The following is a 288358-nucleotide window of genomic DNA, read 5'->3' as shown; positions in this document are numbered from 1 at the left end:
GGCTCTTTTGGTAAACAGTTTGCTTTTAAAAGCACTCAGACTTTTTCCATCTATTTACATCTCCAGTGGCAATTTTATTCAATAGCTGAATACAGGTATTGCACATCTGGTATCCATAATCTGATGTTATTATCCATCTGGTACTTGCCCTTTTTTGTCACTGCATGGAACTCAATAAAAGAGTGAAAATCTGCAGGCAAGACTAAGCTGGTAGAGTGTGGGTTACACATCTTATTCCACATGAAAACAAGCCTCAGGAAGGATGGTACATTACGCATTCATTACTCAAAGAATTTTTTTAATGTGCAAAGACTTTGGAGTGGTAAAAGAGATCTCCATCTATCTGCAAACTTAACCTTTATATTTGTTAGTGCACATATTAATATAAATGTTTTATAAAGTATTTTAGTTAGAAAGGTCTCATGTAAAGATACAGTCTGTCCTAATTCAGACCAAAAATTTATTTTTAATCAGCTTCATTTGTCAAGTCTGTTGATAAGGCAAGCAAAAATTTAGAGTATGAAAAAAATCTGACTCATTCTGTAAATAGAAATATACTCACCATAATACAGTAATGGGGTGGGGGGAGAAGGAGTACAGAATCATTTTTCAAAACCTGCTATAAGTGAATGCAATTTGACTTTGGAAAACTGGGATTACTGATATGGCTGCAGAGTGCATTCTCTGCTACTTTCTTATTTCTACTTCCCAGTGAAGCTATATGATAATTTTGGGAAAAGATGAGCAATAATACGCAGGTTTCTATGCCTTTCACTTACAATTAATCCTGCACAAGTTTCTGTTAGTTCATTTGTCAAGCAAATAAAATTGTGTTCTTCTACAGCTCGTGTATATTACTGTCAGTGTATATGGAGGAAAATGAAAGGCTTTGACTGTTCCTTTCTACTCCACAAAGATTTAAAGATATTGCAGCTATTCAGAAAATGTCTCATCTGAGGGCTGTGTTTTATCTAAGCATTTGAATGTGATGCTGCAATCAGTGTGGGAAAACTGAATGCTACTTTCCTCAAAACTTTAAACAATAGCACTTGGAGCATAACTTTGTTAGGAGCCAGGAAGTATTCCATGCAAAATCAATCTTCCATCTAATCAAAATGTTATCTATAAAGCAAGAAGGATAATCTGAGACTAATTAAATTCCAAGTGAAAACAATTACATTTTAATATGTATTCCCCTTAGGATATTGTCACTTTTTACCACCCTGTTACAATCATAAACCAGAGAGATGCATTTGTACTGCTAACCTTATCCACCTCAACCCAGGCCCAAAGGATAATTCAAGTACAATGCACATCCACACAGAACAGAGCTATCCAAACAACTTGGGCAGCTTAATCACCATCTGGCCCAATCTGGCTTTAACAGAGATTAATTCTAGGTCATCCAACTCCTTTACTGTTCTCTTTTGATACATTTCCAGTATCAGTACAGGTCCAGTATGAAAAATTGCACTTCAAATTATGGAATTTGAAAGAATGAGCCTTTTGCAACAGAAAAAAATAAAATTATTCTCCCACAGAAAATACAGCATGAAAGTTTCTGAGATCTAACAAATTCAAATGATGTGACAGACATCTACCTCCCATTGTGCCGTCTGTCATGGCTGGCTGTACCCACAGGCAGAGGAAATCTGACAAACCTCAGGTCCAGAGAAGGGACTAATTTTTTGAATGCAGGACTCATCTGAAGGACAGATGAGATCTAAATAAAAACAGTTCTCTGAAGGATTGGTTCTAAAAAATGGGATGGCAGAAAGAGACTAAAGAGAGTTTTCATATTTGCAAGCTGCAAAGGGAACCAGACTATCCCAATGGCAAAAATGGGACAGCAACACCCCTGCAGTGGGACTCTGCACCCTTACCAGGGACTTGCCATCCACAAGGGAGTCATCTCAGCTGCTTCTCAGAGATTTTTCACTTCCTTGACAAGCATTAAAGTGAGCAGGATCAACACTGTAGCAAAATAGACACCACCACTGCCAGTGTCTGGCTTCCCGTTCCACTCCTCTCCAGCAAATTACAGGCTGAGGTCGACATTTCCTTTCATCTACCTGATCTTCATTTACGTGAGCTTCTGGTTTTAATTTTTTTAAAAAAACATTCTATATGTCAATGTGTCATAATTATTTGACAAACATCTAAAACAATGGGTAACTGTTGAAATACATGCATCCAAGACACAAATAACTCATTTGGCAGAACTTACTCATTTCAGAGTCTGTCTATTACTATTCTCTTTTAAATGGTAATTTTATCCAAAGCAATATCAGTTTCATCACTGGACTTCAAAGATTACTTTAAATTTGGCTTTTTTTTTTTTTTTGTAGGCAGAACTCCAACATTAGAAGCAACGTGTCCAGACTTTGCATCAGCAGAAGGCAAGGGGCTTTGCTGAAAGGTCTGGACTGAGACAACAATTCAGATGTTTTAAAAGCTTATTATCTTTCTAAAAATGAAAATAATTTATCATTTCCTTAGAATTTAACCATAGTAGCTGCAGAGGAAAGATTTCAGGGTTTTTTTAATTACCTTCAGTATCCAAATAGCTAGTTTTCAGATTCTATTAATCTTTTTGATTAAAGCAGGTCTGCTGCTGAACAAAACTGTAAACATACCCATTGATTGCAAGATGAGTTAGTGCTAGGTGGTTTTACAGCAAGTCTGTATGATCACAAATTCCTTGTAAAGTGCATTGGTTTTTCTCATGTCTACACTTCCTTCAGCAGTCTTTATGAAAAGTTTACAGTCTTATGACTCCATAGATTTAACTCAGTCATCTAATAAGGTACTTCACAAGACACCCATATTTGCATATCCCTGTTCACTAATCTCTGTTCTTATTCTAAAGCTCAGCAGCACAATCTATACATGGGAAATAACAGCAGCAAAGAGAACTTGGTGTCTGTTGGTATTTTCTTGTGGCATCCGCACAGTTTTGTGTTTTATTTCATCAAGTCTCATGGGACACGCAATCAGGCTGAGGCAATATTTCAGCTCAATGTCTTTAAAAGCAGGTTTGCTTAAAACAGTGCAAAGGCAGTAAGGAAAGAGACAAGGAAGAATTGAATCAAGAACTTTGCACTGTTATTAACTATATCCTCAACAATTTCAAAGTATACAACCTCATTCTGCATGTCCTAAATGATTTCAGAAATTACCTTGGATGTAGTTTTTAGAGCCAAATTATTGGGTACCACCTCAGGGTCTGAAGTGTTCTCAGAGTCCAAAACCATCTGCCTGCTTTCCCCTGCTATTGGAAAGGATTCTGTGCAATCAGATGGAGTGGAACAATCTCCATTAAACTGCTATTCATTAAAAGCTATTAAGGAACTTTTTGATCTGAATGAGAACCCACTACCAATAAAGCATTTTGGCTGTTGACAATGGAAAGTATTCTTTAGAGAGATGATCAGATTCTCTACATGCTGTGAGAAAATATTTAGATGTCTTATTTGAAAGCAGACATAAGAATCAAATTAGCTCAGGTTACTGCATTAAAGTTGGCAGACTTCTATATTAGGCAGCAAATAAGATAAATCTAGATTTGAATAAGACAAGGATGTAAATGGCAGACATTTATGGATGTATCAAAGATTTACGAGCTGCTGCTAGAAAATTTTTCAATTCCCTTACTTGTCTTTCAAATTCCACCAAATACGCAGTTTTATTGGTATCTGAAATATGTGTTTTTATTAAAACAGGTCTGCTACTGAATAAAACTATAAACATGTCCATTGATTGCATGAGTTAGGGCTAGACAGGTATTGCTGCTTATCCCTTTTTTATGCTCATGTTATTGAGGATACCATTTGACAGGTTTAATTGACTCTGCAGAGAGGGCAAGATCATAACTTGAAGGTATAAAAGTTTATGGCATTTTATCAAAGCACAAAGAAAACCTAAACATGTCTAAATGAGATTTAGTAAAGCAGCCTACTATTACCCAAAAGGTATTTTTTCTTTGATCATTTAGCAGACAGTCTTGAAGAATCAACTTCTACAGTTATGCTGCTTCACAAAATGTGTTTTCCATGTAGAAATGGATGCATCAAACCCATAACAATTTATTTAAATATTCTTTTATGTATCCCAGAACCAGAAGGTCACAGAACGTAATACAAACTCTTGTGACAGAATCCCAAACACGCACAATCTTACTAGGAGCAGAATAAGAAGTCATAAGTGAAACTTTTCCCACATTGAAAACCACTGTTATATATGAAAAAAATATCCCCCCTCAGCATGAGTGTGAAAACAAGGCACTTCCATTCACAACATAGCAAAAGATCTGCTCTGGGCTTAAAACAGCAAACATCTCATTTCTGAAATGAAATCTTTGTGCTGCTATTATTGCCTATCTGAAACAAGGATGCCTTTGGTTTTCCACATATAAATAATTCCCACTGCAATTGTTTTGCTGCAAATAAACAAGAAAAGCATGTGGTGAACGTTGGTTCAGCATGTCCTGTGACCACTGGCTGTGGAGTCAGGCTTTGTGCTGGGTGACAATCAAATCCCCTCAATGGAAAAGCACAACTGATCACATTCATGAATCTGAGGGATGGCAGCTTAACATAAAGGTGTGCACTCAAAGACTTTGCAGTACCAGACACCGTCTCCTCAACACAAGTTTAATCAAGAAAGACACCACCCTGAATTAAACCACAACTCCATCATGGAGGTTGGACTAAAACAAAAAGCTTTGGAATTATATGCTCCTGTGCAAAGCTTCTGTTTCAGCAGTGAACATTATCCCGCAAAAATATATTTTTAACCAGAATATTTTCAGAATAGTTCCAGTTTAGGTATCTTGATAGTCTAGATGAGAAACCAAACAGTTTCTTGCATCAAGTGCCACTTTTCATGATACATAACTCCTTTCAACATATGAGCTAAAGGAAAAAGAAAGTGCAGTTTTTAGGGTCTCACAGCACTTGAACCATGAGAAAAAGAGTTTGGCAGGATTTTGGAGCAGCCAAGCTACCCTCAATGTAGGGAGGGAAGATCAATACTGAAGAGAGATCCTTCTGCTTTCAGGATCAGAAAGAGTACAAAAGATAGTCACTGCTCTTCAAAATTGCTGGTTCAGTATGCCCCCACTTCTCAATAATTTTACCACTAAATTTATGAGCCATATGACAGTACTTTAAATTAATTTTACAACAACCCATAGATGATATATGGGTGATGGGGTAGCCCTACCTTGTCTCAAATGATTAATTGCTATACTTATTTTGCTACAAGAAGCACTGTTATTACTCTGAAATAATAAACAAGGTCAATCCATATCCATTCTATATTGAAAACCATGCACATGATCATCACAGATGGATACTCTCCCAAACTGGAAAACTAAGTAATTGCTTACAATTTCATGTTTTGTTATATAGGTCCTTTTTCTCATCTCTCTTTTAAAATAAGCAGACAAGTAGATGACAAACTAAACAACTGATTTAAAAATTCACTGCCACACAAAAGGTATCAGACAAAGAAACAGTTGAAAACTTTGCCTTCATTTGAAGAAAAAGCTTTTTGAGATAGTTATTCAAATAAAGCCACCTTTTGTCAATTCCAACATATTTTGAATGAAAAAAATGCTAGACTGCATTTAAAATGAAGTTTCATCTATTCCAAAAACTTCATACCTGAACAGTCAAGTGTAAAAGTTTCTGGCTTGAACTGCCAGAAACGAAAAACCTGGCCAATTAAAAGATTTTCACACAGACCTCAGAATTTCGTTTGAGCACAAGCCTTTGGAAAAGGACACATTTCACTCTGCTGGGGTTGTGTGTAAAAGAGCAGCATCTACCTAAGGAGCAGCAGAAATTTCTCTTCATGCTGCAACATGACAACATGCTGCTTCTTACAGATCTGATTATAAAAATACTAGGAAATTCATTGTTCTCTTTAAAGCCTCCATAGCTATGCCATCATCTGGTATATGCTTCCAACTGGTGTCGTCAGCATGAGCCTAGGAAAGCCTGCTGGCTTGTTTGAACTCTGCTGTGGCCCTTCTGTTTTCTTTTGGGTGGCTTTCAAAAGCTCCCATCTCCTTTGGTGAAGTGCTCAGCATTTGCAGGGCAGAAAATCCTTTTCATGTATCCACCACAGGCAGCAGCTGAGGGAGCCCCACCAGGTGAGGAAAGCTGGATGATGGACCAGTGAAACACAGGGGTTTGTACAACTACATCATACGTATTCTGCTCATGGAATATTTTAAGTTGGCTTATCAAGAACTTTGGAATACATTCCAAAGTACAGCTCTGCTCCCAATCTGGAATTGCAGAGTTTCACATCCTGCTCATTTCCACTGATGCGCTGTAGTACACTCAGGGGAAAGACAGGGCAAGAGATACTCTATGTCTGTCTCCTCATCCTTCTGAATCCAGCCACTGTGCCTCTCAAGAGGCTCATAAACAAACAAACAAGCAAGCTGATGCCCTCAGAAGCTGTTAAAGAAAATGTGTCTCCAATATTTTGATGTATTTTTCACTCTAAGCATGGAGTTGTTTCAACACAATCCCAAATAATCTGAATCTTTTTGTTCCCAAAGCAGAGGTCAAAATCATGACTAAGCAGAAATGATAACAGATGTTGACATTTTAGCATTTGGCTGTGGAAAAATCTATATAAATAGGAACTGCAGAAGACTTAACTGTCTGTGGTGGCTCAGACAGCACAAGGAGCCAGTGCTCCTGAAGCCAAATCCTTTGAGAGGAAAGGTCTGTCCCCCAACAAACTGAACAAAGGCTGCAGATTGAGTTGCTGGAGATAGAGCCCCAGGCCTTCATGTTCTGGACCTGTATTAACAGTCTCATCATACTGTGGATGTCACTGAATTTAATTAAAAGGGGTATCAGAAGTCCAGTCTATTTTTTATATTTTAAGAGCTCAGGCAATAGTGTCAAAACCCCAGAGAAGCCAAATTAGACATAAAACCCTCTTAGGTCAATGAAATCACCCAAAAGTAAATCTTGCACTTAGACTAGATTTTAATGGATATGTTAATTCATTCAATCTGCAGCTTAGCCAACTTACATTAAACATCATTTTCACAAGTAACAGTTTTTTTCCCTGTTAAAGAAATTATATGCACCCCATTTAAAATAAAACTGATATGACAGGCCTTTATAGAATTAATTAATGTCACATCTTGAGAGAAAGGTGAATGAGGGAGCATTTTAAGCCAGGAATAATAAAAATGTATCAGTTTATTTCACCTCCTCAGAGATGTTGTTCTATGGATCACATAACACATACACGCAAATAGAAATTCCTAATAAGCACACAAAAAAAGCAAGTGTCTTAGCCATAACTGGACAATAACCTACTTTTGGAAAATACATTTAAGATAATTTGGGCAAGAAAGATACTTTAATTGCCCTGCTATAAGCATTTATCTAGACTGTGAGATATTTCAAGAGACCTTGAGGTTCTCAAAAATGCTAGAAAACCATTCCTACTGGAATTATTTGTATTCATACACACTTAACTCGCTCGGATTGTGGGCTGCACAAGTCTTTTAAACTTGAGATCTTTGTTAGTGCATGCACATTCTGAGAGCTATTCCCTGACAAGGCACTGACTCCTCATATGGCCAAATTTTTGGGTTGGATTAGAAAACCTACTGTGCAGACAGAGCACTGAACTGGGTTCTTTGAAATAGCATTTATTACAGCAGTCTCTGCAAGAGTGAAAGCTCTTTACCCACACTTGCTCTGGGTTTTGGTAAAGCCACCCCTGTTATGACATGCTCCATACACAGCAGCTTTGCAGATCTTTGTCATGGCCATGGTGCCCTGAGGGTATGTGCCTCAAGAAGGTAAACTTTGGGGGCAGAGGTTTAATCTCCATCAGGCTGATAGATGTCTTGCAGGGGAAGAAACACCTTCTAGGAACCAAAACCTTTCTAAAACAGAATTAGTCAACTTCTAAGCTGAATGTGAGCGGTAAGACATGGGACTGAACTCACCACTTTGGACACCTGAAAGGAAAGCCATCAGATATCCAGGGCAACGTAAACAGTGTTAGGAAATTCTGATGCTTTCATTGATTTTTGAACCAAGCTCAAGGCACAAAAATACAGCATCCTTCCACAGTGTGGAACGATTTTTAAGTGAGGTTCATGTACAGACATCTTTGTTCTCCCTCTTTTACCCAACAGCTGGAAGTGCAGAGCCATGATTGCAGACTTGGGGCCCAAACTGTTTTGCAAGCTGGGATGTGTGCAGCCCTGGCTGGACCTAGTAAATTCTTTAGGGGAAGCATCCAAATAGGAGGCTTTAAGACCACAGTTAGCAGTTGAACATGCCTCCTGAGGGTGCAAGTTTTGGATCTAGGAAATAATGGATTTTCTGTTATAATTTCACCAGGGTGTTCTCTTTCTCTATTAAAATCGAAGCACAGATATTGTATAGTCTGAAACCTCTGTGGTTAAAAAAAAAAAAAAAAATCCTGAAACTTCATCTCGTTGGCTGCCTTTCAGTATAAGTTTATAGTGGAATGAACTCCCCACAATTCCAAAGTTACAAACCCTATTTGCTGAAGACCAGGCATCAGGTTTTTTTTCTCCTCATAAAAAGAGAAAAATTAACTTCAGATAACTATAATAAAGCAGCCAGAGCTTCCCCACACATTTCTTTCTAGGATATGGTACGCAGTACTAACTTTTTAAAATGTACCAGAAATGAGACATAAGAAACTCAGAAAATTGGCACATTTGTCTTTACAGACATAAAAACTGTGCTATGATTAATCCAAACTGCTTATAGTTCTTTTTTAGCTGTTTTCTTTCGCACAGAAATATTGTGAAGCTATACCTAATCATACCTAAACAGTGTGTTACTGTTTGTTTGGGGCTGTTGGAGAGAGAATTATGCTTGTTTTTCCAAAGGCACTAAAGATCTTCCGTATTCAACTCATATCTTATATTCTGCTTTTGTAGCTCTGTGGAGGCATCACCAGAGGGAAATAATAATGGAAATTAGAAATGAAGCAGACTGCTAAAAACAAAATTAAAGACCTCCGAGAAATTACAGTCTTCAAATTTGATTTTTTTTTAAACTGACAGCCTGCTGAAACTCAGAGAAAGATAAACACATTATGTTCAACTTCTGGGTATCTGCCTTACAGTGACAAGAAAATATCCTTACTTCAAGAAAATGCACTTTAGAAAAAGGGAATAAGAAACCGAATGTAAGGATGGCTGGAAATAAAACAATTTCAAAGGCTTTGACATCAAACAGTTTATTATCATCTGCTTTATAATTGCATCTGCTAGATTTCTAATCTATCAGAAATAGAGAGATTCTGAGCTTCTCATGGGAACAGTCAGGTCTTAATGAGAAATGCAGATGTGAAAGTTAAGCTCTTGCTTATCAGGAAAGAGTGAAGGAGTCGGGAAGGAGATGGTGATCTTGCAAGATTGAAAAGAATTCTACTACAAAGAGTTCTCTTTCCAAGTGCAAAAAAAAAAACAAACAACCAAACTTCTGTTGTGAATCAGTTCATTAAAAAAAAAAAAAAAAAAAAGGAGATCTGGTTTAAACAGCGTTCAGTCCAATTTTAAGAAAAACTTTATTAGAAAACACAAAGACAAAAACTGGTGAGTGACAAGAAGTAGTTTTGGCACACTTCTGCATTTAACACTGTCAAAACTGTTTTAACCAGGACAGTAAAAACATGTAGCTTTACAGCAATATCTGAAAGGAATTAATGACGGATTTTGCATATTAATTTTCCAATAATATGCAGAAGCGTGGCAAGAAAAAAAATATGTGTTTGTGGGTTTTAACAAGGAATAACCTAGGCTAACAAAACAAGAGTTGATAGTTCAAAAGCAGCTGAGAAGGCACATGGGTACACTGTGGAAAATCAGGTTGCTTGGGAGGAAATGTTTACACAGAGAGCGGCTAACAGGAACTGGCTGGAACAAGACAGGAGAAAAATCTTTGTAGAGGAAAGTGGCACCAAAAGCAAATACAAGCAAAGAATTTGGCAAATTCACATCCATGGATAGATGCAGTGAATTGGTTTCTGCAGCAGAAATGGAACATGTGCAGGGCCTGGATATCGCAAGTCAGAGGTGAGGGGTGATACGCACAATGTGGCCTAAAGAGCCAAAACAAGGCAGAGGTTTTTGCACATCCAAAAGGGAAATCATGTAAATGAGAACCTGATGGTGAGGAAGAAAGGTCCTGGGTGACTGTACTGAACAAACACTGGCTGTGCGTGGGCAGGTGGAGACAAGGACAGACAGCTGTGGCTCTGCCAACAGCCCAGGTAGGGACAGCAGGTGACCTTGTGCTCTGGGACAGCTCTGCCAGATGTGATCTGTGTAAGGAGAAGTGGTTCAATCTGCATGAATGAAGCTTCATAAGTAGTTCTTCTCTTTAGGGGTTTCAGTGAAATCAAGACACAGGAACTGACTTCACTATCTCCAGATAAATGCTAATGGCAATGATGGAGAAGCTTAGAAACAAAAGATGAATTTTGGATACTCGCGTGGCCCATGAGGTTTTATTGAGCAGCATCCTCACTGCACTGATGGTGGCAATAAAAAAAATAGCAGAGAGCTTCAGGAGAATGATAAGGGAGGGAAAATCAGGGACACAGGAGAGATCTTCAGATGAATTAAGTGAAGGTCACTGGGGTATTGGTGAGGATAAGATCAGACACTGTGCAGGCAAGAAAGTTCTACATCCAGTGCCAAGAGATAAAAGGCAGAGTTGTGAGAGGGGAAGACAAGCCAAGGGCTGGGGTAAAGTCAGATCATTTATAGTCAGTTTTCTCAGAAAGAGCACATGAAAAGGGAGAAATGGAAAATGGATGTGATTAGAATTGAAAGGCTGTGAGAAGGAATTGTCTAATCTGCTTGAAAGAAAAGTGAGCTGTAAGACAAAGACAGAGGACTGCATTGTTTTCCTCAACAAAGGCTGGTGGCTTCGATCTGGTAAATCAGCCTTTGTTTCAATTCTCTGGTGGTAGTGTTTAATCTCAAGTAATTATCATTGCTTTGCAGTATTCTCTGCATCTCCCCTAACTAAAACAATATAACAGCGAATAGGAGGACATTTTAAGGAATTCATCAATTCAAATATTCATAATTTAAACAGAATCTCTTAGTTTCTGTTTTTCTTTGAAACAAATGCCCATGACTTTTGTTTTTCCCTAGCTGTATTTTACTTAACCTTGCACAAGCTATTTAATCTATATTAAACATAATTTTTTAAGTTTACCAGGAATCACACCAAGATGTCACATCATTACAGAGTTAATGCAGAACCAGTATCTTCTACAGCTCCTGACCAGTTCAACAGAAACTGATTTGTTTTTAATGGTGAGAGATTTTTTTTTTAATATAAAAATGAAGCAAGGAAAAGATTAAAATGCAGTGCAATGCTCAACACATGATGCCAAGAAATTTTTAAGCAATTAAGAATAACAACTAAGATAAACTGAAATGGGTACCTTAAGAAAGGTTCATTCTCTCTAGCAAATACCCTAGGGTTTCTTCCTGCCGTTATTATGTATAGTTTTTCAGATTCAAAGCTAATACACTTGAATTTTTTTATTTACATCTATTTATCTACCTGAAGAGATGGAATTGCACAGAAAAAAAAAAATCACCCATATCAGAAAGTCCTTAACCTCTAAAATAAAGCCACAAAAAGTTCTTCAGGAAAAATCTTATTGCCCTAGACATCTGGTGCCCTCTCCTCTCACACTGGCACAGAACTGCCAGCTCAGCCAGGACAATGGCACCCAATACTGCAGGTGGTGCCAGAACCAGGGACTGTCCCCACCAGCCCTCACAAGGACAGCTAAGCTGTGCCCTGGGCAGCCCCAGGAGGGCTGGGACCCAGCCAGCCCCAAGCCCCTGGGGCTGCACTGCCCTGCCCACACAGGGGCTCAGCTGCCTCTGCCCAGGACACTCAGACAGTGACACAGGGAGCCACAGCACGGGGCACAGGGACAGCAAGGGACACTTCAGTGTGCTGCCATAGAAGGAAATATGAAATAGAAAGTAGCTTACATAAGAACTCCTGCAGCAAGAATATACGCACAGGTATGGAGCTCTTTCAATTATTTTTAGCTCTTCCATTTCTGAGCATACACCAAACTGGTTTTTTCTAAAGAAAATACAAGCGCATTGACCAGCTGATTGAACAAGATTATTTTCGGAGTATGTTTATCCTATTAGAGGAGAATTTTGTTGCAATGCATATAACATTTTGATTTCATGCACATTAGCACAAGCTTGTTCTTCAAGCTGTTCTTCGACCATTTCTTTTTTATGTTAACTTATTGTACCCATTTTCATATAGGGATCCTTTGGAATTTTCGACTCCTCATTAAGATTAATTTTCTAATTTGAGCAAAAAGTAAGTCTTTTTTATTATAGTAGAATTTGTTGTTTAACTGTTTGGATGAATTTATATTTTCATCCATAATATAAAACTCACGTAGCAAATTTAATTCTTTTGCTGCTTATTTAACTGTCTTTTAAATTCCATTTGTCAAAAATTGGTCTGCTGTAATTACTTCCTCCTTACTAAAGCTAGGCAAAAAATAATGGTTAGATACTAGCTTATATCAAAAGTCTAAACACCAATACATCATGATGGAAAACAATGGAATAACTTGAAAACACATCTGCAATTCTTTATCCTTTATCCATCAATTACAGGAAATAATGGCAAATATTCCATTAGTGTGTTTTCTCTATGAAATCTAGGAGTATAATATAAAAAGCAAGTGTAGAACCTAGAAAAGTATTATCAGCCTGATTTCTTGTCTGTGGTTTGGTAACTACATTTCTTTCATCCTTCTAAAGTGCAAACTCGGAATTCATGCTAAATGTAATGTTTATTAAACTTTTTTTCCCCCACAAGTATGAGAATTTCAATTACATGAGTGAATTTATTTATGTTTGGTTTTTATATAGGTAGGACTTAAAAATCACAGGTTAACACAGGCTGGAAGGATCCTTATGAGGTCTCCAGGATTATCAGCAGTGTGGAATTTCATCTTAAATGCCTATGAGGCGAGGAAGAGAAATTCCATCAAAAATACAGAATACAGGATTTGTCCAATGAAAACCTCTTAAAATATAATCAAGTTGCTGCAATTAGGACTAAGAACAATATTGCTAGCTCTAAAGCTCATCTTTCCTTATTGCGGGAGAAAAAGTGAGCAGAACATATCAATAGTGATGCTGGGAAAAAAAAACCACCTCTAGACAGAACTGGATGGAATATTTCCACAACCTCTATAAAAAGTCATTTCTGTTTCACACACGGAGAAAAGTAGATTGGAGTGGAGAAAATCCAGTTTTACTTCCTAAACTGTTTCACATTTGCTGCACTGATTCAGCTGGAGTCAATGCAGGCTGTTAGCACAAACAAAATGCTTTTTTGGTGTTTCTTCTGTGGTAAAAGTTAAGCACACTGGATTACAAATCCTATTTTCACTGCTTGTAGTTCTTTGCAGGGATAATAAACCTTGCAAATCAACTCCAGTACATGAAGGTTACCTACACTCATGATTCACATACTATTTTTAGCTATAAAATATAAGAATATAAATTAGAAGTATCAAAAGTGTCCAGTGGTGATTTAGCTCTGCTGCCTTTAAAGTCAGTCTTCTAATTCCCACCGGACAAAATGAAGTTAGTTAAATCCAAAGCAATTGCAAAAATCCACTCAAGCGTTATAAAGTGCATGGTTACTCACTAGATCAAAGGAGGTTTTGAAAACAATCCTTAGGAGGAAGGGGTCAGCTTATTCTTTCATGAAAAATGATGGAAAATACACACTGGTCCCCACTGCAGTGGAGAGATACCAGGTTCATGTGTGTATTTGTACATTCTGGGGAAATGGGCCTTGTTTGACTAAATTTAGCAGCTTTTTCCTGTGTGCTACTCTTGTAAATGAAAACACAAACCCTGTAGACAGTCTCACAATATCCCTTTGTCTTAAAGATCTTTCTACAATTCCTATTAAAGCCCAAACACCAATATTCCCTATTTATAGTCACTGATGTCTGATGAGTGAGGCTTTTCCACCCTCTAGGAGACCAAACTACCACAACCCTACTGTACATGTATGTAAGGGACATGATGGCCAATTGCCAGCAAATGCATTATCATGAACAGCTTTTTAAATTATTGCCACTGGTGGTTTCAACCAGAATTGGAACTCCTTCTTCTGGAATGTACCTGTACACGAGAAAAGGAAAGCTTGGCTTCGTACCAGTCATCATGGATTCTCTCTCTTCCCGTTTCTAACTTGTAGAATTAACACTTCAGACAGAGATTTTCTCCAATGATATTCACTTGATTTACATTACTTTAACTATCTTTCAGGCCTGTGTAACTATCAGAAAAAGTGCAAGATCAAAATTTAAATTTTGCAGTAGTTAAAAGTTCCAGAGGAAATATATTTTTTTGCTGTTACTCTGAGGGCTAAGGAAAATCAGAATCCAGAACTGACATATCCACATAGCACAAGCTATTCCACCCTGAATGCTCCTAAATTTTGCCTAAAGGCCCTGAAATCTCTGCAGACAGCAATAGGGTTCCCTCTGCAGACAGACTACCCTGGCCAGCAGTGCTGGGTGCCCCACCACACAGCCCAGGCAGGGATTAAACTGGAATTCAATCATAAAACCTGTATAAAACACACTGCAAAAGTCGCAGGGTGAGAAAGTTTCCCTGGTGCACGAAGCTGTCCCTATCCTCTGTTGGCAGCTGGAGCAGCAGAGCAGAGGTGTCACCTCTGTCCCCCCACACCTCAGGGCTCCTGATCCTCCCCTGACAGCAGCACCTCAGGAGAGAATGTGCCACCAGGAGCTGGAAGTGAGTGACTGACCTCGTGGAGATGGCTGCAGGGCTTGACAAGGTGATGACATCCTGCATCTTTATTTTTATTGCATCAGCTGACTGGAAGGATCATATCTCAAGCATTTAAACTGACTAAAGTTCAAAGACATGGAAATGTCAAAAGTAAAATGTGTTAAAGTGGAGCCAGCAATGTCTCAGTGAATAACTCAGTGGACTCTCCTGGATTAACTGAATTATTTTTTCAATATATCAGTTTTAGTTAAGAAACAATGCCTAATCCACTTATTTGCATTTTTAATTATCTACATTGGACAAATAGATTTCACTGTCATCATGTTTTAAATAAATGAAATATTCTTGTTCTGTGATTTACTTGAAAAATACTGCAGATGTTTACTGAATCCCACTTGAATATCACCCCAGAAGTTGAAAATTTTCATCTCTCCTGTTCAATACCTAGCAATAACTGTTAATTTTTCTGTGCTTGTCTGTATATAGAGAATTTAAAAGAAATGTTTCACTGCATTCACAAAAGAACTGATGAATATCATCTTGAATATAAAGAAAATGAAAAGTTGAAAGAGGTAATAGCAAAGAGTACTACAAATGAATGAATTTAAAATTTATTTTATGCATTTACTGCAATACCACAAAAAATTCCCACTTCCTTGTAGATATTTTTTATTCTCTCCCTTCCTCTTTTTAAAAAGATTGTTCTCCAGCTGTGATGCTTTGACTGTGAAAATACTAACAAAAAGCAATTCCACCCAAACAAAACCTTTGCAAAGGTACTGACATCTCCTCAACCATTAAAAAATGCAAGAAAAAGAATCTTCTTTTCAAGGAAAGGTATTCAGAAAAAGAAAAGAATCCAGAAGTGCTATTTTCCTTCTTTCTGTTCCTTTTCTTTCTGTAATAATAATGTTTCATAGTTTTGACCTTCTGTACTTGTAAGTTCTTTCATTTTCCTTTTTTTTTTTTTGAAAACCCTCCAATGTGGCTGCACTTACAGCATCATCAAGTTTCTTTATTTAACACACCTATTTCATTTGTCATTAAAAAGCAAACTGAAAACATAGTCAAACCTCTTGTTCTTGATGAAAAGGGCTTAGAGTTATCAACTAATTTGGAAAGTTTCTTGCATCTGGGCTTTTCAGTTCCTTCAGTATAAACTAAGCATTCTCAGCTGTGCAAAACCAAAACATTTCCTGGATTACTGTGAACAAACCAAGGTTTCCAGGCTGGTTCACGCATGCCAAATGTCCTCAGGACCCATGGCTAGATCCAGATGTGCAGTGAAATGAAGCTTCCTTTCATTAATCATCTTATTTTTTATATCTTTATCAGCTTACAGAATATACAAATAACTAACAATAAAAATATAATAGGACACCTAATTAGAATTATAAAAATTTATGGGCTAAACAGATAATGTACTTTGAAAGGTATATGAATGAGAAACAAAGCCATCTTCAGAAGATTTTTTGTCCCATTTAGTCATGTATAGCTACTTTGGGAAAAAACTTTGAAGTGTCTATTCTGCCAGCAGAAGGAAAAAATATTTTGTTTCATCGTTTATTTATACTTTTAGATGGGGAGCTGGAATTATTTTTCAGTAAGCATTGGCAGAGGAAACAAACTTGATAACATAACTGTTCTTGCCATCTGCACATACTTCACACATTGTCATAGAGAGTCACTTGGATAGGAAAACAAACAGAAAATTGCCGAGTTCTGTGTGTTATGTAAAACGCTCTGCTTGTCAGTACAATTTGGGAGTGCCCTCACCTACACTGAAGGAAAGATGTTAATCTAAATTTGACAGAAGTGTCTGCAAGAGGTTGGGGGGATTATCTGTGAAGTTTAATAGTAGCAGCAGTTTAGGACATATTTAGACCTTCTCACTTGCACGAGGCAAACTTCAGGAGTGGAACGAGCCATCTGCTTCTGCACAGAATGGCCTTGAAAAAGGAATCTTTCTGTCAGGCAGTGCTTGACTCATTCTCAGAATCTTTTCTGATGGGAAACCATCAGTTTATGCCACCTGAGGGCATTGTCTTCTGTGGCTGTCAGAGAAGTAGGCTCACTGTTTTCTCCTCTGCAAGCACCTTGGCAGCAGCACCTTTGGGCAGTCTGCTACCTTTTGCTGGCTTTTCCTGAAATCCACACCTTTCCTTTCCACTACCAGCAGCCTGAGGGCTGTCTTAGCTTGATTCTGGTCCTGCAAAGAGACCAAAATCAAGCTCAAGCTCACCCTTGAATCTGAATGGTTACATCCATTTTACCAGACTCTGGATCAGTCTGGATGCACTCTGTGGCCAAATCTTTCCTATAACAATGAAAGCTCTCCGGAATAAGACTTCTTTTTTCCCTGTTTCCCTCCACACTCATGAGCAGGCACTGATACCACACCAGGCCCTCCTTGGAGAGAAAATTCAGGTTGGGCAGCAGCCCATGGTCATTTGCAGCAGTATTTCCCATCTGAACAAATGGGGCACAGCACCCATCCAGCAGGACAGGAGACACACCTGCCCTGCAGTTCAGGTGCTAGAACCAATGCTGTCAAGGACAGCACATCCCAGAATGTATTAACTGTGTCCCTGCTACAGTGATACATCATTCTTATAGGGGGAAAAAAACCAACAAAACACAAAACACCAGCAAAAACAACATAACACCTAAAATTTTACAGAAACTTTTAACAAAAGATTATTTTTTGAGAAAAAAATAACCATCTTATCCCACACAAAGGATGTGTCTTATCACTCCCTGCTGTGGTTGTAAAACTGTCAATCAAATCAGATTAAGCCTTATAACATAATAGTTACATATCATTGTTTGATAACAGGCTGGAAGTCATCTGGGCTAGTAGTAAAATGCAAAAATAAAAACACCAAAAACCCAAAAAAATCCAAAACCACCTCTCAAACATAATCCTTCACAGTGCCATGAAATAGACAAATAGACATTTGAGAGGAGGTCATGCAACTGAGATTCTTCTTACTCAACAACACAGTTTTTGTCCTTTCTTTCTGTCTTGAAGTTAAGCAAGCTAGCATAACAGGTATTGTATACAGCACTTAAAATGAACTGCCTCTGCATGACGTATTCTGGGGGAAAAACCAGAAAAGATGAGGAATACATTTGAATACCAAGGTAGAGTCACTTCCACCCCAAACTCTCTTCCCTACAGAAAGATCTGGCATCTTTAATAAAATACATTCCTAGTGGTTAATTGAACACACCTTCCTGCAGCTTGCTTAAGGAAAAAATAATTCAGAAAGTATATCAAGATGATAAAGGAGATATATTTAGAAATCCTGTGATGTGGAAATGCAATCACAACATCCTTCAAACAGTACAGGGGATATCTTCCAAAGGAGACACTTGGAAGCTTAGGTTCCCACAGGAAGATTGCTGGTGTCTGTATTATCACCATTCCAAGCCAGGGGGATTTCCAGGTGCTGACATTCCTCTGACAAGTTTGGTTATGGCCAAGTAAGGTGGAACTGTAAAAGGCTTTGGGAGGGACACATTGGATAATAATTTTGTTGGGATTGCACTCAGAGGATGGAATACAGAAGAAATAGGAAAAATATCAAGAGACAACAGTTGCCATCCTGTGCTTAATGCAGGAATTCCATAGATTTTACAGGATCTTCCTTGTGTTTCTACACATATTGGTCAATGTCCTCTCCTCTGCTGCAGGGGCCAGCAAGAGATGTCAAGACAGCTGTAGGTATGAGAACCTCCACAAAGTTGCTTGCTGGAGTACCAGCCATGCTCGTGGGGGTTCTCTTCTGCCCTGTGAGTGCAGAGAGGAGGAACCCAGTGCTCTCACTGATAGCTGGGCTCCAGCTCAACAGGGAGAGTGCAGGAGGGAGCCTCAGGCTGAGGCCAAAGCTGCTGAGCACAGGGACAGCAGCTCACACAAAGACAGGGAGGCTGCACAGCACCTGGCCATGAGGGGGAAACTGGGTAGTTCTCAAAAGTTCATCTCACCTGTAATGGGAGACTGAAAGTGTGTAGAAGCTGAGAAAGGCAATGAGAAGGTGGCCCTTGCACAAAGTTTTCGCCAAATTGCTTCTGCCCACGTGAATGGAAGAGGAATGTGAAGCCAGGCCTGACCACTTGACTGGTTTTAAAACGTCAGACTACTCAGAAAAGCAGCAAGGAATACCTGACATACAAAATTAAGTAATCCAACTATTTGGCCTTGGAGCATGTGTTACAAATTTTTGTACTTGGAGACAGCCACAAAGAATGTCCAGGTTTTGCAACAGACTCATGGCATTTCTGTGGATTGCAGCCATAGCCTTACAAGGTGAAGTGGTGATGGAAATGTTGCAGACACACACAAAGAAAAGAAAGGGAAATGGACAGCCCTGGAACAAAACCCCTATGTTTTAAAGCTCATGCTAGATACTGCAAATTTGTAGCTTTTTCAGAGTGAAACTATGGAATTCACAGATAACATTCCATCGTTTTAATCATCAACAGTGTAAAATGAAGTAGAAGCAGGAAAGGTACGACATCTAAATACAGAGGTGATACCTTCCTTTCTTTTGATTTTGTACACTGAAAGGCACTCACATACTAAAAAGTATGTCAGTCCTCTCTGCAGTTAAATAAAAACCTTAGAAGTCTAAGAAAATGTATTAAATACAAGCTGGGGCCCCAAAAACGAAAATAATTCACTTTTGAACACTCAATTCACCTCAATGTCAGCAACAACAAGAAGAAAACATCTCTATGTTCTTAAACTTTCTTATTAATTCAAGACTCCACAGGGATCAGCATCCTGCACTTACAGTAGGTAACAGAAAATAAATGCTTCCCACTTAATAGGGAGATACTTTGCAATGCAGCAAATTACTGCTGGAATATTAGTTTATTACTTGCATCTACCACACAAGATGAGTGAATGGTGTGATCAGGAGGCAAAGACTTCTCAGGAGAAAAAAAATTATCAGTGTACCTCAGTCTTTAGCCTGTCTCTTGTTTCTGGGATAACTCATGCTTTGATGCACTTAGTTGGCTGATCTAATGCAAAACATCTTGAGGAACATGGACCATATGGCTTGGGAGGTTGAACATGTGTAAGGAAGGAGAAATGAATTCTTCAAAAGTTCAGCTGCAATGAAACTGTCACAAATGATGCACTTCTTATCTATTAAATATGTCACTATTAATGTCAAAACAACTCAAAGATACGCTTAAACACAGTGAAAATGCTACATCCCTTGAACAAAAATCCATGATGAATTTCATACATTCATCATAAAGATTTGTATTATATACATAAATGCATTTTGCTTGGAAAATTAATTTATACACCATTTTTAATATGAGATGGATACGATAATATGGATATGATCTTCATATGTCATAAAACTTGTTACTGAATTCCAGCTGCCTTTGCCTCTGTCTTCCCCCACTAGAAAAGAACTCAAACCATATTCATACTTCAAACTGGATACCAATGTTGCACTGTTTCACAAATATAATTTAAACCTCTTACTGAAAAAAACAAAGTTATCAAAATATGTTTCAATCCTAAGTCCTTAAATTCTGAATTTCAAAGAAAGGGTATAAAAGATTGTAAGCAAAGGCAGGAATGGCTACAAAGAACACCTTCAGTTATAGCTACAAATATGGCTTGGAATGACAGAAAAAAAAACCTGATTGTGAGCACTAATTCCATTAGCTCTCCTTGCCCATGGTGCCTCAGTTTCTGAAGCAGAAACATATTTTTCCTGGTTTGGCAACAACTGATATGAGGAGTAAGGTATTAAGATGAGGTTGGACTTGCTGTAAAAGCAGGGTTAACACAGTCATGCCTTCTGTTGCCTGTGATACCAGAGGAAGTGCAGAGAGCCTTTCAGAATCTCTTCAAAGCACTGCTGGAGTGGAGAGCTCTGCTGGTACTGCTGTAGAGTTTGTGAGCAGGGAATTTATACATAAAACTTTGAAATGGCAAAATCTTAACATTTGTGGTAAAGAATAAAGGAAAGCTATGGGCCCACAAGACTGCCATAAAAGTTATGTATTTAATGCTTTTGTGTGGAAAGAAAAAAAAAAAAAAGACCATGTGTGTTTCTGAAAGTACTAATTATTTTGCCAGGTTGAATCACAGCTGAGATGTATCACTGTCATTAACCTCATTGTTAATAGTCTCTTCAATAAATTATCACTGGGTGTTCCTTACAGCCCTTTCAACTTAACATAAAAGAAAATTATCTATCAAATTTAAAGGCTTACGAATGTGAATCTTAACACAGAGATGAGTGAAGCAGCCCTTGGGGGCTACAGTGAGTTGTGGACTAAAATGTAATGGAATCAAAGAGCTCTACTGCAAGACAGAGAGAAGCACAGCCTGGCATCTCCTCCTGGGTATGGCCACCACCAGCATCTGTGACCCACCCTGGGCTGCACAGGAGCAGCAGGATGTGCACCACAGAATTTGAGTTTTCAATAGCAACAGACGTATTGCACAGCTGCCAGACTCCTGCTAAATCCATGGTTCAGCCACCTCGCCCTTCTGCAATCTCACTCACCTTCAGCCTGGAGCTGCTGCCACACAGCCCCTCCTGCCCCCAGTCCCAGCTCCTCCAGAGCTCCCTTGCTGGCTCCCCCAGGGCTTTCAGCCACCAGCCACATAGAAGAGCCCTACAAACAAGGCTTTGGCATCTGCATGGAAGTAGGAGGAGGAGAATCACTGCTCACAGAGGATCACACCCCTCTCCTAATCCCGTGGGACTCAGCCTGTGAAGGGTATGCAGGCTTTGCTAGCAGGGGCAAAGGCTGTGAGAGGCTGTGACAGAACCTGGACAGCTCTCAGGTTCTCATAACCATTCTAAGATTCTCAATAATGCCCAATATAATTTTCTCTTTAAGCACCTCAGCTTTAAAAGCTGTTCCTCAAAGCAGATTTAGATACTTGCTGATGGCAGGTGACCACAGGGAATGGGGGAAGATTTTGTCAAAGTCTCAAACTTATCGTTGTTTTTTTCTCATAAATGCAGCTATACCAGACACCTTGTTGCTAAAACTATCATTTGAAAAAATAGTCTCCTATCCATTTCATAAGTGCATTTATTCACATGGAAGAAAAAAAGAATGACCTTACTTGGGAGGATGGGGGAGGAAATCAATGTTTTAAGGGAAGATCAAAAAGGATTCATGTTTTAATTAGTCTCTTAAGTTCTAATGATAAACTAGTTTTGGGATGATTGAGGATTCTGCTTTCCTACTCCCTGCATATTAAGATCTCCTTTCAAATATATTCCCTTTTATTCTCTGTTTATTTTGGGGCAATACATCTATACAGTTTGATAAGCTCTGTCTTTTCTAAGTTTGTTATTTCCTTAATCCAAAAAGAGTTAAAATACAAAAGCCAAGAATTATTTTATGTGTGCAGACCTGCTGAATTCTGACATTTTGCAGAGGATAAGTACAAAATGAGAAATATGAAAAAGAAAAAAAAAAACAAAACCAAAACCAAAGACCCCCAACTTTTAAGGCAAACACTGAGTCCTCCCTTAATCTAAAATTGTTTCCCAAATCTGAAACTCTTGCAAACTGCGCAATAAAGTGTGCATTGTTGAGCAATGTCCTGCTCACCAGATTGGGAGGAGAGTTTGTTCTGCCACAGTCCCTATGAGATGCTCACCACGTCACAGGGATGGGGTTTGGGCTCTGACCTCCTGAGGATTCCCGGGCAGAGCAGCCTTGGGTCTGGCACCAAGGGTTTTCACCAGGGAAGGACACCAAGGAAATGCACTCCTTTGCAAAAAAGAGAAATGCAAGTTTCCAGCTATAATTAGACAAGTCATGGAACTTTTAATGAACTGTATTCATTAGTGATACAGCTAACCAAGGCAATTAAACCCTCTTACTATTCTGGTAGCTATAAGACTGATTATGGTGCTCTCTTCTCTTCCCTTTTTTATAATTTTGCCTTTAACAATTAGAGCAGCTGCAGCAACCCAAACTAAAAGAAACTGAGTTTTGTTGTGAGCTAATAAATTCTACTTTGTATTGCACACAGATCTTAATTATGCAAGATATTTTAATTTTTCACAAGGACATAGCAGTTAAAAAAGAAAAGAAATAAATTATTTCCAGAACATAAAGCAGACAGACTCTAGGTGGCAAAAACAGATAGCAATAAAAATGAGGAATATTTTGAAATTGGCTTAAGAAAGATAATTTTTGAACCTGTAATAAGTAAAAACAGGAAAAGAGTGTCTAACAATGATTTAACTTCTTTCTGGCAATAGACTAAACAAAGTCTGCTTATTTTCATTTCATTCATGAAGTATAAAGTTGTAGTAGTGCCTGCTAAGCAGAAAAAAACCCCAAACCAACTCTAAATTTATTAAGGTAAAATCATTACTGTTATTTGCAATTTGGCAGTCCACAGAACTCTGGAATGACATTCGGTCTGTTTCTGCCCTAATATATGGTAACAACCTTCATCAAGAATTTATAATCTGAGGGCAGGAGAAAACAAGGGTATTCATTGTCATTGCTTTACAAAATAACAGTCGAAAATTCAAGACATTAAAGCAAATACTCTGCAAGTTAGGTAGGCACTTAATTCCCCTTGAATAAATTAAATTCTTTAACTTAAGACTACATATGTTGCATCTCTGACATGACTCCTCACTCCTAAAGAGGAAGAGAATTAAGATCTTCTTGTTACATATTTCTTTTTTCATCTACCATTCTAGAGCTAGAAGAATTCAGAGATGGAAATTCTCAGACATTTTATGCAAAAAAAAAAAAAAAATTAAAACATAGTATTTTCTAAAAAGAATTCTCTATAAATGTGTGTTGATGTTATTTCACTGGATACTTTTCTATATTCAGCAACTTTGGACAGAAAAATATTCAAAAACTGCACCCAGATAATGAAATTTATAGAAAATACTGATTGAAAGATATGTGAAGCTCTTGCATTTTTTGAGAAATACAAGGCAGAGGTACCCCACATGTGGAACATGTGGAAATAGAGAGTTTCCCAAGTATAAATTCATATTTATTATCATTTATGATCATTATCAAATATCTCAGCTTGCACACTGCCTTAGTATTCAATATACTCTCAGTAAGATAGAAAAGTATTTTAAATTTAGATTAAAAATGAGGAGTATATTTCAATTTACAAAACCCCAGAGAATACCCACAGACAGGTATATAACAAAGCTAATTCTAAATCTCCTCTTAAGATGTAGTGCAGTTTGTTCCCTTCCTGAGGCTCCTGTGTACAGAGATGCACAGAGAGCAGGATGCCTCCTTAGATATTGTCATCACACTCAAGAAGTTCACAGCAATTAAGAGAGGAAGGCACCGGTTTCAGGCAGAGAACAAAAGCTCAGCAGCAGAGTCCTGCATTCACAGGACAAGCAGCCTGGAACATTCAGAGGCTTGTGCTAAACACAGATTATTATCTGCAAGAGGAACAGGAGCCTTTTGAGACTTATTTTCTCGTTACTATGAAGCAAAATGATGAGGTAAGGACTCACCAGACCGTTGGTCTTTTAACCCACTCATAAAGGGGCTGAGATACCAAAAAAGTTGAGATAAAAGTTTAGCAATAATATGTAATAATATTTAAACAATATTGTGTTATTATTTATCCAGCTGGCAGGGGATCTCAGTTTGTTCATGAGCCAAGTCACTGAAGCACCACTGGACATCCAAGGGCACATCTGAGGCAACAAAATCTGAGCATTTTCTCAACCAGAAAGGGGAAAAACCATGTCTCCCTTGACTGGAGATGCACTGGAGCATCAGTGCCATGCAGGGCTGCCTGCTGCAGTGCTGCACGAGAGTCTGGTGTCTACAGATACTGGGACAAGTTCAAACTACATGTCTGCTTCACTAGGGAAACACTATCTTCTCTCTTGGCATTAAAAAATAAGTTTTTAGGGTTTTTTTTCCAGCCATTCTATTAATATTCTATGTTAGTTTAACAATGAATTCAGATTCTTTGTTAGTTAAACATACGTTTAGTGCTCACTTTACATCTCTGTAAACAAAAACAGTGTTTGGGGACATTTTTAAAATAGCATTCTTTTTCGCAAAAGAAAAATGATCCTTTTTTATAAAAGAAAAAAGAGATTCAGTAATTTTACCACAGTTCTGAAATATTTTTTATTCTAAAATTTAGAATTGTAATGTATTATTCAATATTTTTCTTGCTAGCACTGCACAGAACAGGCAAGTTTCCTGAAACCAACAGAGAGGTTCCATTTCAAGCATTTTGCTGAACATGTTAGTTATAGCTTTATGTAAATTAATCAACAGGACAGCTATTCTTTTTCGTTTTGGCCACATGTGTATTTTGACTAAATTTTTTTAGAGATAACAATAGAAAGCATATCATGTGAGATATGAGGATTTTTTAAATAGCTTATATCAGAACCAAAGCATTTGCTAATCCACATACAGACAAGCAAATTCGTTCACACAAACACATTTGTATTTTTTTTTCCCCAAAGGGCCCTCACAATATGTGAATATTTCATATGTGAAGAATATGGATACTGAGTGTTTAAAAGCATAAGCAGGGTACTATAAAGTGCCTGAATCTGAGCTGAATGCACAGGGATGATTCACACAATCAGCCCTGCTATTGTGCAGTAGATTAATTCCCCTGAAACTCCTGGTACCTCCCAACCACTGCACATCCCTTATGAAAAACACATAAGCCTGACACCTCTAAATTTATACTTTATAATCTAAATAATGCTCAGACTAGGGCTCAAATAGTAATCCCCCAGAAAATACACAGCTGTGCACTTGTCTAAGGAAGAGAGGCCTGAAATACCTTGGGGTAATTAAGAACCAGTGGGTTACCAGGGAATACACATGACAGACAAGAAAATCCAGATCACAAACTGCATCCTTAATGAAAACCCAACAAAATGGTAATGGCACCTGAACTGCCTTTTTTCCTCAGCTTAGAGAGGAGCTAATACTGAGAGAGAATAGGCAAACACAAATCACCCTCTTTTTTGCTGTGAATAAATGAAAAACCTGATTCTGCCCTATAAATCCATTTAAGAAGGTAAAAAAGAAAACCAAAACCAAAAATAAAATGTCAAATACCATGCCATATATTCAAATAAATAGCCCAACACCTCCCCAGCGGGTGTCTGAGATACCAAAAGCCAAAAGGGAGCAGAGCAGGGCTCAGCAGCCCAGGGATCCACAGCCTGGGACTGTGGCAGTGCCTGGACAAGGACAGAATTCACAGCCCAGGGGAAAGGAGTGGCTGAAACCATTTTGCACTCAGCTGAGATCAAGGCAGGTCTGGCAGCTATTCTGTTTTAGGAAGCTTTTGAGGTGTTAATCCCCAGGACAGGTACCATGGCAGAGTGGTGTGCATGGTACAGAGCTATTCCTACCTTTGTAGCAGTGCCCAGACTCACTCTTGCAATTCCTCATCCCTCTGCCCCATCAAGATTTGCCTGAACCTACACCCACATAGTGTTACCTACAGCCACCTACCTCTGATGCGACACAAACTTCCCAATGAGAAATTTTCCTGGATATCTCTGCAATACTGCCACAAGAGAAAATCCCAGAAAACACACCAGCCTTGCCCCTGAATGATTTCTTCAAGTTGAATACTTCTCATGTTGTAGTGTAAAATCAGAGACAGAAGTGTTCATTCATCTGTCATGCAACATAATTGTAAACTTAGAATAAATATATGCAACATACCATCTTTAATCGTATCTAATTGACACAGAGTAGTCTGAAAAGGCAGAGCAATCACATGTGAAGTTTTCAGCAGTCATTTTCTCTAGACTGCCCCTTTTATTTTCTAAAAATAAGTAGGAAAGGAAATTGTATCCCATTGTCTAGACATTTTAGAAAAACCTTCATTATTCTGAAGGTCAGAGATCAACTCACCATTCTTTTAGAGGGGTAGAGTGCTAAATAAGAAGAGAAGGGTAGATGGAAGTATGTGCTTCAGTTCTCCCAGAGTTCCGAGTGACAAAAATTACATTAGAAATATTTCTTCATGCAATATTAAGCTGCTGTTGTACACTGAATTGTCATCTGCAGCAGACAGAATTATCTATTGGCTATGATTTTATTACAGAAATTACTTATTACTACAATGTTAGCTCAAACAGATCCAACAATGAACTGCAGTCTGTCATCTAATACCATGGATTTTGAAGCCTTTGGATTACAGCCTTTGAATGATAGCTTGGTGCCATGCTATGATGTGCCTGGATTTGTTACTGCTCTTTGGCTTTCATTGAGTGCACATGGCTATACTGAGTTTACTTTTTAATCATAAAAATCAAGATGACATCTTGAAAACAAAGAGTTTCATCCTTCTCTTCCTATCTGATGCTAATGATACCTAGTAATGAAAATCTGGTCTTTAGTAGCCTCTAAGTATAAGCAAGTTGTATTTATTATAAATAAGAACAGCGTAAAAGACATGGCAAAAGAATGGATCACAGTGTTCAAGTCTAGGTGGGTATTGAAGAAGGTTAGCATGGATCTTGTGGAAGATAAAACAGTCTAATGGCAGCTTCAACTTTGGCATCTAAAATCAGACAAATGCACATGCAGACCATGACACAACATGGACTCCAGGAAAGCAAATGCCTCAGCAGCGAAGGAGATCAATCACTTCCTCAAAGAACTTCCTCAACAGAAACTGATGTTCCCCCAGAGTGCTTGGCTCCCTTTGGTCCCATGTCACTCCTGGCACCTGCCACTGTCCTGCAGAAATCTCCTGACACCAACGTCTGCAAAACCAACAAACAACTACAAACAGCACTCTGAACTCCTGACTGAAGAAGATTCATTAAGTTTTGCAGGATAGCAAGAGACATCTAGCTCAGGAAGTGATGATGCACACAACATCTCATAGCAATAAAAAGCCTTTGATTCTCAGTGTTGTCAAAACAGATCTTCCTGAGCAAATGGACGGCAAAGGACTCTCAAAATGGGCCCCACTCGTTGTCAGGAATATTATAGACTGATAGACATCACATTTGCAGCATTAATACTGCAAGCAGTTTGAGTTTAAATTATGGATTCATTTGTAATCTAAAAGTATTTTAATCTGTAAATTTATGGCAAATTATCAATAGTTTATTTTCATTAACATGATAAGTAACTGATGTAAATTCACTTTACTGTAGAACTATTCATACATAAATGCTTTATTTTAGGCTGAAGTCTAGGTGGCTTAAAGAGATTTAGGTCAGTTAATAATTTGAGCCAGCATATTAGAGAAATTTTACTGTACAATTACCAAGTGACTGAAAGTTATTTCTTTTCTTATTATAGCCTGAAAGTTCCTACCTATCATTGCTTTTCCTGTTGCCCTAAATTCTGATAATTTTAATTTCTCTTCAGTTTAATTAAGCTACCCTAGGGCTTAAAAACTCTGAAAGTTTTTCCATTTCATTTTTTTAAATAATTAAAACTGATTCAATCTGTTTCAAAGGTCTGATGTTTAAACAGGCAACATTCTCATAAACCCTCAGCTCTGATTGTAATAAGAAATATATTTGTCATCCTTAACTTTGTAATGTATTTGGAATGAACTGTTCATTGCACCACTCTTTCAATTGCTTCAAAGTAAATTAATGTGCGTTCACAGCTTGAAAAGTGCTGTACTGCAAGGCATACTCATATTAATATGTGTTAAGCTTTCTGGAAGCTAACACAAAACTGTGGTCCTGATCTGGTGTCTTCACACTTGAGAAATGTGAAGTTAAAATAGGCAACTTCTCTAACCATACATCATATCAACACATATTGCATAAGAGGGCTTGCAGAACTTATAAAGCTGTTTTAGGGAAAAGTTTCAGATGAAAAATGGAAGCTTCCAGCCTTAACAGAGGAAGTCAGAAGAAACTGACTTGTTACCTCTTATTCTTAGAAAATAAACTTTGAAAAGTTTTAGCCTACCCTTTCACACTCCTGAATAATTTTTTTTCTGTTCACAGAAAAATGGTTGTTCTGGAAATTCCATGTTTCACCAGTTGCTGATTTTTTCACACTGATCCACCCTAAACAGGCATCAAGCACTGAGAAAAGGGAAGTACAAAAGGAAAGCAAGAAACATAAAAAATTATAAAGCATAAAGTTCACTGTCATTCTATTAATAAGATGTAAAATATAACATTTCATTTAAACTCCTGACTTGTCAAATAGCTTGCTTTTTGAACAGAGTATGAGAATTCTATATAACCCTGAAATCTTTGCATTGCAGGTGCTGCAGCACAAAATGGTGGCCACATTCTTTTCAGGCAAATCTATATGTATAAGATCATTATCAATCTTACCACTGGATCCATATATCTTTTCATTTTGTGTGTAGCCACTTTAGAAGAATGAGAAAATAGTTTCAAAAATACCTTGCAAGACATGTTGACATTTCTTCAGTATTGCAGAAATTCTTTATAAAATATTAACTATTTCCACTGGAAATCTCACTGCTCTCAAATATATTTTAATATTGACAAGAGCTTTCAAGCAGGGGATGTAATCTCGACATGCTCTCCTTAGCTGGTTTCTTCTGTTCATGTACATCTATAATTCCAATGTATTGGCAGATCCAAATGCCAAGTAGATTACAAGAGATGGTAAACACATAAGTAGACAGAAATGACCTTGCTATCAGTGAGAGGCGGGAAGAATGAAATAGGGTGGCAAGTTTTCAGTTTGGTGGCTGAAATAAAGAACTAATTATATCAGCTCTGTCCATCTTAAAAGAAATTACCTTTTTTGTTTGAAATCTTTCTTTTAAGGAAATTGAAATAAATATAACTTCAGTTGAAATAAAATATTTTGACTCAAAAAGTGCAATTAAAACAAGATTCAGGCAGCACAATTCTGACCAGACAGAACCCAGGACAGGTTACCTGGTGTTCTAGGTCTTGCCTCTTCAGCTGCCAAACTATTTAAATTTCTCTTTTTCATACTCTTAGTTAAGGTCTGTGCAGTGTTTGTGACCAGCATCTGCATCGCTTTGCACATCAATGGCCCCAGTATTGCTTTTGGTTTTAATTTGCAGGCAACAGCATTTCTGAAACATTTTCCCAAAGGCTGTGTGAATAAAAAATAAACAGGATTCTTCGTATTCCCCTTTTTTGACAAGTTGAGAACTACTTTAACAACTTGTCCATATGCCAAATCTAAAAATGCATAGGAAAGAAGGAAACAAATATTAGATAAGAAATATGCAGAAAAAGAACCTTATTAATGTTCTGGAGGGAATTTAGAATTTCTTTCTCTCTCTCTACCCACTGCACACATGATTAATTAAACAAGGTCACTTTATGAGATAAAATACATTACAGAGTTAAGGATGGTAAAAAAAAAGGGAAAGGTTTCACTGGCTCACACAATAGGCCAGGCTCTCAGTTACCAGAGATTAATCCTGCACCTAACCACCTCTCTGAAATACCAACTCCTTGCTTTGGAAAAGCTTCTATGCCTTTTTTTCCATCCTCCTTACCTAAGAGGAGAAAGAAGGGGATATGACAGCCATAAATGCTCAAGATGTAACCCTCATCTAAGATTCACCATGAGATGATGGAGCATAGCAACTGCACAGAATCTAGCTCTGGCTTTGCCTTGTTCACGGCACTCAGGCTCAGCATTCACTCTTCTGTCCTCCCCCACAGCCACAGAACCTGCCCTGGCATCTCACTGTGGATGACCAGGACGTTTACTCAAAAAGACAAAGAGAAACACTTTCCTCTTCATCCCCTCACCACACCAGCAGCAGCTTTCTATAAAGAATAAAGCAAAAAGAGGAAAAGCATATATCTTAGTGACATGAGTGATTTATAGCCCCAAGGAGTGATAAAATGATCCATGACTAGAAGTCAGTGTTTTTATTAGAAATGATGATTCCCAGTCATGGTGCTTTTTCGTTGTGTGCATAATTAATGTTAGCTTGTGAAAGCTGCCAATGACGCTCATCACCAGCGGATGTTCTTATAATATATGTGTGGATTTGAATGCATGATGAAGCTTTTCGTCTTTTGGGATTCAAAACAGAAGTTTGTGAATAATGCAAGTCTGAAAACCAAAAATAACAAAGAAACTGCTACTCGCCCAGTGAGCAGTAGAGAAGAGAGCATAGAATACAAAGTAAAGTAACCAAAACAGGCCCAGACTTTCCTCTAAAAAACAAAATTGTGAGAAGATCTGTTTGGTCTTAGCTTAGAAAATATCTGCAAATGAGAAATTCAAAACTATTTTACTGACAGCTTTGGAAGCAGCAAATTCTCTGTTTACTAAACCATCAAAATGGAGTGAGGCAACACTGGAAGTCTCCACCACGATGTCTGTCCGAACCCTGGCCTTGAGAGTGCACCTCTACTGCTGGCAAAGGAGCCACCCGTGGGCAGCAGGGACCTCCTTTCCTGAGCCCAGCGTGCCCCACGTTTGACTCCTGGGCTGTGGTTGGGATCCAGTAGCTGTCAGTGTGCTCACACAAGGTGTGCCCAGAGTGCCCCACGTTTGACTCCTGGTGCTGTGGTTGGGATCCAGCAGCTGTCAGTGTGCTCACACAAGGTGTGCCCAGCGTGCCCCACGTTTGACTCCTGGGCTGTGGTTGGGATCCAGCAGCTGCTGGTGTGCTCACACAAGGTGTGCCCAGAGTGCCCCACGTTTGACTCCTGGGCTGTGGTTGGGATCCAGCAGCTGTCAGTGTGCTCACACAAGGTGCGCCCAGCGTGCCCCACATTTGACTCCTGGGCTGTGGTTGGGATCCAGCAGCTGCTGGTGTGCTCACACAAGGTGCGCCCAGCGTGCCCCACATTTGACTCCTGGGCTGTGGTTGGGATCCAGCAGCTGCTGGTGTGCTCCCATGAGGCATGCCCAGCCCTGGAGAGGCGCGAGCGAACGGAGCCCTGCGCGCTGCCCAAGCCCAGCCGGCATGAGCTCTGTGCTCACCAACAGGGCTGGGAACCTCAGAGCACGTGTGCACACAGAATGGAAAGGCTGAAGGTTACACCCTCAACTACAAGTTGCAACACAGAATATTTATTACAATATTTATACTGGGAACGCTTCCCAATTTATATTACTGCAGCACCACTACCCTGTTTTAATTACTTCCTCAATCCCATTGCTATACTCTAAACCACACATTTTTTTTTTTTTTGCCTTTGTCTTCCTCTCAAAAATCACTTCTACGTGCAAAGTAGTCTTTTCCTGACTACTTCAGTTTATTTGGAATTATTTTCACTATTTCAAATACCACAAAAAACCAAACAATATTGACACTCCAAGAGGAGAAATACTGTCAATAGTTATGTTTCCAAGTAGCATGTCTTTTTATTCTGCATAGAGTTTTAGATTTATCAAAATATTTACTTATGGGAACAGCTTTACTCAGTGCCTAGTGGATCACCAATTACACATTAAAGAACAAGTCATAAAATATTGATAAAATCATTAACTACAGTTTTATCCATTTACCATGGCTAAAACCACAAGCTGCTACAATCTTAATTTGATTCCCAAGGAAACAAATTATTTCAAGAGCAGTATTTGATTGCTAGAACACTTCCAAAAAAAAAAAAAAAAAAAAAAAAAAGAGAAAAAGTACCTTTCCCCAATTCCAATTTTGTGTTCATGTGTTTGCCTCACCATTACATTCTGGTGATCTGAACTAAATGTCCCAGACCCAGAGTTGTTATGCATGCTGTATTCCTGAAATAGCACTGAGACTAGAGTTGCAGCTCCTCAGAACTATCAGTAATCAGGCTTGTCACCAGATTAGGAAGCACCCTAATGGTGGAATTTTTCTCTTGATGTTCTCGAATGTTACCTCTCTATTCCTTTTATGAGACAATTGGAAGAATAATGAGATGAGGCCAGATATGAAATAATAATTTGGTTCTTCAGATAAAGATTGTACCTTGTTTTCAGAAAGCTGCTCTGGTACCTTTTCTTTTTGGAAGTGTTTTTTTCACTCTCCTAGTGATCAGTCTAAATCTCCAACAACTTTTACTTCAGAAGAGAAGCCAGTGGATTTGGAAGTAGAACTGGCCACTGGCTCTGCTGTCATTATGGGGCACCACTTTTCCAACTTCCACAAGAAGACTTCCCCAAGCCTAGCACTTAATTAAAGAGAAAAAAAATAGTTATCCTGTAGCTCAAATATACAGCTAAGACCAATAGTGTTAACTAATTTGTCAAAACTTGGAGTAAAATCCAAGAAAAGGCATAGCAAAGTTTTAAAGCAAAGCGTCTGTGTCTTTGCCCTGCCTTGGCAGGGTCAGGCCAGAAGGACCACAGAACTCCCAGCACAGACATCCATGGAGTCACAAGCATCCTGACACTTCAAATGAGCTGCCCCACACAACCTGGTGAAAGCTTTCAGGAGCTGTCTATGCAAGCATAATCTTCCTGTATAGTTTATACCAGTTTTCCAACCTTATTTTAATTTCTGATTGGAGACTATCAGCACAACTGAGAAGCAGACACTTTGCTCCTCCTGTTGTACTCAAGTTGTTTTTTCTCAGTTGTTTTCCAGAGTTCCTACCAAGTCGTTAATGAGCTGTCAATTATTTGTGCAAATTAAGAGGCAAGCACTGGGAATTAGCCACCGAAACAGAAACATTTCTTCCAGTCTTGTGAAATGCAAGGCTACTTTTAAGGATTCTCGTAAAATTGGTGAATCTTCATCTATATTAGAACAAAAAGCTACTTTATATAAGGCAGGGGACCCTGTGAAATGTGTCTGCTGTAGTAAAAAAAAAACAAACCAAAAACAACTAAATACTAAATACAGAGATACAGTTCAGCAGCTACATGGATAGTAATATTTTGAGGGGGAAAAATGAAAATGTCACTATTGTCATGGAGAGAGCACCATAACCTAGCTGCAGTTTACATCAATACTGATGATAACCTGTTTACTGAGGTTGTTTTTCATAAACAATTATCAGTTTAGGTCTTTGTTCTTAAAGGAGCTTCCTGGTTTAGCCTCTTGTTCTTGACCCTGCACGTACCACATGTCATTTCCAAGTTGCTGCTGAGCCACACAAAAGCTTCTCAACCTTAAGCACAACTCATAGGAAGAGATTGTTGGTGGCAAAGGTAGCAGGAATATGGCCAGGAAATCTCAGCACCAAAAATTTGCTTCATCTCTGCTGGAAAAACCATTGAGTTCTTCTCTCTCCCCCTGCCACTTTACCTCCTGCTACTCATTCCCACCCTGCAGTTGTGTGTGGCTACATTCTGAGAGCCTGGAAACCACTAATGTGAAAAATGAGAACAATAATAATATTCTAACCATCTTTTTTCATCTCAATCACCAGCTGCCCTCACAAGACAAAATTAGCAATTTTAATCACAGTGACACAGCTTTTAAATCATCCTCTCCAAGAAAAAATAATGATGTTTTTCTAAGTTTTAATTATGCAAAGGGTTACTCTAAAGAGGCTACAGCAGGATATTTCATATGCTCAAGTTTAATCACATGCATAAGTCATTACAGAATCAGAAACTGGTGTTTTTGCTGGGAGACCCAGCATTTTCCCATTAAGGGAGGACTGCTTCCCTTCGTCAGTCCTGACTCTCATGTTCTGAGAAAGCTGGATTCACACTGAGCAGATATCTATGGATATCTAAAAAGCTGTATTGATCTCCAGTGAAATATCAGAGTTTTTGTAGCAGGAGGGGAAGTTGGGTGGCTTTCACCTGGTGCTTCCTCTACCAGAGGGTACAGACCAAAGGTGAAACATAGATGCCAAAAAGAAAAGGCCTGAGAACTATAAAAACTGCTACATCCTTATTCTGCTTGAGAGACCAGTACTGACTGAAAAAATTCTATTTTTCATGAAAATTTTGTAAAAATTTTTAAACTTATGGATTAAACTTTGCTGGTCTTTTAATGATGAAAATAAGGACCATCCAGCATAAATGCATTGAGAGCAGGGAAGTTTACATTTAAATTCAGATTGCACAGAGACTAAAAGGGCTTTCTGAGCCTGCCCCACTGAAGTGAACAGGCAGACAAAAGATTATTGCCCAGCATCATTTTATCTGCTCATCTTTTGCCCAGCTCCATGTGTGTGAGCTACAGAGTAATGTACAAGCCACACTCAACACCATCTGCTTGACTGGAGCCCAGAGCCCCACAGCAGATGCCAGTCTCTGTTAGGTCAGAAGGCAGTGACAGAGGTTGTTGCCAGGAGCTCTTCGGGCTTTACATCAGCCCTGTTGTAATGTCTGTTCTGAAAGCTCCAGCTCTCCTGCTGCTAACCCGTGTCCTTGCTGAGCAGAGGTGTCCCTGAGAGGAGCTGCAGACCCCCACTGCCCTGCCAGGTGCTGCAGCTTAGTGCTGGAGGAGAGGCTGCCTATCAGTCTGAGCAGCCACTCCCTGTTTCACCAGCCCAAATTGCAAAGAATTTCAGCCTCCAGTTCCAGCTCCTTTCCACTACCTTTCACAAACAAGTCCATTTAAGGAGGAGACTCAAAATGAATGTCTTTTTACCTCAGAAAGATTTATTTCTCTGGCATCTGCTGAAATCATCTGTTTAGGAACGCAGACTCTCCAAAGGAGTGATTAAAGCTTTCAGGTTGCTGGCGTGGGGCCAACTCTGAGAGCCTATGGTCTGCTACAGAAACTCAAGTGCAAAACCCCACAACCACACAACAAAACCCCATCAAACTAAGTAGCGTAGGGAGTGGTGGATTTTCTATTCAGAAGCGTAATGCTTTTAATTTCCATTAGCAGTGAAGCTTAGGCATGCACCCAGAAGATTGTCACAGGACCAGGAATGGATGCACAATGGATGAGGGAGCTGATGGACCAGCCTGGGTTTGTTATTGCTGTTAAATCCACACAGCAGCTATGACTGAATTATCTGTATCACAGTCAGACCCAGAGGTCTCAGGTGACATAACTGGAGGCAAAGTAACTTGCCTATGGCAAACAGACGATGAACAGAATTAAAATCCAGGTCTCCTGAGATCTCAGGGCAGATCTTTATAATTTTTTTTTTTCTACTGATACCATCTGTGATACTGAAGAAGCCAATTACAGTGGGAAAACCATTTCAAAAAACAAAGGGAAATTATTATAAGTTGATTTCAGAGATTTTATCTTCTTCCTAGGTTTGGTAAATTTTCCTGAAACTTGGATGTCTAGAGGGAACATGACACTTTTGCTTTGTGTTATAGAAACATCATCTGGCAATGGAACATTTACCTAAAAGAAACCACAGACACTAAGCAGCATTACCTCAGAAGACTGCACATTTAAACTACTTATCAACTAAATTCCCCATTTTAGAAAAAGGAAGGAAAAAATAAAAGAAAGAGCTTCTATATTCCTAAATAATAGGTTGCACAAAGCCTGTATTTGAAATTTAAATATGACAAGAAATTTGCCTGTAAAGAGAATTCCACACATAAGATGGAAACATGAAAAATAAACCCACATAACTTTTCCTGCAACCCAAAAATCAGCAGTGATGGAAAAAATTGCTGCCATTTTTGCTGCATGTTAAATGAGTTTACTAATTCTATTTTCCATGATAAAGGACATAGATGCCTATTTAAGCAGAATTAAGACACACAAATAGTCTCTAAAAGATTTGTATCTTTTTTTCTTTGAAAAATGACTAAAATCAAATAACTCACCCCTTGTGTTTATCCTCATTCAGCAAAATATCTGTCACAAACCTGTGCCATACAGACCACAGACTAAAGAGACTACAAAAACTGAGGAGTCAGGAGTGTGTGCAGCATCCTCCAAGACACTGACTCACTTTTATTCCCCATTCCTAATATTAATAGTAATTTACATATTTAGCTTTAGCACTTATATAGCATTTCATTTCTCACAGCAAAGAAGATGGTGGTTTCTCAGGAACTGTTAACACTGAAAAGTGTCTTCTGATCCCAAGATAGAAAAGGTCAGAACACACTGATGTGTTCTGTTGTACAGACTTTCCTCATTCATAATGTTGACAGGGATGGACAGATTTTAAGGCAGTATAAACACGTGGCTTTAAAGGCAAAACATTTGAAATAAAGGCAAACAAACATTCTCTTTACTTGCCATCTTTCAATTAGGAGTAAATTCTTGGCCTCACTGAACCGAGGATTTCCTCCAAAGTATTAACAAATACATCTGCAATTTTTCTACTGGTAGGGATCAAAATAAGGAAATCAAGAGCAAAGACAAAAAAACATAACTCATAGCAGTTGGCATCTTTCCCTCAACTGACTGGATGCCAGTGCAACAAATTCCACTGTCAGTTATCATTGTGTAAGAGAAGGCAAAATTCTGCTTAATATTTTTCTGAGCTTACAGCATTGTCTACCCAGGAATGGAGCCTGAAATGCCATTCCCTCAAAAATGCCTCATTATGAAAAGGTTTCTACGACAGGAGGCCTTCAGTTCAGTGTAGTACTTTCAGGTGAATTACACTGCACACACACAGAAGTGAGCTTGATGACTTCCCGTGGAAAAAGAATTCAGAATGAATTTCAGTAGGAAGTTAATCAACTTCCCAGGGTGCCTTTAATGCCATTTAAGAAAAACACACACAGGCTATTCAATGACCTCTAAAGGGAAGTGCATGCCTACAATTCTAGCAAATGCAAATCAAATGAAAAGGACAAATGTCATGGAGATATATTTTGTAAACATTAAGTATTATGAGCCTTCTTTTGTACCACAAATAAACTTTATTATGCTACTACACTGCAATCAACTACAACTGCTTTTATGCTGTGAGTAATGGGCAGAATTAAAGAAAGCAGCTGGTGTAGTAGAATTGACCTCTGAAAACAGCTCTGCATTTTTCCTCCCACTATTTATATTATTTTATTTCTGTAGCCTTTGGAAAGAAGCAAACTTAGGACCCAGCCTATTGTACAGTTGTCTCTGGTGTGATCAAGTGTCCCCCTGCTTTTGCTTAATGAGCCTCTATCCCCTGCAGCCCTTCCTGTGCACCAAGATTTAACCTGGCCACCCTCACAGCAGCGTGTCACCTAATGTGTGCTCCCGCCTTTACACACCCACATGGCAATAAAGCCTCAGAAGCCACACACAGGACATGAGTTTGTGGAAGTGAACCGAAAAAAAGAAAATGAATACCAAGTCAAAAATTCCCGTCTAAAATGAAACAAGATATTCCTGTTACATTCCATTCAACACAATATCATTAGATTAATAATAAAGATTTAATATATATTTGTATTAAAATGATACCCTGCCTGTTATATTTGCTTGACTTTCTGTAAAATAATTATGTAAAATCTATATGCCATGGTCCTCCTGATTAAGCCTGGAGAGGCGTATGAGAATCCAAAGAACAGGCATTCCTCTCATGGGCAGTATAGTATTTTAATTTTAAATTGCACTGTGCCCATCAGAGCTGGTGAAAAGCCTCTGACTTCCAGTTCTCCCAGTGCTGCAGGATGCTCAGTTACACTGGTGCCAGCACCCCTCTGTATCCTCCACAAAGATGCAGAGCATGATCAGCACAGAGCCAGCCCAAGGCTCCTGACCACTATAAGCTAAGGCTGGGGGCCAGGATTGCTCCAGCCCAGCTGTGGGAATGAAGGGTGCCATCCCATCCTGGGATAATTAGCCGGGAAGCAGCCCCAGAGCTTCGGGCTCTGTGGTGCCCAGCCAAGAGTGAGAGAGGCAGTGGCTGTGCAGAGAAAGCTGTGCAGAGAAAACTCCTCCTACCCTCAGGGAGCTCTCCAGCAGCGGCACAGGAGTCAGGGAGCTGCATCCCCAGACGGATCACACGTGTTGGTGCCCCAAACAGCCATTGCAGGCAGCTGCCTCCTTTGTTAGCCCTGACTGCAGAAATACCACAAGCCCTTGGAATCACAACAGGATCCCTTATTCCTCATTGCAAAACTTGCTGGCTCTTATGTTTGTCATAAACATGGCTGCCTAAACAGAGGATTTACCTTATCTGCCAATCAGCAGGCAAACCTCGTGCCCAAGCAAAGGCAGTGTCTACTCCAGAGTAGCATTTAAAAATACATGGAAACAATATTCTTATTATTACCTTTATCATTTATGACAGGAAGATCTTTAATATATGGGTGAATTTCCATTTGGAGAAATCAATAGTCTTAAATAATAACTAAGATTTCAGGTCTTTCAATCACAATACAAAATAACCTACTATTAACTTTACAAATGAGAACCAAGTTAAAAGGCTTCTAGCAAATTACCAGTGAATCACCAGAATTTGCTTCAGGCAGAGATATTATTCCTAAATTGTTGCCAGTGATCTATACCTTTAGTGTTTTTTATTGCTAATTTGCACTGGTTTCTCATACTCTTCTTCTAATGGATCATTACAGCAGCCAGATAATTTGTACTGCTGCCAATAACTGTCTCAAGGTAAGACAGTTTAGGTAGAGCAAGAATAATGCACAGCAAGAGCGAGCTTTCAAAAAGAATTCCAAATTAAAGCATTGCTATGGAAAAAATAGGAATCACTTAAGACAATAGAAAGATACATTTTTAAGTATCTCACCTTCAAAACCAAGGCCATCACAGCTGAAATACTACCTTAATAATATACTGTTAAGGGCTTCCTTTTTTAGTTTTTAAAATTCTGTTCACTTTCTTGTATGCCACAAAAACATACTGGGTCAAGCTGTACTTGAAAGCATTGCAAAGTGACACAGGGATCCGTAGAATTAAATGATAGTAACTATGGAAAACAAAACAGAAAGAAATAATTACATATACTCTAAGATTTCTCAAAATGTTCCAAACTTTGATCATACATAAACCACCTCAAACCTTAAATCTTGATATAAATCTGGTCAGTTATTTGAAGGATAATGATGACAATAATTTATAGATCAATCAAAGTAATTTAAACCAAACCTAATAAAACTAAGTTAAGAAGCATCAGTCACAAGCAGTACTCAATTCATCTTTGGTGTGGCATGTTCTTTCATATCTTTCTTTGACTACACTATGGATTTTTCCTTACAACAAACCTTCTCAGTCTATTCCTGGAGGGCAGCTGAGCAGCACTGCAGTGTGTTGATGTTAATACAGCCCATGGAGCTGAAGCAAAGGGCACTGGAGAGGATCCTCCAGGGAGCCAAGCTCAGACTCTAAATCCCCTCACAAGCAGACAGTCTGCAACACCTCTGTGCACACACTCTTGGAGTGTCACAGGCATCCCAGAAGTGGAGCCCAATCCAGCTCTCTGCTGAGCACCCACATGTGGATGTACAAGTACTGGAAGCCTCTTGCCTCATCCTTGGGGCTTACTTTCCCATCTTCCAGCTGGATTTGCACACAGGTAGTATGATCTTTACAAAAGGCAGACAGCCTCTATTCTTATGATTGTTCTTATAAATGGTTGCTAATTGCTTTATCTGCCCTCTTAGTATCTGATAATTTTTAAATTCAAAAGCTTGGTTACATTCTTTAAGGACATACACAAGTACTTTGACCTTTCCTTGTGATTAATGAGCTGGAATACTACATAAAGCATAATCTTACAGTATTAATTGTGCATTTAATACACAGTGTGACTCTCACCTCACTTTCCCTAACTGGTTTTGGGCAGCAGGGAACACAGGACACTGAATTTGGGTCACACTCAGGCTGTAGGAATCTGGCCTTCTCTGGGCATATTCATAAGCAAGCATACTGACATGCAGCTGTCAAGGATTCCAAACTCCTTCCTGAAAGATGACACTTCTACAGTGTATTTATGAGCTCACTGTTGGTGTTTCAGGCAGTTTTGAATACACTCTCTTTTCAGGAGTCTGGCATGTTTCTGCGGAGCTCGGTGACAATGTGCTAGCTTGTCTGGGGTGATGTGATCAGAGAAGAGATCAGATCCAAGGAGCAGGCCTGGCCAACAGTCCAGCTTCTGTGCTGCCATCCTTAAGGGTGCAGAGAAGAGCTGGCTGCTGCCACAGAGCTACAATGGGCTGAAAACAGACCTCTGTCAGGATAGCTGCCTGGTGACTTGACAGCAACAATTCTTACCTCCTTTCAGTGAAGGAGGCTGAAAACACCAGGAATGTCAGGCTCCAATTTTCCCTGCCCAGTCAGATGCCATAAAAGAAGCAGTAGTGGGTTGAACCTCCCAAAGCAGTATATGCCATAGTAGTGACATGCATTTTCCAGGATCCTGCTCAATTTAGTGCCATTACTTTAATAACATTTCTACCAACTATACCTTTATTTTATGTTACTTAACTCCTTAATCCAGGGGTTATATTGTGTTGCTGAACACTAATTTCCCCTAATATGCAGAATTTTGATGAATACTGAGTTTTCTCAGTATTCCTTTTGTGATTTCTTTCTCTAATTCTGTTTCTAGGAGAACACTCCCACCAAACTGCAGAATATTTCACCCTCTGTCCCTGTGCAGAACCAGCATTTAAAGCCATTCCCTATAACAAACTAGTAGAGAATAACCAGCTAAGATCCCCAGCCCCACCAGAGGGAGAGCAGAGAGTTTGCTTTGTTATTTTAAACACAAAGGAAAACACGAGTGGAAAAGCATTGGAATCACAGTTTTGGCCCTTACCAACTACAGTTTGTTCATGGAAATAAATTTGAGAGGGAACCCAGTACAGTCGCCTGGATGGACACACAATTTACCTTTTCAATGAAGCAGTGTCTTGAAGAGGTGTGATGGAAGAGTTTGACTTAAAATCTCACTGACATTGCAAGTGTTTCCACAAGCTTTCCACATAAGTTAAATGAAGATATGACAGGGAGATTAAAAATAATTAACAAAATGGCTGAAACACAACAAAAATAATGGAAGGTTACCTGAAAAAAAAAAAGGGAAGTGTTTGGTTTGAAATTGTCTTTGAAGATATGATCAGTGTATTTGTAAGTATTTTCCAAAGGGCCACCCTTTGTCTTCATTCCTATCTATTTTGGTTGATATATTGTGCTATCATGGAGCATTCTTCTGAACTTATATCAAATAAGCCCATCCACTGCTTACTTTCCATGCTGCAAGTATCAGCTCTGCAGCAAGGGCCAAACTCGAATGAATGATTTGATAAATGTGCTGGCACTGCAATGCTTTCCACTTTGTGTGCAAAGACAACAAAACCTTTTCCTTATTTAACTCTACTTATTTTAAAATTCCTTTTCACTTTTAATTATACAGAAAGTAGTTTCATTTTCCTCTCATCTAATATTCTTCATAAGGGTAGAAGAAGCCCTAATTTAGGAATACAGACACTTTTTCACTTTTTGAGAATAATTAACCAACTTAACAGACATTATTTTTGAGTCTATGAACATAAGTCTTCAAAATTATCAAAGCTTATTCAACCCTAAAATACATACATACATACATACATATATATATATATATATATATAATTACTATACAGGAATTCAAAAGCATGGGTATGAATTTATTTATAAGTATTAAGTGGAAAATCATAACCACGTGGATTTTTATCTATTTTGACTCAATTTGCTGGCAAATCCATATCCAAAACATATATTTCTATTTACCTATTCCTTGAAATCCAGGAATAGTTTACCACTAAAAAAAACTCTTCACTTTGCATTTAACTACAGAAAATTGTGTTGTACCCATTTTTATGTCCTAAACAAGTAGCCTATAAAAAGAAAGAGATAGAAGGATCAATATTCCACTCAAGTGATACATAAATCTGAGTATCACCAAATACTGGAAGTCCATATGTATAAATTACTCACCACAATAACAAGATATAAATTAAAAGGTGCAAACAGCACTAATGGAGGGTTCAGAAGAACCTTGTGAGGAAAAATTAAAAAAGCAGATCAGGATACAAAAATAACAAGTAATCAATTCAGCTTATTGCCTTAGTTAACAAATCTTCTCTTAGAAATAAAGTGTTATGACGTTCCATTTAGTAATGAAAAGCATTAGAAAAATGAAACTTCAGCCCTGATAGCAAATGACCAAGACCATTCAAGTTTTAATGTGTTGTTCTGTCATAAATAAACTTTCTCAATGGTTTGTATTTGCTGTTTTTTCCTTAACTACTGGATTTTAATCTAATTATTTCAAGCTGTCTCAGGCAAAACTAATGGCAACAATATGGAGGTGAAGTTGTAACCACTTTACTGGCACTAATACATGCAACTGCTGTCATTTGGAAGGCTTCTAGATCAGTACCTGAGTAACATCTCAGATCTTAAACATCTAATTGCGTGGGATTTGCTGACTGTAAAGAAATCAGGTATGGAGGTTGTTTTCATTTGAGGTGCAGGTGTGTCAAATGCAGTCTTTAGATAATGTCAGTGAAATTGCAGAGGTAAAAAAAAAAAATAAAATAAATATACCAATACACCAGCATGTAGTCTGCAGCTAGCTCACCATTTCCAGCCTAGGCTATTTTTCCCTTGTCTCCCTGCTTGGGAGACAGTTACTTGACGTAAAGAATTCAATATATTGATGGAGGGACTATTTATAAAAGGTTCAACACAAAGAAGATGTGCTGCTAAAAGCAGTGAGAGAGCTGGCTGCCATCATTCCCAGCATATTCTGATTTGATTTATGAAGCCATGCAAACGAGTCACAGTCTTGGCACAGCTTCTTTCTCTGGCTATACATGTTGGAGGAATTGCCCATCCACAGCTAGAAGCAGAAAACCTGCCAAGGGATGGTTTAATCCTCCTCTTTCTTGCACATTCCCTCTGCTCTGTTCACAGGAATTCCTCATGCACAGCAGCTACTCTGTCCTTTGGCACTACCTCAGCTAAAGGGTAACCTTCTTCCACATGTCCTTGGGAGTCACAAGGCTCACCAAAATCAGAGAACAGCAGGGAGTGAGGAGGGTGAGAGGTGATGACTATCCCTTTGTGATAAACTACTGCAGATACGACTGGATTTGAATTTAGGCATGTCCCAAAAGTGTATGGAAAAAAAAAAAAAAAAGGCTGAGACAGGCCTTTGAGGAGCTAACCTTGAAAGAAATCTCTACATTGGTAATTAATTTATACCAACAAGCTGATTGACTGACTGCCAACACACCACAAACCCAAGGTTAATTGCAGCCAGAGAAGGAGAATTTGGCAGTGAACGCTGCAGAGAGCAAAAATGTGCTGACAGAACTGTACCATCACTCCAGCACTGCAACCACTCCTCAAAAACTGAACTGAAGGACTGGCTGGGCAGGCAAGGAATGGGAACACATGTGGACACTACTTAAAGCAAGTTAGAAAAGGAGTTATTATTAGGTAAAAGTTAGGAAGTGAACAGAAGAAATAAGACTGTGATTTTGTTGTTTGTTTGGGTTTTTTTCCTGTTCAGAATCTAGGAAATGAAGCAAGGACAAGTAAACTGTTTTGCCACTTTGGAAATAAATCTAAAAGGGAAAGCATCCAAAACTCAACCCACTACTGCAGATTACTCAGAAAGTGCAACTTCTAACTTTGACCATCCCTTACTCCATTTACACCCTGGGGCCAAGCCACAAACATCCTGTGTAGGGGCAGGAGCACTCACAGAACAACTTTTGCAGTGAAATCTTCTCTCCACAATGGCATTGACAGCAAATTGATTCAAGTTTATAAAGAGTTCTGGCTTCTTTAACTGGGAAATACTGTGTTCTGGGTCACTGTCTCATCTCTGGAAATAGGATACAGACACTCAATAGCAAGTTTAGCTTTTATTAAAGTGTTGCTGTGTTCTGCCCTCAAGAACTGCTCTCCAATTAGTGCCAGTTAACCCATGACTAACCAAATCCACTGCTGCCCTTTTCATGATCTGTGAGAACATTTTAAAAGCAGTTTTAAAATTCAAACTGTTTTTATTTTATTCTGTGTCTTGGACTTGATTCCATTTTCCACATGAAATTTTACCAGCAAGTTATGTGAAGAACTTCTTGTTACATACTTATTTTTAAACACTGTATTCAGAAAAAAATTACATCAAAGTTTCCATCTAAGGGCACTTCATTGTAGCAGGATGTAATCTGTACTATTTTTTAAATTTAAATGTAATTAGTTCATAGAAAATGTCAACATGACACAGATACATTTTTTCCACTGTGGAGTGAAGAACGGTTTGGAGAAATGTCACTAGAGTGACTCAGATCATGTTCTTGGTAGGTGTTTCACAGCACCATCATCAACACCTTTTTTTCTCTTCTTTTTTTTGTTTGTTTTTTTAAAGATGGATCTCTTGCTTTTCTCTATAATGCTAAAGGAGGGATGAAGAAAAAATATTTCATCTAGCTCTGTTGATTTCCCACATTTGGAAAAGCCTATAGAAAAGTAAAAACTGGAGATTTTAAGACAAATATTCAGCTGTGCCTTGAGCATGACTGAACAAAATTATGGCTAATTTGAAGTCTAAAGAATCTTGATGCCTGAAGTACTATTACAAGACTCCAACAGGGCATGTTGAAGGGAGACTTTCATTTTATAAAGGCTCAGAACAACACAGGTAAACTTTAATGCCCAAACTACAGATAATGGAAATACTTTCTCTAAATTTTTTAAAGTTGAGTCTTATTTCTTTAACCAGAGATGAAGTTCAGAAGAACACAAAAATACCAGTAGAAAGAATCATCTCCCAGCATGCAGAATGAAGATTATTTTCACCAAGTAGCACAGCAGACACACCAGGCACAGTAATGCTCCCTCACAGAGAGCCTGTGTTTGTCTTTATTTGCAACATCCACTGGACTTTAAGCTAGAGTGTTCAAAAGCCAATAAAGGGAAAAGCAATCTAAGACATCCACCCACCAGTTAATGTGCAAATTAACAATTCCTGTGTTTCAAACATAAATTTTCACCCTTTAGGAATCTGCTCAAGTGGTCTGGACTGGCTACATCAAGAAGGAAATGTTAATTAAACATCCCTGTCCTTATACAGCAGGGGCATAAGGCATATATAAATTAAATACCTGAAAAATTAGTTGGCATGGTTAGATTAGCAGTGGATGAACTAGATAAATATAGATAAATATAAAAGTGATAGTTTATAGGATGGGATCCAAGTATGCACCCTTGAACATCAGCCATCCAATGATTTTCTTGTCACAAACAACAGATCCATTACCACTGCCTGAGTTCTGAACAGGCAGGATTTCTACTTGCAGAAGTTGTACTGGGCAAGGAGAGCCTGATAGTTACACACCGTAAGTATGGAAGGAAGAAGCCCAGCCTTCCTGAAATTGGGATCTTTTTTCATTCAATTCAGTAAGATAGAGTTACCTTCTGGCCAGTGAAGGAATCAAGCTAGTAACCACTCCAAATTATGTTAAACACTGCCTTTTAACAGTAACATTTTAAGCCACAGTGATCCTTGAACATGTTAAACTTTCAGTATTCCATGTTTCTACCTTCTGTTTATATAAGAAGGTTCCTACTAGAATTTGGTATGTAAAGTTTCCTTCATTTGCAGATATATTTTCACACCTAAATTTACCTGTATAATTTAAGCAAACTCAAAAAACACTGATACTGTAATACCACTGAATACTCCTTTCTTATATATAAATTGATAACGCAGCCATATGATTTAATTATCTTGCCTAATTTCACTCACAACAACACACAGATCTCCATGGGAAGCTATAATACTTCATATTATTCTCCTAGCTTAAATCATGAACAACTTTACATTTGTGTTTCTGAAGCAGAAACAAAGAAAAGTTACTAAAGAAAAAAAGTTAAAATTTAGTTCTTAGATAGACTGGCTGAATTTTTAATACTACATGGTGTAGTATTGCAAGAATGTTCAAAGCATATGGATCCCTTCTATATAATATAGGATTAGAATTAAACATGGGGATGATTTCACATTTTTCTTTTAAGGTAGTATCCAAATACCTTTCCCCGAACATTTAATTTAAAAATAAAACATGTCACAAGTTTTTCCAAAGAAAGGATATTGCAGTAATGAACATATTCAGTGACAAGCACACACATGCTTTTCAGCAAATTGGAATGAGAAATCCCAAAATGTGAATATAAATCATTCAGCTTCACTATATGCATAGAAACTTTATTTTGATTTCTTTCCAGCTTTCCTTGCACTGTACTTTAATAGAATTTTGCCAGACCATTTACATTTAAAAATGAAAATCCAGTTAAAAGGGTTCCTCTCAACAGAGCTGTATTTTCAGCCAATGCAAACCTTACCAGTGGGAATCAGAATATGCTCTCCTACAAAAACCATTTTTCTTAATAATATTAAAACTCTTTAATATTGCCATGCAATTGAAAAAAGCAAATTATAATGTTTTTCTCTTTCCTTTAAGGACTAAGAAATAATTTTTTGTTTGCTATTAATCCACACCTGATCTGGCTTCTGACATTATCACAACACTAAACTCCTGTATGACTCTAGAAAAGGTGACCAAAACAGTCTGACCACAAGAAAATATCAGCATTTCAGATGTCATCTGTACTATGAGTCCCTCACCAGCTCCTGACTTTTACATTTTATATGTGTTTAACCAACGGGTACAACAGACATTTTTGTTTGTACCTGTTAAAGCATCCCCTTTTGGTTTAAAACAATTTCCTCTCCACACTGTCTCTGTTTTTATACCACAAATTACAAGCTCAAAATAGTGTACATCATACTGGAAAGTTGAATAAAAGTTCAGACATTCTCTCCACAGGGAGGAGTGTGTTATTCTATAGTGATTTCTATGTTTATTTTATGACTCCAACATAAAATTTCCATTAGGCAAGGAAAAAAAAATTCTCAAAAGGCACATATTTAAGATTTTGCTTCTATCCAATCCCCAAGAAGTAGAATTTTACCAGCCAAGGAATCTTAATTACATCAGAATAACTGTGAAATTAAATTTTTCATCTTTCCAGATGCAATAATGTGCAAACACCAAGATGTTAACTGATGTTTCCAAATCAGGGAGGAATTTTAGATGAGGAAGGGAAACGTTTGAATGATTTTACTAAAAATGGGAGTGGAGAAGGTAGAGGGTGGTAGTACTGTGGACATGTAGCACTGGTCTGAAAAATGAGTGGGAAAACAGTACCTCCAGAAGAGATATCCCTGAGGGAATGAAACAGGAATGTTCAGGAATGGACAGCTGGAGCCTGTGGATTACACTGGCCATGGGCTGTAAGCACCACTTCATGCACATTTGAAACACTGTCAGTCCTGAACACCTGGAAAGTGAAAATTACCATCCATCACTCAAATTAATGTCTTTCTTCAAATAAGAGCCTTTGTTTTCAAAACACGTGGGGGTGTTTGCAGTTATTATAAAGCCTATTACAGCTAACATGTAAAATCTTACATCCACAAGTTATGTTCTTGTGCAATGTAAATAAGTGCAGCTACCCCAGAAGTTCCTAGACTGAAAAAATAATCCTGCTGTAACTATTCTTGATATCAGCTAATTATATATTTCTTGCTAAAGCTTTTAAGTCACTATAGAATAGATCAGACTTCATAGCAACAAAGATGATGTCCCTTGGGACTGACTTTCCATTTAATTTATTTATAGAGCACTTTATACTGCAAATGACACTGGGAACCTAGATAAGCTGCTTGGAAGAACTGCTCTGCCCTATTAAATTAGCTGCTACCTTTAACTGATTAAAATCTCATTGCAAAAATAAAAGGCTCAAACAAGTTTGGCTTGTAACAAGGAATTGAAATGCATTCTGTGCTAGGAACTAGTGAGGAAATAATGACTGCAGCAAAGACTTCTTTTACAGTTTCTGAATGCCTTTTATGCCAAAAGAAATAAAGAAATCTTTACAATGAGTAAGAGAGCTTTCCAAGAAAGCTTTTCATGTTTTGAAAGATATAGAGCTGTTCTGGAGATGTTTTGAGCAGACAGTGAATGCAGGTCAGAAGTAGTGCAAAATGCCTTTGTCTGCTCAGTCCTAGGTTTGCTCAGTGGAGCTTTTGTTTTAGAAAAAAATTGGGTTAAAAATTGTAGAAAATATTGTACAGAAGTATAATTATGATTGTTTTTTAAACACTACCCCTATTTGTGATAGCAGCAATTGCAAAGCAAGATTAGCTCGGGCTCTTCATAGAAAACATCTCTGCATTGTCTTGAGAATTTCCAAATAGCAAGAAAATGACCATTCTCTCAACTGGCAACCTAAAGCCTGAATCTTGGAGGTAAATGGAGTTAAAATGAAAATCTATTACAGAAAGTTTATACTTTTCTTTTGTGACTTTTGCTTTAATGGGGAGACAATGAGTTCATTAACCTTGTCACTATTTTTTGCACAGTATCCAGTGAAAAGGTTTTTAGATCTTTGCACTAGTATTCACTGTTTCTCTAGCACGAATTTTTCACCTTCCTTTTACTGGATAATCAGTAATTAAACATTTTTGGGAGAGCTGGGACTATCCTGCTCTGTAACCTCAGACAGCTTCCACATAAATGGCGAATCTAACAACAAAAGGCTGTAAAAAAGAAACTCATTGGCTGCAAGAAACCTGGGCAAAACTTAAACTTATGTGACATCCACCTTGGCTTTCCAAGAACAACCAGTGCTGCTTGAGACTGGTTTCAACACCTTTTGTCTAAGGCAGGAGCTCAGTGTTGCTCATGCAAGCTTCATGTTTTCAGGCCTCTCAGAAACTTATCAGTCAAGTGGAAGAACCACCATCAGAGACAGTAACAACAGAGACTAACCAACAGAGACAGTGGGTATCAAACTGGTACTCTGCCTTTCAGACACAGCCAAATGCCTCCCCCAATCCACACTGATGAGCAGACTCGGATGATCACCTAATTAGTCAGGTTAGGATTTTGTGTCTATCTCTCATCTTTCAGGTGACAGGCAGGGACCTGGGGCAGTCACTCGCTCTCAGCTTCAAGGTTTGTCTGCAGCATTTACCAGCCATGTGTCTTCTGAAGCTGTTAACAAACTTGCAGCCAAAGAAAATGCAAGTGAGGCTGGAAAGTGATTTGCAAAAGTTTTGTTTATTTAGTAAGCTATTAGGCTCCATATGCTCTGGTAAGGATAGAGGTCTGTTTGGTGCTTTAACTACAAACACCTTCCCCATGCACAACACAGAAATGTCTCATCCAAAGGTTGGAATTAACAGGACTTTATTTACTTATTAGTTCAGCAGTTTATTACACTGAAATTTAAATGTACTAATCAAATATTTATTTTGTAATCATGTTACATTAATGCTAATTAGCAGTGTATTTATTGCTTCATGGATTACAGTTAAATTTAAATGCTGCAGTTAAAATTTTGACATTAAATTGCACCTACTTACTTAAACAGTCTCTAATATATTGGTTACTTTAAAATACCATTTGAAAAATTCAATTTTCTTTTCACTGTAAGGATGAATTTTCTTAAAACATCACCCAGATAACTTTCTAATTTTTATCCCATGGATTAAGTATTTCTTTCATAACTACAAACACGTAGGTGTCAACCAAACATATTTTAAATCTCTTTTTTTCTTCTTCTTCTTCTTCTCTTGCTAGTATAACTTAGAGAAGCAATTTCAGAAAAAAAAACCCCAGCATTTTAGGCCAGACCATTAGAATGTACCAACTCACTACAAGCTTCCAAGGAAAATGAATAGATTTAGATGTAATTCACAAGGGATTATACCTGAGATTTAATTATCAACTATTCATCTTGTTATAAAGCAAGGAAGGAATAGCCTGCACCTCAAGACACCAACAAAAAAGAGCCCCACATATCAAGGAAACTCCCAGCCCAGTTCCTGCTGAGCCATACATGATTGTGGCCAGGTTTCTGCATGTCTATAATTCTGGGAAAGATTCAGGCAGTTTTAGGAAAACACAGGGGGAACGATAGAAGAAAAAACTGTAAAAGCAAGCATTCATCAGTGGAATATTTAGTGTATGACAACTTGAGTGTACATAGGAAAAAAATCTAATATATTTCACAATTCCAACTTTTCAAACATTAACACACTTTGTTGTTATCAACTTCCATAAACTCCTATTTAGGATGAAAAAAACTCATGAACAGAGTTTACAGGCAGGACAGAGACAAATGGAGCTCAAGATGCAAAGATTCATCATCTTCACAAAGCTGGTTATAAACGACACAGGTCAGAATCTCCTTTTCTCAGCCAGATATGAACCTTCAGTTTCATTAACTTCCCAAAGGCAGAGGCACAGTACATCTCTCCTAAGATATGTGAGATGTTTAGAGGGAAAATGGAAATCTTCAAACTCCAAAGTCTGGATGATTTATTTCATGACCTATTGTCCTTCCCTTAGATGCCAGCATTGAGTCACAAGGTTTGCTTTTTGCCTCTTGAATAACTGGCAAAGCTTTAAATTCATATACAAGATTTCAAGGGGTTTTTTTTTTTGCTGTGTTAAAGATTCTCAGTTTCAGTTACAAAATTATCAGAAGCATATTACAAAAGCATTCTGATGTTAGTGCTCTGTTGAAACATTTCTATTTTTTAGAAAAACAGTAATAATGTCAGGCTAATGTTAAATTCCCCTTCCCTTAAGAACTTATTCAAGTACTTTATCAAAAAGAAATAAAGTCTTGTTGCTTTCATAAACTAAAATATGAAAAAAAATCAAACCAGCTGTCATTTGCTTTACATTTGCTGGTTTATATTTTCACTTGGTTCTTCCAATGTCATTTAGTCTCAACTGAGCTTTCTAAAAGCTCTTCAAGTTTGTCTTGATTGACATTGCTGAAAAATTTTGCAGTTCCACAATGCCTAAAATGGTCTATGCAAGGTCATTCATTTTCTAGTGGCAGTGTCAGAGCAGAGACTAGACACTCAGAATCCTATCCCACTGTTCTCATCTAGAAACATCTCCTGAAAGACAAAGCTCAGTTTAAAGGAACTTGATGTCGACAGGCCTGAAGATTTGTGCAGATGTATTCTGTTACTGGCTATTCAAAACACAGTTTTGGATTCAAATTTAATATAAAATTCAAATTTCATTAACAAAACAATAAGAGTAGTTTGGATGGGATAGGACCTACAGTTGGCAGTTTTTCTAATAAATAATATTCAGAAATGTAGTGCATTTATAGATGATGGTGTTGGGACTGCATCTATAGTGCCTCTGCCAGTGCATTTACTGAAGGAAGAGAATGAACAGGAAGAATATTTCCTGAAAGGGAAATTATGAGAATTTAGAGATAGAACTGAGAAGGAAAAAAAAAGCCAAATTGTAAAATAAACTATAAAAAGAAATCTTAATTACAAAGAAGAAAATCTTGGAGTCAGCCATGTAGCAGAAGACTCTCAGCATCACAGTAGTCATTCCAGGGATCAGAAGAGAATATATAACACTCAAAATTTATATTGCCCTGGTAGTGAAAAAATGTTGGAGTTCGATAACCAGGATGTAGGAATATCAAAGCTCATAGGAATGTTCACTGTTGCACAGAAAGACATTGCAGTAGAAGAGCAAGAAATTTGCACTCCCAAGTCTACTTAGAATTTCTCATTACTGTGCCCATTGGTTTGTTAAGAGAAGAGCTCCTTCAAGCAGCAGCTCCCTTGGAGAAGGGCAGCAGCAGCGAGGGTGACACTGACCCAACACAGAGCCAGATGTGCTCACCCACCCAGCCCAACCACACTGCCTGTCCCTGTGCTCACCTTGCCCTGCTGTGAGACACGTCCCCAGCCCTTCACCAACACTCCTGAACCCTCGGCATGGATCAGGCATTGAGACAATGCAGGAGATTCTCCCCCTCAATCTCAGTGGCTGAAGGCCATAACCCCAGGTGCACTGTCAGGGACAGTGTCAGGGACAGGGGAGGCTGAGGCAGCAGGGCTGGGGCTGGAAGGAGCAGCAGGACTCAGCATGAGCTGACTATACCAAAAAGCAGAAGGGAAATAATTAAGTCCAGTGCAAGTCTGATTTTGTGAGCTATTCTTTCTTACTGCTCTTCTGAAAATTCTGCCAGAGCTAATTTATGTCATCTGTGACAAGATGGCCCTTTTTAATGAACTTGCTTTTTTTCACCTGCAACTGAACTGTGCCCTTCACACTTGGAATGCAGTGTCACATACAGATGCTATCACATTTGCCAGAAATATTGCAAGTTTTCTATGTCATTGCAATGCTTATTTATTCCATCCAAAATTTATTTAGCTACTGACTGAATAAAGTAGGATATTTTTGTCTGACAATTGATTAAAAAGTAATTTACCACCTCCTTTCTTTAGACCTTTTTTTTTGTATGTCACATTCTGATATTTTCTCATTCTGAACACTAGCAAAAGGCCTTTCTGTTCAAATGGATATTTTCTTGCTTTTGCAAGTATTAATGTGGATTTCAGTATTTATCAGAAATTACAAAATCTTAAATCTTCCTTAGATAAAAGTTATTTTTCATTTACTTTCATAACATAGTCAGTTTTAGAACTTAATGAAAATACCATTTTTTTTTAAATTAAAAAGTAGGTCAGATTTTCATTTCACTGAGAAAGGGGTAGTAGTACACTTTTACCTGCTAATTTACTAAAGTCTACACAAGTAATAATATATGAAGAGGTCAGTTCCCACTAGAACTGTATTTTAATTATATACAGCTATCCCCCAAATTAAATTTTGCCTGCCAGCTGATTATCATAATTTAAGTTCTTCAAGCGATCCCAATTATTTTTAACATACTGTCTTTCAGAGGTTTCACATTTCATGTCAATATTCTTACAAATGACTCCAAGGAGAAGAAAAATCCCGCTACTAAATCAAACACAAAGAAAAAATACTTGCTTCATGATCCAGTAAACCATGAATAAAAAGGAATTTAGCTCAGAGCTGAGAATACACTATACTGAAGAAACCTCAAATCTTGCCAGATTATGGTCCAGTTGGTTTCTTTACTACATGAAAGACATTATTGATGTCATTGATTCCTAAAAGCAAAGCAGATTCCTCAGCAGCTGAGTACAGCACAGTGTCCAGGCTGAAGCTCTCCTGGAGAAAGGAGGATGCACACCCAAAACCCCAAGGCAAGCTCAGGGTCTGCTCTGCTCCTCAGACCCACCACTGGCTGCTCCTGTCCCTGCACATCTCCTGTTCCAAAGGCAGCTCCACAGACTGGGTCAGGCACAGGGCACACACAGATATCATTCCCCAGGCTGCACAACCCACGTGCCAGGTCAGTGATGATTCAGTCCTTTATTATATTACTGATATCTCTGGGTTTTATTTTATTTTCTTGTGCTTCATTTGCTTTTTTTGTTTCATTTGTTAGCCAAGGACTGCATACAAACACTACAAATCACAGGGCACTATGTCACATAACTAAACAGACCACATTCACTAAAAATATGTCCTTACACCTACCACTTTTTTGTTTGTGTTTAATCCTCTTTAATTTCTTTCTGCATCATAAAACTGCAGCAACACTGATGGAGGTCAGTTTAATTTCAGACACTGCAATTTCACACACAGATAATGGGAGTGAAAGTGCACAGAGGAGTGTCCACTGCTCCTTTCCTATGTGTACAGGGCAAACCCCTCTCAGCTCAAATAGAGCAAGGTACTTGAACAGGTAAAGGGAATAGTTAAAATAAGAAGATTTTAACTATTTTACAAGATCAGATGCTTTGCTACATGTTTATATTTATAATGAGATCCACAGGCACCAGTGCAATGCAACCTCAGTATGAAACTGAGGCAGGTAAAAAAGAAAATGATATCTGATTTTGGAGAATATGACACATTGGATATTGGAAGCCTTTACCCACTTTCTAAAATAGGGAGGCTATAATGCAAATTGCATTAATATGATGAAATATTAAACTCAAGAAAAAATTACAGATATTTAAGATTTTTATTATCAACTCATTAAGAAACAAAATTTTAAGTCAGTTATGCAGTGATCTGAGTTGTGTTTATAAGCAGAACATTTTGCACTAACTTTTAACTGGTGGTTCCTGGCTGCACAGGGTGTTGGTCTGTTTGTATTTAATTTCTTTTTACTTGCAATCAATATGTACGAGATTTGCTATTGTGGGCTGCCTCCATTTTCCAGATGGCTTCCCAGAAATATTGGTCCACCTCCTGGTTCCACCTCCCTACAAGATGTTTTAGGAGTTTTGTAGACTATATCAAGCGATGTCTCCAGATAGTTACCCAGTGCTATTTGAAAGCTCAGAAGCTGCAGCCCACCCAGCCACAGAAATGCAGCCAGAGAGCACCAGAGGATAAATGGGGCTCTGCAGGCAAAGAGGTGATTTAGGAAGTCTGCTGAAAAACTGAAGCTGAAATTTATGTGCTTTTAGAGAACACAGTTTGAAGCTCACAAGAGCTGGGGTTCTAAAAACCTCAGAGCAGAAGAAAGGAGATGTTGGCTCACTGCAAACGTTTTGCTCAGCTGGGGCTCTGGCTAGAGCTTACTTTCTTTGCAGTCTGAACATATTAGAGAAAACAAACTGAGACTGGGATAAAACTTAAGACTGGGATTTAGCTTCTGTATCCAGAACTTGATACTGCACAGTGTGTGCACTACAACAGGGCTCACTCATCTCCCTCCACAAAAGTCCAGCATACACTGTATAGAAATAAAAAAAATAACCTTCTAACCCCTCTTATTTCTGTCTTCAAAGGGAATCCAAAGATTCTTAACAGTTATCGACTTCCAAAAAACCCCCAAAACAAAAACAAAAGTATTTAAGTATTTTTTCCACAACCTGTCAAGCTCATATGGGAACTAGAGCATATCATTCCAGAGCAGCTACAGTCCACTAGCCCAAGTCAGCGCAGTCACCATCTGACAGAGTAAATCTCAAAGATCTCTCCTGATTTGGGTTCGTTTTTCAGCTGTCAAAACACAGGCTATCACTATTGCTGTCAGAATTATCATCTGAGTTTGAAGAAAAATTTCTCAACTTTTACTGTTCACACCAGTCTGAGCTCTTCCAACACAAGAACTTTAGAAAAGTCAAGTAGTCTCTTTGGTAGAAGAAGGAAATTACATAAAAATAAACATGGAAACAGTTGGAAACCTTGCAAAGTTTACTTTTGAAATCTCGTTCCACTTGTCACTCAGGAAACACAAGTTCTAAGTCCTCTTTCCCCAAATGACAATATTTCATGCTCACTGAAGCAGCACAATTTCTGCCACAGTATTTAAGGTTGAGAGAAATGAGATTTCAAAAGCTTATTAATTGCTAAAAATATGTATCCAAAGGGGAAAAAATGCAACACAATGCATCAACGCCATTCCAAGCTTTCTGACAGCCTGAAATGCAAGCTTTGACTTAGCTGAAATATAATCATACAAATGTCAACTAATTGTTCCCCTTGCGATCAAACTTCCAGCCTTTGCATCTGCTGTAAATCCCTGCTAACTCCCAGACCTAACACAGGACCTGAAACCTGAGCTGTCATTTGGCCCTAAAAAATGACAGGCTTTTCTTGAGAGAGTGCTTAATATTTTTCCTCTTCAAATTCTATTACACATTGAATCTTAAAACTAAATAAAGCCGTAAAATAATCAGCTGTAAAAATAGGTACAAGGGGGGTGTTGCTTTATTTGTAAAATATTTGCATGTTTGAATTGCTACTAATGTTTGAAAGTTATCTATTTCCAAGAGCTGTTTTCCCTACAGGGAAGATCCCAGGAGAATTGTAAAGACAGAGTAATTTTTTGCAAGGATTTAGTCAATATAATTGTGCCGTGCAAAATAACCTGGTTTTCACCCTCAGTTTGTGTGTGCTTCTTTTTGCTTCTAATTCAGGACTTCCTGCAGGAGGTTATTTTCTCCCTTGCTTTTTTCCCAAAACGTTTCTCCTGTATTCTTAAAAAAAATTATGTGTCCTGGAATTCAATACTCATTCAGCAGCACTCACAATTTGACTCCAGAATAGTCATATAAAACCATATTTCTCTTATTTATTCATCTATGGCTATGACTTTTCCTCCAAAGCCCTGGTAATTGCTAAAAGTTTTAGATCCAGTTTTTATTTAATGGAAGCTGAATATAATCTGTTCTGGTGTGACCCAAAGTACGGCAACTTTAATCAGACTTAACGTCTTTATTAAAGTGATTTAATAACCACTTTATTGATTTAATTTATATCAGAAAGCATCTAAAGTTGGCAGACTTAAACCTCTCAGAACGTTACCTTTTTAATTCCAGGAAGAGAACTGACTCCTGGCAAGAAAAGCTCCACTTCACATATACACATGCAGGCTCTGAACCTTTACCCACCATAGTCTGCATTTTTCCATATGCAGTGAGCCAAATCATAGTCATCCATAATACTGGGGGAAAACTTGGTAACAGAAAGGCAGTTTTGAGCTTCAGAGATGCACAGATGAAACCATTAAATACAGAACTGGCCTGGGTGTAAATTCATCCTGCCCAGAAACCTAATGCCATAGTCAGCACACACGGGCTTCCAGGCTCCCAGACACCAGCTCAAGATTTATACTTTGCTGGGTCCAAATCCCAAGAAGATTAGTAATTTTGGGCTGTTATTCAGTGCATGAGTGAATTAAGTACCGTGGTCCCAATTTCAATGAAGATGGTGCAAATTAAAGAAAAAATAGGACAGCAAAGAAAAGAAACTCAGATCTTATCACCTCATTCACTTTTACAATATGTATGTAACTGGACAGATTTGAAACGAAAGAAGCATCCTAACTAAAAATAACTAAGTTTATATTAATTAGTGAATTTTTCCCTCAGTGAGACCGGTGTGAAAGTAGATGTCAGGTGTCTCTGCTCAACCTTCTTTCAAGTAGTGATTGATAAGAATGGTTATGGCTCAACCTGAAGGAATAATTTCAGTAATACTTCTTTACCTATCCTCTTCCATATCCAAACACCAATGGTTTTATGACTATTAAACCTGTAACATATGAGCACCTTATCATTTGCCTAAAGTAACTATAACCTTTAAAACCAGTGTACATGTAGGTTCTCTGTTCCAGGTACTCTCATTTTGGGAAAAACAGAGAAGAAAGAAAGAGAGAAACTACATCTTGCCTGAGCAAATTATTTTGCATTATCTTATTGAGAATGCTGCATGTCTCAAAAATCTCAAAATGGTTACCAAAAGGATGCAGAATGGGAAGCAGGAAAATCATTTCAACCTTCTATAGAAAGGAAAAGCAAAGGAGACCTTGCTCTTATCTGGATCTACTCTGTGTTTCTGACTGGTGTAAACTCTGAAGTGATGTGTATTCAGTGCAGAATAAGAGTTGCAGGATGAGTCCTTCCTGCTGGAACTGTTCTTCAGGGACAAGATTTTACAGCCTGAGACACGGGATGGGCTCCCACCTCAGCATCCCAGGAGGTGCAGCAGGTTGCCTAGGTTGTCTCCCATCTGGAGGCTGGACATACTCAAACAGGAACCTTTCACTTCCTTTCCCTATAATGCTATTCCTGAACTTTATCATACAAGACTAACAGCTACAAACTCAGAAATTGCAATTCTAGGAATCATTACACAAACCCAACATGGTGACTTGCATATACTATATTTCTCTAGAGGAAAATATAACAATAAACTTAACAATCAAACAAACAAACCACCAAAAAAAACCCCTTACTCTTTCACAGTTGGGACAGGATTAATAAAACCCATGTGGATTCTGTGGATCTGGGAAGAGCTTATTCTTATGAAAAATTGATCGAGATAAAATTTATGCTCTGCTGTACCTCAGTAAATCTACAGACTTTAAGCCATGTCAGTGGAACTGCTGTGGAATATCAGCAGAATAATTAATATGGTAGTTTAACTGAGGAGTTTGCTTCAATATAGATCAATTTCCAGACTTAAACATATAGCCTTTCTCACATTGTCATTCATAGATTCTGAAATCAAAATGAAAGATGACACCAGCTAACAAAGAAGCTCCCAATATATGTAGATATCTTACATCAGTATCAATGACTTTTTCTTCCAAGGAAGATTATCCTTATCTCCCCTTAATCCTAAAAACATCAATGTTTCATCCAGTTTTGGTATGTGTCCATCTGTTTGTCTTCAGTGAATTAATGTATTTTTCAAATAAACCTGTTATTTATTATGACAATTGGAAATGGACCTGATAAAGTCATCTATGTTCCTTCCGTGTCCTATTTTACCCTTTAATTCCTGTCCAAAACACAGTTGGAAATTAAAAGAAAAATATGCCTTCAACAAATTTTGATTTATAAGATATTCAGTGCACTTTTAAATGCTAAATTTTTCTACAGGTGGAAGTAAACTGCAATAAGCAGCAAAACAGAGTTATGGTACACCAAACAGAAATAAAAATGCAAGTGATTGAATACATATTCACAGAAGTTTAAGCTGAGTAACATTCAGCAACTGAAAAACACCCAGTTTTAGGCACACCCTTGTTATCCTGTCAGTTGATGCACACTTGTTTGAAATAAGGCAAGGAGTTATAAAACAATCTTTATTCTGAAGGTCTCCAAAAGCATTTCTCGGGGTCAGGGTGGTGCATGTAGACACATACAGCAAATGGAGACCTACAGCTTGGAAATCTCACTAAAATGAGAAAAATCCCTCATCGATGTTGCCTTGAACTCAAGGCAGCAGATAAATATTTCCCGTGGGTTTCGGGGCCCTCAGGAGATGCAGAGGAGGTGATGGCCTGGTTAGAGCCACCCTCGCCTCCCTTTCCTCCCCAAGCAGTGCCAGCACAGCAGCAGCAGGTTCTGCCCTGGGCTGGCTCCCCCTGTGCCACTCACACAAGGCACAAATAGGACATAATTCATACTAAAGTGACACAAACAGCAGGACAACGTTGATCAGAGGCTTTTGTGTCTCCTGCTCCAAGATGAGGCCCAGGAACACCTGAGCAGGCTTGATACACTGACACACATGGAATTCATGGCTTGGTTTTGGGTTGGATTTTTCCCCCATGAAGTAAGCATATGCTTTGCCAGGTTCCCTCTAAAGTCAGTATTCTAACAGAAATGTAACAATATTTGAGATTAAATCCTGGGCTGGTAACAAGTCCTCCTCAGATTCGGATTTGCAGCACAAGAGGCTGCCTGGGCCTTGGTGTACCCTCAGACACAAACACTAAAACCACAGTATGGGAACTGCTGCAGCCCTGATCAGGAAAACTATCAGCACAACTTAAAAAAGAATAGAAACAGAGCTCTATTAACCATAAACTTGGATTTATTTTTTTTTTTTGAAAGACCAAAAGATTATAAGCGGACCTGTCAAAGGGATAGTAGCTGCCCACTTTTTTCAATCATTTTAATTCCCGGCTAGCATCTATCTTCTTATCCAGCTGTGTAAACTTCATCACTTTGAATCTTAGCATATAATTAATCCCACCACAATAGACTTGATTTTTGCTACTTATCTTGTTTGTAGGAAGCCAGCCTTTTATTTGCATTATGTTATTTACCTCTCATCCACAAAGTGACCCAAGGGAGTGTCTTTCTGCTCACCAAATCCCTGTCTCATAAGTTTTTCATATTGTCATGATTAAACCTACATGAACCAGAGACAAGTAAAAGAAAATAAATAAACAGAAAAAAAAAAAGAAATAAAAAAGCAAACCTCACACACACAAAAAAACCCCATACAGAAAAAACTTCAAGACAACCCCCTAAGGCCTTCTGTAGTTCTCACAAGATGTAGCAGCATAAAATGTAGCTAATCTTAGAACCATTTTGACACATTACCTCACCATTCTGTGAGGACTCAAATGGTGGATAATAGACAGGACACCTTATTCAGTCTGGAAATCTTGTTATAGGTTGAGCACCTGAGTGAGGAACTGTAGTGCCCAAACCACTCATCAGGTCAACACTTTTTTAAGGGTGCACAGCAAATTCTGCACACGATGGAAACCATATTTACACTTGCAATCCATGATAGTCTAGATCATTACATACAGAAAATTAATTTCCACTTGTTGATGAAAAGAAGTCTGCTGTGAATCTTTAATACTTTTCTATTAATTTCTGAGTGAATATTACCATAAATAGGTTTGGGTTTTTTAATGTATTACTTTAACATTGGTTTGTCAGAAAGATGCTTATTAATACTTATGTAACAGGGAGGCAAACTGATACAGATCACTTTAAATTTCTCTCTTACAGGCTGTTCCATGAGATTTAGCAATAATCAGGGTATAAATTGTGATGATTTTCTGAATGGGTTTTTTAAATGCATTTTTAAACTTATTAAGGAGTATGTCCTGTATTCCACTATTGTTCCCAATATTGTTCCACAAGGCTTGTGCTAACCTATGTCATATGTGTTGTAGGACTGGTAACAGAAAGCAATAGAACACATGAAAATTAATTACATCACATAGAGCCGAAATCAAATATCTCAGCTTGAACCATGCAGAGAAGATTAGCTACAAGAGAGAAAATGCATTTTTTAGTATTAATCCTTCCCAAGAAATTGTTTAGAGAGGAAATTTATTTCAACACATATGTGAGTTTCACATGCACAGCAGCCAACCCAAACAGCCCTTGATATTAGGCTAAGCAGAAAACAAGAGTGATTTTCTGTGAAAACTTATAAAGATTTCCTTCAACCTCAGAAGCTCCCAGCTGGAACAATGACAGAAGTTACAAAAGGTAGAACAAGGCCCAAATGAGCTTCCTGGATCTAAGGTTTGTGAGAAGGGACTTCAGCTTAAGTTCCTTGCAATGAAAGGGGGTCACTGTAATGATTAAAGTATTTGCTATGCAGATGTGCCTTGCTCTCTTGAGGAACTTTACTAATCTTTTTAATTTCCCATGAGCTGTGCCCATTTAGAACGACCAAACAAAAAGCCCTGCTAACAGATGAAGTTTTGTAAAGACAACTCTTACCATTTCTAACTTCTCTCTGTATGCCAGAGGCATCAATCATCCTTTCAATACTATCAGGTCTCTGCAGAGATGAGATATATTTACAATATGAAACTGCACTGAACACTTGACACATGCATTGGTATCCTGGCTCTCAGTGCACAAGCCTAATGAGCAAAAACCAGCAACAACAAATCAAACTGAGGTTTCAGGACACATCAGGCATTCCAAAGATGCTTGGACAATTAATCACACACTTCCACCCATTTATGTTCCTCATGGATTGCTTTAGATTGGCCCAGGCAACGAGGGACGATGTTTCTCTTGTCACTGAGCAACTGGTAACCTACAGCCTGGAAGCCAGGCAATGTCTGTACTGTACCTTCTCCCCCTCCCCACCATGCCCTCTGACAGTCCATGCTTACATGTCAGACTATAAGAAGAAATTAAGGATTCCAATTCACCCAGAAAAATATTTTCTACTCTAACCAGCCCAGAGAAACTAGCACAGGATCTCTCCCTAAGTATTTCCTTTTCTTTCCTTGACTTCTTCCCTCTTCGTTTCCCCTGTCACTCAAAACCTACTCAAAACAGAACTGTATAAGAAAAAAAGGATTAAAAATAAAGAAAATACCCACCAAAGTAAAGCTCTCATCAAACCTTTTTCATTTGTTAATTAGGGAACCTGAAATGTTCTGTTTTTGAGGTTGCACAAAACTTCCTCAAGTGATCGATCAGATGAGTGTGTTTCCCATTTGTAAATGTGGCTGACCAAACAGGTGGGCACCAATGCTTTTCAAACATGAGAAGTGACTCAAGCAACACGCACTAAGCATCATTCCCTGGATGAAACTTACCCTATTTTATAGACAAGTGGGAAAATTTTGAGACCTATTTTAAAATTAGACTCTAATACTAATATTAGTTTTTATAGCCCAATATAAATTTATATAAACAATTTGGTTTTCTTCTCACATATATTTTAAGCAATTTCTGTCACCTAACCTTTAAAGAAAGATTTTGCCCAGTGGAGAAGTGGCTGTGCAGTTACAATTTATCTCTTTACTCCATCCTTTTGATGATTTTTTTTAAAACATTCAAAGCACTTGAAATAATGCCCATCTTCAGCCTTTGTTTTCGGGTTATAGATGTGGTTTAGTATCTCTTTATGTTCCTGCTTTTAAGACATGTATATTTTAAAGAGTAATCACAGGCAGCAGAGTTTGCCTGATCTAGTGTCACTAATGGAACTGAAATTACTCCTTTTTTTGCAATTTAGAGTTAGTTCCTCCTTTTTTCTTTCTTTTTTTTTTTTTTTAATCCAATACATTGTGTGGCTGACAAGTGTAAACAAGAAACCATAGGCAATAAGAGAGCAGACTTGAGCATGGACAAAAATCAAATTATCTCTGCTTAACTCTTATCTGGCAACTCCCAGCTCCACCAAACTTTTAAATAGTTTACAGAAAAGTATGAGAAAAAAACAGGAAATCAAATATTCATGTCTTTCATGCCTCTATGCAATTCTTCCAGTTCCTAGGGTATTTCAAACATTTCCAAGGAAATGTAGTTTTCTCACTCTAGTATCATGAGGTGCTGGCATTATACTTGAAGGCACATCAGGTGAAGTTTCATATTGCAGCAGAACTTGGAAAATCCATTATATTTTTGACCCATCAGCCTTGAACAGAAACCATTTTTAGCCAGAACAGTGAGTCAAAAATAACCTTGTACTGCCAAAATAAAGTTGACTGCCATGAGTCAGATAAATATCATAAAAGGTACCAGAGTCTCTTGATAAAGTAGTTGCTTTTCTACTGCTTCTAGAAGCACCCTCTCATAAATTGCTTACCTAGGTACACAGAAGAGTGGCAAAGCCACAAGGCAGGGGAACAGACCAGTGGCTACCCTGTAAGGACAACAGGAAAGGTCAGGAGGCTGCTCATCCATGGCTAAAGCTACATCCAGGACAAAGGAGGTAGCGTCAGAGGAGAAGGAGAGAACTGATTTTTCTGCATGGACAAATGAGGATTCTCTTCCTCAAAGCAAGGAAACACAGGCTACTGTGAATTTTCGGGGGATATAGATGAGCAAATTAAAACCCTTCATGGAAAAGGTTTGTGTTGCCCCTCTGGGTTCAGTGAAGAGGATTTCTGATCCATGCCTTGGCTAAGCACAGCTGTTAGCCGGGGGCAGTACAACATCACAAGAGAAAGCAGACTTACAAGCAGAACTATCTCAAGTTATTAAAGGTACAGGGTTAATACTGACAATATGCTTGAGGGCTAAGACACTTTAGCAATCAGCACCATGTTTAACTCCAGAGGATGAATCTGAGTTACAAAGTGAAATTATGGGAGGAGGGGAAAAAATTCTGTATTTAATGTAATCCTGAAGGGAGCCCAGAAAGCAGTATTTCAGTCTGCGGGCTTTTGCTGTCATCATCGCCTTTCACTCACCCTCATGCACCCCTTTGAAAAGCACTTAAATACACAAGAACACATTAGGATGCCTGTGTTTGCAGAAATGCTCTAACTACAAACCTCTAAAATTTTAGTAATTTAGGTCTGAACATAGGGAATGAGGATAATACTTTACATAAACCACAACTGTAATTTTCATTCCTCAAAGTGTTTGATATCAGGGGTAGTGTTCAGTTCTAAAAAAAAGGCACAGACAATAAGGTGCAGCCAAAAAAGAAAGAAATTAGTTTGCTAATATTGCAATTGAATTTCTTTTTGTGTTAGCAGTATATTAACAAGTATGGCCCTCAGCACAACTGAAGAGAAGAAATGATGCAGAGCCGAACTTAAAGAATGTAACCAGGACTTTATGTCTACAAAACCTTTCAGATCACTCATAACATGATTTAAAATATCTTCACAGTTTGCCAAGACATTTGCAAGGAGTGGTTGCAATCACAACAAAGGCTACCACGTCTGAAACATTCCTGCACAATCAAAAATCTTTGCTTTTTCTTTGTTCAAATTACTGAGACTTGACACCACAGCCTCAACTAGGATCTCAACAATGGGTTAGAGAAAGAAGGGCCTGAAAACTCCCCTGATCCCTTCAGTTACAGGAACTTTGCTTTCAGAGCTATGTAAGGGTGATCAAAATCAGCTTGAGAGGAAATGGAATTCATCCTACAGCTACACTCAGGGCTTTTTCTTCACATTATCTGTGTTGCTCAGAAGCATGAAGAAATAGATACATATATATGCAAAATTATACCAAACAGAATAACTATGAGTTTAATTTTGGTTGGGTTATTTTTTTTGGCAAAATTTAACGGAACATATTCTTCTAAAAAAGGGAACTACTCATGCAAGAAAAAGGCACAAACACAAAGGCTATATAAAATTCTCAATATTAGTATTCAATGGTAATTTACACAATATTTTCAGCACCATATTTTCCTGTTAGCCAGTTTTTAAGAAAAAATAACAATTCCATTACTGATGCATATCAAGGTAGTACAATATTTTCCTGATTAATTATACATCCCTATTGGTATACTAGTCATGCAGCTTTAATGGGAAATATTTAAAACCTTTCCATGAGAATGTAGCACATTCTACTGTTCTCATTAATATTCCAAGCAATTTTCTGCTTGTTGATCAACTTTCTGGTTTAATGAATACCAGAAAATGAGGATGATTATGTGGATCTTGACAGGTACACATCTCCTGTTAAGATAGCATTTCCCACAAAGAATTCAATGATCTACAATACTGTGCAATTCATTACAGCACTAAAAATTTCAGTAAAGCACTGAAAGAAAAACATTTTTTAGTGAAAGAGATCTTATACAGTATCTTATCCTCCCTCCTAAAGAAGGGAAAATAAGAAATTAAAGATAGACTAGATAACTGGAGACCTAAACTTCCTCTCATCACAGTTGAAAATAATAGTTGGATAATTTAAGTCTCATGTTAAGTGGCAAGAGATAAAATTTTCCCTACCTGAGGCAGACAATGGGGTATTGTTTTCTTCCCCTTTTAAATACTTCTACTGCAGAAAACCTGTACTAAATGGAAGACCACTGCCACAGCAATGAAATGGCCACTGAGCACACAGAGCAGGCAAAAACTTAATGAAGGTTATACATTAGTCTGACTGTAGCCAGTGTCCATAACCTTGGGAGGCAGGGCTGGAGGAGAGGCAGCAGGCACTGCCCTGCTTGTCCCCCTCAGAGCCCAGCTATGTCCCCAGGTCAGTGCCAGCAGGGCCAGGCTGTGCCAGCACAGCCACACCCAGCTGTGACACACCCTTGCAGGCAGGTGACATTTGGGGGGCACCAGAGTCTAAAACCATAATGGCACGTTCTGAGCCCTCCAGCAGCAGACAGCGACACACTGGGTCAGCACAGGTATTTTACTTTACAGGTTAAAACAGAGATGCCAAAGGGGCCCCAGACCTTTCACTGCTCTGCAGAAATCTCTAGTTTTGTCTTGTTTAATAATCCTTCAGAAACAGTTCTGAGACCCTTGACAAACCAATCCAAGCATGCAAAGAAGACATATGATGACCAGATGGTCCATACTCTCATCCTTCAACATCCATATGTTTCAAATATATTCTCAGATTGCTGCTAAAGAGTGGGGCTTTGGAGTTGTAAAGATCCTACTTGGCAGGAAGAATCCTTACAGATGTTGGGAAAAACACTTTCACCAAGACAGTTCTCAACTAAGCACACATTGCATTAAGAATTAAGCTGATTTGCTGCATATCCCTGAGCCAGCAAAAAATTGCAGTTCTCTCTGATGCCCTACTGAAAACGCTGATTTGTTTTTTTTTTTTTTAACTTGCTTTTGGGGGAGCAAGTCTAGAGTTTAAACAGTGTTGTTGTGATTGGATTCTTCTGGTTGACAATACTGGACACAATTGATAATATTGAAAAATACTAATAAAGTAAATCCCATCAATTTTGGTGATGCCATTATCTGTATGTTAAAAGCCAAGACAAAATCTTCAAACTCCTACCACTGCTTCCAATTTTCTACAAATCACTAAAAACTTTTGAGGCATAGTAAAACAGCACATTTTATTAAGTATTAAACATTATGTAAGATTACAAGAATGTAAAAATTTCAGTAAGAATAATTAAAAATATTGTATACATTTCATAGAATCAAAAGTTCATCTTAACAAAAGCTTAAAAACAGTTTATATTTTTGTATTTCAAATAAGCTCTTCTGAACTCACAGATCACAAGACTGGTAATAGAGGATAGCTGAGGCACTGGTGTTCAGAAGTCTGCAAGACTCTTAGGCCAGCTGAGATAGCCGAGCAAAAAAAATGCCTCCTGTACCTTTTCCTGTACTAGTCGTTTTTCTTGGGTGAACTGTATTTATTCCTCATCATCACATTAAGAAATCTCTCATATACTATAGGATCATTAAAGGCTTAAAGATCGCTTGTTCCAAACCCTCTGCCATGGGCAGGACATTTTCCACAGGACCAGGCTGCTGAAATCCTCATCCAGCCTGGCCTGACCCTGAGGAACATTTGGCATTTGTTGCAGAACAGCTTCCCCAGAGTCCCTTCACATACCAACACACAAACACACAGGGACTGAATTCCCGACTTCATCCCCACCAACAGAAGCTTTTGTTGTTAAAGCTATAAGTACAAGGCGAGATACATGCAGCAGCTATTCCCAATTATTTTATCCCTTTTTTGGTGAACTAAGAAAATGAATGAATTAGTTCACTGAACCACTATGGCTGCACCTAGCTCTGTTTGTAGTTGATGAAGAAAACCAGGCAATTTTAGAACATTATGTAGCTGATCACATGGAAACATCTCCTTGAGGGTAATGCTAATTAAATCCTAGTTTTCACTGAGTTTATAGACTAGATCTCCAGCAAGTCCAAAGGGAGCAAAACATGACTAACTCAGCAACTCATCACATCTTGTTTATTTATAAAATCATGTGGCTTAAACTGAAACATTTCCATTTTAGCAAGCTGAAAATCCAAAAGTAGAAACATATGCCCAAGGGTCTGGAAGAGTAAAAGTCTTTGAAAAATCCCATCTTCTAAAGCAGTGCATTTATAAGCCTCTAAATATCTGTCAGATAGGTCAAAAGCTTGAAATAAAACATGATATGGTAATAGTGGTACAGTTTGCCCTGTCTACTCATGGTGGGCCTATCATGAATAAAAAAGCACCAAACCCCCCCCCCCCCCCCCCCCCCCCCAAATCATCTATTTCAGTCTCTAACAATCAGAAAAATAATGTGGCACTGAAGAAGAAAGAAGCCCAGGAAATACTTGGACAATGCAGCCTCTGCCCCAAATGACACAAGAGGGACTCACCTGGGGCATAGAACCTAAGCCATAGCAAACTCCTCTTCCTTTTCCAAAGCAGAATATGCTTGGACATGTGTTAAATTTCTGGAAGACTTTCCCTTTCCCCTTGTCATTGCCCCTCCTCTGGTCATGCACCACATTCACTAACCCCAAAGTGTCATGACTGGCAAGGTGCAAAATTCAATTATTCCAGAAAGTTATCTATGACAAAGCTTGAGGAACCATGAGTGAGGTCAACATTGGCTTGAGCCACTGTGACTGATATGGAATGATGATCTATTTAGACTTGTCAACATTCAACTCTATACAAACCAAAATGTTGGTATATACCAACAAGCAAACTCAATCTGGATCCCTCCCATTAAAATGTGCAGTTATTTCTATTTGCAGTCTGCAGTGTATTTCCATAACACTCAAATAACACAGCAGATGTTAGTGTCCATAAATCCTCTTGTGACTATTCCACTGCTTAATGCTCCAGTTTTCAATATCTAAAAATAATACATTTTGAAAACTATGGTTTTAGTTACAATTAATATATTTATACCTTTCTAAGATAACCAAAATACAAAGACATATTCTTGCATTCCTAATGAGCTCTTTTAGCCCATTTTAAAATAAAAGCAAAGCTATATATAATGTTATGGAAATACACATAATGACAATTATCTAAAATATTAAAACTAATATTTGTGAGATATCAGCCTCAAAGACAAAGGAATAAAGTATATTTATCAACCATTAGACAAAGAATAGACTAATTATTCTTAAGTATGAAATTTCAGAAGTGACATGATTTAAAATTTTATACTTTGATTTATAGATTCTGAAGTCATGAAATGTTAAGTGATTTTTCAGCAAGAAAAATAATTAAAGAATGCATCAAAAACAGTTCATCCCAGTGTCAAAGCACTCCAGGTCACCTCTATTTCTCATGTAAGTATTCTAGGGATTTAACTATATTACTGCCATAAGAGCACCTAATATGATACTTAATATAAAAGAAAAAACCCTGCAAATGCTAGGATACAAAATTTCCAAAATCAGCATCAAATTCAGTCTTTATCTATAATAATGCCAGATTCCTACACAGGAATATACAAGTCCCTACAGAGTGTATATAATCCCCTACAGAGTAACAGGATTTTTCATGGGAGTCTGACACTCCGGTAATTTTACTGGGAAGATCTTGAATTCTGCAATCTGCCACTGAATTTTCCTTCTTCCCCTCAGCTGCATCACACTGGCAACCCACAGTCCTGCAGAATCGCAGACTGGGTCGGGCTGGGAGGGACCACACTGGATCACCTGGTCCAGTGAGGGAGCCTCCACACCCTCTCTGGCCAATCTATTCCAGTGCACAGGGTCCTGCACAGTAAAGCTCTTCCTCGTGTTCACGTGGAACTTCCTGGGTATCAGTTTCTGCCCATTGCCTCTTGTGCTATGGCTCAGCACCACCGAGCAGAGCCTGGTGCTTCCTCTGAGCCCTCCCTGCAGAGACTTGTGTACATGGGTGAGGTCCCCTCTGAGTCATCTCTTCTTGAGGCTGAGCAGGCCCAGCTCCCTCTGCCTTGCCCAGAAGAGAGATGCTCCAATCCCTTCATCATCTTTGCAGCCTCTGCAAAGGACCTGCTCCAGGAGCTCCATGTCTCTCTTGTGCTGAGGAGCCCAGAAGTGGACACAGCACTCCAGATGTGCCTCACCAGGGCACATCTGGATCAATTTATAGTCTATCCTGTTTACCCCCCTGAAGGGATGGGCAGTTAGTATAATGTGGAATTTTTGTTGTTGTTGTTGTTGTTCCCCAAGTGCTTTACTTTATGATTTTTACCGTGGAATTTAATCTCACTTTTAAGAGCAAGTGAGAGATCATAAAACAAAAAGAAATAAAAAATTCCACCTTCAATGTCATTCCACACTTTCTGCCCAGCAATTCAATTTGTCCTGTCTGTTGACAATGCCACCCAACTTTGAATCTTTAGTAAATTTCAACAGAATGTTACGCTTTTTGTGCCAAAGCCATTACTAAAAACATTAAACAAAATTGGTTCCAGGACTGATGTTCAGGAACTCTATTAAATAATCTTTCAATACATTCTACTTCCTCGTTTTAACATGATTTATTCTGAGTCAGGTTTATCACTCCATTTAATGCTTATTTTCTGGAAAGTGTACAGAAATATAAAATAATTCAATTCAACACCCTGGCTCGAAAAGCACTTGCTTGTGTGTGTAGCCTACAGTTGATGCATTAAATGACAATAAAATGGATAAAACAACCTTACTGCACTAAAAGTTACTGCCAATATACGACATTGTTAAATTAAAAATTAATTGCCTGAAGAAACACACAGAAATGCATACATGCGTACTTCAAATTTTTTATTTAGGGTTGCTTAATAATTTATGGCTTGAGTAAGAACATGCCTCCTTCAGCAGAAAAATGCTAATTGCATTAAAGAAGAAACAATCCCTGGAGCACAGAAGCGAGCATTACAACTTGTTAGTCAAAAATTAATACTCAGCACTGTAAGTCATTTTTATTAACTTACTCTACAGCTGCAATGGCTGCACAATTACATACAACAGTGAACTATTCCCCAAGACTTGAGATAAATTATGAAATTAATTTTTAGTTTAGTAAAATTTTTTGTTACTTCAGTCTCTGTACCAGAGCCCAGGATTTTAATCCTGAAGCCCAGGATTAAAAATCACATTTTTCCATATTTTTTGCAGTGTTTTTATAATTTCTGCTTTACATGCTACCTACTGTTGTGCTTTCAGTACTGATATCAGTCACAATAACCATTACAGCACAAAACTAATGAAACTGCTTTTGGTTTTTTTCCCTCTCTAGCTGAAAAAAAAAAAAGACAGCTTCAGCAAAATATTTCCTTAATTTTGAGTGCATCAGGACTCCTTTTCCAAACTCATACACTTTCAAGTGCTACTTTTCTTTAGATGTTTTGGGGAATTTGCCCATGTTCCTCTTTTCTAAATAAAGCAACCTGTCAAAAGTTTGAAGGAAAATTGCATAAATCACACTGAATTTCTGGCAAAAACTTTCACCTTTGTCACAATTGAGTGATGCAGCACATAAAAAACCCAACCAAATCCAAACAAAAAAACTAAAAACCACTAACAACTGCCATATTGCAGCAGAAAAGTCTTCTCTTCCTCTATGCCCAAAACCCACATTTATATCTTGCTTTACCTCTTGATTTTTGCCACCACAGCAAAACTGGATTTTGTATCCAATATGCAGGGTGTGCATAAAGTTCACAGAGCTCATGCCACATCAGACATGATGTTTGGGAGTCTGACCCTCTGCTAGGACTCCAAAGTCTCCTATAAAACTGCACTACAGCGAAATCATCTCAAGGCAAAAGGGTTCTTTTCACCATGAAAAGAGTTGTGGGGGACAAGACAAAGGATGGGACACTGAGACAGGACAAAGGATGCAATTGGAAAAAAAATAGGTAGAAGTTGGAAAAATACCTCAAGAGGAATAACACATAAGCTACATCTGGCTCAAAATACCTTTCACAGAACTAAATTTCTGAAGGCTGCAGGTGTTTCCTGCAGGGAAAATATTACTGAATTCTTTTTGTTCTCGGAATTCTTTATTATTCTGCTGCCTATGTATTTGCTGCTGCAGGGGATGAGGTGCCATGAGGATACCAATCCAATGTGGATCACACCTTTTGATGGTAAAGAGGTCAGCAAACAAAGATCTAGAAAAAGCTCTGGCTCTGGGGATATGTATTGGCATCTTGTGGTCTCTCCCCACGAAGTGCTCTGCAGTTCCACCACAGAGCAATGGCACAGCTCTCTGCAAAAAGCTCCCAGCCCTGTGGATACCCTGAGCTGCCCAGCCTGTCCCTGTGGGATTTTGGCTGGGACACTGCAGCTCGCTGTGTCCACCATTAGGGCAGACTGCAGAGCTGTGAACACCTTGCTTACCCAAGAGTTTATATTACAGGATGCTATACACAGCTAAGTAAATAACCGGGCAGCCTCTCCAGGGATCAAGTTCTCAGTTTTCAAACAGAAAAACATAGCTTGAGAAGGAGTGCATCCAATTGCTGTCAAGAAGAGTTGCTCTTTACAGGCAGATTTGAATTTTTTAAAATAGGTAAGGTTTTGCTCAAAGCTTCCATAAAATGTCACAGTTACAAAGTTGAACTTCGCCAAAGGCTATGAACAGTGTAAAACATTGTTTTGATTACTTGGTCAGCATAGAGATTTTATTTCCCATCAGAACACATTACTGTAGAGAATGTTGACCAAATGAACTCTCTCCTTGTTTGTGTCTCACCTAATTAAGCATTATAATTATAAACAGCTTCAGTCTGTCTTGATTAGACTCCTGTTGATTTTACCACTGTTGTATCACACAGCTCTCTGCTCTTTGTCCAGTCACACAGAGGCTGCACACAGTCTGTCCTTTAAAACTCCCGGCAACTGGGTAGCAGTGGAAGTTTTCAAAACCAGCATCAAACTGTGCACATTTAGAACTAATTTCAAATCAGTCTTATCTTTAAAGAAGGCCTAAACTTGGTACTCATCTGCTTTTTCTTGAGAGCAGAATTTATAGACAACCAAAACATTGCTTTTTGAATGTTTGTATTTTTTTCAATTGAAAGCAGCTCAAAGCAATTGCTTCCTGGTCAAATGTCATCTTGTTATGAAGTTAGTAAAATATTTATCAAAATCAATATTAAATTTTTTGCATGCATGTCCTTTCTAATTACATTTGCATTTTCACTGCTCTAATTAGCCCAGTGGCTTTAAAATGAATCAGACATTGATACTGTGCATGTTCTCAGGAGGTTTAAATTACAGAAAGTGCCATGATGGCTCTGAAATGGCTCTGAAGTGGCCCAGTAGGTTTGGTTTGCACAGCCCATCTCAAGCAGGGATGTTCTTTCTCTGCAGTGACATGGTGACCAGTGCAGAGAGGAGTCAATGAAAACTGCTCATGACCTGCCAAAAGGTAAAGAGCCAGCAAGGACGGGTCACACCATGGGGCTGCAACTGAGGCTTATTGTAAAGCAGTTGATACTGTGTTAATCTGAAGGGTAATGCAGCGGGTTTTCCTTTGACTTTGTATCATTTGAAACCCCTTTCCATGGGCTGCTCTGGACTCTGCCAGGCATCTCAAATTTATCGCTGCAATTACTCCCTCTCCTTTCTCTTACTGTATCACTGTGCATCAATGACCCTTTTTCAGTGCTTCCATTTCTTTGCTCACTTTTTGCCAGCTACTAGGTTGGGGGAAATAAAAACCAGAAAACAAAAACCCCAAAACCAAAACCAACACACGCTGGAGCTTAAGACATGAGGCAGTTTAAAATTATTCCCACTGCAGTAATTCCCAAACATATGCCAGCAAATGAGTCAGGAATGCACCAAACACACTCAGTTTTCCCTTCATAGAATGTGACCACATTGTGAAGGTGTTAAATGTGCTTGGATTTTCTGGTAGACCTTACTCAATACAATTCCGTGTGGATTGGGAGGACTCCCAGCAGAGAGGATGCGACAGCATTGTAGAGGGGTGGTAAAAAGCAAGAAAATACCAGTCTACCTTTCCTCTAATACAGTAGCATGCTACAGAAATACCTTGAGGATGTCTCAGCATAGATTGCTCTGAACACAGAGTTCTGAATTTTTTACAAAAAGAAGTCCTTTGGGAGAAGAGTTGGTAGGCAGAGTTAGTTCAAACTCTAGATTCAAAAAACCACCAAACCTGAAAATGGTGCTGGGTTTTTCCCCCCGTCTCTCCTGGTATCTCTTTATTCTTTCCAACATGATGTTCAACAGGGAATATTTCTGTTCTAAACTTTAGATCCTTTCAAGACACATGGTGCATGTGGGAAAGTCAGTGTAAATTCCTGTTATCCTAAAGATATAGTTTAGTTTAAGAGACTTCTCTCAGCAAGTTAACTACAGAAATTCTTTTGTTTGCATTTTTGTAGTGTACATAAAACTTTAATAATATCTTGACCAAATGTTGCTCTTTTTGTTTAGTCCTGAAAGCACAGAATTCCCCAATAAATGAACAAATTCAGGCCTCCCAAAATGGTATAGCTTTTCAGAGTAGAGCAAAGCTTCAGGAAAGCATACACTTATCAATCCAGAGAGGGAATAATCTGCCAGTCCTACTTTCAGATTTGAAAGCCAAACCCTTTGCCTCATTTCCTGACATCTAGCCTGGCCAAAGGGGTGGCTTGCAGGGATTGCCAGTGAGCAAGGTGAAAACAGCACGTCAGGAGAAACAGTGATGTTGCCATGTGGTGGGAAAGAGAAGTACCTATAACCTTTAACTGTTTAGAACCATTATTAAAAGTTTATATGTGCAAAGAGCATGTAAAAAAATCCTGATGGCATGACACAATATAATTCTTATAGGTATGGGTTAGAATGACAGCATTATTACTAAGTGTCTGTATATCATTTATATAACCATGGCACCGAGACTCCTACACATGCTACATATTTTATAGAAAAATGATTTTTTGGGAGTTAATTTTTTACTATGGAGTTTTGAATTTTATTGGTACTATTTTTCATGCATCGTGGCCTGCAAAGTAAGTTCCTGTTGGACTATGATTCTTGTAGCACACATTTTGCAGAAATAAAAAAAAGGAGAAAAAATTCATATGTAATAAAACTTTAGAACCTTTTAAAAGTTATCTAATCTAGCTCTACCTTCTATAACTGTGTTATTGCAGTTTTTATGTCTGCTCCTGTGTGATCAGCCTGGGTTAGCAAAAAGTAGTATTTTTTAAAAACTATTTTTACCAAATCCTATTGGCTCTGTCTACTGGCATAAATGCAGTTTTGTTCTTCCTTTAGTCAGTATTTATTGAGGAAAAGAGCAACTTAACCTTATCCTGTTCCTGCCATATCTACTTTTACTTGTGGTGGAAGTCAGTGATGCCTAGAAGTTGGCACCCGGACAACTCCTAAAATCTCAGCACATTCTGATGCTGTCCTTAGTGCTTGACTGATCATCACCTGGCCCAAGGTTCATACTCAAATAATAAATGCATTGAGAGAAAGGAGAGAAGAAACTCAGTCCTCAAACTTTTTTTCACTTAAAAGGAACAATCAGAACACAGGAGAAGTTTGAGAAGTCTGCATCACAAGCTCCATGTAGTACAGGTACTCCCAGTCCCTAAACGGCTGAGCAGATCCAAAGAGCTGTAATTCACATGCAAGAGCCAAACACTTTGAGAAAGAATGAGCCCATAGTGAATACAATGCCATGAGCAAGAGCTAAGGCAGATCTCACAGTTTTGGGGTGTAGTGTCAGGATTCCAACCTCTGACACACATAATTGGGAAGCAGGAGGTATGAGAAGCTGATAAAAATACGCATTGTCTAAAGTCAACATTCAAGGCTGAAACTGTGCTACTGAACCAAAAATAGATTAAAGATATAAACTAGAGTGTGTAGGCTGAGTATCAAAGGGCTACCAGCAAAAATAATTACAAATACTGCAGAGACAACAGGATGAGAGAAGTTACTTTTCTAATTTAGGGGAATCTCATTTACTTCTGATCATGCTAGAAAACAGAATCCTTTACAACCATATGACCCAGAATTAAAAGGACATAAATACATACATACATATAAATAAATATCTAAATATAAATATATAACCCATTTATATAAACATGAAATATATACTTATAAATATAAACATATGCCCATGTAAGCCACTCCTTGCCACAGCCTCTCCTAAAAAGAACTCATATCATCTCAACTCTCATGAGTTCAGATAATTTATGCAATAATTTCATGCAGTGGAATTCCCAGAGCAGAGCTCCCAACATGAACATGGAGCAATCCTTCTTCAAGTGCTGTAATATCCTTTGTGAGTCTCATCATTAAAAATGGCCATATTGGGCTGGCTTCCCTTTATGGCAGCTCCCTGAAAGCACAAAAAGCTGCACTCTGAAGTTGATATCATCGCCTTGAAAACCAACATGGACATAAGGACTGCTTGTGCCTGGAGCACATTATTGCTTATGTTAATATTTTATGTTTATTGACTCTCTTTTGCAAATCACACCATGGAGTGTGTTCTCACTATTGCTTCAGTTTGGGGGGATGAAAAAGAACCATTCTATGGGGGGTATTCTCTGTTTGTTTTACAAGGGATGGGAGGAATTGGATGCTGTACTCACTGCTCAGTGCTCCAGATGCTTCAGCTGTGAGTGGGTAGGAACAAGACCTCACTGTCACAGCAGGGAATCCCAGAAGCATCAGAGCTCCCCAGCAGCTGGCACATTCAGAGCAAATGGATCAGATCACAGTGTAATTGAACACCAAGGCAGTAAAAAGACAAAATGGTTTAGATGAGACTGTTAATTTCAGGATCACAAATCCTGCTTGTAAATATTGAAAGCGCAGTAAAATAGAATTCCCAAACCCTGATTAAGGAAAGGAGTTGTTGAAATTGACTTAAAATAAGTAAGTCAAGGGTGTTTTGATGCAAAAACATCATGTGGTGCCTGAACTACAGACCATAAAGCTGGGCTGGAAGCATCTTTTTATGCTTGCAAAGTGGAGTTTTAAAATACACTGCAAAAAATGGCTCTTCACAGAGCCCAGGGATAAGCTGTGGAACTCCTTGCTCCAGACAGAGATGGTAAAGGAAGAAACTGACATGCTCATGAGTGAAAAAATTGTAAAACAATACTAAACTTGGAGGTCACCTTTGGCTCAGGAAATCTCTCAGCAATAAATTGTTTACTGAGTATTACAGTAAAGTATTACTACAGATGTGTTCTGCTCCTATGCCTTCCCCTAGATACACACTTCAAGCCACTTTGTACTTAGATCTGAGCCTATAAAGATTTTATGTTCTCATGAAAAATAACACAATCAGATTATAGATTTTATAGGTGAAAAATTTCAGTCAGCAAACAGTAAATTCTAACTGAAAATATTTTCCAGAGGCAAGAGTATTCCAAGGGGAGATGTGACAACAGAAAAAGAAAATCTCTTTCTAAAATTGATGTAAAAATTGAAATCATAATAAAAGCTGTCTCAAAGATTATTTACATCTCATCTTGGGATCAGTAGAATCATAGTGCTCTTGAAAAATAAACCTGTACTATATGTTGTCCTCCTTGTAGAAACTAGAAATAATTCAAAATACCAAAACAAAGGTAGAGTGAAATCCAGTTGAATAATGTTTGCACATTTGACTGTAACTGCCAGTTATGGGATATATTATTGCTATGTTCTAGGCATTATTTGGGGACTTAACTCTATGTCCAATATGCATATTCACAACTCAGACAAGCAGGTAACAAGCTACACTGCTTTCTTCAGGTTTTTCATTTGGTTGTTTTTGCTATTCAGCTAAACCAAGCTGAGACATCAAAGCTTGGAGCTCTGGTGATGGCTTTATCAATATATACAACAAAAAAAAAAAACATATCAAAATAGTAGACTTACACCATCTATTTAGTGAATATGTCTAGACTTTTTCATCATCTGCTTCTCAGTAGTTACATTGAGGAGGCACTGTTACGTTTTTAAAAAATTTTAAAACTTAGCATTTTTTTGCTTCCATGTGAACAAGCAGTGTAATAGTACTCCACTAATGAAATACTGACAAGATCCAATTGTTTAACAAAATACTGCAGTAATTTCCATATTTCATATTTAAAATCCCTTTTCCCACAGAACATAGAAGGCTTAGAACAGCTCGTGCCTTGGACTTATATTCTGTTACATTTCACACACTAGAAAAATGTCTGGTTAATGTTTTGGTAGAATTCTAGCTGAGGCAAATTTCTCCATTGTTTACACTGCATATGGATTTTACTACAGTAAGGAATTTCTTATCCTTTCTACTTACACTGTTTATTTACTTTCATGAAAACCTGAAAATAGTTATGTACTCCAACAGAGCAAATTGAAATATTATTATGTAACATAGTAAAATAAAATGTAAACAGATGCATTTTAATATTATACAATGCAGTATTCTATGGCTCATTAAACCATATTCATTACTAAGCTGGATCCACAGAAACAATTTTGTAGCTTTAACAATGTACCAGATGTCAGATGTTTGCTGTGTCAGATGGTTTTATTCTTTAGCCACTAGGAATTTACAGTCAAGCTTGCCTCAAATAAACACATAAATCTGGTAACATCTATCAAATTTGCCAGTATTAGTTAGAATTAAATTGTGAGACAGTAGTCAGGCCCCATATAATTTTATGCAGAATTTTTTCTAGATGAAGTTCCAAAGGGGAAAATCCTGGGGAGTGGGAATTTATTTTGGTCCAATCAAAACAAAAATTTTCAAATCACTCTCTCGACCTACAAACAAACCTTGTCACCTTGGATGAAAAAAAGGTTCCATTGAAAAGCACTCAACTGGAATGTTCTGCCACTTTTAAGGTATTTCTTCTTTCCACTTCCCCCCATTCCTCCACGCCACAAATCAGAGGGGAAAAGACCCCAAACAACAAACCACAGACATTTATCTCTGAGTTACAGCAACCAGAAAGGACTGCTGGAACCCAGGCTACCAAGTCACAGTAACTGCACCTATTGCAACTTCCACCAGGCCAATTCTGTGCTTTTTTAAAGAACTGGAAAGACACTGATCTAGAGGATCTCTTACTGAGATAAAAGATCAGTTTGTCTTTGCCATTACTCACATTCAAGCACCTGCTATAGAACCAAATGATCACATGCTGCTAATGAACACAACCATCACCCCTCAGAGGTGGATTCCAAGAGCTATTGAAGTTGTCTGTAGAAACAATTGACCACAGTCAGTTCTAGTCTGTTATTTATGACCACCCTAATGGTTTCAGGCTTTCTCCAGTCTCCACTGAACAGAGCTGTGCTGTGCTGCCATGTTATCAATCTTAATAAAAGCATTGGAGCTGATAATCTAGAACCTAAATGATTTAGCTTAGCTGCCAGATCTAATATTAGTCCCATTTTCCACCTGTAAAATTTGGATCTTGCCCCTAACAAACCACTTTTAATCCAGCATCCTGAAATCTCCTGGCTCCACACACTGAAAATGGTAACAGCAGCCTACAATGATGTTAACCTGAAGCCAGCTACACCTGATTTCACTTCTACTTGAATTTTCTGCTTTCCAAGTAAAAATGCCATGTAGCTTTATGGGAGGTTTTATCAGCACAGTATGGTTTTAGGACTATCCCACTCATTTATGTTGTCTTTTAACTGATTTCAAAGGCATGGATGTATGCCAAGGAACTAATGTCAAATCACAGCTGAAAAACATCCCAGATTATCAGAAGCATCTTTAAATAATAGTCTAAAAGTCAAAGCAAAAGATTCAGTTGTACATCTGGAAATCAAGCATAGATCCAAACACATGCCCAACTACTACTCTGCCTTTACTCTCAGTTCAGTGTGAGCTGACTTGAATTTAAATCACTATTTCAGGAAGACAATCAGGGGTTTGGTAGTTTATTTTTTAAGCATATACAGAGAACTTCAACATCTGCTCTTCTTACCAGACTTTTACATTTTTAAATTAAACTAATTCCAAAGATTTCATAATTCCTCTCTTGATCATCATGACAAGGCATCCTCCTGAGCTCCAGCAGCCTTGATAATCAGCAGCTTTGTCAGCACTGACCACTGGAAAATATTTTCTCCACCCATACACCTGCAAAACAAATTCCTGAGCAGTCTGCACAGCTCAGTGAAGGCAGCTACTGGCAATCCCTGGAGACAAATATAAGGACCAACAGCAAGGGTCGATTTCCCATCTTAGCCAGTTACATTGAAACTGGCTTGAACTCAGGCCAGACTGAAATAAACATTTTTTTACAGATATGCAAATCAGACATAGAAAGGGTGACTAGACCAGAACCATTTATAACTTTTCTCATAATTGAATCTTTAGATCTCTCTATCTTTCTAAATCTAACCACAAATCTCACAGACACTGCTGGCAGTTCTGCAACCCTCTGCCCTCACACTGCATTTACAGAAGAGGATCTGAATCTGGAAACCTTTGCTCCCCATGGGCCTCTAAACCACATCAAAAAAATGACCCTTTCCAGGGATGTACAACCTCTTTTGTTGTTGATCTTTCATCTGGTGGCAGTTTTCAAGCTGTCTGTTGCATAAGTTAATAGCTGCCTCCTCCAGCTTCAGGGTGTCTCGTGAGCACAGCCTGTTGAAATGGTCATCTGCCACAGACCCAGACCGTGCTCTCAGTGTGTAGATCATTAGCAAGAGATCATTCATAAAAGCTTAAAATAAATGTCTGCCATACCACAAGAAAATAGTCAGATATCAGTGTTAAAATACTTCAGTCACCATGCCAGATTGTGAACTGGGGGGCAGAAAATAGCTCTGAAATGGTGCCTTGTTAAGTGCCACTGCTAGACTCAGCACTCCACTTTTGGAATCAGGCCAAATTTAATTTTAAGAAAATTTTACTTCTCAGATATTCATCTGCTATGATGCTATGTGTGGATCAGGAAAAACAAAATCCTCCCAAAGCATCACAAAACTGAGAAAAGGCAGTTTGTCTTAAGTAACTCCAGCCAGAAAAAAATCTCCTCTGGACTTGCTGCAACTGCACAAACAAAAACTGAGATACGGTCTCTGCTCAGGTGAGACGATCTCCATTCAGGGCTGTCCTTCCTGATAGTTTTATGAAGCAAATCGACTTGCTTTAAAGAAATCATACTGATTTTTTATCCCTCCCCTGCTGCTTTCTTTGTGTTATCTTATAGTAGACCATTGAGTCAATTCAGGGATACTAGCAGATGTGCTGGTCTCTTTTTAGAACCTGTTCAATGCTCTGTATTGATGCAACACTTGATGATTACAGTGGTAAAATGCTGTCAAACCATTGATATTCACTATGGAGATGAAGCACCCCACACAGAAAGGATATTTTCCAGATGAGCTTTCAAAATACTAAAATTTCAGCTTAGTTTCTATGTTATCCATAATTAGAGTATCTGATTTATTGACTCATGTTACTATATTTTATTTCCACTTTTAGTCAGACCAGCCTTTCTGTTTCTATAGTTACTGATCTGATTTTCTTCTTTACAAAGGACAAAAGAAAGAAAATTTACACCTTTTTTTTTTTTTTTTGGAGGGAAGAGAGGCTGCTCCTTCCCAGAGGCAGAGGGCAGCAGCTTCTTGTAGAAGAGAAGTCGGCAGACAGTGGGTCTTGGGCAGCACAAAGCTCCCATCCCAGGGCTCTGAGACATGGCCAAGAATTACTGTGCCTGCATGGGAATTCAGAAGTTCAGTAGGAAAGGCTGCTTAGTGCCATATCTCTTGGCCAAGAGCCACAGCCCAATTCTCTCTAACTTTCCAACTTCTGCCTGTGTTTTCTGCCCTGCACTGATGTAGCCTCAAGGAAGATTCACTTTCACTGAGTCTTCTCAGAGACATACACCTTTCCAGTCTGGAGAAATACCTCCTAAAATTAACTCTTCCAAATCCTTCAAAGAAAGCATTGATTCACTCCGAGCCTCCATCCTCATGCACTCACTAACTCTGTCCTGACAGTAAAATAGGCACTAGGTGATAAGAGTATTTCATAGCCTTCATCTGAAAAGACTTGCACATTTTAATCAGTGCATATTTTGCAGTGCTTGAGTCACAGATTTTACCCAGAGAATGCATCTGATCTATTGCAGCTCTTTGCACTGATTTCTGTGACCTGCATGAAAAAAGTTTTATGTGCTAATTCCTGTGTCAAACCTAATCAAGTGGAAGCTAATCTAGTCAGGATGAAATCTGTAGAAGAAAACTTTTCAGAAGTGACAGAGAATCCATTGTAATTTTTTATCCACGCACACTTTATGCTTTCCTCAAACTGTGAGGAGGGGAAAAAGAACCAATACAAACAAACAAAAAAAGTGAAAAAACTCCCAACAAACCAAAGCACATCAAAATGGAAGGACCATAAGTCCTAAAAGCCCTAATACAACATTTAGAGAGGTACATGACATTTTGTCAGCATGACAGAGATTATGTAGCACAATGGAATAACATCATCAGTTGTCATATCCTTTTTGTCAGTATTCAGTGTTTTAAAAATACTTCCTTGTAGAAACAGACTACCTTCAGATAAGACATGAAATAATTCTCCTACAGTTACCCACAGAATAATAAATTAATCACATCAATAAAATACTGGTTTCTTTGAGTATGACTATGAAAACTCCATATATTTGTGTCTGACAAATTCTTCTCCAGATATATCCTTGCTGAATTTTCTCAGGTTCTATTGTACTAAGATATTTTCCAGAGTACAAAAAATATCAAGCAGCAGCAGCCCACAAAACAATGGTCTGGAATACTCCAAGGTAGTACTGATTTTTTTACTGATTTTAAGTAACAAACAACAAATCTGTATTGCAATTCAGATAATGTGCACTGAAAATAGCATGTGACATTCATTACATACAAAACCTTGATAAAATAAAAATACTTACAATAGATGTAAAATTATTTTTACTTAAATGATTATGTATAAATTGTTGCACAAAACAGGTAAGGAGAATACTTTAGGTAACAACCCTGCTGTCACAACCTGTGCTGTTGCATGTGAAGAGACAACAGGATGAGGTTCCAGCACCCTATTTCTGACACTGCCTTTTTTGCTTGCTGAATTTTGTGCTCTGAGTATTAGCTATTGGAAGGGCATTAATGCTGTCCAGTTTGTCCCAACATCCCTCTCCCATCACACCACAGAAGATGCTTGAAGAATGAAGAGTTTCATTTCAGTTGTGGATGCTTAAGGTCATAAGTCTCAAATGCTTTCCACATGCTCAAGAGTCTTTGGGTTTCCCAAGGCCATCCACCTGTGATTTCAGCAAAAAATTCTACCAGCACTGTGTTTCACCAAAGTACTAATTACTAATTTAAGTGCTTAAACCTCCAGGAACCATTTCTCCTACAATTAAATGAATGCTTCTCTTTGGGACATTGAGAATCGAAGGGTCTTGATTTTACTGGCTGTTAGACCTACCTATGTTGCTCATTCAAGATCTTTTTTGTACTTTAGCAGATATTACACAAAAAAATTAAAATTACCTAAGCAGACATCAAAGAAAGGGACTTGCATTCAGAAGTCCTAGTTGACTGAAATAATATATAACTCCTAAGCATGAATTTCTGATAAAACAAAAAATTGTTTCAGCTGCACATTGCCCTTGACATTGTGCTTGTTGCTAATAGATTAACATGCAGTTTGTGTGACCCTGGGTGAAATTTAATTTTCATAATTCACAAATGATGAAAGCCTTGTAAACCACTAGAGAGGAGAAAACTAATTTGCATCCTATTGTGACTTTATGTCATTTAACATTCCATATATTTCTGGGAGAGCTGCTTCAAACAGTTCGTAGATCCCACTGGTTATGTTTGCATTATAATGTGTCCCAGGGGGAACTGAAATATTTTTTACAGATCAGTGATCAATAATATTAAAGATATCAAGAAGACCGTGAAAGCAAAAACTGACATGAACTGCATTTTTCCAAACACTTATGGCCCAGTTCTGACCTTTGTTACTCAGTTAGCCCAGGAATATACCACCACTCCAGAAATATCTGTGGTTCAACTTCTAATGAAGAGCTTACCCAATAAATTCTGAATGCTTGCTTTGTATGCAGAATGCCAACCTAAATTTCTTACAGTGTTACCTGCTTCTTGTGTGCCATCCAAAAAGGTATCCCATAATTCTCATTTGTGCTTCCCCCATTAGTTTTTATGATGAACCCCTTTCTTTTACATACTGAAAAAAATGAGAGATCCTGAATTATAATTCTGATGTGTTGAAAAGGCCACAAACACTCCACAGTAGTTTGGAACATGCTCTCTCCAATCCAAAGGAAAAGTGATGTTCAATCAAGGCTCAGTGATGGCACATGCATAGTGGGACACACACAATGGCAAAAGCAAAAGTTCTCATTTTACTTTTATGAGGGGGAAAAGTGTGTGTAAGAATTTACAGTAATTATTGAGTTTGAGTAAGTCTCATTCATGTGGATGAGAGAAATTAGGAGTACCTGGTCCTGGCTAGTCTCACTACTTCAAATTTCTCTGACAACACGATGAAGATAAGAAACACAATGGAGATTTATGGATTCTTTTGCAAGGAATTTTTTTTTTAACCATGATGTGAACATCAGCTTAATATTCTGGGGAAAACAAAACCAATGCAAAATCATACCAAAAAGTAAATGTTCCATTTAGGCACTTAAAACTAGTTCAATTTCAAATTCCATATCGTAGAAGCAACTTTAGTGTTTCCTGTTCCATATTTGTTTGGCTGACATGAGAGAGAGCAGAGGAGACTCACAGCTTTTATGACACACTGCTGCTTGCTGGCCAGTCCATCTTCCCCCAGTGATGGGAAGCCAGAGTGACAGGAGGGAAGGTGAAGATCCTCTCAACACCACTACGCAGCGGCGCAATGCAGGGCACAGCCCTAAGGGTCTGCCACACCCTCTTGTGCTACCAGAACCCAGAGCTGGTTAGCAACAGCTCTACGTAAAAACTTAACCCAGTGAGTTCCTATGTCACCTTGGAGTATCTGAGCTAAATTATCTACAAAGCCCCTCACAACACTGGGATAAATGCAGAGAACAAACCACAGCCTCTTGTTTGAAAACAGCAGCTTACATTATTTCTGGGCATGTAAAAGACAGTTTCAAAGTACGATAGAAAAGTTTAGACTAGCTGAATATTAGCCACAAACTTCGTCCTGGTGACTCTCCAGGTTTATAAACACTCCCTACAGGCTTTCAGAGATGCTTTTCCTTCTCCATTTCCCATTTATCTGACTATTCCTCATTCATTTTAATACTGTGACACTTACTGAAATAATTCTATGCTACATCATTTCTGTTGCAAGCTATTTACTTATTAGTGCACACACATATCCCCGAAGGACAAAGTACTCAAACTGTACAACAAAATGCATAACTCTCTGAAACAAATCAGATCTATGCATGCACTGCAGATAAAGCATCTGTTCAAGAAAATAACAGGTGAAAAAGTGTTACATACAATTTGTTCTCATCAGAGGGGATTAGAAATAGATTGCTAAACATCCATGAGACACATGAATGGTGAATGCTAGAAAGCAGGGAAGCAGAGAAAGGTGCCAACAACTTAAGCTCTCCTTTGTTCTTTTCCATTTACAAACTAGCAGGTACACATAAAAACCAGTCATGAATGTTTGATTACTTTTGATTTGCACAAAAGTATCTGTTATATTTCTTTGAAGGGTGCTTGTTTATTTAGTGTTTTTACAATGGCAAAGCTAACAAAGACTGCATTAGCTCAGCCTCATGCTAGACAGGGCTCTAACAAATACTGTAATTTGCAGGGGTGAAAACTCACCAGGTTTCCTCATGGTAGCTTTGTGTTTTTCTGTCTTGGCTCTCCAATACAGTGGATAACAATATTTCCTGTTTCTTTCTAGCATAGGCTACAGATATCCATTAGAATTTTTAGAAATGTTTCGATTGAACTAGGTTTAAAATAAAAAACATTTGCCTTGTTTTATTTTACTTCATAACTATTTTTCCCAATTAAAATACTGCAAAGTGTTTTATTCACTTCCATGAGTACTTTGAAATCATTTTTCTATTTCTGGAATCACTAATCTCAAATGAGAGGTCATAGAACACTAGTTGACATAAAAATGCAGGTGACAGTGCCTTTGTCAAAGGCAGAATTAGGACTTCACTAATAAGATTAAGTAAAGGAATAGTGTGTCAGAAAGGTATGAAGAAATGAGTGTAATTACATTTGAGGAAAATCCATGTGTAGTATGAAAAATCAAAGAAAAATGTAGATAGTCAACCCGAGCAGATAATTTTAACAATGAATAAAAAAGTTCAGGATTTTTGAAGGGATATAAATACAATACTCTCATATCTTACTTAAGGAATACTTATGGAATTAATGCCATATGGGGATGTTATGTATAATGATAGTAGTTTTTAGACTTCTAACAGAAAGAAAGGGAAAAAATCTAACGCTATATCAACTTTTTCATAAATATCATTTCAGCGTTTGGAAGCAGAATTATTCCATCCAGATAAAAGGTTAGTACAGTAGGTTAAAAGCCTTTGCTTTTATGTCTAGCACTGCTGATTTAAGTCCAGAATTGTAACACAGGTGAGCAAGTTTCAAGATTTCAAATCTCCAGGCAGACAGCAAGATCAATTTTCTCTGCTACTAAAATCAGTGAATTAGAAAATATAATAGCTGCATATATAAATAGTTGGGTGTCATTAGTTGTCATCAGCACCTGCTACACCATAAATTCAGAAGGACCTGCATGGATTTTTGGACATCTGCAGTATTGCAGGATCCCTCTACCACCTGCAGAGGATATAAACCCTGAAGAATAGAACCCAAACAGGTGGAATCACACATGGCATTAGTTGGCAAAGAAAACCTGCTTCAGAAAACATTATTCTGTCAAGAATTTGAGATTTGTAACTCTAAATAATGTACAGCAGATGGAATTAGACCATGGAAAGTCTTGAATTGGTGTAATTTCCTGCTACTTTATGTGCCAGCCCATCTGGGTGAACACCAGGTCCCTATCCAAGTGAGTGCCCCTACATTTAAATCTCCAATTCAGTTTATCATAAGGATGGTAATTGCCACTCACAAAACACACCCAACGAGAGAGAACAAACCTTTTTCCTTTACAAGGTGTGAGCTCTTCAGAAGTTCAAGTATTCCATTTTAATACTAACACTTGATATAGGCATTGATCATTGGAAAGTAAAGGTTTCTGTCCCCTCTTTCTAAACATCAAGAACAATCTACTTGAACTGGCCTTTGCCACACAAGAAATAAATTAATCTACTGCATACCTCTCTGGACTAAGAATCATTATTGCCACTCCTAAAGTAGCCCCAGTCATTTATTTTGGTTTTTTTGCTTATACTTTGATGTACAAAAGTTTAGGTTGTTGCCTGGTTTATTCTTTGTGTAATTTCAGGGGAAAACCTGCTAATCCTAGCCCTAAAGCTAGAGTACTCTTCATTGCTGTACATGTCACTCCTAAAGAACATACAAGGTGAAAATACAACCAGGCATTTGCCTTGCACCTTCAAAAGATGGATGGAAAGCTGAGATATTAGCTTAGAGAAATGTCCCATAACAATTTCATATTTTTAACTTCTCGTCTGGCCACAATACAGACAGCAAGGCTGTTTAATATTAATGTACCACAAGGAATTGTTTTACTCACTGTTGGGTTTCTTCCCTACCAAAGTTCTACAATAGCAGCAATAGATAGTGAAAATTATATTAAATATCAACTCATTAGTCATTAGGATATAACAGTAGAATTCTTTCTGACACATGGTCGCTTACATAAGTCCAAAGTACATCAAATGCCTGGTTTTTCCTGACATTAAAAAAAAGAAAGAAAATAGAGATTCAAAATCTTCCACTTAATAAAGCACACAAGAGTCATTACAGAGATAGTCTAAGTAGGCCTTTTGTGAGTAAATTACTGACATGGAGTTTGCCATTTTTATGAGCAAACTTGAAAGAAAACTATCTTGCTAGTGAATGACTTTACAGGTTACATCTGTACCTAACATCAAAGCCACACAAATCCTGTGTGACTGACGGTACTGGAACAAATGAATTGTAGATGTAATTCCACTGGAATGAGGATAAAACCTCTAAAACCTCAATATTTCATAGGCATGTATTTTGATCTTTTCCCCTCTTTTTTACTATTCAAAGTTCTTTTTCAATTATTTCCTTTTTTCAAATTCTTTATGCAGAAAAAACTCCCTTTCAAAATACAAGAGAGCAGTCCATGGTTAGCTCACAACTATTAATATTTGAAAAGTCAGCATCATATTATGGGCTTGAGTTTCTGTATGCATGGAAATATCCAAGTGCTTTAATATCAACGTGAATAGGTGAGCAATTCCAAGCCCTTTTTGGATAAGGGACATGTAAGGAATTAAAAATAATGACAAGACAGCAGTGAAATTAAATTATTTTTTGGCATAAGCCTGTACCATAAGGGATAATGAAGAAATTTCTATTCCAAGGGCATTTCTTACAGGAATTCATGGTGTGGACTTAAGAGAGATTGAACACTTGACAAAGGAAATAACAGAGCAACCTAAGAAATTCAAGTGCAGTGAATCGCCACCATATGGTTCTTGTTCAAATGCTCTGGAAGAAATGAACTATGGAACAGCAAAGTTACTGAAGAGTAATTTAATGAACTTAGAAGTATCACCACTTCTTGAGTTTAGAGGCCCTCTTATTTAACCTGAGTCTTCCATTAGACACAAAAGAGATCTCAAAATACAGAGCCAGGGGAATAACTTTAGCCTGAAGAAGCTACTTGAGAGTCTAATTAAGCATAAAATAATGTAATTATATTTTAATTGGTTCAAATTAGAGCAACTTGTGCAAGAAACAATAATGCCTTTGCAACCAATTACTTGTGTTTGAGTAAAGTTAAGAACAGTGGAGAGATGTGACCAACCAGCTCAATAAAAAGCCTGTGGCTTGTTATTCATCATGTGCACCAGCACAAGTACCTGCAGAGCCACAAAGAAAAGTGCTACAGGTTTGTTAGTTGTATTTTGTTTTACAAAGTGACAGATAATTCATCTTGAGAAATTAGTTAAACAATAAAAAATGTAAGAGACAATTTTATGTGGTTAATTTTCATATTTAAATATTTTCAGATCCATTTCAATTACATCCACATTTATCTCACTTTGTACAGCAAACATTTACCTAGGTAGAAGTGGAATGCATGGTCAGAAACCAAACTTGTGATACGCTGCAGGAGCATCCCAGTTCACTGTTTCCATGTATCAGCACCAATCCATGGGATTTCCCACAGGTCATGGAATGTTTCCTCCAGGCCTCTTACCCTTTTATCCCTTTTCTCTAAATCTGAAGGTGCAAAGCTTCAGCTCACCCTCACTATGCATCCCTGTATCTTCTTGTGTAGATGAATTTAGCCTCTAACTCCCTGGCAGAAACCCATTTTATTCAGAGAAACCCTCAGCTACTCACAGCTCTCACTGCACGCTCTGGTTGGGGTTTTTCCCTTTACAATGTAATCAGCTTATGCTGTTGACATACTCCATAATTCCATAGACCTTGTGTGCTTTGATATCAACTTATCAATAAAATACTTTAATCACAGAAGAAGTCTCAGAAATCGCTCTCTTAAATGTTTATTCTGCTACATTAAACTATGCGGAGGGAGGGAGAAAATTACTTTGCAGCCAAAAAATTCATGAGGAGTTGAGTGATTGCAGTCTTCCAGAGGCTGCATGAAACAGGCAATTCAGCCTTTGCTTTCAAAGGGAATGCATTAACTTACAAAGCTGGCCAGGTACATCTGTGATGTTGACAGGACCAACCTTCCAATTCCAGATTGTAGCTACTTGAAAACTCATCTGACAAAGTGATCTGGGTTGAGATCTCCCTCATCAATTATCAGCAAGGTATTTAATATCCCCTGGAGGATGGATAAATGACTTCTCATCCTTCTTCTTTCCCCAAAAATTTCAAAGATGATATTTTGAGCTTGATGCTGGAATAGCACACTTTAAAATATTTGAAAATTGTGTATTAGAGAGAGAGAAGAAAAAAAGCATCCTGAACCACGAGTTAATTTCCAGGGCTGATGAAATTATAAAGGATGAAATTAATCTAAAGGAGACCAATCTGCTGCTGCTTGTTTTTATTGAAGACCCCAGAAAATAAATAGCCTTATGACTACCATATGAAAAGTGTACTAAAATACCAGAAGCCAGGGAAAGGAGACCCTATTAAAAAGTGCATGAAAAAGTTAAAGAAGGGAGAAAGTGAAAACAAACCATTAAAAATATAAAATAGCAGAGATTTTTACGACAACAGTAGTAAAGGACTAGGGCAGGTGTAGGATTCAGGCTGCATAAAGCAAAAGTACTTAAATCAATGAAAAAGTCTTGTACACTGTCTTTGTACCTGCACAGGTTCAGTTACAAAATTGTTTGCAATGGAAGGTTACTTAATTGCCCGAGAGCAATTCTAAGGTGCTTTTAATAATGCTCTTTAATAGCACTAAACCTGCAGCAGAAAAACAGCCCGGCTAATTTGGACCTACACCTTTCTAATAGTATTTTACCTATTTTGTGTGAACATAACTCATATTAACCTGAAAGACAAAAACCTAGTGCACTACACACTGTTAGGGACTGAGTAGAAGTGAGAGCTGTAACTTCCAAACATCTGGTTTCTATATAGCCACTAAAAGCTTATATTGATCCACTTTGGGTGTGTTGGAGTATGCTTCCTGATCTTAAAGGGCTGTTTAAAATGCATGTTGGCATGTCTGCCAGCAGCATAATAAAATGAAGTAAGAGGAGAAACAAACTTTTTTAACACTCCAAGATAAAAGAATAAAACCACTACAACAGTCCACAAGAGGAATTTGACAATTTTTATCTTTTGTACAATTTATAGATGTACCTGAAATACCCTCTAGAATTTCAATAACTTCACTGGCAGAATTGCCCTTAGGAAGGAAATCAGAGAAGAACAAATATTCTTGAAGGACTGGTGACACTAGCTGGGGCAAAATTACAATGCCAGGAGAGAAACCCTAGCCCTACTGCAAATATATAGTCAACTCCTACTCTCTTGGTAATTTAACATAAAAACTTCATTCCAAAAGAATGAATGGCAGCAGCAGCATAGCACACCCTTGTCATAAAGAAGCCAACTTCCCTGTAAAGGTAGTCATTAGGGGAAAATACTCAGCATAGAAAAACATTGCCTTTCACTGCATTTTTGCATTGAAGGTTATGCAACGTAATTCAAATGTAACATTTAAATCCTCTCAAAAGAGTGCAATGATCACTCAACTGTCTGTAGCCAACAGCAGCAAAGAGAAAGATCACTGTGTTATAAATGTTACAAGAGGTTTTTACGTTACTGAGCATTTGACCTATTGAACTTGCTTCTGGAAAACAAATGGCTATTTAAAACAGAAAATATTTTAAGGTTTAGTAGTAATTTCCAAAAATCAATAATCAAATTTATGCCCAAGACTGTGTGTAATCTCATTAAAACTCCTTTTCTGCCCACCACCACTTTCCTGTACTTGGCTACAAATTAGCAAACCACAAAAACCATTACATCCAAATGAAGATCTGCAATCAAACTGTCGAAGCGAGAAGGTCCCAGGGCCTGCCAGGGAATCATCCCAGGTCTGGAACTTGCATGGCTGTCCTTCCATCACCCCTGACCCTTTGTCATCTGAGCTGAGCCATGAGAGCACAGACCCCTTCCCCAAAGCACACAGAGCTGGGGGCTTGTCCAGTCCCCCCCTCTCCAAGCCAAGGCTCACAAGCCACCGGTCACAAACTTCAAAATCCAGTCCAGTATTCCCCTTTCCATAAGGAGGCAGAGAGAAGGAGCACATGGTGAGCAGAAGAACATTGTTTCTTCAGCCATCAATTATTCTGCCAGATGCTTCCTATAGTCCCTGTGCTTTTTCCCTCCAAAAATGCAGGGCATCAGAGAGCAGCAGTGCCTGGCCACATTCTCTTTCTCTTAATTATGGGCAACAGGATTAAGAGAAAAATCTGATTGAATTCTTCCTCAGCTTAGCTCCTCTGTATCCTTCTGTGCAGTACCACCTACCCTATGACTTCACCTGGGAACTAACATTGTAACCAGGAGCTAAAGTATTGTAGTATGAAAACAGAAATAACACCTTTAACAAAGATTCTGTACAACGAATGCTATTTATTGACATCCATCTGCAGCTTTTGTAATACCTGGTCTGGAGATTTTTCACAGGACGTGAAAAACAGAATTTACAATAGCTTTACAAAATTTACAATACAATTCAAAAACAGCACAGCTGCTGTTGGGACCTAGCACTGACTGCCCCAGCGGTCTGCACTGCTGCAACCCAAACACTCGTGCATTTATTATTGTTCACCTTCAGCTAACACAATGGCTGGCTTTTTTCTGGTTTGTTTTGGGTTGATGAACCTTGATGATGAAACATCATAAATCAATGTCCCACCCTCGATGATGAAACATCATAAATCAATGTCCCATAAGGATCGTTCCACCCACTAAATGGCCAGCATAGAAGCTTTAGCTGGAAGCAAGACTCACCTTAAAAAGCACCCGCGTGAACCTCAGCTGAGAACTTGGCAGCTTTTTCCTATTAATATTACTCATTAAAACAATCAATTTTTTGAAACAAACACTCATGAAGTTTATAAAAAATAGATCTTTTTGATTTTCAGAATGCTTCATAAAAGTTGTAATATTTTTGATGGGTTTGAGCTCAGAGTTTAGAAATGAAAATTTTCAATGTTTTAGTTTGACTCTATAATAAAATATAAAGTATACTGCCCTGCCAACCCCCCCCCCCAAAAAAAAAAAGAAAAAAAAAAAGAAAAAAAATAACCCAGTAAAAAAGACCAAATTTAAGTTCTTGTTTTGACAGAGATCAATAATCTTTTTCAGTTTTCTTACATAATGGAGGGGGTTTATTTTAAACTTAAGCGTCTCCATTGTCAAAAGAAGTTTTATTAAGAGTGAAAGTGCAGAGATGAAAGAAACAAAAAAAAAACTGACTACCAATTTAAACCTCAAACTTCAAATTACTGACTGCAATACATAATAAAGTTTAAGAATTTGACTTCCCTTCAAAAAATAGACATCTTAAGAAAAAAAAAAAGAAATCAGAAAAAAAAATCAGAATCCTGAGCTGCTTCCAAGTGGGAAATGAGAATTAAGAAAACTGTGGTAATATTTTACCAAAAATTAGATAGTCTGGGGAGGGAAGGGTTTGCTAACAGAGTAACTTTGCATCATTTGGGGATCATACGTCAGTTAGGAATTTTTTGCAATTAAATGTAATATACCACACAATGTGACCCATATAACATTAACTAATCATCTTAGTTATTAAAATGAATAATTACAAATGTTAAACCAGTGGCCCTTGTCACTCATAAAGAGATAATTGGCTTTTTTCAATCCTGACTGATGCTTACAGAGCTAGATCCAATGCTGATTATACCAGAATTCTGGTCATCATTTCCCCTCCACAGAAAAGAAGCTACTGATGAAACTGGACAGAAAAGAGGTGCCTGCACCAAACTGGGGGCACTGACAGACCAGATGCAGGAATGTCTGTCCACAGAAAGTGACCTTGGCAAAAACTACAAAGAGGAGCACTGGCAGCTGCTGGTTGTGTGAGTTGTGACAAAAAGCAGCAGCAGTAGGTGACCAGGAAGGAAGATGTCAATTAGGGTGAGAAGCGCTGCACAGATGGGTTAGCAAAGTGCAGACACATCAAAATCTGAGACACTTCCAGAACAATGTCTTTGTTTCGAGTACAAGTTCAAGGCTTAGGAGCAAACTTTTCGAGTGTGACTGTGAAGTGTTCCCTGTCCCAGACCCTCAGCAGCCTGCCTGCCCACTGGTGTGGGACTGCTTCCACTGCTAAAGGGGCCCTGGCCCTGGGAAACACAAGAAGGAAACCTCTGGCACTTAAGAGCCAGAGCAATGGGTGGGAGCATCTGTGGGACAGAGTTTGACCAGGACTGAGAATTCAGGAATCAGAAAAGGTAACAGCAAGGTCAGAGCAGGTGCAGTGAGATTTAAAAATATGTCATACTTGGAATGAAAAAGGAAGCTTGGCTGTAAATATGCTATATTCTTAAAAAATAACTTGTTGCAGTGAAGGACAATTGCCTGAGGAAGCCCAGGCAGCGAGTGTGTATGTGGGCATGGTCTCAGCAGGAATCAGTCTGAGTGTCTTTACCCTTCCTCTTTGGGTTTCATATGTTGCTCAAAGAACTGCTGAACAGAAAGTATGGCAAGAACTTTAAAAAGCAGACTAGGAAGAAAGAAGACAGGGCCAAACTTTAAGGACAGAAATATCTGATATTTAATGACAGAGCTTCATGTGATTTTTGGATTATCCTCATCTCTCAAACAGATGTCTCATGACATGGCAGAAGGAATTAATACTTTGACTTGGAGCTTACAACAAAAAAAACCAGAATCACATACAATTCTAGAGGATCAAAATTTAGGTTGGAAGGCAGCATTTATCTTGAAAGTCTATATAAAATTGTAAAGCAAGATTTGGGAATCATTCATGGAGCTTTTTAGCAGGCTAAGTGCAATCCTTCTGCAAGGTAAACTTATATAACCTGTAATGTAGCGATTTATTCTATGCCATTTATAAGAAAGTTAACATTTAATTTTGAAAACATCTGAAATTCCTTTTCCTGATCTACCTTCTATTATTAAAAACTGTTTTTCTAAATACATCGCTTGAAGTACAAGTACAAAGACTTAATGACTTGTGCAATTAAGAATTTGCTTCTGCATCCTGAGCATTCTGTTCATTAGAGCTTGAGTTGGAATTTTTTTCTAAAAACATGAAACAGAACATGGAAAGAGTTTTAAAACTAGGCAGCCACATTTTCAGCATTGACATAAACAACACTGTTTTACAGGTCTGATGACTGACCTCATGGATTGGCTTCATCCAGACCAGCACACATCTCCCCCTTGGGGAAGCAGCTTTCACTGCCTGTGCTCATCTGGTGTTGAACACACATTCACAGATTACCAGCAGATGATCCTGCAGACTCAACACAGCCTGAACTACTGAATTCTTGTGGTTTTAAACTCCCACTGAATCTTACATACACGGATTTATGTGGATTGGATATACCTTAAAGCCATAATTATCTTCTACACATAGTGATCATTAGAAAATTATGATATAGATTTTTAAAGGTGTCTAACATGATTTGGCAAAAAAATTGCACCAAAACCCATCAAGAGTTACTCTAATTGTTAATGATTATAAGAATATGATTTTTAATGGAATAGGTTATCAAAGATAAGTTTTAAATTCCAATATTTCATTTAAGAGCAAAACCAAAACCATACTTTTCTGCTCAAGGGGAAAAAATAGTGCAGCCCTTTTTATAATAAACTACTGAGAAATTACACATAATGAAAAAAGCAAAATCATTCTTGTTGCCAGATATAAACTGACATTGGCCAAAGGCTGTTTTGCATTTGACAAAATGGGGGAGTGGGAAAAGAGAAAAGCCTAGTTTCAGATTTGTGGGTCAATTCCAATCAGTCTCAATTCCTTTTTTCAGCTTTTAAAAGGTTCTCTGTAATGATGGACAAAACCACTACAGGCTCATTATTTTTACTGTAGTGGAGTATGGATATTAAAATTTATGAGTAAAATAAAATTGTCCCCAGGCCATAGATCTCACATATAATAGGCACTCATTCACTGGGTTCTTTTCATATTAATGAATGCAGAAAATACAAGTTAGGCTAAATTACAGGCATATAAATACAGTGAGATGGTTCAGATGGCACATAAAATGCAATGTTACACTCAAAATTATTTTTATTACTAGCACAGATATCCATTTATTCATGTAATTGTTTCCTCTTGCTTTTGTCTTTGTGTTTGTACTAATTAATCTATATTTAAAATTTCATCAGATGGCACTACAGTCAGGAAAATGCTATTAAAACTTTTAAAAAGAAAATTAATTCCCATAATTCTCTGTCTGTATTGCATTCATAGCTGTTTTGTGACAGTGGAGCACTTTAAATGCAAGTCCAGGTATTTTGGACATATTCACATAATATATTCGACCTTACAAAGAGAGTCACTCAAGACTTAATTGTACTTCACAACTCCAAGATTTAGACTGCTATAATTTAGCTTTGATATTCTCAGAGAAATAAAAAAGATTTTTAAAATTTCTTTCTCAAAATAAGTCTTTATTCACATAGCTAGTGGCTAAGGAGATAAGGCAAACTTTATACATCTAAAGAAAGGTTAAAATCTCATTCCTCTCCGAGGAAATGTAGGTAGTTAATTCAGTTCAGCTTCTTTTCTAAACTTCCTCTTAATACCTGCATTTACAACCCCTTTGGAGCTCCTGTCAAATGCCTCATTACAGGAGAGACTTTAACAGGGCAAGATAACTTCTGTGCACTGTTTTAACTGGGTGTATGTCAGCTGTGTCAAATTTTAGCTTTAAATACACTTGTAGGCAAATAAAGCTGCTGCAGAAGCAGTTGCAAGCTATTAGCTTTATGAAGACCTATAATTAAGAGAAAAATTTCAAGGTGGCAATGGGTAAGACTGACATTAGAGCAGTAAATCACAACTCTTTCAACTGCTTGACTCACTTTAGCTGCTCTCCAAGAAATTTTTTCCCTTTTCTTGCAAATGACTGAAGAATTAAGGAACATTCTAGCTGAGGAAAGAAGGCATTTCACCCATCAGAAGCTTGTAAAGAAAAACTGCTTTGGAATTCAAAGGCTCACATGTTAGCACAAAAGTCTGCTTCATTCATGAAAAATATATTACTGTAAGTAACACAGCCCTAGGAGCCATCCAACCTGGGAAAAGTTACATGGACTAGTAGTGTGTGAAGAGAAATATACTAATTTCATCAATCAATGGAGAAAATTAGGAAAAATATTAATTACTGAAGAAAATAATTACAACTCCTAAAAATTTCTGTTTGCTTTAAAAATCAAAGCAGAATCAACACTATTACAAAAACATGTGCATGTCTGGAACCACCTCCAACTATTTCAGTACAATTTCAGGGAAGGGATTACGGCTTAGTACGGTTTGGGGGGTATTGCCTTTTTTTTTTTTTAGTAAGAAAGAGAACACAATTGGTTTCAAATCAAGATCCAGCAGCTGAAAGTGAGACTTAGCTCTTCCAGCTGTGTGCAAAAGCCAGAGCCCCTTTACACCCCAGCTTCAGAGACAGGGTATGCTCCCAACAGATGTATTATTTTAAAACACACATACCAAGTTCTGCACACACCTCATTGGAACAATGCACTTTTGAGATCCCACTGGTGGATGTGGCCTAAGAGAAAACAGATGTGGGCCACCATGGAATAAAATGAGAAGAAAAAGACTAAAATTTTTTCTCATTTTTGTTTATCCAGTTGTTATGAGAATTGTGGAAAAGAGAGGAGAAATTACCAAGATAAAGCCACAGAAGAAAGCAACAGAGGTAATAGTAATACTGTATAAAATAATCAGTATATTCCTGTATGACTGGTACTGTATTATTAAATTGCAATATAGTTACACATCATAATGTCAGTAATGCTGACATAATAAAGGCAATGGGGGGAAATATCTCTGAATTTTGTGTTTTGCTTCCAAGAATAACATTTTCTGAAAGACCACTCTTAGAGCTGTGCTCTCCTGTCGAGCAGATGGCAGTCCCAGCAAGACGTCACCAATGTACACAAGAGCTGTAAGAACTGCCCTCTGAGTGAGCTACAGCCCTTAGATTCCTTTTATATCTTGTTTACACTTGCAATTGTGTCAAAACTATTCAGACTGAAGTGATTGCTCACAAATTTAAATATTAATGGCACAGTGTAGGAATAAAATTTTGCTGCTTCACTGTAAGGACTTTGCTTGTGTAAAGGGATGGGGTTGGGTTTCATTTGGTTAGTTGTCCAAAGCTGTTTGAAGAGAATTAAAAGTTCCTTCAGATTCTAAATTATCAGGCTGCAAGATTTAACTTCTGCAACTGCAAAACCGTAACTACTGAACTTATTACAAGAATTGTAATGCATCATTTCAGAAGAGCAAGGAAAACAGATTTTTGCATAGGTAGTGGCTCATTCAATCAAAATCCACCAAGAATATAAGAAAAAATTAACTGTCCCACCCCAAAAACCACACAACCCAACCTGTCTAGGGCAGACAGAAGGGGGACTGCACCAGAAAAGAAATTCACCTCTGTACACCCCCTAAACAGTTAACCAGAGAGATCAGCACACCAACCTGGACCTCAGGATGTGTTATCCCAGCTGACCGGTCCCAGAGGAAAGCACGCCCCATAACCACACATGGGGGAAGAGGTCTCCTGACCATGCAGGTAGAATCTAGCTAGTGCAGGAATCTCCTCAACCATGGGGAGATGGGATTCAAGAGAGATTTCTGGGGCAAATCTTCAGATTCTGCCTTCTCCACCAGCACAGCCAATCCATCCCCACTGTTTTCCATGGAACAAGGGCTAGCAAAGAGCTTCACACCCCAGAAGGCAAAACAGTTATGTACCTTCTCAGGGGGACTGGAAGATTTCTGTACATTTGTACATTTCTGTACTCTTTAGATAGAAGTGCAGGGACTCTATGAGAGGTGCACTTTTTTATTTAAAAGCCTATATTGCTTCTCTGTCACCATATGAAAAGAATGGAAGGGTGTGGAATCCACCAAGGATTACAGACTGCATCTCCCCTGTTTGATTATGTGCCTGTATTTGTTCTCTGCCCTTTTTCACATTTCTTCTGAGTGCCTTTACTTTTACTAGATGGGCAATTACTCTTTTTCAAATCACAACTGCACGATCTCTTTTACTTTTATCTTACCTTTCTTTACCTCCTCTTTGGTTATCTTTTCACTTTATTCTATTTCTCCTAATTAGTGGGAAAAAACCAACCTGCCAAGCTAAGAGGCAAGTACAAAGAAGAAAGAGCAAAGAAGAATGCTACTAATGTTTTTTGCAAAGAGATGAAAAAAATGCATCATTAAAAATAAATCCCAGAAATTTTGATGTAATCACTCTGAAATACATAAAAATCCATCAACAGATCTATAAGCACCACTCCAAATACTGGATTGGTTTTTTTCATATTCTTCCTTTCTGTAGGCTTACTCTATTTTCTTTTAAACCACCACTGGCAGTCACTACGTTTCTCATGGAGATTATTTTGAGACAGAAAATCTGAACCATAGTCCATGAGAGAAAATAGAAAACAGCTATACCAAGACCAACAACACTGCTGTAAATATGAACAACATTAGGCTTAAAGGACTCTGAAAAAATATCTAGCACTTATAAAAAATAGAAAAGCTACACAGCATCCTGAGAAATCATCTGGTCCATCTCACATCTCAAAACACATCAGAAATTGACATATTTGACACATGCTTTTCTACCTGCTTTGTTAAACCACGTGTGATGGATAACCCAGACTTTCCTGACTGATAGATTATCCCTGAAGACAGAAAATTCCATTCATGTCTGGGATGGGCAGTCCAAACTACACTATGGATAACACAAGTGGCACAGCAAGCCCTTCTAAACTACAGCGCAGCCTAGCCCTGAGACCAAAAGCTTCACAGCCATGGTACTAATTGCTATGACCTGTGCAAGTGCATGGACCCTCGGCCAGACTAGCTGCTGTAACATCATGGATCCGTGTCCCAGCCAACATTTTGAAGGTTCTTGACCTTCTTTGTTAGGTTAAGTATTCTTTTTTTTAAATTTTCAAATTAGATTTTTAAACCTGACATTTTTTGGCATTTCCCCTTCTGTCTCTGGCCCCTGGTCTTTCTGGAAGTGCAGCACCAGAATTAGCAGTCCCATAGCTGAAAGTCTTACCAGCACTGAGATGAAAGAAGTCCCTTTGCTCCTATCACAGCTTTCCTATCTCTAACACGCAGGAAGAATGTATGGTTGCTTTTCTGCTACTAACATGAAGACACAATTAATCATCAGAAAATTAATTCTCCCTACCCCAAGATACCTTACAGAGATAAGGAAAAAAAAATGAAAAAGGAGAGACACCCACATCAAATACTACTTTTCTTTTCATTGAACAACTGTTCCATTGCAGACCCATTCATGCATTATGAATGTCCAGATAAGCAGAAGGCTTTTCCTCTCCAATTTAAGATAGAAGAAACAAGCTTAAGGCAGGTTGGGGCACTCAACTGCTAAGCTATGCTTAGTTCCCAAACATTTTAGCAATTCAAAGCTCTCACCTTTTATAAAGGGCTATGACTTCCAAGGTAACTGAGGGCTGAATGGAGACTGGTAGATTTATATATGCTGGTTTTCAACTCTAGTCCTAAGGAAGAAACATCTACCAGAAACTCACAAATTCAAAGAGGAAAAAGCCTTGGAAAAATTATTTGCCTTCAACTTTACATATCCTGCATATAGACACAACCACAATCTCAGAGAGAACACTAGAAATTTACATGAATTGCAAATATCTCACTTTTTAATAAATAAAAGATCAATACATCCTTTGAAATCATCCTTGCATCTTGTCTTTTGCTAACCCTTTACCCTTAGAAGCTGACATTACAAAACAGGGTAACTTCTATTTCATCATCTTGCATGCAGAAAGGAAGCAGAATCTCTCTCTATTACAGACCATGCGACTCAGTGCAGCTTCCTAAGTATTTAATAAAGTGTGCTTTTTCTTTCAGACACAGTAAAAATATTTCATCCTTTCTTTTGTTTCCTCCTGCTTTTCCTAACACTTTGGAAAGATTAATGAACACTGCTGTTTCTGTACCTTATCCCTGAAGAAGCATGACCTCCCAGGCAGTTATGAAATGGAAGTCAGGGACTCCTCTGTACTCATTAGTTTTATTTTAAGTTAATCTGTTGTGGCTTTCATTGGTAGTGGTTTGGGGTTCTTCTCTAATTATAGTTAACCATCTGAATACAACTGTTAAGGGGGTTTACTTCCATTACCTTTTACCATGAAGTTGTCCTTTCGTAAGCAAACAGAAATCATTCCTCATTTCTCAGAGCACATAGAGACTTTTCCCATTTCCTGAGTGAGTGCACAGCTGGTGCATCATCCACCCACATCACAGACAGCAACACTGTAGTAAATTGGTATTAAATTATTCACCAAGCTCTGCGTAAAAGGAAGTTTAAATATCTTTCTGGAAAATGCTATTAATACCTAAAGAACCAGGCATGCGAAGCAAAACCTGCTGAACACATCTCTGTGTACATACCCAATAGATCTAACCAAAATGATTGCTATGTTTCAGCAAATGAAGCCCCAAGGCAGCCTAAAACTGAAAATAAACATTTTGGATACTGACTTTTTCTTTGGTTTTACGGGAAAGTTGTTAAACATACATATAGAGATACATCTATTAAAGTGTTCAAATTTATATTCTCTGATTTTATGTAAAAATTAAAATGACTCCACTGCTTTTACTACTGCAGTACTAAAGCACTGCGAACTAGTTTTTTTCTCTCTTCTGCAGTATCAGAAAAACCCCCTGAACTTTCAGTCACATATCCGCATCATAGGCCAACTTTCAAAATTGCATCTCACAAAAGAAGTGAGCTGTTAAAAGTTCTGAAATATTTTTAAAATCTACAAACATACATACACGTCTATGTTGCCTGAAATAACTACAGTAATAACCACAAAATTAGGATATTATAAAAGATCACATAAATAATATTGCATTTCAGAACATAATTTTAACAACATAGTTTCAAATTGCAACAGGCTATTTTAATTTCTCTAGACACAATTTTTCCTTTTTAGTACTCCTTCATTGCACAAGCATAAAGTCAACAGGAGAGGTATTACTGCCTCATCCCCTTAGTCCTCCATTCCTCTCATTTTGTTTCATAAGTAGAAGGCATCAGGGCCCCTCTCAGCCAAAATTTCACATGAAACAATAGGAGATACAAGGAAAGAGCTTCATGCAGCCACTTTCCCCCTCACTGTCCCCTCATGTGAGGGGAATATTTATTCAGTCTGTTATTCCTGGGCTTTCTGGGTAACAAGGACTTCATTGCTTTCCTTTGCCATGAGAGATGAGAGGATGAGAGCTAATTTTCTGAGAAACTAATTTTGAAATGACTTGTAGCTGCAGTAATTTAAAGCAGGGAAAAAAAAAACAAAACAAGGCAAAGTTATGAATAGGCATTTGGTAATTTCCATTTTCTTTTCAAGATAAATTCCTTTCTTATGCAATGTGAAAGACAGAAACCAGAGCTCATTGCCACTGTGCAATACCAGCTCAGACTGAGAGCATCACGACTTTGCCCCGGCATTGACAGGAAAGAGAATACTGCTTATTAGCACGAGTGAGATTCATTACTATAACCAAAGCAGCAACATCCTCTACTCATAAATCCACAGGTAATCTTACATTGTTATAGCTGCAGTGCCTGTGCTTCCTTTTTGTCACTTATAAAAATAGTTTTTATTACAGTCTATTCTGGGTGAAGGTCAAGCCAGAGAGGCAGGATTGCAAAGTGAAGTCTTTTAAATGGAGACAGCACACAGTGCAGATCCCTTTAATACAAATTCTCCTGCCTGCAGCATAAACCTTGACCTAGAAGGCCCCTGCATCTTGAGCATTTCAGGGCCTGAAATAATTTACCTTGCATGCAAGAATTTACAAAAGATGTTTCTGACCACCACTGCACAACCATTTGTTCTAATAGATGGAGGTGGAGTTACAGGCTGGCTTGGATCAGAAGATTCCAACCCTCTGCCATGGGCAGGGACACCTTCCATTTGTCCACGTTGCTCAGAGCCCCATGTGGCCGTGAACCAACCTGGCCTTGAACACTTCCAGGGATGGGGCACCCACAGCTTCTCTGAAAAACCTGTACCGGGACCTCAGCACTCTCACTGGGAAGAATTTCTTCCTAATAGAGAATTGATATCTACCCTCCTTTGGTTCAAAGCCATTACCACTTGGATAGCTCTCTTTTAAAGAACACTTTACACTAGGGCTTGCTCTGTGATTGCCAGACTTTGTCTATTAAAGAATGGAACAATGACTTGACAGGCTATGAAAGACAAAACCTTTCTCTATTGCAGTTCTATTGTTCACTTCTCTAATTTACAGATCACAGTAGTAGAAAAGGTAATTCTATTCAAACACAAAGAAATGTGTTAAATTGTCTGAAAAAAATATTAAGTATTCTACAGAGAAAGGGAAAGAGGTGTCTGCTTGTCTTCTGAAATGGTACCTGCTTTTGAAATAGCCACAGAGGGATATTAAGTGAATCAATACAACCAGTACATTTATCTGAAAGAGTGGGGACAGCCAGGGTCACCATTATTACTGATGTGTTGCTAATACACGAAAAACAGCAAAAGAAAAATGTTGATTGATTGCTATGAATTTCTGGCAGCTGTAGCTTTTGAAGCATGAAATACATTAGCATTGTATTCTAATGTCTTTGATAATTTTTCAGAACTGATGCTTGGCTTCTGAGCAAGGCATATTATTTATTTACAAAGAAGTCACTGGCTGTAAAAAATTAAACATGTAGAAAATAAGCTGACCTCCATTTTTTCTGCAGAACGACATTTCTTTGAAGGACAAAGGAAGAAATAACTTACACTGTTAGTGAATGATACAGGTCTAATTTCATGTTCATTGTCCAAATACCTTTGCCCTTTACAGGTTATTAACTGTAACAAGCTCCTGGGTGAATTTATTGCATCGTTACACAGCAACTATAGAATATTTCTAATAAAAAAACTTACAGTGAAATAGCAGCTCTGTTAAAAGGAACATTTTTGAAATACAACGCCTGGTTTGTCAGAGTCATTAAATAAGTTTCTTCAGACCAAGTCTTCACATGTACCAACGAGGTTCTCAAGTGCCATCCATAGCTTTGACTGTGCTTACACATTTATGTCTCAACATTTTTTTGCCTACCCCTATCATTCTCTATGTATAACTGACACTGAAAAAAGTAAACCAAATTATTTTATTCTTCGCTGAGGATTTAATATTTGTTTCTGCTTGAACACAGAGATTATATTGGATACAAAATGTATAACAGAAACACTATTACAAGGATTTAAGCATTCAGAGCTGAACTGATGGCTCTTTTCAAAAATTTCTGCAAGCATCTCAAAAGAAAGAAAAAGAACTACAAGGGAGCATGACAGGGCCAGATGACCAGCAAGAGCAGGTGCTGCAGTCATTGTCATACCTTAAGCAACAAAGATATCAAGAAATAGCAGTAACTCCAGTTCCTTACACTCTGCAGGGTTAAATGCAGTGGTATTAATTTCAAATCAGCAGAGCAAGCCCCAGTTAGAGACTTTTTTTCACATTGATGAGGACTCTGCATTTGTTTCTGAAATTTGCAACACAAATGCATGATTAGTGTAACAGAACTTTTGAATTATGAATCAATACAAATTTTATCCCCGTACAACACTAGCAATGTCTCTGTCAGGTTGTTAGCCTTACTGGCACTTAAAGCACCTGTCTGCCCTTATGGCATTGCTGACTAATATTTGTATTCACATTATAGGTAATCCAGGCTCTTACACAGCCATTGCTCCTGACCTCTCCTGTGCCAAAGCTCAGAATTATCTGACCTGAAATTAATGGGGCTTTTAACTGCTCTGGTTGGAGTGCTTGCGCATTCTGTCTGCGAGAAGGGAAAATGCTTGTAGACCCTCATTGTCTGCCCGTAGTTCTTCCACTATTGATAAAAGGATGGACAACTCCCACAATTTATGGTGAGGAAATCTGTATGGCTCATCTTTTTTGAGAAGAAAGCAAAATGCCTCTGCAAGGCATTCACATAAATCCTGCACAGGCAGAAAAAGGCAAAACTGGGGATAGCACTGCTCACAAGGGCACAGCTGCCCTGTGTGACTGCCAGTACAGAGACCCTGGAAGCACTCAGGCCTGGAAAACCATCACCACAGCAAAGACACATCCATGAGGGTGAAAAAAAACAATTCTTAGGTGAAGTAACAAGGCAAAGGCTCCAGCTACTACATAAAAATATAATCTCAACATAAAAAACTGCCATTCTTCAAGCTCACCTTTAAGGGCTCTGGAGGGACAATGCCAAAGCCAGATATCTCAGATGTACCTCTTGAACCCTCGCTCTGTAAGCTGGAAATAAATCTTTGCTGATTATGTGGTCTCTGATGCTGGCACAATAAAGCACAGCAGCACTCATCTGAGTGTGACTAATTCACATGCCTTAGCACCCTTACAGCAGTGTAAGAGAGAGCCTGGGTGGGATCCAATGCGTAGTTCCAATTCATGAACTCACATTAATATATTTTAACCTCATTGGTACATTCTGAATCTTGTTTAAACATATGAGATTAGACTGTGAGGCTAAAGAAACAGGCACAAAAGAGACAGAAAAATATTAATGTAAAACAGGTTTATTACAAAGGAAGAAGCACACACTTTGGCTTGTAGCACAGATTCAGGATAGCTAACACTAAGCTCATGGTTTTTTTCTGTTTCTTTTAGAGTTCTGCACACACATCTTCTGTGCTGCCTTTCTTCAGGAGACCTGATGTGTGCATAGGCGAAACAAATTCTATAAATTCAATGCTTCAATTCTATAAATTGCAGGCTTCATTGTACTTAGTATTATAGTGTGATTTTCCATTCTAGCTTGACTAAGGCATTGCTCAGCCAGGATGGCTCCCTTGCAATAGAAAAACTTGGCTGTCATGGCACGACACCAAACAGTGAGGGCACCCAGCTGCTGACACTGGCATACTGGGACTCCTGGGACAGCACTTACCCAGCCTCATCACACCTTGAAAGTGTTTCAGGAGACACTGAAAATCCCCACCATAGCAGATTTCAGTGGCCTGTAGGACACAGAGCAGCAAGGCTCGACATGTACAGCCAGAGGAAGGAAACCATACGCTTTGCAACAGTTCTGAGGCCTGTCAAATAGATTCCTCTGGCATTAATGAAGATTTGCAAGGTATTTGCCTTCAGCACAGTCCCAGCCAGAGCCCCACAGGAAGCCAGGGCTGGTATCTGCAAATCTATTTCTGCTCCTTCAGAAATTGCAATATCAAAACACATACCCAACATGTGAAAAGGATTTTACCTTCCACAGCTTAAAGGACCCTTAAACAAATTAAGCTAGCTGTTAAGAAGGTAATTTGTACTGAAAAGTCTATAAGAAACAGCAGGCAATCACAAGGAACAACTCTCATTTTCTACTAGACTCCTGCCTTCCCCTCTTCAGAGGACAGATTGGAAAAAGCCTCACATCTAAATCACATCCTACCCTGGTTCTTGCTGGGCATTCTGGCAAAACCCTCTGGCACTAGAAAGATCTTGCAGGATTTAGACAGATTTGAGGCTGCCCTTAGTGCCTTGGTAGTGTGCTGCACAATAATATTCAGAAATTTGAATTCACAGCTAATTGAACTATTCAGGTGTAAATGACAAAACACAAGATAAAAAATAGGGCTCACCTAATTTCTCACACTGACTACAAGAGGAGGATTAGAGTTTCATAAATAGTCCCCTATTTCCCTGTTCTGATGTTCATGGGAAAACATGTCTAAAATGCTGCCTGCAGGATCACAAGGTTTATGACATTTGAAGCCAGAATGATCAGTTAAAGAATTGAAAATTTTGGAAGCCAGCCTTCTCCAGGCACCGACCCCCCTACTTCAATACCAGCAGTGGATCCTTTAGATACAAACAGCCTAAAGCAAAAGTTATATTAGCTTTTATTCAGAAGATATTTTTGTTATTTCAGGCTGTAAGAGTATAGGAGAAATAAAAGCATCATGTGTAGAATTTTATTTGGCTGTTGTTTTGTTTTGCCTTTTAAATGCTTAGTTGCTGAGTTTTTTAAAATAATAGAAGAAAGTTATAATTTCCAGCAAAGGTTTGATGCTTATTTCATTTGCTCTAATTTTACATCTCTGCACTGCCTCAAGGCATATCTACAATCTGCAAATTGTTCTATAAGTGTGGAATAACTTCACCAAAGACAGCAAACTGTAATTTACATTGGTGTAACTAAGAGTTAGGTATATCTGCTAGTTTTTAATGGCCTATCCAGCTTATTCTAAATGCTATTAAAATGACAAAGTAAAATAAACCAAAATGAAATGGAGAATTTCTCTGTCTCCATCTGCACATTACAAGCAGATATTCCATAAAATATATTTATCAGCACTGTGACCAGCTATAAAACGTCGTCAGTGCAGAATGTTTATGTACTGTAGCATAGTAAAATTGTCCCCCTGTTAACTCTAAATCAGCTTCTGAACAGGTATTGGTGCTCCTTCATCTGCAGGCTCGCTCAAAGAGAAATGTCATTTATGATGTCTGGAATATCATTTTTGCTATGAAAGATGTCACAGTTGAATTGCAACTTCTCATAAAGGTAGAAATTGCTGGATTTGGTGTTAATAAATCTTAGAGACAGATCACAGTGTTATTTACCTTCTTCTTTTTAAAAAACTGGTTAAAGTGAACAGCTCAAGACCTGTAAACTTCAGTTTGATTAATATAGTGTGTCATCTGCATAGTGCAGCTAAAGGAATTCATGCTGTTACCTCATCAGATCTCATAAACAAGAGAGTGCCAGGACCTGTCACCATCAGTGTGTCCTCACCACACAGTCTGTGTGACTGTCAACCGCATCCAAACATCTGAATTAGCTTAGGCAAAACACAAGGAAAAAGCAAAAGCATAACCTATTTTCTGAGTCAAAGTTTAGGATACATCCAGTACTGATCAGAAGGAAAAAAAATACTTTATAGGGTTCACTCCCTCCCTCCCCAAAGCAAAAATTAAAGTATCAGAGATCAAAAAAAAAAACCTCTTCTACATAACAAAATACTCTTTGTGATCCTGAACTGGTTTTTGGCAGCACTGTGCTTTCTCTGGCATTCTCTATGCTCTCATTGGGAAAACTAAAATTCAGCAGCAAAGAAAGCAATCTGTGTCATACAGTTGCATAAACACCAGCTTCAGAAAACTAACAAGTTAAAATGCTCTTTAATGCCACACTGACAATGGAAAAAACTTCCAGTAGCAGATCCAGATGCAAGCTGACTCCTCAGTTTTCACAGTACATTGAACCCTTGAGGCTTTGCATCAATAATTCTTTGGGAAAGAAGAGTCAAGTTTTTTAATTGAATAATTTTTTTCCCTTTTTTGGTATCAATTTGAACTAGCAATTGTAAACAAATACTTTAACTATCATAACTATATCAAAACAATAACAGTACCTAAATTCTTAAAAGTCTTGCCTTTTTAAGTCATCTCATGCTTTTAAGTACTAATTTTCAGTCTTAGTAACCTTTCCTTCCTTCCCCCCTACTTTTTAGTTATGAATAAGATCTTGTTATTCTTTCTTCCTCAGAGCCCTAGGATAGAAATTATTTTAACCTATATAATCTCAAGTATTTCCCTAGTGTGGTATAATGAAGCTAGCTTCTCTTTCTATAGGAGTAACAGAAAGTTCTCTAACAGAGAATAATTCTGTGCTAGTAGTATAAAGAGCCAGACACCTTTGATTTAAAGTGAAATCTAGCATTTCAGAATTAACATCTTCCTTGAAAATTAAGTTTATCATTGACAATACATCCGTTTATTTCTGTGTAGGGGGTTTTTTTGTTTGATCATAAAGTAATTTCAATTACAAAAAAATGTATCCATAATTGAAATAATTTCAAAAATAAAAAAGTCAGAATTAGTCATATCACGTTTCCCTTTCTTTCCCAAAGCTTTGTTATGTATATATAAATAAACACACCCCAATGCCTTGTATCACAGTTGCACAAGACAGTTCTATTTTAGCTAGGAGCACAAGCTGTGACACAAAACTGCATAAACTAAGAGTAACAGAGTAGTAGGTTTAGAAAACATAGGTTTTTAAGGAAGATAAACTAAGGCAGAGCTCTGAATTTTCAAAACCTTTCATCACCTTTATCACTTTAGGTAAGAGCAGATACATGACCACTACTGCTCCCCATACAGACTCAAGACACAGTCCTGGGGTATCAGCAATAGTTTGTAAAAAATGAGCCTCCAGAACTTTCAAAAAAAAAAAACCACAAACCAAACAACTTAAATCCATCCCCCCCCCTGCCAAAACCCCAATCAAACTAACTAAATATTTGGGGTATAGATACAAAACAGATACTTCAGAACTACCATAATTACTTTTTTTTTTTGCAAATTTTTATTGACTGGCCAAGTGGAAAGATATCTTTTCTAGATGAACACAGCTCTTTTTACTCCACTTTAAAGAAATTGCTTCATTTCTTTTTCAGTCTCACAAAGTAATCAGAAGGCACCAGTCTAGCATTTTTTACTAAATTAAGATTGTTTCCCACTTTTTTAGCACAGGAAATAGCATTTCTGTGAACTGAACACTTCTACAGGACAGTGGCAATAATATTCCTCTCCTTCCTCCAGCAGTGGTCCTGGAGGACATCTCCTCCCATCAAGAGGCTGCTCCTCCTGGCTCCCAGGAGCTCTGAGGGATGGAGATGTCCCTGCTAAAGCAGCACTTGTTCCAGAGGGGCGCAAGGGAAAGCGTGGCAGGTTCCCTGTCAGGCTGCACGGCGTTCCCCATGCCTTTCCTTCTGTCCTGATTAAAATTTTATGTGACCTTTTCACAGCAAACACCACTCACTAGGCCCAAGCAGGCAGAAATAACCAGCTGGTGTTTCAAGCCATGATCTTCTCCCAAGAGCCTGACGTGGAGCACTCCCAGTTCTGCAGCAGCATTTCAAGCAGCTGGATGTTACCAATGCAAGCGTGGGCACCACTTTCCCCCTTCACAGTTTTAGCTCACCTCATGTAAGTTTTCATATCATTCTTCTTTCTCTGGTCACTTGGATTTTTTAAGTGCTAATGAATTTTTCTTGGCCTTCAGGAAATTCCCTGTGAAAGCCTCAGGCAGATTCCCTCAAAGGCTGAACAAATTATGCCAGAACACTTCACAGTGTCACCAAATTGACTGTACCAGATGTGACACAGCACAAAATGAGCATTGCAAGGTTGCACCAACCAATTAGACAGTTAATACAAATTTTTAAAAATATATCTTCCTCTGGCTACAGAAATATACTCTCTTCTGTAACTAATGAATGGACTGTCATAATCACCTATTTTATAGCAAAGGAATTAGTAGCTATTCACAGGTAGACTGGTGCCTAATTTCTAGCTTGAATGTGGTTCATTTATTAATAAACTAATTCAAGTTAAGACACAAATGCTAATTTTGAGAACAGGAAGAACTATATAGGGAGAAGGAGAGCTGGATGCTGGTCAAAATTCTCAAGTAAATGTTAGCAGACTGAAAGCAATTACATTGTCAAGGCCTGTCATAAGTGTTTGTGCTGGAAAAACTACTTTGTTTCTTATTTTCATTTGGAAAAGTCTCATCTGTCACATTTTCTGTCTTTCTTTTCTTACAAGTACTCATAAACTACAAGCAGTGATGCAGCTTAGACCTTCAGCACTCTTCTGTGACCTTTTCAGTCACACCATTACACTGATTAATTAATCCAGAGCACAACAATGCAAAGTATTAAGGCAGGCATATAAGGTCATAAAATAATTGGCATGCAAAGTGTTACATTTATCACTTGGATTATTTAATCTGATATCAGGATTCTTCAGATCTGCAAAGCACTGAGTTACATAGCTGACTTATATCCACATACACACAAATGACCATTGTCTGGGGGGGTTTTAATTAAAAATCCCATTACCTGCAGTGCCAGTCCAATGCCAAAATGCTTTATACTCATTCTAGATAGAATCAAACATCCAGACATGAGCTAGCTTCCCTAACTCCATCCACGACCAGCAATGAAGATATAATGTTTCAGCAGCAACAAAGTCCCTAGCAATATATTAAAATAGATTTTAAAAGAGCTTAATTAATAAATAAAACGCATTGCGAAGAGTGAAAATTGGCTTCCTATTTATTCCAGGCCCTAGGTAGATGTGATAGATCTAAGCCTTTGCTGTATTTCAGCAGCAGATTCAGAGCATGCCCACAATTTCTCAGGCAAAGCAAAACATGTAGCTCTCTGAAGATTTCTTATGAGGTGTATCATAAGTCAGTTGCATTTACTTAACTAGCACATTTTCAGGAATGTTGAGCTTATGATCTCCATGATTAATAGCGATATGCTTATGAAATGCAAAGAAAGGAAATTAACTGCTCTGTCCCTGAAGAATCGCTGGCTTTACCAGATAATTAACAAGTTCTGCATTTTTAGCTTATGATTAGCAGCAATCAAAAAGATGATCTTTATTATGCTGCTTTTTTTTCCATCAAGACTTCTGCAGCAGATAATGAAGACAGCAAAGGAAAGAGCAGAGCAATCCAAGGAAATGAGTACATACAATGCAACAGAGCGGCATCCTTGTCTATTCCAGAAAGAAGGTTTAAATATTGGAGTTTTCTAACTACATTTAACTGCACACAGAACTCTAAGCAAAGACTGTACTTCAAAATCAATCCTCCAGGAATCAATTTTCTGGCCTATTTTATAATACACATAAAATCTAAACGCAACAGTTCATTGGGAGATGAGGTAGAAATGGAAATGAGGTCAATAAAACAAACTTGAAACATAAAATACTGTATGAAAAATTACTATTTAGACTGTACATGTTGTGTAGCAATCCAATGCTTAGATCTTTGCATTTTTTCTGTACCAAAGGACATCCTTCACTTCCAGATTTCAGCAATTCAGGTTGTTGAAGGTTAGTTCTTTTCAAAAAGCTATTGCTGCAAAATGCAGCTCACAGAGTACAATAGGGAATAAGCCTTTGTTGTTGTTAATGTGTTTCTTGCTTCAGGGAAGACACTTAAAATTCTCAGTTCTCAAGCATTACTTAAATTGGTGACAAAAAGACATTTTAATTGTTTTCAAGACTGGAACATAAGATTTTAGAATCTCTAAATGTGACATCTCTGTAGCTGGAGGTATGCATTATTTAACCAGAACAATAGTTCTCATTAAAACTTAACTTAATTTTTCAGCTTTCTCAAAACATCTGCTACTCATGGGATCTGGTTTTGTAATTATAATAAACTAAATTTCTCTAGTTATGCTCCTTCGGTAGCAAAACCAAGAGGTTTCTAGGACTTCTTCATAGCTTTGATAAACTAAACATCACTGCAACAGAAATAATTAGTAGATATTGTTGTTGTTATTTTAAATCTATTACTTTAAAAGCTGATGGCACAGCTCATGACTTAGTTATCATCATTTAAACAAAGCTCTGGCAATCATGTCTTTACAGAGGTTTAATGAAAACAACTTCTTTTCTAAGGCATATTTTGAAATTAATACATGACAAGTCACAAGCATAATCTGAAAGCTGTACATGTGCCAGGGATGCAGAGGATAGAGATGTCAAAGGCATTGAAAGATTTGGGGCAGTTTGTAATACGTGATAGCAAAACTATTTGAAAGGGATTAAATACTTTGGAAAGAGGCATCATAAGCATTTTTATAGGTTTTTATACTGATTTTCTGGATTAGCAGGTTTGTCAGCTTGCCAAAAATATTAAATACAAAACATAGTGCTGACCTCATGACTGAAAGTTGTTGTGATCCCAACATAAAAGTTTCCAGAAGATACAAGCCAGGCCTGCTTTTTTACCCCAAAAAAGATTTGCAGGAAAACGATAGAAACTTTTATTTTTGAGTTCTGGATAATGCTCTCTTTCTTTTTGCTGAGAATAAAAAGCTAAAACCATCATCCATGCTAGGGAAATGATAGCATAAGTGTGTAAATGTTGATTCTCAACAACACATTTTCCACTGACAGTGTAATGTCCCAGTTTCAATCAAGGTAACATTAAAAACCATCTAGACAACATCTCACCAACATTGTACCTGTACAGCCTAGGTTAGCTGGCTGTAGAAAGGGACAGGAGTAAGCAGATATTTCTGATAGGAAACACATCCACATGGCTACTGGCATATTCCAGTGCCTCTAGACTGAATCTTCAAGAGCCACAAACCAGCTGACAGACTCTCATCTATATTGGATGGAAATTTCCTATCATTACCTTGTAGTGAGAAATGAGTTTTCATGAAACAGGATAAAGTGTTTTGCTAAAAACCTTCAAATACAAAGTTGATTAAACTTTTCCAAATGAAAGGAGTTTTACCATACTTCCATTTCTTTTTGTTTCAACAGCATTTGAAACTGACTGCACATCTTTTAATCTTCTCAAATTGAGCTCCATCAACTCCTTCAGCTGTACTTTTCACTGGTAAATAAGGAACCATCTGGGTTGTGGAAGCAGATGAGGAGGGCACAATGAGACTGAAAGCTTCCAGCAACCAACTGCCCTGAAATGTGCTCTGGTCTCTGAACACTCTGGACCCAAGCAGAAAAGAAACCAGCTGAGGCAATAATCACCTTCTTTTTATTATTTCCTCCTATTATGCCTTCTATTGCCATCCTGGGTCTCATCCCCAAGCCACAAATTAATTCTATTTATTTTCTATTTCATTTTATAGACAAACATGCTATTCAGATCCAAATAGTCCATCTTCTGAAGGTGTCTTGGTAAATATCACATATGTCATACAGCAGTGTTAAACCTAATGAACAGATTATATATGAGCTTTTAAAGTGGATTAACAGCTAAAAACTATGACAAAAAGATAGCACTATTTGCACTGTGCTGGTTAAAGAGGCACAGGTTTGTAGTTCTAGAACTATCTGGGCCACAGAGGCTGTATCCATATAGTCTAAAACTTAGACATGCTGTAGTCACATTAAGGGATAGGGTTGGAAAAAAATCATAAGTTTCATTAACAGATTCAGAGGACAAGAATAAGATGTATGTGCTGCCTGTGCAGCAGATGTGATGAACAGAAATCCTGCAGAAAGTGTCATGTTTTGCACTGAGTGAAACAGAGCACTACTAGGAGACTGCTTCTGCTTGGCCCCTCTCACTCCTCCCACCAGGATCAGCCACCCCACCAGGAGAACTGAAAAGAAAAAGGTTAGGTGGTCACTTTGGGTGATATTTAATCATTGCCTACTTAATATCTCCAGTTCCTCTCTTCCTTCCAGCAAAATCTCCATTAGCATAGCTGAATTGAAAACTCTCAAGTCTTTAGACCCTCCCCAAGGTCTAAACAAGACGAAACACAGCACAAAGAAATGCACAGGAGTTGCTTCTGGACCAGATGCATCACAGTGGGAGTTAAGGCAGGGAGCCATCAAGAGCTGAGTAAGAACACCACCTTTGTTACCCAGGTTGGTACTGTCTATTTCTCTGCCTCAAAGCCTCCTGCTCCACATATATTTCATAATTTGAAGATTTCCTAATCCTGTGATACTTTTCTCTAGTTGTCAAGTGAACAAACCCTTAAAGCTTGCCTGGTCTGTGAAGTGCAAAAAGAGTTGCATGTCACATTTAAAATCTTCAGTCTATTTTTTTTTTCAGGTTTTCAGTTATTTATTTAAAAAGCTTAAATCACTTGGAAATTAAGCCAGGACTCATTCTCCTGCCCCCAAACACAAGTCTTTTTCTCCAACAGCAGTCACAAATTTCCTCAGGACTCCCTATGCAGAGCTATCAGAAAGCTGATTTTACCTGTGCAGACATGAAACCTGCTGCTGCCCTGGCAACAGAGGCCATCAGGAGTACAGGGACTGCCAGTGCCCAGGGGAGAGAGAGCCTGTCCTCTCCCAGCCACGGCTGCCACTGCTGCACACCCAGTGGCCAGTGCTCAGAGGGTTTGGCTGCCAGTGGCCAATGCTCAGAGGGTTTGGCTGCCAGTGGCCAGTGCTCAGAGGGTTTGGCTGCCAGTGGCCAGTGCTCAGAGGGTTTGGCTGCCAGTGGCCAGTGCTCAGAGGGTTTGGCTGCCAGGATGCCCCTGGTGGGCTGAGGCCAAACCTCACACAGAGACTACAACCAGGTTTTTGGGAAGGCTGCCTAGAGGTTAATGAACAACCATCTTTTCATGCAAGCCAACACATTAAAGATAAGGATTGTGTTTGTTTGTTCTTTTTTCCATTTACTGAAAGCTGAGTAGATGATAAATTATGTTTGTACCAAATTGCTATTAGCTGTTGAAAACTACTGCTTGGGGTTTTTTTTCTTTAACAGCTTAAACCAATATTAAGGACAAAAACAGATGAAAAAATGGTTATGCATCCTTTCACATTCAAGTGAAGAAAATTATTTTGCACAGCAAGTATTGAGATCAATTAAAATCCTTTACTTCAGATATAATTAACAAGCCTCACAAGCATAAAGTGATTTAATTTCCTGTATCAAACCAAATGCTGTTTTCTGTCAGTAAATGACTATTCTCTTACAGCAATACACATTAATAATTCATCATTGCTGTATATTCAAACAGACGGGACTCAATGAAAATTTCTAATGAAAATTGCATTAACTTACATCCAGCATGTAGAATCTTTAAAGGAATAGTATTTTCTTAAATGCTAAGGTTTTTCATTGCACAATTTCCTAATTAGAGTTAAATTGTTACATTACCAAAATAAACCAGTCCTTACACTGGGTGAAAAACAAAAAGCAATCTAATAGAGTTGTATAAAATAAAAACAAATAAACCCAAGGCCTACTCCTTCAATAAATAACCACTAAATAATTTTATGAGAGTTTATGCTTACTAATATTCATCTTTGCATTTAACTTTGATAAGGTTCAATTAGTCCGGCAAGTGACATGCACTCTGTAGGGTTTCACTCTCTGGGATGGGAGAGTAGAAAATTAGCACAAAAACCTCAGAGAGCCACGGGATTGAGAGCTCAGTCAGTCACCACCCCTCAGTGCAGAACAAGGCTGCAAGACCAGAGTTACTGCAGCTCACTCACTGCCAGAGAGAAGAGCCTTTCTTCTTCCCACAACCTCCTTTTTTAGTTCCCCATTTCATTTTATGATCTCAAAGGATAGAAATAAAATGGGGGGAGTGAATGTGTGTGTGTGAGATTACTCCAGTTCAATAAGGCTGAAAAAGACAGTGAGAAAGAAGGAATTTGTTGTCTGATCTTAGGCATACTGAAGTCAGTCGCAATTAATTGACCATAAATTATTTTAATTTCAATGCTCCCTATAAAAACAGCACTACTAGCTTCTAATACTATAGTTTTAAACTTTTACTTGGGAAATCTTTGAAGACCTGCCAATGTAAGCAGCAAATAAGCATAACAATTCTACAACAAAAAACCAAAACCTAAATCTGTAATATGCCTATATTAACAATCCCATTGCGATAAGAGCCCCCTCCTTTAGTTTTACAAGGGATATTCACCACAATGACATGACATGGAAACACTTTTCTCTCCTGAACATTTTGCCATTGTAGCTGGTACCATTTGTCCTTATTAAGCACATTCATGCAAAGAATGAATTCTGCTGTTGTTTTCTCTGTGCTTTCAAGACCGAGGGGTTGGTGCTGCAAAGTGCTGAATACACTGACTGCTCCAAGGACACCCACAGCTCTGAATGCATGCACAGCCACAGCCACGATTAAAGGAATTTCTCATGTAAATGCTTTCATCCACATTGTGATCCCTTGCTGGCGAGACAGCACATATTAACTACATGATTAGAGCAAGTACATAAGGCAGAAAATCTTATTTATGCAAATAGGATGAAAATATCACAATAGGATCCCTTTCTCTCTGAGCAGTCAACAGAGATATCAGTAGCAAAAATATTAATGTTTTTCTCTCCATTACCTAGGATACTTGAATTTTAGACATTTTCATTCCACATCAAGTTCTTAAACTGCATAAAGAAAAAAAAACCTTAAGGTAAATACTCAGCACTTGCAGCAGACCACAGGGCAATTATTTATTCATGTCTCCATTACACCTTCCTTTGAAAGGACAAGTTTTAGAACTCTGAAGGAAATTAGGTGAAATAAGTTATTTGAAACTGAGGGGAAATGAGTGAAGAAGGAATAAATAGAGCTTTTAAGGACATGGTGAAAGTACCAGCTGATTCCACACAGCACTGTCTTTAAATAATATCCACACTGAATTCCGAAAAAATACCTACATTTTGTTCAGTTCTTGACACATGTAATAACTCAAAAGCTTATTGTATTGCACTATGAGAACAAAGTGCCCTAAGAAATTACAAAAATATATTATAAATGCACTTTTAGAAACTAAAAGAAAAGACATTGTGAATTTTGTATCAAAAATAGATTTTTCTAAATAAAATAACAGTGTCTTTATTGGCATTTTGCACCATGGCGCCAGAATTCCCTAACTGCTAACCGAGAAATAAGTCTCAAAGATTTTAATATCCCATCTTAAATAAATGTTTGGTTCCTGGATTTGAGAAATATGATACTCAATCTGTGCTTTTAAAGAAAAAGCTGTAGAGAATGTGTTGACATAAGTCTTCTGGATAAATTTTTCCTCTTCTAACAAGATTACCCATGTGTATTTTTCTGACAGGGACCAGAAACAGAAAACAACTCCCTTTACATTGCTCCATCATAATACAACCCCAGAAAGAACAATAAATTTAAAAATCTGTTGCCAAAAATTGAGTTGTTTGTTTCTTGGCTCTCCCAGATGGAAAACACTTTTGTTAAATCATTGCAAGTGAAATTAGGCAGCTTTTTACTGAAGCCTAGGCATTCATTAGCATTTTAAATTCCTGCAAAGGGACAAAATACTTGAGTATCTGGCTGTCTGAATATTAACAGATAATGTTTTCTGTTTATATGTAAATACATAAAATCTGTATCAGAAGTTAAAGAACAGTGGGCAAAATTTCTGCTTTTTCAAAAGGTCTTAGAGATCACAATGTTCCCTTAATTATTACTTTTTTCCCCTCATCCTTTTTACAATTTCCACGTCATACCACTCTTATTACTCTGCCCCAAAGAAGATCTTTTTGCTTTCATTTGCCATAAGTCTTGGTATTGCTATAAATTAATATATTTCTTCCAACATCCTGATCCAAAATGGACAGACTTAACTGAATTTCTACTGTAGAGACTCAGCACATTAGTTCAACATTACACTACAAATATATACACAAAGATATGTGGAGAAGACAGAATTATGGATGAAGGTATCAACTCTCAATTAATAAAGTAGAAGAACCTATTGTCCTGGTCTAATAGCAGGAAATGAATGAAGTTCAATCAACAGAATCTAATGCTAGATTTTATCTGCCTAAACGAAGAATCCCACCATAAGTGGGCAAGCATCCTAATGGTTAATCTAAGGAAGACAGCCCAATAACTAGTCTGTTCTCTGTGCAACTATTGCAACTTAGGCAAAAGCTAATAGAAAGATTTCAAGAAAACTTTCAGAAGTTTTCCTTTCAAAAAGCTTTTCAACATCTTTGCCAGATCATCTAAGTTCCAGGTTTCAGTGCCTTTGGCTTCTGACACCTGAGGACAAGCTAAGCGCTTATTTGGTATTACTCTCTATACTGCTAACTGAGGAAAGGAAAAAGCTTTCCACATCACAGCCACGTGTGGCTTTTGCTGATGGGGTACAAGCCAATATGCTGTTACCAAGTCAATTTTGTGCTGTTTTTTGCTGCTTTTACTATAGGAGAGGGTGTCCTACAAGAGAGAGGCCAAACATATCTCCAACCATTTCAGGCCTGCAAGGCAGGAACTGGCAGACAGAGCCTTTTGCCCTGTGTCCACTGCACCATTAAGTTTTACAGGAATGGTTGGTCACTGATCAGTCTCAAAATGTACCAGAAGTTGATAAGTAAACACTCCAGCTTCTACAAATTGCCTGAGATTTCTAGGATTGGAAGTGTGAATTGCAACAAGGAGGGCACTCCTAATTAAACAAATATAATCCTTTCTTTGCTTTAACTTCCCAACTTCTCAGGCTTTTGCTTGTAGTCTTGAAGGTATGCATGCTGTAAAATATATCACAGCAACAGCATAAACTGGTATCACTTTGCTAGCAGTCTCCTGGAAGTATGAAATTGCAGCAAAATGTATAGACAATAACAGCACGTATCACCTTCCTGCTCTGTGGGCAATCTTCATTTCAAGAACATTTTCAAAGCACCAATACCACAGTGCTAAGTACTAATAGCCTAGGCAGGCAGGCTCCCACCATGCTAATTAACTCACCTAGGGGTTCTAGTTACAGCCCACATGCACAATTTCAAAGCTTTTCTCTTTCCTCCTACTCCTTTGTCTAATATTTTTCACTATAATCACACTCAGGAAGAAAATTATAAAGCCAAGAATGACAAGTGTGTCTTGCCTCAGCTAAAACTATTCAGAAATAATAAGAGACAAGATTGAGAGGCATAGATAGAGACAGGCTTTTGCCCTTCTAGCAACAGAAAAATAAGTTAAACTGTTGAAGGCCATTTGATGAGAAAAATGCATGGTTTCAGTTTTTCCGGTTGAGAGTCCCAAGGATTTCCACAGCTCATTTTCTGTAGAGGTCAAATCCAATCTATGAAATTTCCTCCAAACATACAGCCTTTTTACTGCAGCCATCCACCACAGTCAGCTCCCTCCTACTCATCTACAGAAGACTTATCACCCCAGGGTGCAGCCTAATACAAATGGCTGTAACAAGGACTTTGCACAGCAATAGCAATAAAAGCCATCCCCAAAGTGTCCACAACAAAGCCTGGGCTCAGATTTCCCTGGGGAAGCTCTTTAAGTCAGGCTTATGTACACATTGTTCACAGTTCATTTCCAGTCTCTGCTTCCCAACAGGCAGGTGTTCAAAGTGTAATGCACAGCTTACCTCCCCTCTGTCATACACGGTGTGGAAGGGACAACTCCATAAACCAGACGTGGCACATCTGAGACAGCCACGATACACAGCAAGGCATGATACAACTTGAGGAGGCTGCAAGAGTCTGCACTTCTTGTTCTTCAGCCCAGCCTTTTATCCCCTCATGTTGATGCAGTGCCCCTGTGTGCCCTCTGCTCCCTTTGGTGGTTGCTCAGTGCCCCTGGGCACTCCATGGCTCATTGCTGTCAGTGCTGCTCACCTGCTGCTCACAGCTCTGCCCTCTGGGGATGAGGCTCAGCCCAGCCACACTCCCAATCACCACAAACTGTGTGCCTACATAGACAGGGTATAACCCAGAAATGCACATTAATTTGCTAATCAGCCTTCTGCAGCAGATCAGAAGGCACAGCAGAAACCTTCAAGTTTTCAGGTATTATTCTTCCACTTTCTGCAAGAGGAAAATTTCCATTTTTGTAATGTAAGAGGAAGAACCCCATACAAATTCTCTGGTGACAAGAAACAGACACCCCAACTGCAGAAAAAATCTTGATTTGAGAAATTACTTTTAGAGGAATAATTCAAAACTCAAGAAAATAAATTTTTAAGAAGTAGTGTCTCTTACCTCTGAGACGCATTTCCTTTTGGCTGCTTGGGTTTCATCCAGATGAAGGGGCAACTGGCAGGTTTTTTTGATAGATACTGACTAGAGGTCATGTAAATCAGCACAGGTAAATCTCAGATTTTCAGCTTTCTGGTGCACCATAGAGTAGCAGATCAATTGCACAACATCTGGAAAGTGAATTGGAAAATAATTCAAGGATAATAACTTTCATATCTTGCTTTAGTGTTTCAGGGAAAATTGCCAACAAGGGAATGACACTAATTATTACATAATCAACATTAGCCAGTGAGCCTAATTTGTGTGAAAGATTGTGGGGCTGAAGGCAAACGGAGGCAGTTTTAGTCAACTTCTAAATATGAACTTCAGGGAGCAGTCCATGCAAAAGCATTTGCCTTCCAGAATGCCAAGAGGCATCTCTCCTCTATCTTTCATAACTCAAGTCCTGCAGATCGCTCCAGGCTGGCAAAAGACAAATAAACAACAGCTCAAAATCATGAACTCCATTCTGGGATTTTAAATACAGTGTAGAAGCCAAGATGGCAGTGGAAACAGTCCTGCTCAAACACATTTTTGTCCTAGTACAGAAAAAAATTACTTAGAGGTATTTTAATACCACATATTTCTACTTATTAAATATAACATTTAGGGTGTTAATACTATTGCTAAAGTTCTGAAGATCAAAATTTAGCTCATTAGCATGAATCCATTTTCATTGTGTGAGAAAGTGCATGAACTCTCATAAATAATTTGTAAAGGACACCTCTAAATCTCTTCCCACAACTCCTTGGTATTATTTAGCTCTTTTCCAGATATAAGAATATACTGCAGCTGAAGTCTCTGCTCATTAAGTATCTCAGTTCAGTTCCCAGCTAAGCTGATCCATTACATTAGGGACCAAACAGACTGAAAGTATACAAATATTTCCTTCTACTTAAATGGCAAAAAAGAAAAATCCCACCCTAAATAAAAAGAAAGTACCCCTGGCTCTGCATGCATACACAGAGATTTGTTTTTAGGAAAACTTTTCTCAAAGCAGTTTTACATTCAAATTCATATGAAAGCAGAAGAAACAAAGCAATGCAGAGTGACCTGAAGGCAAATTAAAGCAAAAAAAAATTTGAAGATTGGAATGATTTTCCTGTTCGTGATCACAAAATTAAATTGGCCACAAAAATCCCAAGAACTCCAAAACATCATTTAACTGAGTAATATATTTAGATAGTATATAAAATATAAAATAATCACAGACTTTAAGATGGCAAAATATTCAAAACCCAAAAACAAACTCGCCTCTAGTCAAAAGGAATCAGTCACCAAATAAAATTAACTAAAATGTTGCTATTTTCCTGCAACTTTTATGAATTTCTGCATTCACTTTGCTGAACAATTACTGTTCATTAATGCAACAGAAGCAGAACTGGAAACGAAACTTTTTTATCATAAAATAACAATAATTCAATTCTTTCTTTAGAGTCTTAAAATTTTCAGGTTTACTCATGGGTATTTTTACTTATGTAAAAATAGAGCCCTTATTTATGTTACTGTTCAAAGATTTGTTATTGCATTTAGTTAAATCACAGCAGCACATAATATATCATGATCTTATCAGGATTCTACATTTTTTAAGGAAGAGATGGTTAAAAAAGTGAAACCAAGACAGCAAAGAAATTCAGCGTATTTTCTTCTCCATATCCAGTTTTAACAACAGAATTATTGTCCAGCTGGAGCAACTTTATGACCCAATACATTTCAAAACCACTTTCAGAACATAGAAAAATAGTATTAAAAAAATAATTCATCCTCAAGTTTAACATCACATCTAGAACATAATGGAATATTTAATACTCATCAAATCAACTCTGCAAAGTTACCTTACACTGTTCCAATATGGGAAAAATGGGAAACAGGGGCGTATTTGCCCATCAGAGGGTACAAGACTATTTTTGTGTGTGTATATATATATATATGTATATATCCTATTTAAGCAGTTTTAAAAGCTTACAAACCCAAGCTCCAAAGAACCCCCCCAGCCATGGTAAGATGGCAGAGCTGCTGGCAGAACTGCTCCTGGCAGAGCTGCTCTCTGAGCACACCTGACATAAGGAGGCTTCTGCTCCTGCTCCCAGGACACCAGGAGACTGTGTAGCCTCAAAGAGCAGCACATCCAACCTGGCATCCAGGAGACTCAACCCATTTTGATCAAATCAAATTTACTGATATCAGCTGTTCTTACATTTGGAAAAAAATATACATTTTAGTGCCTTAGCAAGTATTAAATCAACTTACTAGAAAGCAATCCTCTGTCCCATAAGCAAACAACATAACTCAAAATGTAAAAGATGTGAGTCATAGTAATTCAACTTTAAGATTCTGTAATTCTTCTCCAGACAAGCTTGTTTCCTCAAGAGAACAAGTGCCCTGAAATCCTGGCAGAGTGGAGCACTTCAGCTAGCAATGAATCTCAGCATAATATTAAAACCAAACACATCACACAAATCTAAGACATAGACAATAACATAATTTTATATACACATAAATTCAGTAAGAATCCTCTTTACATTTTTTGGTTAAACCAAACAGTATTTTCCCATTCATTCTTTTTTTTTTTTTTTTTCCTCTTTTCTAGCTGAAGAACACTTAAATAGATTCTGGCAGAGTTTCACCCCCAGAAAGACTCATTCTATCAGAGGCACAAAGCCTGTTGGTAGGACAGGCTGGGAATCAAAGCAATAATGTGCTTTCCTTCCAAGGCTGGAGCCTTCATTTGGACAAGTGGTTGAGCAGGGCTGGCCACAAACCCCTCAGTCAGTCTGATTAGCTGTGATCCCACTTGCTCTCCCAGAATCCCCCTTAATAGCCTCTGGACATTGCAAAATCAGTGTGTGGGAGATTAGGAATGCTGGGTTTCTGTTTCAGAAGGGGTGAAAATGGTTATTTTCAGAACAAAGTCATACTGATGTATAACTAGCTAGTAAAGATAATACCACTGACCTCTGCTCTGTTCAAGGGCTCATAAATAATTAAAACATAAAATCTTTGTCAGTGTCTGGTTAAACACAGGCATCTAAATCCCCTTTAGGCTCCCAGATAAGAAGCTTGATTTTATAAGGCATCTGTTTACTACCTTTCACAGTGCTTTTCACTGACCTCTCATTTACATGCATTTCCTTACCTTAAGAATTGTTTTCTTTTAATTCAGTGATTTACAGGAGAACCTTTCTGTGCATTCAAGTGTCTACTCTTATTAGCAAAAATAAAAGGGGATTGTAAGTCACTGCTACTGAAACAGTGTATCAAAAAAATCAGAACTGAGGAAAAACAAAACAAAAAAACACAGTTTCTCAAGATCACTGTATACCTAAAATTACCTTTACAAATGGAATTTATCAAAAGGTCAGACTTAAAAAGCAGCAATTCATAAATACTAATTACCACCTTGCCAGTGATTGCATGATAACATTTACTGGTGCATAATTGAATAGCAGAATTTAAAAAACAGAGAGCGTGGGTAGATTTAATAATTAATTCCTCCCACACTAATCAGTTTCTGACTATTTCTTATAATAAGCACAATTCTATATTCTTGGTTCCTTTTTCTTTTTTTCTTTGTGAGTAACAAACTATGAGTCTGTCTTTCTAAAACTAAAGGGAAGGGGAGCCATTTCAAATAACAGTAAATAAAATATTTTAGGGTTATAAATTTCTAAATATTTTAATTGTATCTAAGTTTTTGCTTCATTTCAGAATATTACTATAATTTTTTTTGTTTAACAAAACATTGGTTCTTTTAAATTATCCCATTAGAATTAGATCACCTTCCCTCAAGCCTTCTTCCTAAACTGCACATCTGTAATCCAATTCATTTATTTATGTGGGCTAATGTACACATAACTTAACAGCCATCACCCTCCATCCCCCCCATCCCAACAGCTGGGTTTGGTTAAGGACAGCTCATCTCCTCCTGCTCAGGTCTGAGCAGACAGAAGTCTCTGTGCTGATCCCAGTCCAGGGCTGGGTCTGTCAGGGTGTAATTATCTGGATTACAGCACTGATTCACAGTGAGCTCACTCAAGCTTTTACTGTGCAAGGGATAAACAGGGCTAAAAGCACAAGAGCATCTGCCAGAAACATGGCAGGAGACAGTGCTTAAAATCACACGTGGGTCTAGTGACTTAGGGTGTTGTGAGCACAACATACCACAGTAACTGCTGGCTGTAGAAGAAATGCCAAAATGTTAAGTCAAATATTACACATGGACATGACCCATTCAAGGGCAAGTAAAAGTCTGAGGCAGCAGAGTGCTGAAGCTGCATCCACCACAGCCAGAATCAGCTCTGCAGGCCCCTGGGAAGACACCAGTAGGGGTTCTGGATTGTCTCCCATGTCTCACAAGTGAGTTTTGGTGTGAACTAATGAGATAAAAGGGCTGCAGAGAGCTCTGGCAAAACACACTCTGGAAAGGAAGCCCTTCCAAATGCACTTTGTTTCTTCTAGGTTCAGATAAGCAAGATGTTGGCTGCACAGGAAAACTGACATGAAGAAGCCTCTCTTCCATGGTAAAATAAAACATGAATTTGTAGGCAGACCCACATTGAGCTGCTTCTCTATCCATGTTCTGCAGACTTATCCTATTAAATCTGGCTAAAATCTAACAGGAAAAAAAACAGCTGTTGTATATAGAAAAGTACCACTTAGTAATAAAATCACTTTTGCTTTACCTACAACACTCAAATATAGCAATGCTGTATTCCATACAGAGTATACAATTGAGAAGGCAAAACAGCCTAGAGACACTGAACAAGACACAATCAGAAAGTTGTCAAAGCTGTCTAATTTGGTTACTGTGATTGTGGGCAGAGGTGTGGTATGATTTTTCAGTTTTGGAGGGTTTGTTGGGTCTTTTATGTTGTTTGGGGTTTTTTTATAAAAACCTTTTACTTTTAAAATAATTTCATGCACCTGTCCTCCCAAAGTTTTATTCTGTAGAAGGCACCATATCCGGCATAATACATTTTGTACCTTGCCTTTCTCCTTGATGACGTGTAACATTAATACATCATTAAAGTGACAGCCCTTCCCAATGATGTATTCATTTAACAGTTCATATCAGATTGCACTAGAAAATATGATGCTGAGCAGATGAAACTGCAGTGAGGTACTCTGACAAAGAATAACTGTCAAGATTGATTCAAATATCAGAGAAACAAAATAGTGCCACAGCTTTTAGATACTTGGAAATAGATAAGTTAAACACAGCAGTGCAGAAGGGCAAAACCAGAGGTAGCTCTGAAACAGCATTTTACACACATCATTAAATGTCTTTCATCTCTCCCATCTTCCTCTTCCTGATAACACTTGGTTACTGAGTTGGGTGGGTCTGGAATTTGGGGCTTTTTTTTTTCCTTCTCTGTTTTGTTTTGAAAGTGGTTATTTGCAGAGCCACTGGCAGCCTTTGCAGAAAGCTGTGGGTCAGTCCAGTTCTGGTGGCCAAGCAGGCCCAGTCAGGGATGCCTACATCCCACTGGCCTCTGCACAGGAATATGGGGCTTGTGCTCAGAAAGAAGAACTGAGCAAGAAGTATTGGTGGGACCATGTGTGGCACTGGGATATAAAGTGCAGCTATGGGAATCATGAAGATTTAGTCAGTAAAGTGGATGGATAACAGCCAGTGAGGCAAGATGTTGAAAGATGACTTCACACATTTAGGATGACATTATCACAGGCTGTAACAAACAGTAGCGCAGCTTCTTTTGGGTGTTTCCTAAATACTTATGAGTCATGATAATTTATTGGAAGGTCTTCTTACAGAGTTGTAAGTTCATTTGCAAGAAGGAGGAGAAATGGCTGTCTAAATACCATTATAGTAGTACAATGATTATTATACAAAATTTAAGTTTCTCTACTGGACAGAAAGCAGTCTCTGAGGAAAGGACTTTCTGCCAGCAACTTCAAAGTGGTTTTTTTTAATTGCCTCACAGTGATTACCTTGATCAAAGAATCCCTATAAATATTCCTCAACGCTGAGCAACACAATGATGAAAAACCACCTATTCATCCTCAATACAGGGCAGAGAAACAGCAGTTCATCCCACTGCAGTGAACCCATTAGGGGAAAAAGAATTTTTCATGTGGGACTTAGAGACGAAGGAAGATTGCACACTGTGAGACAGCACACAGCCCTCAGAGGAGCTCCAGTGTCCTACTAAGGCCCTTTGTCCAAGATCTGCCAGGCAAGACGTTCACCACACCAGCAAAGAGACAGATTTCTGGGTCAGTGCCCCAGGGCCTCAGGTCTCACATGACACAGCCTTCAGCAGAGAGGCAGAGCAGAGAGGGGCTGTGGGAGAAGGATGAGCAGCAATTCCTGTCTGTGCTAATCCCAGCTGAAGTCATTGCTTGACCTAACACCACATATCAGCAGCTCAATTCCTCCATGGAGGCTTATTTCATCAATGGAATTCAACTATTAACACCAAAGCTTGCTTGCTTTGCCAAATGTGCGGCTCTGTAGTGGTTTGTTGGGTTTTTTCACTGCCTTCCCTAAGAGAGAGCCATTATTTCAGCAGATGTAAATCCCATCAAACTACAGCTTCACAAAAACAATTTAGGAGACTACATAAACCCATGGAAATCTCTCCAGAATTAGTATGCAACTTTTATTTGACTATAGGAAGAAGAAACTGACCAAGTTTGACAAGACAAGGAGCAAGCTGAGTGACCCTGAAATGGGTCACAGTATCACGGACATTCCACAGTCCTCACTACACCCTAATTAAAGGTAAGATACACAGCTCACACTCAAACCACCTGCAGCAGATTCACTTGCTACTGGGCCATGATCATTACTTTAAAAGTTCATCAGGAACAGAAGGGGAACTGGAGGAGGTAAAAGCCCAAAGGTGTTCAACCAAGCACGTGAGGGGGAACAGCAGTACAGTCATTAATATGTCATTCTTCCATGAAGAAATGTTATAGTGACTTTTCCTGCTAATTCACAAAATCATTTGAGATCTTTGGTAGAGGAAATACACCTATAAAGAATATTTGGTTTCCTATTTTATGTGTTTACTAAAAATAGATTAGAGAGGTATATTTTCATGTCTATACCATAATGGCAACAATTAAGATTTACAGAATGGAAAAAGAAACCACAGAAGTACTGTTTGGTTTTATCAAAGCTCCCATAATTTCTACAAATAGGCTACTACTTATTTCAAAATCTCTCTCCCATCCCCTGGAAACACATTATCTTTTCTGAATTTCTTCAATCTTGAACTGCTATTTGAAAAGAAATAATGTACCAAAATACTCAGGCTTAAGAAGCTTGAATTTTGTGTAGTTTGCTACAAAAAATTCTACCAGAATTTGAGTTAAAAATCACTGTTCCTTTGTCCAGCAGATAACCCCTCAAACATTTCACAGCCAAAATAAACCCTTCTCCTTAGGAATGCATGAAGGATCATTTTAGGGAATATGGCAGACACAAGCAAAAGAGTATCTATAAGCTGCCAATGATTAAGTAAACTGTTTTCAAACTCGAATGGATGAGGGGGCCTATTTAATATTGGGACTGCTTTCTGACAGTCTTAATTTACACATCAAAAAAGAAATACACTCTAAGATTTTGTCACCGTAATGGTTTTGCTATTACATTAACTAGCAATTACTACACAATGCCATGCAAGCTGACTAGGCTTTAAATGCCAAGTCCCAATTTTGAAACCTCCTTAGGCTGTTATTTCAATGTCTTCTACACTTTGAAGGGAGAAAATTACAAAGGTTACAATTGCATGGATTAATAATGGCTAAAAATGCCTACAAACATTGTTTTCTAGCCTCTGTGCAAGGAAGCAGAAAAATATCAGTTGTGGTTTACCCTTTGCTCTGTTCTAGCCAGTATCTGAAATGTGAAGCACAGCAGTGGAAGCTGTAGACACGTTCTCCTCCTGTTCTCCCCCTGGGGAAATGCTGGGCTACCCTGGGACAACTATTTTTTGTATTTGAGCACCATCACAATAGCACATTGCACAGGAGGAGCATTCTTGGTTGTGTCGAGTGATAAAGCATTTTTTTTTATTATTTATTTTTTTATTTTTGTCTCTCACAGCTATGAGGTATTGCTGACCTAAATCCAGTGTATATTTTGTGTTCCGCAGTAACCACAATTATGAACTGGCCAACTGCAAATATTTAACTCTGATTTGCTGACTGTTTCATCCAAAGGTTCTGGCACAGATGGATTCTAATTCATATACTTTGATTTGTCCTTTCCATGCTCTGGTTGAGCTCTTCCACTGAACACCTCCAGAGCATTTAATTAATACATCACTAGGCAGACCCTCATCTGGTACAAATCAGAGTTCACTGTAACAGAAATATGTCTATTTAAGAAATAAAGAGGCCATGTCTCTGTTGAGGAAAGCAATGAGCATTTGGGCATGGCTTTCTCTGCAGTAGCATTTGATACCCAATATCTTTCCTTGCAATCACCTCATTTTCTGTTCTGCAGTTGTTCAAGTTCTTTTCTGGCCCAGGGTGCTGAGCCAGCTGTGCACCCACACTTCATTTGTGCCCTGACCTTGGTGACAGGGCTGCAATCACAGCTGCAAAGCACCAGCCAAGTCACAAGCAAATCTGCTCCATCTGATGGTCTCTCTGGTGCTTTGGGTAGGGGAAAAAAATAAAAAAGCAGTGACAAAAACAAAGAGAGCAATATCTTCATTCTAAACCAGACAATGGGAGTGTGAACACTAGAGCACTAAGCACTTCATGAAATACAGCCATGTGGTATCTGCAGACATGGATCATGAGCAGATGAGATTTAGGAATTCAGTCACCTGCATTAATTCTCTTCATTATTTTTCTTTTAAAAGCTGTAGATTCTCATATTTATGATTATATTGTGCTTTAATTCACTTATGCTTTAATAAGTGAAAGGGTTTTGGGGGATGGGAGTGGGGAAATAGGTTATAGTCATGGTTTTAAATAATTTATTCCCCAGTTAAATCCAAGCTATTTTAATGATTTATTAAACATTCTGCAGTAGTTGTATTAAACAGAGACCAGAAGAAATTAATGATTAGGTGATAATAGCTGGAGATCCTATCACTGTTACTCAGCTAAATTGATTTTCTCAGAATAGCTAAATAAAAAAAAAAAAATCAAAGCTACATGAAAAATTGCAAAATTTTGTTGTTGAGCACACTATGTACTGCTAGATCCCAAAAGGAAAAAAATAAGAAAACTATTATTTCCTAATTCTTAAAATGTCAGAACACGTTTGTGTTTTTATTAAACACTTGTACAAGATAGGACTCCCCTCTTCAGTGTAATTTGTATTTCTTTAGTTGAAATTCTTTTGTTAAAAGTAAGTAACAAGTCTCCCCGACACAGCTAACACTAAATTCCCTATTCATATTAGCATGAAACTCCCATGTTCTGGGCATTGCCTTATTCCCAATGCATCCCTCTGCACTCACAGCTAACCCAGCTCTCCGAGATGTCTTCAAGTTATTCCCCTGTCCAATAAAGGTCACCCCCCAGTGCATTGTCCATAAATCTCTCTCCCATCTAGGCCAAGCAGTAGAGCAGCACCAGGACTGTGGTGCCCAGGGCGAGCAGGGCTGGTGCCACGGGCAGGGGGCTGCTGGGGCAGCTGGGCTGGGGCCATGGCAGAGCCTGGCACGGGCAGCCCTGCACAGAACCACCCGAACACACCGGTGCTGCTCCCCACTGCTCCCTCCAGGGAGTGTGCCTCTCCCTGCAGCAGGGGCACAGGAGCACAACAGGTGCCTCAGCCACACCATGGCCTTTGAGGTTACCTTGCTACGCTTCCAGCTTGCCACAGTCATCCTCTTCTGCCTGCCCTTGCATACAGGGGCAGCAGAGAGAAAAACCCATCCCATCCCCCTTTAATGCTGTCACCCTACCTTAGAGTTACAGCTCCACTAGAAATCTAAACTGGGGAAATTACACATCTTAGAAACCCAAGGACTCTGAAAACTCTTCCATTCAGGGGAAAAAAAAAAAGTATGTTCATTTACCAAGCTTAGCACCAAGTCAGAGGTTGCTCCCTGAATAATTACTGTCATAAGAACTTCTTAACCTCCAATTAAAAAGAAATCTTACAGATGAAATTAGCCAGCTGCAGATGAATAGTCTTCAGAAAGATTTAAAAAAAATCTGAAAAGACTATCCCTTATGCTTTCTTCACAAAGATCTGGCCACTAATAACTTCCTTAGTTCAACAGACTATGGAAATTACTTTTTTTTAATGGAAAATAGAAAACAAACTTAGTCAAATTTATTATAGCCCATTTATATTCAAGACTGAGAGTTCTCAAATTCCATCTGCAGTAAATTACCAGGGAAGCAATTTGATAAACCTTCACATAGCTCTTGATCTCAGCATGGGTATCTCCATTCTAACTCAGGCATGTGTCCAAGATCCAGTATGCATTCGTGCAGACCTGCTAAATGATAAATACAGACTAGTCCAATGCCGTAAAGAACTTCAAATGTCTCATGGAAAGTCAGGTTATAAATCACATAAGGAAAATAATTCTCAGAACAACTACACTGAAGCACAGTCAACACTTAGCATCTGAAAGGCTGAGCACAAAAGTTTAAGGCAGGTTGAAACTTCTAGTGCAGCCAGCTGAAATGCAGCACAGGGGGTGGGACCACCACACCACAACATTTTTCATTCTGCCCAATGAATTTTGGGCCTTGCAACCATTCAAACAGCTCCAAAGCAGACTGCTGCAATAAGAATGTAGCTCTTGGGAAGTCAGCACTGTGCTATAATCCATGAAGTAATGAGCAATACCAGCTGAGCAAACTCAGCAGGAGATGAGGGCCACTTCACTAAGGCAAACAATGCCATGTATTCTCATGATGTACAGAACTTTTACAATACATCAGGAAAAAAAAAAAAAGGTGCCTGCCTGGAGACTTGTGTAGGGGAAAGTGCTTTTTTATCTGTACAGGTTCGGTTACAATCATCTTGGCCGGTCAAACAGCTCAGGTTTGGTATGGGCAGGAAACAGATCTCTCTAGAGGTCTCCCAGTGGAAATAACCCATTGGTTGAGGCTAAACAGCATAAATTACATTTCAGATGAAAACAACAGGGACTCAGGGTTATTAAACAGGGTAAACAATAGCAGCCAGAACATTTATTAGGTCTGCTGGAATGGGACCCTACAGTATCCACTTAGATATTACATCATGTGGTCTACCTTGGAATTTTGCTTGAAGTGATTTGCAAACTCTTGAAACACATGTGCTATGCATATGACCTGGATTTCTGGATATTACCTCCTGTATGCTGTTTTAATAACTAATTTAATTTTCTCCTCTTTTCATACTGAGACTAAAGATTACATCCTACTGGTTTTATTATTATCTGACACCCATTCTGGGCAAAACCATGGTGTACATTCTTGAACGTCTCTTTCAGCCACTGAATCAGCCTAGCCGATTCCCCAAATCCTTTCTTAGCACATCTGTGTATCCCAGCTACATCCACAGGGAGAGTGCTGAAGTTACTTCAATGAGCTATACCTCTAGCACTAAGCACATTCATTATTGAATAAATTGATAAAGATATTTCTAACAGCAGTGAGAGCACAGCATGGAAGAGGATGACTAAAACTAGCTTAAAAGTTGTAATCCATGTGTAAAAGGAGCCACTCACAGTCATTTCTAGGGAGGGCAGAAATTATTTCCTATCTCACAAAGTTTTATCCAGCATAAATCAGACTGAAAATTGCTGAGCAGCTGATACTTTGTACATGCAGCTCAAGTCTGTAGCCCTGAGTTTTATGTACTCTGTTTTTTATTAGAGTAACCATTCTAAAATCAAATTATCTAAACTTTTATAAGGCAAATCAAAATCAGGTCTTGTTAAACATTTATTAAATAAGAGAAGCTATAACAGTCTGCAGAGAAGGTATCTGGTCCGAGTGGAGTTTTAAAGTTGCATGCTATAAGACAGTGTTCTGAATTGCTGGCATATTGGACTGCCTGAAACAATGAACACCTTATATTTCTTCAAATCGCTATTTTGGATTCGTGAAAGTTATGGTGATAAATAAGAATAATGAGTAATGCCTGCATCTCATGCATTCCTATTTGGAAAAGTGAAGTGAAACACAACCTGTTTTTTACAACTGACTGGCAAAATTTATCCTTTTCTAGCAATTTATTTTTGGAGATACAAGGGTGAAAAATAAATTTTTTAGATAGTTGTATAACTGGAAGGAGGAAATAATTGAAACTCAGTTGATTGGATGGCAGAATTGGTTTTTTGGTAGGTTTCTTTTGTTTTGATTTTTGGGTTTTTTTTAAAATGAAGATGTCACTTAGAGTAACTATTCTTCTTTTATGTAGAAAATGTTTTGGGATGAAGAAAAATGTTTTAGGTCTGTTCCATGAAGATGTCTGTGTATGACACAGTATAGTCACCCCCTGGATCAAAAGCATGCTTATAGCTGTAGACAATGCCCATGCTCAATGACTGCTTTAAGCCCTTCACCACATCAAGCAGTAGAGCACTGTCAGACTTTAGATATATTTAATCTACAAAAATTGCTATCTTCTCTATATGTACTTCTTTAGGCATTCTATAAAATCAGGCTATTTTCAAAAGTTAAACAAAATTTATATTCAAGGTCTTTCTGTAAACATATTCAAACAGGGAAACCTATATTATATCAATATGATTAACTTTTATTATAGCAGAATTATAAATTGTATCTCTGCTACTCTTGCAGAATTTTAAGGAGACATCTTTTGTGGTATAATAGCTTTCTGACAGTTTTTTTACAAGTGTGTCTGTGTGTGTTTTCCCTTCTTTTTCCAGTTAAAACCTAAACAAAAACAGATGAATAATCTAACTTCATTCATGTTTTTCTCACTCTTTCCCATCTAGATTGTATCTATCTGCTTAGAACAAGATCGGAATTCTGGAAAAAAACTATTCCTGCAAACATACCAGTAATTGTGCTCTAAAAAGGTCACATTGCAATGCTGCAGGCTGCTTCTGTGAATAAGATTGCAGATGTATGTATGATTAATTTGCCATTTTACTAAATTTTTTTTTGAGCTGAAATATTAAAAATGTCATACAACTTCAAGAAAATAAAGTGGTTATCACTTCACTGAACTACAGACATTAACAAAAAAATACCAGTGACACATTATCAAAATAATCTGTGATCAGAAATTATTCCCATATATTTCCATCAAAGGAAGAATATACCATGACACAAGTCAAATTAACCAGCTTATATCAAATGAAGGATACAGAAGGATTGATTGCCTCAAACCCCACTATAGGATCATTAAAAGTAAATATGTAGCCATAATTCTAAGACACATACATTCAAAAGAAATGTTTCTTCAGGAAGTAAGTAAACAAAGCCCCAATTATTTTTCTTTCTTTGAAGAAGTTTGCTGCATGAAGCCAAGGAACCACAGTTTCACTCTTCCAACATCTCTGCACCCCCTGCTCTCTGCCTCAGGCTCCTCCAGGTGACATGAGGAGCTTCATTCTGGTACATACCCTAAGCTAAGGTCCCCAACCCTGACCCATGGGGGAGAAGGAAGCATATGGACAACTCACCTCAGTTTTACTGCTTTGGGCAGGGCCACCAGAGGATCAGCTAGAGGAAGCCCTGGGAAAATGGAATGGATGCAGGGACACATTCAATTCTACAGGTGTGACCTCAAAGAAAGACCACTACTGTGACCTTCCAGGCCAAGAGAGCCCACTCAATGGATAGCAAACTTCAGATCAGGCCTCAGGAGATTCCATGAAATAAAGACTCTAACAATCTCCAGAATGGAGGGTGGGGAACACAGATAATTCTCAGGTCTGATATATTTTCATCGCTCCTGGAAGCCACATTGTGTACAAGTGCCTTACCTGATGAACAGTGCTGCCCAGCCCCTTTGGACACTCAGGGAGCTGATGGTGTTCACTGCTTTAAGCAAGAGCTACTGCACAGTGCCCACCCAGACACTGGCACACCAGGAAAACTTTACCCTCTCCTCTGCTCTTCACTAGCACTGCCACAAAATTATAAAAACCTCAATAAAAACCTTCTAGCTGAGCAGTAAGGCTAAAGCCCTTTAGCAAAACAAAGCATGCTCCCCACTTTTTATGAGACACTACTGGCAAAATCCTAAATGCAGATGATACAGTTAGCAGCAGGTACTAGAGCTAAATCTGTGTGGAAGGCTTTCAATACAAAAACCTCCATTATCATCTCACAAACCAGCATGGATCCAGCTCATAAACAGTCAAAGTTTAGTTTTGCATTTTACTGACAGACTTCTAAAATATCTTTTGTTTACGGCCCACCCTGTCTCCAGATTTTGCATAATAATCGACAGAATTTGCTGTAAAATTAAGTGGGCATTTTTATTCTGGGTACCTTTTGCTATTCATATCTTTCAGAAGTTGGTATCATAATGGAAATCTCCAACATCAAAGATAAAGCAGCCTTTGCATTGTGAAATTCTTGCAATTAAAAGAAAATTGGATGCATCCATAGCATTAGTTTTTAGTTAATTGCTAAGCAATCTTTTTTTTTCATGGCAGAAAGGCTCATCTAGATGTTTCTCCACAGAATAAGAATGATTACTTTTATTACTATTTTTGTTATTAATGCATTACTGTTTGGGGGCTGTGGTGTGGGGAGTGTTTCTCTCCGGCCTAGAACATGAGGAGCACTATAATCTTAAGGGCTCACGAAGAAGGAAGCACCTACAAACATGTTTTTCTTTGTGGTTTGATTTTTGTTTTTAAAACCTGCCATGATGACTGACAAATACCTCTCCACCTCAGTTCACACTTCAGTTTGTTACCGGCCTATGAAGGAATTCATTCTCCTCAGCTCATCCCATGGCTTCCTGACATGCTACAGTTATAACATCTCAGATTTTTTCAAAACTTTGAAGTGACAGTTCTGATAAAATGTCACACCTTGTAGGAACAAGGGCTGAGATTCACAGCTTTAAAATACATTGACTGGTTAGTTTCTGTATTAGCTCGATACAAGAACATCTGAGTGGCCTACTTTACTTGTTTAATGAGACTGTGAAGAGAACACTTAGCATTCCTGACAAGGATATTTTTTCATTGCCAAAAAAGAAATAAAAATGACAATTTGAAATGCAAAGGTTTATTTTAATTGGAGTAACACAGCATGCATTATAGTAAAAACAGACTATAGCTGGCGTGGCCAGGTCCTGTAAAGCAGGCAGCATGTATAGAGAGTCAAAAAGGCAATTAAGATTTCGGGAAGATAAATGATCCTGTGGGCTCTTTTACTTTCAAGGGCTAATACCTTTCAAGACAGAGACATTCTATACATTCTAGTCTCAAACCCTACATAACAAGGATGACAAAAATAACTGTAATTATTCAATTTACTACTAGGTTCTTTGTCCTTCTCAGTTAACAATACTACAATTATTAGAGATTTACTTGACATTCAAGTAAAATTTAACTAAACTTCTCAAGATAAGAACAATAGTCATTGAAAACTATAGAGAGAAAAAACCAAAACTGTTGATTTATGACTTCTCTTCCCAAGGTTTTCTAAACCCTTTTCAATGCTCTTTATGAGGATGTTTTTCTTCACTCTTCCCTCACAGCTTATGAAGTTACTTTATTGCCACAAACTCCTCTCAACATCTGGGTTTCCCTGGTTTTGTGGGACTGAGTTCCCACAAAAAGCCCACAGAGAGCTGCAGCAGTTCCCACAAAAAGCTTACAGAGATCCTGCACGGGGTAACACTGATGTCCTTCAAGGTCTCCCAGACATTTCATAAGTCTCCAACACCACTTAGGACTCCCAAGCTGATTCCTTGTCAGAGCTCCCTATGTCTAAAACATCTACAGGATTGAGTTTCAAAATATGCCAATAAAAAAATAAATCTTCATTCATGACAACAAAACATTGCCTCTGGAATGAAAACTGTAATTAACTTCAGTATTAACCTGCGTAGAGAGAAATAAAAACTAACAGACCAACTTCTATAATCACAACACTATCATCTGTTCAACAAGTAGAAATTAATTCCTTACACATGAATTTACAGGAGGTTCAGGGAGGCTGTGGAATGTCCCTCTCCAGGGGCATTGCAAACCCACCTGGACAGGAACCTGTGCAACCTGCTCCGGGTAACCTGTCCTGGCAGAGACTTGGACTGGGTGATCCCCAGAGGTCCCTTCCAATGCTAACAATTCTATGATTCTGCGAATTTAGGAAGACTTTAAGTCTTTTTCTTCCACAGAACTAGCACTTTTAAATAGCCCACTATAGTTCTCCACGTAAGTTTCATTATATCCAGAACTAAACCACCATGTCAGTCATTTAGGCAATGCAAAATCTGGTACAGATATAGTGGGGTTTATACAGTTAAAGTATATGTTGTTTCCAGAACTAGTATAAAGAGAAAAATATTTTTCAAATGAATGTAAAATAGCCACTGATCACCCTTTCAGACACAAGTGTTTGGCTTTCTCTTCTATGTTATCACCTCAGTTCACATGTCTGGAACAGACAGTACAAATTGGTCTTTTCTTATGCCTTCCTCCCATTGACTTTTTGGTCATTGTCTGGTAGCAATCATATGAAAAAATCTGAATAAAGACTTTATTGGCAGAAAAGGTTGCATTAATGAGAGACTTAGACCATTCATCAGATTAAACACCACATGAAAAAAATGGCTTGTAGCTTAAGTTTGCCCTTTCTTGCATCTATAAGAAAATTCACAGTAAGCTCTGTATCAGGTTGACATTTCATTGATGTCATTTTGATTCCCCATCTGATGAAATACTGCACTTTAAAATTTCACACAGAATAACATGGCTAAATTGAAACTCAAACATTTCAAGTCATGATTAAAATGATGAACTTTCTTAGTGAATAGCCCTAGGGCAGAGCTCCATCTCCAGCTGCCTGACAGGGCCTGGAGCCATGCTGGGTTTGCTGGGATTGCTTGCCCATCCTCCAGCAGCTGGGGCAGAGCCTGAGCCAGCTCAGCCTCTGCTCTCCAGCAGCCCATCAGACACTGGGGGAGCAGCACAGGCCTTGGGCTGCCTTTTCAAACAGCTCTTGGGGTCCTGGGAAGCTGACTCAGGACACCTGCACCCTCAGACACAAGGCTGATGTACACCTCACCTGCAAATACTAGCAGGGCACAGATTACATAAGCACCACATGTAAAAAATACATATCCAGTGCCACCAATTAACAAGCTTAAACGTAATTACACTCAGGATAATAAATGCATTTGGGTCTGGAAAGATCTGGCTTTCCTGTTTTAAATAGAAATGAATGAGATATCACAGCACAAAACTACATCTCAAATTACAGCCATTAGTAGCAATAGTAATCGGTTGAAAATGAAAATTAATTGAATACAGCATTGTTCCAAACCATTTATCTAATTTGATCAAGGTATCATTTACTAATTAAGTAGAAATTCTTAAATGTACTGCTTAGTAAAGCCCAAGGTCATATGAAGGCCACACTATCAGCAGAAAACATGGTTAAGGAAGGCTAATTTTAGAAGAGTTTACACAAAAGTCATGTAAGTGCACATTTACCAAGTGCTTTGAGAGTTGACCAGTCAGTTAAAAAATTGCCAATCCTTATTTAGGGGTATGAAACTGTGTAATAATGCTATTATTACCTCTAAGTAGCTTTTCTTAAAAAAAAAGTTCTTTTCAAAACAGCACACCAATGGTCTTAGCACACTTACTTGTGTATTTCAGACACAGTCCTTGAGGAGGGGAGGGTTACAAAACTTGTCTATAAGCTAAAAGTCATTGAGAGCTGAAAACTGCCAGAAGTTGGCTCAGAATCCCTCCACAGACATTTAGGACAGCAAAGGTGGGGGTGGCTGGAACATCATCAGTATTTACATTTCAACGTGGCTTTTGAAAGTTACACCCTTTTCTTGAAGAGGTCCCACTGAGTTCATTCAGTTAAGACAATTTAATTTTCCTCCCTTTAAAAAACCCAAAATACCCGAAAAAACCTCACCTAAAGTACACAAGAAAGCCGGGTTATTTCAAACGAGTGACTGATACAGTATCTCTACTCAGAATTAATTTCCCTTCTCATCTTCACTTGGTTTGAGGTTGGTTTTTATTGTTTGTTTGGGGGGGGCTTTTTTGTTTGTTTGTTTGGTTTTGTTTTTTTTTTTGTTTTTGGGGGAGGGAGATTTTGTGCCTTCTGTGTGTGGTGGTTGTTGCTGTTCTTTGGGGTTCTCATTATTATTGTTTGTGTTCTTTTTCATGTTGAAAGGTAAGGGCTCAGTGAATGACACAGTTCCAGTAAAACATGCATAGCAAAAGCAATTCCAGGAAATATAGATTTAAGAAATGAAAGTAGTGTGTGCCTATGACAAGTAAATTGCATGACTGTGGGGTACAGTTCAATTCTACAACAAGAAAAATCCTCTTATACAGTGGAAAAATTAATTTCATTCCCCATGGCCTGGAAATATTTTTTTTTCTGACATTTGAGAGAATTGTAATTGCAAAAATACAAAACCACATCTATCTTGTCATTTACTTGGTTCTGTTGTGGCCTGAATATTATCATGTACAGCCCTGAGGTCCCTGAGCAGCTTCTTGGGAGAGCTGGGATTGCTATCCCTCTTCCTGATGCCAAGATATGAAAAAAAAACTACTGTTCTTTTTCCAGTGAGACAATAAAAGGTCCTCCTTTTTGTTTACAGGACTGGCAAACAATTCCTCAAGTATTTATTATTTGCCTCCCTTTTTTTAATGCCAATATCTATTTTAACCTGTGGGTGCCAGAATGACCATCACTGAATGCAAACTGCTGTAGCTGAAGAGTGAGGTTGTCTGTTGGACCAGGCAGGAAGATTCCCTTCCTCCTTTCTGCCCCCTGACCTGGACCAGCATCCTTGGGAGCCTCTCCTTTACCAGCTCCAAATGAAGAATAAAGCTCAATAAGGGTAAAAAAGGAATGTTGGAGAATCAACAATCAAATCTAGACTCAAATCCATGCAAAAAATCATTGAACTTCCCCTAGCCTTGTAGTTAGCTTTCTTTTTTCTATATTGCTTATAAAATTAGAGAAGTGAATGGTGTCCTGGGGTGGGAGTAGAGACTCCATACCCCAAAACAAATTCTGCTGAATCTCAGTAAGAAGCCCGTCACTGAAATGACCAAAAAGCCTTGTAATTGGTATATCTTATATATAACTGGGTAAGAGAGACCTTAGTCTGTAACTCTTTATATAAGGCAGAGGATGTGGAATGAAAATGGGAATTGCCTCACTTTAAAGGCAGGTCTAAATACCAACCGTGAAATCTGGAGATAAATAAATAAATGCTTTGGTCTAGAAAGGCGCTAGGTACACAACAGACATTTCTTTGCCTAAAGGTAAGTAAGTGCATTTTAACATTGTGTTTCAATCACTAAGCCAAAAAGTAGAGGAAAACCAATAACTGCCAATGTGGAACATAATTTAATATTCAAATTTAAACACTTTTTATTATCAGCAACTACAGCCCTGAAACCAATCGGTGCTTCTGTGCTTAGCAGGAAATGTTTGTTGTCCCAAAAGATTATTTTCAGTCTTTGAGGCACCAGAAACACAAAGTAAAATAAGTCATCCAGATTTCTCCAAAAGAATTAGATAGAAAACAATCAACTTGGTAAAACTTCAAAGAATTATCTATTTCACCTCTGTGACTCAGCTCTTTATGTCAGGTTGCTATCTTGAGTACAAATCAAGTTTATCACTCAGATTCTAATCAGGAAATTAATTAGGAAAAACAAGAAAGCAAAGGAAAGATGAAAACACATTGTATTGCACATCAAACTTTTAAAACCTGACAATTACACTTTACTATTTCATTTCCATGGCAATAAAAAATATCTGCTTAGCTGATTGAATCATTTGAAAGAAACAAACTCCTTAACAAGATAAATCTAGTGAAGTATAAGATGATTAATAGAGGTGTGTTACTGCTTCTCTTCAGGCAGGCTTGTTTGAGGTTTTTTTAACTGACTACTTGATTAGGAATGATTTTGGAACAAAAGGGCAAGAGACTGCCACATTCATGTTGAATCAACTATAAAAGTAACATTTTCAAATTTCATTCCAGGAAACAAGCTGGGAGCTCGTTTAGAATGTTCCTTCGGGATCTGTAGAAGTGGCATACATTAATGCTGATTTCAATGGCCATGTTCTTAGACCTCAAAGTATTTACCCCATATTCTGCTCTTGTTTGGAGCAGGATTACTTTTTTAACAGCTTGCTGAAAATTACTGACTTAGGGCTGTTTTCTCTTACTATCCCTTGGCAGACTCTTGAATAAACCCCTTTTTTTTAATATTCAATTAATTTTTTGATTTTCATAAGTGAGTTCAGTGAATGACAAATTACATGGAACTCATTTCTCCCCATCATTCATGGGCAATAAGATCCTCTTCTTCCCCCAAGGGAAGGACTGGCAATATCCCTACTGTGTTTCATGATCCGTTTTTTCAGTACAAGATGTTGGTGTTGGTCATGGCTCACTGAGAACATTACATTTATTGCCATAATGGAATCAAATTTAGTCTTTAATTTACATTTTGACTTCTTGAGAATAAATTAAATTATCCTTCCATTCAAAGGGCTAGTTCATGGCTTGTGGCCTCCAGGAGGTAAAAAGCTTAAGCAAGAGGCCAATGAAGCACAATCTTTGTGCCTTGGTTTTGCATAAACATAATTTTCAGTCCATTTATGAGCATCTAACTGTGGGGCTGGAGTTTGTTTGCAGAATAATTCATGGGAAGGTTTTCCCTACTGTAAATATGCATTTACCTAAAAATAAACTGGATGACTCATCACAAAATGTGTAAGAGTGGGATGAATATAACAAGGCTTACTTTGGCAGCAGGTTAAATAGGAGATTTTTAAGTTAAACAGATTTTGCCATTATTCATTTAATCAGTTAAACATTACAGCAATTGGAAATCTTAAACAGGAATGGAATTCAACCTTCATGAATTATTTGAAATGAAAACCAAGCCAGTCTGATGTTCATTCCAGTGGTAACCTTTTACACCACCATGAAGAAGCCAAAACCCTACCTCTCTGTTCCCCTACAGTGCCATGGTTTGCACAAAACAGAAAAGCTTTTTCTCATCTCCCAGACAAACATGACAGGATTTAGGCTCTGGCAAGACTAAAACAACTCAGCCAATTAGTTTCTGTAGGCTGCATTTGCATCTGAGCTGGGACCACTGCCACCAGTGGGTTACATTCAACAACACACAGTTACCCAAAGCTTTTATTTTAATTAGTAAAGTTTCACAACAAGAAACATTTAGTCATTTTTCTGGATTGATTGGCTCAATTTTAGTGAATTATTGTTTTTTTTTTTGGTTAGGCTGCTCTTCTCATACTTCATTAATAAGGCAATAAATAAACACCACAGGTTATTGAATGACATAGCTGGAAAGCTGATTTGTGATAACTCATCATTATTGGCTCCAATGAATTACATGGATATAGTTTGTCTATTGCTGCCATTCCTTCCAGTATTTTTTATGCTCATGCTCCTAAAGAAAAACAGAGTTGTTTCTGGAAGCAAAATGTGTGATTTTTGCTTGTCACTTGAAAGTAATCTTGACAGAACAACAATATTGCCAAGCTGAAGTTTGATTTTATCCTTAAAAATAAAAAAAAAAAAAAACAAACAAAAAAAACAAACAAACAAAAGAGTGGCAATTTTTGTTCAAATCTCAACAAAATACTTGTCTCACAAAAATACATCAACATCTAAAGCAGTCCCTTTAGATAAACAGCAGCACCCCCTCACTCTAAATATATATTTTATTGTTTAACCATTTTTTACACATCTTCACCAGTTTTCCAGTTACATTCTGGGCTCAGACTAAGATGATCCAAATAGCCCTCATAGCAATGCCAAATACAGGAACTACTGCTCCTACCAAACAGTTCCCTTTTTGCAAATCTAGGACTAGAATAAGGGCTTCAGGGCAATTTCACCCTGAGAGATCATGAACTGTTAATCAGCCATTATCACCATCCTCTTGCTTTTTCCATAACTCAGGTCCTTTCTCAAATATTTAACCTCTGTCAGAGCATGACCAAATCAAAAGCCCTCAGACAGAGGGAGTGTGTGGTTGAGTGAATTCAGCTGCCCAAACCATGCAGAATGTCTAGGACCTGAGGTTATTGCTTAGTAGTCTCTATTTTCCAGAGATATCTGTACATGTAAGTAATGATTAAATACTACCTGTGGCACCAAACTATTGAGACCAACATTTTCTGGAATCTAGAACTATTCAAGCACAGTTACCACTTCCTATTTAAAATTACACTTTGAGATTACCATAAACTACATCCTATTCACTTAATGCAAGTTTGCAACACTCTACATAATTAATTTTCTTGTTTATTAAGCTGTGTTACAGTTAAATGTTGAAAATCCCTTGTGTCTATGATCTATCTTTAATACTGCTTTTAATCAAAAAGGCAACCCTGGAATTGAGTGAGAATGTCTTATAAAGGTAATATGACAGTATCGTCTATCAAAAAGTCATGCTAATTTTCTCAGATCTGTATCCCTCTTAACTGCATTCGTCAAGACCACCTTAGACACTCATTATTTCCAGTCATACTGGCCAATTATAATATTCAGGTAAATAATCTTATTAGCCCTTACAAAATACTAAAGAAAGAGACAATCTTCTTCCAGAATGACAAAACTTTACTGCCTGGGAGCTCTGGGAGAAAGAAACAAACACAAAAATCCATCAAACCAGGATTCCTTTGCTGAGTCTCTAATTCCTTTGGATACTTGTTATCTGCAACTGCTAATAGGAAAGAACTTAACTTCATCAAACACAATTCAGCCTCATGAAGAAGTCTTTCACCTGGTTTGGATGAACTTTGTTACTGCCATATGCTAAGAATATTTCACCACAGATATGTACTTCCCCTCCTTCAGATCAGAAATACTTCTATTCTTTTAAACTCTTCTATACTACTAGCAACAATTTTATCATGTTTGACTACAAAATTATAATTTGGATTTCATCAGCTCTCAATATACTTAGAACCTAAATTGTACTCTGCTCATGCTGGATTCTTCATAATGCCATCTTGCTATTTGATCACAATGGAGAACTGATAGAGAAATGAGACACTGATCAAATTTTTATGAACTATAAGATGAACACTTTCAATGTGCATTAAAAAAGGTGTTTTAGGTTGAGAGAAGAGTGCACCAAGCAAGAATTGCCAGTGTGGCATCTAGAACAAGATAAACTGAATACCATTTTTGGCTTGACCAGGACAGTAACCAGATACCTGCTGAGTATGATTATTAAGCTCAGAGGTCTTAAAAGCATTGACAAAGCCTCCAAAAAAGCCTAAATAATGTTAAAATGCATGCATAAGGACAAATATTAAATGGAAGTCCATCTTCTAGTAATGAGAATGTCAAAGAATGACATGAGCTGTTTTCTCAACACAAAAGTCACAAGTGGACTTCTTTACAAGTCTTTTACTTTAGAGAAATAAAAAGCAGATGCCAAAAGTAACTTTTTCAATGCACAATTACAGATCTGTGTGGGATCTTTGGCCACAAGACCAATTGTATTAGATTAATTATTCTGGGCTCAGAACTCAGTCACTCCAAGGCTACATATCTGCACAGACATATGCAAAATCAGCTAAATCTGTGGAAATGGAAAACATCCAGGACTGGCACCAGAAAATGCTCTGCCACGATCTGCCTTCCAAACAGGAACCAGACTTGGATGCATTTAGGAAGGAAATTGCCCTCTGAAATAATTAAGCCTACTCCTCCCTCTCACAGCAGGTTGAAGACAGTATGCAGAGACAACAGAAAATCATATTTCATGTCAGCATTTCAGAAAAACACTGCACTTTCACAACTACAACCACTTGCAGGTATTTAGGCTTAAAGCACAAAATAACCCTCCTGCACCCAGCCCTGCCACCAAGTTCTGCTGTGCCCACAGCTGAAATGGCACTTCCTGACTCAGGCGTGGCACAAAGAGCAGCTGATGCCAGCACAGGTAGGATGAACATTGCAGGGCAATTCCTGATTTATGGGCACAGCTTGTGCAGCTGAAGGGCACCCATTGTTCAGCATATGGTGTATCCAACCCCATCCCACAGCTCTGAATAAATCTGAAACAATAAATACTGCAGTAAGGGGGAAAGGCACGATAAGACAGAGCAGTCTGATTAGCTCTAGAACTTTTTGTACTACAGCTTTAATGAGTTCCCAAGCAACCTGCCCAGGCTCAAAGTAGAACAGGGAGAGAGGGTACCTGGAAAGAGCATTGGGATAATGCACCCAGAAGGCAGAGGAATAATAGAAATACTATGTGGAGAGATAAGATTTCTCTTCACAATCAGCTTCATTCAATAAAAATGATATTTCTCATATTCACATATTTACCTGTCCTATGACAAGTGAACATTAAAAATTTCACAAATTCTTTCTATTCACAGGCTCTTATCCTCTCTCCATCAGTGTATTTAACTCATCAACCTCAGGTGCATAATTCTTTAATTCCCAGAACTATTTTTACCATTTAAAATCTGCATTGTATTCCAATAATTTTAGAAATGATCCAATTTTGCTACACTGAAGAGTGAAATCATAATTTCTCACATTTTAAAAAAAGTTGTGTGAAGCACTCAGAATTAGCATCTCAACCATTTTTGTGGCAATTCACATCCAGGACAAACAGCTGCTATTTATGAGATAATGAAAACAATACTGCAAATACAGAGAACCCCATGTTATCTGACTTGAAGAAATCACTAAGGCAAATATTCATTCTCTCACAAAATATAATACACTACCTCACAAGAGCTAGAGTAAGGTCTCTATTAACCCCTCTCAGTGCAGGTACTTCAAAGTGGCAAAACCCTCAAAGTTTAAAGCAAAATCTTCAACCCTGGTCTCAAAAAAATCAAACTGAAATAGTAAGAAGGTCTGTTGCAGGCCCCCTGCACATGTATAGGAGGACTGTAAAGCATAAATAACTCTTATCTTAAAACTACAAAAATTATTCAGCTTTTCAGATCCACCACAACACCAGCTTAAAAACCCACTGTACATGGCCACAGCAAATAGTCCAGCTTCTTTTGTGAGTGCGCGACCATCCCTTCATCACTTCATTTCACTTTAACACCCACAGCACCCACTCCTGAGCAGGGCCACCACTGCTCTAACATCTAAGGACAACCAGCGGGGAAACAAGCCCTGTACAAAGCATTCAGCTACTTCAGAAGGAAAACACTGGCACCAAACCAGCAGAAATATTTATCTGGATTAAGGTACTCTCATTAAATACATTTATTGTGAAGTCTAGTGACAGCAGGGGTTGATTTCAGAGACTTAGTTTTGTCCAAACACAATGACATACCCCCACCCATAAAGAATGTTTTTTTTTTATGAGTGGCAGCAGGAGCCAAGAGAAGGAGCTTGAGCAAGAGCAGATGGTCAGCCAGTGCCACCTCCAGCAGGACACTGACCTGAGCTGCTCTGTGCCATGTCCCTGCCCTGAGCTGGTTTGGTTCAGCCATCACAGCTGAGAGGAAGAGATGCCAAAGGAGGTCATTGCTTTGCTCAGGTAGATGCCCAGGAATAACAAGCTTTTACCTACTCTTCAAGAAGATGCTATACCTTTCAGTGGCTGTAATTTCCATGTTTTCTGCCAATTTAATGCATTGCTTTGACTCCCAGTGGAGCTCTCAGTGCCTTGCACAGCAACACAGAGAAAGCCATGGCACACCAAAAGCAGTGAAAGAGCTCCACTTTTACTAAAAAAATCAGATGTTCTGAGAAACATCAGCAACTTACTCTAATTATTCATGCTTTGAAACCACAAAGTGCTTGTTAAGGAAGAAAATTATCCTAGCAGACACATCCCTTTCTCTAGGTTCCTACTGGAATCCATTCCCAGCCCCTGCTCTAACATGGCACTGCAGAAGCACAGAGAAGTGCATGATACCCAGCAATTACAAATTCCCATCACCTCTAACAGACCCAATGGATCTGGCCCACAGCTTAAAAAAGACATCATCAGCTACTTCTCCTCAGAATTCAAGGCACTTTCTAGCTGACTCATCTCTTTCAGGCCATAAAAACATTATGCTACCTTGCCCTGAAAGAGAGATCCTAAATATGAAGGGAAAAAGTAGAGTGAGAGAATTCCTGCATTCCTTTCTTTTCTTACAGCAACATCAAGTCAGGTGTCCAAGTCCAGGGCTCACTAAGAGTAAAGCAATGCAGTAACCAGGCAGAAACTCAGGACAAGCTTTACTGACCATAATGAAATACCAGTGTCAAAAAAAAGAAAAAGTTTGTGTTTAGTAGAACTCCACCAAGCCTCCTCCTTCTTGTAAAGAGGGTAAAGAAATTGCCTGTTTGAAATTACCAAACTCATCTGTGCAGCCGACTTATACTGAAAAAAATTACACCAAAAAAAAATTAGCTTTAGACCGAAGATCAATAAGTGCATGGGCATGGCTAATGACTAAATAAATACTGCTGGAAAGCTTGGAAGGAAATTTGGAACACAGCTCAGAATTCCTGGTCTACTGATTATGTATCTGTAAGATTGTGATATGCATCTCACTGGCAGAGCCAAGTTTTTACAAATACTAATTACCCAAAGGTTTTTTTAGACAGATTCTAAAATACGGTCTTTTTAATGAACGCAGATCACAGAACAAAAACACCTGGGAATCATACTGGGGGACTGGGTTAAGTGCAAATTCGATTTACAAAGTGTGGCATTTCAACCAGCTTACTTACTACTAATGAATACAACTATACAGCCACAGAAAGCCAGCTCCTAATAGTAAAAAGAAGTATGATAGATATCAGTGAATTAAGCAGCAGTAAAAACATTTTACTAGGAAATCAAGTTTTGATAGTCATTCTACCTCTGGACTTTCAAAGGGTATTTTTCAGTTCCTCAGTAAAGAGGGCCTTAGTTCACTACAAGTCACCCAAACAGGGAGAACACAAGAATTGCCTTAGCCCAACTACTCATCTTAAGCCCTACAAGGTGGGCTACCTTGACACCCCACCTCCAAAATAGGATCCTCAGAATCTCACTCAGGCAGAGAGCTCTGAGCAGTTCAGTCCCTGCCCCAGCTGAGCCCCTGCTGCAGCTCCAGGTGAGGCTTCCATGGTCAGCTGGGATCTTCAGGATGAGCTGCTGAGAAAGTCTGCATGCTCACAGGATCAGATTTGCACAGGAGAGCAGTGCAGGGCAAGGAGCACCCAAAAAACTCCAAAAACAATAGAACAACCCAACTCCTCCCACTGACACTCCTCGGTATTGCAATTCCTGCCCTGAAAGCACCTGGTGCCTTAAGGAAGTGAAAAGCAGGATCATAAGAATTGCCAAGTAGAAAAACCTGGCAATGCCATCCCATTGCTCTCCAGATTGGGTCCATCCCAGGGGAGAGCTCCAGTCCAGCCCTGTAAGTGCTGCTGGCTGAGACCAGGGCAATGCTTTCCCCCCTGCATGCAGAGGGGATTGAGAAATTTGTGTTTGTGTTCACCAATTCTAGGCTGACTTCATGGAGAAGAGCATTTCAGCCTGGAGCAAATGTCAAGGTTCCTTCCCCTAGAACACTCAATTTGCTTTTCAAGTATGGTAGTTGTTACAATGCTGTGAAGAAGAAAGGATCAACTAAATTATTAAATATGTTAAAACTGTTTCCTGCCATCTCAAGCCTAATGAAGATATTTTCTACAAGCCCTTGTGGAGACTTGGTGGTGGAAAAGGGGTTTCTGACACAGCAAAAGTTTTAAAAATGGAATTAAAAATCTATATTTGGAAAAGGAAATAAAGTTGAATAAAAGTTTTAAAATGAGAACCACGTGGAAACTCTCCTTTGATGATTCAACTTGTACTAGCAATCTGAGGGTAAACTGCTGTTGAAACTAATATTTTGTAAGGTACTCTGTGATGTAGCCAAATATTAACTGCCAGACTGCTGGAAAACATTAGTTTTCTGCCAAGCTTTCCTTTTGTTTTACAAAGCTATGAATAAATATAGTAGAATGTTATACAGAATGGCTGTTCGATAAAACCTTTTTTCTTGGTAGACCTAACTTTCGTCAGACTTCTTTAACATACAGCTGGCATGTAAGGCAAAAAATGCAATTTTAAACAGAAAAGTCAGATGGTGGTTGAATAATTACTCTCACCTTTTCTACTGAACTTTGTAGTATAAACCTTGGACTGGATTTGACACACTTCTAAACTCATGCAGAGCAGTCTGCAGTACTGCATACAAAGCAGAGCAAGGAGACCCAGACCCACATGGAGTGCAAACTCAAAAAAGGTTTGACCCATCAGCTGCTTTATGTAGTATATCTGGAGAACAACCAGCTGCTTTCAGCTGCCTCTTCACCAGAACTGAGCTACTGTCAGACACTGTAAAGGAGCAAAACAACTTTTCATTCTATTAAAAACTATAAAGGAACAATGCAGCCAAAAAACTCAAAAGAAGGGAATAAGGAAGCTAAAACCTGCATTTTGCAAAAAAAAAAAAAAATACTGTTTAGAGGAGAAGCCTTGTCTTCATGCAAATAGGAAACATGGCAATTTCATTTTATTTATAATTTAATAACTGAAGAGATTAGTCTGTGCTTTTGTGTAACCATATTAAGGGAGTAGATTCATATCCTAAAGAGGCATTTATAGCACAGTAACTTCAGAGACCATTAAAACCCTAAGAGGGAAGTTACTCTCTGTCTCTGCATGCATACAATTTCTCAATAACTGTGCCTAGCCCTTATTAATGACCATCTTTTACAGCATGATCTTACTTTCCAGTAGAATTCCTAAAAATTACACTCTAATTCCAACAGAAACAACTGGAATTTTTTTTTTTCAGAAAGTCCTAATTATTTATTTTGTTATTAACAAAAATAAAACAAAAGCCTTAATAATATTGGTCCAGTGATTACAGACAACTGATAGAACACATAAGCTCATGTACTTGCCTAAATAGATGGAATATTTTTAAGGATATTCAAAAACACACTGTGAGAATGCATTCATAGATCTGCCAGCCTAGCCCTAACAGAGTGCTGATTAATTGAGTTTTCCTGAGCTATTGCACTGACTCACTGCACACATACCCAGGTTCTGGACTGCAGCAATCACCAGCTCTGATACTGAGACAGAAAACACATGGACTCTCTCAGGCTTACAAAACTTTGTCCCCTTCACTGAGAGCAGGAACAAAACTAGGTAATAAAGAGTTTTTCTAGAGCTCCCATACATGAGAGCAACTTTCTGCCCTGCTCTTTATACATTCTTTTATATCAACTTCAAAAAGTTTTAATTAGACAATAAAACAATTTTCATTTGCTGCACTTTATATCTATTTTTAGCTGTGAAAATGCCTTGAAAATTGGGACCAAACATGTATTAAGGCCTAATGTGACTTTCATAAAGATTTATTTTAATTGCTTACCTCTAACAACTAATTTCTACCTGTAAGATACCTAAGTCTAAGATATAGCAAATTAGAATGTGTTTAGAATAACCTCCTACAGAAAGCTTGCTAAAGAGGAAAAAATTTAGGGATATCCAAGGAAAGACAGACCTACTGTTGTTGTTCTTCCACTATGTTCAGAGAAAGAAGATGCTCAAATTGTGTTCTAAGTAAAGAACAATTGCACCACTTTCCTTTTATTTCTGAGACAACCCAAGCCACCAGACGTTTCAGCTAGTGGCTTATATTTGATTAAGTAATATCTATTAAAAGGTATCAAGTTTTTTTCCTCTTAGAGAGTCTCAGAACTTGTCTTGCTCAGGCTTTATACTTATACATGCTTACACTGATGAAATAAAATATTTGCTAAGCATAAACCTGAAACTGGTCTTGAGTATTTAACAACCAAACAGGAGAATACACATTTTACTGGCAAAGAGAATTCCATAAATAAGTATTTGCCAAGCATGTCCCATCCTTAGATACCATGTGCTCTGTGATAGTAAAGCAGGCATGGCACAGTAATAAATTTGATAATCTAAATTCCATTAATAGAGAAATCTGAGTGTCTACCACTCAGAAAAGTGCTACAGTTTTCTGCCACTGATGTGTTGGGACTTCCCACTCCTCCCATCCCTTCAGTCTGGAAACAAACACACAGGATTTGTCTGTAACAGATTGCACTAAAATAGCTGGCATCCTTACAATTCATAAATGTTTGCCAAATAACATGTATGCAGAGATATCTTAATAAATGCAGCAGCTGTTTGCTATCTTAGGATGTAATAGAGATACAGTGAGAAATTATCTGTTATCATTGTGGTACAAAATGAGAGTTAGGACAAAAATAATAAAGGCATTCTTTATGACACAGCTTACAAACAAAATAATATCTTTCAGAACATTAGATAAAAAAATCTGGAGGCAGAAACCCACAAGGCAGTGTTCTTAAGTAATCAAAGCAGTCTAGCAGCAAATGAAAGTCATCTTTTGAATGTGTTTTTCTCCTTTTTTTTTACATTCAGTTCAGAATCCCCATGGACACAAACATCAGGGACAGCAAAACCCATTTGATCTTAAATTCCCTGGTAATTTCTCAGTGGGCATGTTCAGTGCAGCCAGCTCTCAAAAAACTGTGCGATGCATAGGTCCACCAACAGGTTGAAAGACACAATTAATTTGTAACAGAAACTGTATCTGAAATTTTGTTTCATTTTACTTTCTCAGGTCACAGAAATCAATGACAGCCACCAGCAAAGGCAGAGTAAGCCACACTTCCAAACCTGACTCCTATCAGATACTGGATAAAAACTGGCTACAATTTCCACTGAGCTTGTATTTCCAAGAATCTCACAGAAAGATAGAGCCCCAGTTATTGTTAAAGTGACATTGTCGAGAATGGCAGACCTGAATTAGACTTGCCTGACATGATCTGAACTATTGATTCATGCACATACACCACATTTTAGCAATGAAATACACAACTCCAGCTCTTTCAAGTGTTTCAGAAAACAACATTCTCCACAATCTCTGTACCATCCTGCCTGTTTGAAAGACAAAAGTTCTGCACAAACATCAATAAATGTTTCAGACAATCACAATGAGAAAGCATCATCATGTCAGGTTTGTCCATCTCACCTAACAGCAGTATGGAGCTTATAGACCTCCCAGGTCAGAGGAGCCATTGCTATCTCAAATTGAATTCAGCTCCAAGCATCAAACAGTATTTTACCTTCTTTTGTTGCAAATTTGGAGGGAATTTAGCGTGCATGTGTGCAGAGGTCACTTGGCCGGGTGAGTGTAACTTTACTGCAGCTTTAAAGTAGAGAGGCATCAGAACAGTGTAAGAGATTCCTTTGGGGCTTTCCTCACTTCCATTTCTTTTCATAAAAGGTGCATTTTAAATGCAGCCTAAAAACAATGGCATTTTCCTCCTATACAAAGATGCCTACATTAGAGAGAAATCCACTTTCAGCCACACTAATGGCAGCCAGCACTTCTGGTGGTTCAGAGATTCCAAGGGAAATATTTTTTTTTCTACGTAAAAGTTGCAAAAGTAAGTTGCAAGCAGTTGTGTAACAGTGAAGTGGCACTTAGGCAGCTGCTAAGGTGTAACCTCACTTCGAAGTCACACAAGTCATCTGGAAACACAGTTTGCAGCAGAATTTTAATAACCTATCTCTAGGTGAAGACAGAGCCATGCAGGCTTCCTCAGGAGTCCATGAATTATTATTAGAAAAACAGTACTTCACTTTCAGAGGGTCCCTAAAAGCCATCAGCCTTGAAACAGAAGATAACACCCATTTTATATGCCTTCCTCCAAAAGGGGGAGCAGCAAAACACTGAGTGACATATGTTGAGTGTCAAATTCACCACATGAAATGACAATTCATTTACATAAAAGCAGCATTATAAGGTTTTAATTAGTACTAAAGGTTGTTTGATTCAGAAAAAAATCCAAAATAGGGTAGAAAGTGAGGAAATACAAGTAGGGCAAGTGTAAAATACGCTGCAATACATTCTTTGCTCATTTGACTGGTACAGTTTTTACCATATTCCATAGCATGATATGAAGCGTCCTGCAGGATAATTTTTAAAGGATAATCAAGTCCTAGCTACCATCATTACACTAATCTGTACTCTGTAAGAGCCTCTAGTCAACACCCACTGGAAGCATTTGCAATGACTACATTTTCTTTGCACAACACAAAATACTGTGTGGGATAAAACTGATGGATTTAGGACTCCATTTCTCTTCCCCAAAGCAGCTCAGGTTGGTGGCATTTCCACAGATAACTTCAAAGCATCATGGACTTGCTGGAAACAGTCAAGACTCAGGCCTGAAGAGAGTGAGGATAGCAGGATGGGATCCCTGTAGTCTGGGAGGATCTCCTCTTCCTCCCAGCCAACCTCACTGCTCTTGCCCTGGAGTCAAACCTTTGCCCAAGACAACTGAATTCATTAAACAGCAATTTTCTTACCAGACAGCTTTGCCAAGTCTAATCTTAGTGAGGTCTGGGCACACAGGCAGCAGAGAAACACGACAAATTTGGAATCTGGTCTGCTCAGTCTTCCAAGACTGAAATAAAAAAAATAAAGTGGGGACTTTAAAGTACTACACATGTTGTCAATGAAGGCACCCAAATTTTGCAGTTGGTCTGAAAATCTTTTCATAAGATTGGTAAAGGGTTTGCATACAAGAAATTTATGCATAAATTATAACTTCAAGGGTTTGATTTAATAAGGGCATGGTCTGCCTTAAAATACAACAGCCTCCAGGGATCACACATCTTGCCTTGCAGAACAATTGTAGGTCCTCAGGGTTTCAAGCTGTTGTAAATTAAATTAATAAACAAGAGAAAGGGTTTACAAATACTTACTACCAGGGATAATTTGCTTTACCCCTCTTCCTTCCATTTTTTAAGCCTGTAAAGACACTAATTCACATCAGACACATCCCCCCTACTGACAACATAGAAAGCAGAAATAAATCCACTGAGAAAGAAAGACACTAGGTTTTGATCATTTAGCCCAACAGTGGTTTTACAGCAGTATAACACTGCTGACTTGCATTCTGTTCCCTTTGACTTTAGTGAAATCACAATCATAAAACTTTTGTCACTGGCAAACCTACCAGATGCCAGTGCATCACTCTGTGTTTTAGGAGAGTTTGAGAAGCACATATTTCATCAGGTCTTTTTTCCTCCTTCCTTTCAGGAAAAAAAAAAAAAAAAAAAAAAATCAGCCAACCAACAAAACTAAAAAAACCACATCTCAATCTGTGACATATTTAACAAAAGCAAGGAAAGATAAAAAGTGCAACATGACCTGATCTATTCAGTAGAATACTTGAGGAATGAGATGGTGGAGAGAGATCACAGTTTATGTGTGGAGAACTAAACTAGAGGCAGAAGATTCAGCTTTCTAAATTTCCAGGATTATGTGGGGCCTTCTTGGGACCAGCTGCAATCCACCAAGCACTTAAACACTGCTTATGAACTTTATTATTCAGAGTCAGGCTGCCTTTGCTTTTCTGTGTATATGCTTGTTGGCTATGCATAATTTTACTTGAAGTTATTCCTTGTTCCATCATAACTATCTTTCTTTAACATACACTTGAATACAAAACCACAGAGCTCAAAGATACCATTCAGATATTTCTTCCCCTGATCAGCTAACAGGTGGAGCTGAAAAGTAACTGGAAAATCTTAGTTTTCCAGCCCAGAAGTGAAATTCAGATCTTGTAACCATTTTCACCCTATATGTTTAGAACATGTTAAGCACTGTGAGTGCATGCCATGCTAAAGACATTAGAACAATTGAAGTTCCTCTCGCATTTGAAGACAAAAGCATATTTCCAAACTGCTAGAATAGATCACCTTGATTCTTTAAGTAAACAACATACTAGTGTAAAATGTCCCAGAAAACATATTAAAAGGGATCAGTTAATTATTCTCTGCAAATGCCAAAAAAAAGTTAAAATTTAGACAAAAAAAAAAAGACAGAAAAAGACAGAAAACTATTTCCTAAGTACTCTTGAACACGAGTTTCAAAATTACTTCAAGCTAACTCAATCTCTTATTGCTTAGTAAAAAATTCTGTGGCCACAAGGAAGAGGAAGCTCAAAATTCTCCTAGTCTGTGCCTGACTGCACAACCCAGGCTCACCCTTCCAGGAGATGCTGCTTTTCCTGGAGCTCCAGGGCCACAGGCTGCCCTGAGACTACCAAATCAGCCTCACAGAACAGTGACTGACCCTCCTTTCTCCTGTAGGTAGCAGCTGTGCTTGTAAACTTAAACATCCACTGACTGCATTAATTCAGCAATCAGTTGTAATTAGAAAGACCAGCTCCCATACACTAAGGCCAGCTCAATGGCATTAATCCCAAGATGGAAACTTGTTTGAGGTTTATACTGTGAAAATCACTCTCAAATACACCTTTTTTAAGTTCCTATTCCTGTTCCCCAAAATTAGGCTCGAACATAATTTGACTTTCTCAGAATTTTATTTTGAATCAAACATTGGAAAACACCACTGTGAAGAACCCAAATGGTCACTGAATAATAAACTGGTTCAAAATTCATACGATCACCTGCAATCCAGGCATTCCCTGTTCTACGAGGGAGAAGTACAAAAGCAGTTTGGTAAGAAAGGGAACACAAGAAAAATGGCCTCAGATAGAATCAATTTCTATGGCAGAAAGTTATAGGTAAGTAGATTAATGCAGTTCTAGTGCAGCTTTGCAATGAGAAGAAAAATAATTCTTACTCACAAGAAGTTCAAGGACATGAAGTAAGGCACAGAAATTTCTTGTTGAAAACAAGTACTTTATTCCTGCACCTGCAGTATTGTCTTGCCAGATACACAGACTTGGCCAGGCAGATGTCTTGCCTATTGTGCCAATTTGGTAACCTAGCTACAGTATCAGAGATCCACTTAAAAGACAAAGAGAAATACTGCATTTTCCAAGGGAAAAAGAACTGGTTTTGTTAATAAAAACAGCAGTATTGAAGTAACCAGTTCTGGCTATTTTCAAAAATATATCAGAAATAGACAAAACTCATCTACAAAGTAGGGTTTATTTGCACATAGAAGAAAGTTCTGAGAAAACTGCTTCAGGAATATGTCAGGAGAATGAATTTTATTTAATGTTGGAACCCAGGTTACACATCAGAAAAGAGTCAACAACCAGGTATATAAGCCAGCTTGTAGCAAACAGATTGTCCTAACTTTCTGGTGACAATCCACATCAATCATGAACCACAAATCTGACCCCAGACTGAACTTGCATACAAATTAAATTCATCATTCCTTGCTTGAGCCCAAATCAGATATTATTTGCTTTTGTGGTCAAGGATTAGGTAGCAAATTTTATGTTAATAAAAATAATTACTTTCTTTACTTATCCATCAGAACCACTCAGCTTAGTGGACTAAACTGCAAATGAGCTGCCTTGCACCACAGATAATGCCTATGAAGCAGAAACACAGGAGTTAAGGAACATATTCTTCACCTTAACAAAAATCCTTTTCTAGAGTTCTTTGGAACACAATGCTGGAAGAGGATTTCAATCCTGCTAATAACTTGTCATCTTGATGGTGAACAGAAATGTAGAAAAGTACTGAAGCTCCAACAAGAAGAGGACACCTTATCCTGTGGAGCTTAAAACAGCTTTCCATTCACACAAAATTTTTCTAAATTAAGAGTTTCACGTAATGCCAAAAAGAAAAAAAAATCTGGGTTTATAGAAAGCTTTCTTTACAATGGTTGTCATCTTTATCCATTCTTGACTGACATTCAGAGCAACTCTTACTCATGTTGTCTTTTCACTGTTTATTTACAGTGCCTCTGTAAAGCAGGAAATCATCAGTTTTCAAAGAGCAGTAGCAGTAGTAAGATAAACGGCTTGTATCAAGCCATGGTCAATTTCATTATTGTCAAGAAATATGTTTCCACTGATCGATTGTATAAAACAAGAAAAAAAGTCTCACAATTACTCTGGAAAAGTTCTATTAGCTCAGATAATGCAGCACTTCCAAAACCATGTCAAAAGGCTTCATCAAAAATGAGATTAAAGAAGCAGTCTACATTGTAATATTCAATTCACAAGTTAGGAATATGACCATTAATCAGGTTTGTCAGGTTCAGTGCATTTAACCAATGCCACCTTTACAAGCTCTCCTCCCAGCATACCAGTTGGTTTTGATACAGTTGCTTCAGAACTTATAAAAACCTTAATTAATCAAAGGAAACTCAATAACTGTAGGCACTAATTGGTCAGTTAGGACCATGAATTTTCAGTTCTCAAGCAGTTATCAGTTCCTGCTATTCCTTATCTAAGTTCCTATTCCAAATATTATGTATTTGCTTTGCTGACACTAAAAAAAATGAAGTTTCTTTTTTGAATTCTCAGTATTTCATTCATGAGCCCTTTTTATGCAGCGATTCCACACCTGACAGCAGGCCCTAAAGCAATCATACACCCTAAACAATTACAACTCATAAAAATAAGCAGTGCATAAAATGTTACAGAAGAACATTACCTTACAATACTTGGCACCCTCAGGGGATCCATTTTCCTTTCACAAACACATAGTTCCCTTTGACATTAATGGGAGCTACATGAATAAGAAAAAAAAGCAATAGATCCTTTGCTTGAAAAACAAATTTGTGTCAAGTGGGTATTGGCAACCTGTTTAGTCCAGGTGATTGGTGGGGCCCTACCCAGAGAGATTCACCTGCAGGCTGCAGCCTCATATTCCATCCAGCTGGAAACCACAAGTGTCATTACTGCTCTGAGGGTCACTTGCTGATTTATTGTCTTGGTGCACTTAACATTCAATTTTAAGGGAGAGCACTAATTGGGGTGTGTTCTGCAAAGTGGTCCTTCCAGTGTGTTTAGACACACTGGAACACTCCAGTGTTAATTACAGCAAAACAATTTGTACAGCACCGGAACAAGTCTCTGCCATTGGGAAATATGCAGTAAATTAGAGATAAACTTTTAAGTTTCCAGATCTCAACACAGTTATACAAAATTAGATGCAGATCATTAAAAAAAAAAATCAGAACTGCTTTGTAGCCTGTATTTTCCTTCACGTTCCAGAAAATAATTACACAAGAACAGAGGTAAGTAAAACAAACAAACAGGTTTGACATCAACTGTTAAAACTACAGTATCTCCATCTATGATATATATCCATATAACTATATTTATATCTATTTGGTCACAGAATTATAGAGACTAGCCATCTCACAATATGCTTCTATGGTAGAGTTGTGAACCCAATATTTTGAGTTCATGTGTTCAATCTCAGCTTGAATTTCTGATATGGAACCAAATGCAATAGCTTTGAGAAGGGAAGGCAACAATATCACCAGCCACCAAAACCCTGAACAAAAACAAACAAGTAAGTAAAACAAACAAACAACAAAACAGGAGGCACAAGAAACCCGTGGTTGTCTAATAAGCCTCAAAAACTCACCTACTTTCACCAAAACAAAAAAAAAATTCTTATGCTCCAATTACTCAGCCCTCCTGTCAGCCTTCCCTTTTCTGACTGTTCTCTCATAGCTCAATTTGTATTCTCTCTTCTTCAGTGATGCCTGGAAATGTAAGCCTGCTTTCAGTCACCTCTGTATATTCCACATCCTCTGCCATTATCATTGCTAATTAGCGTAGAATGATTTTCTGGTTCTTTCCAGACCGTAAATTTTTAAAAATCCAACCAAATCTAGATTTGTATCTAGATCACATTTTCTTATTACCAAATGATGCACCAGCACTAACTCTTGTTGTCACAGTCACACCCCAATTTCTGTAGGCCTTGAAAGTGGGAAAGGCAGAGGCCACTTAAGATTTCCATGGTTATGACCTAAGCACTCTTTCAGCCAGCCTAGCTGCCTAACCATGCCTTGTACTTGATCTTGTGTTCATACAACTGCTTTCCTCTGAAATGGAGATCAATTCTGCTCATATCACAAGACTTCTTTTTGGTTTTGTCATTAATCTTATGAGCAAGATGCTCAGATGAAGCCATTCTGCCAGGTAAGAACATTTGTCTCTTAGAAAACTGACAAAATCTTTCTACTATCTGAGATTAAATTTCTTAACACCATTAAAAGCAATCGCTGATCCCTTCATGAAAACACACAGGACATTCTGACAAAAAGAAAAAAACAAATCATCTACAATTTGGCATCTAGGACAGCACAGAAATCTAAATTTCCCTGTTAGGGACAGAAACCTTAATTACTGTTTAACAGAGTAACTTTCTAATTTCACCACCTGCACTTGAGTTTACTCCATGTCAAGATACTATCACACAGGTAACATCCCTTTCTGTCATTCATTCCTACTACACAGTTAAAGAGCCATGACCACATATCTACCACAACAGAAGTATAGGGGTGCTTGAGGAGGGAGGGTTTTGGAAACAGCTGCTCCATCCTACTGGCTCTTGACAGTAAATAGCAAAGCTTATATCTCTAACAGGTTTGAACTGAACAAATTCAGTGGCTGTTCTGAAAGCATGAAAACACACCCTTGTCATTTACAGCAACAGTGGTGACCATTTTTAGACTCAACCTGTAAACAGGTTCTTCTGTATATGCTGCATTTGCCCTTCTTCCTCTTCTAGACATTTCTGCTTCTTTCTGCTTTGCACTAGCACAATAGTCAAGCAATGGACCCTGAACCATGACAGCTGTTTCGAGTTGTTAACATGATGAAATCATATCAAACAGAAAGGCAGAGTTTCTTTTTCCTGCTCTAGGTGTTGGGGACCCCAGAGAGCTGGACACAGCCCTGCAGTGGGCTCTGAGCAGAGCAGAGGGGCAGAGCCCCCTCCCTGCCCTGCTGCCCACGGGGCTCTGGGAGCAGCCCAGGGCACGTTTGTCTCTCTGGGCTGGGAGTGCTCATGGCCGGGTCATGTTGAGCTTCTCCTCCCCAGCACCCCAAGTGCTTCTCCTCAGGGCTGCTCTTCACCCCCTTCTCTGCCCAGCCCCTGCTTGGAATTGCCCTGACCCAGGTGCAGGACCTTGCACTCAGCCTCACTGAACTTCATGAGGGCCACACCAGGGCCACCTCTCCAGCCTGCCCAGGTCCCTCCGGATGGCCTCCCTTCCCTCCAGCACACTGACCACACCACACAGCTTCATACCATTGACAAACTGCCTGAAAGTGCTCTCAATCCCACTGTCCACCTTGCTAACAAAAAAATTAAATGTTGTCATCTTGTTGCAAAAGTTCCATACCTTCTTGGTGATTTCTCATGGGCAGCTCCTCACAGCACGGACTCCTTCTTCACAGCACAGCCAACAAATGCCAGCCCCTTTCTCAAGGCCCCCACCCACCCTTTTATAGCACTCATCCTAATTGGACTCAGCTGTGGCCTATTAAGGGCAGGCCTGTTCCCAATCTTGGTAATTAGCACAGCTGCAACTCGTTGGGGTGAGATTGCCTTCTGCACTAGCTTTATTTTCTTACACTCTATCCCCCACAATTAAACAGTGCTGGTCCCAATATGACCCCAGAGGAACACCGTTCATCACTGGTCTCTGCTTGGCCACAACTGTTGGCCACTACTCTGTGTTAAGGAAAGTTCCCTGTCCAACCATGCAGGAGCCACTGTCACACTCACACCACCTGAGCTGGGACCAAAGCTCCTTCACAGCTACACACGCCACCCACACAATCAGATCACGTTTCTTCTCTGGATTGACACCAGGTTTCCAACAGCAGGAACTCAGACATCCAGATCTTTAAAAGAATCTAATCATAGTGTAATAATTAAATAATAAAACAATAAAATACCAAAACAGCTCAAGCTGGTACCTCCAAGAAGGGATTCTGAACAAAGGACCCCTGAGCTCTTATACCCAGGTATTACCGCGGGTCTTCTGGGCAGTTAGGACTTGGTGAAGGGAAGGAGAGATCTTGACTCCATTTCAGAAGGTTGGTTTATTATATTATGATATATATTACATTAAAAAAGACCACACTATAACTGTACTACAAAGAACATAGAGAAAGATCCATCAGAAGGCGAGACAAGAATAGAAAGGAATGGATAACAAAATTCTGTGACTCCTAGAGAGTCTGAGAACTGCTACCTCCTCGATTGGTTGCCAAGTAGAAACATCCCACACTGACCAATCGAGGAAGCACCTGCTGCATTCCACAGTAGCAGATAAACTGTTTACACTTGAAGCTGAGGCCCTCTCAGCTTCTCAGGAGAAGAAAATCCTAGCAGAGGGATTTTCACAAAATATCACAACCACACCCAGGGAATGCAGGACAGGGGATATCAGTTGACTTTAAAACCCAGAACTGTAAATAAATTCATTGTCCTTAGTCACAGTGAGGCAACTCTTGACCTTTTAAAAGTTAACTCTGCTACCTCTGGTTGCCCACTACAATAAAGAATTCTGCAATATTTTAAAATAAAAAAATACTTAGTGATAACACAAGCTGTAATCTCAGAACACAAAGGACTTTTTACTTTGCAAGCAGTGTACCTTTTTTTGGAGTGTACATTTTTTATATTGTCACCTTGACCTACTCACCCCACTGTCTGCCTATTAAGCAACTTCAGTAAGGATTACTTTTATCACATCCCTCTAAACAGATACTTCTCTAGTGGTCACAGAAAGACAAAAAAAAAATCCCACACCAAAAAGAAGGCCTCATCCCATTCTCACATCAATATCAACTACAAGGCTAAAAGGATTTTTGACATCCAGGCAAAAACAGTTATAGATTTGCAGTTATGTTTCTCAAATCCATAAACTAGAATGTTAATTAACATTTGCAGATACAAACACAGACAAAAAATGCAGTTAATGGGCAAATTTTTAAGTGAAGGGAGATCGACAAGCTTCGAAGTGCAACGAAATAACAGACTTGCTCTGTTTATCTGCTACTCAGACAAATATCTGCAGAAACATGTCAAAATAGTATCAGATTTAGGAGTAACATGAACCATCTAAATAATTGCACATGGCTGTGCACAAGTATTCTGTAGCTCTGTAAATCATTTCCTGCAATGATATACCCCTGCCTGGATGCTAAGCCTGTCTGAGAAGAGCTCACAATTCAGTTATTAAAACACTACCCTGAGACAAGACAGACGAGAGCTGTCTCACACCTATTAGAACTCTGTACTGATTTTAATTATGGCCTAGATTTCCTAATGGCTCTGGGTATCTCCTCATAAAATGAAGATGATGTATTGATTTCAGCCACCAAGGACTTTGAAATTATGGGATGTTTCTTTTCAGAATGAAGAAATTAAGGAGGAAAAGAAATGCACAGAGTGATTCATTGGGCCACAAAGAATCATTCTCAAAAGAAACAAAATCATGTTTTCCCCTCTTCCCTTGTGCAAGAGAATAAAAAATAAAACCATCATTCTGCATTTCAATGCCTGCAGCATGTGCTTTTACAGGGTAATCCCTTGTGTGCAGAGACATTTTATTACACAAGAAACATTCCAGAAAAGACCAAGAAAATCCAGTGAAACTAAGGGGTCACAGTAGGGTAATTTTTATTTGGCACATTCTTCACATCTTTGGGGCACTGAAGCAGTTAATGTTTTAAGAACTCTTCAGTCCTGTCATTATTTACAGGAACTCATTTCCCTGCACTGCAAACCCCAGAATAAGCAGCAATTGAGTCCGTGACCCTCTAAGATAAGAAAGCACACATCTGATATCTCCCAGATGCAGATAACCTTTGGTAAATATTCACAGAACATCTTTTGACTCCTACACTGTGATTTCGCTGGACTACAGCAGAAGAATATAAGGACTCATGTGCTCAGGGATAAATTCATTTCTATTTATCTTGCACATAAATGGGGGTTTCATCCCTTTCTGCTACTGCTGAATGAAAGCAGAGCTAACAGAGACAGAAATTACCACAGTGAGAAGATGAGATTTTTAGCTGACATAAACCCCAAATCTGGCTGGGTGGATCTGCACAGGTGCCCCACATTCAATGATTGCTATTATGTCTCCAAGATTCATAAGCTGCAAATTTTACAGGCAATTCTTTCTCCAGTTTTTGTTAGAGTTACAAAACCAAAATAAAACAACAACAAGAAATCCCAAATCCAAAGAAAAAGAGAAAGGAAAAAAATGAACTGGAAATAAAAGAGAGAGTCACTGCAGTCACTGCTGATAAATGTTCAGATCACTGAGCCACTAGAGTGATACTAAATATTGAGAAAGGTAGGATGGCCATAAAAGCAAACTGGCTTAGCTGGCAAGTTAAAGCTATTCACAGCCAAACACAAGGTCAGATATTTGGTAAAGGAATTCAGAACTGGAAACTGTATCCTGAAAAGCAGTATCTAAAAAGCTGTTTAAGCAGCATATTGGGCAAACGTCAGTATTTCAGGATTCTGACCCCATGCAGGGAGAGACTGGGACAGGCAAAAGCATCTCAAAACCAGAGCTGAGGTCTGATTGCATCGTGGTATCAACATCTTCTTTAATCAAGAATACATTTCTGAAGCCTGTTTTAAAAATAAATAAACTACTTACAATCCTGAAAAATAATTTAGTCCCTGACTCAACAGCATTTAAATATGTGGCTAAACGTCAATAAATTGTGCTGTAAGACAGTGACAAATGTTTTCCTTTTCTAGAGTCTTCAGGCTTATTTCCAGGCATTATCATTTTTAAACAAGCCATTTTCTCTACAATTCAAGCTGGGCATGCTGCTTTCAGACAAAAGAGAACTGCTGGCCACACTCTCAAAAGGCACATTGAGCCCAGAATAAATAGCTTGCAGCGCCTAAGCAAGGTCACACTTTCATCAGCACAGACCACAGCAATGCCAACAGGTCAATGTACTCTTACTGAAAAGTACATCACATTAAACTCAGTACTTTGAATATTTCTTTTGTCTCCCATGAAAAATAGAAGTATTTGTCTGCAAACATCTGATGTTGTTAAGAGCCTTATACAGAATTCAGTATGAACAGTAAGAACTGCTACTTGTACAGCATTTTTTTTAATAAGCGGGGGTTCAGTCTTTTTAATTATACATAGACTTATCCAGATATTTTTAATAGGTGTTCTCATTATTTTCACACACATTAAAGGCCACATGCATAGCTAGCAGAGGAAAATGAGCAGTAAACCCCTACAGAGTTGCAGGCAGGGGAGGAGGCAACGCATTTCTCCCCTAAATGTTCATCTAAACACAGCAACCAATTCATCCTATTCAGACTGTACAAGTATTTATACTGGCCTATTAAAACACACTAGCAAATAGAATTTCAATGTCTTATCTTCAAGGTTAAGTTCTCCATGCCCCCCTTGCAGGCTGTGGTGGGTTGACCCTGACTGGGCGCCAGGTGCCCAACAAAGCCACTCTATCACTTCCCTTCTCACAGATGGACAAGGAAAAACATAAAGCAAAATGCTCTTAGGTCAAGATAAGGCAAGGAGAGATCACTCACCAATTACTCCCAAAGCAGACTCAACTTGGGGAAATTAATTTAATTTATTACCAACCAAATCAGAGTAGGATAATGAGAAATAAAATATTAATCTTATCACACCTTTTGCCCATCCCTCCCTTCTTCAAGAGCTTAACTTCACTCTCAAGTTCTCCACTTCCTCCCTGCCAGCAGGGCAGGGGAACAGGTATGGAGGCCTCAGTGAGTTTATCACACACTGCTGCTGCTTCCTCCTCAGGGGAAGGACTTCTCACAACCTTGCCCTGGTCCATCATGGGGCCCCTCCCATGGGAGACTACTCCATGAACCTATACAGTGTGATCTCCTGCACTTCAGCAACTGGTCCAGCATGGATCCCTTCACTCAGGAGCAGACTGCTCCAGGGTGGGTCCCCTTGAGGTCACAAGTCCTGCCAGCAAACCTGCTGGAGTGTGGGCTCCTCTCTCCACAAGCCCACAGCTCCTGTAGGGACCCTGCTGCAGAGTGGGCTTCTCACAGCCTCCTTCGGGCATCCAGCTGCTCTGCCATGGGGTCCTCAGGGGCTGCAGGTGGCTCTCTGCTCCCCCGTGGACCTCCAGGGGCTGCAGGTGGCTCTCTGCTCCCCCGTGGACCTCCAGGGGCTGCAGGTGGCTCTCTGCTCCCCCGTGGACCTCCAGGGGCTGCAGGGGCACGGCTGCCTCTCCATGGGCTGCACCAGCGGCTGCAGGGGAATCTCAGCTCCAGTGCCTGGAACAGCTCCTGCCCCTCCTTCTGCACTGCCCTGGGGGTGTTCAGGGAATTGTTTCTCTCATGTGTTCTCCCTGCTCTTTCCCCTGGCTGCTTTGGTAACCGTGCCATCACAGAGGAGCTGCTCCCACACTGGTGGCTCTGCCTCGGCCCCAGGAGCTCTGTCTGGGAGCTGGCAGGCGTTGGCTCTGTCCCACGTGGGTGAAGCCTCAAGCAGCTGCTCACAGACAACGCCTCTGTAGCCACCCCTGCCATCAGCACCTGGCCATGCAAACCCAGCACACATCTAAATTCTAGTGTGCACAGCCAGAGCTAGGAAGCAGTGACTTTGTGAGACCTTACTCAATTAGGTTACAGAATAAGCCATCCTGCTCCAGGGTGCTTGTCAGAATTTTGTCAGAAGGTGCAGAACACGATGAAAAAGGAAACATTTAACATTTAATTAACATTTCATGCTTCAGTTACAATCATTATTGTAATAGGAGAAATATTATGAATAGTACACTGCTCTAAAAGTGTTCTTGGTTTGTTACTAAAGTTATTTTCAGGATTTATTAAAAAGCAGTGGAAGACAGACACTTTTTATTTGGGATCTTCCATGTAGGCATTTTTAACTTGAAAATATTTTAGATATTTAAACAACAAAATCCTGCAAAGCTCAAGGTCAAATATGGCCTATTTCAGTATTTTCCATGTCTCTGAAAAACAGAGAGGGCACATTTATCTCCAACAGAAGGATCAGGCATTTGCTTTCAAAAAAAGACAAGAGAAACTCAGCTTAGCCAGAAGAACCCACATCCCTTGTGTCAGAAGCCTAAAGCATAATCATCTGACCCCTCTTCCCCAGAAGGATCTTATTCTTTGTTATTATGAAGGCTGAATGTTTGTAACATTAACTGAGGCATTTCACTACTTCTTTGTAAAGTTGACCACTGTATACTGACCATTCAAAGGTCTAAAAATATAAGTATTGATATACTTAAGTCAGGGAAAACAGTGAATCAAATATTAAGTAAACCATTTTTTGAGCAGTTCAGAAGTCACGTGCTCACTGAGACAAGATTATCCACCTAGTACACAGGTCTTATAAATATAATACCAGAACTCAGTGACTCAATCCACCTACTTGAAAATAAATAGTTCAGCTACCAATAACTTCTGAAATAAGTATATACAATAACGACAGTAAATAGCTCTCCTAGAAATCACAAGTCTGCTTCACATAAGGTGAACCACAGCCAAGTACTAAGAGACAATATAATAGGTATAGGAAAAACTGATTTTGAAACCAGTCAGAAGGGAATCTTTGATTTAAAAAAATCCCAACCAAAAATACAGTCAGCATTTATTCTTATATTCTATTTTTTAACAACCTGCTGTAAGAGTCTTAGAATTAAGTCAGTCTTTTGGTATCTTGAAATGTGCACTTACACGTTCCTGTGGGTTTAATTTTTCTTCAGTAATCTTCTGTTTTCAAAGTCTGGCTGTTCTCAGAAGCCTTGTGCAGTCCTCTGCAAGTATAGCAGAGAGAAGCCTGTAAAAGCAGTTTACTTGGTGCTGGGACCTCAATCCATGAACCAGAAAAGGCAGACATGAAAGGTGTCTGTATATGTTTAAATCTAAAGTTATAGACAGGCATTCCACTAAGTGAGGGGAAACCAAGTGATTAACATGCTTCACATCTTTTCCCAGAGGCTCTCTTTTGCCAGTGACAGCACCACAGAGTTAACTAAAGCTCAGTAAATTATTCCAGTGGCAGCTACACCCTCACCATTTTTTTTCCCCTCTGTCTTTTCCATCCACATAGTCACACAACAGAAATGGAGCCCCAACATTTGGGAGGTCTGTGAAGCAGCAAAAACAATCAGTTCTGGTGACAACCATCAACTCCAGCCTGCTTCCTTGTGTAGGATGGGGCAGGATATCAAACCCACATCTCAACCCCATGAGCTGTCATGCTGAGGTGAGGCCCGACCTACAGCTTAGGTCAGAGCTGTGTACTCTGGTCTTTCAGAAGGAACCTAGTACCCCAAATATGTGGAACTCCCCTGGATCCAGAAATTGCTTGTCCAGATCATCTAGCAATGATGTGACAATCCACATGACATGGGGATTGTCACAGCACCTCCTTCCCCACTGGTTTCTATCCACAGGCAGTCTGGCAGTACATTATACAATGATTTTCCCCTCATCAGCAGCAGCATTCTATTGCAAACACTGTGCACCAAGCCACATTACCCTTGGGGACACTCGTCACTTTTATGGATGTAAAAAAAGAAAGGAAGTTGACAAGAAATAACAACTGCCCATCATGACTGCCCAGCCTTCCAAGGGTCTAAAGTTTTCTGACAACATGATTGTCATTAATGCACTACAAATCCTAATTAATGTGGAAATGCATGCCTCATTTCTTCTTCCTTTCTCTAAAAGCAGTCACCATTTTCAAGTGCTGTCAAAAGTGGCACCATTTAAAGTTCAAAAAGTTGACAAAAATGTGAGCAATTAGCTGCTGTCAAGTAAAAATGACAGTCTAAGGGATTACACTACTAGAAGATTGCTGCATTGGCAGAAAAAAATGGAACTAGATCAAACAAGCAAGCCTTGATCTGTCCATATATTTTTTTTTCAGAAGTGATGATTCACAAGAGACCAGGTCCTCTGCTGCTCTACTATCTGTGGAATCAAACTGCCCTTTTCCTGGATGCTGAATTACTAGTAATGCTCTCTTGAACTCTCTAAAGGAGAAACAGAGGCAGACTGAATTTTTTAGGTACATTTGCGTACCAGGCAAACTGAGGAACAAAAAGGTAAATTGAAATCGATGCAAGTGGCTTGGCCCTGCCTTTCACTGCTGAACCTGGCCCAAATTGAGCTTTCAGTCAGCTCCTGCCCAGAGCGAGCTCCACCCCCATAAATGAAGTTCAGGAGACAGGCTCTCCTTTCTGACCACTCCAAACATGACTGTGCAGGCCATGAATTTAACAAAGCTCCCCCATGATTCTACAGATACATAATAAACAACACATTTCCAAATTACTTTGAGCTCTTCAGCTGAAAAAGAATGCAACCCCAAGGTATTACTTCTGTAATATATTAGCAAATTCTACCTGAGCTTTCATTTTCAGAAACAATTTAGAACCAAAGCATTAACCAACATCTAAGACACTCAAGAATCTGAGAGGCAGATAACCATCTATATATGGATTCTAAAAAAGGAAGGAGATTAACTATTGTATTTTTTTACAATTTTACTGCAGCAGTCTGAAAATATCATAAAGTATACCACTATTAAATCATAACTTCTATAATTATTCAAGAGAACATAAAAGAAAGGTCCATTAGATTTTAAATAGAGCTGGCATATGATAAAGGTTACAGTTGCATTTAGCTGGATTTACTTTCCAACATATTGGTTGGTTTTTCTAAAAGAATTTTTTTAAAAGACATATATATATTACAGTATCTTTGATTAGCAGAATTGTCACACTGAGAACAGGCTCTAGCACAGGATGGAGAGAAAAACTCCCAAAGAGCTGGAATTACAGTTTGTCAGTACTTTAGAACAAATAAAACATTCTGCCCTGTTTTTTCACTAGATAGCATGGCAAATAGGTTTTACTTGCTGTATAACAATTATTTTTATTTTCCAAAATCAATCTCCAGATAGCTGCATTGATCCTGCTACACTTGAGGCCAGTTAATCTAAGGAAAACTGTTGTTAAGAAAAATGTCTTTAAAAAAGCCAACAATAGCAACAAAGGGTATCTTGGGGAGTTTTAATGAGATTTTTCTGTTGAGTCCAAGTTTAACGTTCCCACAGAACAGATCAATACCACTTTTTTCTCCCAGATATGTTGGGGAGCATCCTGCACTTGAACCCATCCAGGAAGATCAATGCCCCCGGCACTTTTGACTCTCCTGTCACTGCTCTGCAGCAGAGTATTGGCCACGCAGCTGGCAGGAGTGCCAGAGACAAGACAGGTGTCTGCAGCATCCCACTCATTCCCAGTCATGGTCAAAAAGGATTTTCTTTTGAAGAAGGGAATACTGTGCTGTCCAGCCTGGAAAAAATGTGTGTTCTGTACTTAATTTCCACACACACAAACATCTGTGGATAGATGAAAATCTTACATTGCAGTGCTGGCAGCTGCTCTCCAATCACAAGTAGAGCGCAGCTTTGAGAGGGCTTCCAACTCTTTGCTATGTTAAAAAACTAATTTAGTTAGGGCAGCAAAACTCAGCAGTACTCAAGGATGAAATTGTCCTCCATCCAGTCACTTAATGTCTCCTGGCTACTTTTAAATTTCCTTTGAAGTTTTTCATTCTCATTTTCCCATTTCACTTTACCCTTTCAGCCACTCATAGTTTTTCAGGACACAGTGTGGGAATTAATTCTTTTTCCATTTCTTTACTTGTAAGCATAGCCTTCCTGAATTTATAAACAAAGCTGGCCAAAGTTCTATAAGACTTCAGCTATTTGGTGTGTCCTCTTGTTGCTTAAAGTAAGAAAATTCTGTATTTCATAATAAAAAATGTCCATGAGAAAAGTAGGTTAAAAGGACTAGGGTTAAAGCCACCCACAAACATAGCTTCTCACTTGAATGCAGTGCTTGGGATTTGGTACACAGAGGAAAAGCCTTTTATTTCATTTTTTGAAAAGACAGAAAGTACTCTGAAGTGAATTGGTTGTCCTTGATCTTTTCCACCCACACAGCCCTTTTTTCTCTTTTCTCTTGTTTTTGGGTTTCATTTCCATGCTTTATCAATACTAAGTGTGTGAAACTGATCCATCACATATATACTGCTGTCCCAAACTCCTAAAAAACCCCAAAACCAAAAAAGACCACCACAAAAAAGTACAAGCATGACCTTAAAAGCTTCTGGCTCCCCTGGCATGGCCACAGACAGCACTATGCTGCTGGCCCTGTCAGCTCACAGCTTCTGAGATCTCCTTGAGATAAATATCATTTCTTCATCCATCCCACACAGCAAGTGCAGTGATAGAAATGAGTATAAACAAATGACAGCTGAATTCATAGCTGGTTTTTAATGAACATGCTTAAACTCAGTCCTAAGAGGTTTTGCACTGTCAAGGATAAAGCAAAGAATGAAACAAACCACACATAACGGAACTGATTTAAAACCACCCACACACTCAAGCCATTCTCCATACATCTTTAGTCTCAATTCTGTGACATTTTCAGAGACAACAAAAATGGCATAAAATACTCTTAGATTAAAACACCTCCCTGCAAAGCCTCTCCCCCATCTCCAATTTGTGCCAAAACTGCTACTCCTATTACAGTTCATGCTCAGTGTTAATTGCAGTTGTAATGGCAAAGGTCAGTATTGATCCATCAACCCATCTACCCAGCAAGACTTCACAAGCTTATTCTCATTCATACAGAATATTGAACAGTATTAAGAGCTATTGACAAGTGAAAACAGGGTCAAGGACTGTGTCTCAGCTACTCCCTACAATATTATCCCACCACAGGCATTCCAATAAGCTCTTGGACTGAGCAGCAGAATGAGACTAGAAGAGATCCAAAACTGCAAATCTAGGATTTTACTGACTACAAACCAATTCTCAAGCATTTGCAGTGTTTGGACATACATCTCTTCCCAACAGAAAAAAAAAAAAAAAAAAAAAAAAAAAAAAAAAAAAAAAAAAAAACACCAAAAAAATCCAAACCAACAAATCCACCCCTTTACAGGATTCTCCTCACCAAAGGGTGCAAAAGCTCCATCCTTGGGTGTCCTGTCACATCCTTTGGATTGGCATAAGCCAAATTATTACTGGTCTATGATGCAGTACAACTCCTAGGGTATGTGCATCAATGAGTCCCCCTTACCTATGGCAGAATGCCAGTCAGGACCTAAAGCCTGAAGACTTTTGGGGAGGTGAAAAGTAAATCACTTCCTTGAAGGCATGGGAAATCTTTATCCTGAAATCTGAACCAGATCAAAGTCCATATGCTCTATATCCATAAACTATTTATTCCTATTATTAGAAGCACCTCAAAGAGACCTGCTTGCTGGAAAGAAAGGTGCTCCTTATGTCAGACAGTGTGTCAGAAGTAGGTCACTCTAAAGAGACATTTATTTTTGAAGTACATAATTCAAACAATTCAACAGCACCTAATACAGATTAGTGCTTTGGCATGTATTTCATAAATAGTTGCTAATGTTCAAGCTGGTGGCTCCCAAAGGCTTTTAAAAGATTAAATACTAAGCCCAAAACTAACCAGAATGGAGCCCAGGAAGTCTCAGAAACTAAAAGCTTTCAGAAGCCTTGGAAAGCTTTTCCTACCACTCTCTCTCTTATCCCGCAGGATTTAAAACCCTCCTAACTGTAAAGAAAAAATATCATGAAATCCAAGGGATGAAATCCAGAACCCCTGGTTGGAGGTGACATCTATATATAAGTAAAAGTTTAAAACTTTAGGATTAAAAGGATTCTGTGTGAAAAAGAGCAATTCAAACACTATTGGCCAGGATACAAAAAACTGATCAGCCTTGCTGCCATGCAGAGTGTTATTTTATTTTTCATACAATATTTCTAGATAAATACTACTCTCCCTCATGTTATGACTGTTTACTGCTATGCAGGGCTGAGGCATTCCCACCAAAAGGCAGAAAATTTACATTATCTGTATATTTCCCATCTTCTTTCAGCTCCTTTTTCTGCAAGCAATGGTGTGCCACTGCTTCTCCCAAGCCCCAGGTGGCCCTGCCCAGGTGTGAAGGCTGGAAGGTGACACTGAAATCAGCTGGAAAATAAAGTTTCTAACACAATTTGAAACATTAGAAAGCAGACATTGTTTACCAGCACAGGATGCGCCAAAGGATCGGATGTGTGGTGAAACTTCCAACAGGGTATTTTTTCCATCAGGATCATGCCCATTCATCACAAAGTATTTCCCAGCTCATGCAGAAACAAGGCTGTTGCTGGAAGACCCATCCAGAGTCCTGAAACACCAGGGGCACTGAGGGGAGAAGGTGTGAGAAAGCTGGCTGGGGGTCAGGCTGCGGCCCCTGGCCACACTGACCCCAAGAGCACCAACATCGCTGGACATTACTATCCAAAAACCCACCTGTCTCCCAAGAAGAGCTGGAGAATACAAGTCCAAGCAATTTCTACAGCAAAGCACAGGTCATAGAGCCAAAATCTTTTCTGCTGGGCCTGTAGAGTTCAGGGTGCCTGAACGGAGATATATGATAGAGAAGAAACCCAAACAGCCTGCAATGCTCTGACAACCTGTCTCTGACAGGCAGCAAAGGAAGCAGCTTTTGGGTTCAGCATTGGTTAAACAACAGGGGAATAATAATTAGTGAAAGATAAAATTAGAAGTACCAGCTCAAAAAAAAATTACATTTGGAGCCTGCTTACACCTAAGGTTTTGTGCAAATTGCTTTCAAATAAACAAAGCTGTATTGATGAAAAGAACCTCACCACCAATTTTCAATTTCCCTCATAAGATGAACAATATGCAAGATGATTTATGTTGATAATCCAGTTAGATTAAAAACAGTTTGGTTTTGGTTTATTTCATTTATTTTCCTGGTTAAAAAAAAAAAGAAAAAAAGAAAAAGAAAAAGCAATAAAACCTATCAAAACCAGAAAACAGGCACATAAAAAACAGGACAAAACAACAACAACAACAAAAAAAAACATACCAGAGTTAGGAACATAGGAATAACTCAGGCACAGATAAGAAAGGAAAAAACCAAATCTCTTTATTACAGTCTTCCAGAGTAGTGGCAGTAGGCAAAGAAAATTCAACTAATTTTATCCTCCTACTTAAGCCATGACACTAATGAGATATGGCTATAATATTAAAAAAAAAACAAAGAGGGGAAAATAGCTTATATCTACACGAACTTGTTGGAGCTTTCAGTTAAGCATCTCCTTCTGCTCTCAGTAGCAGCCCAAACATATGGACAGTGGTCGTAGAAGAAAAATAAATGCTGGAGTAAATTCAACATATTGAACAAATCCTCCGAGTTTGTAATTCCCCAGCATTCCCTTCCCTCCAGATGCTACCCAGGATTTAAAAAAATTAAGTTACGTAAAAATGCTTTCATTACTAGGAAATGGAATTTCATTTCATCCTATTCAGACAACTTAATAACTGTACAGATTACTGTACCTCGTGTTGCATAGGAAACCACTTCAGAAAAAAAATGAAGTCTTTTCACTAAAAGAAGGAAGAAAATGCATTCCAATAGATTTACATTTGCAGTAGATTTGCATCTGCTGCTGTAGCAAAGTGTCACTGGTAGAAGCAGAATTTAGATAAAATACATCCTTATGAAATGAGTATCATACCCATTTACAACAGGAAAAAACTTAATAAATCAAGACTGAAAAAATGATTATTCATTCAAAAGAAGCCACATGGTAGGATGTGTAAAGATAATCTTGACATGAATGCAGTTATCTTCCATGGGATAATTTATATGACTTCCTTTCATGGAAGAACCATTAACAAGGTGTAACAAAGCCCATAATTAATCTGAAAACAAGAATGCAACATTAAGTTTCCCAGCACCTCAAGTTTTCTAATGAATGAAATATTTCCTGCTGTCTTTCATCAGAAGAGTAATCTAATAAAGTTTTATTAAAATGTACAGTAACAGAACAGATAGGTTTGAAGTACAGCCTCTGTACAGTGTAATGAAGTTTTGGCTCATAAAAATGCTTAGAATTTCATTAAAGAGATCAATGAAGCCAAAAGGAAATTAGTTTAGCAGAAGTACACACGCAGGTTCTGCAGAATACCATTGTGTGTGAGCAGCAGGATGAACCAGGGCACCCTTCACAAAAGAATATAAATGAAGGCAAAACCACAGTAACACAATAACAAGACAAAGTCTTGACAAAGCACTAAGGGGCAGTGCCAAATTTAGCAATAACCTCAGAGTGCAACACATTTGAGCAAGTTCAAAGAGAGAAACGGGGTGTGAGAAAAAGCAGAGCATTGCACAGCCATGGCATCACCAGAGGGTGCAGTGGAGGATTAATGGAGGGAGGGTTTGCTTCCATGTAGGGATGTGCTGCCCAGAGCCAAGGATTATATTTAAACTCTTCTACACATCCAGTTCTGAGGCAGATTTATGTGTTTCAAACTGGGTGAACACCACTGCATTGCTCTACAACAACATACATAGCTCAAAACGCAAGGAGACATGCTAAAACCAAACCAAGTCTAGGACTTGGAAATGTTTGTATTTTCATTCCAGTCGCAATGCTGTATAAAAATTGCCTTTAAAGTTTCCTAGGCATAACACATAAATTTTTAGTAGTAAATATTACTAAACAAGTAATAATAGTCATGTTGTAACAGCTAGAAGTCCCTCGTAGTCCAAAATATGCTTTCATCTTGTGACCGCTGCAAATTTCTGAGGTCACTAAGTACCCCTCTTACTCTTCCCGCTAAAGTAACCCCAGCTGTCCTCAGACTGTTTCTCCAAAAGTATCTGGCAATAACACTGACAGTTATTGTTTAGCTTTTATTGCAATCTTTGGAACTAAGGAGCACAATATGTATTTATACACACACAGAGAAAAACACAGTTATCTGATTCCTTTGGGCTTTCATTGAGCTGGTTTTACCTGTTCACCTGCTTCTTTTATTTAATGGTCCAACAGATATAAATATATTTTTCCAAATACCTTACTGGGATGCTCCCCACCACCCAAAGTAAAATAAATATTATCAGTTAAAATATAGATCTGTTTCATATGCAGTGCTTGCAAGAACATTGAGAATAGCCACTCTTAAATAATCAAACATGACTAATAATCTCCAAAAGAACTAACACTGCACAAAGTCCACTTTGGAATAGCCACCAAGAAAAAAAAATTCAATAAGCAAATATAACTTCTGAAACACAAACATTGCTGAAGAAACTAGCTAAACATAAATCTAATCTAATCTGAGACACAAGTTTAGGGTATTACCAAGCAGCAGCAGGAAAACATTGACCTTCCAGATGTATCCCTTTTCCAATCCATTCACTGAAATACATTTTTCAAAACTACAGGCCTGAGTTTTCAATGTTGCAACACCAAAAATAAAGTTTTATGAGGGTAATATGCTGGAAAGCAATCAAATACTTATTGATACTCCTAGTCTTGGTACATGTCATCTAGAGTAAGAGTGGGACAAACAGCTTTAAGTGCTCTTACAGCTATCAGGATGATTTCTGAATGCAAATAGTTTCCTTCTGATCATGGCAAGATTTAAAAGATGTGTACTTGTAGTCACAATACAAGGGGAGATGGCATCCATGGCAGATAACAGTAATATAAGAAGATTACTCCTATTCAAACTGCTCACACAATGTTTCTGTGGACAGCTTAAGGGATAACAGCTCTACTGAGAAAGTTTTCCAGCTAAAAGTTTGTGCACGCCAGGTTTTGGAATAGCTGTGCTTGGGGTTCTGGCCCCAGTGGTGCACAGCAAACTCCTGGCTGCCATTAGTCAGGCAATTCCCAGCAGAGAGAAATTTGACATCTGAGAATGAACTACATTCAGAGGATTGTGTGAAGTCCATGAGTAGTACCAGGCCTGCATGACACATAACTCTTCAGCTGGATGTGTTCCACTAAGCCACTTCATCAGCCCACTGCACTCTCTGGGTAAAACAAAGTGTTTGGCTGGCCCTGTTCCCTGAGTCATAAACAACAGAGACAGCCGCCATTAGGTCACCTGCTTCTGCCTCCCTGCAAACCAGGCACCATCCACAGGCACCATCCACTGCCAAGTGGGGCCAGAGGCACAGGGGAGAGCCCAGGCCCTGGGGCTGAGCTGTGGGGCCAGCAGCAGGAAAGGCAGGTGGCTATAAGAGAGCAAAAATAGCCATAGGTGTTACACTGTGGAGAGACTTAAAACTGCAAGTGAAAAATGAAATCTTAGCCTGGGATAATACAGTCAGCTTCATTCTCTCCCCACACATGCCCAAGTCACTGCCAGCCAAGTTGCTGGTCAGTCACCCACTGCCTGGGAAAGGGAGTTTGTAGCAGCTGATTGAGAGTGGCTGCTCATCAGTATTAACTGCCTATTCCTAAACGGTTTTGTCCAGTAAGACAGAGCCAAGATGATTACTGTTGTCCATGAGGATCTATTGAAAAGGGGAAAAAAAACAGGGAGGCGAGCCAAAAACAGATTCAAGACTGGCAGGTTTAATCTGGAAGTGAAGACTGATAGGCAAGGAATCAGAGGAGGGTTTCAACAATCGGAACAGGGAAGCCAGAGGAAGATGTGCATGTGAGCAAACAACAGAACAGGAACTTCCCAGCAGCTCCAGGTGGAACTCTCCTTACTGCAGGGGAGTGTGCTGCAGGATCTGGAGGATCCCTTCAGCTGAGACAGAGACTAAGGCTAAAGCCTGTCCTTTTCCCAAGTCAATAGCACTCTCACTGTCTGCGAGGCAGTGAGGTTTATCCAGGGTTTTGCAGGCTGGGCACTAAAAGCAGCAATTTCAAGAATATTTTTACTCACAAAAAACAAAAACCTGTTTTGAGAAAAACAGCTCTGTTTAAATGAGGCAATCACATGCTTGGGAAAACAGCTTGTTGTACAACCAGTAATTGATGTAAGTTTTGTAGCTGTCTTAGTTTTGCTATGCTAAAGACTAAGCTGGCTGCCAAAATATTAGCCTTGGCTTCCTCACAAACCATAATACTTCCTTATTAAAGGCTATATTGTATTTTGAAATGTCAATTAAGTAGTTTGCTATAGATGGTATTTTTCCTAGAGTTTAAAATGGCTAAAATTATCCTTAATTTATAGAAAGAGTGTTAAATCTTTCTCAGCTTTGTGAGCATAAATGAAATTACTTCAATTTAGATTTTCTTACAGTGTGTACCTGTGCAGCAATATATGCTTAGCACAATGAGATTAAGAACATTTTCATAATTACAGTGATTTTACAACAGATTCATATCTCCAATATAAGACAGAAATGTTCAATTGGGCGCTCAATGGAAGAAAAAATAAAAGCTTAAGTTTCAGATGAACTCATTTAGTAATCTAGAACAGCATGCTAAATGATCAATACCATAAGAGATGATCTGCTTATTCTATTGAATAAGAACACAGTCAGCTATTAATCCAACTAGATTCCAGAAAGGACATGAGAAAAATTAAAGTGAGACACAGAGTTATATACTACCTGTATATATGTACATACAATGTTTCAAGAAAAACTGTGTTTATGGAGCAGAGTTATATAAATTTTCTACAGCGCTGAAAGATGCATTATTCCATTCTTTGGTACACAGAAGAATGGGATAAAGCAATCAGAAGAGTGTTATGGTTTGAGCTATACCCCAAGTAAAACAATGTGTACTCTGAAAAAAAATAGTTAAAATAACAAACCACAACCCTGAAAAAAACCCTGTGAACCTCCAAGCTGTGAACCAGCTTGGAGGTTCACAGCTGTCTACTCACTAGGATTTAGAAATTTAGAATCTTCAAGTCTGTGTGAATGTGCTCTGAGCTAAAATACGGATTAACCCTAAATCAAGCAGAGAGGCAGCAGTATTTCCCCCTCTCCATTACCCCTGTTTCACAATAAGCACTGTACAGCACACTGAACTCCACCACGGTCGCCAAGGACCACAGGAATGCACACTACAAAGCTGGGCTCTTGGAGACCACAACACTTCATGTTATAGGAGCTCCCATCTTCCCTGCACCACATCCCCTAAAAGCCAAGGGAATGAGCAGAGATTCACCCGGCCCGAGCAGCCGGGGACTGGCGGGGACAGCACGGGCTGCCCGGAGCGGGAGCGGGCAGCGGAGCATCCCCGGGCTCGCTGCCGGCGCACGGCACAGCCCAGCCCGGGGCAGGGCAGCAGCACCGGGCAGAGCCAGGGCCGAGCCCCAGGGACAAAACCCCGCCCGGGTCCCCCGCCCCAGGCTGTGCCTGGAGGCACCGCAGCCCTTTGGAAGCAGCGCAGCCTCCCCCGGCAGTGCTACAGGGTCCAAATGACTGCAGGGGAAAGGGGGGAGGCACTGCTTTAACCTCAGCAAATTGATGAATTAATATTTTATATTGTGTCTACAGCTTCTGAAAATGGATGGACCGAGGTGATAAAGCAGGCAGGCAGAAAGAAAAATCTTTCACAAAATCTGGACAGCAAAATAACTTCCTCAAGGCAAATTTAATTAATATTAACTAAAAGGAGTGTCAAAGAATGTTGGGGGCAGGGAGATTGGCATGATGGATTGTTACCTCTAAAGACAGCAGAAAACTATTGCTTGGTTCAACACACATGGCAGAAGAATTTTATTCAAATTGATTAACCAGTGTCTTCTAAGCAGCTTAAGGTTTGTGTCTCCAACCACTTAAGTGAATAGGCTTCTTACATTGATTGCAGTAGCCACAGGAATCTGCTTTACAGACTTGCCAACTGCACAACTATAAAACACTAGTTCTCAACATTCTTCTGTTTGACCAGACATTCCCCATGTGACATTTTCCACTTACTCTTGTAGAAAAAACATCTAAAAATTCCCAACAAAAACAATACAAGGCTTCCTGGTACATACCCTTTGGGCTGAAAATCTCCCTGTAAAATCTTAATACAGCCAATGAAAAATTAGTACTGAAGGGGATTTTAAGGGATAGGCAAAAACATTTCCCTGCCCCAAGGAAGGATTAGCTGCTTCTTGATATTGCTGACAAATGCTTATTTCACTCGTTCTTTAAAAGTACCCATGGCAGAAATGCCATATTTCCACATTCAAAGTGTGCTGTTTCCCCAATTGTTTTTTCTTCTCCTACCTAACAGAAATCTGATTCATTGCCTTAGTTTTGTCTTATCTCTTGAACTATTCAGGTTGTTCCCTTCCTTTCCAGAGCGGCCTGTTTCTTGCCCTGAATGAAGGAGCTGTGGCTGTCTGTCTCTAGAACAAAGAAACCCACACTCTCATACCTCCTGTTTTCTACACCCCTGTGCTTTCTCTTTACTTTCCATCTGACCTTCTCCACATGGTCCAACTCCTCTTTGATAGGCAGTGAATGGAAAAACAGGAACTTTCTCCCAGCCTAGATCTATACGATTATCTCTAGAGCATGGCCTGATCTCCCTGACGCACTTCCAACACAGGCCAACAACCCCTGTTGCACACAGGATCCTCTGCACAGGGCACTGAAGCCCTAAAAAGCAGCAGGCATCAAGATGGAGACAATTTTTTAGGTTTTTTGCTACAAGAAAAGACTACTAAAATAATTTTCTGAATACCTCTAAGTAACAACATTACATTTCATATACCCTAGTGAGCACTCCTGTATTTAGATGCTAAATGCAGCAATCTTGGATTCCAGCACTCAAGCCTCATGCACTTTGCCTTTGCCTGTCATTATTCTTCCAGCCTGATTTGTATGGTGCACCTGAGCAGCAAAGCATGGTCAAGAATTGGTTTGGCTTCAGAGTGAGAAATTAGAGAATAAATACAGGGAGAATTAAATCTAAAAATAGAAAGCATCTTCTAGGATGAGAAGATAAAAAGAGGTTATACATGGCCCATACCACAAGCCAAAGAGATGCAAAAAGAAATGCCTAAACAACTGAACGACAAGATGGATGAGGTAGCATAATATATGGTAGTAAGCAGAGAAATTATTTCGCTGGTTTTTTTTTCTTTTTTTTTTTTCAGTTCAGGGCAAAAAAAAATGCAGGAAAAATGCAGGTATTATCTTCTGTTCCTTTCATATCATGCAGTTAACAAGTTCTATTACGATATTGCATTACAGCCTACCCCACCACCACTGAACAAAGGCATGTATATATTCCTGTCAGCTACCAATTTCAAACCTTCCAATTCCAGTGATCCTGAGTAAAAGAGTAATGAGTATTAGAATTCTTTTTTCCCCCTGTGCTTACACTGATCTCCTCCAGTGGTTTTAAGAAATGGGATTTTACCACAAACACTTCCAAGCTCAGGCAGCATGCTGGTTGGAATCTATGCTTATCCTTAGGACGTCCTAGAGAGATTCCCAAGGTTGATGTAGACACCTACAAAGTAGAAACATAATGGTAAAAATGACAAATGAGGACTATATATAACCATATCAACCCCTGGAATATAAATTGTGGATTTGACTATGGATCTTTTCCTCTCAAATGCAGTCCTAGTTAGCAACCATTTTTTGCAGACAGTTCCTGGTAATTCAGGTGTGGTTTATGCTGAAGGAAGGGGTTCACAGAGAAAATATGTTGTCATTGCACTCAGCCATCCTTCAATAAATCACTCCCCTTCCACACCAGCCATCTCTACTCTCTCTAATTCAGCATGAACTATGAAACCTCAGAATAAAGCAGTACCACTGTGAGATTCTTTCTGTAGGTTGTGGAACTTGTGATCAGTTGAGTGCACGACGCAAGAAGCAGGACCAAACAGAGCCTGCACACTCACCCATGAGGTCACTTTCTTTCATTCTCAGCGTGGCAGCTGCACGTTCATTTATGAAAACTGCACCTCCAGTGATGATGCAGCATGAATTAAAGTATATTTCCATTCAAGGCTCAGTGAACAATTAACAACCCTGCAATGATACTATAGTTCAGAAATTCATGCAGTTTCAAACACCTTGAACCATCTGTGTTCAGAAACATTAGAGCTTTGGTGTTAAATGTGTTCTTATCAGTAGTTAGTTAATCCCATGATAAATCTGAGCAGTGAATTTAACAGTTTAGAAACAGAGTCAAAAGAAGCAATGTATAATTTTTATTTCAACACATCTCTCTAATTCCTAATTGGACCTTCCTGGACTATTAAGATAATTAGGTTATTTTTTCCTCTCAGTTTGTGATCTCTCAACTTTTGCATACACTGTGCCTGGGAGAACACAATGTTCCAACTGAGGGGAAAAAAAAACACTGAAGGATGGTAATTAGAGAAAATAGCAATGCAGAGTTGTGACCCATATCATGAACATTAACAAGTACTCAGGAAAGAGATCTCACTAGGAACAACAAGTTAATGATTGTATGAGAAGTGCCTTAAGTTGTTCTGCTTGAAAAGGTGCAAGCTACTGAGCAGGGTAAAGTGCTTGCTGACAAACTGAAACTAGGATTTGCAGACAGGCCCCCACCCAAACCTCACCTCAAGTTTGACATTTACAATTTAATATGTTTGTACATTGAGAGTATATAGAGGAGAAAGCTGTTTCAGATACAGACAGCATGCCTGGTTTAGGAAGTAAAAAAGCTCTAATTTCTTGTTTCATAGAGTGAAGAAAATGTGTTTCAATATATGAGTGAGGTAACAATAACTTTATGTTTTTAAGATGTCTCTATATGTTTTAAGATATGCATATGTATTTTTCAAGAGACATAAATATGTTCCTTGGCAATTTGAACATTTGGACCTTTACCTGGGAGAATGTTTATACATGACTCTCATTTAATCTATGAGTTAATTTACCTCCTTCATATCTTTCTGTAAGTTTATTCCACAAAACTGAAATTAGAAGAATGATATAGTTTGATCTGCTTCGTAGTGACCCTCGACTCCAGAACATTCAGCTCAGCTATCTTGTACCCACACATATTGATCTCAAAACTTTGTGCAAGGTATAATGCCCAATGGCATCCTAAAGAGCAGCCAGGCCTGAGCAGAGGCATGTCCAGATATTTTGTTCATATGAAAGTCAGGCAGAAATTAATTACTCTGGTTTTATTTCCCATCTTTTCTTTCCTCTGGATTAGCCAGCTGAAATGCTTACAGACAGCACTATATCTCCCCCACCCAAGGCTGGTTTAAGCAGTGGAGAAGAGATGTGCACTCCCATAATTTCACATTAGAAGACTGCCTTCAGCAGAAGGATGTGACTGGAATATCCCTCATCAGTAGCAGGCCTGAATTCTGGGAGAATCCTCATAAAGAAAATTACCAGCAAACATTGTATTCAGTGCTTTAACATCACATACCTGATTATGTCTTCTAAAACTTCTAACCTTTATGTAGGTTTCAGGGAAAATTCCTACAAGTATTTTATTCATGCACTCGGATACAATAGGCTGGACTTATAAACACTAAGGGAGGGAGTGGACTGGAAAATTAATATGGCTTTAAAATTTATTTTAAAAGCAACAAATAGACTTCATAGGCTAAATAAAGGAAATGCATTGTAGGAGCAACACTTGATAGGCTAAAAACAAATTAACCTGTAGTATGATAGTCATCTGAGTCACACATTGACGATCTTACACAACACTAAAACACTAACTAGGAGAGAAGTGTGACAACTTAATACAACTTGGAAGAAATGCCTTAATAATTGAGAAATTACTTTTTCTTTGCAGTCTATCACAAATATTGCCATCAAATTTATATCACGTTTTTCCTAAGTAATTCACTATAACATTTACAATCCCTTTAACCTGAATTGGTCCGTATCCATAGAGATAAAAGGGAAAAAAAAAAGAACAGTATTGAAACATATTAAAGATTCCATTCAGCTTTCCCTGAAGGCTCCCAAGCAGTTTCAATTATAGCTGTGTCAAACAAAACACTCTAATGGTCCCTATACACGTTGTTTCATATATTTATACTCTGTGAAATTACTGGTAGAAAATAAGGACCGAAGTAAAATGTTCCTAGCAAGGCATGACTGAAGGCAAGCTTTAGATAAATTATACATCAATTACAATTCTATTCTTGTAGCTATTACTGATACAAGATGTTCATGTGTCTAAATAAAATTCTCTCATTGGTGCCATTTTCCAAGTTGTATAAGTGCTCCAGGGTGTCGCCAGGTTAAAGACAGATAGAAGTTGTGGGATTGTCAGTTCTGCTTTAATTTCCCTACTGAGAGGGTTTGGGGTTTTTTAATTTACTAAAGGCCTTTCATTTTTAGGTACCTCAAAATTTATAAGGATTGCATATAGCCCCAGCTTCAGTTGATCTTTAGTTCAAGCCAAATCCCTACACTTGTTCTAGTTTGACCCTTCAGAGATGCTGTTTAACTAACAGCAAAGGGTATCTAGTAGAGGCTTCATGTCCAGAACACAGGGCAAATAATTTCCAAAACCTACTGGAAGGCACCTGGGAGATGACAGGGAAAGAATTTAATTGTATTGTGAAAGGCTCAGTGGAAAACCAATGGGCTAAGAGCAAGCTTAATTAGCAGGAATATGTGGTGACATTGGTCTATGCAGCTGCTAGAATTAGAACAATATATGCACAGTTAACTGGTTTATATTTACATAGGTCAGGTACGTAATGTACTGACTTGGTGCTGACTTCATTAATGTTTGGATAAAAGGTTAAAATGTTTGGGGCTCATAGGTCAGAGCAATTAGAAAAAGGGAGGATTAGGTACAGGTTTGGAAGGTGCTTAACTTCAGTGAGTGACACCTCAAAAAGGTGGATGCTGTGAAACATCACAGGGAATATTTGACAATGAGATTCTTACTTTTATCAGTACAGTAATATGCCTTGCTCACTATCTCAAAATAGGGGGAAAAAAATCTGGTTTCATGTCAAATTATGATCCAGTTCTTGTCAACAGATTAGCAATTAGGCCAAAGAAGCATATTGATATTCACATTTTGTGGAACTAAAATGCACTATATTTATCAGTTTCTGTGCTTTATAATAAATATTGACAAAAAAAATGGGAAAAAATTATTTGTTATCCCATCTGTCACTCAAAATGTCATGTCTGAGCAATGCCATTTTCCAGTCTTTCCTGATACGTGATCATCAGATATTGTTTATCTTTACTTTGTGATGGCATTACGAAAGAATAGTCAAAACTACAAAGGTCAAGTTTGTTCCTTCTGGTTTGTCAAGCTGTATAATCCTTCTTCAGTGGACTTAGATTTTGAGAGAGATGTGAATGACAGCAGTTTAAGAGAATTGAAAACCAGTTCTGACATTGAAAAGCTTTTGGAGAAAAAATAAATTCTTGATCATAGGACAACAAAGAAAGACACTTTATAAAAACTATTAAGGATTTATGTCATGGTACATTTGTCATCATATGCTCCTCACAGCTGGTGAGGATGAGTATGGCTAAAGGGACCCCTTACGCACATTATCAGAAGGGCTGAATTCAATGCAAACAGTGCTTATCAGCTTCCCTGCTGTGAGAATGGCCCTTTTACACTTCCATGGGGACATAATTTTGCGTTAGTTCAAATGATATCTGATGGTGGTTTGGAGTCCAAGGCTAAAGTTCCAGTTCCATAATAATGTCTGAATGTGATCCATTCAATGACTGGGATGTGATTATAGTCCATACATGGTGGGACAATGTTACAGAGACTAAATAGAGTTGGTGCTCAGATTAATTAAAGGATGGTGCCTCACTTTTTTTCTGTAGGAACAAAACTGACTGAGCCCTTTGGAGGCAGGAACTGCAAAGGAAACTGGTTTACATTTACTTCCAAACTACACCATTTGGGAGAACATTTCCGAAAAACTACCTAGATGTGTGACATCTGATATAAAGCTTAACAGAGGAGCTTGGCCCAGGAATATACTTCTCTTGAGATTTGAAAATTATCAGATTGGAGTAAGAAAATCCTGTGGTTGAGTGATTTTAATTTTTTTAACTGAATTTTATTTCTTAGAAACAGCTTGGAGCTGTATGGACAGATGCCACTGAGTTGGAAAGGTTATCTATAACTGTCCCACAAATTCAGGATATGAATATTGATTACATGGATATTGATTACACAGCTCAAAGTTGTCCGTATTGCTGGATTTTGGGGGTAAAGTACACATATATCTGCAAAACAGCATTATGAGATCCAGTTTTTGCTAGCAGCACATATATTTAATGACAAAAGAGTATGACTTCTGTAGGCTCAACCTCACATACTCATTTGCAGATGTTAATGAGGTGGAAAATTAAAAAAGACAACAGTATGTGGTATTTGCTAATTCCAGCCACTAAAATAACTTATTTTACATGCCTAGACCTAAAATTTTCTTAGCTAGAGATCACCATGCTCTAGATTTAAATCACTGAAAATGTGGAAGTGTAAATTCCTGAAATTTGTTTTCACTTGGGGCTGTTTGGCTCATCTGTGAAGATGTACAAGTTAATTATTTTTATTCTATTAGAACAATATCACTAATGAGATGTGAGCAGAAGGGAGAAGAAGCATGCAGCTGAAGTTATTGTCAGAGTCTCTGCTGGTAGTGCTATTTCATGTGCTCCTGAGAATAGAATAACAAGTACATCCATATAATTTAAGAAGTCAAATTGCATTTTTTCTCAGCTCACTTCACATAACAAATAACATGTTCGGTATAAAGTCCAAAACTACGTGTTAAAAAAGCAACAGCCTTGTGTTGAATAAGCACCCGCAAGAAGAGAAATTAGATATTAAAAAGAAAAAAGGCATGTTTGTAATTCAGTACTATAAACAGTTCTCAAATAATTTGTAGAATTGGCACCTTGGTTGAGCAGTCATTGGCTTAGTACAGAGACATACATTTTGTCCCCATTGACCAATGGCTGGGTAACCAGACACCTTTTCTTTCCTCAGATGGATCTCAGAGCCTAATAAACCCTTATTTTAATCTCCTGGGCAGTGGCAGAAGCAGTCCTTGCCACCATTTTCAGAAGCATGCATTGCTGGAAGAGCCCTCAGTGCCACAAGGCCCTCCTGTCCCTGTGCCACAGCTTCTGCATGCCAGCCTTGAGCACAACACAAACCCAGCAAAGTCAAAAACAGGGTTTTTACCAATTCTCATGGGCTCAGCTGCTTCCTGACTTGATTTGAAAGATTTATGGTTGCATCTGACCCCTGGCAATAGCCTCATCTTTGTTGGTGACTGACTGATGACAAAAGAAGATTTTGTTCTCTCTAATTTGCACCTTTGCTTCCCAATGTGTACATAGGCCTCAGTGCTTGAGCACAGTTCCTGTTGATTTAGACACAGGGAGCAGAACTGAAGGGACTAAAATGGTTCAAAAATATTGCATTTACCCTTCAAATATATCCTTTCTTTTTCCTTTTAAAACCCTGAAAGATCAAGACTGAAAAAGTGCATGTGACATTTTTCATTGACTTTGTAGTCTTTCCAAGTCCTACTGATATAGTATAACTTTAATGACACAGTTACTATTTTTTGCCTTTCAAGCAATCATGATCTCAATGGAAGTGACAGTAAGAGATGCTCCCACTGAAACTGTGTCTCAGGAGATGGAGCTTTATTAGAAGAAATTCAATACACTTTTCACACAATGAAAACACTATTAACAGTAACTAAAATATATTCATAAAAGCAGTTTCTTTTCAAAAGCAAAATCCTTGGTATTTACTCTGTTAAAGAAAGGGAGGATGTCTGTGGAGCTTTGCAGTGACATTGTGCTCCCCCCCCTGAAGCCCTGCAGATACAATGTGACTCTAATGGCACAGCTATTTTCTTCTCAGAAAGCTTGGTCTCAGTGGAAGTGACACTAAGAGAGAGATGCTCCCACTGAAAACATATCTTTGGGGATAGGAATTTCATGGAATTGATTTACCTATGGCACAGTGAAAACTCTAGTAAAAGTAACTCACAGTAGTGGCTACTTTTCAAATGCAAAATCTTCAGTAGCTGAGACTTCAAAGTACAGCAAACACCACAGCTGGAGGAGAGCCTTAGAGCATTTTGCAAAGCTGAGGGCAAACAAACAGGTCTACCATCAGTAAGCCTGTATTATATTTTGAAGAGAAAGTTGACAAAGTTTCCCAAATTCAGCATAGCAGAACAAAAATTTTCATTCCATGCTTAGTCTCTGTGCCTAAACTCTGTGGCAGAAAAGATCTCCTTAACTTGCTTCCAATAAAAGGACAGTGTTTCTCCTCCAATTACAAAAACTAGAGAGGCCAAAGTGACTTTGATACACAAACCTGAGGTGGCTGCAGGGGGAAAAAAACAGCCAACTGTCACCAAATCTACCATCAAACTCACACTCAACCTTAACCTTCCAAAGATGACTTTGTGCAACTTCACCTGACAGGCAGGACAAGATGGGCAGTGTCAAGCCCACATTTTTCTGTGTCCTGTCCACAGAAGTTACAGCCACACTGTGATTATGGATCCTACTTCCTGCACAAGAAGTGTTTGAAAATTGCAGCAGCAAGCAGCTCATGATCTTTACTGCACAGGCATTATTGGAAATTTCTGCCACAAACGCTTGACAGTAAATTATATTCCTGGGAAAGGATAAAAGAAGAACAAGCAAAAAAAGCTCACTAAAAGCAAAGAGAAAACCCCCACTCAACAAGAAACTGGAACAGTCAAAGAGCCATTTTCTTCTCTTACAGATCTAAAAAATGTGGAATCACTTAATCAAACTTAAACACCAGTTTGGACTACCCAAAATAATATTGGGAGTGGGAATAAGTTCAATTTCAATCTGAAATTTTACAATTTAAAGGCAACTGAAAGACACAAATTAAATTGGAATTATTAGGCAAGCGTCCATTGTTATGGTTACCTTCTGTTCTCATTTTATGACATCTGGCTGTATTGAAAACTTAGCAACTCACCTTTCTTGCAAAAAAGAATTTTTCTTTAGCACCAGCCTGATTTTTTTATGCAATTTTTCCTCAGTGATTCCACTTTTTCTGTGGCAGTATGTTTTACAAGAACAAGCAATGGAACTGGAATGAAATGCTCCATGTTACAAGTTTTTACTTTTTTTTTTTAAATTATGAACAGAACCCATCTTACTGCAATAACAACAATAAAACAAAAGTAGTACGAATGGAGAACTTGTAAATACTGTCATTGCTGACACACAGAAGATGACTTAGAAAATGAAAATTTAATCTCCTCAAATAAATGGGATCTTAGCTGCTGACTTTTATGTGCATGGTATTTCATGCAAAGAGCAATAAATGTGTGTTTTCCTGAGAGTGTGAGAATGACAGCAGTGAAAAATGTTCTCAGTGGCATCTCTTCTGGGCAGTTACAAATTGAAAGAGCAAGAAAATGAACCATTATCAAGGCTGTAGGTATTAGTATTGTTACCATTCTCCTGTCTTCCATATTAACTGAAGAGGATTTGAGTTCTCACATGTTCTAATCTATAATAATTCATTTACACTATTTGTTTTCAGTTAAACAAATCTAAAGAGAAAAGAGAGAGAGGGGAAGAAAATTTGAGGCGCCAATCAGGAAAAGTAATAAAATGCCTTTGTTAACCCTTCTGCATCCATTAGATGGAGATCTGAGAGGAACAGATGTGATGGTACATAAGGCATTTATGATCCTCTAAACTCTGAGGCCAGAAGACTCTGAGCTACTCCTGGATGTTGGCATCCCAGCCCTGTGCCCCAGTGCTGTTCCTGCTAACAAGGAACTCTGCTCTCACTCCTGCCCCGCCACATCCCATCCCTCCTTCTGACATGTTGATTCCTAGGATGATAATCATAATCTTCGTATTTGTCCATGTGTAAAATTCCTCAGGATCCCATTTTCAAAGAGGCCTCAGACTGATTGCTAACATTTCAGCAGCAGCTCTCATCTGAAGCTTGGCACACACAGAATTCTTTCTGTGTTTGTACAGCTCAGGAGATCTCGCATCAATCAAGCCACAGAGGAGCTCTCTGAACTCTGTGCTCTGGCAGCAGCACTTGTTTGAAGTTCACAAAGGAGCTGTGTCATGTTCTTTGCTGTTGAGCACTGCCTGAGAATTTATTGTCCTCTAATTTTTAATGCAAAAGCTCAATAATGAAACCATGCGTATGGAGTACTGAAAAGACAGATTGCAGCAGCACTGGAACAAAGATGATTTTCTGTTTCTGTTTCTTCTTTCCTTGGAAGGATCGTTCATGAACAGGTTTTTGGTAATAATTTTCAATGTCTTACCTTGTTCTTATTTTATGTTAAAAATACACTTGTACAAAACAGAAATCTGGATTTCCAAAATAAAACATTTTGGCAGAAAAATAGAAAGAAGAACCCACAAACAAGTGTTTCTTGCATTACTCTCAAGAAGCATCATTTTGAAGCCCAGATAACATGATACAGTCACCAAATGATACCTTGTCTGCTGGTCAACAAAGAATCTCAAGACGCCTCTTTGGATTCAGCCCAAAATCATGTGTTCAGAAAGCAAAAAAGCACACTGTATTTTGTGCTTCAATTACCAGATAAGTTGTACTGTACAAATGCTGGGCTCCCTTCCAAGCCTCCACAGGCTGCAAAACAAGAGTTGCAAGCAAGAAATTGTCCTATGGTAAGGCTTCTTTTTCAGTGTGCACCCAAATATGCCCTCATTTTTATCTGGCTCTAGATTTAAACTTTTTCTATACCATGATTTTTAACCAGTTATTTTTAAAATAAATTATTTTCATTATAAAATATGCTGCTTCACAAGCTGAACTAAGAGGAATAATCTCCCAATATTCACAAATAATAATAATAATAATTCACAAATACCTTTGGACTAAGAGGGAGCATGGCCTCCCAAAGGACAGCTCAGTGTTGCCCCAAGGCAATTACTGGGCCATCTTGGGAGTAACCAAATCAATCCATTTAATGTTAAGCAGCTGTGGAACCTAAGCAGGTACATGATGGTCCTTGTGTCATCCAGTCCCTAAATAAAACAGGAACTCCATTTGTGCACCCAACAGAAAAGAGAGCAGAGCAGGAAAGCGAGTTCCTGTGAACAGCCCTCTCATGTGGGACCAGCTTCTGTCCCTCCTGTGCCAGAGGGCTCAACTCCAGCAGGAGATTGTTGGAACTAATGGGTGCCTTCCCCCTGAGCCAGACCCCAGAGCTGGGTGAAGGGTTTGATCCCAAATGACACTGAAAAATAGCCACATCTAGCCTTCTTTAAAGTATTAGGTACCTGTGTCTCATGGTGGTACACAGTGAAATGAACAGCATGGAAAACTGGGTATAAACTCATAGCAAATTCACAAAGTCCAATTCTCTTAAATAATTTTTTCAGCAAATATTGGATCAATGTTTAACTCACGATTACGCTGCAGGTTTTACCAATGGCATCATCCTCCCAGGAGGTGCCATTCCCTGATAAGGTTGAACAAGGTGTGAATTGGAGTGGTGCTGTTTCCTGTCACATACAATATTTCCTAGTCCCACTACACATCAGTGACACTTGACAGACAGGTCTTACAGTGCACCTGAGCAGTGCCTGAACAGACACAAAGGTGTTTGCACAACAGGCTCTGTTTGTGATGGGATCTACATGCATTGCTTTGGTAACACCAATGAGCACAACTTCCATGAGTAATACATTATAGTAAATCCACAGAAAGCCTAAAAAGTCATGTATAAGCAGCCCTGATTCAGCACTACTTCAAACAGAAATAGAATACCAATTAGTGCAGCAGAGAGATGCAGCACAACCAACGCTTGAGTCAAAAATATCACGGAAAAACTCCCATTTCTTCACTTTATAAAACACTCTTTGTTTCCACCACCCGCTTCTCCCCTCCTTCAGTGTTCATAAAATAGTGAATTGAGACAGAAGAGAGAAGCTGTAGTTGACTGTAAGGGGGAAAAAAAAGCTGTACAAATACAAAAAGCATTTCACAAATGGTTACAAGTTATAGTAGATGCAAAGGAAATTATCAGTAACAAAACACATATTGTAATGAAGCAATAGTTTTAAGCCACTAGTCCAAAAAGATCAGATCTTGATTTTTGCTCTCAATGTAACAGATAAAATTTCTCTGCCACAGGCTGGAGTTGTTGGTAATGTTACAAAGTGGTTCTGAGTATCAGAGTCTGTTATTAAGCATAGAATACCTAATTCTACACAGCATTCAGCATTTTTTAAATTTTAAATATAGTCTCGCATATTTTTTGGACTGAGGTATCTGCAGAGTTGTAATAAAATCAGTGGAACTGATAGACAAGTAAGGAATTAATTGCTTGTCACGCTCAAAAGTATCAGATAATGGCTGAGAAACAATCCATGCTAAATAAAGGTGTTTCTTTCCCATAGTCCTTAACATAGGTTGGAAAAATATTTGTTCATTATTACTAATAGAGAAGAAAGTCACAAAGGTAGAAACAAATTGAAAAGTATTTGGCTTCTCTCCTTTGCCTTTCATGCCAGCTGCTTGCACCATCTATAAGGCTGTCCCTATAAAATTTCCAGCTATTTTTGCTTCCAGCAGAGAGGCACAGCATGAAGCTTATCCACATCAAACAGCCTCCTCCAGAGCTTCCCAGTCACTCATTTTAATGTGTTTCTGTCTTTCTAATCAGCTTGGTCAATCTCTGGGTTTTTGCATCTCACATGTATATCCTACACATTATGCTGCTGGTGGCTTATTGAATTTATGAAATTTCTTTACTCTGGTAGACCAGCCAATGAGTTTTCCACTGATAATTTAACTGTGGTAAGTAAGCTTCATCCATCATTTCCTTATTTATCTCTGGAAGCGAAAGTAATAGTCAGAGAGTCTTTGAAAAAAAAGGTTTGTGACCTGACCCCATGCCTTCAATGAAAACTAATAATGAATTGATAATAACGGGATTTTTCTTAGGAGTATGAGACCTGTCAAAGCATGGGCTGGAAAGAAAGTTCCATTAAACAGCTTGGCAATGATGCAATGTTGGTTGACCTGATTGTTCCCCCTTCAGGAGCTATAAATCAATAGCACGTGCCCAGATTAATGAAAAAGTTAAAATCTCTTTCATGAAATATTATTCAAGGGACTTTTGCTATGTATTTTCATACATTATTTAATAATTTGATCTATATTAATTCTTATTATCAAACAATGAAGAATTACCATTTCATGTTCTTTGTATTACAGTCTGTACAACTGCATAATGAAAAGGCAGACCTAGAAAGAAACAAATTGTTGTTTCCATCCCCCATAGAAAATAATATCCAGATCCAAATACAAGCTATTTTACCTGGTTGCAAAAAAAAAAAAAAAAAAGCTGTAGTTTAAAAAATTTCCTCTGACATTTTTCATGATTAGTTTTCAACGGACATATTGGGTTTCTATTTTACATACAGATAAATGTTCACCTCTTTGCCAGCAATGAAAAATATCTCCAAAATAATACGAAATGAATTCTCCATGGTACCTTCATGAATCACATGAAACTGTGCGCATAGAACAATATTTTCTGGGATGTCAGAATCTCGTTTTGAATGCAAGACACTGAAGCAGACTCTGTCTCACTCCAGCACGAGACCAATCCTTCAGGAGAACCTCAGCCCTAAACAAGGTGACTACCAAGAATACAAATATTTTTCTGTTGTATCTGTACAACAACCAAAAAAAGTGAAACCTTTAGCTTGAAAAGCCTCAAATGTAGCAAGAGTCACAATAATATTTTGTAATCTTTTGCACAGTAATTCACTGAAGGGTCCATAAAACAGTTGCTCATGAGAGACAAAGAACAAATGAGGCAATGAAACCGAGGTACTTTTGGGGGGCAACACCAACACAACCTCCCTGCCTTGGGACTGACACTTCCAGACATCATCAGAAAACCTGCAAGTACAGGACTGTAGAATTTGGACAGTGCTTTGACTCCAAACCTTCCTAGTACTTCCTAGTAACATCCTAAGGTCTTGATTTGGAGCCAACACAATTTATAGAATTTGTCTTGAGATCACACTTCTTGATTTAACCACACTCTGACTGTTACTGAACTGGTCCAGAACTGGTTGATTCCTATAATTTCCTATATGAGATAGATATTTATTAATCAATAAGTTATCCTGAGTTTTACCCGGGTCAGATGTTATCCTTTCTCTTCAACAGTTTCTTTCTCCTTCTTGGTGTTTCTCCTGTTCACTCTTATCCCTTTACCATGTTTAATTAGAATAATATAAAATAAATATAGGTGTTTTAATTAAATAACATTATGAAGGGCAAATATATTCTATCTCATCTCTCCTCTTTTTATTGTGTTAAACTAAACAATGCTTTGCTACTCCCAAATTACTTTTTCCACTCATTTTTCAAACTTGTAGCCTTTTTCTGAATGTTAATTTTTCTTCATATTGTAGGACCAAAAACTAAACTTTTGCAGATAAAAAGGCCATTAATTACACAACAATACCACTGCTCTTGTGTGTCCACACTTGTCAAGAGTCCACAGCTGTGGGAGCTTCACTGGGCACAACTGAGTGTGGAACAAGGTGCACTTTTAGGACAGCAACATTTACCCCATTGAGCATCAAAAAAAAAGGAGGCTGGAAGTGGGAAGAGTGAGACCTGCAATTTTATCACTGTCTGGGGAGAGCATCTCACAAACAAAGCAGGAGAAGAGTATTTATGTTCAAGTAAATGTTTTAAACAAAAGGTGCAACCGTTTCCTCAAAAAAATTGTCAAGGGAAATCTTTTATCCTTTGCTTCTCCTTGCTCTGCAATCACCTTCTCCTTCCATCTGCAGTGTGACAAATATGTACGAGCACACATGTAAGTGCTTGCATTTGTCATTGTCTCTGGGCTTTCAGAAAATGCTTTTGCTTAATGCAAGCATTGGATCTTTGTGTAAAGGCAAGGCACTGTTTAGTGCTGAGCATTCTGCTGTATGATTTGCATGTTGGATTTCATTCAGAATCACACTTCGTATTTTCCAGTCTTTTTTTTTTCCAGCATAGCTAGAAATTCCAATTCTTTGTTTTGCAAACTAACTCCACTGAGTCATTATATCATCTTTCTGCCAAAACTTCTGTGCTCTCCTACTTTAAACAATCTTGTTTTTCCTAAGCCAGACTTTACAGCAGTCTTGCAGTTATTTTGGGTGTTCTGATCCCTGATACAATCTGTCCTCAAATTCCATGAGTCTCAAAAGACATTAATCCAACCTCACAAACTCCTGGGGAATGGCTTTGGGTTTTGTTCTGACAATGCAGTATTTTTTAAGTCTCTAAAGTGCAGTCTGATTTGTTTTGTTCACTTTCTGTAAGCTGCAAAAAAACAAACAAACAAAAAAAACCATCTAAGGTGTTACTGAGCTCAATATTTTTTTAAAAATACCTAAAACTTATTGTTCTTTTCAGCTAAATCTACTCATAGGAATCCTTTTAAATTATCTGCACCACCTAGAATTACAGTGAAATTTAAAATCACACTTCTTTTTGGTAACATCTTTGCTGATGTTTATTTTTTTACTATTTTTTTTCTCTCCCAGCAATTGCTATGATTACAAATAACCAAATAAGAGTTAGGAGTTTTGACACTAATTGGAGGGGACTGCCTAAGACTCCAGCTGCTGTGCTGGATGTTAGAGGAAGGAGCTAGAGAGAGGAGGAGGAGGATGGGCACAGGTTCACTTCTGTGTCCCTGCCCCACAGTTCCAGTCCTCCAGCCCCACTGGCTGCTCTGAGGCAGCTGAGGGAGGAGCTCTGCCCTTCCCACACAGCTCCCACCCCTCTGTACATGCTCCTAAATCTCCTGTGATGTGTGGCCATGTGCAGCACAGAGGGTCAGGGAACACAGAAGGTACCTGGAATATGTTCAGAGGCCATTTACTGTCTCTTAGAGTGAAAAAACCCTGGAAGTGGGAGGTCAGATGATGGCCACCATAGTGCACAATTGCTTTCTCTGCAGAACCCAATGATAAGAAATGTTTCCAGAAAAAAAAAAAAAAAAAAAAAAGGCACTTTTTTAGGTTACCTGCCAAGCCACAGCAGCAAGATATTCCACATATCAATGCCCAAGGTATCCCGTTGAGTCAGTTCCTCTGCTAGAAAAATTCAGCACAAATGACATCATAGTGGATGTGTATCTCTGCTGAAGGAGTCTCCAGGTGTGCTCAACACCTTGCCCAGGCTGCACCCTCTGAAGCCGTGATAGTTACCATGGCAGCCATGAAAAGAGATGTGCAGGTTACCCAGAAAGGTAACCTGAAATGTCTGAAGAAGGTCCTTTAGCAAACGGTATTGGCCTTCAGAATTCAGCCAGGATTTTTCCACTTCAGCCCATTTTTTATTCTTTTTACAGACCTTGCACTATAAGACAACATTTTCTCTATTTTGTTTGGTTATTTTGAATATTTTTTCCCTGCTCCAGAAGATTCTCAGTACCAATTTAAAGGTAAGCAAAACCCTTGCTCTTGAAGTCATAGATTACAGGGAGGGAATAAAAAGTAACCCACTGTATTCTCAGAGGCTTTCTCTGTGTCTCTCTGTCACACTCATGTCACACATGGGAGATGATGGTGTAGGGATACTGAGCACTTTTGAATGACAATATTTCCCACAGAGAATCCAGCCTCACTGATATCCAGCAAATATTGAGCAGGCACAGACACATTCAAATGTGTGGCCTGTTATGCATCCCTGTTCCTGACAAAGGATTTTTGTTACTTAAGTTGAATGAATCTTATTGCAGCATTGTTAATCATTCTGGTATTTGCCAGATCATTTAAATTTCACATCCTGCTTTGTAGTCAGGTATGAAAAACTGTTCAGAACTACTGATGTGATTTAGGAGATGAAAACCAATAATATGCAGCTACATGACCTGCCAGAGCTACACTGGTGTCCTTGCACTCTGCACTGGCAGAGGAAGATGCCAGCTTCCATCTGGAAACATCACACCTAGTGCTGGTTTGTGGAAACAGCTCTTTTCTAAGTCACTTAAGTCTTTTTTAATTTCTTGGCAGCAATGTTTGAAGAATTTTCTGGGTTAAAGATAATTTCATTTCAAGAAAATGCAAGCATCATCTATTTCAAATAATATAAAAAATACAAATTATCACCAAGGGAAAATGAAGAGAAAAATAAGCCACAATAATGCAAGAAACTATAAGCACATGTGCTTGGCTAAGATGTATATACTTTAACTGAAATGCATAGTCAGCATTTCAGAAAGACATTATTTTTTCCTTAAAAAAAAAAGCAAAAAAAATACATGGGGAATACTTTTTTTTTTTTTTTTTTTTTTTTATGGAACACTGTATAGGTTGTCAAGAGTTAAATCTTGAGCAAAAACAATCCTAGGTAAAACTAAAACAGCACCTAACAAGCAGAAAGAATCTCCCAGGGAGCAAGTGAGTTGGAGAAGTGGTGAGGAGAGCAGAGGAGAAAACATGACTCCTGTGCAAGTCAATTCTTCCTACAAAAATAGAAGCGGCAGAAGGAACAAATTAGCAGGGTTTTTTTAGATACAACACAGTGCAGTTAAAAAGAAGTATGATGTAATTGGGGTCAGGGAGATTTGGCTTATGCAGGAGACTGGCTAAGATACCAAACTGAAAAAGAAAAGGAGACTCATCAGAATTGAAAGCAAATGCTGGGGAAAGGGAGATTCAATAGCTAAATTTCAAATTGCAGATTTGAAAAGGAACAGAGGACACATTATCTTTCTAATTACAGAGGTGGGGAAGTGAAAGTATTAGATGTTGGGGTAACATAATAACCCCATGTCCTAAAAGGCAAAATATGCCCTATGATCCCAAATACTCAAATACTCAGCCATGGTGGAACTTCTCTGCAGCCTGCCTGGGAACACCAACAGCCTATTTGGCCTGCTGGGAATGGAGATATGAATAAGAGAGAGCGGGAAGCTAGCTGAGATATTACAGCCAATGCTCTTTGTGATCAGATACCCTGGATTAAACTACAGCTGTTGTATTTGTTTTGGGTTTGTTTTTTTTTTTTTTTTTCATTTCTGTTGAATTCTCTATGATTTTTAGGACCTGATACAAAGGCTATTTTAAAAGTTCTCCTCTTTCAAGATATGCAAAAGCTTGACAAATTTTTAACTAATTTCTGCAACAATGATAAGAAGATCACAGAGGTGTGGGTCAGGAGGTGTCACCAACTCTCCAGCAATTGCTGAAGAAAACAGAAGTAGTGGGGCAGCAAATCTCTGATAGACTGTTCATCCAGCATGATGCAGAGAAAAGAGCCTGCCTCTGGCAGGAATTAATGAACAGCAGAATGTGGCAACAGTCTTCTGCTTGCAATACAAATCTGAATTCATGGCTTCAGAAAAGACTGAAATTCCTAAAGGCTGGCGTTCCAGATATAGTGAAATTGAAAAATATCACTGCTGTGATGGGCCAAGCACAGGTATAAATGCAAGAGTGAGGAGACTGCATTTTGGAAGACCTCTTCAAAGGCTAGAAGTGACCTGCCTTAGAGACAAAACTGCTCGGAACCTCTGAATTTCCATATCTTCTGAGCCAAACCATTCTAACATAAAGATCCAAATGTCATCTTTGCATAAACTGCTTGAAAGTGTCACACACACCTTTTATTCTACTCAGAAATGCTTTTCTTCCATCTTTACATCTTCCTTCCTTTCCATCTATTAATTACAGTGGAGTCATCAGTTACCAACCTCAGGGAGAACATCATTAACAAACAACTAAATATGATATAATAAGGTACCCACAGTGTCTCAGCATCTTCCTTTATTGTCCCTGTCTTAAACTTTTTATTAAATATTAATGAAGTTTCTTGAAACTGCTCCTGCAATGAGGCTTTTTTCAAAGGAAACACATCTGATAGCGTGTTTCAGTTCAAGTATTTACAAGCGTCTTCTGCTTCCACTGTTGAGAGCCAGTTAAATTTGTGCCACATCTTTCCCTCATGCAAGCTATGGCTGATGCCAGTAAAGTATCTTAGCATGCAGCCCAGTATAATTCTTTCAATTAATTAAATATAAAGAGAAATTTATACCAGAGAGGTAATTAATAAGAAAAAAAAAAAAAAAAAACCAAAACAAAACAAGCCTCAGGTAAAACTCTGCAGACAATTTTACTCCTTCTTTCAGACTCATGCCATATTTTCGTCCCTTGTCCTTGAGCTGTTCCCCATCCCCTGCTTAGCTGAGCAGATCTGCAGACTTTAGACTCGGGTTTATAAAGGTACTTTCAGAATACAGACATAAAACTTTTTTCAATTCAGTAAATTGTGCTTAAAATTGACTTTCTGGTAATTTCTTCAAAGGTGTCCTTCTGGCTTCAATATCGCAAGGCTCTAGGCCTTCAAAGGCACTTGTCCCCACACTTCTAAAGTTCCCCAGAGCATTTTATCCTATTCCCATCCTTTTCATTCTTTAATTTTTTTATATTTATAGCTATGTTTACCTATGAATAATCTAGTAATTACCTTGAAATCCCTTGCCTTTATTTGATGTTAATCAAAGATATCATCATGTAAAATAAGTTACAATAGTTACAATGATTTAGAGAACCTTAGGCACCAAAACAGTTTAAATAAATTGACACAGCACTCAGAAATATGCTAGAGTGATGAATTATTTCTAATCCATTAATATTGCAAACTCCTTTTTACCATTTCAAGGCTATTTTTATGTGGATTCAGGGCTTATATTCTATTTATTTGAAATAGCAAATAGAGGCAAACACTCAGCCTGTGAAACTTTCTGCTTCTTTAGGATTCCATTTCTCCATGCTGTCTGCCTGGGCTCTTTAAAGAGCAATATTTTATTTTACAATATTTATATTCTGTCCAGGAGCTACTTGGCACACATGAACCATCACACTCATTCAACTGAGAGGTGCCTCTCTGTAACCATTGTGGTGCTGGGTACATACTTTGGAGGGATTATTGTGCAATTCTTGATTGCATGATTCAGCACTATTTAAAGCCTAGGTATTTAACAAAAGCTGGCCATAATTTTTCAAATATTTATGAAAGAAAATAAGTGATATAGATGCACAGAATTTCAGACCTTCACATATGGAAAAATTTGGCTTATTCGGTCTACTGGAAGTGGGGTTAACTGCCATGTGTATAGAGAATGGGGATGGTGGGAAGAAAAGGACAAACAAACACCAAGAAAAAGGGAATAGGGACTGTGATGAATTCCTTAGCTCCTCTGAAACAGAGAAAGAAAATTACCATTTCTAGAAGTCAGAAATGTTAAGCATCATGGAAAACCGTGATGTGCCATAACAGCAGTAGCTCTATAGAGTTCAAGATTTTTATCATCTGGTTGGAGTTACAGATGATCCTCGGATCATCTTTTGACAGTGTATTAATAGCTCTCCCTCTGGGCCTGAGGGCTCCTGGCTTATTTCTTTTTATTTCCATGCTCACCAGTTTCTTGCTTTCACTGGCATAGTATTGATGAAGGCAGGCATTATCCTCCCTAAAGCATGTGTTCAGCATCTGTGAAATCTGGTACTTCTACCATGCAGGACAGAGAGTGAGAGAGATTGTTTGTATCTGGTGCTCAGAGATGTTAAAATAATATGTGTTTGTTCAAATTCTTAGTGTTGTATGTCCTTTTACTAGCACTTTATTTATTCAGTAGGCTCAGTGATTACTATAGCACAAGTAAAAGACTTCTGGAATAATACCTGATGCTCCTACATGACTATTCTACACCAACTATATCTTTTAATTTGATCTCATTTTTTGTTTGGAAATTAGGGAGCAAGACATTTTAAAATGTTGCATGTCTGCTAAATTTCCTTTCCCACGGCAAATGATGGCCGTCTGAGAACAAATTTGAAAGACAGATAAAAGTCTGAAGCTCTTAGGCACATTCTGGAAATCAGCAGCTGTACAGGAAAGAAACAAATTAGTGCTCTAACAGAGGGAAAGCCAGGATTCAGCCTTTATAGACTTCTCTTTGGCAGCTGCATGTTAACTGCAGAAAGGGCTATTTCCTGTCAGTATGATCATCACAGGAGACCTGGGAAGGAACTGGGAGTAACGCAGTCAGAAGAGAGGACTTAGGACACAAAGGACCTAAATCCATAGGAAGCCAGACCTCATTCATTTCCCTGATCCTAATAAAATGTTCTTTCTTCACAACCACCTTTTGCAGCATAATTGCAATTTTATACATGTGTATACATTTACTAGACACACAAATGAGTAGTAAAAATAACAATTTACAGAAACATTAAGAGGTGCATATTTCACCTCTTTTTTTCCTTCCTTGCTCTTTACAGAACTCAAATTGCACATGTACACCCACACACCCCATCTCATTCCCTAATGAGATGTTGAACCTATTCAGTGAGAGATTTATCAAAGAAAGATTGCATCAGGAAAATCAGCAGGTGAACTGCATGTCAAGGAGAACACTGAGCCGTAAATATGTTTCAAGGTGCAAGGGATAAACCACACAGATATTTCCTTTTTGAGAGGGGATATCAGATTTTTGAGATTAGTAACAGTAATGAGAAAAAGGATATGGATGAATTTCAGAAAGGAGGGTGTGAGGAACAGGAGAGAGGGAGGAAGGAAGGGGCAGAAAAGAAAGGGAAGAAGAAAAGTAGAGAGAGAGGGAAAGGGGGAAAGAAGAGGAAAGAAAGAGAAAGAGACAAAGAATAAGCAAGATATTGATAAAAAATTGAAGAAAATTAGATTACCACTGACAAAGAGTTTTGGTTTTGCTCTCTGTATCTTCTCCACAAATCCTTAAAAAAGGGGAAGGAAATCACGTGTTTTCTGGTTTAGCTTTTCAACTACTGCTGCCAGGTTCTGGAATGCAGAAGATAGAAAGGGACAGCAGTGCTGTGGGCAGGGAAGATGTGTGGGGGAGAAGAGAAGCACATTTTGATAATGAACTTGTAGTTTAGCAGCAAATCATTGTTGTTGGAAATCCAGAACACTACCCAAAATAAGTAAAAACCATTGTGGGCAACAGATTATTTCAGCATTTCATGGTACCAATAGCTCTTACCAACAGAAAGAAGCAAATTGTATTTTTAAACTGAAGTCACAGGATAAGTGTTAAGACTTTAAAGGATCTGTAGTGCAGTCTGAGCTATAAAATGCTGCTATAACAGTCGGTTGTAAATCTCCTTGACAGTTATGTCTGCAGTTCTAAAACTGAACTACTGAAACAGTGATACAATAATAATAAAAGCAATGCAACATAAGTCCTGGATGTAGTAGATTTATGAATAGGATATTCTTTCTTGAAAAGGGCAAAGAAACTCCAATTAGCTAGGAAAAAAAAAAAAATTTCTCAGTATCCCCCAATGTGACTATCATCCAGACAATGAATTATGCATTCCTGAAACTAATCTGATTCTTCAGTAATGTCACGTTAAAAAAATTTACACTTACAATTTACACTTTGTTTCTGTATTCTGGTGTAGCAAAGGAGATCACCATTAATATTTCACTGGAATAAGGAAGAAATGGAGAGTAAAAAAAAAATAGGAAGGGCTGTCTACAGTCTGATCAATACCAAACATCAATAGGGCTTGTGCTTCTGTACCACCAGCTTACCAGAATACAAGGGTATTGTTATAGCAGCTTCTGGCTTGATTTCTTCTGTAGAACATTGTTCAGAAGATTTTTAAGAAAGTTTTCCACACAACCTCAGCATAGAAGTAATTAGAATCTTTATATCACTATACAGATGCTTAATAACCTTGAACCTTAAAATATTGGATTGAGTCCTATTTACATAGACCTTAATGCTGCATTATGTATTTGAGCACAGGAACAATCTCATCAATTTAAATTAGATTTAAATTAGATTTAAGTTTAAATTAGGTGCTCAAAGTTAGACAGGCACATAAATATTTTGAATACCTGCCTCTTTTTCTTCATTGATCAAGTGAAACAGACCAAGGCAATGGCAAATCTGAGTCAGAGATTGTTGATCTCATGCTCTTCCTGTAGTCCCTTCAGCATCAGACTGCAACTGGGGAAAGCACACTCCTGTAGGCTGCCTTTGAAGGCATCATGACACCAGGTAATGCTGATTGTGACAAGATTGTGGTTCCACTGGATGGCCACATGAAAAGTAAATATCTATGGGCCTATCTCATACCATTAAAATTGTATTTGACAGGTCTGAATATATAATTATATTAAAATTCTTCAATAATTTAGCGTAATAATAACTCAGCTTCCACTGTGCTTTGTATAGACATGAGGTGGGGAGAGTAATCCCACAGCTCTATCAGTGCATCTCATTATCAGTTTCTGCCAGCTGCTTCCTCATGCTTCATCCTGATAGAGGAGGCAGACATCTGCTTCAGAATTCCAAGAGTGCTTTGTCTAAGGCAGATTGTACAGTTTGCATCAAACATTCAGTCAAGAAATCTCAGTTCTCATTGATTGCAATAGTGACAAAGGATTTTAGACTAATCTTGTTCCACTCAGACTAGAAGAGTCTTAGCCATGTCCTTCAATGGGACAACTCAGATGAAGGAGTGCCTAGTATTTTTCTGAGAGAGAGGAGTATAAATTCTTTACTTTTATAGCCAATCTCATTAATTTAGGAACACAGATCAACTTTTCCTCTGCACATTAATATAAGAAAATCAGTTAAAGGAAAAAAAAAAGACTCATTTATCTCTTTAGTTTCCCAGCATAGCCACCCTCAATACAGTCAGTGTTAGGAGAACTGAATGGCTCAGAGAGACTGGAAATTCAGTGTATTAAATGTAGTTCAGGGAGGTGGGGGAGGATTTCAAAGATATACAAGAAAGAGCAGTAACTGCCCAAAAAATTAACAGTGCAGAAACAGTGATGGATTCAACCATCCTGATTGAATAAAATTATGGTTCTGTAAGATCAGTGTGAATACAATATCATGCCAAGTTTTCTTTGAAGCAGAAAGCAAATTGCAACTTCTACAGAATTTTACCCTGACTTTCAGGAAAACTCATATGCATGAGCCAACTGTCATTCACCTACTTTCAGTGAGTGGCACACTTGGAAATATCCATAAAAACCTGCAGAGGAAGAACTTGTCCCCAGCACAGTGAATAGAAACCTTTCTTTCTTCCAGAGTTCATTCCTTGTGACTGCAGTTGCCCCATGAAATTAGAGAGAAAGTGGATGAGGAATTGCAGTTCCATTTTGGCAGTGACTGTTATCACCCATAGAGTTCCAAAATAAAGCAAACATAAATATCACCTAGTGCTTGGAAGATATGCATCTCTATCTACACATGGCTGTACAAGAGCTGGGGGTGGGGGTTGTTTGTTTTAGGTTTTGTACTTGTGAACAACATCCAGCTCATTTCAAAAGCGCCATAGCTCTAGCAGGGAACACTACCCCCACTATATTATCAAGGTTGCAGGAAATGACAGCTGATGAACAGACAGCCAGTGCTTTACAAGTGGTGATAAGCCATCAACCCAAATGTTTTATTAGTAACTCTTCTCAAATGATTTTGTACTCTGAGAGGAAAAAATCCTGCGCCATACTGTACTGTAGAAAAAGGATAAAAGTTAATTTCAAAACAAACTGTCAAGAGTCATGGTGCTAAAAGCATAATTTTCACAATAAAATTAAGCTTTTCCTCACATGAATTATGTTGCCACAGAAACCAGCAGCCATAGGATCTGAGATCATTTTCTGTAGAATAGGAGTCATGTGACCTTGAATTTAATCAGTAGTGATGGTATTAATTTAAAAGCTGGAAAATTAAAAAAAAAAGTATTCTGTCATTTTCTGAGAGTTGATAGTTTCACAGCTTGGGGAAAGGGCCACTCCTTTTCCGTAGTGGAATTTTGTAATTTGAACTCCACTGCCATGAACACTCTTGGACATAGTGGCATCTTCTTAACTTCACTGGAGTTGCTCATAATTGCAAGCACAGCTGACACATCCAGCAGCAAGATTTTGGATGGCAAAGCTTTTAGCTTAAGAGACTTCAAAACAGATTTTATCTTCTTTTATTTGGCAGGAAAAAAAAAACCCTCCAAATATAGCTGAGACACTTCAGAAATGATTACTAGTATGCTTTGGAGAGGAAGATAGGGAGATCACTCGAGGGAGTTCTCCAGTAGCTCCATATTCTCTCCCACGCCCTGTAATTTCCACCCTGGGGAAGCTGACAGGATTGCTTCTACCTAAGAAATTTCCATAAGTACCAAACTAAGTGCTATTAAACCCATGGAAGAGAAATTTGATGTTAAATTGGACTCTCATGCTCTACAAATGGGAAAAATTAGGGGATAAAATGGAAAAGCTTGGAGGTACACACTCAGCTATAAATGCTCAACATATTATTTAAAAAATATCCATGGACTAATGTCAGAAATCTTTCTGCTCTGTTAAAAATAATGGCATTTTATGCCATAAATTAGAGGCTCTAGAGAAGCAGGTGTTTTAGCATAAGTGGTGTGTTTGAAGGAAAGGGTGACATGGAAGGAGTTTCTGAGTATTTCACTTCCACAGCATGGCAAAAGTGCACCTGACCCAGTGAGCCTGCAACAGTCACTCACAAATGTGAGCTGCCTGCAAGAGTCTCTCTCTTTTCCAGCTAAGCATATTCCAGTTTCACTGCTATTTCCTAAGTAGACTTAAACTTCTAGGAATCTTAGAATTGACTCAATGGGAAGAGAATTTCTAATTTAGAATGGGTTCAAAACGCATCATATGCATATTTTTATTGAAAGAAATACCATTTTTAAGTTTTGTCGAATATGTCCCTTTATAGAAAAAGATAAATTTGTTTTCATATGCATTTTGTGACATAAAAGCACTTCTTTTCACACAAAATGTAAATAGGCTAGTTTTTGAATATAAAGTATATTGACCAACATAATTTTTAATCTTATAAAAAGCAGAAGTAGCCTAGAAACCTCTTTACAGTACCCAAGTGGGGTAGGATAGCAAGAGTTTTAATGTTTACTGAATGAATGCAAGTCCTTAGTGATGAAATGGCTCTTCCTACTATCCTAATCTAATTTTATTCCAAGAGAAATTTTTCTCCTTCCAATAACATGCTCTGTCAAAAAGCTGCACAGCTATCCACACACCTTTCTTAAGTGCAACTAAACATAAAATGTCCTTACTCTGATACCAAGGATAGGTCACAGTGGTGAGCACACTGTTTGGAAATCAGACATTTCCCAAGAGACATGCATTCTAAGCCCTCCCCAGAGATCTGTGTCAATCAGATTTTGCTTTCCTTCCAGTACAATTTCAAAACATGGGCTTCATGACATCCTGGAAGTGAAAAATACAAAGCTTTCAGGAAACAGTCCCTCTTTGAGGTAACCAGAATCATTTCACTGATATCTGATGGTTGCAACTTGTCAAAAAGAGGCAACCTAAACCTATCTTGCACTTACAAGAGATCAGGGAGAATGTATTTTATATCTCCAGTGTCTATGATTTAGCTTTTTTCTCCTTCCATGATCATGCACTCGGCAGAATTTTCAGGATACTTGCAGATTATTAAAACTATTTATAATAGAGATTGTTAAAATGTAAAAACTTCCCATATTGCATTTTTGTTACAGAATCAGTGGTTTGTAATCCTTTTTTTCCCATAAGAGGCCCTCTGTGTGTACCATGTTGAGCAGAATGCAGTTACTCTGCAGGAGGTCCCTGAGGTAAGAAAACATCATATAAAATTTAACACTCTCCTCTGACACTTCAGTAATAACTAATGGCATGAGCTGAAACTTGGTAAGAGGAAAAAACAGAAAAACAAAGGAACTAAAAAAAAAAAACAAAAACAGGGGTTTTGGCTCAACACATTTTAGCATAACAAACCTGACACGTTTTGAGGCTACATTGAGTTAGAGATTTCAGACAATACTTCAAACTTATTTAAGATCCTGGTTCCTACAGTGCTCATTTTCATTCCCAATCTTTATCAACTATCATTTGTGTTGTGCTGAAACACAAGAACCCTAGAGTTTTATAATTCTTTATGCTTTTTCATTTATTGTGGATGTCCAGTGAAATATGTTACTGCTTTTAAGCCCTGGTGTGCACAAAATACAGTAGCAAGAAAGTATTTATCCTAATTAGTGTCATTGTGAAATATCCAGACAAAGAACTGTACACACAGAAATAATGAACAGAGGTGATGCTGAAAAAAAACCCAAAACAACCTTTTCAGAGAAATCAGTGGTATTCAGAAATATTTTAGAACCAGAGCAGAGGCAAGACTACACAAAAGAAGCACCTGAGTCAACATTTAGCTCAAAAATTAAGAATGGAAATATGGATTGGAGGTCAGGAAATGTTACCTCTACACCAGCATGTCAGCGAGCATTTTGGTGGGCTGTGGCATTCAGCTCCAGTGTCCATGTTTAAAAAGATAAATTCCTAGATCGTAGCAGTTACAGTCCTCGAAAAGTGCTGCAGTAATTATTTTACATTGTAAAACAATCTACATTTTGACAAAGAACAAAAGTAATTCTAATTCTGAACAAAATTCTAGTTCTAAACAAAGAAATGATGGTACAGGGCCGGTTACTCAAGGCTGTATAAGATTCATTGGCAGTTCAGTTTTTTCAATCCTGATAAGATTTCTTAGAACTAGCAGAAGTTCAGAAACTCAAAGACATTACTGGTTACAAGCACCATTTACTGGAACTCAGGCCGTCTGTATTTCTGTAGAAATCACACCAGACAAGTTTAATGATCTGTTCTGACTATAACAAGTCTACAGGTCTGCCTAGAATTAAATGTTAAAAATGTTGTTACAGCTTTTCAAAGTATTATCATTGAATTTTACCAATATTCTTTCATCCTTATAAAAGCCTAAATAACACTCTTGTTTTGTAAAAGCAGTGAAGCTGGACTGTTAGCTCTGAACAGCCTGTTTTGAAGAGCTTCTGAAGTTCTCTCCAAATCTAACCACCCCACTCCTTTGAATGTCTTCATGTCTTGAAAATCTTCTAAAACACTAAATAACAACCATCCTTCCATATCCCCATACTTCTTTTCTGTTGAATTATTTGTAGGAGGACATCTAGAACCAATTCGCAATTTCTAAGTCGTACAACTGGTATTTTTGGTAATACAGTGTTTTCTTCTTTCTAGATTGCAGAGACAACCTCTCAGGACCTGCCACTGAGACCATTTTCTTTTCTGAATAGTGCACTTCTCCTGTCACACAAAATATAAAACAAAATGAAAGCAATAATTTTTTGGCAAGCAGAGAAATAGAAGCAGAGAGATGTATTTGAATTATTTGGTCTTTTGCAACAAGCAAACTGCCTAAAAAATGGGACTCATACTTATGGGATAAAATGTTTTGACACTCAAAAGGACAATCAATGACTGTAGAATTTCTTTAAATACTGAACAGCTTTAATGGAAGTTGAGAAAAGGCTAACCTTGAAATGATTTGCTGCTTTTTTGCAGGCCCAAAGTCTTAATGCTTGCAAGAGTAGCCCATCTGTCCATCAAGATCAATAGGAACAGCCTAGGCAATATCTCACAGGCAAAGGACAGCAAGAAAGGGAAAGGGAGTGGTAGCTATGTGCTGGTTTTTGAGAAATATTTTTCAGAAGTTTAAATCTGACCACTGAATCTTCTACTTCAAGTCATCAACATCTGCTAAAGAAAAAAGACACAGCACAGGATCTAACTCAGCTCTTGCAAATTAGGAAAGAAAGAAATCTTTTTTACTTCAGAGCAGCAGACTATTTCAACCAAAAAAATACATTGAAATGAAAAACTGATTATACCAAACAAACTCTGACCATGAAAAATTGTCTAATCACCAGAAATCTCACCTTTGGATAACTATATTAAATTGTAGGTAGCATATTCAGGTGGAAGTTTCCAGAGGGAACACAGTTTCAGTGGAATGCAGAACTTTATCTTTCTCATTTCTTTAAAGATACTTTCCTTAAGCTGTGGGTCAAGATTATTCCAACAAGATCACAAAGTCATATTTCTAGCACAAGAATAACCTGTGAATGCATTTGATCACCTGGCAATCACATTTATCTTCATCTATACCAATAATATGTAGTAATAACAATATGTTAGAATAAATGTTATCAGAGAATATTTGGAGATTATTTTCTCAGTATATGTTATCAGTATAAATTTAATGCCTGTCATGTGCATCCTGTTTTCCAAGGAGGCTCACCTGAATGCTAGCAAGATAGCATTTAGCAGCAAAGCCATTATAACTATCTATGTCTAATCTCCTAACTCATCTAGATGTTAGAGAAAGCATTTCTATTGAAGACTCAAGCTGAGGATTAATATGACATGGTTTAGCTCACAATTGGTAAAAACGTCAGAGGTCAAATACAATTTACAAAGAAAACTATGATGGTCAAGGTAGCAAGGAGTAATTTGTTCTAGAGCCACAACTGAACTGCATATGTCCCTTTCCAAAGATTAGAGCCAAGCCTAAAGTCATCTACCCAGGGAATGTGCCTGGAGGCTTCTAGAAATCCTGCTATGGGATTCTCTTCAGTCTTAAGTGTATAAGTACATTCAAAATTTCATTATAAGAAGCTGTCTAAAGCTGAGTATCCTCAAGTGAACCAACCCTGGTAAATTCCTTCAACAATAGCACTAATTATCACTAGTTATATATTAGTATGGAGCAAATAATTAGCGAGTTATACACTATTATCCAGAAAACAAACCCAGAATATTTCTGCTTTTCACTTGCAAATACAACCTGTAAGAATCCTACAGACACTGTTTTTTGTAATCCGGATAGCACCTTGAGGCAGTATTTTCAAAGCAAAAACACGATGCTCCCTGTATGTGTCACTTTTACAGATTTAGACAGTCAGCCCCCAAACCCTCTGTAGGCATCTTTTCACACCTTTGCCATTATGCTATTTGCATACTTCATAAACTAGGTAACTTTTTTAAAAGAATCTTGGTTTGCTGCTTTGAGGCAGGCAAATTGCACTCTAATTTTGGAAATGAAAGGAAACTAAAGCACAGAGACTTGCAGAGTTACAGGAAAAAAAAACTCAGGCCAAACCAGGAAGGCTCACACTGAAAGACAAACTTCTGGTTCAGAAGTCAATGCATCACGGCAGTGATTGTTCACCAGAACAAAACTTCAGAAAGGCCTGTACAGTTCCTCCTCATTCAGAGCATCCACTCAACTTTGAGACACCTATACTGAAAAGGCCTTTCCTGAGATACCTGTCAGAGACTCAAGCTCACAGCAGGAGCTTAGGTCCTACTCTTACCAGCCAGCTTTCCTTGCTTACCCTGCCCAAAACCTCATCAGTTTTCTCTTGATCACCTTAACAATGCTAGGTGGCTTTGAGGTGCTTCTTTTCCTCAAAAGAACTTCCTGCCAACAGAGCCTGAAGGAATTAATGCCAACTGAATGGAAAGGGATCTGGTTTGGCTGGTCTTGAGAGGCAGAAAAGTGTTACTCTAAACTGACTGTAAAAGGAATTTGAAGTCCAGAAGAAATAAAGATATAAGGTGCCAAGACAAACATCTAATGAAACTTATGACTGGAATCTGCAAAAAGACATGCCTGGGCTTGCATTCCTTAGCATTCATAGCATTCCTTACTGAAGTTTATTCTTGACAAGACATATGCACGTATAACCATTTTTAATGAGACTGCTCAGAATCAGATTTTAAAATCTTAGAACTCAAAACTATAGGACTGGCAGATACATTAGTGTTCTACCTGATCCCTCCATCTGCTGCATAACAGCATCAGATGACTGAGGAAAATGGAAAATCACCTGCACTATACACCACCTTTCAACATTCTGGGGATATAAGAGCATTTGAGTCACTTCAGGTCACCATATTGTTGGACAGCTTCAAGTTTCAACTTCCCACTCAGCAAATTCAATAGAAGACATTGACTTGGAAGGGATCACAGATTCACAGAATTCTACAGAAATATCTATTGTCAAAAAAATTTTTTAAAAGAAACGCTAAAATTGTCTTCAATGCCATCTGCTCCCTCGTTCCCCAAACCCAAACCATGACCAACTGTACTTAACCATTTTTGACAAATCTAAAAAAAAAAATTACTTCCTCCAGTAATGAAAACTCCATAATCTTTGTTGGAAACTCATTCTAGTACTCAATTTTACTTATTATTAGAAGGTTTTCACAACATATTCTAACTTATCCTATTGAAATCAAAGGTCTCCATAATGTATGTATTAACTACAATGAACAAACAGTTGCTTCCAATTACTTAATCAGGTAATAAATATACACCTGTATCCTTACACATTTTTTCTGATAATTCTTTTCATTCTAAACTTGGTTTTCAGAACATTTATTAGTTTTAACTTTCAATATCAAAATCGCTCATAATTTTAGAAAGAGATTTTTCTTTAAACTAAAAAATTGATAGCCCTCTGCCATCAAATTTCACTCTAAAACAAAGATATCTATTCTTTTTTAAAGTTATTTTTAGAGACTTATTGAGCCTCCATGAGGAAAAGTTCAGAAATAGCTGAGAAAGAAGAGAAAATTTTTTCTGAACAATTCACTTGATTGTGATTGGCACAATTATAGAAAAGAGTATGCAAAGAACAACAGTGATGGTTCTGTGGTATTAAGAACCCTTTACAGTAAGAGGGCTAAACAGCTCAACCTGTTTATTTTATCAGAAAAGAACGAATGGTGCCCAGAACAGGATACAGGAAGACATTTGCAGGGAGAAAACCCAGTGTAAGACCTCTGTAGTGCAGAGGAAGAGCAGTGAATGAAAGAAACCTAAAATAAGCACAGAGAGATCATTAGCCACTGCAACAGTTCATCACTAGCAATGGTGGATCCCCGTTCATCAAAACCTCAAAGTCTGTTGGAATTCTATGATTTTGGCACCAAAACTGATGTACAGAGTTCTGGCAACTCAAAGAGGTAAAATGGCTAAAATGACTTGATCTTCAGAGAGGGTCTTCCAGCCTAGAAATTCACTCCACCCAAACTGCAAAAAAGTTAAACCATTACTGAAAAACAAAAGAACGAAAACAACCCCAGAGAAATGGTTTCCAAAGAAACATATTCCTAAGTTAGGCCTCCCACAATTCTGGTTTGTCTTGAGGGAGAAGCAAGGGATGAGCCAAGCTGTAGCTTAATGTATTTGTCAATTGCTATCCATGCTTTAAAAAATGTGCAAATAATAAGAGTAATCAAACAAAAACATGCTTTGTCCATGATCAAGGAGTTGTAATGCTGCTTTCTAAAGGAAGGAACTCTGATGTAAGGTTTTCATCTCTTGTTTGCTGTTCACAGAGCAACTGAGAAGTAAAGCATGCAAACATCATAACCTTAGCCCACAACATAAAGCCTTCTGGCAAAAGATCAAAGAAGATGGAACATAAAAGTTCCAGATAAGACTTGAAACTATAAAGCTTGAACCAAAGGCATGAGAATTCACAAGTCTGTTTGTAGAAGAAATATCTCTAATAACAAGCATTGCCTCCATGGAAACAAGGCCTTGAGTCCGGGCTGGACCCAAGGAGTGACAAAGGACAGCAGACAGTGAAGGTGCTGCAACTGTCTTTAGATTGTGAAACATCACAATCCTCATAAATACCATTTCTTTTAAGGGAAAAAACCCAAAACATTGGTGATTAGAATGGGAAGCACATTGCTAACAGCCTTGCAGGAAAACCAGGCAATTTGTCAATAACAAAAGAAAGAAAGAAAAGTTTATTAGAGAACCAGACACTGGCCAGCATATCACAAAGAAAGACTGCAGATCAGTTTTCCCACACACACAATGCTCAAAAGTGATCACCTCATAAAGAAAACCTGAGCTCACAGAGCTCTGCCCCTACACAAACATCTGCCTCTATCAGCTGTCCCCTAATAACTCACCCAAGAACCCTCTTCCTGCTCAGCAAGAGCAGTGGAGCTACTCAGAAGGATTCACAGGATGATGTCTGGGCAAAGGACTCTGGTGCCTGAGCTCTAGTTATTATACACAATATTTACTAATATGAATGATCATACCTTGAAATATTTTCTTTTTTTTTTTTTTTGAAGAGGATGTTTTAACTGGTTCCCAGTTAAAACAGGTAATAAGTTCTGTTTCTTTATTCTTGTCCACCCTATTCCTGGTGTGAGTAATTTTTTAAACCACTGAGATGATAATTTTATTTATTATTGTGATAAAACCAGTACCTATTTAATGTTAATGAATCAGGAAATTCTACAACCACTATGCTAATAGGAAGAAGGAACTAGAAAAAATCTTAACTAAAATCTTTTCTCACACTTTTAGTACATGTACTCCAATCATTAATTTATACTACCCTGATCCTGCAATTTTTCCTTACCCATAAGGCAGTGTGTGAATTAATCACCCCTAAAACAAATACCTTTTACTTCAAATTATGGAAATAAATCTTTAAAATTTCATTCCAATGTGAATTTAAATTAGAGAGTATTTATAGATGAAGTGTTAATGATTTTCTTTATTCACTCATTCAATTTGTTTTGAAGCAAAAATTCCCAGCTTGCTGGCTTCCCTTTTCCCCAGGTACTCCCCACTGCAAGCATACAGCCCTGTGCTTGTGACACTGCTGCTGCCTCCAGGAGGAAAATGCAATACCCCAGACATCATCTCATGATTTTTCTGCATTATTAATCAACAGAACTAGCAGTGAAAGAACAATAATTTTTTTTTTTAGCACAAAGGAAAAGAAAACTAAATTAGGAAGTCGAACAACAAGAGATAAGCAGATTACAAGTCTCATGGAAGAAATACAGCCCAGTCTTCTGTGACCAAGCTTCAGATGGAGGAATTTAATGGTTGGAGGGGTTTAGGCAGAGGGAAGCAAGTCTTGGCTTTTGACTGATATTAGATAGAAATGCTTCTTTCACCCTCTCTCATCACCTTCACAGCATTGCCACTCCCCTTCGAGCCCTGTGCTTGCCTGACTGAAGGAGGAAGCAGAGAAGGGAAGCAATAATTCCTGGGGTCCAGCAATAACTTTGAACCATGAGTTTTAAGGATGGAACACACTCATCCATGGCATTGAACCTTCCTCACAAGGATGGCTGTGTGAGATGAAGCTTCATGGAAAGCTAATATGAAGCTTTTTCTTCCTTCTGCAAATCAGGCTTGGTCACCAAGCCTGGTGTCCTGTAATCAAGGCAGTGGTGCAGTTAAGAGTGCATGGATCATTTGCTCTGTCTCTCATGAACAAAACCCAGAACTATCACTTTGGTCCTTCTCTCCACAAACCTCAACAGCCCCATCTATCATTTATCAGACATCTTTACTCTTTTACATCTTACAAAAATTACAGATCCAAATATACAGCAACAACTCCCTTTATGCTAACACAAACTCAACAATTTTTCCATGGATTCAGCAAAAAAACAAGTTTTACATTAGGACTATATTCATATTTCAGGTTTTTCAAAGCATGCTCTGCATCTATAAAAAGTGTTTGACTTGCATATAGAAAGAAAAAGTCCTACAACCATGCATTTTCTATTGCAAATTTCTCATACTCAATGAAGCAGCAAAACTCCTTTTCTGGCAGTCTGCAGACTAGATTAGATATATTTGGTAGCAGGTGCCAACACAGCTTCCATTCTAAACTCTAATCAATTTAATTGACTAAGTCCTTATTGGCCAGGCAGGCTATTTGAATGTGGTAGAAGGGCAACAAAGCTTTAATTGCTTTAACCACAGACAGGGTACAGAGACTGGAATGGTGGTTGGTTCTAGAGAGCAACGTGCTCACCAGTCAGGATCACATGGAAAGGAAAAAAGGTCAGTAAATGTTTGTCTCTCATGCTGTGCAACCACCTCTTGAGGAGCTGCTGGGTTCAAAACCCCTCAAAGGCAGCACAGCATCTGCACCTGTACCTGTTACAGTAAGATGAGCACATTGATGAAAAAGTGGTCTGGCAACATGCAGCTGAAAGGGAAGGATCTAGAGCAGCCTTGGGAGGCAGAGGCTTTAAAAAAACTGCTGGTCATGGGTTTGCTTTCCAAAGCTCAGGAAAAATGAATGTCTGGCTGAGAGAGCCAGTTTAGCTGTATTATCTTGGCATCAGTCTGGTTTCATTTTTGCCAGCAATAAGTGAACAGTCCATTTTGCATGTACTGCCAGCAATCAAAAAAATCAACTGACTAGATACATCCTCTGTTAGGTATGGTGCTGCCACTGCATTAGCTCTCAGCAATCTGTTAGCTCTGTTAATAGGTGCTGGGATCATTTCAGAGTAATGCTGTTTTGGCTTCTCACTAAACTTCCAGAAAAAAAAAAAGAAAAGGATTTAAAATATGACATTAATCATTCAACAAAATCACACCTGATAGCTGACCTGAAGAAGATAGATTTTTTTCATTTTTGAACCAGCTTTCTCAGGTCACATCCTTAATTTTATACACAGTTTAGAAAAATAAAATTCTACTGAAATTAACCACTTAGGTTATGCTGGTCAAAAAGTTGAGGAAAACATTGATGACATATCTGTGTGGATTTCACTGGCCTTTATCAAACAGACTGTTTAGAAATTGTTGACTAATTTAAAAGCAGAAAGTATATACCACCACTCCCCAGAAACTGCACATGATTTTTCCTGTGACTCCTAATCCCTCTGGCAATACAAAACAAGATACTGGCATAAGAAATAACATGAAAGCAGAAGAGGAGGATGGCTCTGAGTTCCTTCTCCTACCCTGTGACTATCTTTTATATTTTGAGAGATATGGATATGCTGATCCCCCTGTGTCTATGCAGATTCTTATTGTTGTTTCCTTTAATGTTAAAAACTCAGACACAATTCAGCTGATGCATATTCCCAGATTCATAAACAGAACTAAGAGTGTTTTGATCAAATTACTGTTCTTGAAGCTTCCCTCTCAAGGCCAGAAGCTTAGTTGTCCAGATTTACCAGTCTCTTTTCAATATGTAAGAGTGCCATGGCAAGCTAGGTGATATTCTTTTACAGAAATTCAAAGTGTAGTTTATAAGCTAAAATTACATCTATAGAGTTATTTAAATTGGACTTTTTGTTCCAGAGAAAAATTATGCTGCAGAACAAATCTCCCGAGGACCAGACACTTCCCAAAGTACCGGCATCCTCCAAATCCCTCCTCTGCTAAACTGAAAAGACTTTGGCTTAGTTTTCATTTAATTTCTTCACAATTCCTATCATTCAGACACCTGAAGTTACACAAAAGAGAGCCTCTGAAGCTCAGGTAACTCTTCAGTCAATTCCCATTGTGATAGAATGGATTGCTCCCCTATTAATTCCTCAAATTACTTCAATTTTGGAGCTTTTATTACTGCTGTTCTCAATTGTTTTTCAATTTATGAACAAAAGACTGATTAGTAGGTACAAATGTAATTTTTTTATTCTGTTTTATGGAAAACTTTCAGATATTTAAGTTTGAAGCTGTTGCCCCCATATAATTTTTACAGTTTTACTTGCTTCCAAATTCAGTTCTGTATCAAATGAGAGGAGTCAATTAACTTTTCTTTGTCGTTATGAACTCAAGTGAGCTGAGATTACACTGACCTAAATGTAAACAAAAGTTGGCATAAAATTTCAATACAGAAGCTCATTTAAGAATCAACCCTGAAATTTTGCAGCTAATATATTCATAACTTGGATCAACTCTGTTCAATTCTTCTCTTGAGAACAAAAAGCATATTAAACCAGCAATTTCAATATTAGTCACTTCCATTTTTACATTGAAATTATTATTCTTTTTATTTCTTCTTTTAATATAATGGTGATAAAAACTGAGAGGCATCTGTGAAATCCTTATAGTGAGTAATTTTTTGCTCAGTACAAATGGAAACAGCTGTAGCACTTCATAACAGCATAAGAAAAATGTGGATGGCTCCCCTCTGCTTTTCCTTACAGACTTATTGTATTCTCCAGCTTAATTATGATGTTTTATTTTAACACTCAGATCCAAAATATGAAAAGAAAGATTTGGGTGGGTGGTTGGCTGCTCTTAATCAATGGATTAAAAGCAGCCCTGGAGAGAAGCACATGAGGGTTCTGGGGGAGGAGAAGCTCAGGATGACCCGGCCATGAGCACTCCCAGCCCAGAGAGACAAACGTGCCCTGGGCTGCTCCCAGAGCCCCGTGGGCAGCAGGGCAGGGAGGGGGCTCTGCCCCTCTGCTCTGCTCAGAGCCCACTGCAGGGCTGTGTCCAGCTCTCTGGGGTCCCCAACACATAAAGGACATGGAGCTGTTGGAGCAAGTCCAGAGGAGGCTCCAAAGATGATGCAGGGGCTGGAGCACTTCTATTAAGGCAGGCTGTGAGAGTAGGGGCTGTTCAGCCTGGAAAAAGGAAGGGTAACTTGAGACCTTGCAGGACTTTCCAGTACCTGAAGGGTCAATATTAATGAAATCAATAAAGTGAGTCAAGACATGTCCACTCCCATCTGCAGCTTACTGGACAGAAATCTAAGCTGCTTTGCTAATTCACATGTGGGACACCTGGTTTAACCAAGCCCAGGCATGAAATACACTCAGCATCCGTCTACCCCTATAAAGTACCCACATGTTCATTGAGCTCTTGTGAAGAGTCAAATTCCATCCCTATTGCATTAGGCAGCTCAAACATCATTCAGATGTTACCTCTAATTCTCCCATTCTCAGGTGAAAAGCTCCATAAAGATAAAAACAATTTTCTTGGGGAAGTACTTCCACGATTGCATGGCACACCAGAGTCTTGGAATGCTATCCCACATTTTCTAGCAGGAATTGTGAATGTCAAGTGGTGCAGGTGGAGCTAATAAAAGGTTGCAATACTGTCAGAAGTGCCATTATTTCTGTTGATTCGTCTGTTGTAGAGCTACTCTAAGCCAGGTTTGTGAAAGGATGAGGGGAAATCAATCAGCTTCCTGCTGCTCTGGAGCCAACAGTTTTGATGCCCTATTTTCTCTGCTAGTGTTAGTGTAAGATCCTTTGAGATATACACAGGCTCTGTTTGGAATCATGACTCAGTGTAGGAATGCAAAGGTTTTTGTCACCATTTATTTGTTTAAATACAATGCTGTCAAGTCAAAATTTAAGCTTCAACTCAACTCATTTCCCAAAGAATTCATGTGAGGCACCACAACATATCCTGTGCTAGGTGCAGTATATTCTCTGCCAGCCACAGACTCCAGCATCACAACTCCCATTGCTCAATGTCTAAATTACACTCCCTGCAAAGTAGTCATGAGAGGGTGATAAAGAAGAAAGCATAAGCTGTCATCTTAATTCACAGTAAATTGCAAGTTTCTCCCATTTCTTGTAAAAAATCAATAGAATAAAATCTCCTCTGACGTCAAAGCTGGGTAACCATGGCTGGGGCAGGGGGGGCTGCCAAGCTCCTCTCTACCCCCGCCTCCAGAGCAGCAGGCACCAAACCCACATCTCCACCACCCTGGGGAAGCCTCTAGAGAACAGAGAGTCTATCCAAGGGCATCCCTTTACATTTTCATATCTTAGCCTGATAAATTGTAGTTTATCAATTTTTTAGTACTTACCCGACTCAGCTCTCACTGACAGAATTCTTTGTGAGCCTGCAAGGTCACATGGACTGACATGCCTGGGGAATCAGGGGCTGCCAGCTGCACCTATCAGATGGCAAAAGAAGTTTTAAAAGTATTCCTTTCTTATTGTTTGCATTCTCACCTGATTAGAAAAAGAAACCACATTATTTCAAGATTAGTACCACTGCCAAATCCAAGAACACAGCCCAGTTTAGGACTGAGTTACAAGTCTCTGAGAAGTGAGTTCATTATAAAAGTGCAACATGAGTGGTTTCATCACTCCTCTTTGCAACGCAGCAAACAGCTGAAGGTATCAGCTATTCTGGCTGTTTCATGCTGATTCAAGCTGCTCTTCCCAACCTACCCAGGAAGGCATCAAAATCAAAAACCCCCAGTCATTACCTGAACAACTGCTCTTTACAGTGTTTTCGTTTTTATTGCCTAAATGTTCCACATAACCACCCAACATGTTTTGAAAGAATCACTAAAAGAGCACTTGCTCACCTGGTATTAGATACTATTTTGGCTTTCACTAAAAATACAGTTAAAATTCCTTTAATATCTTGTTCAAAATAATACCCATAAAGTTAAAATTTCCCTGGGAAATCACAGACAATAATTAAATCAGCATCAACACCTCAGGTGACTCAGCATCTGTCAGATATTATCAGGACCAAAATTTAAAACACAAGAAAAAAAGATCAGGGCAAGGCTAAATAACTTAATATAATAGTAATATTATATTATATATAATATAATAACTAAAACATTTAACCAGACAGTAAAATTCCAAGGAGAGGTCATCTGGAATATCAATTTCTGTCCTTGTATCCAAGTACCTGATACTCAAGTAATTTCATGAATTATTATAATCAAAACTTTTCTGAAAAGTCAAAAAATTAACAGCCAAATAACACCACTGAAATACTGTTTTCAGTGCTTCCAGTGACTGTGATAAAAACTGAAAATGGACAAGCAATAAGGAGAGGCAGAGGGAAAAAAAAAACACACCTGGTCTGTGATTTTAGGTAACACAACAGAGAAAAAAAAAACAGAAATATTTTCTGCTATACTACGAAATTCCATCAGCAGTCATTTATTTTCATTCAAAATGCTTGAACATTGGTGCATGTTCAAACACAAATATGTATCATCCAAGCAGTGAAATTATAATCCAGGCTTGAGTAAGATACTTGTTTCAGTATTATAGCCATTACATTTTGCTACTTGGTGTGAAGGTTTCTTAGTTCTCCCAGCTATTTACCCAGATAAAATTTTGGAAAGTGACTTGATAACTATAAAAGCATTTATGCTGAAGAGCTACATGCTGTAATGTAGTAGAAACAGCTTTTCCTTAATGCAAGTTTTAACTGCACATTAAAAGCATTGGAACCACCCATCATATTTTGCTGTTATTGTTTGCACTTACTGTATAAACAGAACATTAAATTCAAGATAGAAAAGACCTCAGCTTTTTCATTAAGTTTCATAGGCAGTAAGAAAAAGGCTTTCCAACTAAGAGGGCAAATTACACAATGGTGCAAGGTTAAACAAGATTAACACAGTTTAAAAGCTGTGCCCCAAATTCCATACCCATGGCGCATCTTTGCCTGATGGAAACAATTTTTCACAGAAGCAATTACACCTTCTACAAAGCAGGCACTTTCCAGAGCCAGAGCCAGGTGGAGGGCCCAGTGCCCAGCTGCCACTGGCACTACCCATGTCCCTCCTTCCTGTGGCATTCACAGGACAGCAAACAGAATCCTTCCAAGTCAGGATTAAAAACTGCACACAAGACTCCATACACCTACATGGGCTCTATCCAGTTGACCTTCCAAAAGCATCAATGAATATAATTTCAGAGTACAACTTAGAGCTAAAAGGAATGTGATGCCAAGGAGAGGATTAAACACAAAGAATGCCATCTCTCCCCAGCCCAGCATTTATCATGGTGTTTCATTCACAAAATAAACTGGCAGCTTTGGAAAGGGATACTTCAGGGATAGGCAAGGTCCTTCCCCAAGGGAAATCACTCCTCCTTTTAAGGCTCAGCTTCACTTTCTGCAAACTCTAAGAGCCGTGGCTGCTGCTGGGGGGTCCTGTGAAGCAGCCATGGGCCTCCCTGCACTGGCACCATACCCAAGCATGCCATCCTTACCCAGTGGAAGCACTCAAAGCAGCAGCCTTAGAGACAGTTCTGCCCTCTCCACAGAGGGCATTTCCATGCCAGGCCCATCTCACAGGAGCCCCAAGAGGGCCCCTTGGTCCCAGGGATTTGTCACCCCCGCTGAGCTGGACTGTGTACCAGCCAACAGTCTGCAGATTACAGCTCCACTATCACAGCCACCCCTGGAGCTGCAAAGTCCTTAACTTAGTCTTCACCAGGATCACCCAAGGTCTTTTTATCCTGCTGATTGATTCTAGTGCTTCTCTTGAAGACCTCACAGTATTGGCCAGAAGACTCCAGCTATGTATTTTCATCTTTATCATTGTAGCTGACAGAAGCGTTTTGTCTTTTAAATCTAAAATATCTCTAAATCTTGAGAAAAGTGATTTTGAGTCATCTATGCAGGAACAAAACTAATGATAAAAACCACCTGAATAGAAACAGAAATGAACTGCTATAGTAATAGGTGATCTATAACTACAACACATCAATAAGATTAGATAAACAGACTGTTATCTTAATGAATTTGTCTATACAAGCAATTCCAGAGTCTTCCTTTATCATATCTTTCTTGTAAGCCACACATATCAGTTTACACACATGAAGCCACTATTGATTTCTCTGGGAAAATGTGCTTAGATATGACTTTCAGAAATCAAAAAACAACAACCAAAAAAAAAAAAAAAAAAAAAAAAAGGAATATAGCAAATATAGCAGAGCTGCCAGAATAGGGAACTGCTGCATTTCATTTCTGTATACATGCACTGGGTATGTTTTAGTATTCATTGTTGCTATCTGAAGTGTAAACACTGTTACCAGAGAGAAGAAAGCTGTATTGGCTTTGAGGCACAAAGAAAAATATTTCTCCTAAAATTTGCATAATCACACTTTTGTAAAATTAAATTAGCTCATTAGTAAAAATAAATAAATAAATGATCAACAATTTAATAACTATTGAGAAAGGTACTGACCAGCCCTGTCAACAGTCTTTGTCCGTCTCAGGGTTGGAGGAGTTAGCTGTACTAAATTATGGGATACCATCACTGCATTTGGATTATGAGGGCTTAATTCACAGCTTGTGAAGGTATGAAAACAAGCTTTCCCTTCACAGCTCCACAGGCAGACATGTTCTACCCTAAGTCTTCCTTGCTAGAGAGAAGAGACAGAGGAACAAAGCACAGCTAAAATTCTTGCCATATACCTTGATGGAGCAGCAAGGCTGGTTTAACTTGCTCCTCAGCTTCCAAAACTTCTGGAACATGCTGGTGTCTTAAAACCCTTGACTGTCAGCACGCCATTACCTTAGTTAACACTTGATTTCAATTATTATTTCACACTGCATACATTAAGCCCCAAACTACAGTAGGCTGAAGAGCAGAAAAACTGTATCCACCACCAGTCTGAGCTCTACACCTCAGATCTCTGCATCTGCAGAAAGCCACCTACACCCTTCCAACAGCTGAGCCTCTAATCCTGATGGGAAGTTGGATCTCACCACTATGATTGTTATGCATTTAAAAGCCACACTGTGCAGTATTCAGGGTTTGAAACATTTAATGTGAAACTGTAAGTCAATGAACACAACCCTAATAACAACTTCCTTTACAGGCAGCATAAAAAAATACATATATTTGTAAAAAAATATTTTAAAAAATCAAATATTCCACTGTACAGATCTCCTTAGGTGTTTTCTACACTCTTTAAATCAAAATCAAGTGAAAAAAACCCCAACACTCAAAAGATAGCTCTTCCTCTAAATCACTGCACAAAATGCAGATTCCACACATCTTATTGCTGGAAGCGTGGAATATTAGCAAAACTCAAAGCCAGCTCTCTGTTCAGCTGTACCCATGAGATTTGGGGGGAGGGCTGCTTGCATACATCTATTTCATTGCATATCCCGAGACCTTTATATAATTGTTTTATTAATTATTTCTGGCCATTAAGAGAAAGGATCTTTAAATTGAATTTCTTTCTAAAATCATTATTGCTTATTAATGTACAATTTTCTTACCATTGCCCATTGTTTTCTCAAGTCAAGTTTTCATTAGAACAAAAATGCATGAGTGAAAGGGTTCTGGAAGTGCAGTCAGACCTTTTGCATGGGTTTGTGCTAATTACCAGAGATTCTTTTGTTATCAGCCCGGACGTTAATGACAAAAGAAGACAAGTGCAGAGTCTATTTTGCTTGAGCTAATTACCAACCATTCCCCATTCAATTTATGCTCAGAGGAGTACAATAATCATGACACAGTGCATTAGCTCTGTCCCAGGCAGTTTCTGCCATGCTGAGTGTTAATTGTCAGGACAGATTCCAGGCAGGAATAACAGTGTCTCAGGCATGTCTGCTCACAAGCAGTGCTCTAGCAATTTCTTCTGTGCAGTAAGACAGGTCCTTTTAATTTTTTATGTGGAAGAACACCAGAAAATTTCCTCTTTTGCAGAGGCAAATGGCATTGCTCTCAGTTGCTTATGGTTTTTACAATTAAACATTGTACCTAGTTTGAAAAAAGTAATGAACCAGAACTGAGAACACGACAGAAACTGAACTCACATGGATTTTTTATTTTTTTTTAAGTATATCTTTTGGGAAAATATATCAATAGAACTGAGCTGTGTACCTTGCACCAGAAGCGGGGAGCTTAGAGGGCTAGTCATAGGTAGTAAGCCATTTCGTATTATCCAAAACCCACTGAATTTGAAAAGGTTTTAGTGGATTTAGCATTGCTTCAGGGTCTTTGAGATCTTGAAAATTAACGGATTTATGGTAAATCCTCCAAAAATCATTTCACAGAGTGTAATGAATAGTGATAGATATTTCAAAGTCATTACTCTCCTCTATCCTGTGCTTTGGTGATATCACACTCTAAACTAAAAGCGCCTGTTCTGTAATGATCAAATGTATCACCAAGTCTGAAGGGGTAAAAGGAAAAAGAACGCTCATTTCTCCTCTGTGCTCATGCTTCTTTAACAAATGATCTTGGACACCCAAAGTGCAGCCACACAAAGTCTGCTCATAAATTTCTTCAGAATGTCACATGGCAGACAATGTACCGTAAAACCATGTCTCTTGTACCATCATGCCATCCTGAGAAACTTCATACATAAACAAGAAACAAAAGCTTTAGCAATCCTCAGCATGGTGGCTGCTTTTAGGATGATCATCTGGAAGATACCATCACCGCAGACACAAAGAGGCAAATTTGTGTGAAACAATCCACACTTACTCTACCAGCTCCATCTATTAATTTTCCTGGTCCAGTCTGCAAGATTATTCAATGTACTGATCAAGTCAGACTAACACTGTTTGGGGTGAGTGACAGGAAAATATCCTGATAAAACAGTGAGTGCTGTTATTAAGTTATTAGATCTTAAAGAAAGTAGCAAAGCCTTCTTATTATCTAAATGCTAATGGAGACATAACCAAAAGTGCCTCTTCCACCCACTGTTAACAAGGAAATCATCTCCTGAGGCAAAATGTTTGAAATCAGTATTTTGCCACATGCTAGTATCACAAAGCCATGTCATGCAAGATTAGACAGATTGCACAAATCAGCACAAGCTTTCCCGAGCCAGCAGGAGAACAGCAAGAGCACAAAGTTGTGCAGTGTGATCCACAGCAAGGTGCCTGAAGGACTGGAGGTTCATCCTGCCTGAACACTGCTCTCACAGCCTGTAATGGTACCATTCAAGTATGGAGAGAGATGCATTCAAATACAGATCTCTGTAGAAAAGCATCTGCTGGCCCTTTCAAGCCTCAGCACAACTTTCACAACTGACATTTCACTTTCCAGTTTAGTGCAGAGGCTTTCTTTAACTTCAGAAAAATATACTCAGTCCTGCCCTACAACACAGAAAAAAAATCATGGAAAAAAAGCCATTATTTTGTTTCATAAAATTGTTAACTTATTTGCACTTATAAAAGTGACGTTTAAAGGACCACTCTTTACCTAGGAAATCATTCCCATGGCTGACAGTTCAAAAACATAGGATTCATGTTTTTAGCAGTGTCCTATCAGCTCATTAGCAATGGTGGTCTCAGTCACACAATATGACATGTTCAGAGTTATACAGAAATTGAGGTGTCAGCCTAGAAGGCTGATTTCTTTTTCTTTTATCTCAATCATTTTCCTTTATCTCCTCCCCTCTCTGATACAGCAGGAAGTTTCTCTGCACATTTACTCCTGCATTTACAGTCATCAAACACCAAACTGCTTTTGGTTCTCCTGCTGTAACAGGTTAGTTCATTGACACGCTCATTAATTTGTAACTTAAAAGCAGAGGGAAGAGAAACAGCTAATTGCTGTAGCTGATGGAAGTGGCTTTTCCATAAACTGCAGCACACACACATGTCCCTGTAGCTTCATCTTTTCAGCGCGGTATCCCCTCATTTGATGCAGCTGAACTATGCAAGGCAGGCCCATAGTATGAGTTTCAGTATAGCACAGCAGGGAGGAACATCACAACAAATGAATCATCAGAGCTCTTCCAAACGTCAAGACCTCCATTTTCCTAATTTACATTTCAAAAGGGTCTGCAGTTTGAAGTAGTAAAGAAATCATTTGCTTTTGCAAGATAAGTGCTTTTCCAAGCAGGAAACTCAGTGGCAATTTTAAAAAGTGGTCTGATTATAATTTTTGTCTGTATTAGAACAGACACAAAAGACTTTTAGAATCTCTCCATCAAAAGCTGCCCAGTATTCAGCATTTCTGCAATCTTTGACCATGTACTGCTCCCATGGAACACTGGGTCAACATGCTCAGCTGCCTTGAACACTTGGCAGAAACAAAGTGTTCTTTAAATAGATGCTTGTAGGCTACAATACAATTAATTGTGTGGAATAAAAACACCTCCAAAAGGCATTGCCAGAAGCAGCAGAGAATTTGAAGATTATATAAATCTTGGTTTTTGGGGAGAATGTTTTTGGAGCAATTTGCAGTGTTGTCCACTGGTGGGCTTCTTGACAGAAGGAGGAGTTGGTGCCTCCAAGTTGCTACCACCATCAATTTGTACAGTAACTTTCTTAACCCTCATTCTCTCATATTTCTGCAAGGCAGGATACTCTAAATATTATAATGGCCCATCAGTGGTCCTGAAGGGAAGTGAGGAAAGAAGCAGAGCATGTTCTCACACTGTCTCTCACTCACACTGCCACTCCCTCTCTCTGCCTGAGGCAATGAATTCCCACGCTAGGAATGACAGTGAAGTGACAGTCAGAACCACAACCTTTCTTGCCCTGTATTTGGGCAGAATTACATCGATCTCATCACACGGCCCGGCACAATTTGTTTCTTATTCATCTGGACAACAAAAATTAAGCCTCATAAAACCAACTTTTAATCATTTGCTCTTGGGTGTGACACTTCTTCATCACAGCCTGCCAGGTTATTGTTACAGGTTCTTCCTAGAATTGAAACTCTAGCTAAAGGGAACAAAGATGCCAAGGATTCCTACAGTTCAGCACACAGTAGCACTTCCTAGCAAGTACCAGGCTTTCATCATGCTCACAAGTCCTTGTGACAAAGCCTGTCATGAGAACAGGTAATTGCAAAATAAATTCATTTCCATAAGGGATCAAAAAGAGGGTGTTACACTTGAAATTCTTGCTACTAATTCTTTAATTTTCTGTTCTTAAAACACTGCAGCTGCCAAAATTCAGGCTTCTCATTAACTGTATTGAGGTAATTACAGAAGTTTTTGGACAGAGGAGACAAGAGAACAATCCTTTTAAAAGCAAGGAAGCAGAAAATCAGAGTGGCTCAGTGATCTCCCTGTAGCCATCTTGTTGACTAATTTTGGAATGAGAAAAATTTGCAAAACAGACTGACATTCCGTCCCCCAGACATAATAGAAAGCAACTCAAAGTTAGCTCCCTCTGTCTGGGAGATTACATTATGCCTTCAGTCAAATTCGTGGTGTGTGGATTCCTCCTCCCACCACTGTTTACCTGTAATACTCTAATTACTTCACAAATACATATTTGCATATAATGAAGCAATTATGTACATAATTTAGTCACTCTAATTGAAGTTATCAAATACAAAATTCTCTTGTAATTTGCAGGGTTCAGATCTTTAATGCCCTGAATGCCCTAGATAACTCTGACAATACAGTGTTGAGTGGGTGGGAGGCAGTATTAAAATTAAAAATATAGAAGAAGATCCAATAATCAAGGTGAAATTCTCATGAAAGCAAGTCCAGCTGGATACTAAATCATACATGACATTCAAATATATCATGTTTAATGCATCCAATGAAATCTATCATGATAACTTGTTCCAAAAGAATATTCCTTTCAGGTGTGGGTAAAGAAATTCACTGAGACAAGAATCATGCTCCTTTTAATGCCATTATGGCACTCTCTTGGCCTGTGCAATAGTGAATCCCAATACAGAACGACCTGAGTTCAGCATCCAAACACCTGTTTAGGGTTTAGGAAAACCCCTTCACACAAAGCATCATCTTGGGTGCCCTGATTTGAAAGCCTGAGATAGACTATAAAATAAAGATTTGCACACACTTAACTTGGAATTTGCTTCAGACACAAGCTAACATCTTGAAAAACAGAGTTAATAAACACTTCTTTAGTATCTACAAAATCATCTGTGTCCCATTCTCATCCTTTCTACCTCTAGAGACAGTGTCTGTCTAAAGCAATGAGCTTTAATACAGAGATGATTTGATGCATGTGAACATTTCTGGCTATTGTTGTTTCCTGGGAAACAATGGCAGCTCCTCTCAGCACACAGGAACAGCATCAGCACACGCACCTTGCTCCTGAGCTTCACCTGGTGTACAGGACCAAGTACTGAATTCACTCAGTAATTAACTGATCCACTTCAGCCTTTCATTTGCACTATCAAATACATTTAAAGGTTTATTGAGTGTTTCCTTTCCACTGCATCTGCACCTTTTCACATCTGTATTCCAGCTAATCATTGCATTATCCCATCATATTTGCATTTGATTATGATGGCACACAGGTGGCAAAACAGTACAAATCAATCAGGAGAGCCTGTTTTCACAAGAAACTGCTTTTCAATCAGGAGAGCCTGTTTTCACAAGAAACTGCTTTGTTCCTTCACAAAAAATCTAAGCGAGTATTGGAAAACCTTGAAGTACATTTGAGAACCAAAGACTGGCTCTTCTCATGTCAGAAAATAAATTAAAAGAAAAATGAAAAAAAAATGAAACTGACTTAAAAATATTTCCAAATATTTCCATTTCAAAGCTTTTCATATGCAGGAAAACCTGTTCACCAATCTTTACTTAGTAATGAAAGAGAAGAATTAAACTGAAAACCTGAAGTTTGGAGAATTGTTATGTCTAGAGAGGCTCTTATGCTGTTTATTTACCACCAACAGAAAAAGCACAATGCAGATCTCCTAGGACACTGTCTTCTGCACACTGAAATTGCACAGTACCTAGGGTGACATCCTTCCATTTAACAGGAATTGACAGGACACCACAAGGGTCAGATACCACAGTGATCAAAGTTTTTTTGTTGTGTATGTAAACAGGAAAATACATTTCATGTTTCTGAAAGCTGAACCTGGCTTCTGTTTTTATTCTGGTTAACAGTAAAACATGGAATTTGGTGGGGGTGGTGGGGATGGGTTGGCCCAACCTAGAGTTGGGATCCTGTGTTTAACAAAGCTGGAAGATAATGTAAAATGGCAAATCCAGGCTTTGCTCTTTTGTTCTACCTCAGACAGTGGAAAACATTGCAGAAGCAGTTTATGCAAACAGAGTACTCTTAAATCACATCCCATAGAAGATTTGGACTTGAAATGATTGCAAATTTTGCTTTGCATCTACAAATGTGGAAGCTTAAAATTAGTCTTGGCAATTAAAAATTCAGTGTGTTCCAAGGTTACTGCTTTCAAGTGATTTATCAGCCTTTTAGTGATATACCCAGAGTTTTATGAGTGTGAACCCTGCTGCAGCCACACACTGTCTGGTGATCCATTCTCCTTATCGTGGTGATGTTGTCTTGAGATTCAAGGGGAAAAAATGAACTTGGAATGACATGCATTTCAGAAATAGCAAAATGCTTTTGAACTCAGTAAAACACAAGCCTCATTTATCTAGCTCCAGCTTTTCTTTGCATCTCTGAAGTCTCCTTTCTTTAGAAAACAACATCGTTTTCTTACTTAAAGCAGCTTCTGTCGCCCCTCAAGTAGTTCACAACTACTGTATCAATTTCACTGACATGAAACTAAGCTCAAGAAAATCAGACCTGACTTGGTTTAAATTCAAAATACATACCCAAATGTACTGATTTCCTTGTGTTTAGCAAATATAAAATTTCATTTTAAAATAGTGAGGAAATTTAAACTACTTAGTCCTCTCTATTGCAGTATTGTCAAAGCCAAAAATTACACAAAAATTCCAACTACCAAATATTTTCTGTAGAAAAAGCTCTGCAGAAAATACTAATTGAGTACATTGGAGTAACTTAAATCTCATCAGTCATGAACTTTTCATAGCTCCCCAGTCCCTTCCTGGGAAAGGCACACAGATTTATGGAGAAATGCCTCACAACTGGATGTCCATGGCCTCCCAGCAAACCTGCCAGGCTGAGTGCCCAGCAGGCAGGGAGCTGGGATTCCTGGGACAGGACACTCCAGGCAAGCTCCTGCCCTTGTCAGCCAGGGGCCACAGCTCCCCTGCCCCTCTTGAACCAGATGAAGTCTGAAGAAGTCACACAAGAACACAAAAGCTGGGAAGCACATTCAATTCAGAGGATTCAGGACAGAGGATTTTGGGATTGCCAAGGGAATCTGAGTTGAAACAAAATAATCATTGGGGAAAAAAATTCTTCATTAATGAAGAAATTCCAGAGCTAAGAAAAGCTGAAACAAATCTCCAGTTTATGGATCTGGGGACACTGAGATGAAGGGAGCAGGCAGCGGCCAGTCCACACGCAGATCAGCATTGTACCTTTCCTTCCTTAGAACAACCAGGCAACAGGGAATAATATCAGCAACTACACCTAGAATAGCAGACACTGGACTGTGTCAGCCATCCTAGATTACCTGCCAGCTGATTTACCTGCCTAACCTACACAGGCCACTCCAGTGTGCTCCTCTAAAAGTACATGAGAACAGAATTCTTCTCCCTCACCTTTTCCAAATGAAATCCAACGGGAGGGAGGAAAAGAAACTCATTTCACTTCTAGTTCAGCATTGCTTGACTCTACTTCTTACCACATGATAGTGGAATATATTCATTCACACAAAAAGATCTACAGATCACAGCAAGGTCCCTGGTCTCAGTCTGCATTCCTGTCTCTAGGAGAAGTTATAACTGCAATGTCACTTCAGTGTGAGGCAGCAGCAAAATAAACAGATTGTTAACAAATGTTAGTACTTCTCTCTGTTTCACATGGCTTATTTCAATAAAGATGAGTGGTTTAGACTCTGGGGAAGGGAATTCTGACTGTTTGGTTGGGAATCTAGTTAAAAGGTTTTCCTCACCTTAGATCATGTTGGAGATATAAACCTGAGCTTGCTTGCAAAAACTATAATTCAATCGAGCCTGGGAGAAGGGGGGGTAGGGAAAAAGAATGTTTCATTTTTCCTCAATAAACTGTTCCACAGCATTATTGCAACAAATCAAAGCTGTTATCACAGAGGGAGTAAGCTTTTATTTTAAATAATGACAATTTGAGCTTCAAGAACCAAGGTCCTCAGAAACTGCAGCCTCAAATCTCAGTCATGGTACCTCTGATCTCTTCAAAAGCCCTAAGGATATTTATTCCATGCTGCTCAAGGATTCCTCAGCTGGTTTGGCAGAGACAGCAACGCAACTTGGTTTTGCCCTCCAAAGCCATATAATAAAGTGCTAATAAGAATTCCCCAAGTGTGATATGAAGATGCCAGTGTTTCTCTGGGAAAGCTTTTATCTTTTTAGGGCACAATTTTTTTTCCTGTATAGACAAGCAGAATGGGATTTTCAAAAGAATTCACTTTAGCCTGACTCAGAGAAGAAAGTAAAATTTCTAGTGATTTCAGAGGGAAGAGATGAAGAGCTACTTTTGAAATTGTGCCCTACAATGTGTATGAAACCACCACTGATGGAGGAATGCAATAAAAACAGCAAGAATATAGTAACCCACTCAGTCAGGAGACTTAAGACATGGATCTCTATCCAATGGACAGGGACAAAAAATCATGAGCAGAGAGAAAAGCTGGCAGCTCTCATAATTGCATCTGATATCACTGTTAAGTGAAATCTTAACAGAAAAATCACAGAAGTATAAGAAAATATGACATTGTTTTATATTTTGGACCTATTTCCTATGAAATGTAAAACAAGATCATAGAACAGAGCATATCTGGGAGGTGCACAACATTCACTTTCAATCGAATCACATCAGCATGCACTGCAATTTTGACAAATTTATTAAGCCTAAATAAAAGTGCTCATTAATAAAGACGGAACAGTTGTTTTCCGAGGCAAAGCTATCATGCATTACATTGTGGAAATAGAAAATTTATGCTAAGCATTAAAGACAGAATAAAAAATATGGAGATTGCTTCATTTCTCTTTTCTAAAACTGTCAGCTGTTAATGATCTTTCAGGGGTAGAATTACTTCATATATCAAGCACAAATCTGCCTTAGACTACTGCTTCAAAATGGGGCTTCTAGACAAAATTCTACCTTTGAGCATTATATGGTAGACCAATGTAAATGTTTTACAGTGGAGAAACTGCGTAAAACAATAACAAGGTGGACAGCTTCTATTTCTAATGAATATTAATCAATAAATAAACTGTTAAAGTGTTTCAGCTGAAAGAGGCTTCAGGAACACAGCTAAAGATATCGGGGTCTTCACAACATGGCAAGATGCTAAAGATGAGAATGGCCAAGCCTAGGATTACATTTCTATGGCAGGATATATGGTGAACATTCAAACTTTGCTTAGTGATATTAGAAAAACCAAAAACAGGACTTTCCTACTTCTGGGAGAATAGTTCCTAACAAATCCTTCATTCAATTAATTTCCCTTTACCTATTCACAAATTGCCTGCAAAACACTTATAATTTTCTCCAAGGTGCTACTTCAATTAATTCACTGTATAATTTCAGTGAATAACTTTTCAGCTGCAGATTGTGACAAGTGTTCAGTATCCATAACTGGAAAAGTGCTGATTAGCTCTGACTGATCAGGGGATGACTGATGGCAGAACAGGAGTCAGTCCTGCCCACAGCCCTCTGCATTTATTCCTCCTGTGTAACCTGGCACTGGCAAACAACCCAAAGGCTGAGCTACATCTATTTACTTGCAGTAGTTCAAATGCAGCTTTACAATGAGCATAAACACCTTTCTGGTTAAACCTGACTGCAGGAACTCAGCTTTGCTTTCAGATAGATCACCACACATGTCTACCTTACACCAACATGACTATTTTTTCCTGATGGAAGTAAGTTTGAAAGTAGCTCAATCTAGCAAGGCTTGATGAAATCAGCATAACTGATTTCAGTAAATAACATCTCTTACCGGGAACAGCCAACAGCCCAGACAGATTCCAGACTTGGACAAGGTTTGTGTCTTGCTTCTACTGACAGCTACCAGAAACCAGACCATTAAAAACCATAAAGCCACTCAGCAGTTTGTGGAGAAATCTCATAATCATGCCTTGCCAGAAAAAATAAGCATGACACAAATATTTCAAAGTGAAAGCCTTCAGCTATGTAGTGGTAAGGGCTGAGTCACACAATGGCTGATTAACTGCTTGCACATACAGGTCTGGGTAACCAATGCTAGTTATGTCTTTAAGAAATTAAGCATTTTTTATATTGTGCTATCAACCAGTGTATTTTCCCATTTACTAAGCAGCAATCTCGAGTTATCTTTGAGTGTTGAAAAGCAGGGGATTCCACAAGAGAGGTTTCAGGAAGAAAATCAAAATGAAATCTGCTGCCTGCAGAGCCAGAACCGCCTCCTGTAGCAGTGCCACAGAGCCCTGCTGCCACTGAGCTCCTCAGCCACCACCTCCATTGGCCACCTCCACTGCTGAGTTACCCGCCCTGTGAGCTCTATTAATGATCTGTTGGGTGTCTTCTCTTTGGTACATGACACATCAGCTGCTCCTTTCAACAAATGACCTTCTGTTCCTCAGTCATCTTTCTTCTTTCAGGACTAGATTTCAGTTTCACTGTCATCACTTCATGTCGTTCTGTGCTGCTCTTTCTGACAATCCATTTCCCTGCTCATCTCTCACCTGAGTCTCAGTGCTCACCATCTTTAACTCTTACCAGGCCTCTCCTCTCTCCTGCAGCTTTGCTGGTCTCCCACACCACAGTTCATGACTCATCATCCTCCTCACACACAACACCCAACCTGACATGCACCTTCATCCGCTGCCTGTCACACAGCACCTCCTCTGGAGGGGACCTCAGCCTCTGACAAGCAAGTTGAATTCCATACATTTCATACACACCTTCTTCTACTTATTGCACATCTCCCTAATTTTAGTAGATAAAATATAACATAAAATATCTAGTAGATTTTCAGGTCAGAGGGCACCATAAGACTATTTACCTAGACCTTAATCTCTTCCCTTATGGAAGCCTTTCAATTTTCCATATACTTGTCCATAGATTGCTTCCAGACAAACTACAACATCAAGAGGATCAAGGATCAAAGCCATTGAGGCAAATAAATGAGTTTAACTGGCAAAAATTCCTGCCTTGCCCTAAAGCTGGTGAGCAGTTTGACCCTGACAGTGGCAACATGGCAGGTCCAATAAGCCTGGAGGAGTCTTTGGGCACCAGAAGGACTTGTTAGACATGGGGGTGGCCACTCAGAGGTACTTCTGAAGAAACTAAACCAACAAAACCAGCAGGCTGTTGCTGTGCTGAGTGGCTGGGAGGGGAATTCCTCAGCTGGGCACTGAAAGGATGAGTTTGGCTCACGCTCCCTGCGTTTGGAGCCCACGGAAGGTGACGCAGCCGGGCTTGCAGAACACGGCTCCCTGGTGGACCATCCCTGCACACAGCTGTCCTCCTTCCATCTTCCATGTACTTGGAAAATGTCCTTGGAGATATTCTCCTTTGAGTTGATATGCACTAAAATGTCACAGTGACGCAAGAAACACCACTTTTGTACATGTCACTACGAAGATATGAGCAATGCTGGCAAACACAACAGATCCGAAGCAAGAGGCAGCTGCACATTGCTTTCAAGACACTGATGGACTTCAAAAATTATCAGTCAAAGTAAGATGCTTGAGCAAAAGAGCTCAGTTACAGAACAGTGTTCCTCTAGATTGAAAAATGTGTCTCACTTGCAGCACCTTTCCACTGGAATTAGTTTGACTGGTTGCCAAGGGGAGTTATCGTCAGGGTTGGCAATGGCATAACATCACGTCACATTCTAGCCCAAACAATCTGCTGTGCAAGTCCTCCAGGACATGGAGTATCTTTGGAGTTGCACAGGAACAACCAATCATAGAAAATATTCAAATTACTTCACGAACCTTATTTTAAGACACTGAAAAAAAAAACCAAAACAAAACAACCACCAAATGTTTCCACATTGCCTAATGTTTTCTGACTATTAGATGCTCTGCAAAGTCTCTGACTGGATACTCTGATACATCCAGCTAAGATTAAGAGAGGAAAAACTCCAAATTGCATAAATATGTACTTTTTTTCTTTGCCTTATTTTCTTTTTTCATTAACCCTCTGACTAATCTGAGGATGGTTACAGATTTTATGTATACAGCTCCCATTAAAGGCTATGAAGTTAGAGCAATTAAATCAACATACCTTTCCCAGTTTTAGCCTAAGAAGCTGAAGCTGAAATTGGCAATATGTTTTAGCTCTTTTCTCCTTCTCTGGTTTGGTCAGCAGAAAATCTGAGATTATTTTTAAGAATCTTTTACACTGTGGCTTATCCTGAGAACCAGTGACTTTCTTTAAATATATAAGTCAATTTGCAGATTCAATAAGGATGAAAAAAATTAGGGATAAGACTCAATGGAGTGTTAGGAATGATGTCAGACTCGGAGCATGTCACTGGCATATAGATATGTAGAAACAGCACAGTTAAACTGACATCACTATTGAGAAAAAGCTTCTGTACAATACCTAGGCCACATTAAAGTATTTCATCACATTGCTGGACTTTTCACAACAAAAACCTGGTCAAAAGGCTGTAATATATAAGATATTCATTCCTTTCCCAGAGTTTAAATGAAGAATGTGATTAAGAATTTAAAACTACAGCACAAGAGATTACTCATTTTGTAACAGCAATATAAAATAGGTTGGCTTTGCCACAGAATATTTCATTAAAAGCTGTTTTATAATTAGTTTTACCACAAACTAAAAAACCCAAATGCAATTGCTTTAATGCAATTAGTCCATTTTATATTTCAATGATGCACAGTCTCATTGAGTCATAATAAGATCAAAATAGATTTTTCTCTGCATGTCCTTTACAATAGTGATTTTAAATCCAGAACTTATTATCCAACTTCTGATGAAATTTCCTCCTCCTTTCCTACCAACTCTCATAACAGTTGAGTATTCCCATCTCTTACTGTACCAGTCTGAAGTTACTGTTCAGCTATAAGAGGTAAAACGATACGCAGAACTCTGCACTGTTTGTGTTACGTTTAGTTTTTTTCATCTATTATGTGGTATTAGAACTCAAAAAAGAAGGTTGCTGCCTATTTAATGGAAATTAAATAGGAAACTCAAGATATGGCTCACCTTAGAAGATGCCTGAGCTGCCCTCTTTGCAGTGTTTCTCTGAATATTGCATGTGACCGTGTCAAAACACTGAATTCTGAAACTCTAAGATCCATTTATTTCCCAGTTTGTATGTACTTCCATTTCTAATTTAAAAGATAAATGTATTTAATGAAATAGAATTACCTTATTGATATTCAAAAAAAGCATCTAGGAGAGACCCTGTGGATTGTGGAATTATTTTACTGAATAATTCTTCAGGATAATAATCTTATGAGGTTTATTTTGAAAACACTAAGACAGATCTATACTTTATCTTAAATTAAAATGGAGAAAAAAAGTCCTTTCACTGCAGCTGCATTCTCGGCTTATTTTCTCCGCTTTGCTTTGGAATGTACAGTACCTCATAGGCATGGAAGACTAGGCTCTCTGCCCCCACAAGCATTATTAAATCTTTAGAGTGGGCCACTTTTCTCCTGATAGGTTCCTATTTTTGGTGTTAAGTATTTGACAATATCTCTAACTAAACATTTATTTATTTACTTGTTTGCTTGGACATAAAACATCAGTTTCTCTGAAAATGCACACTAAAGTTTTATCTTAATACCTGTTGTTTTATTCCTTTCAAGGAGAAAAATTGACTTTCCTCCTGTATCATTCTTGCTGAGAGGTCATTTTAAAACCATTTCAGAATGTTTTTTATATTCCACAGCAGCAGCTAAACTCCATCTGTGCTTTCAGCAGCCCCACTAATTAGAGATATTCAGATTATTCCCCTCTTCAGCTCATAGTTTATAGGCCATTTTCTGCCATCAGTCACATCCGTGCAGCCCATCTTTAACTGCACTGATTTCAATAACATAACTGGAAAAACAATTTATCTGTTGTGGTACCTGGCTTCATGACCTGTATAGGTCTCTGGATATCAGTTAGCCAAATGCAATAATTAAGATGTAAAATTGTTTATACTGTTCTGTGTAAGACAGCTAGGGAAAGGTGGATCACATATGGATTTTTCTCTCTTCGGCAGTGGCATAAAAATAAAACTATCTTTAAATTAATGAAGCATTATTCTCTTCTAAAGACTTTTTGCTCTGATTACACAGAGCTGTAGAAAAACAACTACCACAGAACAATTTTCCTGCTTTCCCCTGAGCATATAATATCCTGTCACTGAAAATAACCCTCTGAAATGGCAAGAACAAACATGTATCAAAAGTATGGGTTTTTAATAACGTTTTAATAATTTTGTTTTTAATAATGCTGTTCAGACTCCTGGCCAATGGGAGAGTCACATGAAGTGACATGGGACTTCATGAATCCCTCTGCCATGTGACCATTGCATCAGGTCTGAATCTCCTTCAACATGTGCTCAGTACGAGAATAAAAGTCAGCTGTGCTTCTCAAAATCCACAAGGCCAGTTTCCTGGGATTTCAGACAGACTCATTGCTTCTACCAGATGCCCATAAATCTTAAACAAATGTGTTGCATGGAACAAGCAATGGGACATGAAACCTTGGTTTCATCAGTAAGTCAAACTACCAGGATGTCGTTGTTCAAACTCCTTATCTTCAGGGAAAGGTTGGAAGAAAAATCATAACAAAGTGTTTCTTTCAAGCTCAAGTTGAACATAGCAGCTAGAAAGAGGAAGGTACTGTCTGTGTACAGGTAGGATACAGGATTTCAAATCCAACTGCAAATAAATTCCTGGTGATGCTTCTCTCATCATACTTAACTGCACTACTCAATCACTTCCCTTTAACAAAGAGTAATTCTGTACAAAAATCTAGCAAATAGAACCACAGAAACTGTCTCAAACATCTTCAAGCAGCTGTACAGTTTTAAGTCTGAATGTCTGAAGCAATTTGTAAATTACATGTTCCATAAAGTTCCCCCACTGATTTGCCTATTTTTTTCCTAGTGTGTGCTTCAGGCCAGTCTTTCTTTTAATAAGTTGCTATCAACCATGAAAACAAACTCCAGGAGTCTTAGAAGAATTGCATGGAGATAACAGCTATCTTCACATCTTCATAGAGATATTTTAGCAAGACAAATGTGCTAGAGACAGGAGTCAAGCTGCACATGTATTTTCATCAGTACAATTTGACTGTTGTTCACATGCTTACAGGAGGAACAGAATTTCCACCTTGATTTATTGGCTGGTGTTCCTTGCAAGGCAACGGATGGGTCACCTTAACCCGAAAAGAGAATCTCTCTCTTTCTAATAAATTTGGGATAATGGCCTAAATTGTCTTTAAATTATGACAAATCTGGATTAATCCAAGTCCTTATTAGCACAATGCCTTTTGCATCCTACTTATCATATTTAAGGAAAAATCTGTTTATCACTTTTTCAGCCTTAAAAGGAAAAGCACTGGGGATTACCTGAGGTGAAATGTGTCCTGCTCAAGTGTAGTGCATTATTCTACAATCCTTGCTCTGAGAAATTACAACTGTTTTCCAACATTTGAGAGATAAAAATTCTTGAGATAAAATAAATTTTCAGGAAGCTAGACCTTTCTAGCCTAGCAGTGAATTCGGACCAGTGGGAGTTTTGTCTTCATAAGGATCTTGAAGTGAGATGCTTAATTAATTTCTAATGAGTTGCACTGTGCTTTTGCTGAGTATATGTTAATGTGTTATTTTTTTTCCTGTAATTGTGAATCTTCTTGGTTCAGAGCACAACTGTCATGTCTCTTTGATGTATAATAGATATAAAAAGTCATAAAGGCAAGCCTGGAGCTCTCTGGTTTAACTGTATTTAGGTATGCAACCAAATTGGTTCTCCTAATGTTCATTCTGACTCTAGCACTATATATGTAATCTGAAGCCTATAAAGTGAAACATGAAATTTCTTACAGATTCTCCAAACTACATTCTAAACTTCATCAAAGCATTGCCTTAAGGAACTAATCAGTTTCAGAGTTATAATCAAGTGAGTTATAATGACTGTGTTCACAATGGAAGCCACATCAGAATTAAAACCCATCTTGCTCTCGAAAGGATACAAACCCCACCCCAATCCCTTCAAAAAATCCAACCAAAGACAAAATCCCCTGGGCCCTAGGCCTTTGTCCCATTACAAAGCATAACTCGAGTAATTTTTTGGCAATTTCTCATTGCCTTACCTCATCCTTATCCTCTGGTCTGACAGGGCAGGGACTTTCATATGAGTTTTTGTGCTATGAATTATTTTCTCTTCTGATTCTTTAAAAGCCTGTTGACTGTAATTTGATGCTACACTCCATAGGGGACAGCACAGGCTTGTCTTTTCCCTCCCTTGCAAATATTTGCCGTCTCTAGAGCAAAGCAAAAGAAACATCATTTGCTTCCAATCAAATATTTTTACCTCTAGAAATCAGCTTCTAACCTCTTTTTTGATATTCGTTATGACTACAAAGTACCTCGAGCACTGATATTGATGTCCACCCAAAATTTCACACTACTCACTTGAGCAACAGAATCTGGCCAACTGTGATTACCTGGAAAGACAGCAGTCAAGATTCAGAATCTGCCTGGGAGCACTACAGTAAAATAATAGCCAAAAAACAGCCCTGCCATTGAGACTTGTATCCTAAAACTCAGCAGTGGCTTTGTGAGCTGCAGCAGTTCTGTAGTTTTGGCACTTACTACTACTATAAACCTGCGAGTAGAGGAAAGTGGTTCCAGTCCTTGGCTGGCAAATTACACTAACAAAGAAGACTAAAAATAACCCCAGCCATCCCTATTGGTCATAAGTCATTTCATCTGTGATCTGCTAGAAAAACATGATTATTTTCACATTTCACTCATATAACAGATGAGATGTGAAATGAGTGTCATGGTTGATAAACACCACAGTGGCTGCTAAGTCTCACACTATGTAAACAAAAACTTCTCTGTTCACTGTACACAAAATTAACAATAAAAATTACTGTGAAATCTGGGTATAAAACCAAGCACAACTTCAGAGAGAAAAGGGTCATTACAGAGGAAATGAGTTGGTGACAGCAGCTCTCCCAGCCAGCTGCAGCTGTAGGAAGTTACCCATTGATTTTGATGAGAAATCCAGCCTGTGCATAAAATATTGCTTTAAATACTCTAATTCCTACCCAGTTCTAGGGTTTAGCGTGACAAAAAGGAAGCAAGAAAGCATAGAGCTCAGTTTTGTACAATGGACCTGCACAGAGGCCACCACACAGTGACTTCAGCATGGCCCAATAGGTCTCTGACACCTTTCAGTCAGAGCTGAGAGAACAGCTCTCACTAAATGCCATCTACTGCTCTACATTCCTAACTTTCTGAAATTAAGAGTCTCTCAGAAATGCATTAGTTATGCTGCACCCCTGCATGACTATAATACAGATTGACTAACACACCTGGAAGAAGGAGAGAAAAAAAAAGCACAGAACAATTGCACAGGAAAGTGCTTCGTTAACTGCAGCTTCTCCTCCCACACCTCCCTGTTATAATACAGAACATCTGCTGTGAACAAGAACTAACCTGTTACTAACCAAACTCCAGCACTGATGTATGCATGATTATACACTCCCTCAATCATGGCATTATCCCCTTAAATGGGGCTGAAATAATCACTCAAAATGCTCAGGTATGCTCTACAGCAGGTGGATATTGTTTCAGCTTTCACTAAAAGCACTGTAGCCCTGCATTATAGATTTATTTGGGCTTGATTCTTCCTTAGCTATTGCTACTGAACAGGTAAGATAAGTAGGGCACTCCCCAGATTACAACAAAACCAGCGGATGCTGTGTGACTCCAGGTATGTTCTGGGTTCTGCCACACAACTTATGACCAGAGTTGAGTTTGTAGAAGTTTGCAGGAGTCAAAGCAAGTCTTCTGCACTGCTGTAGCTGCTCATGGCTGCACTGTCCCATTGTAGCAGGCTGCTGCAGGAGCAAGGGCTGAGCAGCCTGACTGCTCAATGAGTGTCTTCTACAGAGGGCTCTGTGAGGCCCATTTGAGATCCAAAATGAAATGCTTTCCTTTTTCATTGAGCAAATGCTGTGGCCAGCATGTGACAACATGCACTTTCATAGCCTCCTGCTACTGAACTTTTTCCTTCTATGGAAGGAGGCCCTACAGGTTCTTCACACTTCTTAGACTTAGATTTCCACATTCCAAACTGAACCAGTAAGAGTATGGAAATGGCTCACTCCTAAAGAAACAGCCCCCACAGCCTTTTCTTTTCCCCTGCAAATCAGACACCTCAATGATATATGACTGTGGATATGGCTGAGTGCAATGATTCAGGAGCTACAGAACTAAATAGGAACAGGGATGCTTTCTAGAAGACACAGAAAGAATTAAAAAACAGATATTGGACAGATGGGGTGGGTGGAAATACAATTTTCCACTCAAAAGATTCTAGCCCTTCAGACTTTCAGCAATTTCTAAACTCTGCCCAAAATGAGTGACTGTACATGGAAAGAGCTCTGCAGAAAGACAGATCTCCAATCTTTGCCATTCCCAGGCCCAGAATTCTCATCACTGGTGAATGGGAAGTAAGCCAGCAGAGAACAAGTGCAGCACAGGACACAGATACCATTTCTTTTGTATGTTACATAGGTTTTGGTAGGAACAGGGCATAAATCAAGGCGTAAGAGCTAAACTTTTGAGGAGCTCTTTGCTCGAATATAAAGTAGCAAAGTGTGGAAGCAGAGGCTTTTAAAATAATTTTCATTGAAATACACTGCAACAAGAGAATAGTTCCCATTAAACAGAACAGAAAGGGATATTAGGTGAAGTAATGAATGAGTACCATTGTTGGTTTGCAAGATGGAGATCAAGAGGCTGGAGTCAGGTTTTTTGTCTGCTTGGTACAACAGTTTCTAGCACTGTACAAATGTGAAGGAAGAAGTGCATTTTTTTTTATTCCTTGGATTAGCTTCAGGTTTTCTGTGATGAGAAAAAATTGTTTTCTTAGATGTGCTGCCTGAATTTGCTGGCTTATGCCATATTAAAACTTAGTTTTAAAGTGTGAAAAGTTTTCTGAAAAAAATGCACTTTCTAGGCAGCTTAAAGTAGATCCGTTTCCTCTGCAGCATTTGCAGAATAAACATGAAACTCTTCAAAGTCTCACAGAAAAGTTCTTTGAAATACCTTCCTTTTCAAATATGTTCTTCTTTCTCTCTACTTCTATCTTTTTAAACAAGCACAATTTACTGACAAGCAGGATTCTGTTGTATGCTGAACCTGCTGAACCTGAATTTCACAACTATACATAATTATGATAGGTGAACACATTATGTAAGTAAAGATATTTATTTTGATACAGCCATTTCTCAGCATTCTAATAAAAGAACTTTTGAAGCTGTGAAAAACTGGTGTCTGATGGAATCTCTCCTCAGTAGCAGCAGTGTTTACTTAGGCTTGTTAACACTGTTCATGGTAAACATTTAATTTCCTTTTGGTCTTTAATTTTTGTGTGGTTAGTCAGTGCCCATGAAGGGACTCAGACTGTGAGTTCTGGAAAGATGACTTCCCTCCTTCTGGTAAGTGAAGGGCAGACATTGGCCATGCTGTATATTTTTACTTAACACAGCCCCCAAGGATCCCTGGCATCTGTAAGGCAAGCCAGGCCATACAGACTTCTGAAATTTAACTTCTCCTCTGAGGGAGTCACTGGCAGCAAGAATAAGAAGTTGTGGTCTTTCTCTTCCTTACCACAACTGCTTCTGTACTCAGCAGATGACAAGCACCAAAAAAAACCTAGCTGTGGGATTTCCAAAAGGAGATAAATGCTCTACAAACACATATCCAATGCAATGTGATATCTCTTGGCAGTCTTTGACACTTTGTTTTTGCAATTTCAACACTTTGGCATCTAGTGGTATCACTATAAAACACAAGCAACAAATGGCATAGATGGCACAACACTGTTAAATGCCTATTCTGTCCTTCTCCCAAGAAGAGAACCTACTTTTGTGCCAAAATTGTGAAGCGGTTTAGAAAAAGACAATTGTTCAAACAAAAGAATGCTTTGGGTATTAAGTGGGTCCTTGTGAATTTTAGAGCTAAAATGTATATTTTGTTGTCCTGAGTTACATGAGAGCTCTGTATGGCTGAGAGTTAAAAACTGTGTGAACCAAATTAGTTTTTTTCAATGCAGACCAAGTAATTTATAAGAAGCTGAGACATTCACACTTGCATTGACGTCAGCAGGCCGGGAGTATTCAGCCCTTTAAAAAAATCAGGACACTGCTCTGCTGTCTGCAGAAATGTTTGTCACAACATTTGGGCCCTATTAAACCCACACAGACTACTAGAAGATAAGAGCCTCTGTATCTTATTAAGCAGTCCTTCCAGCCATGCACTTTTACATTACTTTCCTGTGGTCATTTATTCAGGCCCCTGAAACTGAGCTGCACAGCGGCAACCAAAAAATATACAGTAGCCATTACTGGCCAATAGAATACACCAGCCTTTGTTTCCCTGCAAATTGCTTCTAGGGCTGAAGAACTTGTTTCCCTACAGTGCAATTTACCAGTGTAAATCCACACAGGCTGCAATAGAGCGGGGCACTCCTCCAGAGGCACGGCCAGTTATGAAAGCCTTGTTCCACCTTTGTTTATCAGATCTCTATTCATCATCCCTCCAGACACTCCTGCTCTCCCATGTTTTCCCAGGGAGGGGTGGGATGGTTGATGGGTTGTGAGATAGATGATAACACATACCTGATCTGGGAGTTTGAATAGTTTGTTTAAAGAAACTCTGTTCACTTTTGCAGACATCCTGTCATCTGACTGCTGCTGGCACATTGTGTGTGAAACAGCTGGAATTTTCAAAGCTGCTCTTTATCTAAAATAAATACATGAATATGTCCAAAATATATTTCATATGCACCCTGAATATATTTAGATAAAATGCCTTAATCAAAATAATTTTTGGTAGGGAAAAAACAGCTGGCAAGCACTATATTCTTTCTCTTCCTGGCAGTCATGGCTTACTCTACAGCACTAGTAAAACTAAAAGCAAGAGGCAAACAACCCTTTTACACAACTATACATTTTCATTTGGCTTCATATGACACTGAGAAAAGTACTGATATGTTTGCAATCAAGTGCATAACTTTCTAACTCAGACCTAACTATTCAGGTAAAAAAACATAAGAAGAAAAAAAAACCCACAGATTAAAATTACTGGTCAGAAGCAGTGCCATCTATAATGCTGCAGTTTGTATCCATTCACATGGTTTCTGGAAGACATTTTACTTCTTATTAAACCTATGTGAGCCAAGAGCCACAGAAGCATCTGAAATTCAAATCCTATAGGAAAGGCATTATTTACCTGTCAGATAAACTGCTGCTTAGCTTTGTCTTTCCTAAAATTTGCCAAGTCAAAGACTTACAGAAGGTAAACTTCTATTTACTTTTTTTTTAAAAGCAACTGATGCTAGGAACTTGAAGTTACTTCAGCAGGTGTTAACCATAAAACCAAGCAGCAGTGCTTAAATACCTTCACTTTAACTGTTTGACTATTAATCATTTTGGCAGCCACACCAAACCTGTGATTATCAAAAGCACACGCTGTTATTTTAGGCAAGCAGAGATGCAGAGATAAGAGCTAATTCTGCTCTGCTTTTACAGCACCAAGATATGATCAGGCGCAGACTTTTTAACGAACGTGCCATCGGTATTTCCCCAACGGAGGAGAGAGGGAATTATATCTTTTCCCAGGTACAAGATTTGCCTTTGCCACTTGCATGGCCAACCTGGAAACAGACCACTCCAATCTGTTCACACCAGAAGACTCCTTGAATGAGCTCTCAAAGCCTGCAGCTTCTCTCCCTTCTTCTGCCACGACCGTTTGCCTTTTATATTTTCTATCTAAAAATCTGCAGGACCCAAACAGTCTGTGCATTTCCTCAATTACACAAGTAAACACACCAGATATCCAACTTGAGAAATAGGAAACAGAGCCATGTGAACTACAATAGGCACTGATAGTCTTGGGAAGGCAATTTAAGGGAGCAGCACAACACAATCCTGAGACTTGCACAGAATCCAGCTGTTATACAACATATGAATCCTGTCGTTATTTCCTAAGATATTTGAGAAAGGTATTGTCCTTCCTCCTTTGACACCACAGCCATGCAATTCTCTGTGTTCACAGAGCAAAAACACTGCCCTATCTTATGCAAGAGTGGAGAAGGACACCTTGATTTTAAACATGTAGGAAAAGGAACAACTGTTAAATGAAACAGCCTGCAGTGACCTAATTCAAGAAAGCTTTGTCAGGTGATAATCTTTCTCACCCTTTCTGTGTCATTCCCTGAAGTACATAAGTGTTCAAAACAGTTATAAAACATTCAGAAATGTGAGAGCAGTAGCTGTTCTCCTGGGCAGCTCTGACAAAGATTAGAATTCCCAATATAGTTGCTGGTTGCAAAAGTGCTCTTAAGCTGCTGTTTCACTGGGTTCATGTCTGAGTGCCACTAATCAAATTAACTGTGATGGCTGCAGTAAGCTGTTTATAGAGATGAAAGACCTACCAAAAGAAGTTTCTGTTACAGCTTATGAAGCTGAATACTGTTAAGCACATAAACACCCACTGCACAGAAAATCTTGACTTTTTTCTTTCTGCAGTTCCTCACTAGAGGGTCAAGAATACATAACTGTTCTTGTTAAGCCTTCCTCAGGCCCAAAAATCCCTCTTCCCATCAAGTACATTTTTTATCTTTCCCTGGGGAAAAAAAATAAAAAAGCATTTATTTTTGTTGCCTCTCTTAGAAAAAATAAAAGGAAAGGTAATAGAAGCAGTAAACAATGATTTAATAGAATAGATTATTACAGTATGATGGTTGTGTCAAGCTGCAAGCTCTTCCCCCTGGTGCAGGTAAAAAAATCAAGAAGCAGTCAGGAGTCTGTTCCAAACCAGGGAACTGCCAACCAGGCACTTTTAGCCTGTCAGACTGTTGTGACTTTGAAAAGGAATATCAGGCTGTTGATACTTGTGGAAAGCATCCGAGAAAAAAAAAAAAAAAAAAAAAGAAGAAAGATAAGAGAGCAGCTCCTGAGATGACACAGGAGGCCCCTCAGACACAAGCAATTACCTGTAACTACAGCAACAACCCAGGAAGACAAAGGGAGGCAGCAGACACTCTGTGCACAGAGCAGGATGGTGGCCCCAGCTCTTTACCAGGATCTGGAGCAGGTGCCTGAGGAATCAAGGTCTGGGAGCTCTCTGCAACACTACAGATCTTCTAAGGGTACTCACACAGGATCTGTAAGAGGCTTTCTCTCAGCTCACATCAGCCCATTTATTTTACTTCATCATCAGAATACCCACCTTCAGTGCTGGCCGAGGACAGCAATGCAAACAAAAAGTGCTGAAAAGATGACTACTTTATGGAGCATACAGATGTTTTCTAGAAGTCTTATTAAAAGGTACAAAATTTGTTTTCCTCCATTTTTTCATTAAAATATAGGAAAGTCATAAAAACCCATACTTTTAAAATATTTGATACCAAAATATCTGTCCTTAATTTGCACAGGTTAAGTGGGAAGAAGGAAAATGAAGCCTCAGACTGCTTTACACCTGCAGCCCTTGCTAAAGGAGTACAAGGTAAGTGTGCCACTAATGAGTGCCCACTCTGGAACAGCTACACAGCAAGCACAGGGCTGGCAAATCACAGAGGTCCTTCTAAATTAGGTCTGAGAACCCTCCTGACAGAAAGAATTAATTAGTGGCATTAATAATGTCAGAGGTCTTTTTCTATGATAGTATTACAATTCTCCTAAATAAATATGTAGCATAAGGTTCCTCTGGATTTCAAAGCAGAGAAAAAACCATGTTTTCATGTCTTCTTGGCATTAGTAACCATTTATGTATCCACTGAATGTACAATCATTATATCTAATGAAAATATCATCCATTCAGTCAAATGACTGCCAAGTTTCTCTATTGTAATCCAACAGTGAAGAAAACACTTCATCTTCTCACCACATTTTCCACCACTCTGACATCCTGATATCTTCAATTTTTTTCCCTCCAGTTTTAGCTTTTAAGACAGGCAGTGCTAGATTAATTCATGTTTAAAAGTGGCTCTCTGTAGACTTCACAAAAGGGGAGAATTTTTTTTAGCTCAGCACAAATTTGTAGGAACTGATCCTTTACCAGAAACTACTTTTTGAATATTTTGCTCCACAAAATAAATCTGTTCATATCATTTATCTCAGAACCATACAGTTTCTGTACTTGAAGAGAGTTTCTTTGTGATTCCTGGGTGAATTTAACTATTATTAGAAATATTACAATCAGTTACATTAAGAAATTAGGGTAACTTCTAAATAGAGAGACCAAATTTGGGCTTAGAAAATACAGAAATACTAACAAGCCATCACTTAATCAGTTCAACAGCTATTTTTGAACTCAAATTAGGATAAAAATGTATAACAAGAAAATATTTTCATTTTATACATGATGAACAAGATTAGCCCTCAGTGGTCAAGTATTAAACACTGCAAAGGCATAAATACATAAAATGGGACAAAAGGCTGTTAAAGCTTAGCATGGAGAAACATGAAATAACCCAACACTTCCTGATACAGCTTCCTAGAAACTGCCAGTTTTAATTTGACCAGATAACTTTCAGAGGCAGAAGTATTTTTCTGCAATGTAAATAGTCTCTGATGTTAGAGAGAAAACCTCTTCTGTCAGATAAAAGCTGGCTTTTAACAAAGCACATCTTAAGCTTCAGACTAGCGACACATTACAGTTTGCTTTGAAGCATGGAGTGCTGCTGGCATTGGATGTATCACCCTCATGATACATCAGGCCAGGGAATTCTGCAATGGGGAGCACATTAGTAAAAATTACCTTTAAAGACCAGTGTTTGCATTCATATGCACAGCTGATGTAAAACAGATGTCTTTGTGCTTGAGCTCCTGTTTTAAGCCCAGTCACAAAGCATTTTGTGCCTGTACAACGAGATGTGCTGCACCACCAGTCCTGTGTGTGCAGACCTGGCTGCTGGGACGTTCTGCTGCTCTGCCACGGGGTGTCTGTGCTGCCTGCCCAAGAGCTGGGGTGCGGGGGGCTGTGCACAGGCCCCAGGGACAGCAGGGGTGGGAGCAGAGTGTACAGGGCTCCCCCAGGCTGCAGCATCCCCAGGCTCTCTGCCCAGACCTGATAAGCACAGAAACACGACAGCTGGTGGTGATTCCATCTGTCTTGTGGTGGGGAATGACATGACCTATCATGGGAAAACACTTTCTTATCTTTACCAACAGATAATGAAGTCTTAGTGGTATTTTTAGGAAGACAGTAGCTAGACCACCAATGACGTTATTAATACTTGATTTCTTGCCAAGGAGACATGCAAAGCCCTACCAGGCAAGCCTGCAGCAACAGCTGCAACAGGAACACCTTGGAGAGGACTTTGCTCTCACACATCTTCTAAGGCCTGTGAAAGGCCCAGAGAGACCTCTGAAGCTCAGGTACTACCCTTGCCCTTCCCCCAGCAGGAGGAAGGCAGGAGGAGACAGCTACACTGCTCTCAGTGCTGGCACTGCTGCTGAGCAGGGCAAGCCAAACCCACCAGTGCCTGGCAGCCTGACCACGCTGCCAAGGCAAGAAAGGGGGATGCTCACAGCACAGCAAGGAGGTGCCCCCTTCTTCTTGATCTCCTCACTTTCCTGCAGCAACAGACCACATGGCTGCAGGATTCACCCACCACAGCCCAGATTTTTCCCCCATCATGACTCAATATTGTGCATGGTGGCCCCTTTACTAGGGCTCCGTAGAGTAGGCTCTCCTCTGAGAGCCTACCTTAAAGATAACAGCATCAACCAAGGCCCCACTGAAGTCAGGCAGACTCTTCCCCTTTCCGTGAAGCTTTGGGTCTGCTCCTTAATGTACTGCTGAGACAGTGTATTAAAATCTACACACTCTGCTTTCTCCAGCTAATTCAGTATAAATGATGCTGCTTCTTATCTGCAAGTATAAATTTTTTTGTTGTTTATGTGTTTTTGTAAAGTGAGTCCTTGCTGCTCTCTCTATCAAAAGGCATGAGTATGTGTCTTGCTAGAAGCAGCATTATCTATCGCCAGAGACACCAGTTTCATTTTTTGATTAGGGAGGGAAACATGCACCAAAGCTGTTCTAGTTAATACAGCAGCTTTACTACACAGGTCACACGGGAGGCAATATATTAACTGTCCTACTGAGGAATGCGAACAGCACAGAGTGTCTGGATTTCCAGCATCCTTGAAAAGTGACTTTGCTATTATACTAACAATGCCCCAGTGAGTAATCATTTTCAGGTACTAACAACTCTTGAAAATAACTCTTTCAGTCTAATTGCACTGCTGGATTAGAGAAAGCTATTCAGTGAAGTTTATGGGCCAGATTCTTGGTCACTGTAAACAGCCATAACTCCACAGGTCCCAGAAAGAGTAATCCAATTTATACATTGGACCTACCTCTCTCTTCTGTAAACCCTGTATTAAAGGTTATGTAATAATTAAGGATGAAGGAATAAAAAAGCCAAACTCCCTGACTTGACTCAATGACTTTGCAAATACTGAAATGAGGATGAAGAGGACAAGGCTTCAAGAGATTAGTTATAACTAGGAGATTAGTTCAGTGCAATAAAGCCCACTTAGCATAACACAGAGAACTCTGCTGCTTTTTGGAAGAATGCATTTTAAATCTGCTGCCTCTGAAGGTCCCAATCCTGCAAAGCTCACTCATGATTTAACTTTATGTGGTATACATTATCCCACTGAAATCAGACTATTCACAGTGCAGACAGACAGACAGAGTTAAATTACTGGATAAATTATGAGTTAGGCCAGGGGAAAGTTTCCTGGATTCTGTGTCTCCTTGAGACTTGACCTATAAACACACAGGGAAAATTCTGGCATTTTGCTTAGAAGACACAGCCCTCATTTGCAGTGGTTTTGGTTCTACTTCAAAGAAAATAATCTATTATTTCTCAAACAAAAGGTCTAATTCTCTATAGACATGTTTTTAATGCTTCTCCAATATGGAAAAAAAATCAATCAAAATTGCCAAAAGAAGGAAGCATACATAATTCATTTTCATTAATCCTGCTACAGTTCCTGCATTCTAAACTCATTTGAAGCCTGAGTTCTAGATCAGCGGCACAATGTTAAAGCTGGTTTGAGGCACAGAGCTCTTAGGCATCATATACCAAATGACAAAATATTCAATAAAGTGCCTTGGTCCAGCAAGAAAAATATTTTTCTCAACATGAATATGGAGGGCTAAGAAAGATGGGTGCTTTCAGCTCAAGTGTGTTTCAGAAGAAATACACTAACCAGAGCCAAGGCAGAAAGCCAACAACTACTAGATCAAGAACCTGAAATTTGCATTTAATCAACCTCAATTGAGGACCAGAAATCAATTTAACACACTGTTTGCAGAACATTTACTCTGGAAGCATCTTGTACGATGCAGCACTGCTAAAATTACCCCCACAGAAATCAGATGTTATTAAGGAAAGTACAATGGCCAAAGAAAATACGCCACAGAAGTCACTGAAATAGAACAAGGAATTTCTTTATTTGGTTTCCCAAAACTTCAAACGTAACCTTTGATAAGTTGAATGTTTGATCTTTTAGCTACCAGCACAATTTCCTAGTTACTTTTATAAACTGGAGCTTTCAAACTCCTACCTACACCCAGTGATCTCTGCATACTGGCTTATTTAATATTCCCTCAGCTTATCTCAAGTCTCAGTGCAGCAAGGCTTTTTAGTTGCTATGGCCCTAAGCATGGAACATGAAAGAAAAGGATATCTGGGAGCCTCTTTCTATACTTTTCATTTAAAAACAAGGCCTGGGAGCCTGAGGCTTGTCCCCAGTCATCTTCATTTGTTTGGGCGCTCCCACTTACACTGGGGCACTCCATCTTCACAGGGTCCTTATTCAGATATTCACTGAGACACAAAGAAATACCAAAGCTGTACCAGATCTGTAACTCTGTTTCAGTATGAAATGCGATGCCTGCTTGCTCAATTAGCAAAAGGGACTAAACTGTTAAACTGGTCAAAGGGGTCTTGCCCAAAATCCCATGGCCCCGTTTCCTATTGGTCATTGTGGTACAGTCTTCCTAATCCCAGTGCTCACACAAGAAGCATTTTCTTTGCACAGCCCAAATAACTCACAGCTCCTTCAATGCAGCACCACTGCACTAATCTGGTTGTTGTCACAAGCCCAATGAGAGCTGATAAGCACAATATGTTACATAAAGTATGAACAGACAGCAAGAGAGCACTACATTCACACTGTCTGCTTTTGTTACTCCCAGTAAAAAAGGCACAATATCTTTGTGAGCACCTTTGAATTAATGTGCTTGTATCATCTTCGGCTTGCAGAAAAGGTAAAGCACGTGTAGGAGGGAAGGAATTTGGAATATCTGAGCACAGCTTTTCCTGTCCAGTTGTACCACTGACAGAGAAGCACTCTTAGCTTGGGAGCTGCACTGACACCAGCTCTGAAACCTTCTTAAATTGGAGACCGAGGTATTGCACAAATGCAATGACTCTCAGGCTGTAAAGACACCACCAGGTGGATCAGCAATGCAGGGTGACAAAACACACAGACTACACTAGATCGAGGTGCTGACAGCTCTTCTGGGAGAGGGAAGCTCCTGCGGCAGAGAGACAGCAGAAACAAATGAAGCCCTTTGATCCTATATTCCTTCTCCAGGTAGAGGGGTGTGTGACCACAGTGCACTCAATTCTGCCAGCTCAAACGCCTCATCACAGCTGCCTGGAGCTGGGGCTGGACTCATTGAGGTTCAGGCCTGAAGAACATAGCAGTGATAGGAAATTACCTTTCCATTTCTGCCTGTGCTCATATTCTAAAACTATACTGTGCTTGGTCCCTTGGACTTCTTGTTTGAAGCACCAGGAATACTTCATTAGCTCAGCCAGAGCAATCAAGGCATACCAAGCACTGCTAGTGAGAGAACAGCTCCACTGACTTTGGAGACCCCATGGAACTTCAGGATCTAATGCAGCCTACACCTCAAACTTGATGCTGCTGTACCTAAACTCTCCCGGCTATTTTAAAATCTGGCTCAGCCCTATGTTGCACTGCAATGTGAAATGTACTTGAGCTCAGTTTGCCCTGGCAGTATGGCACAACCCAGTAAATTCACTGCCAAGGTAAAAGTGCTATTGTCCAGAAACACGAGGATTTGCTGTTCCCTTCAGAGGTGCTCTGACAACAGCAAGAATCAGACCCCATGTATTGCTCTAAATCTCCCTCCTTCAGCAAAGAATGTTGTATACATTAAGTAATCCAAACACTTAAGACAGTGTTTTATATCTAGCTTCTGGAATATTTCAGCTTTTCCTGGGGACTTTAAAAGAGCACTAGCTATACAGATGTAAATATGGCTCCAAAGAAATCTACCAGCTAATATACATATGATGAAGCAAAATGATCTCTACTGAATTTCAAATATGCTGTAGACTCTTATTTCCATTTTGTCCTTTGCTGTAAAAACTGGCAGGCATGTGTGTATATATATACATATACATATATATATAGAGAGAGAGAGAGAGAGAGAGTGATATAGTAGAGAAATTGGGAGCATTTACTACCGCAGAGAATGCAGAGGTAGTGGATAAGGGTGAAAGCTGAATATTCTCTGTTTTCCTCCTCCCAGACAAAAAATGCTGTTACTTCAAAAACATAGGAAGGCTGGCAACACAATGGTAAAGATAAAGGCTGCCTAAGATAAAAATGTCCCAAGTAACAGAAATTTCCAGCTAATAAAGATACAAAAGGTGAAGAACTTCTGTACAGAAAGGCTTAAATACGTTTTTCAACTTCCAATTTCTGATTATCTGAAAATATTTGATTTCAGCTTTTTGAAACTAACTGAATACTATGCATGATATCTGTAATTTAAAGCTTGCTGGTTTTAAATCATTGTGTTCACAAGCAGTTTTATTGACATTAACACACAGTTATAGTTATTGCTCAATAAATAAAGAAAAATCCTGTCCTTGGAAGTCAGCAACATTTTAGATGAGCCCAGAAGAAGACATTACAAAACTACCTTTCTTTGTGAACTCACTGATGATTTATACGTGCTTGCTGTTGTTCATTAAAGTTTCATAAAAAATAATGACTCATCAGAAAATGAAACTTTGCTACAGTGCAAATCTTTTGGAGATTTTAACCTGAATTTCTCAAAGAAACCTGAGTATTACTCATTTGAACTCAGCAATAACTGTGACATAGATACAAAGCATATGACAGATATTGCTGAGTGCTGTGGAACACGATTCAAAAATTATATAGACCATAAGTCAGCAGATATTACTACTATATCAAGTATACTGCAGCACTCAGGGAACTTGAGCTTCTTCTCCACTGAGAGTTCCTAGTAGTCACGTGCCTGAGCAGTTTAATAAAACAGGTATATTATAATGCTGCCAGAAAAAGGAAGATTTCTGTGAAAAGGAAAATATATTCTTGGAGCGTTATATGCAATTTAAAATCATAATAAAAGCCAGATGTTGTAAACTGTGCTCTTATTTAGGGGAGTGCTATTCCCAAGCTTGGAATTCCTTAGGGGTGTTTAGAGATATTTTAGGGGCTCACTTTCTTATGCCAGTTTCTGCTCCTCAAATACACATAGCTGGTTTTGTCCATCAAACCTGTGTTTCTGAGAAATGGATAACAGATTTGTTTACCAAAAAATACTTGTCCTGAAGCCATGTTAATTGACATCTCCCATTTTTATTCTTAAACTGTGTGTTTACAGTCTCTATTTAACTATAGTATTTATTATGCCTCTGCATGACCTGTAGCTAACCAGCTTAGAGTTTCCTCTTCTTCAGAAAAACAAACTTTACAATTTTATTATTTTATTGACATCAGTGAAAAAAACCACTGCTGATCATGGCTTTTAGGTCTCTGACAAATTTTCTGAATGTGTGGTTTAAAAAAACCTTTAGATTCAGTAAATGCTACTTTCTTATCTCTTTTTGTTTTGTTTTGTTTTGGTTTTGTCCTAACTGGTGAATGTTCAATTCTCTCAAAATCTGCCTCTTGCATGCATGTTCTTGCTTCATTCCAAATACAGGACACAAACTGTTGTTGACATTTCTTGCCTCTTTTGCTTCACTAGTCAAGATTTCACTGTCTTTATCAAGAAAAGAATCGAATAAAGGTTTCTTTTGATCCCAATTATATTCTAAAATGCTTTTAAAAATTGTTTTAGCCCTCTAGCTATTGACATATTTTCATTAGTGTCCTTTATCAGATGAAGTTCCCTTCCAATACTGTGTTTTTTAACAAGGATGGCTTTTGACCACTGTAATGTATTATTTAGGCAAGACTGCTTTATCTGACTGTAGTTTTGGTTAATACTTTTCACTTTAAATGCATGATCTAGGCAGAAAGTTTCAGTGGTTTTGGGTGAGAGAGTTGTCACACTCAAACTATATGGAGTATGTGACTTACTCCACAGTGGGCTCAAAACAAAGCTTTGCTAAGAAGTTACATTTCAATGAAACATCTGGTGAAATTGTGTAGTACCTCTGCCAGAATTCACCAGTCACATATAGTTATAACTATCATAAGAAAGGTTTTTCTTCATGCATGCCATAGGCTGGTGCTTACAGCCCAGGCTGGTCCCAGTGAGGTTTGCTTGGGCAAATATAACTTAGCAAGGCAGACTCAGAACATTTGCCTGTGTGTGAGTCTTACACACCAAGAGCAGTGTTGGCAGGAACACTCTTTCTAAACCAGGCTAAAGGTGTCAGCCAGCAGGTGATCTCACTTTAGGTCACAGTGTGCATGGGCACAAAAATAAAATGGAATTAGATGTCAGCGAATAACCAAGGCAACTCTGAAGAATGAGAATTGAGGCTTATGAAAAGCACAAATCTTGATATTTGTAATTACATAATAAAAGCAGTGGAAATACCAAAAATTCTCTTTATTCCCATGAAATGAAACCAAGCCCATAACATTATCTCTTCCTTCCTTTTTTTTTTCCCCAGTAAGTCAAATGGAGAGACAAGAAGCAAAAAAAAAAAAAAAAAAAAAAGAATTTTACAATGGAACGCTTAAACTATAAATGCCAGGCATTTTGAAGGCTAAAAAAAAATTACAGTTGTAGTGATGCATATCCAACAATTGTCATATTCCTCTTCCTATATTCTTATTATGGAGAATTTAGCACTTAGCTGATCCAATAGCCCTACACATGAGAAAGTTGTAGAATTTAGAAATCCATTGATGGCTTTTCATCTGTAAAACTATTTGATTGTATGTTACACTTTAAAAGGATAATCTTATCTTTATACAAAGAGAAACCATCCCACCTGAATCAGCCAATACATAACATTCACTGACAAAAAAAAAGAAAAAGCAAATGAAGAAGAAAATAGCTCATGTTCACTATGCATTGTATGCAAAACTCCATTTGCTTTATGAGGAATTTTTGGAAGGTTTAAAGCTGGAGTGATAGGTTAGTTTTGTATGCCAAATTAACCTAAAATTTGCAATAGGCAAATGGAGCATGTAGTGAGATGTAATACTTTAGTACTAGTTAAGGAGCAAATGTAGCTTATCTATGGAGAGCATTTCCACTAAAAACTCAGTGGAAAGGCATAAATCACTGCTTGCTTTCTACGTTTAGTTTGATCTAATGTGTTCATGAAAGAAATATGCTGGGAGCTTGGAGAAAATAATAAGTGTTACAGAAAAGGAGACGTTTACTTAAAGAGTTTCTTTTGAAGTCTTGTGTAAGAATTGCCTGAGCAATGTGGATGGGACAGTACCAAAAGCTGCACATACCATTGTTCCTAGTAGTTATTATTCTGCATTCATTTAGATTCTTACAATCTCATTTGTCATCAGCATATGAGAACTTTCTCCCGAAATTCAACCGAACTTCCTAAGACAAAGTCTGTTTGCAAACCTACTCATAATTGGCCATTTTTCTGAGCATTCTCAGAGCTGGAATTTCTAACACACTAAGAAATTTTTTCTCTCATGGTGACTGGAAAAAAATGGAGAGAACCATGCAGAGTTTCTTTTAAGAGAGATCACAATTTCATTTTGCTAATAAAATAGACTTTCATGCAAAAACTTCAAATGAACTTGCCCCAGGACCAGCTTGAACTTTTGGCACCCGCAGTGTTCCTTGTCAAGGAGATCACAGGCCTGCTACCCCTTAATCCTGCTCATCTTGTTTGTTGTGATCCCCACCCATCCTGGCTTCATCCAATGCCCTCCAGTTACTCTTGCTGGAACACACAGCAGCAGCCAGTCCCCCTGCACGCTTTGCATGCTGCTAATGGTTTTATAGACTGCAATCATGAGGCTGTTTGCTGAGTTGAGAGAGCCTGGCCTCTCCACTCACACACCAAAGCTAAGCATGTTAACTTTGCTGCTTTAACTATACCTCGCCTCACCTCTGTTTTTAATCATCGTGTGTGGCAAATTTTAAAAAAAGGGAAAAACCCAACTTTCCCACAAGCAGTATTTGCCTCTTACAAAAATTCTGAAGTGTCTAGTAAGCAAAAAGTATCAAGAAAAAAGAGGAAAGGGAATGTTTTTCTAATGCATAGGGGCTGTAAACTGCGAACAGCCACTCTACTTTCTTGATGTAACTTCCATAGGACTTTCAATAGTTTCAGCCATCACTTGTACCATAATGCAGCAAAACCATTAGAGAGAGGGCTACTTCTAGAATTGATATTCTGTTTTTCCTTCCTTCCTTTCTGGAGTATCCTGTGCTTTTCTTTATCCTTTCTCTCCTTCCCAGTTGTTTCATGTTCTCTGAAGACGATAAAAGATCTTTCACTTAGGCAGATGATTAAAATAACTCATTTTCACGAGTAGAAGGGATGTGGTTTTTTTTCAAAAAGATGAACACTGATATGATAGACCTGGCATTACATGGAAGAAAAGCTCTTAAAAGGTAGAGGTCACAGGCAGCAAATTTGCTTATTGGACTGCCCTTATGCTTTCAGTCATAAACCAGCTTTCCATTTCTAAATGATCTTTAGGTGCTTATCCAAGCTGACAGCCAAAGGAGAAACACCATCCCAAGAGCAAGCTAATTATCACCAAAGGTTTTAAAACTTGAAAGGAAAACTGACGGAAAAAAATCAGAAAAATGAGAGACTGTTCATCAGTTCTATTCTTAGTGTATATTTGATAAGATGGTTTCAACACTTGGAAATGAAAGGATCTTGATCACCACAACGGCTGATGCAGTTAAACTGTTTATGAGGGAGGGAGACATCACAGACAACTCCTATTCACAAGACTGAAATCAAACCTTCTAAAAAAATTATTCCTTTTATCCTTATGAACATACCAATTGCTGACTCTCAGGTAATTGATAAAATGGTTTACAACATTTCTGTAACAAAGGCCATGATTCTATAGTGAAAGATGTAGTCAGAGAGTGACTTTAAAAAACCCTGTACTTGCTATCCACAGAAAAAGGGAAAAAAATAAATGTTTCTGCTAAAGGTCTGGAAAAGTCTAAGTTAATAATGTGAATTCCCTTGAGTAATTTCTAATTTGACTATAAGCATAACTCAAATATAAGATTTGCATGATGCCCTCAAGTGTCATTATTGCTGCTTGATTGCATTAATTATTACATTGCCAGCATCAGCTCGATAATCACTGGTTCCTGCTTTGTGGATGAGTCCTTAAATTGTAAGTCAGTGCAGGATTTTGTGAAAACAAGTTATTGTCATGTTTACTCCAGTAAGCTTATAGATCATTGCAATTATATAGCAATATAAAATTTTATATGCAAAAAAAGGTTGACATTTCTAATGACTTGGGGTTTTCCCCTTCAGAATTTCTGCTGCTACATTTTCAACTGTCATAATCAGTCAGAGAGGCTTCTCTCAAGGATAACAAGGCAGGATGGAAAATTCAAACCAACCTCCATAGACAGCAAGATGTCTTTCATTAGATTTGGTAGCATACAGCTGCACTTTGTTCTTTCAACCACACAGATAAATACTTTCATTATGTATGTTAATCAGACTGGGAAAAGATACAGAAAATGGAAGAGCCAGATTTAAACTACATTTCTGAATAATGACATCAAGATCTGCCACTTACTGAGGATTTCTTTTTTCTTAAGTGAAAAACATTAAAGAAAATATACAGTAATTATTTTTCTTGGAGGATGCAAACCTTTATATTGACATGAAAAAGAAATGAACCAGTGTATCTACCATAATAGATATTAATAGGCACCCCAAGGACAGCAGTACACACTGTCTCACAATACTTCAGAAAGGCAGGAAAATCAAAGCAGTTCAGTATAGAGCAAACAAGGCTTTCAATAAGCTCCTTCTATATTAAAGGCTTGAGCAAAAAGGTTCAGAGACCTTCCAAGACAGGGAAGGCACCAGCACACACAATTCCCCTTGGACACAGAGGTTACAGCCACACTCCTATTGACCCTGATGAGACTATTTTGTACTGAAATGAATGCTGTTTGATTCAATGGGACTTCTTACAGATACAAATTGCTTTCCTTAATTGTGATGGGTAGAATGGAGGTAAGAGAACTGTGTTGGATCCTCAGTCTTTTTGTGTAGAGAAAAGAACAATTTCCTGAGCTGCAGGACTGAAATGTTCCACCCCATCAGGGAGGTAGGAGGTGTTTTTTTCATCTTTGATTTTAGGGTGGTTTTGTCCTAGTATTATTTCTGAACAAAGCATCCTTCATGTTAAAAAAACCCCACAAAAGCCACATGCAGCTGTCATCTTCTAATGTCTTTCAGTTATTACTGCAACAGTATTTAATTATCCTTTATCACCTGACCTGAGCCCATTACAGTTGATGAAAAAATTTTGTAGGCTTTTGACTAAGCCTATTATAACACAAAACTTCATCTCTCTTCCTCAATTTCAATTTGATATAGAACTACAGTACAATTTTAGCAAGTTCTATCCAAGAAAAGACAATTTACTGAGATTAAATTGCATCACACTCATCATACGCATTCTAGATGCATGGACTACACAAAATATCAGTTGAAGATTGTTTAAAGTAAAAACCATGCAAGCTAAATGAACAATTATTCAAACTATAAATTTAAAAATGTAGCAGTATTCAATGTGTGTCTGCCTGGCATGAAATAGGGATGAAAAGACAAGTGTTAAATAGTGACTATTGAGAATACACATGCAGAACATGGGGGTGTTCCTGTCCATGCTGTCCAAGCATGAGAAGCAACCTGTGAGTGGATTGGAGCTCACAGTGCTTTGGAGGTGATCCAAAGAACCAAGCAAGTCTAACACCCCTCAGCTTCATCCTTCTCCCTGCACAGCTTACATCATCACCAATAAACAATACTGCAGAGTGGGAGTCCAATCAATCTTTTCTTGACGTGTTCCACAGATCCTTCTCTGTGGAACGTGGTGTCATGACACACATGATAGCTTACACCGAATTATTTGACCAGAATTCCATTGATGGAAGAGATTCCCATCCATTCCTATTGCAGTTAAAGTTCATTCAGTGATTGTTACAATGACCTTCCAACTCCTGCTAAAAGTGACAGATTTTCTGTGCTTGTTATTAAAAAAAAAAAAACCAAACAAAACCACACACACCAAAAAAAAAACCCCTACTCTAATTCTCGGTTCTAAACAGAGAATTCTTTGAATAAATAGACAGAAAAATATTAGTTATTTGACTTTACATGCTGTAAGAATTATGAAATCCATTCTGATTTGGCATCTTAAATTGGCCACACTTGTTGAAACACCCAAGGCAAACCACTAATTTTTACCACTGCTATAGGGCTGCTGCAAAGGAAATGCATTCTGACAGACAAATTACAACCTCAGCTTCTATCAGCTTCTTTTGAGTACAGCAGTCAAGATCATGAAATGTTTAAATAACTAAAGGACTCAAACCACTTAGTATGTAACATTCTGACTTGGTAAGAACATAAACATAAAATTCAAGTTAAAATATTCCTTTTGTCCCTCTAGAATGGTTTAGTCCAAGAAATCTCATTTTGATTAAATAAAGAATATAGAATATGCCACATATGTTTTCAACAGTTACTAACTCAAGGGAATTAGTGAGTAATAGATCATTTAAATTCAAAAAGACAGAATTTCCCTTTTCAGCCAGCACTCCACACAGAATTATTTGAAATGGTGAGAGGACAGGGAATTGTTTCAATGCTTTTCACTAACTAGACAAGCTCAAACAGGTAAAAGACAAATTATACCTTTGGTGGGTAACTAACCAAAGCTCTCCCTGCCAAAAATTACAGCAGTGCCCCAGACTTGGAATGGTGCCACTGGAATATGGACAAACAGCCATGGCATAAAGGAAAACCCAAGCTCCTTTTAGGATTTTGCTGCATCTCCAGAGCCTGAGCAGCTGTGCTGCCCTTGGGGGGGCCCTGGGACTGCATCCCCAACACACACTGCCAGGTGCACAGCCCAGAGGGTGAAGGGTCAGAGGATGGGAAGGAGGGAGAGACTGGGGGAAAAAGCCACTAACTGCTGTCCTATCTCACAGGCTGGAGAAAAACCCTCCATCAGCCATGCTCTCTACTGGGAAAATTTGTTCCTCTTACTGTGTATTTCTGTACCTTATTTCCTATTTTGCTCAACACAAGCCAAGTTTCAGCATCATCTGTGTTTTAGTGCTTTCTTCTCAGCTGGGAGGACCTGTAATTGAACGTGTTTCTATTCATATGAAGGATTTAATGAGCTACCAATAAAATCTGCTATCAAAGGCAAACAGGCAAGCCATAAGGACAAAAATACATGCGCACCTCAGTTAAATTTCAAATACCCTGAGGATCTATATGAACTTTCATATAGATCCTGCCTTGTGTCTGTGTGAAATAGCATAATAGATAAAAATAAACCAATTAAAATCTAAGCCTTTTACTTGCTTAAATCTCCAGGTTCATCCACTGGAAGAGCTTTTACTCTGCCATGCCAGTGTGTTCCATGTAATGATGGCAACATAGGAACTGAATTTCCTTAAACTTTCCGACTATAATAAACAGCATGTTGCAGGAACAATATCTGATTCAGGAAACAAACAAAAAAAACCTGGACTGATGTTCTGTACTAAATAAAAACAGAGTATAAACAAAACTTTGTCAGAACGAACACACAAAAATCCAAACCCCACAAAAAAAAATAAATAAAAAACTATGAAATATTACATTCCCAACTATTTCTATGGCTCTTGCTTATCTTTTTCAACTATTTGTTTATTTTTTTCTTGAAGAAAATGAGTTTTCCCAGTTCAGATATTAACACAAATGGATACATTTCTTATGGGCCCAATCAATTTTACAAAATTATGGCTAAAAGAAACTGAATGATGTTCTTACTAAAAGGGTGAGCAGCAGAAAGCTGTGCTGTGGGCAGCCTCTTGCACCTGTGTGAGCTGCTCTGTGATCAGAAGGAAGGAGTTTTCTCTCGGGGTGAACAGAGCAGAACAAATGAACGACGCAGAGACTGGCTCTGCTTTGGGAGGTTTTAACTGCAGTACAGGGAAGGGTCCTTGAAAATTATGATATTTTTACTGGAGTAACTCATTTAACTCTGAAATTCCCTTTAAAAGCTCCAGCTGAAATAGCATAACAAATATGCAAAAATTAACTCCTCAGCTTGCTTTGGTTTCCGGTAATGTCAGAATTTTGAAGCATTTGAGGTATGGAGAAACAGCAGCTTTCCCTTAGTAACTGGTAAACATGGCCACACTGAACAGGTTCCCCAGGGAAGTGGTCACAGCCCCAAGCCTGACAGAGTTCAAGTGTCTGGACAAGGTTCTCAGGCACAGGGTGTGACTCTTGGGGTGTCCTGTGCAGGGCCAGGAGTTGGACTCAATGATCCTGACAGGTCCCTTCCAATTCAGCATATTCTGCAGTCCTATGATTAATGTATCTGCTAAATAACATTGCTGTCCTTCACACTATTTCATACTGCAGTATTTCAGGCAGTGTAGCCTCCAGCACAATATGAATGTCCTTGACAAATCTGTGGCAGTTCAACCAACAACAATGAGAAATATTTGACAGAGGAGGGAAAAATTTTGCAAAGCACATAGTACAGTTCAATGCAATTTGGTAGCTGTGCTGTGACCAGTCAGCTGTGGCACAACATGGCACAACAATCATTTCCACATGGACTTCATTCTTGCTCTACATCTGTACTCCAGCAACATGGAAAGGCTCTTTTGCTTGGAGATGTAACTTTAATAATAGAGAAGAGGGTGATGAAAATATCATATTTTGCCCTTACTGCTAATATATTTTAAAATAAGAAAATAATCAATAATAAAGTAATTTCCTTGACTCCTAGGGGAAGAAGTAGGAAAGCTCTGCATGATTTTCTGGATGACCTCAAATTCTTCTTTAATAGCTTTTCATTTATTATCAGACTAAAACTTGACACCTAAGATTGCTGATATATACCCTTTTTTGATATATACCCTTTTCTGCTGCTAGACTGACTCTCTTTACTTTCCCATATTGCATAGTACAGAAGAGAAATACATTTCAAGTTCTGCAGGATTCCAGTTTCACTGGCAGTGAAATTGTGATTTGACAAACAGGAACGGAATGGTATTCCACCACTCCCCAGGCCTTCAAGAACCTGGGATAAACACATTAGAAGGGCATTGCCATTGATTGCACAGTCCCACATATAACAGACAGTTACTGACAGTGACTTATTCTAGAAAATGTAAGATACTTCATGAAAATCCCATGAGAATGGAATTCTGTAACAGTTTAAAAAAATTACTAATACAACACATGCTCCTTAGATACCATATCAATATCTATACTCCTTTACACTTTTAAAGGGGAAAAAACCCCTAACCATGAACCTGCATGACTTCACACACCTTGCTAATTCAGGGCCTCTGCTGATTTACCAATTACCAGTGATGGGTCGTAAATGTTCTTGTCTAATACAGACTGAAAACTCTCATTGTGTGCAAATTACTAAATCAGCCCCCTTTCAGATGAGGAGGAAATTCCTGCCACTAATCCTCTTCCAATAATTTCATCTCAAAAGAAGTCAAAAATTGTTATATACTGGAAAACTCATAATGACTTTTCCACTCTGTGACAGGCACACACTTGCCAGGGTGCATGGGGTCCTTTATTTGGATCATTGCAATAGAGAAAGACAAATAAGCTGTAAAACTGAGATTTCTTTTAATTTTTTTTGTATCTATAATGTTCTTTACTACTGGCATAAGAGAAAAAAGAATGTCTCATATGTGTAGCCTCACATAAAGGGGATATTCAAAGTGCAGAGTAAGAAACTCATTAGATCTTTAAAACTGTAAAAGGCTAGGTATTCATATATCAAAATGTTAAAAATATACACTCTGCTCCAGAAATTTACATTCCCTCTCTGACAAAAGCGGAGAAAAAAATAGACTAATTAGATGAAATATCTATAATCAGTTTGCTAAAGAACCTTACCTACTCAACTTTTTTAAGAACATCTATAGTATCACACTCTCAATTATTATACCTTTTTCTCCTTACAAATGTATTCTACTGGTGAGATTTATTCATGAAGGGAGAGGTCTATGCCCTAAGAAAGACAAATGACAGAACACATTAACTCATAAGAGGGAGCTTTTTGAGGGTTATTTAGCAACTCACTGATTCTCCATATTTTTGTCATGCACAACAGTGGCTTTATTCTAGAAGATGAAATCCCCATCCTAGGTACTCTAGGTAGCTTTACAGAACTGCACTTCCCCAAGAATATTTTATTGTGACCATAAATAAGTATTTGTAGAGTACCAGAGATAATTGATGTTAGCTGAGAGTAACTCTGTTAATAACAGCTCCTTCCAATGCTCTAAATAAAATTTATTTATGGCCACCCAGGAACCATATAAAACACAGTATACACACAACTACAGACATCAAAAACTGGTTAAATAAATGATGTTTCATTTGCATGTGAAGGTAATAAACATTCTTGCATTTGCTGAATTTATTTGTGCCTTACATCACTCTCTGGCTCCCCAGCAGTACATAAGTCTCTGCATCCTCATGAGAATTCTAGCATTTCCTGACTCTTCAGAACTCTTTATATCCCCAGGATTCTTCTCCCATACTACCTCTACATTAGTTACTAGAATTCCTATATCTATTTTCACTCATATCTCTTTTTTAAAGTAACACAATTTTTCTTACCAGCCTTTAAGCCTTTCTAAAATCCTAAATATATATTGACAAAATATAAATATTGACTCTCTTTAAATTAGGGTCAGTAAAGCCACTGGCTTAGTCTTGCTTTGCATCAGATACTCCATGTAGGGTTTACAAAGTTGAGAGATAAGCATTAGGTATTTTTCCAGATGCCAGTACAATGTGCAGCAGCATGCCATTAACAAGGATTTTCAGATCTCTGTGTACAAATACTGCACACAAGCACCTTGGACATCCCAAGGCATTAACTGCTACCTGCAGAGTTAAAGCTCTGGAGTTAAAGAAATGTGCTTAAAAATTTATATGCTATCTTTGAATATAATACTAATTACATTAAAGATGAGTTTACTTCTAAACTTTGATATTCATGAAGATTTACATCAGACCTCTCTTCTCCGACTTATTACTCAAAAGACAAAGTATACCTACTCAAACTTAATCACATGATACTAAAATGCTTTCTTCAGCCATCGCTCCACAATTTTTCTCCTAGCATGAAAAACAATTCTGATTTCACTTTTTTTAGCGCTCACTTTTTTTTTTTATATTCACATATGTTCACCTTCTACTTAATTTATCCCAAGTGCCCTTGGTCTAGATATGCTTTATGCTCTTATATGCATGTGTTCAGCAATTTTCCACTTCTAGGATACCTTCCTGCATTAAGTAGAGCCAGAACTAAAAATCAGCTGAAACACCTTTGAATACAATTAATCTTTTCAACATCATATATCACAGGATTTTGAGTACCAGAAGAAAAGGAATGCTCCTCACTTGTGATGTTCTAAGGACCTGCTCACACAAGGAACTGACTTCTAAGAAAGATGCAAATGTCAGGGGAGAGTGCTGTCCTGAACAGACTTCTTATGTGAGCACTTCTGTACTGAAATGAAAATGTTCACATACCAAGCTGAACAGTTTCCCCTGTAGGTAAACTCCAAGCGAGCAACCCCAGGAGCAAGTGCAGGTCCCCAAGCTTCATGATAAGTTGGTCATGTTTTCTGGGTGGCTCATTTTTATTACAAATGCTCTAGATCAAATAAATACCAACACTTTGGAGGAGCAGACTACATTAAACAGAGCCCCAGCAGATAAAGCCATGCCCTGACACAGCACAGATTTATTCCAGCATCACAGGCAGCACAAGAGGGGCTGAGCCTTCCCCTCTGCTGCTCACTCACGCTGACCCACTCAACAGTGCCTGTGCTGAGGCTGGTGTCCAAAACTGGATCAGAGCTCTCTTTGTGCAAAGATGCCTCCAAAAGGGAGGGCAGGAACAAGAGAGCCTGGAGGAGAAACCTCTCAGGCTTCTCATGAAGTGACAGCCTCACACCTGCTATCCGTGAGGTCCCCCAGTCTGATGTCTCCTACAAAACCCACCAAAAGAAATTCATTTCTTTTCAGACTCTCTAAAAGCACAGTTCTTTTTATAAATCTTCATTAAAATGCATTTAGAACCCATTCTACGCTATACTAATTTCTTTTTTGAGGTCCTGGAAGGTCCTTTCTTTTAGACCCACAAAACAACCAGGTCTTTAAAGAAAACACCACAGGTATTCACTTAAATGTAATAACTGGCTCAAACACTCAAGATTGTCCTTTCCCAAATCAGAGATGGAGGGAATCATTCACAAGCAGGAAAAATTACTGAAGCAGCTGCTGAAAGGCCTAGCAAGGAAGACTAGGAAAATGCTTGTCTCTCAACTACTAGCTGTGGTTTAATACTAGAATATTTCATGCCCCCTTAGACTGTCAACTTTTTACTTTTCATAAATGCATTCACCTAAGTTGTCTGAATGGGATCTTTTTACTCCCTAGCTTCAAACATTAAAGAATTTTTGCAAAACTGTGTGTTTGTACTTCATGTTCTCTGGTGTCTATTTTTTAAAAAAGCTTAAGTAAATATGTATTTTTGATCTAATTTTCTAAACACTTTCTTTCATCCTCTCTCTCTGTACTCCACATGCTTTGCTCAATACAAAGATCACTAACAGGCTAAGGCATGAATGTGATGTGTGTTTCCAGGATCAATTAAAGCCCCCAAGAAATCATATCAAATAACAGGGACTAAGGGCTTAATATATTAAAAAATCCAAAAGATTTTTCATATTTACAAGTATATTCTCCTTTTATTTTTGAACAAGTGTCTACTTACTGTGCATAATCTATAATTTGTGCTATTAGTAGAATGCCAGAGAAATGTGGAAAAATATTCAAAATACACAAAAAAAAAAAACCCCACACTTTTCTTTAAGGGAGAAAAAACTGAAAACAACAAAAACCTCTTCTAGGAATTATGAAAGAGCTGTGTCCAAGCTCCTCTTATTTCAGGCTTGGCATCAGCCAAGAAGCACCTTTCCTAAAAAGGCAGATTTTTGGCAGACACAGCAATGCCAAAGCAACAAACAGGAAGGTCAGCACAAACACTGCTGGACAATTCATCAGAATTTGGAAAACCACAAATTTTATGTTCAAAACTGCAAAGGTTTAACAGAAAACAAATATATTCTTAAGCATTATGTATTCATGACAATGTTTCCTAAATCTTACTAAAAAGCTACAAAAAAAAAAAAATTCCTTTTTAAAAGAGGCTTTTGAGGGGTAAGGAGCACAGTATGTGAGGAACCCAACCCTGCTCAGAGTGTGTTGCAGTGGGGAAAAAAATCTGAGAAGTTTCAAATGGAAACCATTACAGTTAAAAAACTCTCCCTTCATTGAAACAGAAATGTTGATTTTTCAATTTTACATTCTAGTGTTACTAAAACCAGACATTTTTATGAATTCCTCTAACCTTACCTTGCAGATTCTTTTTTGTCATTCCACTTGAATTTTTATTATGTTTTTGTATGTTTATTTTGTTCCTACTAAACATTCAGCTACGATACATTTATTCTATGCTCCTGTCACTTCCCAATCGCTTTAGATTATTTTCTTGCCAAACAAGTATAAAAAAGTCATTTCTGCTTCACAGGTGCCACTCATGTGGAACTAAACTAAATCAAACAACAATTAACAATATGTTAATGAGCTAAGCCAGAAGTTTAATGGAGATTAAAAAAGCATTTCTAGCAGTTATAGTGAGGAGATTATTTTAAACAAAAGCTTCCTGCAGCTAAACACATCACATAAACAATAAATTCCAGTTTGTGATTACAAAAATTGATTTTTATTTGCAATAATTTGCAAATTTAGCAAAAGGCAGAGACTAGAAATGGAGCATTTCCTGCTACAGATAAAGCGGAAACTTATTCATCTAGTAAAAAGTGGAGCATAGCAACCATAAAACACAGGGGTTCTGGCAAGTGATCACCACACCTGGTACTATATTAATAGGCAAAACCCTAGCAGAAGGTATAGTTATTTCAAACTGAAGTTAATGAAACACTGGCTTCAGAGAGACCAGAGTCTCTGACAACAAGAAATGAGATCTCAAGTTATGAGCTAAAAATATACCTGATATTACAAAAACCAGGTGGTTAATACATCTTAAGTAGGTATATATCTTGTTAGTATAAATCCTGTTAACATTAATCTCCATTTTCATAAACACATTTTAGCTCCCCCTCATTTGCTGATTTGAATTCTACAATTATTTACATGAAGAAGTATTAGGCAAAGGAAGGTTAGGTTAGAAATCTCCAGAAATATTTATGAATATTTTTTTTCATCCTCCACAAACTCTTTTAATAGTATTTAATACTAAAACTAAAAAAGAAACATAACACAAAAAGTTATTTAGCTAAGAAATATTTAGTTTAGAAAATTACTGCATTGATTACAGTTTTGAACTCCTCATTACAGTTCCTGACCATTCATGCTCTCTAAGTCTCAAGAGGAGCCAGCAGTGGTGTCCCCAGCACACAAATGGTGGGAGACACCTGACTGGGCAGGCTTGTTGTCTGGAATTCAGAGTGGAAATTAAATTCACCCTTGCCCCAATGGCAGCTTCACCCACTGCTGCAAGATGCAGACTCTGTGTGTGGCACACGTGGGGAAAGGACTTTGGCAACATCTGTGACCATTCGTGGCCACCACCAACGTTCTGCGTTTCGCTACCAGATACACACAAGCTCATTGGGATGCATCAGTTTCCCTGAATTCCCAAAAGATCTTTGATGCCCAAATAACATTTTTTCTTGCTAAAGACAAAACCATTTCAGCCATTTTATGGTTGTCATTTATATCTCCTATCTTGTTTATTAATGGTTTTAATTCTGCCTAGAACTCTTTGTAAATGTTTTTCTTAATGTAGTCAACTCATTTGTCTGGCATGGACTTTTCTGTTTGTCTATTATCCATATGTTCATCAAACCCAAAATATAATTGACTGCAAGCTTATTTGCATGGCTTCCCATCTGTCCCTGTCAAGTAAACTTTGTTTTATTATTTACTAATCGGGAAGTAACCTTCTGTGCTCTTGAAAAATGAATCAGTCACCTCCATTAGGTAATTTATTGTCCTATTAAATTTCTAAGGCAGATACTGCTTTGCAAAGGAGGGCCCTACTATCAGCAGTTATTAAGGGAGAAGAAGCACATAGGAACAGCACTGGTCTGCACAACAGTTTCTACTTCCTTATAGTTGATTAAATTTTTGTCTTTGTCTAGAGGCTCCACAAGATACTTCATTATCATTCTGTAATTCAAACTAAAAAAAAAATAAAAAAATTATAACATACACAGGAATTGCAACGTCATGGTATTATAAAGTCATTCCTGGAATGATGCCACAGTTCATCTGGTTAATAAGTATGGAGACCTAATTTCTTCCAATACACATATATTTAATAGATAAAATCTTGTTCCTACTAGCACTTAACACATACCAAAATTAGATTTATAAATGAAAAGTGAAATTAACTTCAGATTGCTTTATAATTGTGCAGCAAGTAGGATTTGCTTCATTTAGACCATGCACACCAATTGCAGCCATAACCCTGACTCCACAGCCTCTGAATGGATCCAAGACAGCAGTTGTGCCACTTAAGGTAGAAAGCAGAAGGCTATCATTCCCCAAAGGAAACAGCAAGATCTATAACTTATCTTTGCATATAAAGAGGAAAATACCTCTTTAAGAGTGAGGGAAACCTATAGTAGCAAACAAGGAGGGCAGGCAAATACAGCACGTGTGAGCAATCCTCATTCACTCAGCTGGCAGCCAACAGCTTTCACCAGCAGCAAAGGGTGGTAAGTTAGGCTTCAGCACTCTTGTACAACTCTGTGTTCTACCAAAATTGAACATAAAAAAGAAACTGGAGAAGTGCCTGGTAACAAAAATTCACTTCCCTGAGGTTTCTGAAAACTAACAGGGTGTAGAGCTGTGATCTCCATTACAGCAGAGGTGCTGTGTGCAAAGGCATTTAAAAAGCAGCAGCACAGAAACAATGTAGTGTGAGGTGTTATACACCACGTCCCTGGCAGCAGGGCCAGATTCAAACATTGCAAAACTCTGCTTTGGCAATGAGACCACAAGCACGTGAACACTGTCTGAAAGTATGCACAAATATTTATCCTATCTACACAAATGGGATCAGCAACCTTTATGTTTGAAGGATATTTCTTTACACCAAGCAGAAATAATCAATTAAGCTTTTAATTAATTCCTAAACAGCAAGACTTACTGGTGCATTTACTTAGCTCGGAAGCAGATCACGTCTGGGTCTTGTTTCTGCCCCTCATATGCTACTATGGGTAAAAACAGAATATTCCCCCAAGGTTGATTTGCACTGCAGGGGTATCTCCAAGCAAAGCTGGAAAAATTTATTACCTGTTTCAGCTGAGCAAAAGACCCACAAAAAATGAATCCATACAGACACTCCCCAAACAGCATCAATACACGTTTTCCTGCTATAAATTCAGCCCAAGTTTGTTATGACACAGGAGCTGACTGGCATTGCTTTTGACTGATTTTGTAGCTTAGGTCAGACTCTCAAGCAATCAGGCTCTGTTTCCAATCAAGAGCTTTGGACTTAGCTAAAGAAACACATAAATGTATTTGGATACAAACATGAAAAGGAAATATGTACCTAAATAAGTATATATATACACATCTATATACACACACAGAGACACCAGTTTGACTCACTGTTGATAGAAGTCCGTGTTGTCTGAGAAAATGCTGAGTATTCAGATGCAGGCTTTGCTCACTGCCAGAAACTAAAGAGTAATTTATCCCCTCAGCTCTCCTTTCTGTGTGCCACAGAGGAGGAGAGGAGCACACTGCCACCATTTCAGGCTTGTTCTGACACACTGGACTGGGAAGCAAACACCAAAGTGGCTTCCTTGGAAAACTTATTTGGCCATGCTTTGTGGAGTGACATGGTGCTTTTTTACTCCCCCTTCCCAAAGGACCTGGGAAGAGGAAGACAGAATTAGTGGCCTCACTGAGCCACTTTGTGCCCCAGGAAGAGAAGCAGAAGGGGCAGGGCTCAGCAGTGACACTGCTTTGCACAGAGCAGCCCAGCCCAGTGTATGGTGCATTTCCTCACAGTCTTCCAAAAGTTAGAATTTGAACTTAGCTAAGTATTTCTTGGATTTGAGTGTGTATTTACAATATATGGTGTAGAAAATAAATGTGAAATGAAATAAAAAAGTTAATGTAGACATCTTAGACAGGTATACCTTCTCCCTTTAAATAAACACAGTTCTGTGGGAGTCCTCAGTGAATAACAACCAAATAAAAACTTGGCAATCTACCTTTATGTGTTCTTATACATTACAACTCATAAATCTGCAATATCAACACAAAATGTCCTCAGAGAGACTGCAACCACCCAGAAAAAACACAGAAATTTTTTGGCTTCTCTTAATTTTTAAAAGTGCATAGTTGTTGGCATACTTGTCTAGCATTTCAGAAATTCAATTAAAAAACACCTTTTGCATTGTTCCCAGATTTTGCAAACCTGCTCCTTTGAAATACAGGGTGCTGTGAATGGAAGTTTTTATGGATACTGAACACACACACCTGAGCACAAATTAAAATAAAGGCATCCTATGGCCAGTGGTACCTGGGCAGTGGCCTTGCTTCCAGCAGCATCCTGAGGTCCTTTGCCAAGGCTGTACCAGACTTCAGATCCCTGACTGACATAACCCAGCTCGCTCCCATCTCTAGGCACTGCTGTGTGATTTGATGCTCTGCCTGCAGGCTGATCTGTGCTCTCTGAGGCTCCCTGCTCTCAGGCAGGGCACTGCAGCCTCTGCTCAGTCTGGGTGTGCTCCTGGCCAGGTGTCACAGGCAGGTCCCTGCTCAGCTGCGGCCACTGCTCGGAGCCCAGGCAGGCAATCCCAGCTGGTGATGGAACCCCAGCTGCAGCCAGAGCAACCAGCACCTTGCACGCTTGAAACACTGAGCTAAAGCTGGAGGTGCTAAAGCCAGTGTGAAAGAGTCTGCAGGATTAGATGTGCAGACTACTTAGCAAGATTTCCTCAGCCACAACAGACTGAAAATAAAAATCATGAAGTGATGAATTCCTCAGGATGCTGCTCTAATCAGCGGGGTTTACAAAAGCACATCCTACCTGCGAACTGCACTCAAACATGGAATTATTTAATCAAAAGGAAATTTAAGTGCTTGAAAGGAAATAAAGGTTTTATTATCTGCAGGCAATTGTTCAGTTCTAGTGTTCTCATTCATTGTCTGGGGGAACTGAGGTGATCATGAATATATTCTGCTGTCACTTCCACTACAGATGCAAGCTAACCACTGAAATATCAGAACTATTTTTTTTTGGTCCTGCTTAACTGCAACATCTTCTATCACTGTAAAACATTAATTGCCCAAGGACAATCAATCAAAAACTAAATTAAAATCAGACATCAAGATTTCCATGTCACAGGCTCATTTTCCTTATGTTAAAGGTGATCAAAGTTCATTGAAGCCCAAAAGTAAGGTGAGGAAAATTAGGCCCTGCAAAAATGAACAAAAACGTTTAGGCAATATGTGGGGTTTAGTTAGTGTTGCAGCACAAGCAGCCCAAGAATCAGCTGAATGTATTCTATAACAATAACCAAAAAACCAACCAAACAACAACAAAAGAAATAGAAAGCCTATTGCAAAATAAATACAAGGCATTAGTGTAGGATTTAATGGAGGATTATTTTAAGCATCACTTTGACAGAAGTTTGGTGGAGTTTTTTCATTTGATTTTTCTTTTAATTTTACATTCATCTTTGTTGCCAAGCTCTTGCTTCAGAGTGGGAAAGACCATTATGCACCTGTTGCTCAAGACTGACAAAATGACAATTTATGATCGTTGCTCAGCACATCTGATTCCAGTATAGAACAGGAAGAGTAAAGAAATTCTCACATATTCCACATCCTCTAGATGAAAAAAAAAAAAAAGAAAGAAAGAAAGAATAGAACACCAGTCTGCAAAGGCTTATCTTATTGAATTAATATTGACTCAAAGGTAAATTCATTCAATGTACTCCATATTTTACTTCTGTATAGATTATATTTATGCTATACTTTCATCATCCTGATTTTTGTTTGCTGACATACTTGATTTAGGTGTGATTTTGACTCTCAAATGGTTACATAATCCTCCTTTCACAGTCCATTATGTTAACCCAAATCTACAAAAACACGATAATTTCAGTCTTAGGGCAGTTCAGAGACATTAAATATTCAAAAGTTCCCCTTTTAGCTGCTGAGTGACTCCTGAATAACCATTAAAAAACAAAAAAAGCCACCATCTAATAGATGCAATTGTAAAAAAATCACTGGCATATGCAGACATTGCTTTATTTCACACTCAGTTGTTACCCTCTTTTGGCAGTGACAAAGTGACAAAATGAAGGGAGAATGAAGCACCTGAACTCTGCTATCATAACACAGATGCTGGATCCAGTGAACGATGCAGAGCAGGTCAAGTGTACCCTGTCTGTGCTGCCCCCAGAGAGGGTGCCTGGCATATCTGCAGCTGCAGGGGCAGAGGTTGCTGCGTGTAGCAGTGTGACCTACATTTAAGGTGCACATGCCCTCTACATTTTCAGTAAACCAGTAACCTGCAATTAACATTTCAAATGCAAAATGTACTGCAGAGGGGCGGTGCTGTTCAACCTACTCTGTCACAAGCAATCATCATTTCCCAGCCCTTACACCACCAAGGCACATGCATAAAACATATTTCTTTATCTGTTAGCATCCTCAGATTTCTGCCACCTTGCTGGGTCTAGCATCACACTGACAAACTGAGACTCCTTTGACCACACGAGCATAAACAAACGTAACAAAAAAAAACCCAGCTGTATGAACAAAGGCCTTGTGGAGAGAAAAGAAAATATACAGGTGTAAACAACAGAAAATTTATAGAGTGTGCATGGAGAGGCAAGGCTGAATTCTGCAGACCACTGGGAGCACTCCCCTTATTCCACCTGCAGCACCAAAAGATCAGAGCCTGGACAGATAATTGCCCTGTGTTATGTAAGGTGGTGGTTTTGGGGTCGAGCTGACAGAACTGCTTTAGTTCATGGACCAGCTCCTCAATTGTGACTTCTGGCAGAACCAGAATAGGAGGTAAATCAGCCTGTTCTTATCTCCTCCGGTATCAGAGAGCTGAATCCATTTGGGCAGGATTGTGTTTATTTGTTATGGATGAAGAAATGCTTGCCTGACTGCCTGTAGAACTGAAAAGAGAGAATCTGACTTCCAGGTGAGGTTTGCCATCTCCTTGTCACACACCTGCTTCCCACTCACCCGACTGCTGAGTGCTCACAGGGACTCAGGCAATTCCCCAGATATTTGGAGGTCTGGCAAGTGCCAGTTGCTCCCACTGTCTCAGGCTGACAGCCTTGGCCAGTCCCTGAGACACCTCAGCTGGGAAGGAAACAGGGGTGGGAGCACAAGCTTAAAAGTACTGATGTAACACAAGTACAAATGAACACAAGCATAAAGACAAACTAATTGAAAAGCCTTAAATCCTTTGAAATGCATTTAAAGAGTTATTTAAAGAAGCCAAAGGTAAAGACAATTTGAAAGCGGTCACCAGTGCCAGCAATATAAGAAAAAAAATTCACTATTTGTTGTATTGAAGACTTGTGGACATAATTTTACTGTGATGGCACTATTGAATGCTCTCTGTAGAAGTGTGTTAAAACTGCACTGTTAAATGTTTGGATGTTCACATTTATATAACATTCTGTGAAGATCCTAGGAAGGCTGAAGAAATGATACACTTTAGAGACAACACAAAAAAATTATATCCACAAAGTTCAGCAGTGGTTTGGCAGCTAAGAAGAACACAATTGAAAAAAAAATCACCAAAAAGTAACCAGGTAAGTGAAAAGTAGGCCTAGCTCAAACATTACCCAGAGGATCTGTGCTATTTTTTTTTTATTTCTGTGACACATCACAAGGGACCAGATGCTCCAGAGTAAAACAGGACTGGGTCAGATCCTGATTTTAGTGAGGAACACTGACTGCAGCCCCAAAAGTAAAACACTGAGGTGAAATACTTTGTGTTTCCCACAGATTTCATCTTGGAGAGTCAGTGAGTTGCTGACCAGGATACACAGATTTAACAAGCCTTGATGCAATTTGCTGCATCATCAAAATCACCAGATGTGCACAAGAGTAAAAGAGTTGCATCAAAACCAAACATTGACCATCTATCATATAGAAACATTTAGAAATGTAGAAATCATCATGAAAATTGTAGGCACAGTATATGATCCAGGAAACCAGGCAGGCATAAAACTAAAATATGGAGAAAAGCTTATTATATTTTTATGGTCTGCTCACATGCCTAAAATAATATTTTACTGAAACTAGGTCAGAAAGCTCAGAATCTTACAGGATCAAATGCAGGAAAAGAAACAATATTAGGACTAAAAAGAGAACTGGTGAAAAAGTCAGGTCCTGTTTTTGAAGTGCTCATAACATGTTTTCAACATATCCAGTCTCTAGGCTGCACAACTAGTTCTACAGACATCTTACACTTCTTTTAAAAGAAAACTTTTAATTTGTTTTTCTCTTGAGATATATAGATATAATTCCATCAGATTGACCAGGCATGAGGTTATGGTCTATGGAAAGCAAAAGCTCAGCTGGAGTTGAGACTTAATTACCAAGAGCAAAGAGAGATTCTACAGCCACACTGGTGGTAAAATATTCACCTCAGAGTTCTCCTCCAGCTTTCAGTTGCAGTTGGAACTGAGGTTCCTTCCAACCTGAATCACCCTATGATGTTACTACTTTTAATACTAACTATTCTATTAAGTAATAGTAGCATTTAGTAACTTAGTTAAATTAATTTATATTAGTTGGAAGTACATAGATAAAAGCACAAAATTAAATAAAGTGAAAAATATATGCATGATTCAGAAACAAATTGGGTGAGAATAAATGTTTAAAATTTGCTTTTTATAAGTGTTCTCTATTTTGTTCGTATCTACAATTTTTTCAGTCATTTGTATTCCATGAATACCCTAATGACCAATTAATCCAAAATTCATCTGTCATTTTTGCATGTATTCATACAGTGCTCATTACAAGCCCATTGGAGCACTGAGGTCCTTTAGAAACCCATAAACTTCTACCATCTTCCTGATGTTTCAAAGTTTCTGCTCACTCTCCAAGAGGACGCAACAAAAGACATTTTGATGTACTGGGTAAAACCTTTGGCCTATTTTAATCTGTGGTAAAAATTCTGTTAACATCCGTGTCCCTGGATATTATTGCATATCATTCCAAGTCAGGGGCCAGACAGATACAGAGAGTGCAGAGCACCACTCTCCTGCAAAGCAGCCAGCTTCAGCTGTGGGGGAACATAGGAGGAATATACTGGATGAAGAAATTGAAATTGCACAAGTCTCTCTCTACAGACTAGTCCTTGTTTGCAAGAGTTGATGATTCTATGACTGCCATATAAACATTGAGTTAAATTGAACCAGAAGTTGCCTGAACCAAGAGCAGTATGAAATAATCCTTCCAGATGGGAACTCTAAATATAACATTTCTAACCCTGATACAATAAACAGTGTGCAAACAGATAGACACCTTATTTAGACACACATTAACACATTTTTGGGAGAAAATGTGTGTTTCATGACAGTTCTATTCAGTTCTTTTCAAATGAATGATGAATTGCTTGTGCTTTTAAAAACAGTGAACTGGGAAGCTAAACTAAATAGAGATGTGTGCCCTCCATACCTTCTGAAGCATAGTTTTATGTCATTTAAAAGGAAAACATTGGAAGGAACACAGCAATATGTAAACAGTCTTTTCATTGCTAGAACTGCCTGTTTCCCGCAGGCTCCTCTGTGCTAACAGCAGCCTCATAAGCAGAACGGTCCTCAGAAAGGAGAAAAAGGGGTTGAAATCCAAATACTTCTTTGAAATTTCAGCAAGATGTAGAAAGGTAGAAAAACCTGAGCTCCGAAGTGAGACAGACCCACACAAACCAGATCAGCTCTGAATTCTCTTGATCCAGCCAGGAGAAAACTGTAACCACATGACAATACCCACACAGAAGATGGAACAGGTAGAAGTACTAAGAACTTAGCCCTCTAGCCCAAGAACTTAAAAATCTTTAATTGCCACTCACAAGAGCAGTGATTTCAACTTCTTCCTGCAGTTCTTCATACTATTATTTCTACATCTATCACACGTGGTGAATCTTCTGGGACTGTAAGATCACAAAACACTTCATAACAAAACTGTGTTAAATCTGTTGAAACTCCAGTGTACATGTTAATATTTGCCCTTGCAGAGGAGTTATGGAAACTTCTGTGCTTGACCCTGATATTAAGCCAATTCACAAATACTACTCTTTGTGGGATGTTTTTGCTTTTCCTTGGAAGCAAAATTTCAGCCTGTTTACTTCATTTAAATGCATACATTTGTTCCTTGAGTCAAAACAGTAGTTCTGGCATACAAATTTGAAGTACTATTTCCCTGCCAGAGGTATACCAAGTGAAAGCAGAGTTATATAAATATTCAATTCCTATGTTACATTATTCCTCATTCTAAGCTCATGGATTCCTGACACTGAGACCTCTAGGTCACATTTTTGGAGTCCCCTGGCTCACACAAAAGAAACCTGCACTAAAGAGATATCAAACATTAAAAAGTTTGGTTTTTCTCTAATATATCTCTCTGCAATCAGGAGTGAAAATTATTTTCCACGAGACAATGGCTCAGGCAAAAAAAACTCAGCCTGTGCCCTGGGAATTTGTGGGTAACACCTCAGGATTCCAGCCCTGAGCCCTTATGCTTCACATCCCTGTGCTGGGACTTCACACCAGGACAGCAGTGTACATTATGGATTTCCTAAAGAACATCAGGACAAGGAAAAGCCATCATTTCATCCAGCCTATGTTCTCCAGAACAGTAATGTTTTCTTTTCAGTACCCCTGGTCAATGCTGGTGACCCCAAAGGGTGGGAAGAATTAAAAAAGCTTAAAAGCAGGAACAGAAAACAAAGATCAGAACAAACACTTAACAAGACAAGGATTGAATGCCTGGAGAGCAGTACAGCAAGGCCAGCCACAGCAGCAGATTAAACAGAGGCACAAGCCTCAGTTTAATCACAGGTTTATATAGTATGACTGTCTCTATCCAACCAGTAGAATTTTAATCATCAGTTTCCTGTTTTTCTTCCCTGTTATTTTGATCTCAACATGCTTCCAACCTGTCAGGTATTAGGGATTTAAAGCTTAATTAGTTATGAACAGGAATAAGTTGGATTTCACTACGGAATTTCACACTTACTGATTATAATCACAGAAAAATAAAATAGAAATCTAAAATATGATCCTAGAGTGACAAAACTGGAAATTATTCTAATGATTTTTCCAAATTCTTACTGTAAACTTATTGGAAACTGCCATTTCCAAACTAGTTGTAGTAAAAGGCATCAGACTAAGCCCAGGAAACCTGGATTCAATTCCCAATCTCATGTAAATCTGAAGAGTCATTTTCCTAAACTTAAAAGGAGGGACTGCTTCTCTAACAGTTCCTTATTTCCCAGGCTTGCCTGCACAATCCTGCTTTGATTTGTTCTAAGCTTGGGGAAGAGCACAGGCTTGAGAACCTCTCCAGCAGCACGTGTTTGACACTTGAAGAACACACCAAGCAGCTGCTGTTTCCTCTTTCTCAGCAAGGATTCCACAGTTACCCAGGCAGCACAGAAAAACACTCACTAGAGAGAAGTGGGACAGAAAATCTTAAAGAAGTAAAGCTTTTGGGGAAATACCATTTTTAACACCGATTAAGAAAATTTTACAGGAAATATCAGACAGGAAAAAAAACTTAGATCAAATTAGCTGGGGTGTACTGATTCTTGCCAATATTTTTCTGTTTACCTTCTATTTTTGTTCCTCTCCTGGTAGCCCTTCATATTTCTGTTTCAAATTTTCAAGTTTCTATTGCTTTGCATATACAAAATATCCTTAAAGAATGGAAAGAGAATTCTGCAGTACACTCTCCTTCCCCAAGCTATTTGCTATCCAAATCTCCAGCTAATAAGATGCTCTTCACCAAGAGGTTGCTAAATCACATCTCCCTCCAAAAGTGACATGCAACTGAGTGAGTGCTGCAAGCTCTCAGCTTGAGACAGAAATTGTGGATAAGACAAGGATAAGCAGTATATTTAGTTAGCCATTAATCTGGGCTACGAACACAGACCAGCAGGAAAATTGCCTTTCACTACCACTTCCTGCAGTTACAGCTACATTTTATAAATGTAACCATTAGCATGTTCTACTCCAGGCTAAGGGAGACAACCATAACCCAGAACACAAACAGTGTGTAACACTTCAACAGAAAATGCTTTCTTTTTAAGGGAAACAAAAGGTGAAATTCACTTGAATAATGCGCATTGATACTGACTCTTCCTTGAGTGAGTTATGTACAGCATCCATCAAAACTGAGTGTGAGGAAGAAAATGAATTTATGGATGCATGAACAATGAACATTTCTTATGTTTTATAGATCTGTGGCCACTCTGGGAGGAATTTAAGCAGGAGGGAACATGCTGGTTACTGCACAGTTGAGACACAACTTAATGATTGTTTGCAAAGCAGAGGCTTTTCACTTTATGGGAAAAAAGACTAGTAGTGGATAAGGAAAGAAGACCTGCTTTCAAAAAGAGAGAAAGGTCTTTAACTGTGCATAGGGAGGCAAGAACTGGATTTCCAGTACTTTCTCATTCCCAAACTAGCCTTAAGAGTAATTTCAAAGTCCACTGAAAGAATTAACTTCTCCTTAACTGTCTGCACAGCTGCAGCATCTTAGAGAAATATTTGGCTTCATGTGCTCTAAACTCATGCTTAGTTTCCCTGTCACAACTGTTACACTTCCATAGCAGAAGTTTAGACTGCTGTTTCACTGCAATATGTCTGCACGTTATTTTTTGTCTTAAATTTGTTTAGTACCAAAGGCAAATCTGGGGGAAGATGACAAACCACAGCTGCATTTGCTTGTGCAACAGCCAGGGTTGGCTCACAGAAAATCTCTTGGAGTTTGCAACCCACCATGGAAACTTGGGCTCGGGGACTTTCTCCTGCCAAGTTTCCATAGTCAGGTTTGCAGCTGGTATTGCTGAGCCTCCTGTCAATGAACTTCCAGAAAGGGGGAGGACAGAAAGAGAAGTCACAGCTGTAAGAAACCCTCACTGCTCAGACCCAGCCCAAGTCAGAGGTGTCAGTCTGGCTGGAGCAGACAGCTGACTGCTGCACACTCCAGAGTCCACACTGTGGTCACAGCTGCTCCACTGGTGTGGGAGGCAAACTGCAACCTGCCCAAGCTGGCTTCACTGTTACTCATCAGCACTTCTCTGGAGAAACTGGAATAATCCTTGAAGAATTAGAAACAAGCTGCTACACGCATGATAATGTGTTCATCAGGAGTAAAGGGAATGAATTACTTCACTTTGCTAGCTTGCAAGTTACTGAAACCAGTTCTTATGGTTAAGTCCTACAATTATTATAATCGAATTAATGATTAAATTAATTCATGACTCCCTAAATTCAGAGTTCTGTTCTCGACACAAAGGGATTTTTTTCCCAAACAGTTTGTACACAGGACTATTGAAACTTCCTTTTGTATTCCTTTTTCACTACCCCATCCACCAGCCACTGTTACATCTGTGAAGAAAAAAAACAGAAGAGGCAAAACTTTCCATGCTGTGCAACAGCACTGTCAAACAGGCCATGGAGCTCACAGCCAAGAAAAATAGAGCAAAACAGACTAAAGGTATTCACAGAACTGCAAGTTATTTTGCTAGTGCATTTCTATAGGTCACTCAGTGTCAGCTAGGAGTAAATGAGGGCTGTGATTACCACCACAACACACACCTGCTCACCCTGCACATAACACCTGGTTCTGATGGACTGATGACTTCAGCAGCTCTATCCAAAGACTAAGTCTGGCCCTACACGTTTAGGACACAGCAACACCAACAGAAGGCACTGCTCTTCACACTCAGCTGGACAAAAGCAGGCAGCCTGTTCAGCTGTTCCTAATGCTCACTCAGAGAAATGTTTATGTCCAGAGCCAGCCTCTTTTACTGGCAGTGAGAAAAGATGGCTGAAAGGGACAGGACAGGAATTATATTTGAAGGCAGGCTTGCAGGGGAGGGACAGGGAGCACCAGGCACACCAATAACAGCAGAACACACTGACATAGTGTGGGATATTGCATATAAATAGCCCTAGAAATCCTCAGTTCCAGTTCTTTTAATAGAGACTGAGGCTTCCCAAAGTAGAGAAACATTTGTGCTTAAGTGTTGAGACCTGTTGTGGGCACAAGACCAGTCTGCTTCCGACTCCTGTTCAGAACACAGCAGTCCCTTAGCAGACACGGCTCAGGGAGTGACACAAGTAGAGGAGGGTTGTCCCAAAGAGGTGGCACCATCTGCCAGCTACCTAGGAGTCTCTGAAGCCACCACGTGGTGTCAAGCCACCTTCTGGAAGGAAAACCTCTATGCACAATGAGCAATCCCAGTCATCCCCCTTCCCCCATTCTCCTTTGAGTTTCATGATTGCCAAGGTTATAATTAACCCAGGAAGCTGATTAGAACATTGTTATTCCCAGCTACACAGTTGACTATTGTAGTACAGATGGAATTGTTTCCCGTGTATACTAAAACACTTAACTAAACTGCAACCAGCTCAGGTGACAGCTGTGTGTTTGACTGGGTTCAATTTACAATGCCAACAGATAACACACCCCAGTGACGAAGACGACCTAAACTCTGGGGCTTATGAGTATGGCCCATTTTGAAAAGGTCTCAAAAGTCGAGGTCAGCAACTTTGAGGAAGAAAGATCTAAGCAGCAAACACACAAACTTATCCCACACCTCACCAAAAAATGCCTGTGCTATCTCATTTAAAGTTTTTATGGAGAATAAGGATGAGTAACTTTTAATAATTACAATAATATTGACATTTCCGTTGATAAGAGTCATTTTAATTATTGTATATTAAAAATTAACTATATTTAAGTTCTAATAAAAAGTTGCTGTAATTTAAATGTTCTTTTGCCTATATAGTGGTACAGTCCCATGAAGGTCCTCCACATAGCAGTACACACAGTGCAGCTCTGTGAGACAGGATAATCTTAATCCAGACATAAAGAGAAAATTATTTAATACAATGCTGATTTGGATTTGGCTACACAAACAGGACTATTTAGGTTCTAGATACGTAGCTATCACTGAAAACAAAGCATGTTTAGAAAACACCAGGACAGCATTTTTAGCCACCAGAGAGGGAAAAAACAAAGTGAAAATAACTTTTTCCTCTTTTTCTGCACAAATTGTATCACACCCTGACAATGACATCCAGACTAGTCAAAGAGGTAAGCAGCCCCATACATTTTATCTGTATGTCTAAGCTTTTTTTTTAATTTCATCTAACAGGATAGGGTGCTATTTATGCTTCCTAAAATGGAAGGAAGTATTAACAAAGCCCAGCTTTAATCCAAGTATGTTAACAGCCATATGTTTTTAATGCACTCAGTGGATAAAGAGACAGGATCCTCCTGTTAAGACTCAGATTATACTTTCCTGAAGTAGTGTCTGCCATCCTCATCCACAGAAGAGTGTAAGAAAACTGGATTCCCTGGTCTAAATGTAACCCACATAAAATCCCTCTCCTGTCCTGCACCACTCCCTTCCAACTCACCCTACATATGTTTGTTTTCAGAAAAAATAGTTTAGTTAGTCTCATGGGTGTGGGGGTGTTGTGTGTGCTCTGTCAGCTCTTTGCATGCATAGCAAAGTGTAAATACACCATGGTTATCCAGGCTAATCAGCTGCAGGGAGTTATTGGCAGAGTCAGTCATGGACAGGGCTTGGAGAGATGTACTGCACCAAATTTCTTCAAGGCTAGTGTGAAAAAACAGGAACACAAAGGGAAATAATTCTTTTTTTGGATGTACTTATCTCTTTGCAACTTCTGAGAAAATACTTCAGCACTTTTCAGATCAACTGCAATTTTTCCCAGGTCAGAAAAGAGGCCAAGCAAAATTCAGAACAAACTAAAGTTCTGAAAGCTAAATTACCTCCACTCTCAAAGAAAATTGTGCAAAATTATGCCTTTAAATTCAGGGAGCAGCAAATACAGAACTCTTGGTAACCTTAAACACCAGCAGGTATTTATTTATACTTGAGAAGTTCTGCACCCTTCTGGGATAAAAGAATTTCCATGCTGGTTCAAGCTGACATGTTAATTTTGCCTCCAATTATCCTGTACATTGCAGTGAGTGGATAAATACCCCGTGCTGTAACAGCCATGCCAGGCCTCTCCAGAGGAGCAGAGCTATCCCAGATGGTGCAAAGCACTATTCCATGACAGCTGTAGTGGTGTGTGCTACCAACAGATCCTCAAGTGGCCGTCAGGTACTTCCCCTGTCAAGCCTGCCTCAGCTGCAGTTTCAGCGTGCTGCTATTTGAGGAGCACACCAAGGCCAGGGAACCACTCAAATAAATATGTTCTTCAGGTGCAGAAGTACCACAGCAAAGCAGCTAGATATTGTTCAGTTGTGTGAAGGTTGTTGCTACCAGGCAGAATAAATCTGTAGACAATAAACTAATCATGCTTTAAAAGAAGAGCAGTGACAGGAGAGCTGTATTTTTCATGCATTATTTCAAAATTTACCGGTTTACACACACGCTGGCTCCTTTGTCCCTTTTTTTCTATCACATGAACAAAATTTATACATTTTAGAAGTGTGGTTTATAGAAAATTTGTAGCCAAGAGATGAAATAATTTACAAGGTAAAAATTTTCTAGATTCCCAAAACATTCCAAATTTTCATTCTATTAAAAGATAAATTATATACACTTCTGAAAAATGCTTGCTTAATCCCATGACCATAAAACAACAAGAACCTCCAGAACAAGAGAGGTCTAAATTATACATATATGAATATATGTATTTTAAACTGAAAAAAAATAAAAGGTCAGTGTGCTATAGAGTAAGAAAGAACCCTAAATCTTAAGAAACTAACTAAAGTTAAGGTCTCATTTTTGATGAAAAGGTCAATTTTGATTGACTTCTCCAAAATGGTTTCATTTACATTTGGAAATGCATCTTTTAAAAAAATTCTTTTCCTACTGCTGCTCTTAGTGTGTCCTCTCCCCTTACACAATTTCTGAAAGCAGTTTCAAGAGAAAAGTGAGTAATTTTATATTGGCCTCGAGAGACTAAAAGGGGTTGTCTTAGTTTTCACTAGCATGGAGCAGGGAGGAGGTCTTCTCTTAAGTAACTGGAAAACCTGCTGAGTAGGATGATCATCTTTTTATACTGCATAATGTTCTGGGCATGGGCCAGCTTTTCCAGAGACAGCTATCCATCTGCTTAACTGGAGAGCATTGAAATTCCCTGCTCCCCTATCATCGATTTCCTCGCTCTCACACCTCCATTCTGACCAGAGAGCATCACAAAATCAGGTGAAGAAGTAATTGCTTCAAGTGCTTCTCTGTTTCTGAGAAGTATTACCATTTCCCAGACACAAATAACACATGAGCTTTCCATTAGGAATTATGTGAAAAAAAAGAAGCTACTTATATTAATTATTACATGGAGAAAACAACCTCAGACCACTGGTTAGAAAGTGGGATCAACAGGCTGTCTTCTACAAGACAGGAAAAAAAAATACAGTATATAACTTGTGAATAATCTGAACTGCAGTTATTGCATCTGCAAGCAAAAAAACAAACATTTTCTTCACATAACAAAAAAAAAAAAAAAAAAAAAAAAAAAAAAAGCAGCTCAGTAAATCTTCCTTAAGTTAATCCTGAAATTCTAGTGTTCAAAAATCCCTGTGCTCCCAAGGCATTTTGAAAACCCTTGTACATCCTCAAGGGAAAAAATATCTGACCCAAATGTGGTTTTGGGACATGCCTTGGTTCCAGTTGTACAGATGATCCTATAATAACCCCCAAAGTTTTATCTAATAGATTTCTCTTTTTATTGATACATTTGCCAGAATATTCAAGTTGCTTTTCCTAATTTGGAGCAATCAGAGTACAAGGCCACATAGTTTTTCCTTTTCTACTGACACATCTAGATGTAGGAGAACTCCTGTGGATAATGACCTTATTATAAATAACTGTGCAGTGATGATAACAGGTATCATCTGTAACTAGGATTTGTTAAAATTCACTGAGCAGAAATCTTCCAAGGTGGCTGCAGGAGATGCCTGCTGAACACAGTTCTTTGTACACTTAAACAGATGTTCATCCTGCTTATTCATTTTAATCTGCTAAAAGTATCTTAGCCAGAAACATCTTAAGAACAATTTTATCAGCTTAACTGTACAGTAAGGAATAGAACCTGGGACATGATTAGAGCACGAAGAATTATAAAAGGCTTGAATATGTGCCACATATAAGTTGGCACTAAGCCAACCCAAAAAATAACCATTTTTCTTTTCAGAAGGATGCATCCTCATAGAATTGCAACATGTAAGTTAATGGCTGTTATAAATCTTCAGAAAGAATATAAAAAACATAATGAAACTTAATGAGACTTAACTATGATGTAAATCTTAATTCATCTAACTCCAACCAGTGATTTTCGGGGATTTTTATGGCAGTATTTTTAAAGCTGTTTGCTAATGAACAAGAGATTTTTCTCTCACAGTGACTCTTTAGGTTGCCTTATGAAAAAAGTTGTCCAGCAGTGAAACATCCCTTGTAGTCTAGAATTCTATATATCACAAATGGAAGCAGACAGCTGCAGATTTACCTTCTTATATTCAGCTATCTTGCCCCGTCTAATGTAGAAACTATTAAGAAAATTAGGTAAATAGATTCAATTTGCTATGTGCCAATCAATATTACAGAGTCAGTGTGTTTGTGTTCATAAACAGAAAACAGCACAAGTTAATTGCAAAACTACATGTCACAAATGGCTACAAATCTGCTTTGACTATCTCCATTTTTCTTTATTTCACAATGGCTTTAGTAACGTTCACCCTGAACCAAAAACCCTGATCAGGGCACTAAATGACTGGAATGTTCCTGGGAGATGATTACATGCAGTTTGCTTATGGCTTATCAAGTCTTATCTACTGATAAGGTCTTCCTCATCTCCCTTCTTCAGAATTCCAGCAGTGAGATACAGGAAATATTCCACTGGTTTTATCAAAGACATAAATGAACTGAATCCTCACTGCTGTAATTCTCTGTGGTCTAAGGAAACAACAGCTCTTTGCCAGTTTATCCACCCTGACACTGTGTTTACAAAGCAGACAGTGTAGATTCCACTGATGCATACTTATTTGGGTTTAAACATGACATGGCATATTTGTTTCAGGATCTTTTTAAAAAACATTTTTCATGGCTTTAAATAAGTAGTTTTGAACTGGACTTTTCCACAGAGGTATCATCACCAAAGCCAACAAACAACCTCCAAACAAAACAAAACAGAAGCCAAACAAAGACATCCGTGCCTCCCCAAGCCCTTCCTCCATTAAAAAACAGTAACATAAACCAAGCCAAAAAAGCACTTGAGTCATTAAGCTAAACAATTCAACTCTATGTGGCACAAAGACATAGAAATTAAATAGCTGGCAGGAAAGATTGATCTTCCCAGCTGAACAGTTTTCCATGAAAAAGCTGTCATAGATCAACAGCTTTTTCCCACAAAGGCAGAGGGAGCAGAAAGGGTACAACAGGTGCCCTTTATAGCTGTAAGTTTCTTGCACAGCTGATGGAACTGACTCTCCTCTGCATCAATGTTTGGGCAGGAATTCAAAGCAAATCAGAATAAAAACTGGCAAGCACTTGTTCCTTGTTCATTGTTTTGGGGATTTCTTATATGAATTTAGTGAGAAATGGAAGCAAACTGAGGGTTTCCCATTTCTGCATCACAGTGCATCAGGAAAGAGCCTTAAGCTAAGGGTGGGAAAAGACTCTCTACAATGAAATCTCACCATGCCTAGCGCTAAAGAACAGTTACAGAACTAACTTGCAAAAATATATGGATGTCTCAGGAATGACATCTGCGTTTCCAGATCCTCTATCTACATCACTTTTGGAAATAACAATATACAGAAATAAAATACTTTTTTCTTATATTTATTTTTAATCAAGAGTTCTATATATAAATTTATTGAGATTTTTAAGAGTTTCTAGTAATCACAATGCCTCTCAACACATGAAAACCCAATTTAAATCATCTGGCTTCATTTTGCCCCTGCTAACATAAATCTTAAGCAGATGATCATTCATATCTGATTTCAGTAATGGTGCTAACAACCACAGAAGACCTGGCTCTGCTCAAACTATAGGCCAAAGACTTGCCTGCGTTATATTGACTACTCCCATTACTTGGAGATAAACATTTAAAAGCCTGCATGATGAGAGGTTCAAGGCCTGTTTTGAACACTATAATCTCACAGATGCTATATTTTTCTGACTTCGTTGTATAAACACTGAGAATGGTCAAACCAAACCAATCAGACAATGAATGATTTTGTTGGTGCTTGCACAGTGATTATCCAGTATCTTGTAGCCAGATAATTGAGTCCTTTTTTGCTGCACGTTATCTATTGCTCCTTCATCTCAATTGTCCTGAAATAGAAATATTTTGTGTATTTTAATGTAATAAGCCTAATACAGATAGCAGAGCAGTTTAGGATTATAGGTACTTAATACTTAATCATGCCTTATTAGTTCATTCTTCATTAGAGTTCTAATTCTAAAGAGGCATAACCAAATTTTAAAAAATACAAAAATAAGTAAATTTTTCCTCTACACTGTACTTTTGAAACTACAAATCTTTTCTTTGATATTTTCATATAGCTAATTTTTTACCAAGAAAAGTCACTGGAACAGTATGGCAATGCCAGGAGGGAGGAGGAAAAAGCAGATGGATCACTAATAGTGTGAAACCCTTGGATATCAAAATGACACTTAAAGAAAATAGGTGGGTATTGAAAGGAACTGTGTTTGCAAACCTGGCCAAGCACAAAACAAAGCCACTCAGACACACCAACTGCAGGGAGATGGGTGACTTCAAAGGCTTTTAAGAATATTTTTCAGTAGTCTTCAGTCAGAAATGCTCAGGCAGTGAACTAACCTTGAACCATCTTTTCATTAATATGATCTTCCTCTCATCTTTCAATACAGAAACACTTCCATGTTCTAAAACGACTGTCCAAATACCCCAAGCAGAACAATTCCTCTCCGGATGAAGGGAGTCTTACTACATTTCCCTGTGAAATACAGCAATATTCCTGTTCAGCTGCTTACTGCAGGGCACTCCCTGGCAGGGATAATGGATCTGTACTGAAAGCACCAAACCCAGCAAGTCAGAATGGCAGTAAGAGAACCATCAAACTGGTGTTAGCCCTCCTGGGGAAGATATTCCAGCACTGCTTGTGCTAATAGGAGGAAAGGGGAGATAAAAACATTAGTTCTATGAGCTTTAATTAAGCATATTTTAGATTCATTTTTTAGATCTTAAAGAATGAGTCCTGAAGTTATTCTTGGTAGGGCAATGGCTACAGTCTGGAAAGCAATACAGTCAAGTCCTTGCTTTACAAGCAGAGAAAGATGTCTAGCAGAGAGAAAATTTATCTTCAACTGCCAACTGCTATGAATGTTTACTGTAATTACAAAGATGATTTCTGGCCATCTCTTTCAACAGCCACAGAAGAATCCTACGTTTCTGTGGTTCCCCATGATAATACAATCATGCTTCCTTTCACCACTGCCTCCAGAGGCAGCTCAAGCCAGCCTTTTGTGGGTAGGATCTCAGAAAAAGACAGAGACACAGGGTAAGTCAAGATGACAGGAAAATGAAGGGATGAGAAGAACATAGGATTGAGAGAAATTTTTAAAAAAAGAGAAGTTGAAGCTGAAATTTTTAAAACATTCACCATAGAAAGCATAGTAGAAGTGATTTATTTTTGGCTTATATTGTTTGAATGTTTATGACTTACAAGTCTTCAACAGTGCAGGAACTCATAAGGCACAAGATTTTCTGGACTTGGATGGGATAGAAATCTTTCCAGGATTCTCATAATAACATGAAGAAGAATTTAAGTTATTCCATTATATGCTACTGTAGACTTTAGAAGATTTAACGTCTGTATAGTTTTTAACTGTTTATTGCAGTGTTCATTAACATCTCTGCTAAAAATTCTGCTCTTTGGCATTCACAGAACCAATGTGCACTAAGCAAAAGCTGATGAATAAAAATAATAATATTACTGTTTAGCAATCCCTCCTTTTTCAGCAATTAAATTACAAGCACCTGCATGCTTTGGTATCTAATTAAATTTCCCAAAATACCTTTCCTACTGATGTAATTTAGATGTTTCCTAGAACATTTAAAAGCTGGAATTGTTTAAGTGAACATGCTACCCAACAACTGAATGACACATGAGTCAGGGAAAGCACTCTGCTTACTTTACACAGATTCCAACATTACTAACTTATTTAAGTGATAATAAATAGCTTATATTATTTGTAGCGTGTAAAATTCACACAAATTTATGATTTTCTGAGTATGTTGCAATAAGCAGTGTATTCTTGCAGTACATAAGGGGAAGCTTTATCTGAGGTCCCTGCACCTACCAGCAGATTTACTGAAATTCATTTGCATTTATTTGTCCTGGTTTCTGTGGCCACAAGTGTAATATTGATATACTCCCACACAAGCATGCTCATTGAAAAACCTGGCTTTGTAAGTGCTTACATTGCAACATTATTAAGATGGGCATGCTTAGACCTACTGCTTTTTTCCTCACTCCACTCCCACCCATCCCACATCATCCCCACTGGTTAAAGCTGAACTACTTCAATCCTGCCTACCCAACACACATCATTAGGGCAGCAGCCATACAACCCTCAAGCAGGTCTTGACATCCTTTAATTTCTCACAAACTTCTAAACCACAAGCTCTGTGGGACAGGGGCAGGTATTCACCACGTTCTCCTCAGACCAAGCTGAGATTTCTTGACGCCATGGCAATATTTGACCACAAACTGCATCAATCAGCAGCACAGTCCTCTTGACTCCTCAGTCAAAGCTGGGGATTCCAAACCAGCAATTAATATGCTTCCAAAAGCAAAGAATGGCACATCTTACACTCCTTCATCTGTTTCCTACATCATCAACAGCAGTAATGTAGGGCATATTTTTTGCCTGCCTCTTTATTTCCCTTTCCTCAATCCCTTGTAGAATAACAGAAATTAAAATCTAGAATTTCACTTGCTTATGAGATTCTTTATTCTTTTCTGTCTTGTCAGACTTACTGCATCTATACAATTCCCCTAGTAGATTAAGAAGCCTCAGAGGCTATTGCTCAGATTAAGTACTAGTTCTTACTGTAATCTTCTTATTCTCAATGTTTCCATCTTCTGCTCTATCCACACGATTAAACAATAAGTGTATTATATCTTTCAGTACATCTGTCAGTTCAGGTCCCATCACTCAGCCTATTTCTGACATAGTCCATTGCAATGAGACTTGCTATCTGTCCTTCATAGACAGTGCATTTAGTCCAATTTTCAAGCATTTTAGAAAATTGTCTTATTCAGCTATGCCTAGGTTATTTCATATGCTGCCATTTTCTGCAATCTTTCAGTACAAAAGGTCTTTAATGAAGTATCAGGCAGGCCCATTACTTAAATTACAACTGATGGTATGTGGGTCTAACCAAAATATCCTACCTTAAAAAAAAAGGTATCAATCTTCTTCTGAAGTATAATGTGACCATTAATTTTAACACAATTTGCTGCCTTGGGAAATAGGCACGATCCCACTCACAAGCTTTTAACACTTTCCAAAAAAGGCTGAACTGATGAAACATTATTACAAATTCTACTGATGAAACATTATTACAAATTCTACTGAAAGACAGTTCATCACCTTAGATAATGAAGAAAATATAATTCTCTAAATGTGATGCATTTCTGTCTTCCCTCTTTCTGGCTGGATCCTCAGCAGATCAGACAGTTAAATACAGACTAAAGAGACACACTGAGGAAACATTTTATTATCAAATGTCTCCGTCGGCTAGGAAGAATATTTATGTTTCTCTTGGAACATATATATCTAACAATAAAGATTTATTTCCTTTTACTAGCTACTTGAGAGTATGCTAGAGCTACTAGCTAGTCGAAAGTATTATATATTGTTGGGGTTGATTAAAAACATTAAAACAAACATGAGATATTAGGATGAGCCAGAATCTTAAAACTTGCAGCAACTTACGTAACATTCTTCTGGTCAAAAGGTACCAAGTTCAGTCTCAGTCCTCCAGAATGTGGAGAGTTCTTTTGGCCTGGTGAGGGGGATTAGGCTGCCAATAAATAAAAGTCTGACCTTTTGCTGAGGGCACCCAAATATCTTTGTTACAGCAAATAAAGCTTCAGTGAGAAGTATTTGCCTACAACCCATGGTTCTGCTGGCTCTGGAAAGGCTTCACCACTCCACTGCTGCTGGTGACCGAGTACAGCCAGGAGCTGGGCAGCACTTCCCCAGAGAGGCACTGGAAGGGAGCAGGACAGTGGGAGAAA

At 38.5% G+C, this 288358-nt stretch overlaps 1 long non-coding RNA gene across 1 annotated transcript; it reads right to left on the bottom strand.

Moving 5' to 3' along the window:
* Positions 1–119957: 119957 nt before the first annotated feature.
* On the bottom strand, positions 119958–267914 carry LOC119704511. Its single transcript, XR_005257981.1, has 3 exons — positions 267464–267914; positions 216295–216384; positions 119958–120111 (listed from the first exon to the last, which is right to left on the bottom strand). It is a non-coding gene; the product is annotated as an uncharacterized LOC119704511 (long non-coding RNA).
* Between the last annotated feature and the right edge of the window lie 20444 nt (positions 267915–288358).

This window comes from Motacilla alba, chromosome 9, assembly GCF_015832195.1.
Source record: "Motacilla alba alba isolate MOTALB_02 chromosome 9, Motacilla_alba_V1.0_pri, whole genome shotgun sequence".
NCBI classification, from domain to species: Eukaryota; Metazoa; Chordata; class Aves; order Passeriformes; family Motacillidae; genus Motacilla; species Motacilla alba.
Note: the sequence above shows the minus strand (reverse complement) of the source record. Positions and strands in the feature narration are given on the sequence as shown.